At 39.5% G+C, this 284,754-nt stretch overlaps 18 protein-coding genes across 30 annotated transcripts; 11 read left to right on the top strand and 7 right to left on the bottom strand.

The window, feature by feature from the left end:
• Positions 1 to 7,403: 7,403 nt before the first annotated feature.
• mycla (MYCL proto-oncogene, bHLH transcription factor a) lies at positions 7,404 to 11,016 on the bottom strand. The gene is made up of 3 exons (XM_047346259.1): positions 10,669 to 11,016; positions 9,747 to 10,300; positions 7,404 to 8,684 (listed from the first exon to the last, which is right to left on the bottom strand). The coding sequence occupies exons 2-3, from the start codon at positions 10,252 to 10,254 to the stop codon at positions 8,128 to 8,130; spliced, it is 1,065 nt and encodes a 354-aa protein (XP_047202215.1). The 5' UTR covers positions 10,255 to 10,300; positions 10,669 to 11,016; the 3' UTR covers positions 7,404 to 8,127.
• An 11,326-nt stretch (positions 11,017 to 22,342) lies between these two features.
• mfsd2aa (major facilitator superfamily domain containing 2aa) lies at positions 22,343 to 35,104 on the top strand. Its single transcript, XM_047392972.1, has 14 exons — positions 22,343 to 22,747; positions 24,086 to 24,238; positions 24,634 to 24,758; positions 27,032 to 27,155; positions 27,241 to 27,319; positions 27,407 to 27,555; positions 28,784 to 28,874; positions 29,283 to 29,404; positions 29,541 to 29,624; positions 31,993 to 32,076; positions 32,161 to 32,273; positions 32,355 to 32,498; positions 33,400 to 33,576; positions 33,707 to 35,104. The coding sequence occupies exons 1-14, from the start codon at positions 22,667 to 22,669 to the stop codon at positions 33,747 to 33,749; spliced, it is 1,569 nt and encodes a 522-aa protein (XP_047248928.1). The 5' UTR covers positions 22,343 to 22,666; the 3' UTR covers positions 33,750 to 35,104.
• A 1,407-nt stretch (positions 35,105 to 36,511) lies between these two features.
• On the top strand, positions 36,512 to 41,743 carry si:ch211-67f13.7 (uncharacterized protein LOC565426 homolog). The gene is made up of 8 exons (XM_047345734.1): positions 36,512 to 37,031; positions 37,100 to 37,212; positions 37,288 to 37,394; positions 39,949 to 40,123; positions 40,199 to 40,313; positions 40,394 to 40,473; positions 40,552 to 40,640; positions 41,031 to 41,743. Exons 1-8 carry the CDS (start codon positions 36,573 to 36,575, stop codon positions 41,675 to 41,677), a joined length of 1,785 nt encoding a protein of 594 aa, XP_047201690.1. The 5' UTR covers positions 36,512 to 36,572; the 3' UTR covers positions 41,678 to 41,743.
• A 2,638-nt stretch (positions 41,744 to 44,381) lies between these two features.
• Positions 44,382 to 86,012, bottom strand: si:dkey-157l19.2 (uncharacterized protein KIAA1522 homolog). Of its 3 annotated transcripts, none has more exons than XM_047345837.1 (8): positions 85,730 to 86,012; positions 73,153 to 73,471; positions 50,600 to 50,743; positions 50,461 to 50,504; positions 50,245 to 50,380; positions 49,662 to 49,772; positions 45,606 to 49,574; positions 44,382 to 45,388 (listed from the first exon to the last, which is right to left on the bottom strand). In XM_047345837.1, the coding sequence occupies exons 2-8, from the start codon at positions 73,445 to 73,447 to the stop codon at positions 45,336 to 45,338; spliced, it is 4,752 nt and encodes a 1,583-aa protein (XP_047201793.1). In that variant the 5' UTR covers positions 73,448 to 73,471; positions 85,730 to 86,012; the 3' UTR covers positions 44,382 to 45,335. The 3 variants fall into 3 exon arrangements, with proteins under 3 accessions (XP_047201793.1, XP_047201794.1, XP_047201795.1); XM_047345838.1 differs by lacking the exon at positions 85,730 to 86,012 and adding an exon at positions 83,179 to 83,312; XM_047345839.1 differs by lacking the exon at positions 85,730 to 86,012 and adding an exon at positions 73,624 to 73,753.
• A 1,353-nt stretch (positions 86,013 to 87,365) lies between these two features.
• On the top strand, positions 87,366 to 91,416 carry LOC124855561 (keratin, type I cuticular Ha4-like). Its single transcript, XM_047345525.1, has 5 exons — positions 87,366 to 87,507; positions 87,580 to 88,062; positions 89,274 to 89,684; positions 89,759 to 89,883; positions 89,961 to 91,416. The coding sequence occupies exons 2-5, from the start codon at positions 87,586 to 87,588 to the stop codon at positions 90,022 to 90,024; spliced, it is 1,077 nt and encodes a 358-aa protein (XP_047201481.1). The 5' UTR covers positions 87,366 to 87,507; positions 87,580 to 87,585; the 3' UTR covers positions 90,025 to 91,416.
• On the bottom strand, positions 91,218 to 98,308 carry LOC124855560 (histone-binding protein RBBP4). The gene is made up of 11 exons (XM_047345524.1): positions 98,154 to 98,308; positions 97,552 to 97,699; positions 96,249 to 96,394; positions 95,988 to 96,161; positions 95,775 to 95,890; positions 95,477 to 95,637; positions 95,271 to 95,397; positions 95,096 to 95,173; positions 93,631 to 93,765; positions 93,439 to 93,549; positions 91,218 to 91,748 (listed from the first exon to the last, which is right to left on the bottom strand). The coding sequence occupies exons 1-11, from the start codon at positions 98,167 to 98,169 to the stop codon at positions 91,686 to 91,688; spliced, it is 1,275 nt and encodes a 424-aa protein (XP_047201480.1). The 5' UTR covers positions 98,170 to 98,308; the 3' UTR covers positions 91,218 to 91,685.
• A 373-nt stretch (positions 98,309 to 98,681) lies between these two features.
• Positions 98,682 to 108,510, top strand: zbtb8os (zinc finger and BTB domain containing 8 opposite strand). Of its 2 annotated transcripts, XM_047345526.1 has the most exons (7): positions 98,682 to 98,861; positions 99,114 to 99,138; positions 99,229 to 99,350; positions 107,318 to 107,400; positions 107,640 to 107,692; positions 107,966 to 108,002; positions 108,098 to 108,510. In XM_047345526.1, the coding sequence occupies exons 1-7, from the start codon at positions 98,780 to 98,782 to the stop codon at positions 108,182 to 108,184; spliced, it is 489 nt and encodes a 162-aa protein (XP_047201482.1). In that variant the 5' UTR covers positions 98,682 to 98,779; the 3' UTR covers positions 108,185 to 108,510. The 2 variants fall into 2 exon arrangements, with proteins under 2 accessions (XP_047201482.1, XP_047201483.1); XM_047345527.1 differs by lacking the exon at positions 99,114 to 99,138 and having other exon boundaries at positions 98,709 to 98,861.
• Positions 108,511 to 111,162: 2,652 nt separating this feature from the next.
• Positions 111,163 to 116,596, top strand: khdrbs1a (KH domain containing, RNA binding, signal transduction associated 1a). Of its 2 annotated transcripts, XR_007035138.1 has the most exons (11): positions 111,163 to 111,497; positions 111,893 to 112,020; positions 112,394 to 112,510; positions 112,601 to 112,747; positions 112,836 to 112,960; positions 113,060 to 113,318; positions 113,397 to 113,473; positions 113,544 to 113,605; positions 113,702 to 113,877; positions 115,590 to 115,647; positions 115,732 to 116,596. XR_007035138.1 is itself a non-coding variant. In XM_047345843.1 (9 exons), exons 1-9 carry the CDS (start codon positions 111,407 to 111,409, stop codon positions 113,809 to 113,811), a joined length of 1,116 nt encoding a protein of 371 aa, XP_047201799.1. In that variant the 5' UTR covers positions 111,164 to 111,406; the 3' UTR covers positions 113,812 to 114,603. The 2 variants fall into 2 exon arrangements, 1 of the variants encoding a protein (XP_047201799.1); XM_047345843.1 differs by lacking the exons at positions 115,590 to 115,647; positions 115,732 to 116,596 and having other exon boundaries at positions 111,164 to 111,497; positions 113,702 to 114,603.
• Positions 116,597 to 120,161: 3,565 nt separating this feature from the next.
• On the top strand, positions 120,162 to 130,030 carry tmem39b (transmembrane protein 39B). The gene is made up of 9 exons (XM_047393032.1): positions 120,162 to 120,340; positions 120,980 to 121,183; positions 122,545 to 122,764; positions 122,987 to 123,070; positions 123,237 to 123,391; positions 125,397 to 125,730; positions 125,822 to 126,009; positions 126,785 to 126,905; positions 129,655 to 130,030. Exons 2-9 carry the CDS (start codon positions 121,053 to 121,055, stop codon positions 129,886 to 129,888), a joined length of 1,467 nt encoding a protein of 488 aa, XP_047248988.1. The 5' UTR covers positions 120,162 to 120,340; positions 120,980 to 121,052; the 3' UTR covers positions 129,889 to 130,030.
• A 1,848-nt stretch (positions 130,031 to 131,878) lies between these two features.
• ccdc28b (coiled-coil domain containing 28B) lies at positions 131,879 to 141,511 on the top strand. Its single transcript, XM_047345225.1, has 6 exons — positions 131,879 to 132,083; positions 133,584 to 133,895; positions 133,974 to 134,143; positions 134,334 to 134,488; positions 139,420 to 139,442; positions 139,567 to 141,511. The coding sequence occupies exons 2-6, from the start codon at positions 133,660 to 133,662 to the stop codon at positions 139,619 to 139,621; spliced, it is 639 nt and encodes a 212-aa protein (XP_047201181.1). The 5' UTR covers positions 131,879 to 132,083; positions 133,584 to 133,659; the 3' UTR covers positions 139,622 to 141,511.
• A 186-nt stretch (positions 141,512 to 141,697) lies between these two features.
• On the bottom strand, positions 141,698 to 164,963 carry LOC124855396 (TOG array regulator of axonemal microtubules protein 1). Of its 6 annotated transcripts, none has more exons than XM_047345213.1 (23): positions 164,662 to 164,963; positions 161,383 to 162,563; positions 154,983 to 155,043; positions 152,401 to 152,529; positions 151,958 to 152,221; positions 151,611 to 151,867; positions 151,301 to 151,524; positions 149,535 to 149,635; positions 149,291 to 149,455; positions 149,112 to 149,180; positions 148,312 to 148,466; positions 148,034 to 148,205; positions 147,233 to 147,460; positions 146,805 to 146,928; positions 146,612 to 146,717; positions 145,485 to 145,720; positions 145,233 to 145,391; positions 144,974 to 145,100; positions 144,785 to 144,900; positions 143,685 to 143,868; positions 143,343 to 143,562; positions 143,176 to 143,262; positions 141,698 to 142,797 (listed from the first exon to the last, which is right to left on the bottom strand). In XM_047345213.1, exons 2-23 carry the CDS (start codon positions 162,472 to 162,474, stop codon positions 142,544 to 142,546), a joined length of 4,530 nt encoding a protein of 1,509 aa, XP_047201169.1. In that variant the 5' UTR covers positions 162,475 to 162,563; positions 164,662 to 164,963; the 3' UTR covers positions 141,698 to 142,543. The 6 variants fall into 6 exon arrangements, with proteins under 6 accessions (XP_047201169.1, XP_047201171.1, XP_047201174.1 ...); XM_047345215.1 differs by having other exon boundaries at positions 148,034 to 148,199; XM_047345218.1 differs by having other exon boundaries at positions 148,034 to 148,199; positions 148,312 to 148,430.
• On the top strand, positions 164,714 to 174,966 carry LOC124855397 (kelch-like protein 28). 4 transcript variants are annotated; one of them, XM_047345219.1, is made up of 6 exons: positions 164,714 to 164,832; positions 167,094 to 167,354; positions 167,433 to 168,070; positions 168,449 to 168,892; positions 172,616 to 172,824; positions 172,939 to 174,966. In XM_047345219.1, the coding sequence occupies exons 1-6, from the start codon at positions 164,827 to 164,829 to the stop codon at positions 173,100 to 173,102; spliced, it is 1,722 nt and encodes a 573-aa protein (XP_047201175.1). In that variant the 5' UTR covers positions 164,714 to 164,826; the 3' UTR covers positions 173,103 to 174,966. The 4 variants fall into 4 exon arrangements, with proteins under 4 accessions (XP_047201175.1, XP_047201178.1, XP_047201176.1 ...); XM_047345222.1 differs by having other exon boundaries at positions 164,741 to 164,832; positions 167,018 to 167,354; XM_047345220.1 differs by lacking the exon at positions 164,714 to 164,832 and adding an exon at positions 166,247 to 166,381 and having other exon boundaries at positions 167,018 to 167,354.
• A 2,899-nt stretch (positions 174,967 to 177,865) lies between these two features.
• c19h14orf28 (chromosome 19 C14orf28 homolog) lies at positions 177,866 to 182,850 on the bottom strand. Its single transcript, XM_047345224.1, has 5 exons — positions 182,553 to 182,850; positions 181,810 to 182,334; positions 181,625 to 181,714; positions 181,400 to 181,534; positions 177,866 to 180,048 (listed from the first exon to the last, which is right to left on the bottom strand). The coding sequence occupies exons 1-5, from the start codon at positions 182,636 to 182,638 to the stop codon at positions 179,865 to 179,867; spliced, it is 1,020 nt and encodes a 339-aa protein (XP_047201180.1). The 5' UTR covers positions 182,639 to 182,850; the 3' UTR covers positions 177,866 to 179,864.
• Positions 182,851 to 184,163: 1,313 nt separating this feature from the next.
• Positions 184,164 to 197,153, top strand: mthfd1b (methylenetetrahydrofolate dehydrogenase (NADP+ dependent) 1b). The gene is made up of 28 exons (XM_047345999.1): positions 184,164 to 184,349; positions 185,625 to 185,709; positions 185,857 to 185,916; positions 186,031 to 186,084; positions 188,288 to 188,424; positions 188,577 to 188,677; positions 188,757 to 188,893; positions 189,317 to 189,428; positions 189,508 to 189,635; positions 189,745 to 189,842; positions 190,645 to 190,818; positions 190,970 to 191,106; positions 192,055 to 192,101; positions 192,183 to 192,290; positions 192,380 to 192,454; positions 192,539 to 192,641; positions 192,749 to 192,825; positions 192,954 to 193,094; positions 193,190 to 193,258; positions 193,378 to 193,489; positions 193,731 to 193,870; positions 193,967 to 194,008; positions 194,141 to 194,241; positions 194,333 to 194,510; positions 194,589 to 194,696; positions 194,777 to 194,929; positions 196,292 to 196,410; positions 196,501 to 197,153. The coding sequence occupies exons 1-27, from the start codon at positions 184,312 to 184,314 to the stop codon at positions 196,379 to 196,381; spliced, it is 2,805 nt and encodes a 934-aa protein (XP_047201955.1). The 5' UTR covers positions 184,164 to 184,311; the 3' UTR covers positions 196,382 to 196,410; positions 196,501 to 197,153.
• A 282-nt stretch (positions 197,154 to 197,435) lies between these two features.
• Positions 197,436 to 198,536, bottom strand: LOC124855874 (sperm protamine P1-like). Its single transcript, XM_047346000.1, has 5 exons — positions 198,370 to 198,536; positions 198,244 to 198,272; positions 197,877 to 197,881; positions 197,731 to 197,799; positions 197,436 to 197,604 (listed from the first exon to the last, which is right to left on the bottom strand). The coding sequence occupies exons 1-5, from the start codon at positions 198,519 to 198,521 to the stop codon at positions 197,497 to 197,499; spliced, it is 363 nt and encodes a 120-aa protein (XP_047201956.1). The 5' UTR covers positions 198,522 to 198,536; the 3' UTR covers positions 197,436 to 197,496.
• A 12,779-nt stretch (positions 198,537 to 211,315) lies between these two features.
• LOC124855361 (coiled-coil domain-containing protein 9B) lies at positions 211,316 to 236,253 on the top strand. Its single transcript, XM_047345148.1, is given in 15 exon segments — positions 211,316 to 211,531; positions 215,087 to 215,194; positions 217,443 to 217,547; positions 217,632 to 217,787; positions 220,949 to 221,110; positions 224,994 to 225,056; positions 226,816 to 226,994; positions 228,308 to 228,357; positions 228,447 to 228,479; positions 229,370 to 229,466; positions 231,021 to 231,051; positions 231,147 to 231,729; positions 232,516 to 232,569; positions 232,572 to 232,597; positions 232,914 to 236,253. Coding segments are annotated over 15 exon segments (1,686 nt in total). The 5' UTR covers positions 211,316 to 211,519; the 3' UTR covers positions 232,941 to 236,253.
• Positions 236,254 to 245,395: 9,142 nt separating this feature from the next.
• Positions 245,396 to 247,640, bottom strand: LOC124855465. The gene has a single exon (XM_047345363.1). It carries the CDS (start codon positions 246,940 to 246,942, stop codon positions 246,358 to 246,360), a length of 585 nt encoding a protein of 194 aa, XP_047201319.1. The 5' UTR covers positions 246,943 to 247,640; the 3' UTR covers positions 245,396 to 246,357.
• Positions 247,641 to 250,721: 3,081 nt separating this feature from the next.
• Positions 250,722 to 277,113, top strand: plcb2 (phospholipase C, beta 2). The gene is made up of 32 exons (XM_047345364.1): positions 250,722 to 251,425; positions 251,624 to 251,701; positions 252,539 to 252,607; positions 253,491 to 253,631; positions 254,263 to 254,342; positions 254,481 to 254,534; positions 254,607 to 254,682; positions 254,796 to 254,896; positions 255,077 to 255,237; positions 255,320 to 255,466; positions 255,740 to 255,897; positions 256,808 to 256,890; positions 257,050 to 257,134; positions 257,947 to 258,157; positions 258,260 to 258,345; positions 258,423 to 258,519; positions 258,616 to 258,700; positions 258,822 to 258,946; positions 259,185 to 259,336; positions 260,485 to 260,649; positions 260,732 to 260,831; positions 260,933 to 261,037; positions 261,316 to 261,380; positions 261,492 to 261,582; positions 261,662 to 262,084; positions 262,223 to 262,406; positions 262,812 to 262,953; positions 270,234 to 270,298; positions 270,708 to 270,761; positions 270,944 to 271,001; positions 272,482 to 272,565; positions 276,190 to 277,113. Exons 1-32 carry the CDS (start codon positions 251,342 to 251,344, stop codon positions 276,358 to 276,360), a joined length of 3,780 nt encoding a protein of 1,259 aa, XP_047201320.1. The 5' UTR covers positions 250,722 to 251,341; the 3' UTR covers positions 276,361 to 277,113.
• The last annotated feature ends 7,641 nt before the right edge of the window (positions 277,114 to 284,754 follow it).

Here is a 284,754-nt window from a genome sequence, read left to right as displayed (position 1 = left end):
TTTTCAGTCTGTTCTTTTTTCTTTACATTGAGGGATAATATATTGCTTTTTTAAATTTTTTAGGTTACTTCATATCAGAGAGGTCCTTTTTAAGTGATTCCTAAATTCTACATGTCTAGCATCGATCAAGATGTGACTATTGAAATCCAAGAAAATATTGTTAACAAGGGGCAAAATCATATTTTTCACATAGTTGTTTAAATTCTTCCTTTAAAACACAGAGTCATTATTTGAAAGTTGTGGTTTGTTTTTACTCTCGTTGTCTTTGTCTGATATTAACATTTATTTAATTATCAGAAACACATAAGAGTAATTTATTATTTTATAGCTTCATTTAATTTCTAAATTTGATGTATCACATAAAAGATACTTTGACTTATACCAACAAGCATTCAGACAACACATTTTCAGGATAACCCTTTAAGGTCACAGAGTCATCTGTGGGATTAGAGGTTTTTGTGACAGGGCATTATTTAAAAGCCTTGGAGGAAAGCAGTTCATGTTTGTCAGTGGTGTCTAAACGTTTTGTCACATTGACCAACATCATCCGGTTGAAAATATTTGTAGAAACAAAATAAAATGTTTTTTAAGTAAAAACGTAAAAAAGGAAAAAGTTATTTACTCTTGAAAAATGCTTGCCATCAAGTTTAATTCATGTAAGGATGTGGTTATATTTACTATGGAATTAAAATAAAAGCAAAAACATGGGGTTAATAAAAGATTAATACTTTGTTTTGCACCTAACATTTTTCTATTTAAAGCAGTTTTTCAGCACCTTGTTTGAAAGGCCTCAATATAAATCTCAATCTAAAAAAAGTATAAGTTTGTACCAATCTGAGGAACAATCTTAATGAACCAACTGTGTCTTGAACTGCAGTTGTGGGCTACACTAAATCATTCCGAGGGCCACAGTTTTGGCCTGAGAACCACAGTTTGGATACCTCTGTTGTAAGTGTAAGGTCAAATCTGTGTTTGACGACCTATAAATCTGGTAGTCTTTTACTCCAAAGCTCATTCAGCGGTTAAACTTTTACCAGTTTCTTCTTGGTCTTAATCACATTGTCCTATTTACCATCAGCATGTGGGTCAGAGATAAGCAGCTAGTTGTGCCAGTAACTTACAATCATAAACCCGTGCAAAGTGTTAATGGTCTGTTACCTTCTTTGTTCTGCTGTCTTAGCACACATAATAACTAATACACACATGAGATACAGACAAGAACGCACCCACACAGAGATGGTGCAAATATTGCTCAATGTGTTTGTGTTATTCCTCATAAAATACTGCAGAGGTAGGAGAATCTTCACTGCAACGGCAGGAGGATGTTAACAGTTGTGAAATCCCACTTTCCAGGAATGCAGGTGCAATGTTGTTGTTTTTTTTTTTAATCTTTTTTTCATATTTGCTCATTTAAAAGCCCATAATGGGAGGTCACAGGGACAAACAGCCAGTTTCCACGGGTTTTATCTTGCAACTAGTTTATCTGAAATGCCAGAACAACAAGTACGACAAGTACTTTCTCCTGTCTTGGAAGCACGCCAAAAACATGATGTGCATAGTGTGATCCGTTTCTTTGGTTTTTCAGCCAAATTTGCAGGTTGGGTTTAAACAAAATAAATGCACCCATTCTTTGGTTCTTGCATGTGTTATAGCGAAGATGTGCGTCACCTCAAACATGTTGGACAATTAGCAATAATTAACTTAGATTACTCTCCACCCTCCCAAATCATCAATTTTCTACATTCCCCTCTTTGTTTGAGCTCATCCCAACCCTCCGTGTTACCACCAAGAATGATTTCTTAGCTGCAAGTAACTCCTCTGATATGAAAGGGTACTCTGAAAGGCCACAGGCGGACATGTGCACAAGCAATCACTCGTGCAGTTTAGCAGTTGTTCAGCATGGCTAGAAAATCTGGTCTGGCAAGTTAACTGTCGGAGCTGCGCAAACGGTGGGATAAAGAGATCTTTCATCCTCTTTCTCTGAAGAGAAAGACCATTTGACACAATTAAACAGCACCTGAAGAGTTTTTATTGTCAATATTTGCACATATGGGAGGAGATAAGGCCCCTCTTTGAATATTAAAATGCTTTTTTTTTTTTTTTTATAACTGATCTGAGGCCTTTTCACAAATATCTCCATTAAATCCAGAAACAGAGCATGTAAAAGGAACCTTTTGGATTTCACTTTCCTAAAAACAATGAACATACACAGTAAGATGCCATCTTTTGTTCATGTCTTTCAGGTTTTTGTATCTGCATCCAGCTCACTCTGAAACAACCACTTTGCATGTTGCATGTTAAAAAAGATCATAACATGCAAAGCATATCTTGTTAAGGGAGTAGTAAACATTTATATCACCAGTATTGATATTTTTCTAGTTTATTTTTTTGATTTTAAGTGGTGGTTGTATTGTAACAGGAAATGCATTAGACACATTTGCTACTATCTGGTCCAAAACCTGACATTTCGTGGTTATTTTCACTTCCTGATGAGATACAAAGAAGAAGCATCACTGCAGCAGTTTAGGACAATCTTAGGAAGGATCTAGGTGTTTGCTAAAACTGGTGTGCATCAGGTTAGTGTTATCTGATACACTGTTTGATTCATTTGTAGCTTAAAGTGCCGAGTTCCATATAGAAATACTAAACATAGTGCCAAAGTTGAGTTTTCTTATTAGTTGTGTCTTTGCAACACCTTCAGCAGAGCTTCCTGGGTTCAAATGCTGGTTAATGAAGGGGAATAAAGTGTTGTGAAACAAAACAGCAACCTGGGGGTAAAGTAATCACGAACAGGTAAAACAACAACCACTCCCGGCAGTAACAAAGATGAGTGAGCGGCAAGACGGTTGGTGTTCAGGGAGTGTCGGGCTCCTCTGTCTGGCTGGACTACCTGAACTACATGGCTGCTACAAGTTGATTAAACTAATGGTTGGAGCTCAGAGATGACTCATTCGGGCCTGCAGAGGCTCATCGTGTGTGAAGTCATCATGAGGGCAGCAGAAAATGAAATGTGTGAAGTCATCCTTTATTTTAGGCATTCAGGTAAAGCTTAAACTGAATTCTGCACTAAGAAAAACAGCAGATATTTACTGCTAAGGGTTGAACAGAGAAAATCTGACTAAAACCTGTCAGCAATGCAAGAGGATATATGAGATTAAGTTCTAACTTAAAGGGTCAAACTGCAAGTCTTCCAACATAGGTGTTTCACTTCAGTGAACAGATAAAACAATCACATTTTACTTGTAACATCTTTTGTCAAATTTTTGTCACATTTATTCACTTTACACGTACAAGCTTTAACTTATCTTATTGCGATTTTACGTAGTTCGTAGCCATATTTCAGAAAGCTAAATTTTGGTTTTGTCTGGCCAGAGAACCTTCTTCTACATCTTTGATCTGTCACCTATATGGCCTGGGGAAAACTGTAAATAGCTTTTGGGTTTCTTTCAACAAAGGCCTCTTCTTGCACAACTAATAGTTGTCCTGTAGACAGATTCTCCCACCTGAGCTGTGGATCTCTGCAGCTCCTACAGAGTTACCATGTCCATCTTGGCTTCTCTAAATTCTGCTCTCCTTCTCCACAATGTTACCTTCTGTGTTCCTTGGTCTTCTTGGTTTGTTCCAAAAAGTATAACAAACTTCTGAGGCCTTCACAGAACAGTTGCAATTATACTTTAAGTTAAAATTTCACATAGGATACTATTTGCTAATAAGGCAATGTCTGAAGGAGGTTGGTTGTACAGTGTATCTTATTTCCGTGTATCAGAGTAAAGGGGGCTTAATACAATCTTAATTTACTATGACAAGGCTTAATCCTTGTCATACTTTTCAGATTTTTATCATAAAGCAATCTTGAAAGCCATGCTCTATTTGCTGCGGTGACATTGGCTCAGGTGGTAGGCATTCGTCCTGTTTGTTCTTGAGGGTTGTCGGTTCGAACCCCCACTCCATCTGTCTTAGTTGTTGTGTCCTTGGGCAAGATACTCCACTTGCATTGCCTGCTGATGGTGGTCAGAGGGCCCGGTGGCGCCAATTATATGGCAGCCACACTTCTGTGGCTACAATGTAACCTACCACTGTCAGTGTGTGAATGGGTGGATGACTGATTGCAGCATAAAGTGCTTTGGTGTCCTCAAACTTGATAAAGCGCTATCCAAATGCAGGCCATTTACTATTTTCCTTTTCACAATTATACACTGTTTTGTATTGGTAGATTACATAAAATCCAAATAAAATACGTGGTGGTTGGGAGCTGTAACTATTAGTAGGCACTGCATTTTATTTTCACAGGCAACACAACAAAAGACATTTTGTCCATTCGGGCAATTTGGCTAAACAATGTATGTGTTAATGCTGACATATCCAATTATCATAAGTCTGCAATAAAATCAAATCTTTCACAACCTCTTGTTTCTGGAAACACAGTTGTAGTTCTTGTGTGAATTATGCCCTCGGCAAGCTATTCCTTCTGCCATCCCCTGACCAATTAAAATACAAACAATTATCTGAGATTCTGGGGTGGGATAAAATGCAGTGCAGTCCCAAACAAAGCAATGAGCTAATGTTATTCTCAGCAGCAATCAGAGGATACCTAGTCAACACATAGGTGCACCAGCTCCCCACTGACTGCAATAGATAAATACAAAGGAATAAAGTAAAAGCTGACAGATGAGTTGTATTTTTCTATCTGGTGTTCATGCTCCCCCTTTTCTTATGCTGCCCTGGTCAACTGCCCATGTGGTCCACATCAAAACCAGCGCTGCACAGATATATTTTTTCCACAAATTATATTTTTTCTACCTTTTGTTTAAAGTTTTCTTATAATCATTGCCATCAATGTTGTTGTAAATATTATCACAGTGGTACTTCAGACCGTTTAACATTTTTATCAAAACATGCTTACTGATGTCACAGATAACAGCCCATGTTTTATTACACTTTGTGCTTTCGAAATATATATTTTTTTATTTAGTTTTATGTGTGCTTGCTCTGTTTTTTTTTCCAGTGTATTTATCTATTAATCTGCTTCTGTCCTGTTTGCAACCATCTGGGTCATGGTCATTGTGAGTTAACAAGGGAGGAAATGGTTCTGCCTTCTCATCTATTCACAACATAACAAGAACGCTCCCTCCCTAATACACTGACTCCCCTTCCAGGCATCTGCAGGGTGTTTGGGAAATGACCCTGTTATGGGTCAGCTATATCCTGTCTTGGTCTGGTAAAGCAGCCTTGGCCAACTTCAACCAAATCAGACCACAATGGTGTGGATACTGAATTTTTATGTATCTCCATTCTCTACTGTGACAAGCAGGACTCACCATATAGATGTCCAGAAACTAATTTTAATGATCAATAACGAGTTGATGATACAATTTACAGTAAATTTATGTTCAAAAGTTTTTTTGACCAGTTTGTCTTCCTCTCAGAGCACATACCTGCACTGGATTCAAGTAGCACTTCACACAAGACACCGACTGTATTCATGTGAGTGTGACCTACTTCCTTAGCACATCAGGTGGCAGCAGCCACTGCAGAGGGGAGGATCCACAACACACACATGCAGTCTCTCCTCAAGGGCAAGTCTGATGGACTGTGTTTTAACATCCTAAGGACCAGCAGCTGGTGCACAAAACAAATACACCTTTAAAGGATAGACACACATAAGTCTTATGTGTGTACTCAATGTGAAACTGTGGTTAATCAATACATTTACTTTTTTGCTGAAAACAATAACACCGTCTTCAGTGCTTTATGCTTATAAGGAGAGTAATAGTGATGCTTCTAAAACAATGGAGAGAAATAAGACATAGGTCTTAACAGCGATGCATCAAAACATTTTTTCTTGGTATTGCTGAAGTTTTAGAGCTGCAATGACACAGGAGATTTTCTGGTACTGCACTGTATTGGCTTTTTGTGTTACTTGGCAATTATCTGAGGGAACAAAGATCACATGTGGAGTTCCTCGGGGTTCCATTCCTGGACCACTTTTATTCAATATGTTTATAATCTCTCTAAACCAGATTATGCTGTATTAGTTGATGTGTTGCTTTTCCTATGTTGATGACACACAACAATATATTTCTCTCACCACATGACCAAAGTCCAACAGTCAATGAGTCAAAGATGCAATCTTTATGATACAAACCTAATCTATTCAGTGCTTTCCAGTCAAGATTTTGACCAACTCCATTGGTGAGAGTTTTGAATGACATATACAGTACATCTTTATAGCAATGTATCTAAACTTTGGTCTTGGTATCATCTTACTGCTGCGTTCGACACAGTTGATCTTAACATATTAATTGATAGATTGGAGAAGTGGATAAGATTTTCTGGTATTGTGTTAGATTGATTCAGTCTTACATCATTTGATAATCAAAAAAAGATATACTCCAAGAAGGAAATTTTGTGATTCCAGCTGTATGTAAAAATGAGGGAACTAAATAAAAAGGCATGCATATTAATAGAAACAGAACAAAAATATAAAAAATCTGAGCAAGCAAAGATCTCATGTGGGATTCCACAAGGCTTCATCCACAGACCACGTTTATACAAGATCTACATGCTCTCCCTGACTCAGATTATGGAGTATCACAACATCTGTAACTATATCTATGCTGGTGACACACATATTTATATCTGTGTATCATCACATAACCTACAGTAAATGTCCATGCTTTTGGTCCCACAGTTGCCAAACTAGGCACAAGCACAGCAAGAAAGAGACGTAGTTGTTATTGACTCAGACTTATATTTTAACAATGAAAGAAATTCTATTACTAAAGTAGCCTAATGTTGTCTAAAAAGTATTGCCAGAATGCAAAATTTCCTGTCCAAAAACAGAACAGAAAAAATATGCTTTTTTTTTTCTCAATAGCTAAAGTTTTGGTTATTGCTCTACAAGGCACTTTATAGTCTTGAATCTGAAAACATTTTCTGGTCAGATATGACCCATTTAAAGCTCTCAGATCACCAGAGACTTGTTCAGCATTACAAGGACCAGACCTAAGCAAGGGGAGGCAGCATTTAGTTTGCATTTCAAAATTTCTTTAGTTTTATGTGATGCTTACATTTTTCCATTTCTTGTTTTTAATTTGTCTTTAAAGCACTTAGAATTACCTTGTGTGAATAATGCCATACCAATAAACTTGCCTCATCTCATTTGAAGCAGGGTAATACAAAATCAGCATGTGGTGGATGCTAATCGGGTGGGATGATAAATCTGTGTAATTTGCTACTTCTGCATTAAATATTCGAAATAAGCTTCCACACTGGTGCCAGCTCAGGCTGAGTGATGTTTCTGTGGTAACCGATAACGCCTAAATGTGTGCAAATTTAATCTGATGTCGAGGCCAAAATATGTCAGTTAGTGTTTGCTGGGAACAAAACAAAAACACAAAATGTTTGTATGCAAATATAGTATAAAAATTTAATGATGCTTTGTGGTTATCATACTTTTAAAAAAACAACAGCAATCAGAGAAGCATGGAAATCACAAAGTGACATGTGAATATAAAGTACAGCGGTGCTACTTTTTCCTTTTTTGTCATTTTTCCTACTTTCTTAACAAAAAATAGAAGTCTGGTGCCACAGAGGAGCAAAGTTGTAAGACAAACCCTGGCTTTTTCTCCTGCACTCGGAGAAATATGCTATTATTTACAAAATGATTTGTACATCAAGTCATTATTCATTTGCGCTTGCTGACAGAAAGGCATTCACACATATATTCAATGTTCAATGAAATGAAAACATGAAAACAAAGATTTTTTACTCATCCTGACTGCTTTAAATGTTTATAAAATATAAACAATTTCTCATCACAGAATACCTGGAAATATCTTTGCTTTAGCAATAAAAGACAATTATGACCCAATGTTCACAACTGTGCAAATAAAAAACAAATAGCATATTGTATCAAACTGCTTCTTTCAATAACAGGTTCACAGGACTTGGCAGTGGATTTGACAGGAAGCCCACAGCCATACAATTTAATTCAGAACATAATTCACAGCTATTTACATGAGACAAGTTGCGCTTATGAAAGAATAGCTTTTATTGAAAGTGACAAGTAATTGTTTTTTGAGGGTAAAAGTTATCTGCTCTTAATGAGGCAGTTATTATTGAGTCTCAGGAGCGTTTCAGTTCAGATAATTTGCGGAGAAGCTGCTGCTGCCTGGATCTGAGGCGCTTTTTCTCCTGAAGGTGCCTTCTCTCGCTGAGATGCAGCTCCTCCAGGTAGTCTGTCGCCTGGGTCAGGATGGCCACCTTGGGAGCCTTGGCTGACTCTAGGCAGGGGATCTGATCCCGCAGAGCAGTGAAGCGGGATCTGAGGTCGTTCCTCCTCTTCCTCTCCAGGAAGTTATGGTTTCGCCTGCGGTCAGTGTCCTCTGCATCTGAGTTTAGGGGCGTATCCGAAGGGGAGGGCGGCAGCTGATGGGATGCTGTGCAGGCACGCTTGCTCAGAGGCTCCTCTTCATAGTCATCATCATCTTCCTCATCCCCTTCTGGGTCGCTGTCCGGTGAGCGAGCTGCATAGTTGTGCTGCTGCCGGTGGACAGACACATGGAAGCGTTTAGGGCAGGGGTCTGCACGGACCCTGATGGTGACCGGTTTCCTCCCACTCATCAGCCGCACTCGGTTCTGCTTGCTCTCCACAGTGACCACATCGATTTCTTCCTCATCATCTGTCATCAAAAAGGGAAATAAGTCATGAATTCCCACTGAGAAGGTTCATATGAGGACACTGCAGTGCAATTGTATGACAACAGATTTCTACAAACTGCGTTAAAGTGTAACTAAAACAGCAACAAGGAAGTGATGCTTGCGATAATGAGTCTTCAATCAGTGGCTATTTAATCTAAATGAGGAGATACAAAGGCGGAGGGCAATAATTAAGATAGTCTAGATAATGCTTAAGTTCACTCTGTAATTGTATTAGGAAAGGAAACTGCAGGGGCGGCACCAAAGGGGGCTGAAGCATCCATCCCTATAAATTTGCCACGCCACCCCACCGCCCCTTTTCCAAGACTTATTTTTTTATACCATATGCCAGGCCTGTAGTTTTCGATGTAACCCCCCCCCCCCCCTTTTTAGTAAAACTGGTTCCTGTGGCAGAAAAATGGGCCTTTAAAGCACCTTTACTGGTGCTGCCCTCCAATGATATTAGGATTACATGTTTCGATTGAAAAAATTACGAGCATTACAGTATCATGAACACTAACTTTTGCATGGGCAAAAAAACATGCTACTATCAATTATCAATTTTGGTAAAAAGCTACTTGAACTTACAAATATGAAGCAGTCTAAAATAATCCCAAGGAGCAACAAGATTTTTTCTTTGAATAACAGATTCAAATTCAGGGTCCAACACAGCAGCCTAACTAAATAAAACTTAAACTATGCTGTGGCTTTTGATTATGGTGTGCCATTCAATTATTACTAGTAGTCCTTATTTGGCCCCTCTTAACACAACTTTCTAGAGGCGCCCTTGTGTGCAATGGCAATAAATCATGAAGACAAGGTAAATCCGCCCCTCTAACTGCAGCCAAAGATAAAGAAAAGATCTGTTTGCGTCAAAGTGATAGGGGCGCGGTTTTTAAAAAGCAGCATGAGTTGGTAAGGGCAAGCAGGAGGCGCTTTTGTCAAAGAAAGAGACAAAAACACGTTTTATTTGAGGTTGAATTGGATAACCCCTCGCCTTGCTATTTATCAAACCCAGACGCAGGGCAGGGTGGGGCCGTACTTACCAGAAGAATCGGAGCGAGACTCTGAGCCAGACGACGCCGGCTTCCTGCAGCTGTTGGAGGGGAAGGTGAGGACGGCGGCGGGGTCGACGCAGTCTGTAGCCGCGGAGAGGAGACCACCCGTAGAGGCGCACTGCGCCTTGGTGGCCCGGACTGAGATCTGCTGGGGCGCCGGGGTCTGCGCCGCAACTTCCGACACTTTCCCGAAACTACTCCACATGCAGTCCTGGATGATGTGGGCGCTGAGGTTATCGAAAAGCCCCGTGGGGTCGGACGTGAACGGACCCTCGCAGTCCTCGTCCTGCCCCAGCACCTTGGACACCCAGCTGAGCTTATCCCCCGGAGAGAGGTGCAGGGCCTCGTTGCTCAGAGTCCGGTGGGGGGACATGGGAGGGGTGGGCAACAGCTCGAACTTTTTCCAGATATCCTCACTGGGCGCAGTGGACTGGTAAAAATCCTCCTCGGTGTCGAAATCGTGGAAAAAATAAGACTGGAAATAATCAAATTCCATGTTCAGGCTGATAAAATCCGCGCTAATCCCAGAAATGAAGGAGATCCTGTAAAGTGAAGAAAAAAATATCATCTAATGAGACATTATTCCGGGAACAGCTGACATCCAACAAATGGGACCACATTAATAATTGATCCCATCTTGCGGATGCGCTCTTTGCAGTGATGGAGACATGCTTTCAAGGTTCCTGCATACATATATATCATCAGCTTATGTTTAAACATGAGTTACAGTCAATTTAGTGAATAACAAATGTGAGAAATTTAGTAACAGTGAAGCATTTCCTGAAATGTAGTTAGAGCTTTGTTCAGTAGCGCACTGGAGAAGAAAAGTGAGCAGAGACTGGGTTAAAACACGTTACAGGAGCTCTATTTCCTCACAAGAAACTCAACATGTAAGAATTAAAGTACTTACCGGATCTCTGCAGGCAGGATCCAAACGCGCAATTCAGCACATTAAAATCCGCCTTTTTCAGCGGATGAACTCACAAGAAGCTGACACCATCGATTGTAAAGCAGCAGGAAACGACGCTGTCTGCAAATCTGTGACAATTCACTGTTAAAGAGACACGAGTTTAAATCAGAAGGAGAGAAAACAACACCGGGGCTCTGACAACAAACACCAGACCCGCCCGCCTTACAATAGAGAGCCCCACAGTGCGTTTTTCGCGCCAGTGAGAGATTCTGTTATAAGGCGATAAATGCGCAGGGAGGAGCCGCAGCCGCAGCAATGTCTGCTGCGGTAGATCCGGGTAAAGCCCCTTTATTTGCATCAGAGGCGTGGGGGGAGGCGCGCAGAACCCCGCCCCGGTATGCAGCACCAGTCATGGCCACAATAACAGATTTACTACTATAACTGTTTTACTCGATAATGTCAAACTGAGGGAAAAGCAGCCAATTAAATGAGACAAAGTGTATTAGTAATATTTAGACTGAAAGGTTCATTTCAATACAGTGGAATATCATCCAAAAGCTTAATTTATTTAATCAGTTCAGTTAGAAAATTATAGCACATATATTACAGAGATTCATTATGGTGTGGTATAAGTCAAGCCTTATTTTTTATGCTTTATAATTATGGCTTACAGCTGATAAAAAGCTGCGCCTCAATTCATCAAATAAATCACATATTACATAAGACCAATATCAAAAGAATGTTTAATTAAAAACTGTAAAGCTATGGCCTACATAACTACAGGGAAGACCTCTGACGTGACATTTGTCTACCAGACAGTCCTCCACAGGGAGGATGAGCTACAAAAGGTCTTTGCCAAACAGGATGGCTTTATCCAGAGTGCTACTGCCAAGCATTTTAATGGAAGGTTATGTGGAAGGAAAAAGTGTGCACAAGCAACAAGGATAGCTGCAGCCTTAAGAGGATTGTGAAGTTAAGCCCATTAAAGAGTTTGTGAGAAATTCACAAGGTGTGAACAGCTGGTGTCGGTGTTAGGTTTTGGGAGAATTATTTTTTCACCATGGGCCAGGTTGTTTTGAAAAGCTTTATTCATCTATTGTGTTTTATCAAGGTTTCCCTACTGGACCTGTTACCCTTGCAACCTGACAACAGATGGGTGATTATCTGTTGCAATATTTATTGCAAAAATATTATTGAACTATTATATTATTGTTGTTGTTTATTTTGATTTTTGAGGAGGATCTCAGGATCCCTGAACTTGTTGATTCATGAACCCAACTTTGGAAACCACTTCATATAATGTTCCTGGGGTTCATGTTACCTTTTTTAAAACTGAGTGCACACTAGTGGCCAAATACACTCACTATTATTAGTTTCTGTCTGTTGTTGAACCTCCATCCACATCTTGCATAAGAGATGGGCTAACCAACCTTTCCTATTGCAATAATAAATATAGACATTCAATTTTAGGTTATTTATGGCCAAAGTTATGGACCTCAAATCTGCAGGATGGACACTCCTTATTTCAAGTTGTGTAGTTTAGCAACATATACAAATTAATAAAACATATCTAAAACAGTATCCCATTACATCTCTTGGCTTTAAACAAAATAAATCTCTTTATTTATCTATCTTTTAGCTCCCCACTACTGGTTCATCACTTGTGCAGTCAGTAAAGCTTTTAAGACTAGAGGTTTGCTACGTCCTGTTCTGGTTGCCCTCAGTGCTGCATGTCTTTGAACAGGGGAAGGAAACAAGAGCTAAGAAAAGCATCCAGTGGACAGAAAATGTAACTAAAAAGGTCACTTTACCAGGTCAGGTCTGGTATAATTAGTTTCATCTCTGTATGTTTTCTGAGAATGTTTAGAAAAGCTTAAATTATATTAAACAGTTTGAACCCGAATTAAGTATAACATTACAAATTTCACCAGAAACTATTTTCTATATAATTTGACGTACTTCTAGACGAATTTTCCTTTTAAACCTCTAGGTGTTTGACTCTCCAAAGCTGTGGCTACTTAAGAGCTTTTGAAACTTACATCCCAACCATAATTACCGCAAAAACCCCCACACAGAACCTGAAAATGAACGATTACTTTACGATTACACACAACACAATGCATGCAAGACGGCTGGGGTCAGTATGTGAGGCGGGGGTGGTCACATCCAGATTAGTTTGATGTCTTCATTGTTCAGACTGTGAGGTAATGACGACATGTGTCAGCTTCAACACCAAAGATTGCTTTAAAGATTAACCTACTTTCCCCTAATCTCGTTAAAATTAGCAAAGAATTAATCTGCAACGTGGGTTACGTAAGGGCTTCTTTTCATCAATGTTGATTGGATCAGACCAGTTTTAAACTGAAGTTATAAACAGGATTTCTTTTTAAGGTCCATCAGTGTGAAAAAATGTGACTGCAATATGTAATATGCGTTACAAAGGATCTAAATTAAATTAAATCAGTTTTTTACACCTTGAGGCATCTAGACTGAATAAAATGGGCTTTATATTCCAAACTGGGAAGTATTCTCACATTGTTGGGTGGAGTGCCCATCTTTAAATGGTTTGCATTTAAACACAAAGGAGCACAACTTGTCAGTACTTGGCAACTGATGACCTTTGCAAATGGCTATAAAGAAAATAATCTTCTTTAAAGAGCAACCTTCTACAGCTTCAAACAAGTTCATGTCCTGAACAAACATAACTTTATTTGTTCCTAACTTCTCTTTTTACAGGGCAAAGCAAAAGTAAAGGAGCAAAAAAATGGACCACGCCTCATAAAAACATATGCTCTTGTTAGGGAGCTGAAGCGTTTAATTAAGCGTGTTGAATCATGCAGCGATTAAACAGAGAGCTGATTTGTCCATTTATTGTCTGGTGTAATGAAACGCTTCTTGCTGACTGGCGAGCAGGAGGTTAAAGTTTACCAACGTCTGGTGTTCGAAGAGCAGCAGGTCAAGATCATCCACCACCCCGTGTCCTTTACCTCCTGCTAATATATTGATCCACTTAGCTGCTAGCGTGGGTTTTTTCTGATTTGATGAATCGTGCATACGCTCAAAACAAAACCTTCAACATCTCAGATTAAATTCAACCCAACATTGAGGCGCTTATTAGTGGTGGACATCTGTCATCTGTGAGCATGTTAATGTCCAGCACATGTCTCTCTTCAAGGCCTTGATGATTCAGCGGTTTTGTTAAAGGCTACAAGCCAAACTTCCTTTGAGTATATGTCGTTACCTACAGAACAACATGCTATTGTAAGATTATAGCCTGCCCTCCCAAAAACAAACATTTAAGCGGACATCTGGCAACATCACATAAGGTAGCTGATCAGAGTGCTTTGGGGCATCTCTATTTGTATTTATTTAGTTATTTTTCTTTTTTAAACATCTGTTTTTATTCTAGTTCCTCCATCAAATCTATGTACTTGTATCATTTCCATCGCTGATCTTGCGCCTCTTGTGATGTCATCAGCCTAAATGCATGTTTCGAAAGCTTTGCATTGCATGAAATCCTGCAGAGGAAATCCAAGCTTTGGCACTCAACTTTGTTTATACTGGCAGTGCACATTTGATAGTAAAGTAAAAATAATGTGTTGAAGATGAAAAAAATCCAAATGCGCAAGTATTTCAGTTTGTTCTTGATAATGCACGTTGTCAATTGGGTCTAATGGATTCCTAGACCACCAGAAAAGCAAATTGTTTTGCTTTAAGTTACTCATTTTGACCAGTTTTATAGACCCTGACCTCAAACCTTTGGTCTTAACATCTTCATCCTAAAGCAAAACTTCAGCATTTTGTTTGTCAGTTCATGTGATTACATCTGAGACCCACTGGTTTGAGACTAAAAGTCATGGTCTTCAGAAAAGTGAACAGTATCCACATAAAAAAAATTGATATCTAGTCTTGTATCATTTCAGTTTTCTCTGAATCCAAAGTAAAACTTGCTGAATCTTAAATAAATTTAATTTTGTTTCCAGTAATTAAAATGAAACTTGATTTTTTTTTTTTTTTTTTTTTATATTGCTGAATCCACAATAAAAGTTTTGATTTTAAAGTTGCATATTGTTTTGGACCCTCTGCACCCAGATACTACCATTTTGTTTTCTGCATTCATATGTTTATTATATTACAACTGCTGTTTTACACATTTGCTGTTTTTGTTCACCAGTTGCTTTCCCATAGTTGATGCAATAGCTTGACCTCGCAATAAATCCTGATTCTCATCTCAAATTATACTTTAGATCATTTCACTTTAGAGTTTATTTTGAGACTTTTATATGAATGGTTCTCAAATGTGCTTTTAGTAAGACACAAATCTAGACTATTTAAATCACTTGGATTAGTTGCAATACATTTTATATGATGTTTTAGTAAAATCTTCTAAGACTGTATAAATAGTTGCAGACTGGAAAAACCACATCATATTAGTCTGGAGTCCATAAAACTATGCTTTTTAGCATAAATATGCAGCTTTTACTACAGATTAATGATCCCAGCGTTTATAATCCTTGAAATTCTCATCCCATAATTACACTGTTAACAAACAATCTATGCTTGGAATATTTAATTTACCTCAAACAGAAGGATAAAAAACTACAATTTGTTCCCCTCAACTCCTCATTTTCTCCTCATTTTCTTTTCTGTCCCTTCAAAGTTTGTGATATTCTCCTCTGCAGGGAAACGCCTGCTTAACACCAACAAAAGCGTCCCCCCAAGTCGTTTCCCTGCTTAACTTCAAGTACCCTCTATTGTTCCTTCTTTTAAAGCAGCATATGTGTGGGGATGCTAAAAAAAAGGGTGAGGGGTTGGAGTCCACTTGGCTGGATAACAACATGATCTGTAACTCCCAAACGGCCTGGAGAACATCAAGTCCACTGCAGTCCAGGAATTTGGAGGGGTTTTTCAAAGATTCTTTGAGACATTGCCCACATGTGCAAGAGGGTGTACCCGCTTTCCCCACGACCTCCATGACATCCCTCGGTCATGACCTGTGACCCTCCCCTCCAAGCTGGGAAAATACGATTTGTAGTTGGTTCCAAAATGGGACCATCAAAAAAGAAAGCCACACAGGAAGGACAATAAAACTAGTGACACAAATGTTATTGCACTCTTGGGATGTAAAACAACACATTCTGGTACTCTTCCATCTGCAGGGTTGTGTGAAGGTGCTTCTATCTGGGTTCCAGTTTTACCTGTTCGCAGCTTTCACATACCAAACATCTGTCAACATTATGCATTACATCATGTTTTTACTGGCTGTCATTTCCTCAGTCAAGTATTGCAGCTGTAAAAAGTGGTAAGACTGCAGTCAAAGTCTGAGAACTGACCAAAGTAACAGATTATAAATATCTGCTGATAAAAGCTAAAATCCTGCCAATGATTAGAATGAAGTCAACTTGAAGTTTATTCTTACTGTGTGATCTGTCACAAATAAAGCATTTGAACATAATTACTGTGTAGGTTAAAAGAAGGATTGGGGAGGTATTTTGTCAAATAAAAAGTATGCCTTAATTGGGTTCAACTGCTGCTGAACTCCTGCACGTACTGACGGACTCAGGCTGCCACCTGGTGGCTGTAATGTGCAAAGATCCAGAAATTTGTGGGGTCCGCCCTATAGATATAGAGGACAAGAAGTAAAGGAGGTATGTTTTTTCAATTGAAAATATACTACCTAAATGTAGCTGTGTCAAATATAAATGTCTTATAATAAAAACAAAAAGCAGTTCTAACATATTATTGGCTAAATCTGTCCAAGTCTCAAACACTAAAGGACTCATAACAAATTATTATATTATAATTTCAATATAAACACATTCTCATTTCAGTGGTATTTAAATAACAGATGATGTTTGTACGTGTTAAGGGTACAGATAAAAGTGTTTAGATAAAAGTTTTCGTTCTTTAATTTTCTGATGATCAAGGTAGAGGGCCTTTCAGTATTTCCATCAGAAACAATATATTTCATTAGGGTTTTATGTGATAGGGCAACACAAAGTAGTGAATAACTGGTAGTAGAAGCCTGTTGTGCAAATAAAAATTAGATAAGACTGATATGCATATCTACTTGGCCGCTTTTACTCTAATAACCCGAGATGAAATCTATAGCAGGTGATTGCTATCAGAAGTCTCCTACAGTCCACTTGTGTTTAATTCAAGCTAAGTATAAACCCAGCCGTTCCGTAAAGGTTTCGGAGGTTTCTTAGAGAACCCTGAAGACCAAGGAAAACACCAGACAGATTAGGAATTAAAAGACTTTATAGCAGGGACAGGTTATAAAGCAATATCCCCTGAAAATCTCATGGAGCAAAAAAGTTTGTTACAACTGCAAACCCAACAAGTCATCTAAACCGACTTTGCAACGAGAGCAATAATCCAATGATGTTGAAGAAGGTGTTACATTCACGTGAGACCTAAATTAAAATTTTTGGTCATACTGCTTATACAAAGTATTTACTCAATATGAATGCTAATTTTTTTTTTTTTTTAGCTATTTTTGAAAAATCCCATTAAAATATATTAAAATGTGTGGTTTTAATATAAGAACATGTGAAAGATTTTAAGAGGTACGAATAGTTTTGCTAGGCAACAGCAGACAATCAAATAAATGATCATAAAATTAATAAATATAAACCAAAAATTAATTTAAAAATGTTTCTTGTATTTTAATCTTTATGACAAATTGGTGACTTTTCCACTTATGCCCAAAAGATGGCGCCAGCATTTTAGTTTTATCTGTGAAAATATTCACCCTGCTGTGAGGTGTACTGTATAACATGTAATTACATTTTGTTTTCACAGTTGAACTTCGTACATCTTTATATTAACTTATTTCTTCTGTTTTATAGCATTTATCTCTCTAATATTTACTTCTCACTCAGCAGATTGACAGTTTAAGAAACCTGCAACACTGAAACCTCAATAGCTAAATAAACATTAATGTTAGCTAAATATTTCTGTGCATCACTCAGTTGCTCAAGCTCCCCTGACCATCTTGAAAGGCTTTACTTATTTCATGTATGTGTGAGAAAACTGGAACTTTTTCTGTGAAGCAATAATTTATTTTAACAAGTAGGCTAGGGAATATATTCCCTCTACCGCATTTAAAACAATTTACCATTATTTAATACAATTAGACTAATAAAAAAATTATTAACCCCATCCTACCTGCATGTCAGATGTCGGCCATAAGGATTTTTTCCTAAAATTGCAAAGGATGGAGTAGTTACTCCAAGTCAGCCAGCTATTGACTTTTCTTGTGCACTTTTTGCAAGAGAAAATCGTGAAAAACCGGTTTTGAAACTGTGGTTTCATTTGTTTTGTTTCACTTGATAAAATAATATAATGCAGGCTGTTATGATAATAGATTTGGATTGCTATAACCAAACATTCAGCAACATAGAGAGTTAAAATAGCCTACAGATGTCACAGAATGAACCTGGGTTCTTGTTCAGAAACTCAGCTGGTTAATATATTAACATAAAGGGTAAACTTTGATTAAATGTGACATTTTTATGCCTAATGTTCCCTAAATCCTCACTCTCCAAAACAAATCCGAACTGGACAACTTTTTCTGTGCACCAAAAGTTTGCTTGAGCTCCTTCGACTTAAGCTGCCTGGAAGGTTGTTACCTTTCCTCTGATCTACAGATCTGAAAGCACAAGTAACAACATATTTTATAACTCATTTAGATGTGAGCTTAATGTTTAATGAGGGGGACTGTGTTACAAGTGACGATCATAAACATAGCATAAAAATATGCAATATTCTGTCAAAAAAGGTGGATTTAGGCCTCAATGTGAGAAACATTAAACAAGGGCAGATTAGTCATGAAGGCACAGATTAGATTTGATTAGAGTTTTAAATAAGAACATTATATTGTTTCAGAAATCACTTTTAGCTCCCATTGTCACACATTTCTGAATTCATACTTTTTAATTAATATAGTAGAATTATTAGATCGTCTTCTTCCAACCACGTCCTTAAAAATAATTCAAATAAAAATGGAGATCCAGTAGCTTGGCTAACATGTCTTTTTTCCTATTAATAAATAAAGTCATCCTCTATAAACTGTTTCTTTATATTTACTCAGGTTGTCTGATATTAACATGTGATGATTTAAAACATTAATGTGTACTCAGCAAAAAGCAAAAGCAGTGGAAACTTGTAAAATGGAAATACTTTGCATGAATTATATTTCCCAGTTTACAGTAATCCCAATGCAGATCTAAAATTGCTGTCAAACGTTTTGACTAAAAAGTTAAAATGATTAAGAATACATATGTTGGAGGTGGTTGAAAAATAAAATATTTATCCAGAAAACATAAAGTACACTAAATGTAATTTTTCATTGTACGATACTAAGTTAAATTAAATTAAAGTTCTGAAAGCCTCAGAAAAAAGCAAACGGAAAAGGCAAAAATCCCTGATTTAAACAAGGGAATGAATTATTGGTCCTTCGGCTTCTTTACAAGCAACTCTGCAGGATAAAAATGTTTGGGGTTATTGTGTGTTATGTGGCCAGCTTCTTACACCCAATTTACCATGTATGCTTGGTTTCATTTTAGATCAACATTCTGTGAAAGGAAACTAGAACATGATAAAAGAAAAACCACAGCAGTTTTACAAAGTCAACGCACAAAAGAGGCGAAAGGTCCGGAGGTGGATTTTCTGGAATCCCTTAACCTGAATTTCTTCCTGAATCATTTCAAATTAGTCAAATCAAATGTCTGTTTGATCTTGATGGCCACAACCATGACGCTGGTTCTTAGACTAAAAGAAAAGGTCATATTTTCAGAAAACAAATAGTGTTTATGTCTATTTCAACCTCAAAATGAAAAGAGCCAAGAATCCAGTGAGCAATGGAGGCTGTGTACAGCAAAAACTGCAGAGTAGACATTAACAAAGATGTGTGAAATAGTTAGTTCATCATATTCTAATGATGTGAAGAAACAAAACAGTAAAATGGCACAAGATCTTAGTCTAATTTCTTCTGCAAATGCAGAAAGTTGTTTTAGAAGCTCAGTAACTCATAGAAACATTCTGATAGGTAAAAAGGCTGAGCAGTTTCAACACTGACAATCTTCATATATTTTTATCTAACTGTAAAGTTAAAGGAGAAAATATTAGAAGGTATGTTAGCATGTAGTGTGAATTTACAAATGATTTTGGGATGTGATAAATACATAAATAAATATATATATAAATATATATATAAATAAATATATATTATATTTATATATATATATATATATATATTTTTTTTTTAGATGTATGCTCATAGTATTCATGAACGACTTTCATACAATTTCATTGGCTCTCAACTCCTGAATAAAAAAATTGGGCATATTGTGGCAAACTCGTTTATAATAAAATAGAGGGTCCAAGCTTGAAAATGCCAATTTCGCATTTTGACTATACATACAAATGAAATGTTTCAAATGTTGATAAAACGTTTAAAGGAGATTTTTATTGATATCTACAAGGCCCCCACAACTCAAGGTAGAAGCAAAAATGAAATAAAAACTGCAAAAATCTGACAAAAGGCAGAGATTAGATAATTACCGTCATATCAAGTGAATTAGAATATGTGCTCCGATAACACTCGTGTGTTAGATTAAACCTATTAAAGTAACTACGTTTTCACTATTCTAAACTTAAATTTCGTATTTTCATTAGCTGTATTAATGGGTCAGTAAATAAGGATGAAGGTGTATGGCAACGGGTGAAATAAAGTAAGTAAGAAAAAAAAGTAAGCTGGGTAAACAGATAGAGGCAATAAAATGGAATTTGTTAGACAGACAGACAGATAGATGGATGGATGGATGGATGGAAAGATAGATAGATAGATAGATAGATAGATAGATAGATAGATAGATAGATAGATAGATAGATAGATAGATAGATAGATAGATAGATAGATAGATAGATAGATAGATAGATAGATAGATAGATAGATAGATAGATAGATAGATAGATAGATAGATAGATAGATAGATAGATAGATAGATAGATAGATAGATAGATAGATAGATAGATAGATAGATAGATAGATAGATAGATAGATAGATAGATAGATAGATAGATAGATAGATAGATACAGGAGTTGGACAATGAAACTGAAACACCTGGTTTTAGACCACAATAATTTATTAGTATGGTGTAGGGCCTCCTTTTGCAGCCAATACAGCATCAATTCGTCTTGGGAATGACATATACAAGTCCTGCACAGTGGTCAGAGGGATTTTAAGCCATTCTTCTTGCAGGATAGTGGCCAGGTCACTATCTGATACTGGTGGAGGAAAACGTTTCCTGACTCGCTCCTCCAAAACACCCCAAAGTGGCTCAATAATATTTAGATCTGGTGACTGTGCAGGCCATGGGAGATGTTCAACTTCACTTTCATGTTCATCAAACCAATCTTTCACCAGTCTTGCTGTGTGTATTGATGCATTGTCATCCTGATACACGGCACCGCCTTCAGGATACAATGTTTGAACCATTGGATGCACATGGTCCTCAAGAATGGTTCGGTAGTCCTTGGCAGTGACACGCCCATCTAGCACAAGTATTGGGCCAAGGGAATGCCATGATATGATTGGGGCTTCTCCACACCGTAACTCTCTCGGATGTGGGGAAAACAGTAAAGGTGGACTCATCAGAGAACAATACATGTTTCACATTGTCCACAGCCCAAGATTTGTGCTCCTTGCACCATTGAAACCAACGTTTGGCATTGGCATGAGTGACCAAAGGTTTGGCTATAGCAGCCCGGCCGTGTATATTGACCCTGTGGAGCTCCCGACGGACAGTTCTGGTGGAAACAGGAGAGTTGAGGTGCACATTTAATTCTGCCGTGATTTGGGCTGCCGTGGTTTTATGTTTTTTGGATACAATCCGGGTTAGCACCCGAACATCCCTTTCAGACAGCTTCCTCTTGCGTCCACAGTTAATCCTGTTGGATGTGGTTCGTCCTTCTTGGTGGTATGCTGACATTACCATGGATACCGTGGGTCTTCATACATCACAAAGACTTGCTGTCTTGGTCACAGATGCGCCAGCAAGACGTGCACCAACAATTTGTCCTCTTTTGAACTCTGGTATGTCACCCATAATGTTGTGTGCATTTCAATATTTTGAGCAAAACTGTGCTCTTACCCTGCTAATTGAACCTTCACACTCTGCTCTTACTGGTGCAATGTGCAATCAATGAAGACTGGCTACCAGACTGGTCCAATTTAGCCATGAAACCTCCCACACTAAAATGACAGGTGTTTCAGTCTCATTGTCCAACCCCTGTATATGGTCATGATAGCAGTACTAAAGATACTTGTCATGAAGGGTTTGAATAATTTTAGGTGCAGCTGTCCAACCCCATAATGCAACCCTGATGCATTTAAGTGAAGTTTGTTAATATGTATATTAATGAACACACCCAGCACTTTATGCACTTATTCCATATAACTTCAGTGGCTTTATGTTTATTTGTTTTTTTTACTTGCAAGTTGTGGACAAAACATGCAAACATTATATAGACTTTCCTTCACATTTTTACTGTAAGACATGTGAAGCTCTCTCACAGTTACAAGAACATCTGGTTCAGAAACAATCTCTTAAGGCTGTGACTTGAATTTGGAGCTGAACAGAGTTGATGCTATAAAGGATTCTCTCTAACTGTAATTTCTCAAGCTTGGCAGCAATCAGGTCTTTAAAAACCAAGAAACATGCCTTTCATTTAGTTACACTGTTCTCAACCAAATTCCTCAAGTCGAAATGGAAGTATGGTGGACAGATTATGCGGTAAAACGTGTTGCCATACAATGAACATTCGATCGTGACGTGGCGTAGTAGAATGAATGAGCTGGCCAGCTAGAGCACGAGAGTTGAGTCAGACAGGAATAGAAAATGTTGCTGCTGTGAGGATGCGTTTCCTTTAAGCCCAATACTAAATATTCTCATCAGACTGGACCAAAGTTAATCATTTTATCGGACTGAGATGGCCCGAGGAGAAGGCTCAGAGCAGTACACCGCAACTTTACTGACGGCGACAGTCAAGCCTATGAAGACAGAAATCAAGGTGGGTTTTTCCGTCTAATTATGTTTTTATGTCTGAAATAAAGGCGGCTGGTTTTTCATAACTTTCACCCAGATGCGGAAAAGGGCGCCTTCTTTTAAAGTAGCGTTTGTAACGGCGTGGTCGTTAATTTCCTGTCGGCATCACGCAGCCCCACGTCTCGTGTCCTTCTCTGCCCTCGGGATCTGAATTTCACCCGGGTTTCCCCCCCCCCCCTCCACCTGTTCCCCCGGTGGGCTGATTTGAGCCATACGAGTTTTAAAGGAACAACACCTACTTCTGAAAATCTCCAAACAGTTCCGTAGTTATCGGTCCTGCAGCCACGACCTGTAAGCCATTTGATTTAAAGCGACCTCTAAAGTGCTAATAATAAATAGGAAGCGCCCTGCGTGTCCTGAGGGACTCAAGCAGATGTTATCTGCAGAACATGAATCCAGAATATTCAACATATTCAAAAAAGACTATGAGTGGTGTAATGGTGTGATTTTGAGCTGGTGACATCACAGGAGGCACAAAACTCATTGCAATTTTCTTTTTTACGTCAAGCGTTTAGCTGCAGCCTTAGGGAATATAAGTCAGCACCTCTGAAGGAGGAATTTGATTACAAATATGCAAATAAAGAGGACAGGGAGGCACAAGAAAACTACCAGGGAACTCATTTGCCTTTTGTGAGGTCAGCAAAGGCTTCTGCGTTGTGAATCTCATATTTGGAAGGGCTTTTAAGTTAAAACTGGTTCCTGAAATCTCTGTCAAGGGGACTTAAATGGCCTATTTTAGCATTATGTGACACACACCAGACAATGAGGGTCGAGAGTTTAGCGGGTGTTAATTTTAATTTATGTTTATTGCCTTGTAAGGCTGTCAATCCCATCCGGGTTTAAACAGAGCTCTCTCAGGCTGCCCATAGTTTTATTTATAACTTGACATGGTTTTTATGGGATTTATCAGAAGAGATGATATTAATTTTAGTCTGATCGTTTTAGAGCAGCTGTGGATTTCCCCTCTTTAACATATTTGGAGTCCGGAAGGTGATTGGAGTATGCAGCATGCAGGCTGCTTTGCAGAAAATCGTCACACCGCCTGCAACATCCTATCTCAGGAGCCAATGGCTAAGCTCGGCTGGTGCAGCGATGCAGCCTGAGCGCATATGAACTGAAGTAACCTGATTCAGGCAGGTTTTCAGATCTGGATCAGTTAGAGAGAGTGACGACTGAGGGTGTGTGAAACAGACACAGAGGACTATAAAGATCCCCCAGGGAGTTTTTATAGTCAGAGGCACAAACTAATCCAAAGTCTATTTGGCTCTGTTATTAATCTCTCTCCCTGACGTTTCTCTTCCAGCCAAATGAACAGAGGAGTTTTACGGAGAAACAGAGGAAAAATGGACTGTCTGTGTGGAGTAAACTGTGTTATGCCTTCGGAGGAGCTCCCTACCAGATAACAGGCAGCACCCTGGGCTTCTTCCTACAGATCTACCTGCTCGATGTGGCTCAGGTGATTAAAATATGCCTCCTTCTTTTTAGAAAAAAAAAGGGGGGTGGAGTTGTACAAAATCACAATAGAAAACAATTGCAAGATAATAATAAAATATTGTTTCCATATTTGCAGACAGCATGGTTTACAAGAAGTAATCTCAGCCAAATTCATTTTCTTTTCAGTAGCAACATGCTAATTAGCTGGAGGCCAAAGTTTGTGTTGGCTCAGTTTAACTGCCTCCCTCCTGCTGGATTCAGTCAGGCGCATGAACTCGGCCTCCTGCTGTCAGCTTTGTTGCTGAATTAATATTTTCCACTGTTCACAGTTGGAACTGAAGTAAAGGCCATGCAGCTCAAAGGATAACCTCATTACGACGTCACTAAATGTCTGCTTTTGCTCATTCTTCCTTGCAGCTGGATCCTTTCTATGCCTCCATCATTCTGTTTGTGGGTCGGGCCTGGGACGCCATCACAGACCCGACCGTGGGGTTCCTGGTGAGCCGGAGTAGATGGACTAGCATCGGCCGCATGATGCCCTGGTAGGTATCTGTCTGGCATATGTTAAACAAAATATGATATAGCGTGATAACAACTACAACAAGGGCTCTTATGGAGTCTTGAAAAGTCTGGAACTTGATTTAAAGGTTTTGGAGTCCCATAACTAAAACATCATTGTTAAATAAGGATAGGGAACTCCAGAAACTGGAGTCTGGAAAACTTTGGAATTTGGACATGAATGAATGTTAAGGAACCCTGTAGTGAGAAGATGAGGTGAGCTGCAAGGGTTTTGGAGACGATGGAGAAACTTGAAGCTGACAGAAAAGCCCCTGTCATCAGTAGCCATGGCAGCAAGATTGTACAGGCTGAAAGAAAGGAGAAAATAGTCTGACTATATGAATAAGGAGGAAAAAGAAAATTAAACTGTGTATGTTCTTTTTCACTAAAAATAGTTGCAAATCCCCATAAAAATAAAAATCTTCAGATAGCTGCTCTGTGAACATCCACCCCCCTCACAGGTCTTAATACCTTATTTCTAATCAGACTGTCTGTAAATCTTTTAAAGAAGTCTTGAGTAGTTTTTCAGGTTTTTCTCTGGACTTTAGCTGCGTTCTGACTCCTTTCAGTCCATACACTCTTATCTGCTTAAACAAACACCACAAAGAAATGAGGGATGACTAAAAACTTACTCATAGCTGGATATCACAGTACATTTCTGCTGCACGTGTGTTAGACTTGTGGGGACCGGATCCAGAACCGCGTCCTGCTAAAAGTATGCAGGTCTGCTTTATTACAACCTGCATATTAGCCTTAGTAGAAGAAACGGAAGTAACAGAAGTGCAAGCTGTAAAATTTCCACGCTTATCTTTATAACATCAAATGACCCAGCAGCCAAATTTACGCAGCTGAGCTTAATACGGAAGGAGGTTCATAAAAATAAATGACCTTCACATTTTGTTTCTAGAGTAAGTCACGTGACGCTCCCTTACAAGGGTTCGGAAATAATCTCCTGAGGCTGTGATCTGAACTTGCAGATGAACAGAGCTGATGCTATAAAGGATCTTTCTAGTTGTGATTTATCAGGCTTGGCAGCTTTCAGTTCTTTTAAAAAGCAAGAAATAAAAATAAGCTGCTGGCTGGGTAAGAGCCTCCTGTTGTGGGCTGCTGAGGAGGAGGGGAAGTTCCCGGCCTCTGCTACGAACCCTCAACACACCATCTGATCCAACCAATTAGAGAAGGGGAAACAATGAGCGCCAGGTGTAGGTTTGAATCCTGATCATGGAGGGAAGCTTACAGAAGCACAAACAATTGAAAAAAAAATAGAAGCTTATTGCGAAAAAAAAAACAACAAAAGTGCGAAAAATACACGAAATATTCAGGAGACTGATTCATCCTGTTTAGATTTATAACAGATAATCAGAGTTTTAGACGTTTTTGTGCAGTTTAATGTTATATCCTGTCAGTAACCTCTTGATGGGGTGTCAGTAGGTCTTGTTTTTCACCGAAACTGAAGAGCAGATCAAGAGATGCTTGACTTATATTTCACGAAAGGGTTGCAGTTTCATATGACAGTACAAGTCTGCAGGCTTTACATCCAATAAAGAAACATCCTGGTGCATTTAGGAAGACAGTACAGATTTTATTTCATGTGCTTGTAGGCAAATGCAGCCAGAGCTATGATGAAATAGTTCAGATTAAAGCGTATTCATGTGTTAGAATGGCCCAGTCAAAGTCCAGAGCTAACTAAGAGTGGGAACACTTGAAAACTGACATTTACGGACGCTCCCCTTTTAATCTGGGCTATTTCGCAAAGAAAACCTTTACGGGTTATACTTTCCCAAGGCGTTGTAGTCTTGGCTCAGCAGTTTTAAAACAAGCGGCTGAGGTAACAACTGGCTGACCGACTGAGGTGGGATCTGGGGTCAGCTGGAGGGCTCACAGCGCTGAGGGAAGCAGTGTTATAACTTGAAGTGGGATGGATCATCACCTCATGCTGCCCTTTCTCCACGCTCCAGCTCTAACGATGCAGGATTAAGAGGATTAATCACGAAGCAGAGAGGAGAAAAGCAGTGACTGTAAGGCAGACTCGAATATGAAACTAAGCGGATTTGTTACAGTAACATAAGAGATAATTAATTAAGCACATTCATTTACGAATGGATACCGTATTTTACTCCTGAGTTTTCTTGGTTTATTGATGCTTTAAAAGCACAAGCTGTGATATTGTTTGGACGGTACTGCAAGTAATTACAAGTTAAAACCTTTTTAATTGATGTTTTCTCAACACCAACCCTTCCCACTCATTTCTATGCAGGATCCTTTTCTCAACTCCATTTGCAGTACTGACTTACTTCCTGATCTGGTATGTGCCTTCATTTGAGGAAGGAAAAGTCATCTGGTACCTGGTGTTTTACTGCCTCTTCCAGTCAATGCAGACGGTTAGTTCGAACCTCACCAATGACTTCCCTTTTCCCGTCTCCATGACACCGATGACTGTATCTAACCCTTTGTTTCTGGTCGCAGTGCTTCCATGTGCCGTATTCAGCGCTCACCATGTTTATCAGCAGCGACCAGAAGGAGCGGGACTCCGCCACCGCCTATCGTACGTTGAACAATCTGCATGATTATTATATAGCGCTTGTGTTTTGCCTAAATGTGCTGAAACCCTGCAAACTTTGGGATCCGTCAGGTATGATGGTGGAGGTACTGGGCACATTGCTGGGCACGGCGATCCAGGGACAGATAGTAGGTGGGGTCTCCAGCTGTCCCACTGAGCCCAAAGACTCCAACAGCACAAACACCACGATGAACACTACCATAGTTTCACTGGAAGATACGGTAAGTGTCTCGAGTCTCTTGGACGAGATGAAAACGTGCTATTGAACTTATTTTACTGTTATTTTGATCAGAATTTAATGCCTTGCAAAGGCATTCTTACCCCTTGAACTTTTCACATTTTGTCTGACAACCCAAAAACAGTTTATTTTATTGGTAATTTGTGTGATTGACCAACAAAAAGTAACAGAATTGTGGAGTTAAAGGAAAACAAAAGGCTTGAATTGGTTCATTTTTCTTATTGTGCGTTTGTATTCAGCCGCCTTCACTCTGATATCCCTTTCCTTCACAAGTCACCTCATTATCAGTAAATAGAGTCCACCCTGTGTGTTATTTAGTCTCGATATATTCAGTCCAAGGAAGACATGGTCATCCACCCATACTAAGGAGAAGATGGAAGCAGTCCAGAGAATTGTGGTAATTCTGAAAGGGCTGCAGAGATCCACATCTCAGGCAGGAGGATCTGTTGGCAGGACAACTATTTTCCATCCACTCCAAAGATCTTGGCTTTTTCGAAGAGTGGTTTGCCTCAAGCTACGTAGGGTAGTGGCCTCCAACCCTGGGCCTCAGGGCCCACAGTCCTGCATGCTTTAGATGTGTCCCTGCTCCAGCACAACTGGTTTGAATGATTGCATTACCTCCTCAGCATCAACTTGATGGCCTTTTAATCACCAAATAATTTAAAACAGATGTTCTGGAGATGGAAAACACCTAAAATATCCTGGACAGTAGGCACTAAGGAAAATGACTCGGGTTCTCTAATGAGATGACATAAAAAAAATGTACTTTTCCCCTACATGTGAAACACTATGTGTAGGGAAAAAAAAAACCATGAGCTCACAACACACTATCAGCACTGTAACACATGGTGGTGGCAGCATGATGCCGTGGGAATCCTTTAGAGCTGAATCTGGTTGTGAATGTGAAGCGAAACGTGATGCTCAGAGATGTTGTCCATCTAATATGACTGAGCTATGGCTGTTTTACAAAGAATGAGTAAAGTTTCCGACTCCAGATCTGTAAAGCTGGTAGAGGTATACCACAAAAAGACATAAAAAAAGGGCTGTAGGTTTTATTTTAAACATTTTTTTTTCTCCCTCAGCAACAGTTAAATAAGGACTAAGGAATGGGCTGATTAAGTCATGACATCCATTTTATAAATTATATCCTAAACGGTGCATGAGTGATACACAAGCAAACTGAATGCTCTCTTTGTTTCCCTTTTCTTCAGAAACAAGCATACTTGCTCGCTTCAGGGGTCATCTGCATCATCTACATCTTTTGTGCCCTGGTCTTGTTTTTTGGTGTGAAGGAGCAAAAAGGTACAAAACCATTAGATCATTCTATGTTTTATCAGCTTGCTTGTTTTAAAGCTTTTTCAAGTAAATTTGACTTGAACCTCAATGATGAATTTCCAAGTTTAGTTTGCTGACACACAGTCTCTTGATTGGAGAGATCCATGTGTAACATTTAGTGCTGCAAGTGTAATACACAATGTAATTACTCTTGCAACCTCAGCAAACAGTAAACTTGTTTAAAACTGCAAGGTCAGGACTTCTGCTACAGTCAGGCTCACCTCTGGATTGAATTGAAAATGTTAAGTTGGAAACGAACCTGCGTGTCTTAAACTTCTTGTTTTCATGTTGTTCACAGATTCAAAGTTTTCATAAACATAGTCATAGGGACTTCTGTTTATTTTTCCCTGTTCTTCCATTCCTGTTGCTCTCTAGAAAGCGATCGGAAAACCTCAGCTCCGCCACTCACCTTCCGTCAAGGCCTGTGGGTGATTGCGAGTCATGGACCTTACGTTAAACTGGTCATCGGCTTCCTCTTCACATCTCTGGCCTTCATGGTATAAATACTCGTGCTTTCTTTATTTGAGCCTTTTGTAATATCTGTTCAGCTTAAACTCCTACAAAAGCAGCCTGGTGTTAGGTTTATGATCTACCTCTGTTACTCTGTTTTATAATGTAATTTGACTTTTACAGCTGCTGGAAGGAAACTTTGCCCTTTTCATCACCCACGCTCTGGGCCACAGGAACGACTTCCAGAATATCTTGCTGGTCATCATGGTGAGTGTTTCTAATTTTTCCACTCAAGGACCTGTCCTGTAACGTCCTTCATCAGGGTTAGGCATTTAGAGGACATCATTCCTGTCTGAAACCTTATTCTGGGACCATTCGGAGACATTTTTGCACAATTACACACCGTGGGGCCGGTCTCCCACATGTTTGCTGTGCGTTAGCAGGAGATAAAGGGAGAGATGGTGTACAGAGGAGCTTCTGTTACTAGGCAACCCTTCACAGTGCAACCATTGGCTGTGCGCTCCTCTCTATCTTCTACTCCTAGCTTTCTGCTGTGCCTACTATTCCTTGTGATTGGAGGGTGAAGCCCTCTTCATACGGTATATTTGGAAAAAAGGGAGGAAAGTGGAAGGTTTTCCTACAATTAGTTTGTTGACCTTAAATGTGTCTGAATCAGCTTTATTGGCCAGGATTGTGTGCAAAAACAAGGAATATGACTTTGGTTTCAAGTGCTCACAGCATACAGACATTAAGTATAGATATATAAACTTCAGAGGAAATAAAATGAAGGATAAAAGGAATAGTATGTACAGACATTTTTATTCTGCATACAGAAAAGGAAAGGCAGGATGTGGGTAGTCCAAATGTGCTTATTTAGTTTCTCGGCAGAGTAGCTGTCTACTCAGGCTGTAAGGTGTTCATTGTTTTCATCAGAGAGACAGTCTGGGGGAAGAAACTGTCTCTGTGGCGGCTGGTTTTTGCAAATAGCACTCTGTAGTCGGTAATCGCTCTTATTTTATCCACTTTGTGCAATGTGTCAGTACCACTGGCAGCAAAACCGTCCCACAGCAAGATGCTACCACCACCATGCTTGACAGTTGGTTTGTTCTTAAAAGCCTCTTGTTGTTTTTAAAAGCCTCACTTTGACTACTCTTGACATAATTGGTTACATTGTGGACAGAAAAAATCATTCAAACTTAAAGAAATTGATTTCGGATCAGTGGTATCTTCTAAGTTCACGATGATGCGAAACTCACTTAGCTGTTGGCAATGTCACTTTTATTCTTGCATTTTCTGTGTTAATGAGCCTTAGTGGTTCCTGAACATTCAGTTTGGTGGAAATGGGACATAAAAAATGCTTTTAAAACATATAAATCAGGATAACGTTAAGCTTTAGGAAAACCTTGGCTTCACGTGTTTAATAACTTTCGCTAGTTGGACTTTTTATTGTCCTGGATGCACACACTTTATGTTCTGGTGATAGCGGCGCTAATGTTTATGGGTAGCGGTGGGTAGATTGCAATGCAGTTTTTATCTTCTTTGTAACATTTTCCAAACGCCTTCAAATGTCTAAAACTTGAGGACAGGATCTCGATGTTCTGATGATCTCTTGTTCATATCACATTGAGAGATACAACGTAGTTATTCTTGACCAGATCTGAAGGTTGTCTCCCACATAGTTATGTAACGTCAGCATTTAGTCGGCGACAGGTGGCCATCTTAAGAGAAATTTGCACATGAAGTGATACAGATAGTATCACTTCATGTGCAAGTCACAGCTTATTCCAGTGATGTTTTTCAGAGGAGCAGATGCTTAAAAAGTGGGTTTTCACAAGTTGACTCCAAAAACAACCCATCCGATTTCCCTTCTATACTGTCCTGTGCAAAAATCTGGATTCATCCCTCATTTCTTCATCTTTTGCAGCCAAATCTTTTCAGTTTTCCAAGGCTTTCTAATGTCGACCACTTTTCCCTCTTATTCCAGTCCGCTAACCACAAGATTTTTAACAGTACTGTATATTTTTACCTCTCTGTAGTTGTTTGACTACTCCAGTCCACTGCTACAGCAACATTTGTCTTTTTCTTTGCACAGATCAAGAGCAAACTTAATGTTCCTGAAGACAGTAAAAAGAAACAAAAACAACTTAAATGAGAAATGTCCTGATCCGAACCCGAATGTTCATCAAGGCTGTTTTTGCTTGATCGAAATCAAACAGTTAAGAACCCACTTGGGAATTTTGCCATTTGGATTTCAAGGCGGTAGTGAGGAACCACGTTAAAATTCAAAACTATTTTAATTTGTCAGTAAATTTACACTCGACTCCACCCAGGTTTTTATTTCTACCTTCGTAACAAGAAACGAATAAATTCAGGAGCAACGTCAAACACAGGTGTTGGGAATGTGATGCATATGTCTGTGGTGCGAAAAACGATGCAAATTCCAAATTAAGGCCGACTCTTAATTCTATATAAATCCGATTTATAGAAAAGCTTTATAAATTTGTGATTTTCCATCTCAGTGATTGGATCCTTACAAATGTAGGTTTGCAGTTCTTGATTAAAAGCGCTTGCTTTCTTGATTGCACATTGATTCTTAACAGAAAGGAACATCAAATATTCATCATATTTCTTCCAGCTATCAGGAACTTTAACCATCCCGTGGTGGCAGTGGTTCCTGACTCGGTTTGGGAAGAAGACGGCGACATACTGCGGCATCTTGGTCTGTATGTTACTAATCTGGACTGTGGTGCAAAATCAAATCCTCTCCTGAAGACAATATTCTGACTTATTTCTGTTCCTACAGTGGGCAGTACCCTTCATGATCCTAATCGTCTCCATCCAGAGCCACCTGATCATTTCCTACTTGGTCTCAGTGGCAGCAGGCGTGAGTGTGGCAGCAGCGTTCCTCCTACCTTGGTGAGGAGTGACTTTTATCCACATCAAATTTTCCTGGTTTTGTTTGTTTTATCTTGAGCTAAATGTTGTTTGTCCTTTCAGGTCAATGCTGCCAGATGCTGTAGATGACTTCAAAGTTCAAAATCCAGACATCCACGGTCATGAGGCTCTCTTCTATTCTTTTTACGTGTTCTTCATCAAGTTTGCGTCTGGATTGTCTCTGGGCATTTCCACTCTCAGTTTAAAGTAAGTCTACTTATTATTATTTATCAACATCCGTCAGACTGGGTGGAGACTAGAGAGTCTGTGATTAGCAATTTTTTAACCTTGCAACATTTAACATAAACTTAACCCTGAGCTGTTCTAGCACATAAATATGATATGAACTTGTTATAAACTATTGGTTGTAGGTCTGGATGTACATTAAAGTTTGTCGTCCTGTTGGAAGGTGAAGCTCCAGCTCATTCTCAAGTCTTTTGCACCCTCAGTCAGGTTTTCTCCCAGGATTGCCCTCTATTTGACTCTATTCATCTTCCTATCAACTCTGACCAGCTTCCCTGTCCCTGTTGAACATGCACACATCATGATGCTGCCACCACCATGTTTCACAGTGGTGTTGATGTGTTCAGTGTTTCATGCACTGTTAGTTTCATCCCACCAAATAGCTGTTTTATATCCTAACCCTGCTTTAAACATCCTTACATCTTTCTCCCTGACCTGTCTGCTGTGTTCTTTGGACAGGATGCTTTTTGTTCACTAATGTTCCCTAACGAACCTCTGAGGCCTTCACAGATCAGCTGCTGAGATGAAATTACACACTAATGGACTCTCTTTAGGGTGTTGTTTACACTGGATTTTATTTAGGGGTATCAGATTAAAGGGAGGTGAATCCATGTCCTTTTTGAAAACCATGAATCAGTTTTCTTCCCCTTCCCAGTGATGCACTACTTTGTGTGGGCCTGACATATAAACCCTCAAAATACGCAAAGGTTTTCGGTTGTAACAAAAGCTAAAATGTGAAGAAATGCAAAGGGTATGAATACTTTTGCGAGGCACCGTGATCTCCAACCCTGCTTCAGTCTTCATGTGCTTACATAATCCTTCATGTAGCTCAACTTTTCCACCTTCTTGCTGCATGTTTTGTCAGGTTTGCTGGGTATGTGACTGGCGAGTGCTCCCAGCCTGAGGCTGTCAGTTCAACCCTGAAGGTCCTGGTCTCTCCTGTACCCATCATCCTCATTATTATTGGACTTTTGGTGATCAAGACCTACCCAATCGATGAGGAAAGGAGGCAAGGCAACCGCAAACTACTGCAGGATCTGTTGTAAGTGAGGAGTAATGTCAATCGATTTAGCAGCACAATCTTTATGCATATTGTTACATCTTTTCATGTCCTTTTAACTTGTCTGCACATATGCGCATGTCTGACTCGCTGTTTTTTGGCCTCCTGACAGGGACTCGGAATCAGAAACGTCAGAACTGGGAAGCAGCGTGTAGCAGCTGTTTTGGACACTTGTCAGGATTAATAGAAGAAGACCAACACTGCTGTCTTTGCACCAGCATTAACCTTCTTCATGCTGTAAATCACAGAAGTTCATGGTGCCCCCTAGTGGCCAAATTATTTTGTTTGTTGCCTTTTCCACCAGATGCGTGTGAGTTCAGCTATAACAAAACACTGGTATGATTTAAAAAACCTAATCAGCTTGATGTTTCATTACCATGGAGCCAACCAGGCAGCCAAGCCTTTTATTTATCTTTATTTACTGTTAAACAGGACACATAAATCTGTCCATATGTCAAACTAAGGTTTTTCCAAAGATTTATTGTTTACAGAGATGTTCCACAAGCTGATTCTGTTTGAAGCCAAAATCCTCCAGCTTTCCCAGTCTGTCCATTTCCTCCTTCGTCTGCTTTACCTCACCAATTCTTAGTTACAGATTTGATTTTGTGTTGTTGTATCTTATGACATGTTTATTTATTGGTTTGTAAGATGTGACTGACTCATGCAGACAGGAGGGTCATGTTACCTTTGTGGTTTATCCGATCTTGTTCGGGGTTTGTAAGCACTCTTTTATAAGAAGTTTGAATTTTTGTCTCTTTTTTTGGGTTTCTGAAGAACATACGTGTTTTATATACTTGAACTGAAGGTGAAAAGAAAGTTTTTTGTACCAAATGAAGTAAAATCTGTACTTTAGGCAGTTGCTGTGAGATTTTAGTTTGAAATGAGATTTTTTATTTATCTGGTCAGAGCTTTCTGATGATGCAAAGCCTTTCAATACAAGTCAATTTCGATTGACTCTTGGTGTGATTTGTCAACAAAGTCACCGTCTGTATAAGTGGTCTTGTTCTTGCACACTAAGAAGAGAAAAGGCTTTATTTAAATATGTATTTAAACAAGTTGTCTGGGGGATTATTATTTACTCATGAAAGCACATTTTTGTTATTAAGAACAGAGTGGATACTGATTATTGTGTAAGCAGGTGATCCTAAATTCCAGCTGAAAACTCAGAAATTACCTAAAGGTATAAAGCTATGAGTTAAACAAGCTGCTTTTACAGGAATGTGATTGGTCAAATAGGTCATCGGAAGGATTTAAAATTGTATTTCTCCTTTTAGGTTTTGGAAATGGCACTGAAATGTCCCAGTGATTTTCTCACTGTGCATGTACAAACTGAAGATTATATGATCTATCCTGTTGTACATATATATAAATTGTAAATATGACAACCAAGAGCAATAATTTGATTGTACAAAATAAAGTTTAAATGTAAAATTCTAAATCATTAAATAAAATTTGTTGAAACATAATAAAGAAAAACGTTTTGCTTCATGTGAAATGGCCCTAAAACACATCTACACTGCTGTGCCTTGTTTTCTTGCCTTTCGACCTTCATCATTTTACCACCACAAGCGTCTGTGTTTTATTTCTGCTATGTGGTAGACCAACACAAAGTGAAGAATAACTAGAAATTGGAAGGAACATTTTAAACTTTGTGTTTAGAAATAAAACGCTGAAAAGAATGACATGTAAATGTGATTCTCCCCGTACTCTTAACACCCCTGCATGAAATCAAAAACCAATTGTCCTGACATGTCACCTAATTAGTAAATACAGTCCACTTGTGTGTAATGTATCCTCAGTATTAATCCAGCTCTTCTGTGAAGGACTCAAAGATTTCTTGGAGAACAATAGTGAGCAAACAGCTTCATGAAAAACAAGGAACACAGCAGACAGGTTGGGGATGAAGATGTGGAGAAGTTTAAAGGGGGGTTTAGATAAATATATATATATATATATACAAAGCTATGAAGAGAGCACTGTGTAATCATCTTCTCCAAATGGAAAAACCTACCAAGACATGGTTGTCCACCTTAAATGACAGGCCGAACAAGCCTTAATCAGAGAAGCAGCTCTGGAGGAGCTGCAGAGATCCACAGCTCAGGTGGGAGAATCTGTTTGACATGACAGCTACTAGTCAGACCCTGTATCAGTCTGGCCTTTATGGAGTAATGGCTCAAACTGTAAGATTTTACCACAATCCATGTAGGTAAGACAGCCAACTTGTGGAAGTGCTCTGGTCGGAGGAGACCTAAACTCGATGTTTGGCCAACTTGCAAAACACACACGAGTGGAGGAAAACTGCACAATGCTCTAAACACGCTATCTCAAACTATAAATCTAGGAAGAAAATCCATGAATCTATGAACTTTGAAAAAAAAAAAACCTGCTAGAGGTTCCAAAAAATTTGGGACTGGGGTAAAAGTTCCCCTTTCAGCAGGACAACAGACAACTAGAGCTACAGTTCAAGGGCTTAAGAGCAAATTGATGGGTTGGAATTGCTTATTTCAGACCTAAATCAAATCCAACTGAGAATTTAACCGAGAAGACTTGAAAATCGCTGTTTACACCACCTCTATAAAATCTGAATGTGCAAAAATGTCAGTCTTATTATGTGCAAAGCTGGTAAAGACATACCTAAACAGTAAATGACCTCATAGTATATAGCCAGGGCGGCTTAATTTAATGCACAGCACACTTTTCAGATTTATAAATATATATATGTATACTTAAGGAGAGGAACAATGAATCTTCCTAAGGTGTAAATGTTGGAGAAAAAGTATAATAGTTTAACTTAAAAGCATGCTGATTGAAGCAAGGATAGTTAAGAAATTACGTTTTTTTTTTTAAAGGAATCAGCATCATTTTTCGTTTTTCAGCAACAGGAAGTTTAATCTGTCCCATAATTACCTGCAGCCGTGGCTGGAGCGTTTTAACGCGCGACTCGAAGGTGGAAGACGGAAACGAAGCGGTCTGTTGCGATGAAAACAAAGTGGCGTCTTTTTATTATTTCATTTATTTGTGTTTTATCACTTAGCTCTATCAGCTGTACAGCAGATCCATATAAATCTTTATTTACCAAACAGAGAAAAGTGTTTAAAGTCGTTAAACCTTTTAATGCTGAGGACAGAAGGTCCATCCAAAGGATCTCCAGAAGTACACCTCAACTCAGGTGGGGGAAGTCGGTTCATTCCTCCACGCTAGTGACTTCCTCTCTGATTCCAGTGCAGCCAGAGATCAGGGTCCAAGCGGCCCCGGATGTCTCTGTCACCTGCTCCACCTCGGACTTTGTGGTGCGGGTCAAACCAGCTTTCTATGGTCTGGGCGCAGATGCGCAGGAGCTGACGCTGGGCACCAACTGCAGAAGTAACGGGGTTCTCAGGCCGCAGGGGGACCTGCTTTTCACCTATCCTCTGACGGCGTGCGATGGAGTGCGGGAGGTAAGACTGTATTCATGTGTGGCATCTTTTATGTGTTAAAGAGCAATATCTAACCGCCTTACGCACAGCTACCGCACGGTTATCTGGTCTACAAATACGTGCTCCACTATGAGCCGTCTCCAAAAAGGTTCCCCAGCAGAGCGCACCAAGTCGACGTCAACGTTGAATGTCATTATCAAAGGTTAGACTCGCCTCCCTTCATTTTATAGCATGCAGTTTGTAAGTGCAAATGATTTCCATATTCCCTATCCTGCAGAGACCATTCTGTCTACCAGCTGGCGGTACAGCCCACATGGCAAACTGTTATTCTGCGCAAAAAACTGAAGGGACGTCCCAAGGAGTTCCAGATCAATTTAATGGATGGTAAAAGTTTTCACAACCGTTTTCCTATTAACCCTTTCATTCATTCACTGTGGGCAGCTCTTAACAGCCGAGTGCATCTCAGCAAATTAGAATACTGAAAAGTTGACATTCTTGAATTTTCTTATTTCCCTGTTGCCTTTACAGATTTTCCTCTCAATATTTTTCAACCATTAAATATTCTATTCGTGTGGTCAGACAAAACATTGCATGAACAGCCAGGTATTGTCCTTTGTGGCTCATCCTTATTGTGGATCTTGTCAGTGACTGATTTCTGGGCAAATGTTGATCAGTAGTCTTCACCATGATTAAGGCCATAACAAAACATTTCTGTATTTGACAGACAGATAGATGATGGATTTAACTACCCATTAGGCGTAATCATCAAAATAAACATAAATAAAAGCTTTAAATATATTATTCCATGTGTAATGATTCTGAATTTCACTTTTTAAATTGACTTACTGATATTGTAGTGGCGATTCCATTGTTTGTCAAATCTCAAACATCCATGACTGATGACTCAATGCCGCACTGTAGGCATAAACGTGATGAAACAATGTCAGCAATTAATGCAACAGGCTCCTCTCTAAATGGTATGAGAACCCCAACGTGGGACCTGTAAGATCAGGTCTCTGTAGAAGCTGGCTGTTCAATGATGCTCCTTTTTATAAGTTGTTCAACAGTCAGATACAACTTTCAATTTGCCTTTTATGGGATGAAGCACGCCTTGATGAGAAATGTACACCTTTCCATCACCTTTCTGGTATTCATCTGCAGGCACAATCTAAGCATATCCTTGTTCTAACATGGTTAGACATGCGGTGTATTCCTCCTTGTAGTGAGCATCCTTATCAAATCTCCTTCTGAGGCTCTGGAGGTGCTGCTCTGCAACACGTGGGTGATTTAGCAAGCTGGGACTTTCTCTTTAGATGATAAATCAATATGATAAAGTTTTGATGAGCTACTAACTATGTCCATGAAACATAGATGTTCCCTGGACATTTCAATCTGCTCCTCTAAAGCTCTTTCACTAGAGTCATGTTTGTACGGTTTGACATTTCTTTAAGATGCTCAACATAGATCCTATCTGTCTGTTACCACAGTGCAGTCGTTTTTATTTATGCTGTTGCCTCCAATGCGCAGGGGACAATTTATGACCCAGCCAACTTTGGTTTTCACAGCATAAGGTCCACCTACACTCTTTATCAACTCCAATGGCTCTAAAACATTTGAATCATCAGTTCGTCTCAGTAGTTTCACATCAGCATCGATGTTGTAAAGCTCAACAGGTTTAAGACAAGGCCACTTGATTGGTTGCTTCTTTTTGAGGTAATATTCACTGCAGAAACCTGCATGGTCTTTTAAGTCAAAACATCTGTCATCTCCATGAAGTCATTATTTCTAAATCAGACACTTCCAAGCCACACAGAACTTGATAATCTTATTTTGACTCGTTGTTCTCAACAGAATATTTGTCCTTTTACCATTTTTAGGTTTAGTTTCTGTACAGGATGTACCTAAACTTCCAGAAAATAGAAATGAATGTTTGCACACTTTTATTGCTATTTTGCCTCTTAACTTGATCTGCAACAATAGAAGGAAAAATCATCAGCATGATCGGCCCCAATATGCCCACATGTCTGAGTGGCTGCAGCTGAGATGCTAACATGAGATCCTGTCTGTTGGGTTTGTTCTGAGGATGCACCTGGTTCCTTTCACTCTATATGAAGGACCCTTGGGTACTTTTGGTGACCCACATTGTAACCCAAGCGAATCCCACAGTCTTTGATTATTACGAACTCTCAGACAACCAAAACATGCCCCCTTTCTTGGATCTGAAACTACTGGTTAACTTTTCGATGGTATTCTAATTTGTTGATGTACACCTGTATAGTAGCAATATTTTGGCAACAAAGTAGTTTGTGAAATAATTTTGAATGTCCAATAGTCAATTTAATAGATTTTTGTGGGTAAAGGAGAATCATTAAACCTCGTGTTACTTCAAACACCGCCACCTCCTGGAGAGCCAGTGCAAGTTCACCAAACTTTCACCCCAGGAATGTCTTTCTCGCCCTTCTATAGTTTAACTTCGTTTACAATATTTTTCAGTTAACCTCTAAGGACAATTATAACTGCTCAAATTCTGAAGTATTTCTATGTTGTAAAAAATAAGCAAATAATCACCAATTGATCAAAGTGTACATAATGCATTAATGGCTTTATTTTAAGGTTTCAACATTTTTGTGCCGATATTCTAAAAAATACTTGAACATCGGTAACTGTGTGGAAAGAATCCATATTTATTAGACTAAAATTGTGTAACCAAGATATATTAAAAAGTGCATTGTGTGTCCACTTTGCATTTGTATTATTTGTCAAATCAAAGACTGATTGCAGCAAAATGGTTTAAAATATACATTTATGAAAACAACCCTAAAAATGATTCGATATCATGTTGGCTTATAATTTATGCATTAAAGGGGTCAAGTTTTTTTTTTTTCTTCTATTAAACAGGAAATTCTGAATATTTCATTACTTTCTGAATGTCTCATAGATTCATGGAGAACACCAACCAAGTCTCAGGTGTATCTACTGGGACAAACTGTTAATATCCAAGTCTCTGCACCTCACCTACCTCCTGGATTAAAGTTATACATCAACAGCTGCTATGCAGCACCCTCTAGTGGCTCCAAATCCTCTCTCAAATACACCTTAGTAGACAACCTTGGGTATGTATTCAGGAAAATGGATAATTTAGGTGTTTGTCTATTTGAAGTAAATAATTTTTCCATTTGAATCCACAGGTGTATGCGGGACAGCAAGAATGAACCTGGAGCCTCACAGTTCATATCTCGGACAGACAAGACCCTGAGGTTCTCCTTGAGGACCTTCCAGTTTACAGCTGACCCTGACACTAAGGTGAAGATGGCAAATAATGGTGGTGCAGATTTATCTTTTTAAATATGCCAGTGATGAGTGTAATTTCGCTTCTTTTTTAGGTCAGCATCCATTGCAAGTTATCAGTCGCATCAGATGGTCCAGGACCCACTCAAAAATCCTGCACCTACAAAGACCACAGGTATGCTTAAAATGAGTGGGGGACTTCACATCTATTCATCCACTGTTTCCAGGTAAATTATAACATTTGCTTTCACAGATGGCGAGCACTTACTGGTCAGGATTCTGTATGCGAGTGCTGTGAATCAACATGTGTGATGGCTAAACAACGGAGAGCATTATTAGAAGGTCTGTCGGTCCTTAAGGGTCCATTTCTGTTCAGATTTATTGGACACTATAGCCACTATTTAATTAAACTCTTATTACTTGCATTCCCCCTGCATCACACTCTATAAATACTTTAAAATGTAATATCAGCATCAACCAAGATATGTAAAAGTCAAATTTGGCTTTTTACAGGATTGTAAATTTGAGCTCACTTCAAAAAAATCACAGCAAATCTCAGTCCGCTACATATGAGGTCTGGTGATCATTAAGTCAATCAGCTATTATTTAAAATCTAATAAATTACTAGTAAAAATGCAATACTATGTACACCTGTCATTAATTTGTTGCATGCTTTCCATCTTAAGTGAACTTAAAACAATACAATGACACTTGAGGTCTTTTGCTCCAAAGGTTTTGCCATCAGTAGGCCGTTACTGGTCTCGGATCCGCCATACCGGGCTGAGAATGGGCACCAACAAATAAGCCCATCTGCAGTCAGCAGAAGAGAAGATGAAGACGAACTATATGACCAAGACATGAATGATAATCAAAATCTTTGGGAGGATGAAGTCTTTAAAAATCATGAGGAAAACAATAACAGATGGCTTGAAGAAAGTGAAACCATCCATGGAGCAAGGATGGAACCAGAGGAGTTGACCCACAGTAGGAGAGTCGTGGAGGACAATTGGGGTGAATCTGAATTATCAGATTTAAATGAGTTTGAAGAGGGTGCCTCAGGATATGTGGAAGAAGAGTTTTCAGAGCATGCAGAAGCAGAGGAGACCTTAGAGGCAAGCGAGGATGAAATCACTGAAGAGCTAAGTCCTGTAAACGATAAAGATGATTTGCTTAATCCAAAGGCGGAGCTGGAAGAGGTGTTTACAGAGGTTGGGTTAGAGAGGGGACTGAAGCCCCCCGGCCCCAAGGAAGGAATAATTGATAAACAAGCATGTAGAGGGGAGGAGGACAGGAGGACGATGCCTCTAAAGATGCAAGGAAAGGATGAAGACAGTGTGGTAGATGAAAAGGAGGAAACATGGTATTTCACATGGATGTAGATGATGATCCATCTGCTTGATTGCTGTCATAAGACTGATGTGTGCATAATAAATGATCAAATCCAATGACTAAAGTGTCTTCTGATAACCTAAGCTCAACTCAACATCTTCTCAATTAATTTGGATTTAAGAGAAAAATATTCAGGATAGTTTAACAAATTTCTTTAAGGCTGATCAGCTACAAGCATTTTTGGTTGGACAACTTCTGTTTATAGGAACCCTTTGTGGAAGGTTTACATGCTCTCCCGTATGTATGTTCTTGTTTAAAGATTGTGTGCTTATTTTCCAGATGTGTATTGAAGTGATTATTTTTGTCATATTTGGAAAACAGCTTTGAGTTTTAAAGTAAATGCTATATAAAGACAACAGTAGTGGGGGAAAAAAAAGTATTTGCCCCCTTGCAGATTTGTTTTTGCTATTTTTGTCACACTGAAATAGTTCAGATTAAACTAATATTTATTTTTAAATTAGAAATTACTTAAATAGAAGCCTAAATAAAAAACACATTAAATTTAATAAATCCAGTGAGAACATATGAGATTTCTAAGTGGAAGCTGTTATTCTAAAATGCTGCAAACATGGAACAGTGGTTAACCTCTCCAGAATGGGTCGGCCTACCAGAACATCTGAAGTACTGCAGGCCTCTGTTGCTTCAGTTCAGATTAGTTGTGAGAGATCAGTGCAAAAATGTCATGCATAGATCTCCAAGAAAAAAATTCACTGCAGACCAAAAAGAACAAGGTTTGTTTGACATTTTCCAAATATCTTGATCCCCAAAACCTTTGATAAAATATTACAGACTGACGCGACAAAACGTTTTGGAAGCTATGAGTCTTGTTGGATTTGGTGACAAACAGCAAAATGTGGTGGTCTGGAGCTGCTTTGCTCCTTAGGATATGGATAACTTGTAATTGATGGAGCCATGCATTCTCCTCTCCCCCAAGAAATCCTGAAGAATGTCTGGCCATGAGTTTGTGAGATAAACTCAGTTTCATTTGAATTATGCAGCAGGACAATGATCCAGTCCACACCAGAAGGCCCGCTTCTGAATTACTCAAAAAGAACAAAGCAAAGTATACAGGTCCTTCTCAAAATATTAGCATATTGTGATAAAGTTCATTATTTTCCATAATGTCATGATGAAAATTTAACATTCATATATTTTAGATTCATTGCACACTAACTGAAATATTTCAGGTCTTTTATTGTCTTAATACAGATGATTTTGGCATACAGCTCATGAAAACCCAAAATTACTATCTCACAAAATTAGCATATTTCATCCGACCAATAAAAGAAAAGTGTTTTTAATACAAAAAACGTCAACCTTCAAATAATCATGTACAGTTATGCACTCAATACTTGGTCGGGAATCCTTTGGCAGAAATGACTGCTTCAATGCGGCGTGGCATGGAGGCAATCAGCCTGTGGCACTGCTGAGGTCTTATGGAGGCCCAGGATGCTTCGATAGCGGCCTTTAGCTCATCCAGAGTGTTGGGTCTTGAGTCTCTCAACGTTCTCTTCACAATATCCCACAGATTCTCTATGGGGTTCAGGTCAGGAGAGTTGGCAGGCCAATTGAGCACAGTGATACCATGGTCAGTAAACCATTTACCAGTGGTTTTGGCACTGTGAGCAGGTGCCAGGTTGTGCTGAAAAATGAAATCTTCATCTCCATAAAGCTTTTCAGCAGATGGAAGCATGAAGTGCTCCAAAATCTCCTGATAGCTAGCTGCATTGACCCTGCCCTTGATAAAACACAGTGGACCAACACCAGCAGCTGACACGGCACCCCAGACCATCACTGACTGTGGGTACTTGACACTGGACTTCTGGCATTTTGGCATTTCCTTCTCCCCAGTCTTCCTCCAGACTCTGGCACCTTGATTTCCGAATGACATGCAGAATTTGCTTTCATCCGAAAAAAGTACTTTGGACCACTGAGCAACAGTCCAGTGCTGCTTCTCTGTAGCCCAGGTCTGGGGAATGCGGCACCTGTAGCCCATTTCCTGCACACGCCTGTGCACGGTGGCTCTGGATGTTTCTACTCCAGACTCAGTCCACTGCTTCCGCAGGTCCCCCAAGGTCTGGAAACGGCCCTTCTCCACAATCTTCCTCAGGGTCCGGTCACCTCTTCTCGTTGTGCAGCGTTTTCTGCCACACTTTCTCCTTCCCACAGACTTCCCACTGAGGTGCCTTGATACAGCACTCTGGGAACAGCCTATTCGTTCAGAAATTTCTTTCTGTGTCTTACCCTCTTGCTTGAGGGTGTCAATAGTGGCCTTCTGGACAGCAGTCAGGTCGGCAGTCTTACCCATGATTGGGATTTTGAGTGATGAACCAGGCTGGGAGTTTTAAAGGCCCCAGGAATCTTTTGCAGGTGTTTAGAGTTAACTCGTTGATTCAGATGATTAGGTTCATAGCTCGTTTAGAGACCCTTTTAATGATATGCTAATTTTGTGAGATAGGAATTTTGGGTTTTCATGAGCTGTATGCCAAAATCATCCGTATTAAGACAATAAAAGACCTGAGATATTTCAGTTAGTGTGCAATGAATCTAAAATATATGAATGTTAAATTTTCATCATGACATTATGGAAAATAATGAACTTTATCACAATATGCTAATATTTTGAGAAGGACCTGTATAGTGGCCTAGTTAAAGTCTGGACTTGAATCTGATAGATGTGGTGGCATGACCAAATCTTTGTTAAATGTATTTAATAAATGTGACAAAAAACCAAAGTAATCTGTAAGGAACAAAGTACCTTTGCACATCGTTGAGAGTAAAGATATACATTAAAATTACATGTTGATTTGTATACAAGTGTTTTATTTTCTTTATAAATGATTATATCCTCCATTACAGCCTCTAAAACTAGTTTGAAATTTTATGATACAACAAAAACAAGTTGGACCTGTAAGAGAAAGGCATTGCCCTCATCAACAGTAACTAAAAGCAGCAGGAAATGATCTTTATAAAGACTTGCGTTGCTTTATGCGCATATTTGTACTTACCTTGTCATGCACATTTAAAAAATGTGGGATTTCTGATATGACAATTATAGATCCTCAACACAAACAGCAAGTTTAAACAATAATGATCTTTGCACTGAATAAAATCCTCTGAGGGGAAACCCGATGAAACAGAAATAACTTAATATATTTTTAAACAAAAATAATTGGTGTAGAAACTCCTTTGGAAAATATACAGAACTCTGTGGAACACATCCATAATTATTAGATATGTTAAATAAACAAAATGTTATATAAAACACACACAAATCGGTTCCCGAAGATCCCATTGATACAAGCAAAGACTAAAGCTTTGATTCAGCAGGACATATTATGTAAGTGGTGTAATCACTGGTAGACGCTAGAGGGCAGCATATCCCCCCCACATCTTAAGCAACATAAAGCACAAACAACCCTCTGGGAAAGAAAATAAACATTTACTTTCTCTAAAATGCAAAATGAATACTTATGAAAATTAAGGCCCCCACACCATTAACATAAAACTTAACTTCCTAATGCATAAATTCTGAAAATAAGAACCTCATCAATTGAAATCCAGTTGTTTCTCAAACACATGCATTAAAAAGAAGTCAGTGTTATTTAGTCCTTCCAAGGTCTCCTTCAGGCTTTGCTATCATGCTGATCATGTCCTGTCCTGAACAGTTCCTGCTGTCCCGTTTATTTCATCAGTGGCATCTGCAGATAGAAATGGCAGAATTAGATTGGTGCAAGAGCTTCGCCGATAGCACAGCTGTTAAAGCAGCATAGCTCTGGGCATGGCAATAATTGTGTATTTAAACAGGGTTAAACTAAAATGTTAATCTTTTTCAGTGCATTTGTTTCATAGTGCATTTGTTTCATCTGGCATGGAATATTAAAACACGTTTTATCTCTTTATTCAGATTTCTTTTACCTTTGAGACCATCTTGCTGTGCTTCCTGACCTGCAGTTTGCTCCACAGCATCACTGGTCTCAGCCTCTTTTCCCCTTGTTTTTGGTTTCTTTGCAACAGGTGGTGGCACTTTCTCTCCCATCTTTGATTCTCCTTCACTCGCCACCTTTGTCAAAGGGAAATCATCCACGTTTTTTTGTACATTTTCCATCTCCTCTTGCTTTTGCGTCGTCTCAATCACTTCCTTTTTGTTGCTTTTGGAGAAGATAAAGCTTGCAGTGCTGGTCGGCGATTTAAGGTAGTCTAAAGGGGCCAAAGGTGAAAGGCGAGAAGCAGGACCCTGTTTTGATCTGGTGGCTGTCCTGAGGCGGATGACCTCTTGCAGGTTCATAGAGCCAGAAGAGGTTGTAGCAGGGGGAGGCTTTTTCATTGGAGAGACTGTTGGTAAAGCTGTGGGTGGAACTACAACAGACTGAGACTGGGGCAGAGCTGGTTGTGAGCTGGTGGGGGCAGGTGAAGATGTCATGATCAGAGATTTTCTGACAGGCTTCTGAGGAGCTTCGCTGCTGGAAGACGAGATTGGTAGCTCTTTGTCAGGTAGCTGTTGGTTCACTGTGGCCTCTGGCTTTGGTTGCTCTTGAGCTTCAAGGGCTTTGGGGCTGTTAGCCTGAAATTTGACCTTCGGGGTAAAAGATGGTGTTACTTCCTCTTTTATACCTGTGGCAACTTCAGAGGGCTCTGGGCTGTTATTGGCCTGAAGCTTGACCGTCTGCAGAGACGATTGGGTGTCATTGGTCACCGATTCCTCGTTTGCCTCCTTAGTGGCTTCAGCTGGTTCAGGGCTGTTGTTGATGGACCGAAGCTTGACCTCCTGGAGAAAAGATGGTATTGCTTCCTCTTTTACACTTGTGGCAACCTCAGTGGGTTCAGGGCTGTTGTTCACAGAGCAAAGCTTGTCCATCTGCCGAAGTAATGCAGTTACAATGGCAGGGGGTTCCTCCTGGACACCTTTAAAAGAGGCCTGCTCTTGGGGTTCAAGGCTGTTGTCAATAGACCGAAGCTTGACCATTTTCAAGAGGGAGGGGGTGATAGCATTACTTTGTTTCCTACGTACATCAGATGCGCAGGCTGTTGCTTGGTGTTGCTTTTCTATGCTGAGAGGACCAGGTTTATGGTTACTGCTTGCAGGAACCTGTGTTGGCAAAGGTGGAGGCAAGGGGACACTAATAGGTTGAGTAGGAGTGAGTTCTTCTGACTCATTCAGTAAAGCAGCGTTTCTGAACTCAGATGGTGGTAAAATTGGTGCCTCGTCACTTCCTGAATAATCAGTTGAAGGTTTGAGAGTAGACTCTAAAGGAGGAGGGGAAGGAATACTCTGATGGAGGATTAAAATACTGTTTGGTAAATCTTTTGTTACAGGTTTCGGTTGGACGTTCTTTTTAGCAGGATCCATCTCCTGTTGGACCTGTGTTGGTAGGGGTGGTGGAGGTGGAATACTTAGCGGTGCAGCCTTTTCAGTGAACTGAGATGTTTCCTTGGTATGTAGAGCAGTACAGTCTTTAGGGGGCACGGTAGAAACCTCTGTGGCTGGCAATAGATGTGGGACTTCTTTAACTGTTGAAACAGACTTTTTTGGTGGGAAAGAGCCCTTTTCAGTCTCAGTAGTTGGTGGAGAGGGAGCAGTGTAAGGTGGGGGAGGAGGGATATCTGGTGATGGAGCCACCATCTCTTGCAGTTCAGCTCCTGCTGTCACCTTTAGAGGTTCTCCCTTTTCTTTCTGTCTAACAAACAGAGCTCCAGATGATAAATTGCCACCAGAGGAGGGCACATTTGGTGGCACCTGAACAGCTGAAATCAGCCTACCCTCAACAAAGAACGGGGGAGGTGGAAATGGAAAATCTAGACCATCAGTTCTGGTGATGTTAACGTCAGCCATTGTTGAAGGAGGGGGAGGCCAGGACGATTCAGGTGAAACAACTTGTACTGATGGGAAAGTTTTAGTGGTCTGTACGACGGTGGGTTGGAGAGGACCATCCACCAGTGGAGGAGATGATGATGAAGAAATCTTTACTAATGGAACGGTGGTTAACGTACCAGTGTTCGTCTTTTCCTCTGTAGCTTGTCTGGAAGTTTTCGGATCTTTTTCCTCTCTCATTACTCCCAACCTTTCCTCACGTTGTTCTACAGCCTTTACTAACAACCCATTTAACATATCACATACTCTCACCTTCTCTTCTTTACTGTTGCCTTTCAGATCTCCATTCTGAGACAATCTTTCAATCTTCTCTTTGTGAATTTCTGCATTTAAATTCCCACTTTCCTGAACTTTCTTTGCCACTAGTGATTCATTCACTGTCACTGCTGTGTTCTTCTGTTTTCTTTCTACTACAAAGCTCTTCACAGATCCTTCTCTCGACACGGAGGGAGACTGTCTCTGTTGCCTCCTGTCCTTGGGATTCTTCTTTATGATGGCGTAGACGTTGTCAGGAGCCGGAGGTCCCAGGAGTAACTCAAATGTACGTTTACTGTGAGCCCACACCTCGGGGGGAGGAGCCGGTGGAGCGTGGACCTTGGGTGGAGGAGGGATGTTGAAAAGTTCTCTCAGGGTCTGAACCGAGGGGCTGACGATGAGTGTATCATGTTTAGATTCGCAGGTGGAGTTGGTTTTTTCAGTAACCTCTGGCTGTGTCGGGAGGGATGGAGCCAAACTAGCAGCGGTAGACCCAGCGAATAACTGCTGAAGCTTTGTTAAAAACCCCTTCTTGTGGTTTAGAGAGGTGCTGGGAGGCTGTTGTGGAGATGTTGCTTCTTGGCTGGAGTAGCCACTGGATGGAGACAATAATCCACCGTGCTTGTTCTTTTGAAACTGTGCCTGTTTCTTTTCTGAATCTTCTTTGCAATCTGTTGCTGCATTCTTTATTGAATCCTCTATCTTTGGTGCAAGTGACGAGGATTTGTTAAAAGTGAACAATGTTGAGCCAGTGGAGTCATCCAGAGAGCTGGTATCTCCATGATAACCAGGGCTGTCTATGCTCATGGAGGGCACTGGGGATGATCCAGGTTTCTTGTTTTCCTTCTCCTTACTCAGGACTGTTGGTTCTACTGCAACCTGTGCCAGAGCCCCTGATCGTTGTTTCCTGTTGCTGTGAAGGGAATTTGACCGACTTGGTGGAGGTGGAGCTTTTTTGGGCTTCATGACAGAGAGGCTACGTGCAAACTGCCCATCTTTCTGCTCTCCCTTCATTAGGACCTTGGTGTTGAAGGGGCCATTAGAATTACTATTAACCTTATTATACTTAGCAGAATTATCTACATCGTGATAATTTTTTTGTCTAGGGGTACTGCTGCTGGAGATGGTTGAAGAGTCAGATACTAAGGTCTCTGAAGATTCAGAAGTGCTCCAATAGGAGGCGTCAGACAGAGTGGGGCCGTTGTAGCGGGAGGCAGAGGTGATGTTGGAGGACGTGGTTCTTGATGAAGAAGCTCTAGATGAAGCACGGGAGGGAGCAGGGCTGGACAGCAACAGGCTGCTCTTGCTGACCATGCGCACACTGCTGCGACTTCCTCCGCGGCTGATTTCCACCACGTCAATGGAGGGAGGCAGCACAGCGTTTGGAATAATTTTGGACATGTACGTAGCCTGGGGCGACATGGTCATGACAAGGCTGGGGGGCTTCTGTTGGAGGCTGGACGTAGTGGTCAACCATGGCACGGCCAAGGACCGAGGCCTCCCCTCATCTGCAGAGTGATGATTCAGACGGTGCAGCAGGGCCAGGTCGTCCCTTTGAGCAGCATGGGCAGCATTCAGCTGTGCCACTTTCTCTCTACTAAGTGGATGGATGATGTTTGCGGCTTGAGGGCTGGCACCAGTTTTCTTTGGTGATTTTGCTCCTTGCTCCAGCCCATAAGTCACAGGGCTGTTATCAACATCTCCATTGTAAAGCTGCTCTTCATCCAGCTGCTGGACTGTCCAGCCAACTCTATCTAAGCCTGATGGAAGTTTAAAATAAAAAAGCCAAAATTGTTATCAAGGAAAACGACAAAAAATTTAACTTATTTACAAGATTAGCTGCATACCGAGCTCTTTCTGAACATGTCGTGGAATCCCTGGAACAGTTCTCCGATGACGTCTTCGTGTCTTGTTTTTTTCTGACTTTTTACCAGAGTTCAGTGGTCTGAACGTTGATCCTGAAAGGCATGAGAAAAATAAGGAATTTAAACATAAGCAGATGCTTTTATGTTCTCGAAATCCTATGCTTAATTTTCGTACGTGTGCACTGAAAAATGGTATGGAGACAGAAGTGGACCTGATTGGTTACCATTAGGTTAGAAACACAAAAATCCAGTGTTTTCTAATCACTGAATGTACCATGCATAAGTACTACCAGGTCACATTGACAACAACAATCTATGTGGATGCTGTTATTGAGAGATTTTATGCATCAGCCAGGTGACTGAATAGCCAGAGGAAGCGTATAGATGTATGTAGATATTTAAAAGGAACTATTTTCAGTGACATGGCGAAACATGGCTAGCAAGCATTTAAGAAGATTACAAGAAGGCTGAATGGTGGAGAGTGGTTTCAGTACTGCTAGCCAGGCTAAACATGCTAATCATTAAAACAATGATGAGGACATAAATACCATTTATATCACATTACCTTGCCTGGTGAGTCCAGAGCGGGACGATCTTGCAGACACAGATGACTGTCTCGAGACAACAGAGGAGGTGTCAGCAATGGTGCTGTCTGTCATAAACCCCCCACTTTCCCCGTCGGTTTGCACAGTCACAGTCGACTAGAATGAAATATTAAAAAAGATTGAACAGGTAATAAAAACATCACATTTATTTGTACTTAAAACTGTGCTAAACTTACAACTGTGCTTTCATTATCTTGAAACTCCACTCCATTACTGTTTTCTGCGGGGAAACAATGGATATCCAGACTCACTGCAAATTCTTACAAGTAACACCATCTCTCACTATACAAACTGCATCACTGATACGCAACATACCTTCTTGCTGCATCATTTTCAGCCCTTCGAGGGCCTCGGTGTGTAGGTCCTCCACATACTTGGACCTGCTGCTCTCGATAAACACGTTCTCCTGGAACTGCGGGGGAGCTGGTGTCTTGTCGTCGTCGTCCAGTTTTGGGACAGCTTGGAGGTGGATAAAAAAATAAAAGTGGGATAAACCTACATGAATTTAGAGTTTCTTTTGTCAAAAAACTTAACAGAATTCAGGAACAAGAAAAGCTACAAATAAAAACATGCAAGAGCAAATTAAATAGGCAGGACTCTAACTGAGCTTACAACTACAAAAATAGGTATTGAACAGTTTTTTCAGTTAATATATTTCTAATAGCATACTGGACATAAAATCTACACAAGCTGCTAGTAACCCAGGTAATCTATACACACAAAGAAATAAAAACAAATAAGCCCATAAATGGTGTGTAATAAAGTGGACTGGCACAGGAAATATTAAAAACAAAGACCAGGTCCAAAAAGACATAAAAAATAGCTAGAATTTGTAAGCATTTAGAAAGCAATCCTGCCTCGCATGTGTAATAATAAAAGTGCAAAGAACATCATTTAATCATAAAAAGCCACAACCAGGTGCTCTTTAAAACATTTCTGGCAGAGCGGTCGAAAGAGCAAAGGAATATTTATTTGGGGGCTTCAGAAAGACCTGGATATGGCAGGTACTGGGATTGCAATAATCTTGGGACTATATATTCCACGTGTAGTGAGTTCATGTTGGATGAAGTTTCTCTGCAAAACACAGCCGTGATGAAGTGTGGATTTATTGCAACAGGTATTTTCATTGCAATATCTACCAAAAATATCATCCCATTAGTTCTAAAAGCCTTGCAGGCTAAGTCACAAAAGAAAAAACGTAACCACTATGATTCCTATGTTTACTTACAGTGCAAGACCCCAATGCTGATAAAAAAAACAAACATGTTTAAGCATCTAGAGAAGTCACTGAATTACTTGGAGAATATGGTCAGGTCAGATAAGACAAAAATTCCCCAAAGTGGATGCCACTGCACACACTAGACACGTGCAAAAACATCCCAACAACAGTGAAGTTTGGAGGTGGGAACATCATGGTGTGGGGCCATTTTTCATCACATGGTACTGGCAAACTGCATATAATTGAAGGGATCCTAACAAGAAGCTGCTATTGCCAACCAAGGCTATTCTACTCAGTAATTAACTAATTTAAGTAACAATGCTTAATATTTATTACCTGTACAATTACACTCTTACATATGATTTATGGATTCATTTATTTGATTCCTTTGCTTGTGTAAATCCCATAGGATTTTCATAGCTATAGACCCAATAGAAATATGTGATCAACAATTATGCTGTATGTAGGATTAAACTGTTGGAATTTCTAAAGAAGGGATTATATCAAAAATCTGCCATCAACAAACATATGTCATCATTGTTTTGATCATAAAATGAGAAGGACATTCATTACAGTACCACAAATTTCTAATTTTGTAAAACAAAATCTTGAAAATGTAAAAAAAAAAAAAAAAGTGCTCCCAGGAAAATCAGTTTGGTTTGTTAATTAAATACATTTAAGCAAACTATAATAAAAAAAAAAAATTGATGTAGTTTTGTTTTTATGTTGTACCCCCAACCTTCGAGGACACAATCAGATCAGCAACCTACAACTCTGCTACAAGACCTTTATGTAATCATCACAATTGCTCTGCATTTACCACGTTAGACTACTACCTTAGTGACTGACACCAATTTTCATTTTCTTTTTCTGTAACACCATTATAGCTGCTGCTCAGATGCAGAAAACAAAACGGATTAGTTATTTCCAGGTAAGCATAGTTTAAATTCCTCTTTCATTGCTTGATTCCCATATTAAACAGTACAAACGGACAGAGGTTTTTATCGATTAAAAGCCTTAAATGCAAACACATAACTGTACAGCATTCTATTTTGGGTTCGTTTGTGCAGATTTTCTTTGGGGTACATGCATAATAAATTACTTTAGATTTCATGGGAGCAGCAAAAAAATAAGCACAAACTACTTCAACAAGCAAATAAGGCTCTTTTCACTTACCCTGCTTCAAAACTGATGGAAAGCAGTTAAAATGTGAGCTAAAGTTATTAATTGAAAGTACCACCATGGCTCCTTCTCATTTCAGATAAAAGTGATCCAAAAGTTCAGAGTAAAATTCACAAAAATTGTGTTGAAAGGCAAAGATTTACTGTCAATGAACAAAGTTTAAACCACAGATGAAGGAACGTTCTAAAAACAATCAGGGTTGTTTTGAATACGTTGTTGTTGTCAGCAGATGTCCAATTGGAGAGTGGCTGAACAGCCAATAGAGTCCAGACCCTAATCCTCAACAGCCTAATTCCCCAACTGCACTTAGACAGACACCCTGAATCTCGTTGTTCCTCTTTCTCACCCCTGATTGGTCAGCCAGGAAGCAGACGCTGCTGATGTTGAGGACATAAACATTGCAAGAAAGAGAAAAGCAGGAATTGGCAAGGATTAAAGGTAAAAGAGCCCCGAGGGTGCTTGGTGTTGCTGCTAAAACTACAGGTATAGCTCAAAAAATGTTAAAAATGTTATCACAGAAAGGTTCATTTATTTCATTAGCACAATTCAAATATTAAAAATCATATGTCGATCCAACACACCTGGAATGATACATCTCAAGCTTTTATTTCTAGGAATTTTGTTGATTATGGTTGAACCAATATTCAAATATTAAAATATTCTGAACCAAAAAAAACTACTTTACATTACCTGTAATTAATATAATCACAAAAATGACCAGAAATAAATGCTTCAAATATTAGTTTGTGTGCATGTACTAATATAATGCCTTTAAAATTTAGAATTAAATTACTGAAATACATTTTTTAATGATATTCCAATTAAGACGCATATTGCATTGCTAAACATTTAACACCTTCTGACAAAACACCTAACAGAACTTTAAATTTCTTTGCTTCCTTCAGGTTCATTTAATTCAATTCAATTCAGTTTTATTTATGTAGCGCCAATTCACAACACATGTTGTCTCAAGGCACTTCACAACAGTCAGGTACATACATTCCAATTAATCCTAACTATTGAACAGTGCAGTCAGAGTTAGCTTTTTATTCAAATTGGATAAAACATTTTTCTGTCTAAGGAAACCCAGCAGATTGCATCCAGTCAGTGACTTGCAGCATTCACTCCTCCCGGATGAGCATGTAGAGACAGTGGACAGTCACTGGCATTATCTTTGCAGCAATCCCTCATACTGAGCATGCATGTAGCGACAGTGGAGAGGAAAAACTCCCTTTTAACAGGAAGAAACCTCAAGCAGAACCAGGCTCAGTGTGAGCGGCCATCTGCCACAACCGACTGGGGGTTTGAGAGAAAGAACAGAGACACAAAAAGAACTCAGAAGCAGTGATCCTGGAGTACTTTCTATGGGAAGGAAAAGTAAATGTTAATGGATGTAGCTCCTTTAGTGGTTTCACCTAGAAAGAAAGAACAGATAAACTCTGAGCCAGTTTTCAAGGTTAGGGTCTGAAAGAGAGCACATATAATTAGTTACAGTTACACAAGTAGAGCTTTGCAGTTTTGCCACAAGATGGAGTAAGCAAACTGAAAAAAATCTAAGTTTAAAGTAAGATTTAACACGTTTTCAAAAGAAGCCTGCCGCTCAAGAGAAAATGGTCATTCACCTGAAAAAAACAACAAGGTGCTTTTTTGAACGATGCAAGATTCCTAGAATCTATGTTCTTGTGTTGCGACAACCTCCTCCTAATTCTGTTTGTTCTCATTTCATCTGTGGATTTCAGACTCATCTGCAGTGAGCATGGAGCTTGTTCACTTCCTGGTTTACTTAGCAGGCATGACATGGAGGAATGTTTGACATCTGAGCAAATGGAAAACATTCCCATGCAAGAAATTAGTCAGATGAAAGCACTTCACAAAGAAATGGACGAGTGGTGCTGGTACTATAACATAACTCTAGTTTAACAGGACTGGCTGCTAAAGGTTTTCTGTCCACATGTGTAAACAGAGAGCTGTTCAGCATGTACAAAGCTAAGTGAGTCTAGGAAAATCCCCATCTAGTTACCATGACAGGACACAGTGACATGGAGACGCCTGTAGTGATGGGTGGGCCAGGACTGCACATCAACACGGGGCCTCACACTGTCACCCGTCCTTCACTCTGTAATTGTGTCCATATTAATGACACCATCTGTCACTGCTGGATTGTGTGAAAGCTGGTGGTGATTATTAATGAACCCTATAAACTTGTGTTTACATCTCGAATTTGGATATTCATCCTAATGGATTTGACTCTGTGACGATTCCAGTAAGGTTTAAGACTTTAGCTGCCAAACATGGAAAAACAAGGAGATTTATTTTGCATGTAAATAAATTAATTCAGATATGGACTCAGCAAAATAACCAAACATTTGCTTAAAACCTTTTTTCAAAATTATAGAAAACCTTTTCAAAATTAATGAAAATGACATTCAAATGAACATAATGGGAACTGGTGTGTATTTATTAAATTAGTTGGCAAATCATTTTCTTAACCTAGAACAAGTTTGGGCTTTTTTATCTGGGTCGTCTCCAGAAGCTTACAAAGGCTGTTGGCCAGATGGTGGCCACTTATAATCTTAGGGTGATACATCTAAATCAACAACCACAACAGAATTTCAGGAGTTTCATTGGGAAGTGGTCCAGTTTGGGCTGCATGGGGGGGCTAGACCACAACTGAGTGAGGGACATTAAACACGAACATGACTGGATCTAAACTACTCCATTGTAGCTCTAGATGTATGGTTAGGGTTGTTATCCTGCTGAAAGATGAACCTCTGCGCCAGCCTCAAGCCTCAAGGTTTTCTTCCTAGGATTGTCCTGTATTTAGCTCTCCCCATCTTCCAATTAACTCACAACTGAAGGAAAGGATCCCCACAGCATAATGCTGCCACCACCATGTTTCACAACAGGGATGGTCTGTTCAGGGTGATGTGCAGTGTTAGTTTAAAGTTTTGTGTAGTGCTCTTCCAGTCATATTTACCACTGAAAGCTCTTTACACTAGAGCCGCATTCACACAGTCACACTTACTAATGTGCACATATTCAAATAACCGCCTGACTGGTTCTCTAATAAATTTTCTCCCTGCTTGGCCAGTAATTTCAAGTGCAGGGGCATGTCTTTGTGGGTTTGCAATTGTGCTAATCTTTTGACTATTAAATGATGGATTGAACATAGCACTGCGAGATGTTCAGAGCTACCTTACCCCTGACCTGTCTGGTATGTTCTTTGGCCTTCGTGATGTTGTTTCACTGTCCTCTAAAATCGTTTGAGACCCTCACAGGACGGATGCATTTATACTGTGGATTAAGCCCCAAAAGCTCTCGTGACAATTTGTTATTACAGAAGAAACTCTTCATGTGTCTTAAAAGTTTGCTGATGGTATACTGCAGTTGTCTGCCAGGGGGAAGTGACTCAAGAACCTCTTGTGTGGGAGAAATGTCCCATCGCAAACTCCTGGAAAGAGAGCTAAATGCAGCCAATCATCTTCTCAACAGACCAAATCAAGTTTTCAGTTGGCTTTGCTGCAGACAAACTGGTATTGATGTGGGAATGAAGCAAAGTCTCACACATACACACACCTCCGGTCTCTGCCCTAACTTGCCCCTGTACCTTGTTTTGCAAAGTCAAAAAGACAATCATGAAGAGATCTTTGCAGCTCCGCAGATGACATCTGCCAGGTGTTTAAGCCTCAATAATAAGTGGAAAAGGACAGAAGGCTCAATGTTTTTGAACTCAGAGTTCGCTGGACATGCGTGTTAATGCATCCTAGTCAAACCTTGGCCTCCTCCATCGACTCCTTTCATGGTTTACACTAAAATAAATTTAGTCCCAGTGGAAGAAAACATCAAGACAGGTGTGAAAAGAACAAGGAACCAGGTAACAGATATACCTGCCTGTAGAGTCACGCTCCATGATCAGCGTCAGACAACACAATTGATTCACCAGGAAACCAGCATGTATCAGATTCCTCACAAAATAAAAGGGATCCTCAATGAACTAAAGGCACATGTCATGTTGGAAGAGGTTTCTTCCCATGCCAATTTATCTTAAACCTCACAGCAAGGAGGGCACAACTTTTCCCCCAACTTTAAAATTCCAAAGTCTGGCATAATCGGTTCTGAAAATAAATTAAATCACATTAGAAAATGTGAGCCGAACAGAAAATATTCAGACCTGCTGGTGCCTGTTTAATGTCAGATTATGTTTGCCAAAAGTTTCTACTATATGTGACGACAGACAATAAAACAGTGTAATAAGTAACACTCAAGTTACCACCTTGAGGGGTGTTTGCCTCTGCTAGCCAGTAAACCTGAAGTTTTACATCAAAGTCTGTCCGGGCTCATACAATACATGCACTGAAGAGTTGAAAACCTGCCAGAAAAAGCATTAAAAACTCTAGATGTTTCCGAAGGCGGTTTTGAAAGCACATATATGAAGCCGCTCTGAAAATAATATTTTATGGTTTTTAAATTTGGGTGTCTGTTCTTAAACAAAGGTACCTCACCTATATTTTTATTTACAAAAGGCAGCTAAAACTTCTATTTAGAGTATGAAACCGGCATTTTTGTATGAGCAATTACATCAAACAAAATTCCAAATATGGTCACAATCTGTCATTCAGTTTTTGAGTTTTGATAGAAACAGACCGCTGCAGCCCATCTGTATTTTGTTAAAATATTTGTGCAAACAGGGCTGCACGGTGGCACAGTTGGTAGCACTGTTGCCTTGCAGCAAGAAGGTCCTGAGTTCGATTCCTGGCCAGGGGTCTTTCTGCATGGAGTTTGCATGTTCTCCCCGTGCATGCGTGGGATCTCACCGGGTACTCCGGCTTCCTCCCACAGTCCAAAGACATGCCTGTTAGGTTAATTGATCAGTCTAAATCACTCTAAATTGTATGACTGCGCGTGTGTATGGTTGTTTGTGTTGCCCTGTGATGGACTGGCGCCCTGTCCAGGGTGTACCCTGCCTCTTGCCCGTAGACTGCTGGAGATAAGCACCAGCTTCCCCGCGACCCACTATGGAATAAGCGGTAGAGACTGACTGACTGACTATTTGTACAAATAAAGAAATCTCTGAAGTACAGTGGAGCATTTAAACTGGTTTGGGACTGTAACACTACATCTCAGGCTGGTTGGCCTGACATCAACCAAAACAAAGATATTTATCTGAATCCAGTTGAAAAGACTTATTGTTGGTGTCTTTAAATGACTACTTAAATACTTCCTAATGTAATCTGCAAATTTTTTAAGATTGTTTTTGCCAATTCTTAATATTTTTCAAAATAATGACTAAATCCACCTTATTTTTAACACAAAAGAAAAGGAAATTTAAAAAATGTCTAGATTTAATGCCATTTTAAGCAGTAATAGGGTTAGAAAGCATTCAAAACATTTAAAATTCCGTCTGTGGATTATCTGAACCGAAATCACTACTCCGTCTAATGTATTTGCTTAATACCAGTGAAAAGCTAATTTTATCTCAAGGCATTTAATAAGATAAAAGGTTCCATTTATATCAAGAAACAAATAATCGACTCAATTTAATTTACACCAATGCAATCTAATCTTAATTTACTTACTTACAGTCCAATTCTATGGACTTTATTATACGTAAATTAAAATTTATTTCATTACGAAATGCCATTCGGCTTGAGGCTGGTGTACTTTTCGCCAAAAGCTGAAATATCTCTGTCAAATGAAATTTCAAGAACTGCTGGTAGCTTTAACAACTAGCTACTGGTTAAAGTTAAGGATGAATCCCAATCAGCTTTAAAGCAGACTTTTTAATTGTCTGGCTTATTACCAAATATTAGTTTGGAAGACTACAAAAATATGGGACACAGTATCAAGCTTTACTCAACCTAACTTTGCCAAAACTGGCAAAGTTATCTTTAACAAGACTATCAGACCTCTGTTGCTCAAAAGTTGAACAACCTAACCACAGAACTCATGAATGGTGGCTTGCAAAATCCACAAAACGAGGCACATACTTATCAGTGTCCATGCAGAACTGTCGAAGAGTGTTGGCAAACATTTTTCTTTCCCTGACAATAACCTGTGTAGCTGGAGCAAAGCCAGAGTCACATATTTGCATATATTGATAATGAAACAATGTTATGATTTCATAAATGATCCCTGTTGCTTTTGGCTGTTACGTCCCATTCATTAACAATGAAAACAAGCCTTAAAACAACAAAGAAAAAAATGGAACATGATGCAAGGAAACCTTGCTGGCATATTTAGTGGAAGTTAAGCTGCCACTTTTAGAAACCTTTATTGTTTGAGTGACCTAAATATGATTGCATCTCCCATGTGGGTGTGGTGACTCTACAGCTATTGTTAGAAAATCTTGCTAAATGGCCTGAAAGCCCAGTTGTTGCTGTGAAGCATTTGCACAACTGTTTACTTAACAGATAATCAAAGCCACAACATCCAAGATGGCGCCGTGGATGGTTGCCTTGGTACCTTGTTCACTGTGAAGGACATCGCAGGCCCCCTGATGGGCACAATGCAGTCTGCTTACCAGGCAAACAGGTCAGCAGACAATCAGCTCGGGTCTACATCTCATTCTGCACCACCTCAACCACACCAGGACATACGCCAGGATCCTGTTTGTAGATTTCAACTCAGCCTTCAACAGCATCAACGCAGGCATCCTCCACCAGAAGCTCACCCAGCTCAAAGTCCCGGTCTCCACCTGTCAGTGAATCACCATGTTCCTGATTGACCGGCAGCAGCAGGTTAGGCTGGGAAGCATCTTCTCCCGCTCAGGAACCACCATTACCGGTGCCACTAAAGGGTGTCTTCTTTCCCCACTCCTCTTCTCCCTGTGCACAAATGACTGCACCACAGCAACCCATCTGTGAAACTCCTGAAGTTTGCATTTTTGTTGGTCTGATTCAGGACATTGATGCAGACAGGACGTGGATTGGCTGGTCTACTGGTGCACTCAGAACCAGCTGCAGCTAAACCCCCTAAAGACTGAGTTGGTCCTCACACATAGATACGGTTTGGAAGAGACTGTACCTCCTGCAGCAGCTAAAGAAGTACAACCTTCAAGAGGAGCAGCAGGTCATCTTCTACACTGCCATGATTCACTCTGTTTTGTACACATCCATCACTGTGTGTTTTGGCTAATCTACAGAACAGGACAAGTCCAAACTGCAACAAACAATTAGATCTGCAGAGAGGACCATCAGGGCTGACCTTCGCTCCATCCAGGACGTCCAGGATCCAGGACATCCAGGACTTTTCCTGGCAAGTCTAGGGTCAGGAAAAGGGCAGCTAACATTTCTGCTGACCCCAAATATCCTGGACACAAACTGTTAACTCTGGGTCCACGCTACAGAGTGCTAATAGCCAGCCGCCACAGAGACAGTTTCTTCCCCCCAGGCTGTCTCTCTGTTGAACACAGTGAACACCTCACAGCCAGAGTAGTCAGCTACTTTGCTGGAAACTAACAAGTATATTTGCATTACCACAACCTGCCTTCCATCTTATATTTAGATAAAACACACACACACACACACACACACACACTGTTCATTGACGTACTCGAACGCGTCTCGTACTTATTTGGTTTTAGACATTGGGGTGGTTGTTTGGATTGTGATGTGAGCGATGGAAACCGAAGTCAAGTTCCTCATTTGTGCACACAAACTTGGCCAATAAAGTTGATTCTGATAAATGTCCGCATCATCCAGTTGATGTTTATTCTTTTGCCTGTTGATTCTCAGATATTGTTAAATCCTATGGTGCTAATGAATGAAAAACAGTTCTTACTTATAAGGGTATAGCCTTTAGAATTGCATTTTTGTTCCATAAAGAACAAGTAATCAAAGAACTCTCTCACATAAATAACTATCCTTGGAGCGACGGTTGAATAAAGAGGTAGTTGATTACTTCCCACAATGAAACGGAGAGAACGAAACTATTACCAGTCAGTTTTCTTAAACCTGTTCTTCTGCTCTTCTTTGTTATTGTGCCATGTGGAGCAGCAAAGGTGCCTTTTGCTTTTGTCATTTTTTCTCTTCTTTGAAGCACTACAGTCTTTCAAGCTGAGGTTATCTTTACTTGCTCTTATTGCACAGAACAATTATTGTGCAGAAGGTTTTCATGTAAAATCAACACAAGACATCATGGAGTTGCAGCAGGAAATCCCAGTGATGGTACGATGGGTCAGAATCTAACAGTTTTAAAAGAAAATGCCGACCATTTCAATGAACTTTCATTAAATCATCACAAGACAATTTAACTGAGGATAAAATTGGTTTAGAATGGAGTTTGTTAATGAAAAACCTCTGTACATAAAATAAAAATGCTAAATTGGTGTCATTGTTACATAAAATTGGTCTCAGAAATTAAAGTTGGGATCTGGGAAGGACATCACACCCACGTTGAGCATGTTTTAGTCGCAAGTCACACAACCAGTGAGATTTGTTAATTGGTGAGAACTGATACATTATTTAATTTAACCAATGCCGCATATAGAATCCACATCTCTTTTGTGGCACTAGTTCCTTTTATTCTTTTTTTTCTTTAAAGTAGACAAACAGGAAGTGGGGTGGAGAGAGAGAAAAGACATGCAGCAGCGGTCTCCAGGTCAGGACTCAAACCAGAGACGGCTGTGTCGAGGACTGAGATCTCCGTATACGGGTCGCGCGCTCAACTGCTATGTCACTAGCCGCGACCCAAGAATCAATATCTCTTCTGCCAGGAAGTTCTAGTCTACAGGTCCTTCTCAAAATATTAGCATATTGTGATAAAGTTCATTATTTTCCATAATGTCATGATGAAAATTTAACATTCATATATTTTAGATTCATTGCACACTAACTGAAATATTTCAGGTCTTTTATTGTCTTAATACGGATGATTTTGGCATACAGCTCATGAAAACCCAAAATTTCTCACAAAATTAGCATATCATTAAAAGGGTCTCTAAACGAGCTATGAACCTAATCATCTGAATCAACGAGTTAACTCTAAACACCTGCAAAAGATTCCTGAGGCCTTTAAAACTCCCAGCCTGGTTCATCACTCAAAACCCCAATCATGGGTAAGACTGCCGACCTGACTGCTGTCCAGAAGGCCACTATTGACACCCTCAAGCAAGAGGGTAAGACACAGAAAGAAATTTCTGAACGAATAGGCTGTTCCCAGAGTGCTGTATCAAGGCACCTCAGTGGGAAGTCTGTGGGAAGGAAAAAGTGTGGCAGAAAACGCTGCACAACGAGAAGAGGTGACCGGACCCTGAGGAAGATTGTGGAGAAGGGCCGATTCCAGACCTTGGGGGACCCGCGGAAGCAGTGGACTGAGTCTGGAGTAGAAACATCCAGAGCCACCGTGCACAGGCGTGTGCAGGAAATGGGCTACAGGTGCCGCATTCCCCAGGTCAAGCCACTTTTGAACCAGAAACAGCGGCAGAAGCGCCTGACCTGGGCTACAGAGAAGCAGCACTGGTCTGTTGCTCAGTGGTCCAAAGTACTTTTTTCGGATGAAAGCAAATTCTGCATGTCATTCGGAAATCAAGGTGCCAGAGTCTGGAGGAAGACTGGGGAGAAGGAAATGCCAAAATGCCAGAAGTCCAGTGTCAAGTACCCACAGTCAGTGATGGTCTGGGGTGCCGTGTCAGCTGCTGGTGTTGGTCCACTGTGTTTTATCAAGGGCAGGGTCAATGCAGCTAGCTATCAGGAGATTTTGGAGCACTTCATGCTTCCATCTGCTGAAAAGCTTTATGGAGATGAAGATTTCATTTTTCAGCACGACCTGGCACCTGCTCACAGTGCCAAAACCACTGGTAAATGGTTTACTGACCATGGTATCACTGGGCTCAATTGGCCTGCCAACTCTCCTGACCTGAACCCCATAGAGAATCTGTGGGATATTGTGAAGAGAACGTTGAGAGATCAAGACCCAACACTCTGGATGAGCTAAAGGCCGCTATCAAAGCATCCTGAGCCTCCATAAGACCTCAGCAGTGCCACAGTCTGATTGCCTCCATGCCACGCCGCATTGAAGCAGTCATTTCTGCAAAAGGATTCCCGACCAAGTATTGAGTGCATAACTGTACATGATTATTTGAAGGTTGACGTTTTTTGTATTAAAAACACTTTTCTTTTATTGGTGGGATGAAATATGCTAATTTTGTGAGATAGGAATTTTGGGTTTTCATGAGCTGTATGCCAAAATCATCCGTATTAAGACAATAAAAGACCTGAAATATTTCAGTTAGTGTGCAATGAATCTAAAATATATGAATGTTAAATTTTCATCATGACATTATGGAAAATAATGAACTTTATCACAATATGCTAATATTTTGAGAAGGACCTGTAGAAAAGCGGCAAAAATTTCATACAGAAATACATCAGCTGAAAACAGGAAGGTAACGGATAAATACTAAAGACAAAAACATTTTTTTAAAACTAAGGTAAAACTATTACACTGTTCTACTACAACAGTCTTGAACAGTTCTTTAAAATTACTGAAGGTAATGAATCCAAGTTTAAAATTTTCTGGAGGTCATTTCCTACAGAAGGAGCAAATGTTTGGAAAGAAGTTTTTCCAATTTCTGTTTGTGATCTAGGAACTATCATTTTAAGACATGTTGTGGGACCGAGTGTTTTACACACTGGAACGCTGGGTTTTCACAAGATTATTAATACTGGTTTTAATATTCAAATTGTAATCAAGTGAAATGCCGAGTTTTAGCTTGGCTAAAGGACTTGGCTAGGCTAAAGTCTACTGCTACTTGTAAAGATGATGCAACTGTGTATGTGCCTTTTAGCGTTTTGTGATGTTTGCAGTACAGAACAATACCATTGTATTCTTCTACAGAACTATGTGTCCCTCTGGTTTAATCAGATAAGATTCATTAGAAGTGCTAATAGGAATTTCGTCAGCCACTTGGAAACTGAAGTCGGGGCATCTCGGCACCCAATGGCTTTTCCAGTCAGACATCAAACTTTAGTTGGTGTTCTTGTTGTATTTCCAACCGTGAAGCCAAAAAATCTTTCTGAGTACAAGGAAACCACACCATTTAAAGCAGGGGAGTCCAGTCCTCGAAAACTACTATCCCGCAACTTTTAGATGAACCTTACAACATCTGAATCAAATGAATGGCTCATTACCAGGCCTCTGCAGAGCTGAACAACGTGCTGATGAGGGAATAAAGCCATTGGATTCAGGTGTGTTGGAGCAGGGATGCATCTAAAAGTTACAGGATGGTAACTTTTCAGGACTGGACTTAGGCAGCTCTGATTTACAGAGAATGCATCTTTTATCCTGCAAATGGGCAGATTACAGCAACACATTGAGCAAAACAGCTAAATTAAGACATGCATAGTCAGGTAAAGCAAATAAAATCAAACTGTTACAGCTTTCAAAGAGTTTTCACTAATTGGAAGTTAATCTACAAAATGCAGTGGGAGATATGTGCGTACTTCAAGGAACCCAAAATAAGTACAAAAAATAAAACATGGTAGTATGGCAGATAATAGATGGCTTTTTATGGAGCAGAATCTAAATGGCCAACTGCTGAGGAGGCGGGCCGACTGTGAGGAAGCACAGAATATGGTGTGCTGAGAGATGGAGGCTGGGCAGCAAAAAATTAGTCAAGCACGAATCCGTCGGACTGCAGGTAACAAGTACACCACAGTTTGTCCATTTTATAACAGACTTCTTTTTTTTTTACAGCTGCAAGTACATTCAAAGCATGTAAACAGTTGTTTTTGTATTTTAACTAGTTCCTTTCAAACATCTCTGAATACATCTGTACATAGTAGCAGGCTGATGGGTAACATGCTTCCATCCAGATTGCAACTCGATGGGCTGATGCTGCTTTGCACATCTGAGTAGGACACTGCCACCACCCATTGATCACTGCCACTTGGTTACCATAGAGACTGAAAGCAGGCTGGTGGACATTCATTAGTGACTAAAGCAAGATATCACTGATATTCTCTGGACAAGAGAAATGCAATTTAATTTATTGTATATTTTTAAAATATATGATATATATATCTATATAAGTGAAAAATAAATTACTTGATACTAGTTTCTCTTTACTTCCCTAAATGTGTCTGTATGAAAATACTTTGGCTTTCAAAAACAGGAAGTACATTGGCTGTGGGATGTAGTTCTTAACTTGAGATGATCCAACACAACTCATTTGTTTGATCATTTAAATTTAAACAACAAACAGTTTGTATGAAAGCAAAACCAGATCCAAATGCCACCCATGACCATAAAAAGACATCACTTTAGCCTGACTGATAACAAGTCAACCAGGGTATTCATTTTCTGTTCAAGTCCTCCCAACATAAGTGAAAACACAGGGAATAAATTATGTATTCCTAATATTTTGCAGCAACATGTTTCAACGATAATGATGAAAATCTGTAATTTGTGTCTGCCAGTCACAGTGAACTACAGTAGTCTCTTTTTTTTAATCTTAGACAAAAATCTACTGTGCCAATTTAGTTCCTTTCCCCATGTTTTATCTTCTCTATTATCGCAGATTTACAATACTCAAGCTATAATTTACTCCAAAACTGTTTGTGTGAAATTTTGCCTTAAATGCGGCCAAACAGAACTTGATCTAGAAATGCACCAAGAGAGGAATTCATTACTGAGTAGTCTGGAGTGGATTTTCTGAAAACTGGCAAGTCTGAAAATCAAAAATCGAATCTTTTTCTGATCAGCGAATGTTCTATACTCAAATGCTGTAACAAAGCTCTTCAGTATGGGTACCGTTACTTAGAGCAGACTCAAAGTTAGAAATGATCAGTATCAGTGAGGTATTTAGAAATCAAGACAGATGATGTACAGAGATGTAAGAACAAATGACGCTCAGGCTGAGAGAGAGAGTGAAAGAGAATAAGAATTTCAGCAGATAACAGGAAGGCTGAACAAAGCACAGCAACATTGCTAGTACAGAAAGCGCTGTTGAGCTTTCTGCTTCTTTTAAGGAACAAGTTGAATTTGGAAATGTTGTCATAATTTTGGAAATCTCCAAGTGAAGTAAGGATCTACAGTCTTTAGAAACAACCCACGCACACTGGAAGGTAAATCATTTTGTCTCGTTTTAAAAATGGTAAAACAGAAACTCTCTTACTAAAAGTGTAATGTCACCCTGCCCCTAGAATGAATACTTAATGATAATCCATGATGGGAAGTCTAGGTAAAAATACTTTTTAATTAAATGCTGTTCTTATACCCCACATCATAGCTCTTAAAGAGATTTTAGAATCAATTCAAAACGATATTTCAGGTCAAAGTTTCACAAAACGTAAGATTAGAAATCGGCCCAAAAAATCTGATCTGTGAGTCTCCTTTTTGATCTGAATTAGAAAGAAATGCTTCCTATACTTGGTTAAAAGCCTCAGTTCAATGCTCCAAAAATATCTTTAACAAGATCTAGCCAGAGTCAACTGATTTTAACTGAGTTCAACTTCTGGGAAGCAGAGTCTCCTACTAAATACTCAACGAAAGAAAATCAAATTAGCTTGTTTCAAAAGGCTTGATCCTGGCATGCAAAGTGTACACAAACTTGCTCCAATACAAAGGGCTCAGCTTTTCTGGCTTCCTCAAAGAAATATCTAAAAGATCAGGAATGTGAGGAATCTTTTAGGGAGTGTTCGAGCAAACAGGTGACCTTGGGAACATATGATGTTAGGGCTGTTCGACCTAATCATTTGTTAACCAGGGTGTTTTTTATTAAACTGAGGTGAATTCTTCTAGAATCCAGTGATAAAGGAAAGACAAAGTGAAAGATAGAAGCTAGTTATCTAGTTTAACAATGACAGCATGACATGGAAATTAATCTGTGGCAGAGAGCTAATGAAACGCAAATGAACAGTAATTAAATAAAATTTTAAAGAACCTGTACAGACAATTAATCTTGGCCGTCTGTTTCAAGACACAAAATTCAAAAGTACCAGATAAGACAATGGAGAACAAATGATTTAGCAACAGTAAAAGGTTTAGTAGGTCAGGGTTTATCCGTCTGAAGCCAGGTTCTGTTCAGTTTCTCTGACTGGATAAATTCCATGGGTCGTGTTTACAGAAATGCTCCACCATAGGAGCAAAGGGTAAGATAAGCCTACAAAGGCTTTGGATGTTACAGCTAACAAGGAATCCACGTCAACCTGCATGATCATGTCCAACAAAAAATGAAAACAAATTAAAGTCTGATCTGCTGACATCAGTTTGCGCGGTCTGTCACTAGAAGTTTACCGATCTGGATATTTATTCAGCTTAAGCTGATATTTAAAATCAGAAGTGAATGGTGGATATTTCAGGCTAATTATTTTTTATTTTATCGGGCCTAGTTTCACTGTCTGGGGCATGATGAACATGCTGATAAAACAATGTTTAATGAAGCAGAAGCTTCTTCCCCAGCTAACCGCTACAGATCTGCAGGTGGAGACATTCTGTTTGACTCATATACATCATGTTTACATATCTGTCTCACACACACCCTCTAAAGAAGAGCCATTCCCCTGAACAGATGAAAACATCAGAGCTACTTGCTCTGAAACCTCCTGCTGGGTGGATCTCATCGCTTACTGAGCTACAACTGACTTGAAGGCTTGCTGCTTGACAGTTTAGTTGATATTTTCTTATAAAAATAAAGCTACTGATGTGCCGCGCCCTCCACAAATATAAGCACCCTTGAAAAAGATTTGAAAAACAATAAATTCCTTAATTGCAGTACCATTGAATACATTACATTAATGGTTGGATTTTTCTCAGTTTTACAGAGCAAGATTAGGCTGCTGTACTAGAATCAAATTTATTTGAAGACTTTTAACACATTTATACCAGGGTTACTAAAAATTCTGGAGGGCAGAGTACACTCAATTACTAATCTACTCAATTAGATCTACAAATGTGTGCCTGGTTTTATGGTCAACCGACACAAAACTTCGCATAAATGTTTCCTAAACTTTAAAATCCATCTAGAGGAAATCTAGAGGAAAATGAAGAACGAGAAATTTCTTTAAAATGTGAAAATGAATTTGCTCAAAGTCATAAATACTACAACATATTTCATTGCCACAAAGTTGAAGCTGCAAATCCCATCGTTACATCCTAGTTTCCCGAATGTGAACATATCTTTTAGGAGCCTTAAGGTACCACTGTTACAGCTTCATGAAAAACAGTCTCAGTTGACAGGTAAGAAAACCCAGAACCTCTGGTGCCTCCCCCTTCACAACAATCCTGGTATGGCTTTTAATTAACTGGCACTTTGCCTGTCATACCAGGCTGATCAGGAGGTCTCAGCTGGAGGGACTCACTTTTTCTGGGTAAAACTTCCACTAAAGCATAGCTTGCTTCTGTAATAAACCTCCTGGTCTGTATTTTAGGAGTTTCTTTCCTCATCAACAGCATCTGTTGTGCTATGCTCGTTGCCAGCGTATTTCAGTGATCATTGCTAAGGGCTCAATAACAGACTACGCTGCACGTAAATCATGCACATTAAAAAGCATGTCCATAGGTGCCATTCTACATATACATAAATGTTATTTTCTACTTTTTTGTTTTTGAAAATATGATCCAAATGAGTGCATGAGTTTTAAAGCTTGTGACTTCTGTAGTGAGAGGGAATTGGCCTCTAAACTGACCTTGGCTGAGACCTTATCTTTTCTCAGTTTGCTATGTCAAACAAAACTTTACTTTTCAGAAAGAAAAACCTGTGCAAAAGCTCTATAACTGAGCTAACAAATGAATGTTTTAGCCAGCTTTGACGTCAATGTATTCCATATCAAAAGAGATGACTAAAATACAAAAACAAAAGTGTCAACATATTTTTCCTGTGCTGTAGGTTTCGTTTGGTGATATGAGACTGAATGAGTCTTGGATCGCGTGGAAATCCCCAACACCCTCCCTACTTATGATCTGGGCTTCCACTATGAGAACATGCAGCAAAATAAACGAGCGGAGGCTCCTCTGTCTGTAAAGCGGTGAGACAGGATCATAAGTGCTGCCAGGCAAACACAAGTAAACAGTCCTGAGAAACTAACTAAACACTGCATCTAATTTTGTTGTTTTATCTAAGCACACTCAATAACAAGGAAAAAAATGGTTTCTGCTTGAATGTGAGCTGTTTGTGTTTCACGTCTTCTGCATTGAAAATGCAATTAATCTGCTAATAAAAATAGTTAGCACTGACAGTTCACATTGCACTGCACTGAAAAAAATGTGCTCTCACAAAGACACGGTGCTGGCACAGGCAAACCTGCTGATATATGTGTGCAGCTCTACAAGCTCCAACATGATCCTCAAAGATCAGCTCTGGGAAAAGCCAAAGTGTTGCTGCAAGTTTCTGGGTAATTTATGAACACTTCTCTATAAAACATGCTTCTTTTGAAGATGCTGGTTAGTTGTTCACATATCTGACTATTATTTAAAGACATCTTACTCTTGCTGCTTGTCGTGTTTAGAGGGTGAAGAGCACTGGACCTCTTTTTTGATTTCAGAGTTAACAATACATGCACTTATGGTAAAGTATACAAGACACTGCTAAGATTTAACACCTTGTCTTCGGCTTTTAAGGAACACTAAATTCAGGTAAGTAATTAAGGAAAGGAGAGTTTTGCACGGCAGATGAGGAGATCTTTTAGGACAAAAGAAGGAGCAATGTCAGAGTTCAAACATCCTTCCAGTAAACAAACAAATCTCTCTGGGAGCCAGCAAACACTAAATTTAATCTTGTTTCCATTTATTCCCCATCATCTACTCTCCCAATCACATTTGACTTATTTGTATAGATACACGGGTCAATCAACCAGAGATTGAAATCTGATTATTTTTCCTCGATTGATTCTGAACAATGATGGTCAGATACTAAAATATGTGAAGTTTCCCTCTTTCCGGTTTATTGAATTTTCTCTCTACAAATGCATCAACCTACAATTTTCACTTTGACACACATTTTTTTAATTTAATAAAACTCAGATAAAGGTTATAGAACAAATGCTTTAATGCATAAATGGGGACAATCTCATAATCCCTTCCTTTAGATTTTAATCAAAACTAGTTCTTTTCTTTCAAGTTTCATATCTGTAACCGATGTATTTCTTTATCAGAAGCTAAAATAATATGCAAAGTAGTGTGGGAAGCAGCCAGGGGCTAAACTTCAAATGCACCTGATTTGGTAAGAAACTAAGAGCAGCTCTTTTAGCAATTTGCTTCTCTTAAACATTCAGTTGTCAATGCCATGTTGGAAAAACATCAGCAATAACCTTATAGAGGATATTAGTCCTGCTCATCAAAATCTGTAAGGGTACAACTATTTGGTCAATTCCAAATAGTTTAGAGTCAGTGATTGTACAATACAAATATTCAGTAATTTAGGTGTGGACCTTATAGAAAGATCATCCAAATATCTGACCATGAAATGCTGAGAGGAATTACCAAAAAAAAAATAAAATTAAAAGACTGTACCATATTGATCTACATTTAGTCAGAAACTGTTTCTTTGGAAGTGGTTCGCACAGAAATCCTCTTTCAAAAACAGAATCTGAAAGCACCAAACAGTCTTTTCTTGGGCTGATAAGAGATGTTTATTAAATATTTCAAACTTGTTTCATTAAATAACTTGATTAGAGATTCACAGATCAAGCTTTTGCCAACTGATAAGATTTCCAGTTTTCTTTGCAGTCTGGACTGTTGATTACAATTTTGGCCAAATCCGATAGTTTCATGAGGAGCAAAGTACACACAAGCTAATCTGTGTGTAAACTTTGTTTTAGCTGGATAAATAAATGAAACAACTTTGTATCATATAACAAAAACCCATGGCAGGATCCATAATGCAAGTAATAATTTGGAATCCAACTGAAAATGAAGCGACTTCAAGATCATACCCATTTTTGCATCATAGCACATTGTTGCACTTTGTTAAAGTTTAGACATGTGCACTGTTTGTTGATGCATTTAATAAAACTAGAAAAAAAAAAAAGATATTTCAACTGGCTGACCAATCAATTCCTTTCTAATCATGTAAGTTAGAATAAAAATAAAAAAATAACTTTTTAGTTGAGTTTTAAACATGCACCAATCAGAGATTTTGCAACAAATTTCAGCAACAATTTTTTAAATATCCGACCTGCAGATACAGGTCCTTCTCAAAATATTAGCATATTGTGATAAAGTTCATTATTTTCCATAATGTCATGATGAAAATTTAACATTCATATATTTTAGATTCATTGCACACTAACTGAAATATTTCAGGTCTTTTATTGTCTTAATATGGATGATTTTGGCATACAGCTCATGAAAACCCAAAATTCCTATCTCACAAAATTAGCATATCATTAAAAGGGTCTCTAAACGAGCTATGAACCTAATCATCTGAATCAACAAGTTAACTCTAAACACCTGCAAAAGATTCCTGAGGCCTTTAAAACTCCCAGCCTGGTTCATCACTCAAAACCCCAATCATGGGTAAGACTGCCGACCTGACTGCTGTCCGGAAGGCCACTATTGACACCCTCAAGCAAGAGGGTAAGACACAGAAAGAAATTTCTGAACGAATAGGCTGTTCCCAGAGTGCTGTATCAAGGCACCTCAGTGGGAAGTCTGTGGGAAGGAAAAGGTGTGGCAGAAAACGCTGCACAACGAGAAGAGGTGACCAGACCCTGAGGAAGATTGTGGAGAAGGGCCGATTCCAGACCTTGGGGGACCTGCAGAAGCAGTGGACTGAGTCTGGAGTAGAAACATCCGAAGCCACAGTGCACAGGCGTGTGCAGGAAATGGGCTACAGGTGCCGCATTCCCCAGACCTGGGCTACAGAGAAGCAGCACTGGACTGTTGCTCAGTGGTCCAAAGTACTTTTTTCAGATGAAAGCAAATTCTGCATGTCATTCAGAAATCAAGGTGCCAGAATCTGGAGGAAGACTGGGGAGAAGGAAATGCCAAAATGCCAGAAGTCCAGTGTCAAGTACCCACAGTCAGTGATGGTCTGGGGTGCCGTGTCAGCTGCTGGTGTTGGTCCACTGTGTTTTATCAAGGGCAGGGTCAATGCAGCTAGCTATCAGGAGATTTTGGAGCACTTCATGCTTCCATCTGCTGAAAAGCTTTATGGAAATGAAGATTTCATTTTTCAGCACGACCCGGCACCTGCTCACAGTGCCAAAACCACTGGTAAATGGTTTACTGACCATGGTATCACTGTGCTCAATTGGCCTGCCAACTCTCCTGACCTGAACCCCATAGAGAATCTGTGGGATATTGTGAAGAGAACGTTGAGAGACTCAAGACCCAACACTCTGGATGAGCTAAAGGCCGCTATCGAAGCATCTTGGGCCTCCATAAGACCTCAGTGCCACAGGCTGATTGCCTCCATGCCACGCCGCATTGAAGCAGTCATTTCTGCCAAAGGATTCCCGACCAAGTATTGAGTGCATAACTGTACATGATTATTTGAAGGTTGACGTTTTTTGTATTAAAAACAGTTTTCTTTTATTGGTCGGATGAAATATGCTAATTTTGTGAGATAGGAATTTTGGGTTTTCATGAGCTGTATGCCAAAATCATCCGTATTAAGACAATAAAAGACCTGAAATATTTCAGTTAGTGTGCAATGAATCTAAAATACATGAATGTTAAATTTTCATAATTATATTATGGAAAATAATGAACTTTATCACAATATGCTAATATTTTGAGAAGGACCTGTATTTATTTTTGGCTGATTCCAGTTTCTATTTAAAAGCTATAAAAATAATCAAATACCTTTTGTCTTCTTTCTGCATAAAATTGAGGATTCAACAGGCATAAAAAATATTTCTAGTAAAACAAGAATTACAGGGCTGTTTGTCTCTCCAACACTGAAAATCTGCAAATACAATAAAACCTTAAAGTTATGGACAAAGTTGTCAACAATAAAACCCTAACTAAAAACTTTTTGCATGAAAATGTAACATGCACCATATCACACTACATTAAACTTTTTCTTCAAGTGCACCTAAACAAACATCAGTGGTGCACCATTTTAAAAGTGAGAGGAAAACTCTCTACATCATCTGTTATATGTAAGACTTTCAACTTATTCCGTTATTTATTGTTAGTGTAACAAAGCTCATAAAAACTTTCGTACAGCTTTTGTTCTCTACAGCACTGAAAATAGCTAACTTGGAATCTTCTTTTTACAGTAACTTCTACAGCGAAGAGTGTGGGAACTGTGGTTTGTGACTGGCTGATTACCAACCAGGGCTCATCAAGCATGAAATCTGTCTGTCCTTATTTATCTGTCCATCACTGCTTGATTATATAAAGAAATATATAAAGAGTTTAAAATTCTAATTACATTGCATCTTGAAACACTGAGAAGTTAATTGAACAATTCTGTCAATGATAAAAAATATAAACATTTCACCAACAGATTTTTGGACCTTGGTAATCTGTGGTTGGATTTAAAATGGATAAACTCCAAGAACAAACCAAAAAACCGTCTCACCATGACTGTTTCCATGTTGATGAGTCTGCCTCCCTGACTTCTGTCCTCCCTTGTGTCCACCGTGATTCCCTGCACGGTGTCCATCCAGGGCCAGGTCCAGCGCAGGGCCCATACCGTGGTTCTGCCCATTACTGCCAGAGCTCTTCCTCTTTTTTCTCTTCAACCAGCCGAAAGCTCGACGGAGGGAGCGAGTGCGCTTCTTTCGGCCCCTTTTGCTGTGCTTCTCCTGGGCAAAGACATGGATAACGTCCTGGGGAAGCAGGTCCCCAACCCCCAGGGAATCACGGTTTGACATGCTGCCTCACGATGGAGCTACGTCCTGAAGAAATGAAAAATGGGGAAATATGACAGAAATTAAGAAACATAACAGAAGTTCTGATTGATTTCTAACCTTGCAACATAATTTTTACAATTAAGATCTGCTTCAAATTAAGATAAAGTTCCTCAAAAGCTTTTAATTATTTATTAAACCTTTGGGTGCAGTTTTTCAGTTTAGAAGTGCCCATCTTAATCCGTAAAAGACAAAAACGTAATAATTGAGACGTTTGTCTTAGATCGCGCCTGTCTCTGCGGGCAGTCCTATTACAGCCAGCACAGACCCCCGCTTTTTCCTCTGAACCAAACTCCACCGTTCTGCAAAGAAAGAACTGGCACCGCTCCCTTCATTCCAAAACACGGAGTCATAATGCACAAAGCCGCACCCGTAAAGCTCATTGCACTTTTACACACAGACACACACGGCACGCCGGGAAGAGCTTAAAGAATCAACAGCAAACACCCGTTTGTAGCTATCCGTTCCTACCGAACAGTGTGCATTCATATTTCAGTTCATTTCTGTTTATTGTTTCACTGAAATATCTTCCTGTGGTTTTCATTGCAAGTTCAGTGATCTCATCCAACTCCCTTTGCTTCTCTCCTTCACCCACCCCTCACCTTTCTATGTACTCTCAGATGGATTTACTAGCATTGCTCTTGGGGATCTTACACTTGACTTCTCCCAGCTGTGCACTTTGTTTGACACTTGTCATCCAAATCACAGGCTAAATGTAGGCAGAAAACTGCACTTGTAGAACAATTCAATTCAGTTTATTTGTATAGCGCCAATTCACAGCACATGTCGTCTCAAGGCACTTCACAAAAGTCAGGTACATACATTCCAATTAATCCTAACCATTGAACAGTGCAGTCAGATTCAGTTATTTATTCAAATTGTATAAAAAAGTTTTCTGTCTAATTAAACCCAGCAGATTGCATCCAGTCAGTGACTTGCAGCATTCACTCCTCCCGGATGAGCATGTAGAGACAGTGGACAGTCACTGGCGTTGACTTTGCAGCAATCCCTCATACTGAGCATGCATGTAGCGACAGTGGAGAGGAAAACCTCCCTTTTAACAGGAAGAAACCTCCAGCAGAACCAGGCTCAGTGTGAGCGGCAACTAGGGGTTTGAGAGAACAGAGCAGCGACACAAAGAGAACAAAGAAGCACTGATCCAGGAGTCCTTTCTATGGGAAGGAAAAGTAAATGTTAATGGATGTAGCTCCTTTAGTCGTTTCATGTAGAAAGAAAGAACAAATAAACTCTGAGCCAGTTTTCAAGGATAGAGTCTGAAAAAGAGCACATAGAGTTTGTTACAGTTAAGCTCAATCGCCATGTCTAGGAGAGAGAAAGGGTTAAACACTGAAAGACAGGGCCATGTGGATCATCGGTAGAGGGTGAGCATTAAGTTGTCAGCAGAAGCTTGGACGATGCCCCTCTCCAGAAAGGTGTAACAGGTAGACACAGAGCCAAGCCAGGTGTAGCTTCTAGGAAAAGAAAAGAGAGAGAACATAAAGTTAAAAGCTGAAATAACAGCAAATAATGCAAAATTGGAGAGTAGTGCGAAAATGTAGCGAAGAGGGTGAAAGTGGTCATTATGTCCTCCAGCAGCCTAAGCCTATAGCAGCATATGGTCAGTAGCTGAGTCAGGTTTCTGGCTGCTGTCGTGCTCGAGAAACACTTGTGTGAAATATAACCAAGCAAATTCCAGTCTGGGAAATCATTCTGTCGCCACATGACGTGACAGGAAATGAAACCAGATACCTGTGTCCTCTTTTTTGGATCAGTTTAACATAGATACAGAGCTGTCATATCTCACATTAAAGCATATTACTGAATATGGGTTTATTTGTACTCCGTCCGATCTTGTGTGTAAGCTCCCTCACCCCTGGTCAAGAGTAAAAAACCTCAAAATAAATTCATCTCATATTGTAGTAACATTATTTCTCACTGAAAAATGTTATTCTACATAAGTCAGGTAATGAATACGAGGAAAAGAAAATGAAATTTTCTAAATTTGCCCATATCTATAGTCAGAGCAGTCATGAAAACACTTGAAACTGTTATAAACGAGACTGGACAAGGAGTAACGTTTATCTTGCCATCACACACACAATGAGTGATAATGGCGATAAATAAAAAACATCTCAAAATATTACTGTTACAGCAAAGAGTCACCAACTCGTTACGCCAGCCGGTTGTTTGGGAAGCATGCCAGGAAAAAAAAAGCTTTTCTATCCTACCAACCGAAACGTAAACATGTAGAGTTTGCCTTCGTCCACTGGAACTATAACTGGGACTTTTTGCTTTAATAAAATTTGATTTTTTGTTTGTTTGTTTGGCACCAAACACTATGTGGGTCTGCCATAAAACAACAGATGAATATGTGGAAAAGCATCTCATGCCCACTGTTAAGTACAGCAAAGGAGGCGTGATGCTGTGGGCCTGTTTCTTTTCCAAATGACCTGAGAAGGTGCTTAGAGGGCATGGCCTCATGATCTCACCGATGTACTAAGAGATTTTAAATGAAAATCCGGTGGACTCTGCCACAAAATGAAAATCAAAAACATCTGGTCAATTCAACAGGGAAATTATTCCCAAAACCGGCCATCTCAGTATTCAGACCCTAATTCATAAAAGAAAATCTGCAGGATGACCTGAAGAGAACAAGAGAGAGGAGCCAGGATTCTATGATGATCAAGAGGATTCATGTCCAAATGTGTTTGGGCCAAACTGTCAAGATAAAATTACCCATGGGCCACAAAATTATATATATTTTTTTAATTTATGAAAAAAGTTAATTATTGTTCAGTTGTATTCACCTTGTCAACAATATACTTAATTATATTATAATGAAACGGACAAAAGCAGTCTGATTTCTGCAGAAAAGGAATCTATACATCATTGTAGATCCGAAAATAAAAGGGATCTTGCATGTTTAAATATGACAAAAATAGGATGAAGACCATTGACTTCTCATTCAAAAACTCTAGCTTATTGGAGATGAATAGTTTATGCTCTATCTCACATTTTACATTTAATGATTTTAATTTGTTTGCATGTATTTTGAAAGGTCCTGCATAATTGAAAATTTTACCCAGCATATTTTTAAACATGAACCCTTCTGAGCTGATGAACCAAATTTGTGCCACTCCTGAAATTTGGTCCAAAATCCTTCCATAGGGTCGCAAATGGTCCCAGGGCCGCACTTTTGGACACACCTGATTGTCCAATGAGGAATGAACAAATATCCTTCTCTTTGTTTGCTCCAAGGTTGTGAAATGTTTTAGACTAAGACTAAATGCAATTCTGTTGGCAAATGGGGGTTGTACAAAGTATCCAAAACAGTGGCGTCGACACTAGTATTTTTTTTGGGAAGAAAAAAAAAAAATACTATTGTGGGATTTTTTTCCCCCACAGAATAAATAGATTTTTGTATCTTTCAACATTTTTCTGTGTGAGGTTTTTCTAATGCTTTAAAAGTGAACTTAGACAATAGGTTGTCCTGCTACTATTAAACAAGATTATATTTAAATATAAAAAACGAGAGGTCTGTATTGATATAAGTAGATCATGAGAATTTTTAAGCGCTTTTCTAAACCTAAAACAAATGCTGTTTTTCTCAACTCCTTTTTTTTTTCTAACATCATTGAGTTGTATTTGTTATCCACTCCTGCAGCACATCTGAGAATATTTAGCATGTGAGAAACAGATGCAATCCAAGGAGTAGCTCCACCATCAGCAAGGAACGTCCATCTCCTCTGGGGAAGAGTACCATGCCTTTTTTCCCCGCTCCAAATTACAGTGATTTAAGCATGACTAACATCCATGCATCAGTATTTGCTACACTGGCCAATAATCAGACAGCTTTCTCAGAAGAAGACAGTCTGGTTTATTCCCTTACGGCCCACAGGCGGCTGAAAGTCCAACAATCCTTGCGTTACTAACAGAAGCATGAGATGAATGTGAAGAACTCTGGGTTGTGGCAGAGACCACCCAGAGGACCGGTACCTGTATAGTCTGGTCTTCAAGAAGCTGAGTCATGCCACCAATGACGTGGTTACAAAAAACTACCTGTAATTTAGAGGATTTTCAAACAAATCTACGAGGGTGCGGCATGAAGTTAACATTTCTAAAAATCTCGTTTTTTTATTTTTATTTATTTCAACACTTTGACTTAATACCTAGGTTGCCTTTATGTCATGGTCATGGTTTTCATAAGGGAAAATCAGAAACCACTGAACCTACATCCTAATTACAGAGCTACCCGATGGTCTCAGTTTACAAATGTTTACAGACAAACTACAAAACACAAATGTATGATTTTTAAATCCAACATATTTTGTCCCCTCACTATTTCTGCATCACAGCGTAATTTCTGTGGGTTTCAAAGGACTAGTCCCAGTTCTGCAGAAAGCATACATGTGTCCCAACCTATTGTTTATTTAGCCCTTACAAAAGACGTCAAACCTCATGTTGGACAGAAGATACCTCTCTAACCGCACAAACCTCAACTCGCTGTGTCAATACCTGCAGCATTGACTGACGGCAGTGTGCACACAAAGTTAACTGCAACAGGGAAATAGTTTTCGCGCTCACCTGAGACTCACCATATCCATGTATTGACCGAGCATGTCTCACAGCTAAATGCTTTGCAACTTGAGGACACAAATTCCTGAGCAAATTTGCATCTTCTCTTCTCTTTAGCAGAGATGTCAAGTAAAGCTGAAGAGATGTACAGTGGTGCCTGAAGCAAAGCTCTGGTGTACTAACAAATGTGTTAATTCAGGATTGTATCCCACAGAGAACCATTCAATGCTGACAAAGGATTGTGGGAAGAATGAGAGAAAATTTGGGGTGTTTGATGTCTAAAATAACCAAGACACTGAGTGGTGAATCTGAATCAATTAGAATATTTTTTTCCCAGTATTCAAATTCAATAAGTGAACTTCTCATATATATTTATTACACATTGAGTTGTTTGTATTTCATTAAATAAAAACACAATATTCATTTTCTCAGAAAACTGGAAAAATACATGAGGACCAGTAACTTCTGTGGTTTGATTTCATGTTTCGTCATGTTGGCTCTGGTGCCTTTCATCTTCCTCCTCCCCCATAGGTTCTCTATACCGGGTGAGAGCTGAGTGTCAATCTTCCCCCAAATTCTTGAATGGGTTTTGTTTTACAACCATCTCAATGCTGTGCACATCCATGTTGCTTGTGTGATTTGTTTCCCCACAGTTTTTCCTTCCACTCAACTTTCCTTTAATATGTATAGATACAGCACTCTGAACAGCCGGCCTTTTTAAGGATTACGCTTTTCCGTTTCCCCCGTTTGTGCATGATGTCTGCTAAACAACTGTCAAGTTAGCAACAGTCTGCACTGTGATTGTTCAGGCCCTAGCATAACATTTTTGTAGTTAAAATATGGTTTTATGTCTTATATTTTCTATTTTCCTGAGAAACTGAATTTTGAATTTGCATTTGCTGCATGCCATGATCATGGAAATAAACTGAAAGAAAGCTCTGGAAATACATCACTCTGTATTAAACCTACAGTGCTGTTAAACGGTGTACGCCTTCTGTTTTTTGCTTTTTGGTCATATTTAACCATTTCAGATTACCATAAAGATTTTAATTTCAAACATAACCAAAGTAAATGTAAAATACAGTTTTTAAAATACTTCAATTATTAAGGGAAAAGGCTATCCAAACCAATCTTGTTATTATGTGAAAAGGTAGCGGCTCCCGGTTTTTCCACCCTGTCGTCAAGTTTCTGAGGTAAATGTTAGTGAGTTTTTGGATCTAGGTCAGATTTAAGTCCAGACTTTGACTAGGCCACTCCAAATGTTCATTGTGATTTTTTAAGCCGTTCAGGGGTTTCTTTCTGGATTTTCTAGCAGAGAGCAGATGTCATGATTCCAACTATTATGACAAAAATGCAGGTCCTGACACATCAAACAGCTCCAGACCATCATACTACCAATCACCATGTTTGACTGAGAGTATGACGTTATTGTTATGAAATGCACTGTTTCTCATCTGTTCCTGAATTATGCGTTGCCTTTTGAGATCTTGTAGGGGACTTTGTGTAGTCAGACAGGTTCTGACAACAAAAAGAGAAATAAAACTCTGGCTTCTAACCAGATTTAAAAATGGAGGCATTTTGGTTTTGAAAGCTTTTTAAAACTCCATCATTTGAAAACTGCATTCCTATTTACTGCTTCCCAGCTTATCTTTGTCTGATATTTAAATTTGTTTGATCTTTTGCAATATTTGTAGTGCTATGGATAACTTTATAAAGCTGACTTTGTTTCTGCACAAATGTAAACATGCATTTGATCCAATCGGGACCCCCTCAAAAGTCCCTGTAAGGTCACAGGTTGCTCTGTTTAAACTGGATTCCCTTCAGCTCTTACAAACAGAAGCAATGGAAATCTCACAGGTTGCAAGTGGCCTGGGGGACAAAGGAGGGGGCTCCAGGAAATGTAAATGTAATCGCAGTGAGTCATACAGGGAAGCCGCCTGACTAGCACACTGTGCTACTTCATGGGGATAAGGCAAGAGGGCGTGGCGGTGATACAGACAGCCACCTTTGTTTGAATAGGACTGGCTCAGTTTATCCATGGGGCCCATTCACATCTACACCTGAGCTGCTGGTTTCCCATGGCACGGCTCCTCAATGACAGATCAGATGCTCAATATTTCCCTTACAGGAAGCAAGAAAGGTGTTTTGGATAAACTCCCGTTTCAGCAAGTAGTTAAAAATCTTTTTTTATTAATCAACACCCGAAGTGGAAAATAACAGTTTTCAACCTCTATGACTGTTGCTAAATAGCAAGTGTTGAGCAAAGCTGGTGTTACAGTGAGGCATCTGCAGGCATCAGTCAGGGCGTTGGCCGTCTTCTCTGGGCTTTATCAAACAAAGGAGAGCATTGCTGCTCATGAACAAACTTAAGTAACCTTGTCTGAACTTATCTGTAGGTGCTCAGTGTACAGGACGGGCGTGAATGATGAATGACTGGGGTTGCTGTAAGAGGAAAAAACTGGAAATGCTTAAATGTGAGAAGAAGGAGCTCATGAGTTTGTTATTTTTTTAAGTGGCATGTCTTTCTGAGTCAAACGTCAGGGTGGTCAAAAAGTTTCCAGTCATTTGTTTTCCTGCCAGTGCATCAGCATAAACATGCAGTGGCAAAAAGCTGAAAGATAATCTCATTGTTACATAATGTGGTCTCTTTGTTTGCTGGAGAGAGGATACCATTTCAGAAAACAACCATGTAGGTAACCAGAACAACAAAAACCAAGAAAACAAGCACTGCGGGGCAGTAACGACACAAATAAACACCAAAAATAGTCTGGGAAGTTTTCTGATTGTCCGCCCTCTGTGTGTGCATGTCGGAGAACCATGATCTCTGACGGGGGGTAACGCGAGCTGGTGGAGCTTGTGAAGCTGTTGTAGCCATGCAGCAGCTTGCCTCGTAAGAGTGGCAGCTGCATTCCTGAGAGATTGATAATTACTGTCTGAAGAACTCTTTTCTCCAAATCTGCTTTCTCCCTCCCCAACACACACATACACAGTCTTGCTATCCTCACAGGGAACTTGCATTGACTTTAATTACTAACACTGACCCTTACCCCAAGCCTAACCTAAACTGAATTCATACCTTAGTCGTCAACCTAACCAATAACCCATTTCCCCTGGTGTGGACCAGGCGTTGGTGTCCTGTCAGGGACTGATCCACACAATGTTTTATATATACATGCGCACGCACACACACACACACACACACACACACACACACACACAAGTCCTCCGCCCCTCATCCTCTCCCTGCCCCACATCCCTCCTACGGCCCCCCCTGCAACACTTGGCCACATGGAAGAAAATGGATAATAGCTGGCACATGGGAGTCATTTAGAGATAATATAATATGCATTTGTGCGTTTCCAGAGAGTGGAACAGTGCTCAAAGAAGACAATGCTCTTCAACGTTTTCTTATAAACTATAAGATTAAACAGCTTGACTGATTATCGTCTAATCTGGTGATTAGGTTACTGGTATTCAGGTGTACCAAGGTTTTAAAACTCACTAACATTTCTGGTCTAACTCTTCTTAAGGTTCAAAAGTCCTTTTAATAACATGCTGGAGAAAGCGCTAGAGTTGGGAGCAAAGTTGACCAGTTCACCACTGCTGGTCAGCTGGCTGAAAGAATGCTACTACACTTTTTGTCAGTTATAAGAAAGACAAGTTTGACTTTCTGGAAATATTTCTGGTAGCAAAAAACATGGATATTCATAGTGGAAACTAAAGAATCCATTTTCTTTTGAGGCTTGAAGCAAACCGATGTATTTTGTTTGTTTCATTTTCAGTTCTAACAAGCCGCATGTAATTCAAAGTAAAGCAATAGTTTTTTTTTTTTTAGGGTGATTTCTTAAATCTACAGTCAGAAAGGACTCCTAAATGACTCTTATCCTAAGGGCCCACAGTTCTTCGTGTTTTAGATGCATCTTTTCTCCAGCAATGATTGCATTATCTCCTAAGTAACCAATACAATCATGCAGAAGCCTCTTGTTCACCCCTTAATTTAAGCTAGGTGTGTGGCAGAAGGGAAACACCTAAAGCATGCAGGACAGTGGGTACCGAGTCCAAGGTTAAGAACCACTGCTCCAGAAAAGTCAGAAGCAAAAAGATGCATAGTATTCTACAGTATAAGAATTAAAATACAGCTAAATTAAATACAGCAATAATGTTACAAGTCTTTATTGTGCTTAATGTTATGTAAGATGTTTGCTGGTACACTTTTTATAAAGCATATAGGGCTTACTTCAGTTAGTGGATTAGTCAGGCTATCTGCTCACGTAGCCAGCCTGCAGTCGGCTGCTTTACAGACACTCTGCTCAAAGCTTACTAGCTTTATTACAAAAAAAAGATGGCACAATAACAGTAACAGTTCAGTAATTTCCTCACCAAGACTGGCTTTCCAACCGCTAAAAATATTTCCATACTGCCAAATGGGTGACAGAAAAGGTTAGTAGGCTTTCTTAAGCTAGCTGACCACCAATATGCAGCAACAGGTGGAGGAGGGGTTGCCCTGCCTTTCTCTAGGTTCCATACAGTAATATAAAGTGTGGCTACTCCCAGACTTCCCCTAGCATCTTATTAAAAGCACTTTAAATCACACAAAGGGTATGATAGAAGAATTTTATTATTTTAATACGTGGACATACCTTAATACCAGACACCAACCCATGCATACTGAATTGTGATGTAGTAGTGTGCACAGACGTAATCACAATCAATGTTAATTTTGCTTTAAACCTTGTTTTGCAACATTAGAAGAAGAAAACCCAGCAGGATTACTGGCAATAAAGTGTCTCGTTTGCTTTACTTCCAGGGGTTGGCAGGAGAACACTTAGGACTGCAGCCTTATAGACCCCTGGACTGCCAGGTCACTCTTGGAAAAAAAACTGCTGTGGAGCAGCACTGATCAGGTTACCAAGAGGGCAAACACAGCTGGACAGCAAAGGGGTTTAAAAATACAGCCTCTGAAACCACTGAGTTTCTACTGGGCCTCTGGCTTAAATTTTAAGCTCTTTCAGTTGGAGAAGCAAAGAAGTGGCCAGAAGTCAAAGAAAGATGATTATAGTGAAGAAAATAAAGCTTCTTGACACAAAGACAAACGTGGAAACAAACTTATTTGCACAGACCTTCTGATGCTCTCCTCCTTTCAACATGGACTCATTTGATTTTTGATAAGGAATTCCTGATGATTTACTCATATCTCTGATTAACAGCACACCGTTTTTCAATCATGAGCCAGCCGCTTCCAAACTGACACACACAGATCTCTCAGTCAATCAGTCATGTGGCTGTAACTGTACTGATTGTTCCTCTTTGTGTCTTGTCTGGACCAGCTGCTTTGACCTTTCCTCCACTGAGCAACTCAACCTAAACCTGACTGCACTGTTTCTTAAGAAAACAATGCATCATTTAGAGTTTTTTTTTTTTTTAAGCGATGCACCAATCACCAAGCAGAGATCGGAATCAGACAATTTTCCCCTGATTTTTTTCCCATATTAACTAATTGCATCAAAACTAAGAACTTACACTATTTTCGGCCTATAAAATGCATCAACTTTGAATTTACTAAAAATCCAATAAAAGTTAGGGACATACATTGTGGATAATAAGTATTAAACTTTTCAATGTGTTTCCTTATCTAAAGGTCGTGTTGACATGGAAATCAGACCAGATGTTGGACACAACCTAAATAATCCATGCATTGAAAAAAAGAACACAATTCAGTTAATAAATTATGTGAAATAATGAAGAATTACACAGGATATAAGAATTAAAGATGCTTACTGAAATGTAATAAATATATATCAGAAAATCAGAGCTGGTAGTGAAAACTTCAAGGCGTCTCATCTAGGAGAAACTAGTGGTGTGCATGCTTGGATGCATACAGGTTTAATTTTGTCCCATTCTTTGACGTAAACTGTTACCAGAACAAGATGGTTCTGGTTCTCTAGCTCTATATACAGATTTTCAATTGGATTTATGTCAATGAATTGGACATTGTAGCAACTTAGTTTTCTTTCTCTAAAACCAATTGAGTGTCTCATTGTGTGTGAGGAATCACCATTTTGCTTTAAGGTCAGCCCTCATCTTATCTTCAGAGTCTTATCAAGAACCTCTCTGTAAATGTCTCCATTCATCCTTCCTTCATTTGCATAAAATCTACCAGCACCACATATTCTCACCTCCAAACATGGAGTTTTGGTGTGATGTACAAAGCTATTTCTTCTCCAAAGATTATGTCAGCAATGAGATGCAAAGAGTTCAGATTTGGTCTAAACTGACCAGACTATACTCCCAATTTTTCACAGACCTATCAAAATCTTCTGCACCAACCTCAAAACAAGCTTCAACATGTTTTTCCATCAGCAGTGGAGTCTTGTGCAGTGAATGTGCATAGACGCCTTTGTGATTGAGTGCATTATGCATTGTTTAGTAGGAAACTACTGTACCTGCAAATTCCAGGTCTTTCTGAAGTTTTCTGCAAGTGAGTCCTTTCCATTCAGAACATTCAGAAGTTTAGAAATATGTCTGTAGTCTTGTATGATACTTAGGTAATGAGAAACCTTTTTACTGGCCATCAACCAGCTGCTATTATCAATGGTAAGAGTAGGATCACATCTAAAACAAAGAGATTTCAGATGGTTTCTTGCCTTTCTATGCTTTTTGTAGCTTCTTTTGCTTATGTGTTCAATATTTTGTTGTGTCATTGCACTTTATTGCACATATTTTATGGATTGATGTGTTTACATTTTTTGCGCATGTGTGAATTACTTGGGTTGTTACCAACATCTGGGGTACATTTCATGTCAGTCGCACCATTAGAACTATATTTACCACGAAAAAAATAATAATACCTAATTTTCGGGCTGTCTGCTTGATGCATAGCTAAAGTTATAGCCCCTGAAATATAAAATTGGAATCAGCATGTCAGACCACAAAGAATCGGGCACTGGTATCAGCTAGGAATTGGTGCATCCGTTATTTCATCTAAGTCCACTTGGATATTCAGCTGAATCTTTGCTCTCTCGCACTGCTTCCACACACAACTGTAATTTCCTTGGGTGCAAGCCTTGGCATGGCAGTCATGGTAAAGAAGGAGCACCAGTATGTGACACACCCTTTCTAAACAAAAATGGCTCACCAACTCAGTATAAAGCCATGAAATTGGAAATTAAAAAACAAACAGTACCCCTCACTAATCTGAAGAGTTTTAAGAAAAGGTCCAATCCGGAGCCACAGCAGACCAGAGAGAGGAAGAGTCCTCGCCTGGAGAGATCCCCCAAGATGGGAGCTTTACTACCAACAAGCAGCAAACACGCATGGGCAACAATTAAAACCAGAGAATCATGTAAGGAAAGTATTTCCAGCTGGGTTAGAGGAAGGAGACAATAGACTGTATTGTCAGGTCTTAAATTACCTCTGTTGGCTCCTACAAGGCCCTAGTCTTTATTTGATTACCAAGTAGAACATTGACCTCAACAAGAAAGCTTCTCATTAATTTAAAAAGAAATAATAGCTGCTGATGTAAAGACACAAATATTTTATAAAAGCAAATCATGAAAGATATTTATTTTAATTTTGAATGATAGAGCTAAATTTTTACGCGCAACTCTTTGAAATCGCTAGAAATAAACACATTTTAGCGTCAAAACGTGGAGAAACAAACGCGAATCTTACCTTTACGAAACTTTTTAAAGATCCGGTTTGGCTGCTTCACTCACTCTCCATTTGAAGCGTCTCTCTGGGACGTCATTTCTCTCCAGCTTCAAACTTTTTTTCTTTTTACTGTCCGAAAGAAAACTGCAGGTGAATCATTTCCGTGAAAGCTGCAGTGCGCTTCATGAAACTGCCAGATTTACTCGACTCCACTCTGTCAAAGGAAAACAGAAATGTTTTCCCTGCTGTCATGAGCTGCTTGACTGTCTGCCTCTCCGTCCACTGAACCAAACCGAGAGGAGGGGAGTGAAGAAAAAAAACACCGGGCTGGAAATCCCACCTGGAGGAGGCAGGGCTCAGGTAGGAGACACCGCGGTCGGTGCTCTGAGGACATCTAGCGGCGAAGATGCAAAACGGCAATCAGAATCAACCTACAAAACTAAATTAGCACTGCATTATAGTGTTATTTTAATTGATTTATTTTAATTTCTTATTATCAATCTTATATTTTGAAAAATGAACTTATTTCTGTTATCCTCCCATCATCCTTATGACCCAACACATTAGCATTGGTAAATCTAAAAATGTTTTAAAATAATTTGATTTTTAAAAATATTCAATTACTACCATTTTAACAGAAATATTTTTAACTCAACCGTACTGTGATTCAGGTTAGCAAAATCCACTCAAAATTAAATAAAAATAAATAAGAAATTTTACAGATACTGCTAAAAATATGGAATTAAAGTTAATTTCTTTTTTTTAAAACTGCTTCAATTTTACCTTATTTATTCAAGAAATCTTTCAAATTGTTTTGCATTTTGCTAATGCAGCACCTTAAAAAGTATTCTTACACCTTGCACTTTTCCACATTTTGTTATGTTGCAACCGCAAACTCTAATGTTATTTAAGTGATAGTTCAGCACAAAGTAGTGGGTAACTGTAAAGTGGAAAATCATAGCTACACGGTTTTTAAATTATAAGACAAATGCATCCCCACACCATGATGCTTCTGCCACTATGTTTCATGGTGTATTCAGGGTGACGTTCAGTTCTGCATCTTGGCAAAAAAAAATTCAGCTTTGGTCTAGTCTAACCAGAGAACCTTCTTCAATGTATGCCGAGTCCCCTACGTGGTTTGTGGTAAAGTGCGAAGAGATTTCTTTCAGAGAAATCCAAAATTTTACAAAAGGTAAAAAACTTCAAGATTGTGAATAGTTTTGCAAGGCACAGTAAGAACCACAGTGTTTTTAAGACTACAATATCATATCTTTATTAAATTTTTTTGTGTCCTAGTTACAGCTTATTTCCATTTGTCTGTGGGAAGCTTGATAGACAGTATGCAAAACCGATGAAACAAATGTGTTCATCAATCATGCAAACGTTACATACAGAGCAACACTGGTTGCTCTGCTACTGTTGCAATGATTGTCTGCATGATTTATGCTTATAAGGTGACAAAAATAGTCTTTTGCACTCTGATAATCTCTGGCAAACTAAACGTACATAAAAACACAAGCTGTTGATGTGTATAAATATTGACTTCTATGCCACACGGGCTGGTCAGAACATGGTGCATCTGGGGCATGTAGGGCAGTCTGCTCCCAGTGCTGACACGGTTTGTGATCCCATGAGAGAGTCTTAGATAGAGTTTCCCCTTCATGCCTTCTGTGTTATTAATAAACACAGTGTAATCCAGTGTTTTCCTGGAGACATATAGAGAGCAAAGAACTACTTAGAGCTACAAACCAAGCTCTGCTGAAAAAGTTTGAAGCACTGGGGCTGTCATCTCTAAAACAGTGAGTACACTTAATTTGATTTAATGTTGTTTATTTCTTGATTAATGACTGTAAAGTTGTTTTCTGCTTCAGTTTGTCATGGACAGAAAACACCAAGTGGAGGATGGTAACACCATAAAATCCACTGAGGTATTGCGCAATGAGGATATTTCACAACATCATGTACAGACTGACACTGAAACAGAGGCTGTTTTTGCCCTGTATGAACCTACATCGCTCAGTACACTAAAGATGGACCCGGTAGGCATGAAAGCTCTGGGGGAACTTTTTGAGTACTGGATCCAGCAAGTGTCGGGTCTGGAAAGGGCGAGGGACAAGCTGATCCAGGAGCTTCTTGCTCTGCAGGAACCTATGCTGCAGGATGTGGAACGCCTTAGAGGGAAGCTGAAGGAGGCAAAGAGGCTCCTCACTCTGGCTCAACTGGATTATGTTGCTGTTCACGAGGAAGTGCAGCAGGTGAAGAGGAAACTGTTCACCACCGCCAGAGACTGCATCCAGAGTCAGGTGACGCTGGCTGCACAGGTGTACGAGGTGGCTCAGTCTGGTCTTACACAGGTGTGTACACATCTTCTTCACTGTCACTAATTCACAACTTTTAATCATTATTGTTTTGTGCACAATCATTTCTATCTTTGGGAGATAAAGCTAACAAAGGCAGCATAATAGAGTACCGTTTGTAAAACCTTCACCCAGAAATAAATAATTATTGTCATTTTATTTATTTTCTTACAAAGCTAAATCCTTGTGCTCAAACAACAAATAACTGAGTATTTCAAACATGATCCTAAGGTTATGCTGGTAACATAAAATGAATCAGCTTCTGCCTTTAAACCATAATATTACAGCCTAAGGTGTTAAATTACAACAGTCTATTTTATCAGTTGTTTTATTTTCAGACAAAATATCAGAAGTATCAAGTTGCTATAGTAAACCATTTTCTACAATTTTAATTTTATTTAATCTGTTGTCCTGTCAGGGACCAGCAGCACAAAATACAAGAGGGAATTTAAAATATTAAACATGCACTTGCAATCTTAAAGCAGGTGGCACTCACCTGCTAGATTTGTTAGATTTAGCTGTTTCGGTCATAATAAATTTGTAATCCCTAGTTCACATCCAGTTACATTATGAGCACAAACCTTACGATATTTTATTCATATTTTATATGACAGACCAGAAAGTAGTGATTAGTTTTGAAAAATTATTTGAAAATGATCAAAAACCATGGCCCCCCCAAACAGCATTAGTTTCTGGGCGGGGACCCCCTTTTGCAAACCCACAGACGATGCTAAAAATTATGTAAAGAAACTTCAACTTTTTAAAATGTCTTTTATTAACTATTCAATAATCAAAACATTTATTTATGTAAGTTCTTATTAAAATATGTTAACACAATTATAATCACACTGAATAACATTCAACAAACTGTTGAGAATAAGAACAGTGTTTTTTCTATCATGTCCACAACCTTTCTGAGGCCCCCTAGTGCCCCGTGACGGCCCACCCAGGGGGCCACAACCCCCACTTTGAAAATCACTGCCACGACTTGCAGCTTAAAAAAAAGTGCACCACACTTTTCAGATTTGTTTTTGTAAAAACACATTTCAGTTTCCTCAAACGTCACAATTAAGTTTGTGGTGATAATGCGACAAAATGTGAAACAAATTCAAGGGATGTGAATACTTCTGCAAGCCATTGTGTGTTTGCAAAACCTTACGGTATATTTTCTCCTCAATGTTTAAGATTCATGCACTATTTATTGACAGGAGCAACTCAAGGCCAGCCTCCATGTTCTGACCCACGAGTTGTCCCAGCTTCTGGATAACCACCAAAACCAGCTTAACTCCCTCAGAGATCAGGCCTCCAAACCACGCAGGTCAAGAACCATGAGCGATGTCAGCCAGTGTCGGCAGGCTTCCATCAGGCTGCAGCGAATGCTCAGCGGCAGCATGATGGCACTGGAGGGCTGGTATGAGCCACGGATGGTCGCCCTGCTGAGGAGAAGTCAGGCTGGGGAGGAAGCACTGAGAAACTGCAAGGGCCAGGTGATGGACCTGAAAGCCAGCTTGGCTCCTCTGAGAGATGACATAAGGAGACTGGAGGTGGAGAGATCCTGTCTGGAGAAACAAATCACTCTTATGGAGATAGAGAGGGAGGAGAGGATGGCAGATCACAAGGTAGGACTTCTCTTTAGAGGGACATTGATGTTGAGGATGTTGCAAGCCCCAGACCGACAATATTGTTTGTACAGGAGACTGTGGAAAAACTACAAGAGACACTAAGAGAGTTAAAATTGGAGTTTGAGGTTCAAAAGAACTTCAGGACTAATTTGGAGCAGCTCACAGAGGGCCTGAAAACAGAGCTCACATTTTTAAGGTACATTTACTTGAATCATTTTGGCTTTAACTGAGAATCCAGATGACAAATGACCAGAAAAACATTTTACTTTGCAGAGGCAGGGATGAACCCCGAAACATCTCTGAAGAGGAAGAACAGTTATTCATCTCCAGAGGGTGAAAGCAGACCAAACCCCAACATTTACAGTGCAGGTTAAAAGTTTTCATCATGATCTTGAATATCATGTTATTTTGGGTCCTTTAAGGATGCTTTGAACCTTCCTGCTTTTAGGATGACTTCATCTACAACTACACTGACTTTTAAAAACAAAAATTGGCTGCACAACTTTGAATTTCAGCAGATTTTCTCTCATTCACACACATTTAAACTTTTACATATTTTTCCACTCTTGGGTTATTTAAAAAACCAGTTACATGTGTGTTTAGGATCATTGTTCTGCTGTGTCCAACTGGCAGTTGAGGTTAACTTGAATAATTTGAAAAGAGTCCATTATTTTTCCACCCACCTTGTGCAATGCTACATTACACTTGGTAGCGAAGCAGACCATTAGCATGATTCTGCCACCACCGTGCTAAACTGTTTGTATGTTCTTAGGCTTGTAAACCTCACTGTGACTTTCCCAAAAATGTTTGTGCCCAAATTATATTTATCTTGTCTGAACTGAGGATGTTCCTCCAGAAGACATTTTAGTTTTACTTGAGCTGGAAGGTGTCTATTTGCGAGCAGGGGCTTCTTTCTTAGTTGGCACCCGGTGAGGCCATGTTGATGTTTCAGCTGTGGTTTCTAGGTTGTTCCTGACCATCCTAAGTAACTTCCTTTCGTCTGAGGGTGACACTGTAAGCGAAAGAGTTGAAACATGGACACGACTGGTTGCTCCCACAGGACAATGATTTAAATCTCACATGAAAGCTGGTTTTGGAGTAGGTACAGCGAACATTATGCTTCTGAACGACTCTTTGACATCAACCACATTGAAAATCTCAAATTTAAACGAACACTAGTTCTAAGAAACTAAAATATCCAGCCATTTTCTTATCGATGGCTACAGGAAATATGTGGTTCTCTGCATATTCCAATGACAATATTTATCCAACAATTTTTTAAATTTTAACATGTAAATTGGATAAAATCTAGAGTAAAAAAAAAAAATTTAAAATCAACTTATTCACCAATTTTTTGCTCATAAATTAATTTAAATTGTTTGCTGTTATAGTTCAACCCTGAAAAAAATAAATCTGAAATAGCCCAGTTAGAAACTGCTGCATAATGCAAACAATGTAATCCATATTGAGCAGCCCATTAGGCCCTGCAGACACCTCACTTTCAAAAAAACAGTGGAAACAAGCAAAATATACAACTTTTCTGTAAATATTTTTATTATGAATATACTTAGATACACAAAACTTCAGATGCAGCAGGGGGAAACAAAATGCAGAAGAAAAAACACAGACAAGTGACAACACGAGCTGGAAAATTCACCTACAAATATCAAGCAAATGAAAAGGAAAACCTACAGTATGTACAATTGTATTAAAAATGGATCATTGTGAACATGTTTCCTGCACAGCTAATGAGACGAGTCTGTGATGCTTTCATTACGAACCACAGATGATTTTAGAAAAACTAAACGGTATCTAAAACTTCAGACTGAAACCGGCGTCATTCGAAATATGTCACGACACATTAATGGTGCAGAAACTCTTTAAAACACTTTTCTCCAAAACGTATTTCAAAAGGTTTTACTGTTTATGTGAGCAGATCTGAGAAAAGTGATCCATTTGTTAACAAGCAGGTCAAAAGAAGCGACGTCACAACTGGACTCATGCCTGGACCTCTGAATCTGCAGTACCCTCTGGGTCCTCATCGTTGTAGATGTTTTCAGCCTGTGCAAGACACAATTGACATGAATTTACATTCACTGTGTTCAGAGTAAATGTAATGAGCAACATTTTCCAGTTGGTACAGCAGAGTATTCCATTTAAAATTTTACTACATGGAAACACAAACTGTGGGGAGAACAAGTATCTGATACACTGCTGATTTTGCAAGTTTTCCACTAGTAAAACATGTAAAAGTCTTAGATTTTTATCATAGGTACTCTTCGACTGTGAGTGACGGAATATAAAACATAAATCGAGAAAAATCACATTGTGTGATTTTTAAGTAATTAATTTATATTTTAAAAATATTCGATACATCAGAAAAACAAAATTTTATATTTTGTACAGAAACCTTTGTTTGCAATTCCAGATATCAGATGTTTCCAGTAGTTCTTGACATGGTTTGCACACAATGCAGCAGGGATTTTGAACCACTCCTCCATTCAGATCTTCTCCAGATCCTTCAGGTTTCGGGGCTGTTGCTGAGCAATATGGACTTTCACTTCCCTCCCAAGATTTTCGATTAGGTTCAGGTCTGGAGACTGGCTAGGCCACTTCAGGACCTTGAGATGCTTCTTACGGAGCCACTCCTTAGTTGCCCTGGGTCGTTGTCATGCTGGAAGACCCAGCCATGACCCATCTTCAATGACCTTACTGAGGGAAAGAGGTTGTTGGCTAAGATCTCCCCATCCATCCACCCCTCAATACGGTGCAGTCGTCTTGTCCCCTTTGCAGAAAAGCATCCCAAAAGAATGATGTTTCCACCTCCATGCTTCACAGTAGGGATGGTGTTCTTGGGGTTGTACTCATCCTTCTTCTTCCTCCAAACATAGCGCGTGGAGTTTAGACCAAAAAGCTCTATTTTTGTCACAGACCACATGACCATCTCCCATTCCTCCTCTGAATCATCCAGATGGTCAGCGGCAAACTTTAGACACAAAGTGAGATCTTGCACGGAGCACCAGACCGGGGGAGATTGACGGTCATCTTAAACTTCTTCCATTTTCTTACAATTGCGCCAACAGTTGTTGCCTTCTCACCAAACGGCTTGGCTATTTTCCTGTAGCCCATCCCAGCCTTGTGCAGATCTACTCTTTTATCCCTGATGTCCTCACACGGCTCTCTGGTCTTGGCCATTGCGGAGAGGTTGGAGTTTGTTTCATTGAATGTGTGGACAGGTGTCTTTTATACAGATAACAAGTCCAAACGGGTGCATTTAATACAGGTAATCAGTGGAGAACTGGAGGGCTTCTTAAAGAAGAACTAACAGGCCTGTAAGAGCTGGGATTCTTACTGGTTGTAACAGTTCCTACACATTTTCCAGACATCAATTTCCAGAGTTCTCAATTCTGTTTTGGCTTATAAAAAGGACTGGTGTGGATGGATCCACAGATAGATACAAGAATGGACATACAGTTGGGGGTAGATTTACAAATGGATGGATGCAAAAATGGAAAGATGGAAGAAAGAAGAATATACAAATGGACTGATGATGGATAGATGGGTGGGTGGATAAAACATTTAGACAATTCAATGTTATAATAAAGTTAGGAAATACAAATTATTTTCATGCCGTCCTTCTTTTATACTTTTCCAGAGCTGGAAAGTACATAAATCGAATTCCATCCTTTCCCAGATTGTATAGGAACCTTGAATAACTCAGGATGTGACATGTTTATCGGTAAGCTCTTACCATCTGCCACACTTGCATGATGTTGTCCTCTGACACTGAACAGATGACCCACGGCTCGTTGGGGTTCCAGGAAAAGTCTGAAATCTTAGCTGTGTGTCCACCGTGGATGAACTAAGAAACAGCGCAGGAAGAATTAGCACACCAGCTACTCTTCAGCTAAAATCTGAACAGAATTTCAAGAGGACCACTGACCAGCAGCTCAGGAGGACCATCCTCAGCATCCTCTGGCGACTGCTCCTCTCCGATCTTACTCAAGTCCCAGACGTTGAGCCGCCTGTCAGTGCCGCTGGAGGCAAGGATTGTTTCGTTATGAGGAGACCACTGAACCTGTGAGGAGAAGAAGAGAGAAGATGTGGAACAGTTATGCAACGAAAGACTCTTAAAGTAATAATATATTTTGACAGTTTGACATTTGACAGCCTCGGTAAACTGTGTGCACGCTCTACCCACTGAGCCACACTTTGTACAGGCAGCTAATATTACTACAAAATCTGGAAGAAAGCTTTAATCTATTTATAAATATTTGTGCACGCTGCCTCTTTCCATCAATCGCTGCTGCAGGGAGGCACCAGTTTCCAGTGACCCAGAAGGTTAAAGCAGTTACAGAAAACGTATGGGTATTGGTAGATATATCTGAAATGTTATTTAAATCAAAGCAATTCATTTTTATGCATCATTTGCAACCACGGTTCAGTTCTTTCTTGTCTTTCCTTTATCGTTATCAATGTGCATTTATTTAAATGTTTTTTTTAATTGAATTAGCTCCGGGAAGATTGGTCGGCACCTACTAATTCAATTCAAAAACACTTTATTAATCCCGAAGGGAAATTAAATGTTGTTGTAGCTCATATTATGAAGGTTTCTTCAAAGAGCCGTTGTAGATGCTGATGGCTGTGGGCAGGAAGGATCTCCTGTAGCGCTCCGTCTTACAGCAGATCTGAAGAAGCCTCTGACTGAAGACACTCTGTTGTTGTAGGACAGTCTCGTGAAGAGGATGCTCAGGGTTCTCCATAATGTTTTTCATTTTATGAAGAATCCTTCTTTCCACATTGATCTCCAGATGTTCCAGAGGAGTCCCCAGAACAGAACCAGCCTTTTTTATCAGCTTGTTGAGCTTTTTTAAGTCTCTGGCTCTGATGCTGCTTCCCCAGCAGATGATGATGGAAGAGATCACACTCTCCACAACAGACTTATAGAAGATATGCAGCATCTTGCTGCAAACACCAAAGGACCTAAGCTTCCTTAAGAAGTACAGTCTGCTCTGTCCCTTCTTGTAGATAGCTTCACAGTTGCATCTCCACTCTAGTCTGTTGTCCAGGTGAACACCGAGGTATTTATACTCCTCCACCACCTCCACTTCTTCTCCCATGATGGAAATAGTTTTTGACTAATTCCTGTTTCTCTTAAAATCTACAATCATCTCCTTTGTTTTAGTCACATTCAAGACGAGATGATTGTTTCCACACCATGCCACAAAGTGGTCCACCACCTTCCTGTACTCAGCTTCTTGTCCATCTCTGATCCACCCCATGTGCTTCTCATACGCCTCCAACCACTGATGAGGGTCAGACATCAGGCACTACTACAGTTTGTGCTAGTTTCTGTTCTGGATTTTTTTCATTAAAAAAACCCAAAAAACTTAAAGTTTCGGTCTTACCTGGAAGATCTCGTCCTTGTGAGATTCAAATGAGTGAAGTTTCAGCTTCAGATTCCTCAGGTCCCAAAGAGCCACAGTCTGCACATAATGAAAGGAGCCAAAGCAAAGTGATTAAACTGAAACAAAACTACGAAAGCAAGATGCTATGTAGCAGTTTGCCAGGATCTCGTCCCACCTTGTCAGCAGAGCCAGTGGCCAGAATGAATTCGCTGTAGGGATTGAAAGACAGGCAGTTGACTTCAGCCGTGTGGGCGTCCACTGCATGGCTTGGTTTGGATGTGTTGTTTGATCGCGTGTCCCAGCTTTTCCAAAAAACAAAAACATGCCGCCGTTTATACAAAAGCTCAGAACCACTGATTTCATTCTCTAAAAGTTACTTACATCATGAGTTTCTGGTCATCTGCCACAGATCCGAAGAGGGATTCATGGAGCAGGTGCCAGGAGACGTCCTCCACCACAGCAGTGTGGCCTGTGAAGATTGTTTTGGCGTCTACGATCTTCCCCTCCTTCGGCACTGTGCTGATATCCCAGAGGCATATAGTCTAAAGATGACAAAAATATGAAACAACGTTTAACCGCAAAGAAAGTCACAGAGGAGAAAATAAGTCTATTGTAGAACAGAAGTAAAAACTTTAAACAAATTCTTTAAAGAAGCAAACGATTTAGACAGGTCTCTTACGTGATCATCAGAAGCACTGAGGAGGCATCCGCTGAGGTTTGGGTTCCAGGAGAGGCCGTAGCCCTCCTTCTGGTGTCCCCTGAGACGCAGATCAGGGGTGCATTCTCCAGAAGGATCTTAGATAGAAAATTTAACCAATTTAAAGGAATCTGCAAAGTTTCAGGGGAATATTATGGTACATAATGTTGTAAAGTATGTCAGAAATGTCCTTACCAGGTTTGGAGGGGTGTTTTGTGTAATCAAAGACCAGCACGTCACTGGTGGGGGTTTTGGTGGCAATAATACAGGGATTCTGGGGCATGTAACGGGCTCTGTTCACTTCTCCTTCATGGTTGATTTTGATCTCAATCTCTATTTTTCCACTGACAGAACCAAAGCCTCCAAACTCTGAAACAAACAAATTAACCCATATTTAAAATACCTTTACTTGGTTTAATAAAATTTTTAGGTATATTTTAACAGAGTATTCCTCACCTCCTTTTTCACTGTCATAGTGTGAGGCGTCAAACTGGGCGTCATCATTTGGAAGCTGAACACTGGCGATTACAAGGTGATTCTGCTCGTCAGAAGTGTGTGTCCCCAAAACCAGCCTATGGACACTGTAGTCCTTTCCCTCGGGTCTGTGAAGAACGACATGACAGTAACATAAACATTCCTGTTCAGAATCAGCCTAAAGCAGTCCTCTATGGCTGGTGTCCTCCACTTTTTGGATGCGTCCCAACACACCAGAATTAAATGGCTAAATAACCTCAAGCACATGTCCTACAGAGTCCTGTTAACGACATAATTATGTGATTTTGGCATATTGATTGAGAGACACACCTAAAAGTTGCAGGAGTTCGACACCTTTGGCCTAAGGCAATCCAGTCCTCAAAGGCTGGCGTTTTTTGGTCAACACGTCCAAATCACATAACTAGGTCATCAGCAGGTCTCTGGAGAACTTCGGAGCATGAGGATGTAATTCAGGTGTGTTGGACTTGGGACATATCAAAAAGCCCCGAGGACTGGAGTTTGACACCCCAGGCCTACGCCATGAGCAAATGAAGCTGCTGCCACACAACTAGAGGGAAACCCTCAAGAGCGACAGAATTGTGACTAAAGCCAGGTTTTTTACTATAACAGTAACACATCACCATCCCTCAAAACAGGAGCAATGTCGATGTTTAAATGTACCAATCAATCAGCTAGCGACATATCTGCAAAATTTTCCTTGATCAATGATCGGCAGGTCTAAAGCCAGGGAACTTATAATCATTTTGTACTATTAAAGAAAAAACATTTTAGCTTTAGTTTAATTAGATAAACGGTTAAGGACATGCAGTCATTCCTTGTCACAGCTACAACCTTTTCTAAAATGCAGCTTTTTCCCGATCTGTTTGGTTCATCTTAAAACCTTTTTTTAATCACTTGAAGACCGTTTTTAAAACAGAGTTAATTTTTCTGATTTTAGTATTTTAAAAGATTTATTTTTAGTCACAATTAAGGCATCTGTAGTCATTTTGGTTTTGGTCAACTACATCATTTCACTTTATGTGCGACAGAATTGGCAGAAAATTATGCTAAGAACAACTTGAAGAAATTAGGCAATGATAGGCAAGGATTTTTATGCCTGTTTTAAGTCTCAAATGAAAATGATTATTTGCTGCATCAAATTTCATTAAGCCAACCATATGCATTATACATATTGATGTATAACGCATCAATATCCTGCAGCTTCAGGCCCCATACAACTTTGGACCAGCGGTATCTGTGAAGGTGTTGCACATCCCATACCAACCTGGTGACATCTGGCAGCCACTGAGCGGTCAGGCTGGGCCACTCCAGAGCATGTGTCATGACCAGATCATAGAGGAAAGGGGTGTTCTTCTTCCAGATCTTGTACTCCTCATTGATCACCCTTTCCTCCACAGCATCATCAAAAGCAGCTGCAAGATATCCAAACCCACAGTGCGGTTAGAATAAAACCTAGAAACCCTCACAGTAGCGCAGTATATTGTAAGAGAGCTGATAATAACCATGTGGCATTTAGATTATGTCAATTACCGAGTTGTTATTATATTACCACCACAAATCATCAACTCATCTATTTCCCGGGCTGAAAAGGACTATAACACGACCATTACCGGCAGGATAAATACAGAAACACGTATGTAATATGTAACTTCACATATACCAGCATATGACATATTATTGCATTACAAGTCCCCTTGTCACCAACACGTTAGCAGCTAACAGCTAGCATGCTGCTCTGTAACAATGAAAGGAGATGCTGTCTGACGCGCCAACAGCCACCGGTCCGACAGCTCTCGGGCTTTAAATCACTATAGACTGTGAAATTTCAAAAATAAACTTCTGGCCCTGAACAAAGGGCATTCTTACCGTCTTTATCGGCCATTTTTTTGTAACTACACAGAGAATTCAGGCAAAAATAAGTATTTTTCGGGAGAGCGCAGAGAAGACAGCACGTAGCTCTGCAATGGCGCCAACTCCACAGAACACCACCGGCCAATCAGCATGCAGCAAAGCCACCAGGAAGTTCTTATGACATTAGATCCGGAAGATCCAAAAACGCAACATGGTAACTCGGAAATTACAGAATCAGGCTTTGAAAAATCAACACAGAGTCTGGCTTTTAAACTTTACCTCAAATAAGTCGTCCAAAACTTCAGTGTAAGGTGTTACGTTACAACACCAAGAAGTTATAAACAAAGTAAATCCAACTGTTTTCCTAATCACGTAAAACACGATCAAAGATTTCTGGTAATGGTAAAGATTTCAGATAATGTGTTTATTCGATTTACTAAAACGTACATTGATTGTGAGTTTTGGATTTACAGCAATAGGGTAAATATGATAACTTTAGTGTTTATTTTTAGTTTTTGCGCTACATAACGTTCTGAAACCTGGAGTTCAGACATTGAATGCAGCATTAGCCTTTAGCTCAGCGACATGGTGTTAAATAGAAACACTCATCATTTTCAGGTTTAAATCAATTTCCTACTTCGATGGACGACCGTCAGCTAGACCTAACCAAGGAACAACAAGCTACTAAATCAAAATACCCTCCAATCAACAAGAAATATGAATGTAAGTCTTGAATAATTATGAAAAATGCTTCTTAGCCTGTTTCATGGAGTAATAAATCAAGAGGTAAAACTTTTCCTTAACTTTTGCTGCCTGTAATTAACCTTGTAAATAGATACAATGTTGTGTTGTTGACTCCGTTTAGATGAAGCAGGAAGTGTAAGCTGGGTGTCATAGATCATATAAATTGTTCGTCATTACAACCAGCTATTTACCTGATGAACAATAGTTCATTAAACTCATGTTTTATTTCAGACCTGGATCATACAGCAGACGTGCAGTGAGTTTTCCGTCTCCTGCCTTAATAAGTTTATGTCTGCCTCATGTTCAGCAATCACCTCGATCGTTTCTTGTATTTGTATTTTGCCAGAATTCACTCCTGGGGAGACTCTTTGGAGGAAGCTTTTGAGCAGTGTGCGATGGGGATGTTTGGCTACATGACTGACACAGAGACGGTGGAACCCCTCGATACTGTTGAAGTGCAATCAGAGGGTGAGATATTAGCAGAAAGCATACTGCGCCTTGGGTTTTATGTGAAAAGGCCAATACAAGGTAGTGAACAACTATTTGAAATTGTAAGAATAGATATTTTGCAAAATAAAATCGCATCTCCACAGCATGCTGCTGCCACAGCTATGTTTCACTATGGGGATGGGGTTTTATTGGGAGGGAAATTGATATGTGGCTTTCACTGTTATTTTACTAACAGAAATATGAAGACCGCTGCCTTTATCTCAATGCCTCTAAATAAAATCCAGTGAGATCAGCTGCTTTTAGAACTCACCAGTATCATAATGAGTATAAGTATGAATAAAATCCACTAAAAACATATAAAACATGAGAAATCTATATGATGAAACAGATGGGTGCCACCAAACAGGAGTGAGCAGTGGCTACCCAGATACATTTGGTGCCCCCATAACAAAAATCTGAAAAGTGGAGAGCATGATATTATGTCTCCATCGTCTGAACCAGTTTCCTTTTACCTGAGAGGGACAGTCTGTGTTAGATGGTTGAAACATAAACACAGTTGGTTGTTTGAACAGAATAATTGTCCAAAGCACACATCAAACTGGTCTAACTTAGTTGTTGTCAAGCTTTTGGAAAGCCCCGACGTCAAACTGAATAAAAATTTATGAACTGTGCTTAAAATTTGCGTGCCATCTCTGACCTGTTTTTATTCAAAGCTAAACTTAAGACCTATTTATTTAAAAAGGCTTTTGACTTGTAGTGTTTTAAATTTTCTTTTAACGTGTTTGTATTTCAAGTTTTTACTTGACAGTTTTTTGTTTTATTGTGTTGTGTATTTATTTGTTTTATTTTGTACCTTGGCTAATGTGAGGCATTGTTGGAAGGTGCTATATACAGGTCCTTCTCAAAATATTAGCATATTGTGATAAAGTTCATTATTTTCCATAATGTAATGATGAAAATTTAACATTCATATATTTTAGATTCATTGCACACTAACTGAAATATTTCAGGTCTTTTATTGTCTTAATACGGATGATTTTGGCATACAGCTCATGAAAACCCAAAATTCCTATCTCACAAAATTAGCATATCATTAAAAGGGTCTCTAAACGAGCTATGAACCTAATCATCTGAATCAACGAGTTAACTCTAAACACCTGCAAAAGATTCCTGAGGCCTTTAAAACTCCCAGCCTGGTTCATCACTCAAAACCCCAATCATGGGTAAGACTGCCGACCTGACTGCTGTCCAGAAGGCCACTATTGACACCCTCAAGCAAGAGGGTAAGACACAGAAAGAAATTTCTGAACGAATAGGCTGTTCCCAGAGTGCTGTATCAAGGCACCTCAGTGGGAAGTCTGTGGGAAGGAAAAAGTGTGGCAGAAAACGCTGCACAACGAGAAGAGGTGACCGGACCCTGAGGAAGATTGTGGAGAAGGGCCGATTCCAGACCTTGGGGGACCTGCGGAAGCAGTGGACTGAGTCTGGAGTAGAAACATCCAGAGCCACCGTTCACAGGCGTGTGCAGGAAATGGGCTACAGGTGCCGCATTCCCCAGGTCAAGCCACTTTTGAACCAGAAACAGCGGCAGGAGCGCCTGACCTGGGCTACAGAGAAGCAGCACTGGACTGTTGCTCAGTGGTCCAAAGTACTTTTTTCGGATGAAAGCAAATTCTGCATGTCATTCGGAAATCAAGGTGCCAGAGTCTGGAGGAAGACTGGGGAGAAGGAAATGCCAAAATGCCAGAAGTCCAGTGTCAAGTACCCACAGTCAGTGATGGTCTGGGGTGCCGTGTCAGCTGCTGGTGTTGGTCCACTGTGTTTTATCAAGGGCAGGGTCAATGCAGCTAGCTATCAGGAGATTTTGGAGCACTTCATGCTTCCATCTGCTGAAAAGCTTTATGGAGATGAAGATTTCATTTTTCAGCACGACCTGGCACCTGCTCACAGTGCCAAAACCACTGGTAAATGGTTTACTGACCATGGTATCACTGTGCTCAATTGGCCTGCCAACTCTCCTGACCTGAACCCCATAGAGAATCTGTGGGATATTGTGAAGAGAACGTTGAGAGACTCAAGACCCAACACTCTGGATGAGCTAAAGGCCGCTATCGAAGCATCCTGGGCCTCCATAAGACCTCAGCAGTGCCACAGGCTGATTGCCTCCATGCCACGCCGCATTGAAGCAGTCATTTCTGCCAAAGGATTCCCGACCAAGTATTGAGTGCATAACTGTACATGATTATTTGAAGGTTGACGTTTTTTGTATTAAAAACACTTTTCTTTTGTTGGTCGGATGAAATATGCTAATTTTGTGAGATAGGAATTTTGGGTTTTCATGAGCTGTATGCCACAATCATCCGTATTAAGACAATAAAAGACCTGAAACATTTCAGTTAGTGTGCAATGAATCTAAAATATATGAATGTTAAATTTGCATCATGACATTATGGAAAATAATGAACTTTATCACAATATGCAAATTTTTTGAGAAGGACCTGTAAATATAGTTTGGCTGGTTGATTGATTGAATGATTTATTCAAAGTTGGGTCACTTCCTGGAAACCAACCAAATACCAATTCTGCCAAGAAGACAGTCCAAATATCTAGCAAGAATTATTCCAAAAAGCATTATATCAAGATGCAACTTCCAAAGGGACATTTCACTAAATAATAGTGGGTTGTATGTAATTATTTGAGAAAATATACATAATGGAAAAACAATAAATTAAATCTTTTGCAGCCAATTCCTCTCTTTAAAAGTCATTAGAGTTGTTTATTGTATGATTAAACCACCCTGACAAAAGAAAAACAAAAGGATTGATCACATTACTTCAAACAAATCCCAAAATGAATATATTTACACCCATGATGAGTGTATGTAAACCTTTGACTAACCTTTTAAAAAGGCAACAAAAAGGCTTTTGTATGTAAACATAGGAAACAGCTTATCTTTGGGTACTTGATTGATTGATTGATTGATTGATTGATTAAAATAAATCACAGTAAAAACAACAAAAGGGGAGAGTATAAAAAAGAAACTACATACAATACACTTATATTTGTTTACAAAGTTTATTTTTAAACTCAGAAATGATGTCCTTTAGCATTTTATTCCACTGTGCTGCTCTGCCGTGGCAGAAACTGTTCTTACCTATAAGGGTTTAATGTTTGTAATGCGAAAAGTCTGTTACACTTCTCCAAGTGGATTAATGGTGAATATGACTAATGAATGAAAAAATCATTATCAAATACTTTGGAGCTTGGACAGTGACTATTTTAAAGGTGAGCAGCATTTTGAGATATATATAAGACCAATGTAATTTATTGCAATGATCAGGATGGAGGTGTGTAAGTGGACGTCACTCAAGAATTACCCTAATTAGTTAGACTCTCTGTAATTTTCTTTAAAATCTGTGAAAGGCCAATGTACCGAGAATGGCAGCATAGTCAAGGTAGCTGGACCAGTTCTCCAGCCAGAATGTGCTGTAATGATTCTTTAGAAAGTTGCCTTCCTAACTGGAAATGTAATTCTGGTGTTTTTTGTGCTGGTGCATAGGAGCCATGTCTTCAGACACATAAATATACAACTGATGTTTGTTAATAAAAGCCTGTGGCAAAGGCACATACTCTTTTAATAATTTCCTCAATTGCATCTATTACAATGGCAAACATAAAAGACGGAAAGTACATTAAATATTTTACCTCAAGCTATGTAATTCCCAAACATTGTGGTTTTATAGCGGATGTGCAATAATAATAATAAAAAAAGGTTTCTGATTTTAAAACCAAATTATAAAAACATCCATCTGGGAAACTGTCATTGGGATATAAAAACGATGGAAAAAATGTCAGACCATGAAAATTTATTTCAGAACTTTTTCCACCTTTAATGGGAACTGTAGCATGTACAACACAATGGGGAAACAAACAGAAATCTTTAGGAGTACAAATAAAAAAAAATCAAAAAACATGCTGTGGTTGCATCGGTGTGAACACCCTCTTGTAATTAAGGTAAGTTTATGATTGTACAGCGCTTTGAGTGTCTCGTTACTGAAAAGCGCTATATAAATAAAGAAAATAAACACAGATACAGACACAAAAAAAAAAAAATCAAATGATACTACAATCCTTCTCAGAAATCTAAAAATCTCTGGCCAACATTACAATGATACAGATAACATTAATAATCCTTTGGGTTTTACTGGTAAGAGTTGGTTCTAAACCAATCTTTCTAAAGAGGTAATTATATCATTAAGTCCTCTATGTAGGGGAAAGCATCTTGTGCTAAGAGAGAATTATCCTCGGGTTTGCTGGTATAATGCAGTTGTAGTCCAATAATAACAGTCATTTGCATTCATTGAAATTTAACTAAGCAATCCCTGAGTTCTAACTTACGAAGCTGAGTCACTGATGTAAAAACAGCTTTTGTTCAAATTTTTAAAGAAACTAGTATTATTTTCCTTTCACTGGTAAATCTAAAAATCTATGAAAAGGAGAAGAAATGAAATTCACATTTAGGTAAAAATAAGGAGCATGGGAAAGCAACACACATAAGCAAAGATTTTGCAGGGCCATGGTGGACTCATGGAGGTGGACTCGTAGCGATGTGGCTGTGTTCAGAATATCTCCATCGACTCAAACACTGGTTAAATAGGAGTAAGTAAACACATGCCATCATATACAGTGCCTTGCGAAAGTATTCGGCCCCCTTGAACTGGTCAACCTCTTGCCACATTTCAGGCTTCAAACATAAAGATATAAAATTCAAATTTTTTGTGAAGAATCAACAACAAGTGGGACACAATCGTGAAGTGGAATGAAATTTATTGGACGTGTCAAATTTTTTAACAAATAAAAAACTGAAAAGTGGGGCATGCAATATTATTCGGCCCCCTTGCGTTAATACTTTGTAGCGCCACCCTTTGCTGCAATTACAGCTGCAAGTCGCTTGGGGTTTGTCTCTATCAGTTTTGCACATCGAGAGACTGAAATTCTTGTCCGTTCTTCCTTGCAAAACAGCTCAAGCTCAGTGAGGTTGGATGGAGAGCGTTCATGAACAGCAGTCTTCAGCTCTTTCCACAGATTCTCGATTGGATTCAGGTCTGGACTTTGACTTGGCCATTCCAACACCTGGATACGTTTATTTGTGAACCATTCCATTGTAGATTTGGTTTTATGTTTTGGATCATTGTCTTGTTGGAAGATAAATCTCCGTCCCAGTCTCAGGTCTCTTGCAGACTCCAACAGGTTTTCTTCCAGAATGGTCCTGTATATGGCCCCATCCATCTTCCCATCTATTTTGACTATCTTCCCTGTCCCTGCTGACGAAAAGCAGGCCCAAACCATGATGCTGCCACCACCATGTTTGACAGTGGGGATGGTGTGTTCAGGGTGATGAGCTGTGTTGCTTTTACGCCAAACATATCGTTTTGCATTGTGGCCAAACAGTTCGATTTTGGTTTCATCTGACCAGAGCACCTTCTTCCACATGTTTGGTGTGTCTCCCAGGTGGCTTGTGACAAACTTTAAATGAGACTTTTTATGGATATCTTTGAGAAATGACTTTCTTCTTGCCACTCTTCCATAAAGGCCAGATTTGTGCAGTGTACGACTGATTGTTGTCCTATGGACAGACTCTCCCACCTCAGCTGTAGATCTCTGCAGGTCATCCAGAGTGATCATGGGCCTCTTGGCTGCATCTCTGATCAGTCTTCTCCTTGTTTGAGATGAAAGTTTAGAGGGACGGCCGGGTCTTGGTAGATTTGCAGTAGTCTGACACTCCTTCCATTTCAATATGATTGTTTGCACAGTGCTCCTTGGGATGTTTAAAGCTTGGGAAATCTTTTTGTATCCAAATCCGGCTTTAAACTTCTCCACAACAGTTTCTCGGACCTGCCTGGTGTGTTCCTTGGTCTTCATGATGCTCTCTGCGCTTTGAACAGAACCCTGAGACTATCACAGAGCAGATGCATTTATACGGAGACTTGATTACACACAGGTGGATTCTATTTATCATCATCAGTCATTTGGGACAACATTTAATCATTCAGAGATCCTCACTGGACTTCTGGAGTGAGTTTGCTGCACTGAAAGTAAAGGGGCCAAATAATATTGCACGCCCTACTTTTCAGTTTTTTATTTGTTAAAAAACTTTGACACATTCAATAAATTTCATTCCACTTCACGATTGTGTCCCACTTGTTGTTGATTCTTCACAAAAACGTAGAACATTATATCTTTATGTTTGAAGCCTGAAATGTGGCAAAGGTTGAAAAGTTCAAGGAGGCCGAATACTTTCGCAAGGCACTGTAGTTGCCTCTTTTTAATCCCAAATAACGTTTAGCAAACTTAACCTGACTTTTTTTGGATGCATCTCACATCAAAAGCCATGGTATGGGGAGAGCTTTCAAAGCATCTCAGGGATCTTTTTTTGCCCAAAAGGTATGAGTCAGGAGAAGGTACAAACAGCTACAAGGTATTAGATAATACCATGGAACAAAGCAAGAGATTCTTCCTAAAGTGTAGAAAATTTGGTGCAACAATGCCAAAAACAAGACGCCTCCCAAAACCAATAAAAAGATGAGAGGAGAACTAGTCAGGGAGTTCTCAAGATGCCTTCAGGAAAGTTAGAGGATGGCACTGGGGTAGGGTGGCAAGATGGAAACCTTTTCAAAGAAAATCATCCTGGACAGATGTTCCAAAAACACTCAAGAAAGCATGTGGGAAATTGTGATAACCTGGTCATAATTCCAAAAGTTTTGTTTGGTGTATAAAAAACAACAAAACAAAAAATCCCGTAACTCCGGTGAAGTATGGTGGTGGCAGCAGAGGGTTGTGCACATTCGATGCCATCACTAACTCTAAGAGTCTTTGAGAAGAGCACTGGACAAATATGGCTAAGTCAAGATGCACCATCCTGATGGACTTCATTTAAATTCAGAGGGTTATGGTCAAATTAAAAGTTTTGAAGTAATTTATTATATAGTTTATATAGTATATTATATAGTATATTTATTATATAGTTTATAATTTATAGTTTATTTTTTGGCATCACAAAATACAGGCATTTCAACAGGCATGTGTGGACTTCATATACCCAGTGTAGCTTAAGGGATTAAATAAATCTGGGGTGTTACAGAAACATCTGTATACATGTTAATGTCCTGCTTAATTGCTCAGCTGGACAGTCCACTCTGTGACAGTGCTTTGGGTTTATTTATATTTCAAGTGGGTAACTGCTGATCCGATCACTCAGGATGGATATTGTGTGAGTGTCGTTGTGTTGGCCCTCTTAAATCTGATCACCCATGCATGTTAATACAGGGTCTTAAAAGTATCGAAGTGTCAAACATGAACAACAAAAGAAGAAACAGAAACTCTTCTTTCAGTCATGGTTGGTGGCTGGGTGAAGTCATTTATCATAAGACAAATGTGTTTGTGCTTTTTAAATCATAATGGCAACAGAAAGTACCCATATCACACTGATCCGTTTACATAACTCAGCACTTAATGTCTTACTGACTGAGTTTAAATGCCATCAAGTTCTACCAGGTTTCCTTTGCAGTCCACACATCCCCATTAACACCAGTGATCAACCTCCGTGCTTCACAGTAACAGTGGTGTTCACTTCATCATAGGCCTCTTTGACTCCTCTCCAAAGCTTCACCAGCAGTCCTCATGATTGTGGCTGCAAGGTTCAGTTTTGGTCTCTTCATTGCAAATAACTTTGTCCCAAATATTTTGAGGCTTTTGTCTGTGATGCATTGGTCTGGTTCGATGTGGTGACTCGACCACATACCCCATTTTAATTCAAGTGTCTCCTTATTGTGCACTTGAGACAGCACAGGTCGCTGTCTCATGGGGGGGGGGGGGGGGGTTACCACATCACCCGGCTGTGGTTTTAATACAGCCAGTGAGCTTACATCGTGTTGTTTTGAGATCGGTAAAACTAAACACTGCACGTACTTGTTCTTTCTCAAAAGGTGAAGACATGGAGTCTCTTCTCTTCCACTTCTTAGACGACTGGTTATACAAGTTTTGTGCAGATCTCTTCTTTGTCCCTAGGGTAGGTAAGCCGGCTACTTGTGGGTATTTGATCACTGCTGGAAAGCTCTTGGTTTCTTTTATTCTTATTTTTGTCAGCACTTTACTTTTCTTTCCTTCAGATCACTCTTGGTCTTCATCAGGGCATTCGTTAGATATTAGAATTTTCTGTTCCAGAAAATTGGAAAAATTCAATCATTATTGGCAATATTTATTTCCTTGTGTTATTTTGTGGTTAAATCTGTTATATCTGTTCATCAGGAGATCAAAGTCGTGTCCATTGACAGAATGCACTTCAAGATTCGCTCCATTGGGTATGTCCAGACAAAATTTGATGAAATTATAAATCTGTCTGGTAATTTTATGTTGACATCACCTACTGTTTTATGGCATGTTTTAATAAGTTAGCTGTTTCTCTTTGTAATTTTTAATTTTATCTATCAACTCTATGCAGTTCATTTAATTAAAATGCCTAAAGGTTTAATTCCTGCAATAATTTCAACATAAGTGTTAAACGTTTTAGTTTTGGATGAATATCACTGGATACTGTGTGTTTTGACTCTTATTATGTCTATCACTAATAAAAGGTGGGGTGAAGAATTTTCTCTGGCAAAGCATCCACAGGTAGGACAAAAAATGAGTAGATTTATTTATATACAAACAGTAAAAATAAGAATAAAACTAATTCATCCTTTTATGATCTGTATTGGTTTTTAAAGGGAACCGAAGTGAAAGCTATCACATACTCTGCAATGCAGATCCACGATAAAGAAAAACCAGAAATATTTGCCATCATTGATATCTGAGGATACCTCTGAGGGAAGATCACACTCCTGGTTCACTGGAACTGCTCAGTCTATACGGCCAATTTAACTGGTCTTTTCATTTTATTTGACACACTGATTATTAACTAGCAAAATCACGTGTTCTGCTTTTGGTGAACTGTTTACTAATTAGCTCCCTTAAGGACTGATATAATTAAAGGACCTCGGCTGATGAAGTGAAATGTTGAACTTAAAAAAAAAGAACTTTAAATAAACAAATGTCTGCAATATAGAGGATGTAAATGTCATAAAAGTAATGAAGATGTTTACTTAAAGTCATTGTTAATAAAACTTATGATAAACACTGATGTGATGGTATTTGTAATTGTAATTTATGATAAATTGGAAATACTTCTAACTCAACTAAGTATGAATTAATATTTTGTGGGCTTGAGTAAATGGTTATGGCTACCTAAAGATAAAATCTTACTTTTCTATTTAATCTAAGCGTGGAAGTTTCTTGGTCAAAGATGAATGTGTACATTTGCTTAATGATGACGGTGCAAAGCATTGTTCTAAGGATACTACAACTCATATTGTCAGAATATTGTTGTGGAATTTTCTTATCAAAGTGGGTAGAAGTTGACTCGTAACAAGAGAAAATCCGGACTTTGTCTTTATAAGTTTTATTCAAAGGCATTCAGCGTTTGAATGACTCTGTCACCGAGCAAGTCAGTTAAGCAGAGCCCCGATCAACATTTACACACAGTATTTATACCAGAACATGACAGTGTTATCTCAACTTCAAAGAGTCTGTGTTTTACGACCCCAGATCCTTCTCGGGTTCAGAGGTGACAAAGTTATCTGGGAACCCATCTGTCCTTCCCAACACATCATCCTAACTGTGGGTTTTAACCATTAAACTTCTGATAATGGCTTTTACAGCTTCCTCCTCTAACACAGATGTTCTGAGGAGTGAGGTAACCTAAAGGTCATACACTTTGGAATGCTTAATAAAAGAATTTCCATTACAATATCAGATGCAGAAACAAACAGGTTGAAACAGAAATGTTGTTTCATAAAGCTCTGCATGTGAAAAGGTTGCTTTATTATTCTGTTATTTTTAATATTCTGGCCAAATTAATATAAACAGAATCTTTATTAAAGACAAATGGCTGAAGAGATATCTAAAAATATTAATTTCCCTCCTAAATAGGAACAATTTCAACAAATGAAACTGCTAATTAAAAAAATACACTAAAATGCTCTGCAATAAATCAACATAGCAAATCAATTTATACGTTGAAAACCCGCATATGCAGGAATAAAAGACATAAAGATAACAGAAAAACAAATTAATGGCATCATTAGGGAAATATTTAACTCTCTACTTTCAAAACCCATAAAATACTTGGATAACATATTCACAGTTTGGTTTTGAACTATTTAATGTCTTTTGTCAAGTTACAAACATGAACTTAAATGTATTTATTGTAATTTTATTCGAATGGCCAAAAAAAATATTGTGAAGTGAAAGGAAAATAATAAAGTGTTTTCAAAATATAAAACTGAAAAGTGTGGCTTGCATATGTTGGCCACCTCTCTAATTAATGCTCTCTTTGCCCAGCCTTTCTGTTCAGCTGGACTCCTTTTCTTTGGCAGGTTTAAAGTTGCTGTAGATTATTTCTATTTTTGGATGATGGACTAAACAGAGCTTGGTGAGATTTTTAAAGGATGGGATACTGTTTCTATAATCTAACCATTTCTCTACAGTTCTCCACAACTTTATCTCTGACCAGTCTGGTGTGTCCCTTCCCGTTGCTGTTGGTTCACCAATGGTCTCTAGCAGAACAGCTGGATTTATACTGATATTAATTTACAAATAGGTAGACTTTATTTACAATTAATTTGCAGGGGGCACATAGGTGGTAAGTGGTTTAATTTTTTTTTATATAGATATGGATATCAGAGTAAAAATGGCTGAATACTAATGTTTACCTCATTGTTCATATTTTCATTTGTAAAAAAGCTTTAAAATAATGAATCATTTTCCTTCTACTTCACAATAATGCAGTACTTTGTCTTAATCCATTACAGGAAATCTCAATAAAATACATTAAAGTAATTTATGTAAAAATTTTAAAAGAATTTTGGAAGTTGGGTTGTAATAATAATGTGAAACTGATTAATTAATTTATATAAAAACGTACAAATGTGCAAACAAGGCAAATTTATTAATACACTTGACCGGTACAAAATATTACTTGTCCTGGTCATTTATAGTTAGTTTGGTAGAACAAAATCCAACTGCTATTATTATAAAGCACAGAATACTAATGTAACAGTAAATATTTGCTTCACATCCCTTTTTAATTGTACTAAAATGACAGTTTCTTAACATGTAACACATATCCCTCTTTTTACAATTACAAAAACATGTAAAGATAACAGCAAGGTACAGTTTTGGGGGACTTAAGAGTTCAACCAACATCTTTTAAATTTAGTTTTGTCTGTTAGAAATATCAACATATGATTAGATTCTTCTTTAGGAAATAGATTTCTTGAGTTTTAGAAAAATTAAAAATGGAATTTAGGAAAAGGGCCCAACTTCTTTATGTTTAAGGCAGCCATATTGGATTTTGAGGATAGGGTTGGTGTGGCACATCTTAGACCATTCTGACTGGGGATCATTCTCGATTATTTTTCCAGCTTGAATTTTTTTTATTTACTGGAAATACCCACCCATAAACTCATGTCTTCTACACTGAAAAAAATACCCCAGCACTTGAAGAAGCTGCATGGGTTTAAAATGCTTCCTCAGGTTAAAGTTCCCATTAAGCACACACTTAGAATGAAATTACTATTAAATCAACTTTCCACAAAATTATTAATATAAAAAGACGTAAACACACTATAACTCAAGACATTATTAGTTTTAAAAATAACCCGTCAAGTAGAAGAAAGAGAATAAGAAGCGGGAACCAAGCGGATGTCCCGGCTGACCGTGACGTCTCTTCCTCCCTTTCCTCTCAAATGCTGCTGCGCCATCCCTCCTTTGTCTGCTGAGGAGAGAGACACCGGCCGGTATCGCAGCTCCTCTGCCCGTTGATATTTTCCGAACTAAAAATATCTTCTAAGACAACCCAAACCAAATCAACACGGTTTAATTTGGTTAGCGAGTGAGCTTTGAGTCCATCGACAGCAAGAAAACCAAGCAACCGTGAGTCCGCCATAGTCGAGCATTAGCAAAGAAAGAAAATCAAAATGGAAGACAAAAAATACCTCCCGGAGCTGCTGGCCGAGAAGGACAGCTTGGATTCATCGTTTACACACGCCATGAAACTCATCACCGCAGGTAATGTGAATATTTGCAGCATTATTAATCTGGGAAAGTCAAATAATTTGTATATTTTTTTATTTTTATGCCATGTTCTTTTTTTGCGGCCAGGCCTGAACAATGGCGCATTAAAACACGTGGTTAAAACAGACGTGGGCCAGACCTCTTCTCTCCATTAACATTCATCAGTAGATATTGCGATCCATATGGGATTTGATATAAAATGACTATAAATTATATTTATGTGACATTTGAAAGAGTCGATTGTCACCTTTTTTCCCATTGCGTCAGCATAAGCGCCAAAATCCTTCATCTTCAAGAAAAACTGCTGTTTTCAGGCTGCACAAATGAGGCCTGGGTTATTTTGTGTTTGCATTGTAATTTATGCTGAAATTTATACATTCTTGATGCAGAGATCGAGAGGATCCAGAAAGGTGAAGCCAAGAAGACCCCAGAGAAGGAGACATACCTGGACCTGTTTGCCACGAAAACTATGAAACTGAAGGAGCGAGTACTCATTCCAACCAAGCAGTATCCCAGGGTATTTATATATATATATATATATATATATATATATATTATTTTTTTAAAGGTCGTTATATCAATAAACTTAATTTTAGGGCTTTTTAATACTTCTAATTGTTTTGGTGTTCAAGATCAATGACTTTAATTTAGTTACATCTTAAGATTGTACATTTATTTGATTAGTTTTTCCATGTGCTTATGTATGATATTGTATGTTGAGGTAATTGCAATGAAACCCACTACTTGCTAACTATCATGAAGTCTACTAATTCATCTAGTGTCCTTGTTTGTGCAGTTATTTTTTAACAATGCAGCATTATTGGGGAGAACAGGAAGGTGTTGATGTGGCTGTTGCATTGATATTAAATGATGTGGTCATTATTTTGCAGGTCAACTTTGTGGGAAAGCTTTTAGGACCACAGGGCAGCACAATCAAGAGACTCCAGGAGGAGACAGGGGCAAAGATCTCGGTTTTGGGGAAAGGCTCCATGAGAGACAAGAATAAGGTTTGTGTTAAAGTGTTTTTTGTGCCACATTTCAGAGGAAAACTTCATTTTTATGAAATGATCATCTTAAACATGTGCAATATTCTCCAGGAGGAAGAACTTAGGAAGGGCGGTGAGTCAAAATATGCTCACCTGGCCATGGAGCTGCATGTGTTCATTGAGGTTACAGCACCCATACCAGAGGCTTATCTGCGTATGGCTCATGCCATGGATGAAGTCAAGAAGTTCCTCATCCCAGTCAGTGAAATCTTTCGTCCCATTACCTTAATCTGCTCTTTATATGATAAATGTGTAACCTCGTAAATGTTTCTGATTTTATTTACAGGAGCCTGGCGAGCATGACCCTTACATGGATCCTCAGTTCTTGAATGGATCCCAGGATGGTTCTGGAAGAGGGCGGGGTGGTCTTGGAAGGGGTAGAGGTGGACCACCTGGTGCAGGAGGACCAAGGTGAGTGCACTTGGAAAAAAAAAAAAAAATCCTGTTGAAGGATGTTGACCCAGTTTGTTTTATGTAAAGGTTTAAAATATACTTTATCTTGCCCCTCAGGGGACGAGGGATGCCACGTGGAACCCTCAGAGGAGCAATGCGTGGAGGAGCACCACGAGGTGGACCAGCAGGAGGCAACGCACCCAGAGGCGCCCCTGCTGGTAGGGGTGGGCCACCCTCTGCTCCTGCTAGAGGAGGGTCTGCTGCCCGCTCCAGGCCACCTTCAGCCGGTGCTCCAAGGATGCTCCCTGCTGCAGCACTGTCTCATCAAGCAGGTCCTTCAGGATCACAGCCCAAAGCTGACGCTTATGATGAATATGTAAGTACGTCAAAGTAACTCTAGGCATATCATTATAGCAGTATTTGTTGGTTACACTTTTTTTGTTGTTACATTTAGGGTTCATATGAGGAGCCTTATGCAGAGCCTGCCTATGAGGGATATGATGGCTATTACAGTCAGCAGCATGCTCCTGCGTAGGTCACATTTTATTTTTATTATATTTTTCTTGGATGTGTCTTCTCATTTCTTCATTTTTGCTTACAGGGATACTGAATACTATGATTATGGACACGGTGAAGCCCAGGATCCATCATATGAGGGCTATGGTACGTTTCACTTAACTACTACAGCGCGCCATAGTAAATGTTGTCTTGTGAATTAAACTGTGAAGGTTAACTGTGTTTTGGTTTGCCTGTGCCTAGGTCAAGGTGACTGGGACAATTCGTGGTCCAACTCTGGCGCTGGAGGCAAAGCTCCCTTAACGCGGCAGACGAAGGGATCATACAGGGAGCATCCATACGGCAGATACTGAACAACTACCGGTAGAGAGTTGCTATGGCAACTGTCTCCGATTGTAACAGGCTTAACTTTTCAAAAAGTAATTTCCCCTCTTGTTTGTTCCCCCCTTTTTTTACGGTTTATTTTATTTTTTGTTTTTTAACTTAGAGGCGTTTTGTTCGATGTATCAGGGTGCCAGATGAGAAACACAAGAATTTTTTTTTTTTATTGTTTATCTGTTTCCATTTAATGTTTTAGTTGCGTAGAAAGGAATTAGTCACTTAAACTTAACAGATGGAAAAAGTGATATTTGATGGCTATTTCAGTTAATTGTGATTGTGGCGATTAAACTCTTACCATATAGGCTGCATTTCTCAAAAGTCCTTCATGACTGGACAATAATTGCTCCTAATGCTTCAGTGTAAGTTTATATTTATATACCTAATACAAATTTAAACACAACCTTAAGATATTTTGATCAGCATCAAAAGTCTCATTTGTATTCAACATTGCAAATCTCGTTTTCTCCTAAAATATTGTAGAAATACATATTTCTGCCACCTTTACAATTGGTATTTTAAGACGTTCTGTAACGTGCAAAATTATACTGATCTAATTTTCTGTTAAGTTTGAAGGATATAAGAAAGGCTGCAGCCACCTCAATATTTTGTACATAACCTTAGGATAACTGTGTATGCTTTAAGTCGTGCCGTCTCCAAAATGCTTAATGCTTGTGTACCTTTTTGACTAAATAGGATACTAAACATCCCAAAATGTTTTTCTGCAGTGCGTGTTTCAATAAAGTTTCTAGTTTCATTTTAATCAATCTAAACTTGGTATTTTTGCCTTTATTGTACCAAAGGATTTCCTTCACTTTGTGAAAATGGTCCTCAACGGCTCCCCAATGCTCTTTAAGCTTGTATGTGTACACATCAACCTGAACTGAATCTGGAAAAATCCAAGGAAAAAAAAAAAAAAAAAGACAAGCAGTGTTTTGCCCAAAGAGCTCACCACTTCGTCTGTTTTTCAAAACTAGATGACACTTGTAATGCCACCTTCAAAAACACAAAATAAAGCTCATCATTCCTTGAGGTTATGTGCTGCCAAATTCATGTTTGATTTGACAATGATGCAGTGCTTTAACATGTATTGTCATTAATCTTTAGTTAGTGTATCTCTCAGAGCTCTCAAGAGCGCAATGTATCTTCAGCCACTTGAAAATGACTGAATTTCAACAGTATTCCCCAAATCAAGCTTGCAGGGATCTTACTTGACTTTGATGCAAAGTCATGCTGGCTGCTTTTTATAAAAGAAAAATATCGCAGAGGAGAGGATTCTAAAAGCCTAAAGGTCGCCACAAGAAGGTAAAACTAACCCCAACACTCATTTATTAGATTTATTTGTTCTGTTTTTTATTTTTATTTTCTGTGCAAAACATGTTTAAGTAATGCAAGTCATCCAAAACATCAAAACCATTAAAGTACAAAATTATTCTGTGATATTCAGTAGTTTATTCCGAGCAAAATTAAGACGCACAAAACAATCATGTGGTTGTGATGCAACTCTTGCTCAAACAAAACCAATAATTGTTTCATCTCACTCAATACTTATACCCATCTTGATTATTTCTGTAGAGTAGCTGCACTTAAAGCCTTAAAACATTCCATTAATGGGCAAAAACTTACAGCTCGAGTTGCATGATACTTTTTATTTTTATTTAGTATAAAATTAGCTCTGCATGTTTTGTTGCTCACTTGGTTATGCATTTGGACATTTGTGTTTTCTGGAGCTCATTTCTTTTTCTCCTCTTAGGTTGTCAGCACTCTTGGTGCAGTTGATAGATTCAGGTCCAGCGGCTCGGGCCTGTAAGGTCAGTTATTAAAGAGCATATTCAGGTTTTAATATTGTTTTTCCTCTTAATAAAGTTTGATGATTGGTTTTCTGTTTTCAACAGGTCCATTGAACCTGCAAGGTTTCCTTGATGGGATATTTGGACCAAATGGTGTCCAAGGGAATTAGTCTGGTTTGATAATTCCCGTATTTTACGGTTTCTATGAAGGAAGTATCGAATGGCTTTTTTAAATTAACTGGATGTATGTTTTATTTTTTATAAATGTCTAGTTTTTTTAATGTTTTGCAATGCATTTAACCACATTTTGTATTTAAAAAAAAAAAAAACTCAAAATAAAAAGCTCTTTTTTTTTTTACCAGTTGTATTTATTTAGGTTTTTTTTTTTGTTTTTTTTAAGGATGACCAGATGTACAATTTTGTATTATCGTTACATAAAGTAAACGTTTTAGAGTGGTATAGTCAAAGTCCAGTCTACTCTGATTTGGATTACTGTGGTATTTTCATGTATTAAAACCTTCCAGTGTGGCTGAAATTAATCCACAGCAATGTAAGACAAACTGTCTTACATAAACCTCTGATGGCAATTGTTGCTGCCAAGGGTGGGACAACCAGGTGCTGGCCTGACTTCTTCAATGAAGCTATGATTTGGATCATGCTGCTTGTATTTGATCAGGTTATTTTAATTATGCCATGCAAAAAGAAAATTTGTGTCAGGTGAATACTAATTCCCTCAGCACTGTACATATTAACTTTCATGGGATTTTAATGTGTTTTCAGTGAGGCAGCATGTATTTCTGGGGTTCATAAAATATTTTTTAGGTTCTGATAATCATGTAATAACAGCATGGGAATCTGGAAATATTTTTGAGTTTCCAAATTAAATCACTTGTTCACAGAAAACCACAGGTTTGGCCCATAAGTGTATAATCTGTATTTTTATAATCAAAACAATAAAAAGTTAATTCCTGTGGTTGTATTATGTAGATGGTCAGATGGGTGGGTAAATTACCAGGGTCACTACTGTAACTGACTCATTAAAGATCCTCAAGGGGCCTCTAGACATACATTGTCCTGAGTTGGCTCTGGTGTAGATGTTATTGACATTTCTGTTTTGAAGTTTTACCAAACTAAACAGAGCTTATAAACTCCTTTCAAAGGATGTGTATAGACTACAAACCAGTTTGTGGAATACATCTAATTTGGTTCTGATGGTTCCTGCTGCAATGTTTCTGGCATGGAGGTGCAACATACCGCAGCATAAAAAAGAAACTTAAATAGGAGAAAACTGCTAATTGTTTATAGATTCATGTTACACAGGGTGATATATTCCAAGTGTTTATTAATGTTCATTATTATTGCTAACGAGCTAACTCCAAAGTTCTGTTTCTCTGAATTTAAAATATTGCTTGAAACCAGCAAAGAATTTTAATACCATAATGTTACGGCCATCGTAATCAAGCATATTAATAGAACGTTAACTGGAGGGAAACAATACACAACATTTCAAAAGTTTGTCATTGTTTCCAGAGGCACCACATACAGATGAGTTAAGGAGAAAAGGTACTGAACTGTTGCTCGGTTGTCCAAAGTCGGCTCTTTATTTGGAAAGGTCCCAGAGTTTGATGGAAGAGTGGATAGGGACAGAATCCAGGTTGCTTGAGGTTCATCCAAATTTTTCTCCAGTCTGATAATCTGTTAACCCAAGTCGTCTGCTGCTGTCAGTTCTTTGTGTTTTTCCAAGTCCAAAGTCAGCGCAGTGTTCTAACAAGAAATTTTGGAGCCCTTCACGGTTCCCTCTGATGACAAAACTTAATGGAGATGCTGATTTCATAATCAGGCAGGACTTGCACCCTGACCACACTGGCAAATGTGTCAGTACCTGCTTTAATTTAACAGCAAACTCCTGAGCTGAATCCCATAGATATTCTCTGGATTACAGGTCCTTCTCAAAATATTAACATATTGTGATAAAGTTCATTATTTTCAATAATGTTATGATGAAAATTTAACATTCATATATTTTAGATTCATTGCACACTAACCGGAATATTTCAGGTCTTTTATTGTCTTAATATGGATGATTTTGGCATACAGCTCATGAAAACCCAAAATTCCTATCTCACAAAATTAGCATATCATTAAAAGGGTCTCTAAACGAGATATGAACCTAATCATCTGAATCAACGAGTTAACTCTAAACACCTGCAAAAGATTCCTGAGGCCTTTAAAACTCCCAGCCTGGTTCATCACTCAAAACCCCAATCATGGGTAAGACTGCCGACCTGACTGCTGTCCAGAAGGCCACTATTGACACCCTCAAGCAAGAGGGTAAGACACAGAAAGAAATTTCTGAACGAATAGGCTGTTCCCAGAGTGCTGTATCAAGGCACCTCAGTGGGAAGTCTGTGGGAAGGAAAAAGTGTGGCAGAAAACGCTGCACAATGAGAAGAGGTGATGGACCCTGAGGAAGATTGTGGAGAAGGGCCGATTTCAGACCTTGGGGGACCTGCGGAAGCAGTGGACTGAGTCTGGAGTAGAAACATCCAGAGCCACCGTGCACAGGCGTGTGCAGGAAATGGGCTACAGGTGCCGCATTCCCCAGGTCAAGCCACTTTTGAACCAGAAACAGCGGCAGAAGCGCCTGACCTGGGCTACAGAGAAGCAGCACTGGACTGTTGCTCAGTGGTCCAAAGTACTTTTTTCGGATGAAAGCAAATTCTGCATGTCATTCGGAAATCAAGGTGCCAGAGTCTGGAGGAAGACTGGGGAGAAGGAAATGCCAAAATGCCAGAAGTCCAGTGTCAAGTACCCACAGTCAGTGATGGTCTGGGGTGCCGTGTCAGCTGCTGGTGTTGGTCCACTGTGTTTTATCAAGGGCAGGGTCAATGCAGCTAGCTATCAGGAGATTTTGGAGCACTTCATGCTTCCATCTGCTGAAAAGCATTATGGAGATGAAGATTTCATTTTTCAGCACGACCTGGCACCTGCTCACAGTGCCAAAACCACTGGTAAATGGTTTACTGACCATGGTATCACTGTGCTCAATTGGCCTGCCAACTCTCCTGACCTGAACCCCATAGAGAATCTGTGGGATATTGTGAAGAGAACGTTGAGAGACTCAAGACCCAAGACTCTGGATGAGCTAAAGGCTGCTATCGAAGCATCCTGGGCCTCCATAAGACCTCAGCAGTGCCACAGGCTGATTGCCTCCATGCCACGCCGCATTGAAGCAGTCATTTCTGCAAAAGGATTCCCGACCAAGTATTGAGTGCATAACTGTACATGATTATTTGAAGGTTGACGTTTTTTGTATTAAAAACACTTTTCTTTTATTGGTCGGATGAAATATGCTAATTTTGTGAGATAGGAATTTTGGGTTTTCACGAGCTGTATGCCAAAATCATCCATATTAAGACAATAAAAGACCTGAAATATTTCAGTTAGTGTGCAATGAATCTAAAATATATGAATGTTAAATTTTCATCATAACATTATGGAAAATAATGAACTTTATCACAATATGCTAATTTTTTGAGAAGGTCCTGTATTGTAAAGAGGAAGATAAGACATCAGACCAGATAATGTTGACAAGCTAAGGGCCACTATTAATGCAACCTGGGCTTCCTGGACACTTCAGCAGAGCCACAGGCTGATAGGCTCCATGCCATGCTGCATTGATGCAGCAAATCAAGTTTTTTATAACAAGTAACACCTCTATAAGTACTAAGGTTGCTGATATACTGAAACAGCAGGCTTATCCATTGGTACTATTTGATTGGTTGAAACAGTGTAATTATGTGTTGCAATTTGACCTAGCTTGAAGTTTTAAAACTTACGGCAGACACTAGACATGTTAATGGGAAGGTTGGAGGTTTCTCACCAATGCTAACCTCAAAATCCAATATAACTGCTTTGTGATAGTAAAATAATAGTTTTTTTTACACTTTTCTATTTGTACCTTACTAAATCTTTCTCACAAAGCACTATCCTGTAGAGAATATGTTGCTACGGTGTTTAAAATCTGAGAATGCTAATAGTAGTTAGCATGGTCAATGAACATGTCAATTTATTAGATTCAACTAGTTTTCCAAATTCAAACTGGAACACATTTAAGTTGGGTTATACATCATTCATACATATCTTATTATTACAAAGTTTGTATTTACCTGCAAATAATTAAAACCAATTAGTACCGCTAAAGGCAGCTCAGGTGCCACCAGCGGTACTTCTACCAGAGCTTGAGAACCATGGCAGTAATTCATGCAGAAGCAACACTGAGCCAGTATTAGGTGCATATATTGTTCAGTACATTGACATATTTTTCAGTGGCATTAAAATCTATTCAACTAGTCTTATATTTACATTTTAGCCATTCTCATCATTCATGTGTAATGAATCTATACATATATATATTTTTAATTGATTAAATTACTGTAACACACGACCTGTTCTGTGGTATTCTAATTTATGGAGATGCACCTGTTTTCTGGGATTGTATTTGCCACAGAGACAGAGAACCACTGTGTCCCTTTAAATAACTCTCCTCCCACAGCTAAGATCCACGCTCCCACCCACCAGCGACTTGTTTCACATCAACAATGAGTGTCTTCGCTGGCTTCAGTGCAAAAACGGCCAGTGTTTTTAAAAATCTTCTGAAAATTGAATCCATTATCAGTTAAACAGACCAACCTCTTACTGACCACCCGCAGCGGTAAGCGCATATTTTCCTCTGTGGTCTGTTTAGCTCAATAGTAGTTAGCTAGCAAGCTAGCTTTCTGTTAGCTTAGGCCTCAATCTTGATATTGAATCAAGCGTGGTGTTGGCGGAAAGACAGGGGGTCTCATTGTTGTGGACCACGTTGTTCCCCCCCTTGTGCTCCGTATCTCAAAAGGAAACGGCCCCTAGAACATTTTCGAAGCAGAAAGACAGCAGGAGATGTAGCTGTTTAGCTAACTTGTAATGACAGCTTCCGCAAAAGGTGTAGCCAAATTTGGGGTGTTATGGAGCTTGTAGAAACTTGTTTTGCAGCACAAACCTGTGCCCCAATGCATATTCATTATGCATGAAAGGCTTCTGGACATTTAGTTTTTGTGGCTATTCTCAGATTTTTATGAAGGTAGTGAACTATTTTAGGTTGTAAGGTTGTTTGTTTTGACTCTGCATAATTTTGTATTTTCCACTCCCATTTGATGCAACTGTGAGGAATGTTTTACTAGAAAGCTGTACACTTAAAATAAGAGAAAGTACACACACATATTAAAAAATACATGATTCATTTAAGAAGGCAATATAAAATGAAAATATTCAGCCTACTTTCAGTGTGTCTGACTGACTGCCCTAATGTAAACAGGTGCAAGAAAAGAGAGGTTGAATTCACCCAGCTTGGACAGGAAGCAAATAGGTGAACAGTGGGTGTCTTTGCCATGGCCGGTGGAAGGAGAGGGACGAATCGGACTACCTACTGCAGACCTCCGTTAAGCAGTGATCCAGGCTCTGTCAGCAATGGAAACCACACGACCAGTTCTCCAGTCACAGGGGTGCGATCTCGTGCAAGGCAAGTGTCCTATTTACCTTCTCACCTCATCTGTGCTGTGCAATCTGGAAAACTATACACTGCCTTGCTTAAATACCTATACATTACAGCAGCAAAGTACAATGGATGTCGACCAACACAGAGTAGCACAAAAACTTGAAGTAGAAGAAAATTATGCAAATAAAAATCCGAGAAGTGTGCCGTGTTGATGTATTCTGCCCTCTTTACACCCCTAAATTACTTCCAGTGCGAGCAGTTGTCACCTATTAATTAATGTAGTCCACCTTTTGTGTATTTATTTTTACTATAAATGCATTAGTAAACAAACAACATTATGAAGACCAAGGAACACTGCAGAAAGGTCAGAGATAAAGTTGTGGAGAAGTTTAAAGTAGAGATTAGGTTATGAAACAAGGTCCCAAGCTTTCAATATCTCTGCTAAAACCTTCACTTGGACATGACATGGCTGCCCAGGTTTGAGTAAGGAGAATATTAATTAGAGCAAAGAGGTCAAATGTAACTGCAGAGATCCACGGCTCAGGTTGGACAATCTGTTGATAAGTTGACGAATAGCTGTGAACGCCACAAATCTGGCTTTTATGGGAAAGTGGCAAAAAGAAAGTTGTTGGGGGGGCTAACTGGTATGTAGGTATTACATTTTACTTATTTCAAGAGATAATGCACATTGATCCGTCCATTATGTGACATGTTTCCATCTGCAGTCACTGGCTGGTAGGTACCATAAAACAAGACAAAAACATTAATTCTCAAATTACAAAATACTACAAACAGTTACACAAAAGATAATAGAAACATAGTCGGCGTGCAATGTAGTGGAGAAGGTGTTTACTTACTTGCAAACCTTTGTGTGGTGGAAACTACATGGCACATCACTGTGAAAATCTGCATGGTTCAACATGAGGGTGGAAACATGACTTTGTTGGGATCCTCTATGTTAGCAGCGACTGGGAAGTTGGTTAGAGTCTATGGGAAAATGATTACAGCTAAATCCATAGTAATCCTGAAAGAAAACCATTTGGAGGCTGCAAAAGACTAGAGACTAGGGACGGGGTTCACCTTCCAGTTAGATAATGACCCTAAACATACAGCCAGCACTACATTCGGATGGCTTGGCATAATCATGTGTTAAAATGTCCCAGTCAAATCCAGACCCTAGTCTTATTGAGAATCTGACGTACCAGGTAGATACATACCCCTGAATACTTAAAGCTGTACCTGCAGCAGCAAAGTCAAGTCAAGTTTATTTATATAGCGCTTTTCAGCAACAAGGCACTCAAAGCGCTGTACATAAGGCACCAAAGGTGATTCTACAAGGAATTAAGGGGTATGATTACTTTCTAACACTTTGGTTCTGCCTGTAGAAACGGCTCCGGAACCTGCATGTCCAGCCCCCCGCTTGCTGCTCAGACTGTGGTTCCTCTGAAGCACTGCAAGATCCCAGAGCTGTCCTTGGATCAGAACGTGTTGTTTGAGCTTCACCTCTTCTTCTGCCACCTGATCGCCCTCTTTGTCCACTATGTCAACATCTATAAGACTGTGTGGTGGTACCCCCCGTCACACCCTCCCTCACACACATCACTGGTCAGTACTCATAAGTCATATACCAAAGATCATGTCGGTACATTTCAAGCACAGGTCCATTTAAACCTGTGCTTGAAATGTATAATCTTAATCCTTTGATCTGTTTATTAAAACGTTTTTATTAAAGGCAGGATGATAATCTGGGGACAGAATCATAGATATGCTGCTTCTTTAAACGCGATGAGTTAAACTATAATACTGAATCAGTTCTGTCATTTCCAGAACTTTCATCTTATTGATTATAACATGCTGGTGTTCACAATCATCATTCTGGCAAGGAGGCTGATAGCAGCAATTGTAAAAGAGGTGAGTTTTTTTGGGGGGAAGTGGGGGTTGATAATAAAGAAGCTCATGTGATAAATAGTTGCTGTTGTACAAACATTAATTTCATGTGAACATCACTCTGTTTCCTGTCTTTGGCATTGTTTTATTTATGTAAAGTTCTTACTTGCCCACCCTCCTTTTCCTCCAGGCATCACAGAGTGGGAAACTCTCCTTCCCCCACTCAATATTTTTAGTGATGGCTCGGTTTGCAGTTCTAACGCTGACAGGCTGGAGCCTTTGTCGCTCCCTCATTTACCTGTTCAGAACCTACTCTGTCCTCAGCCTGCTCTTCCTTTGCTACCCGTAAGTATTCACCAAAAAAAAAGTAGTTTCCCTGTGTCCTTGATCCTGTGTTCCTCTGAAGCAATAAGCTGAGCTTTACATCTTCACCATTGATGTTTCTGCTGCTGTTTTCCTGTCATCAACTGGTTTAAATCGATGTGAATATTAACTAACACTGGTTTACCTAAAATGTTTCCAAGCGATTTGAGGGGTGACTGTTTGCTTTCAAGCTTTGTTTCCCTTCAGCGTTGGCTATTATCAAAGCATAAGTATCCTATTGAAAAGCTGCACATAAATTATTACGCAGGATAAGTAAAATAATAGCTTGATGAAATTTAAAATAGATGCTGAATGATTTAACAGCCACCTCCTAGCTTTTTTGATAGATGTTAATTGCATTCGATTAATATTTCTGAGGTTTTTAGCTTTTAGAAAAATAACACTGAGAGTTACTAAAGCAGCAACCCATACATACCATCACTGGTTTAATAATACTGACATCGCTAAAAAGCCAATTAAACAGGGGCAGAATGACAGCACTCAATGTAAATGTTTATCTTTTATTTATGATGACTGGAGATTATCTTAAGTGCTCCTGTTTGATGTGTGGGTCCGTTTGATTTGTTGGGCAGTGGTGTTCATGGACCACGGGTTACTAATGTTTTATAACAGTGTATTCATGTAGCTGTGGCCTCATAATGAAGACCACCTGGATTTATCTCAAGTGGATCTCTGTAATAAATTACTTTAAGTAATTTCAGAACACAATAAACTTAATTTAGCTCTGATAAGCTCATTACAAACGATACCTGTGGCCCTTCAAAATAAAAGAAATGTCCTGTTGCGTTCATTCAGGAAAGGCACTTTCTGTTTTGATTCATTCAGATATTAAATATGAACAGATGTTAACACATTTCTACACTTTTCCTTTCAACATAAATGCATGCATAGATTTCTAATGGGGTGAATATTACCCCTAATTATTTTCAGTTTTTTGCATATTGAATGAAATATTGCTATAAAGTTCTAATAAAGATAAATGTTTATTTAATAAATTAAGTCTGTGCAGGATTGAAATTTTAACCTACAGTAGTGCTGTGCTGTAGGTATGCTAGATGTCAAGTACAATATCTGATGAGAAAATGTTTTTTCAGTTATTAGAAACTTGAAGCTTGACTTAGACTCAGGAAAAATACTTTTCAAACATCTCTGGCGTTTATTGTTTGTATAAGCATAGGTAAAAGAAAATGGAAAAAACAGTTTTCTTGCTTTATTCTCTATATCTAGTTTCCTAAGATATAAAAATAAAAATTTCCTAAAATAGGCAAACAATCAGATTTGCCTTTATTTAGAATATGTAAGAAAACGAGTTTCTAAAAGATGATTGCAGGGCTGGTTAAACCTGAGTTGAGTTGGTGCTGGTGCTTCTGCCGTCGAAACAAAAAAACAAAACAAGAGCTTTTTCTTTGTGGTAGCATCATGAAGGACACTAACTACCAACGTAACATTTGGAAGTGCCATGTTTAAAAAATAAACGAAAATAATTAAAACATTCACAGGTCCAAAAATAAAAAGTCAGATTTATGAATCTGTCATAAAACGTTTCCTAAAACCTTTAGGAAAACTGGTGAAAGAAAGTTGGTTTGTAACAACTAAAAAAGGAATGGAAATCAGAAAACGTGGGAGTCTGTAAAGGCGTTTTGCTATGAAAAACCTTTAGGAACTCTGGTTGTTGCAACCCTGAATAACCATTTTATTGCTTGACTCTAAATATTCAACATTTGTGCACCAGTAACTTCACCGTTACAAACAAATGTTCAGTCTTGGGCTTTGTCAAAATGTTATTACTCAATTGTCCAAAATTAAAATGCAACTATATTTACATGTTTTTATATATTTCCTTCCTTCTTCTTGCCTTCTAATACTCTTTACCCTCTAAAGCCCTTTTTTGACAATATTGCTGCTGTAATCTTTGTGAAAGGATTTAAAATCAGCTAGATGTAACTTCAGGTGTTGATTCCCACAGGTTTGGGATGTATATTCCGTTCTTCCGGCTAAGCTGTGATTTCCGGCGAGCGGGCTCTCTCTCGCCGATCGCGAGCATCGGCTCCAAAGAGGTGGGCAGCGTGAGCCGCGGCAGGGACTACTTTACTGTGCTGAAGGAGACATGGAAGCAGCACACAAGCCAGCTGTACGGAGTTCAGGCCATGCCCACACACGCCTGCTGCCTCTCACCTGACCTCATTCGAAAAGAGGTGGAGTATCTAAAGATGGACTTCAACTGGAGGATGAAGGAAGTGCTGGTCAGCTCGATGCTTAGTGCGTACTATGTGGCGTTTGTACCAGTATGGTTCGTAAAGGTAAGATGCTGTTGAATTTTAGTACATTTTTAAATTCAGCTTCTGCGGTATGAGAATGTTAATGTTTTTCTTGATGTCTACTGTTGTCTAGAGCACTCAGTATGTAGATAAGCGATGGTCGTGTGAGCTCTTCATACTGGTATCCGTCAGCACATCAGTCATCCTCATGAGGCACTTGTTACCGCCTCGATACTGCGACTTGCTTCACAAAGCTGCAGCCCACCTTGGCTGTTGGCAGAAAGTTGACCCTTCGCTCTGCTCCAACGTCCTTCAGCACATGTGCGTAATCCTCTGTGTTTATTACTCTGTTTTAGCTCAGTTCAGATGCTGATGTGTAGATACTCAGTCATCTAGATAAAGGTTGTCGGAAAAACTAAATCAAAAGCAACTGCACCTTGGTAGTAGTTCTCGAAGACGTTGCTGCCTCTTTCAGAGATGATCTTCATTTCTGAGATCTTAGTGGGGAGTAGCCAGGTTTTTACGCTTCTAGGTTCAATTCACATACAAATCTGTGCTGCACATTACCTCATCATGTTGTTTGTATTCTTTGGTCATATGAATGAAGGTGTGAATTGCCCTGAAACTTCTTTGGAAGGAGTTCCAGTGCTGGGTTTTATGTGGGGGAAAGGTGAAAGTTCACTCCTCATCCTCTGTGAAGGGATGGTTTCTCATATCTGACCTAACTGACCTAATTGGAGGTTATGGTTTTGGACCGTGGGGTGTACATCAAGGAGGTTTCCTGGAAACCGACACACATAGACCACAATCTACTGTTTGCCTCACCATCCCATCCTGAAGAAAGCCCTCCAAGCTTGTGGATACCCACACTGGACTTTCATCAAATCAGCAAACCAACCCAGAAGACAAGAAAGTCACATGTTACTCCGATACTGATACTACTACTACTACTACTAGTACTGATAATCTTCAAACCTCAGACAAAGACTGGTATAAACAATTACAAGAAGTCCAGTTGCTTTTGATTCTGTTTTTCAACAGTTCAGTGCAGAGTAATTTCTAAACTAATGTGAGTCTGTTGTGTGTTTTTGTACAGATGGACTGAAGAGTACATGTGGCCACAGGGAGTTCTGGTAAAACATAATAAGAACGTCTATAAAGCCATGGGCCATTATAATGTCGCAGTTCCCTCAGATGTGTCTCACTATCGCTTTTATGTAAGTCCGACGGGATAAACACATCTTTCTTTTTGCTTTGATTTTATTTTAAAAAGGATCCACGTTGCCTTGTAAAAGTAATCACGCCTTCTGAATTAATTCCTTGTAAAACTGTGTTTCACTTCATTTACAGCTTCAAGTCATTTTAAGTATGACTCTGTCAGCATGTCTGGAAACTCACATTATTGCCTTTTCTTCTTTACAAAATCACTGAAGCTCAATCAAATTGCATAGCGAGTGGCTGATAACGGCAACATTCAAGTCTTACCACAGATTGTCAATTAGAATTAGGTCTCCACTTTGACTAGGCTGTTCTAACATGAATATGCTTTTATCTAAACCATTTCATTGTGGCTCTGGCTGTACAGGTCCTTCTCAAAATATTAGCATATTGTGATAAAGTTCATTATTTTCCATAATGTCATGATGAAAATTTAACATTCATATATTTTAGATTTATTGCACACTAACTGAAATATTTCAGGTCTTTTATTGTCTTAATACGGATGATTTTGGCATACAGCTCATGAAAACCCAAAATTCCTATCTCACAAAATTAGCATATCATTAAAAGGGTCTCTAAACGAGCTATGAACCTAATCATCTGAATCAACGAGTTAACTCTAAACACCTGCAAAAGATTCCTGAGGCCTTTAAAACTCCCAGCCTGGTTCATCACTCAAAACCCCAATCATGGGTAAGACTGCCGACCTGACTGCTGTCCAGAAGGCCACTATTGACACCCTCAAGCAAGAGGGTAAGACACAGAAAGAAATTTCTGAACGAAAAGGCTGTTCCCAGAGTGCTGTATCAAGGCACCTCAGTGGGAAGTCTGTGGGAAGGAAAAAGTGTGGCAGAAAACGCTGCACAACGAGAAGAGGTGACCGGACCCTGAGGAAGATTGTGGAGAAGGTCTGATTCCAGACCTTGGGGGACCTGCGGAAGCAGTGGACTGAGTCTGGAGTAGAAACATCCAGAGCCACCGTGCACAGGCGTGTGCAGGAAATGGGCTACAGGTGCTGCATTCCCCAGGTCAAGCCACTTTTGAACCAGAAACAGCGGCAGAAGCGCCAGACCTGGGCTACAGAGAAGCAGCACTGGACTGTTGCTCAGTGGTCCAAAGTACTTTTTTCGGATGAAAGCAAATTCTGCATGTCATCCGGAAATCAAGGTGCCAGAGTCTGGAGGAAGACTGGGGAGAAGGAAATGCCAAAATGCCAGAAGTCCAGTGTCAAGTACCCACAGTCAGTGATGGTCTGGGGTGCCGTGTCAGCTGCTGGTGTTGGTCCACTATGTTTTATCAAGGGCAGGGTCAATGCAGCTAGCTATCAGGAGATTTTGGAGCACTACATGCTTCCATCTGCTGAAAAGCTTTATGGAGATGAAGATTTCGTTTTTCAGCACGACCTGGCACCTGCTCACAGTGCCAAAACCACTGGTAAATGGTTTACTGACCATGGTATCACTGTGCTCAATTGGCCTGCCAACTCTCCTGACCTGAACCCCATAGAGAATCTGTGGGATATTGTGAAGAGAACGTTGAGAGACTCAAGACCCAACACTCTGGATGAGCTAAAGGCCGCTATCGAAGCATCCTGGGCCTCCATAAGACCTCAGCAGTGCCACAGGCTGATTGCCTCCATGCCACGCCGCATTGAAGCAGTCATTTCTGCCAAAGGATTCCCGACCAAGTATTGAGTGCATAACTGTACATGATTATTTGAAGGTTGACGTTTTTTGTATTAAAAACACTTTTCTTTTATTGGTCGGATGAAATATGCTAATTTTGTGAGATAGGAATTTTGGGTTTTCATGAGCTGTATGCCAAAATCATCCGTATTAAGACAATAAAAGACCTGAAATATTTCAGTTAATGTGCAATGAATCTAAAATATATGAATATTAAATTTTCATCATTACATTATAGAAAATAATGAACTTTATCACAATATGCTAATTTTTTGAGAAGGACCTGTATGTTGAGGATTGTTGTGTTTCTGGGAGTTGAACCTCTTTTGCTTTTTCAACTCTTCTGCAGCCTCCAACATGCTTTTCCCTCTGGACTACCCCGTATTTGTCTTCTATGATCTTTATATGAACTCCGACCAGCTTCCCTTTCCCTGCTATGAAAAGCCTCCCTGCTAGTTGTTCTGATTCTACCACCTTAGTTGTGGATCTCTGCAACGCCTCCAGAGTTACCAAGGGCTTCTTGGCTGCTCCTTAATGCTCTGTTTACCCAGCCTGTCTGTTTAGGTGGACGACCATGTCTTGCCAAACTCTTTCAGTTATTGGATAATGGATTGAACAGCTCCATGAGATGTTCAAAGCTTCAGATATCAGTTAATAACCTAATCCTGATTCCAACTTTCTCCCTGGCCTGTCTGCTGTTTCGCTTGAACTTCAAGATGCTGTTTGTTCTCTAGGAAACCTGAGGTCTTTGAACAGCTGTATTTAAACTGACATTAAATTACTCCATTTGCTGATTTGGTCACTTCTAAAGGGGATTGGTTCTATTGGATTTCATGTACATGTACGGGTATCAGAATAAATGAGGAATAAGTATTTTTAATGTCGCACTCTTCAGATTTTATTTGTTCAAAGGTTTTCCTTTTACTTCACAATTATGTGCAACTTCCTGTTAGTGCATCATGTAAAGTACCTTGAAAATACATTGAAGTTTGAGGTTAAATGTGACAAAATGTAAATTTACACATCTCAATACTACCCTGTCCCATTTTTTCCCCTCTAGTTTTTCTTCAACAAGCCGTTACGAATATTGAACATACTCATCATCCTCGAAGGTGCCATGATTTTCTACCAGCTCTACTCGCTGATCTGCTCAGAAAAGTGGCATCAGACGATATCGCTGGCCCTGATTCTCTTCAGCAACTACTACGCCTTCTTCAAACTCCTCAGAGACAGAATAGTCCTGGGAAAGGCTTACTCGTTCTCAAACAGCTCATCAGACCAGAAAGTCAGCTAAAACTCCACTTCTGGTCAGTCATGCTTAACTTGGAACAGGATAAACATGATTAAGAGCTCTGTATTTTTTCTACAAGCCAGATTTGTGTCACATTTTTGTTCTGAATTGCCATAAGAAAAATAAATATTTTTGTATTACTTTACAAAGTGTTTAAGATTTATTCATGCCTGACAACGGTTGTGCATATTTCAAACATGAACTTTGCGAAATCAGAAAGAGTTTGGTGCATTGACATCTCACAAAAGGCTGAGGCAGACTTGAGAAGCTCCTTGACATTAAAAAAAAACACTGGTGCTATGCAACTCTAAATGGACAACCAGCAGCATTGACTTTACAGACTGTTGATATGCTGCACATTAATAATTCACACTGGAAAGATGTTGTCTTTTTCTTGGGAAGATTGTGTAACATAAAATTGTTAAACAATGGATTGAGCAACCAGATGGGCAACGGGTTAAGCTCATCTTAACGGAGCCAATGAGAGGAATTATTTAAACAGCCTGAAAAGTTGAAAAAGTTAAATTTTTCCTATAGTTTTCCTTACATATAAAAGTCTAAAAATTGTCCGTTACATCTACAAGTCTATTGAGATATGTCTCAATAGACCTTGTACATCTGGAGAGAAAGGTTTTTTGGCTGGCTGTTTTTGCAAACTAATCCAAGCTTAGTTATTTTTAAGTCTTGCCACAGATTCTAAACTGGATTCAGATTTAGTGCTATTCTAACACATGAATAGGCTTCGATCTAAACCATCCTATTGTAGATCTGACTGTTTAGGACCTTCTTATTGGAAGGTGAATATTTCCGTCTCAAGTCTTTTGCAGGCTCCACAGGTCTTGCCCTGTGTTTAGCTCCATCCATCTTTTAATCAACTCTGTGTAGCTCAGTTATCCCTGCTGAAGAAAAACATCCCCACACCATGATACCACCACCACCATGTTTCATTGCAAGATGAGTTTTCCTTAACATATAGATTTGTACGTGTAGGCCGTGGCGCAGGGGTAAGACGCGCGACCCATATTCAGAGGCTTCAGTTCTTGGCACAGACGTCGCAGGTTTGCCTCCCAGCCAAGGTGACCTTTGCTGCATGTCTTCCCCCTTTCTCCAAGACTTTCCTGTCAGCTTACTTAAAAAAAATAAAACATAAAAAAAAGATTTGTACCTGAAGGATAAAAAATACAGTTTTGTTTATTGTTACAAGAGTGCCTGGTGTAAATAAAAACCCTGAGGCCTTCAGATAACATCTGTATTTATACTGAAATTAAACCAGACACAGGTGGACTATTTACTAAATAACTTAACTCTAAAGCTGATTGGTTACCACCAATTTTATTTATGGCTATCTGAGTAAAGGGGATGAATATACTGTATTTTTTTGTCTTATTTGTACAAAATGCGCCTTCCCTTTTACGTTATTTGCTACCGTTTCTTTTTGGTCAATCACATAAACCCCCAAGAAAATATTTTAGTTTGTGGTTAAAACGTGACAAAATGTGATAAAGTTAGAATGTATGAATACTTTTGCAAGGTACTGAATGTACAGTCATATTCAATAAATTAGAATTTGCGTTTCAATGAGGCTCGTTTGTCAGATTAAAAGTACCTTTAGAAAATAACAACCTTTAAGCAGATAATAAACATATTTAAACTCACATTTTTGTATCAAACATTTGTTGATTTTATTGGTCTGATGTAATATTCTAATCCTAAGCGTTTTCATTAGCTGTAAGAGGAATTTCATTCATTAACAGAAAGAAAGGCTTGAAAACATCAATCTGAGTGTAATTAATCTATATAATGTGTTTTACTTAATGAATTAAGTTACTGGAAAAGGGAACTTACAATAATATTGTAATGTACGGAATATGACTGTATTTGGTGCGTTTGGAGCAGGCGTTAGAGACAGAACAGCGCCCTCTGGAGTCACAACATCAGATGGCCGCAGACGTCTGTGCCACTCCGGGGCGTGCTGGCCCTTTAAGAGCGACAAACACTTCCGGCTTCGCGTCGATGCCGCGCGCTGCCTCTCATCAGTAATTTCACGCTCCGCAGCGGCTGCTCAGATCATTTACCCCCATCGTGATTTCAAGAGGTTAATTAGTACAAAGTGCGCTTTGACGGTGTCAGCCACAGAGGAGAAGAAGAAATGCGACACCGAGCCCAGCCGGTTGGCTCTGTGGGGCGTAATTGATTCGGTAAGTGTTATTTGTGTCATCTGTGGACCATGAACCTGTTTACACGTCTTCTGCCACACTGGACCTACCCGCATAGGTCCCACTTAGCTGTTCACACATAGTTCCTCGTTCATAATTCTTATAGTCCAGATGAACCTCGCAGAAAATGAGAATTTCAGCGCGCAAAGTTGTCTTTGTGTATTACTAGTGGCCATCTTTGGATTGGACTTAGACGCGGCCCTGGCGCAGTGTTTAAATGACGAATCCTGTCCAGACAGCTTTATCCTCCGCTGTGATTAGATAAACGGCGCCTACTAGGATCATATTGGCAGTAATGTAGTCTTTTACGATAAAAAACAACAACAACACACACACAATTGAGCTTTAATTTAATCAGAATATTACCTCAGACTTAAATGAATAAATATCATAAGTTAAAGCTGCCACACTATAATGATATTGCAACTGTAATACAGATATTAAAATATGTTATTTCTTCTAACAGAGAATAAAACATAAACAACAAAATAAGCTGCAGGTTCCTTGATAGAGATTGTAGTTTTGAATCGGATTGTTATCCTCGTTTGAACGTCAAAGCATAAATCCCTAAACTTTTTATTATTTTTACAAAGCACAAAAAACAGCATCAAAGAACATGATGTGGGTTATTGTTGGGAATGGCCTTTTTTAAATCATCTTTTTCTAATAGTTTTTGCTTAATGTAAATAAATCGGCCCCCCGTCGATTAGAGTCAGTTATTATTTTTGCTTTTCTTTAATTGTCTTGGGTGCATTTCAGCTTTTTATCATTTTTAAACTCCGAATCAACCAACACAGATTTGTTTGAACAGGCGGTTATTGTGCTTCCTAATGTTGTAAACATAATTGTAATTGTAAACTGTAACATTTGTAATGTTAGATGGATACATATCATTAAATATTTAGTGGATGGTACAGGAGCTGTGGTGAGCAAAGGTAGTTGGAACCACCTCCAAATCAGGGTCCGTTCTGGGCACCATAAGAGCTTAGGCCGTCTCTTTTCCACTGGAGTCTGACTTGTTTACTTGATGATGCTTTGGGTTTATGCCGTATCTCTGTAGATCATGTTACAGGCTTTCTAAAGGCCTGCAATCACCTGGCTGCATGTGTGGCATTCAAAAATTACTACTGCTGCAGTTTAGCTTTGACTGGTTTGATTTAGTTTCTTTACTTAGTTAATTTTGAAATAAAAATTTCTTAAAGGCTACTGTTAAGTTGATTTTGTTCCTGGCAATCAAGAACAAATAAATTGCATCATTAAAGCCTTTCACCTAAATGCAAACCCATGTGAGTAAGTGTATGTTGTAGTGGATGTGATTTGAGATTTTCTGGGACACTTTACTCTTTGATTCCTGTCACATAATTAAATCATTTCCATATGTGCAGAGGCAGAATCTTGTTCTGAAGTTCTAATTTTGGCACAGTCCTTCCTCGAAGGAGGGAGGTACTGCTGCTCTTCAGCTTCCTACCTTTGTCGTTTCAGGACATCCTGCACACCAGCTGGGCTGTGTTGCCTCCCCCTCAACTCAACTGAAAGTAACCAACATAAATGAGCTGTAATGGAAGACAAGCGTAAGAAACGCAGCCCAAAGGTGTCCCTTCCTCAGCCGCCTCCCCCACCTATCAACCCCCGCAAGCTCTCTGTCCTGCCTGCCAGCAAAAGTGCCACCTTCTCCCTCGGCCTGCCGCAGCCCCCCTCCCCCAAGAACAGGAGCAAGTATAAGAGATCCATAGGAGCACCAGGACAGCCAAAAGAGGCGTTCACACCTGTCGTGGCCCCGCCAAAGACGACAAGGTTTGCATCTTATTGTGACTTGACTAGTTGCACCCTACTTTGGAATCTGAGAACATGTCATGTTTTTTTATCCGTTAGACCACACAGGGAGAAGCCCAGGGCCCCACAGCCAGCGGGACCCAGCAAAGTAGTGCAGTCTTCCCCCCTGCAGCACTCCTTCCTTACAGACGTCTCGGATGTGAGAGAGATGGAGGGAGGCCTCCTCAACCTCCTCAATGACTTCCACTCAGGCAAATTACAGGCGTTCGGTAAGATAACCTCCACATGGGAGCCCATTAAGGGAATATTCTGTTACAGGCTTAAAAATAACAGCTTTGTTGCCTGAATCAGGCTGAAATCGAGAAGCTTTGTAGGTAATTAAAAAATCTGCCGTCAAGGAAATTCATTTGACCTTGCCACAAATAAGAGGTCAGACTAAGTTTATGCCTAAATTTCTAGGAAAGGTCTGCTCCTTTGAGCAGCTGGAACATGTGCGCGAGATGCAGGAGAAGCTGGCGCGACTGCACTTCAGCCTCGACAGCCACGTGGAGGAGCTTTCTGAGGATCAGAGGAAGGGCGCTTCTGATCACAACCTGGAACACCTTCTGTGCAACGTAAGCATGAATCAGAGCAGCAGAGAGTGCAGCTTTAACCTGAGATCTGTTTTAGAAAGCAGACTGAGCAAAGCTCCAGCTGTAAACGCGGGCAGATCAGAGTAAATTCAACGAATCAAATACAATTCACAACTATTACAGCTTCCATTTGAACCCATTCTGCAAGAGCCCACATCCAACTGAATCTTATCTTTCACTCCGTGTAATCCACTAAGGAATAAACCAGATTATAGGTGTTCTGTTCAAATTAGACCCAAATTGAACATTTTGGCCTACATGCAAAACACGTTGCAGAACACTAATGCTGCCCATCACCATGAATACACGATCGTTAAAGGGAAGCATGGTGGTGGCAGTATCATGTTGTGGGGATGCTGTTCTTCAGCAGAGCCACAGAAGCTGGTCAGAGTTCTTAAATGCTATTCTGGAAGAAAGTCTTTCACAGGCTGTTAAGCCTAAACATCTAGAGGGAAAACAGGTTGCAGAAGAGCTGAAACAGCAGCAGAGTCTCAACATACAACCACACTGAATGCTTCAGATCAAAGCATATTCATGTGTTAGGAAGGCTTTGACCAGCTGAGAATCTGTGGCAGGAGTTGAGATTCTCTCCATCCAATCTGAGCCCATTCAATGCAAATTAGAATGTGCAAAACGCGATAAATATGCACACCCTACAATTGTTGGAGTTTTATTTGTAAAAGAAGACATGAAACCCGACTCATACGTTTTGAGTTAACAATTAGGTACACTCTGTTGATCTGTCGTATAAAATCGGCACAGACAACAGAAGTTTGTGGTCTTAACGTGACAAAATATGGAGATGTTTAGGGAGTTTAGATACTTTTGTAAGATCATGTATGAGCTGTTCCTCCTTACGGAGAGGTCATCAAAGTCTTTACAACTATAAATTGTCAGCTGATTGAATATGTGCCTCATTTTGCAAAAATGCATAAATTAACTGGTGAAATAGCTGCTTTGTGCTCACGTACAGGAAAAAGGGATGTGAAGTAATTGGCATATTTTAATGGAGGTCATGAGAAGGTTTTTAATGGAAGACCCTTTCAGGAGCTTCAGACTCAAAGAAAAGCACATTCTTGTAATTTGGACTCTGGGAGGAGGAGGGAACCTGATCACAAAGATATGTCTGGAAGAGAGAACCTGTCAGTGGGACTGACTTTATTGTTTTCCTGTTGGTGAAACTCGTGGAATAAAATCAGAGATTTAAAACAGTTTTTCTTTCTAATTAAACAAATGTTTTACAACCAGTCTCTAAGCAGTCATGTACAGAGTTTCTATTGTTAGCTTGTTATTAGGCTCTTAGTCAACCCCCACCTGGGCTTGGTGTGTTTACTGCAGGGACGTTTGAGTGCTATGTGTGAGGGAAGTGAGAAAACAATCTTCAGCTCATTATAGACTCAGCTGTCAGGATGTTTGGTGGGCTGAAGCGGCACAGTATGACAAGCTGTTCCAACATATAACAACACCACACTCATGTTGAGTTGCTTTCCGAAATCAATATTGGTTTTTCTCCTTGTAAAAACGTCACTTTTTACTCTATAGAATTAAAATTGTATTTAAAAAGGATTTCAGCTGGTCAGAGTTGTATTAAAATGAACAAATTTTCATATATATATATATGTATATATATATATATATATATATAGATGGGGTCATCTCACTGTTGCCCTTTAGTGCATCTGTTGTTAAGTTCATTAACACCAAAAGAGCTAACACTGATAAACACCCCCCTCTACTACTTAACTGACCTGATCAATAGTCCTCAAGTTTAACTGACTTGATATTATAATCGGATTAAAAAGTCTTCCTTTAATTTGTTCTGAGCAGTGCAGTTTACAGCAGAAAGAAAATGTCAAATTTCCGATATTAGCAAGATAGTACATTTTAGATATACAACGGACTGCTGACCTAAATCGGCTGATATTCTGCTGCTTTTTCAATGCTTTTCATACCTCTTCGTATACAGGTCCTTCTCAAAAAATTAGCATATTGTGATAAAGTTAATTATTTTCCATAATGTAATGATGAAAATTTAACATTCATATATTTTAGATTCATTGCACACTAACTGAAATATTTCAGGTCTTTTATTGTCTTAATACGGATGATTTTGGCATACAGCTCATGAAAACCCAAAATTCCTATCTCACAAAATTAGCATATTTAATCCGACCAATAAAAGAAAAGTGTTTTTAATACAAAAAACATCAACCTTCAAATAATCATGTACAGTTATGCACTCAATACTTGGTCGGGAATCCTTTTGCAGAAATGACTGCTTCAATGCAGCGTGGCATGGAGGCAATCAGCCTGTGGCACTGCTGAGGTCTTATGGAGGCCCAGGATGCTTCGATAGCGGCCTTTAGCTCATCCAGAGTGTTGGGTCTTGAGTCTCTCAACGTTCTCTTCACAATATCCCACAGATTCTCTATGGGGTTCAGGTCAGGAGAGTTGGCAGGCCAATTGAGCACAGTGATACCATGGTCAGTAAACCATTTACCAGTGGTTTTGGCACTGTGAGCAGGTGCCAGGTCGTGCTGAAAAATGAAATCTTCATCTCCATAAAGCTTTTCAGCAGATGGAAGCATGAAGTGCTCCAAAATCTCCTGATAGCTAGCTGCATTGACCCTGCCCTTGATAAAACACAGTGGACCAACACCAGCAGCTGACACGGCACCCCAGACCATCACTGACTGTGGGTACTTGACACTGGACTTCTGGCATTTTGGCATTTCCTCTTCCCAGTCTTCCTCCAGACTCTGGCACCTTGATTTCCGAATGACATGCAGAATTTGCTTTCATCTGAAAAAAGTACTTTGGACCACTGAGCAACAGTCCAGTGCTGCTTCTCTGTAGCCCAGGTCAGGCGCTTCTGCCGCTGTTTCTGGTTCAAAAGTGGCTTGACCTGGGGAATGCGGCACCTGTAGCCCATTTCCTGCACACGCCTGTGCACGGTGGCTCTGGATGTTTCTACTCCAGACTCAGTCCACTGCTTCCGCAGGTCCCCCAAGGTCTGGAATCGGCCCTTCTCCACAATCTTCCTCAGGGTCCGGTCACCTCTTCTCGTTGTGCAGCGTTTTCTGCCACACTTTTTCCTTCCCACAGACTTCCCACTGAGGTGCCTTGATACAGCACTCTGGGAACAGCCTATTCGTTCAGAAATTTCTTTCTGTGTCTTACCCTCTTGCTTGAGGGTGTCAATAGTGGCCTTCTGGACAGCAGTCAGGTCGGCAGTCTTACCCATGATTGGGGTTTTGAGTGATGAACCAGGCTGGGAGTTTTAAAGGCCTCAGGAATCTTTTGCAGGTGTTTAGAGTTAACTCGTTGATTCAGATGATTAGGTTCATAGCTCGTTTAGAGACCCTTTTAATGATATGCTAATTTTGTGAGACAGGAATTTTGGGTTTTCATGAGCTGTATGCCAAAATCATCCATATTAAGACAATAAAAGACCTGAAATATTTCAGTTAGTGTGCAATGAATCTAAAATATATGAATGTTAAATTTTCATCATTACATTATGGAAAATAATGAACTTTATCACAATATGCTAATATTTTGAGAAGGACCTGTATACGAAGAGGTATGAAAAGCATTGAAAAAGCAGCAGAATATCAGCCGATTTAGGTCAGCAGTCCATTGTATATCTAAAATGTACTATCTTGCAAATATCGGAAATTTGACATTTTCTTTCTGCTGTAAACTGCACTGCTCAGAACAAATTAAAGGAAGACTTTTTAATCCGATTATAATATCAAGTCAGTTAAACTTGAGGACTATTGATCAGGTCAGTTAAGTAGTAGAGGGGGGTGTTTATCAGTGTTAGCTCTTTTGGTGTTAATGAACTTAACAACAGATGCACTAAAGGGCAACAGTGAGATGACCCCAAAAACAGGAATGGTTTTGAAGGTGGCCACAGACATTTTTCCTCATTTTCTATTTTTTTACCGGTTTTCAGTATTTTTGCATTTGACCAGGGTCAGTGTCATTACTGGTAGCATGAAGCGATACCTGGACCCTACAGAAGTTGCACAGGCAGTATAACTCCACCAGGATGACCCATCAATACGTGCCATTGCCCAAAGGTTTGTTGTGTCTCCTAGCATAGTTTCAAGAGAAGTTGCGGTGAACACTGCCTGTAACATTGTTCTGCATGATCGGTTTAGTGGGGGGTCAGGTCTGTAAATCATAGACGATGGTACCCTGACTGCCATTAGGCATTGGGATAAAATCCTTAGACTTATTGTTAGACCCTTGGCTGGTGCACTGGGTCCTGGGTTCCTCAAGGTGCAAGATAATGCCGGCCTCATCTGGCAAGAGTATGGAGGCGGTTGCTGGAGGATGAAGGAATTGAAATCATGGGGTCCACACTCTCCTGACCTAAATCCAACCGAACATCTCTGGGACATCATGTTTAGGTCCATTTAACAGCACCTGGCTGCACCTCAGACTGTCTAGGAGCTCAGTGATGCTCTAGTCAAGATCTGGGAGGTGATACACCAGGACATTTCAGATGGGAAGAAGGTTGTAGACATCTGGAGCAGAAAGCTTTACATATAGATGAGACATCTTTATTGAGGGTAGGACAAATTGCTTTTAGAGTTTTAAAAAATGTTAATTATATTAAGTTGGAAGAAACCTACTAATATGAAGCTTATTATATGATAAATTGGCTTGCCACATTTGGATATTCTTTGCAGCAGATGGACTGTAGAGGGAAAGGAAGCTGATCATTTGTTTTTTTGTGAACACTGATCAGGTAACTGGAGTTCAATGGAAAAACTGACTTACAAAACACAGCCTGTTGTGTAATTGATCCAATTTAGAGAGGACTGCTCTGAACGACCACATGATGTTCTATTTTTGGCTGTTTGATTTTCAATTCACATCTATTTACTGTTTTGTTTCCACAGCTGGAGGAGCTCAGCACCTCAATGTATCCTTTTTCCTGACTGAATACTTGTTTATTAATGGCATCACCAGCACTGGAAAATGTATTTGAATTTTCCGTTTCCACTTCAAAGTGACTCTGTGTGAATCCTTAATGCGTCCGCGCTCAGACAAAAGCTCCACTTGGCCGAGAATCAGGATCTGCCCAAGACATCTGGTCCCTGACAGAGCGAGGTGCTCAGAACGCCGACAACGCACTCTTCTTCTCCAGACGTCACAAAAAATAAAAATAACAAAAACACCAGGTTACCATGGCATTAAACCAGCTGCCTTAGAAACAGGAGCGGGAAGGTCCAAAGGAGTAGGGGTTAGGGGGGGGGGGATTTTTCCGTTCAGTCGATGGAGATGAGAGGACATTCCAATGACTGGATGCAGTCGAGCATTAAATTGGAGCGCAACCACACACAAAATAGTCATAAACGCCTCATTCATAGCACAAAACAAAAAAGACTGGAAACTACTTTGAACCAGAATGTTTTCTCGAAGCACATTCCATGATAGCTGTGAATTTAGACCGACACTTGCATACCATTCAGTGCATGCTGCTTCTTATCGGATGGCATCTGTACCAGTGTTTAACTGGAAAGCATGTTTAACCCTTTAAATAGCAGCAGAGGTTTAAGGGAGTTTTGCTATCGGTATTAATTCCTCCTTCAGTTTCATATCTTTTTCTAAAGGTTAATTGCCAGAAAATGGATGTGATTTAATTAATGCAGCACAAAATGTTCGGTTCTATGTATATATTGGTATGGTAATCTTCTAAATGTGTTTTGTTGTATGTTTTCGTTATTTATTCTTTCCTTTGTGTGAGTCCGACTTAATTACTACAAAAACTGTAACTATAATCTTTGCTTTGTTTCATAAGAAAACATTTGTCATCAAGCCGTTGTGGAAAGTATGTGCTGCAGCAGGTAGAGATCTCTGTACAATGCTATTTTAAAGTGGCAGCTATTTTCTTAGTCTGAAATGTAATGAACACTACAGCTGTGTGTCAGTGAGTTAGAGTATCATCAAAAAGTTCGTTTAGAACAGCTGTTGAACGGGAAAAGTGAGATTTATTACACAGGATGATATGGTTCAAGCATTTACTTTCATTATTTTAGGTGATTATGGCTGACGGCTATGAAAATGCAAAAATCAGTTTTCTGAAAATTGTTACATGAGACCAATAAAGATTATTTTTAATCCACAAATGTGGGTCTAAGTCTGTCCATGTACTGTACAGTCCATACACTCAATGATTTATCATGGCTCTTTTAGTATGAATTAATGCTGCATAGAGGCGATCAGCCTGTGGCTCTGCTAAGGCATTAAGTAAGCCAAGCTTTCTTTAATGGCATATTTCAGCTCATCTTCCTCTTGACTACAGCAATACCACGGTTATTAAACCAAGTATTGGTATTTTAGGCAGTGTGGGTAGGTGCCAAGTGCTGCTGGAAAATGAAATAAGGTCCATAAAGCTTTTAGGGATATCCCTGGTGCTTGTGTACATTTTTCTACCACACTTTTTCCTTTCACTTAACTTTCCGTTGGTATGCTTTCATACAGCATTCTGCCAAGTCAGCAGTCTTCTTCATGATTGTACAGAGCATAACTTAACCTTTTGGTAATATTCAAAGTTGATTTGTGTTTTCATTACCCATAAGCCATAATCATCAAAATAATAAAGACCATTTTTTTTTTCTTTTCTGTATTGAATCTATACATTGAGTTTTAGCTTTTCAGTTGACTTACTGATATTTTTAATATTTATTACCAAGGACCTTTTATATTTTGAAATTTTCTTTAATTGAAAACTTGGACATGTGTTTTAAGTTGTATTCCCTCTCTTACAATCTAATTACAGGGCAATGGGACTCCAAAGCAGTCAAGTGTTCAGTTTTCTTTCTGAGTGTACCTCTTTAAAGCCTTTGGATATGAGACTCTTATCAGCGCAGTTACCCAGATCCTTCAATGTGTGTTACTCTGCATTTAAAAAGGAGTCATAATTAGTACATCACAAAACTCAGTAGAAAAAAGCAACTTCACTCACAATAAAGGTGATTTAACTTTAAATGTTGTAGTTTTTCTTGGATAAATTTAAACTCATCCAACCTGACGAACTGGAACTGAAACAGCTTTTACTACCTTGCTGAGCTGAAACCAGAATGTTGTTTTTTTTTAACTCTTTTAAGAGCCGCTTTGGAGACGGAAACGTTTTCTAAATGTTACACAATCCCTTAAAAAACAGTAAAGTTAGTATTAGGGAAATAAAACCATTTATTCATATATCTCTTTCCTTTAGTTCACAAATCAGTTAAATATAAATTAACATTCGAGTTAAAAGGCTACTTGAAGACTGGCACGATACGGAAACGGAGCTGACTTCTTAGCGTTTCTCAGGCAATCACAACCTTGTTTTGGGTTTCTGTGTTTACACACCCTCTCCTACAGATTAAACAGGTTCAAATTTGTTTAGATGTTTTGGTCATGCAAACAAAGAAAATAGAGTACAAACTCAACACATTATTAATATGACTTTCAGACTGTTATACATTAGATAAATTATAACCATCACTTTACACCATACTTAAACATTAAGCTAACACTGTGCAAATACACAACTGAGCTGTACAAAACTATTTCGTTCCTCTTTTTTAGTTAATTTTGTGTCACAAATCTTTAAATCATCTGCATGGCATTTCAAAACATATCACATCACCTTTGATAAAACATTGAAAATATACACCTTTGGGGTCCCTGTCTTCCTAACCTTGTTTTTGCGCATTTCGGTTTTACATTCTGTGATAGTGTCTCTGATTGGTTAACAGTACGTAATGGAGGAAAGCTTCAATGATCAGCTACTTTTCAAAGTGCAGAGAGAGCAGGTTGAGTACGAGCAGGACCTGATGTCAGCGTGTTAACATTTCTGTACCAGAGTAAATGTCACTGACAAAATAACTGGAACAACCTAAGATGTTAAGGACTTTTTTATATTGATATAAAAGTGCAGGCACTAAAAGAAATGCAGAACATTTCTTTTTTCAAGTAAGATCAGTCTTGATGTTCTCTGTCAACGTTTGGACCTGTTCGGATCTTGCTTTTCCTTTATTTTAAGGTCTTAAGGAGCTCGTTTAAACCTTTCTGGACATTAGCAGGCTGGGTGGCAGCATACTCGATCAGGCTTGACCCCATCTGGGTGTGAAGGGCTCGGCACAGCTGGGCCGTAGCACTCCTAACGCTGCCGCCCCTGCCGTGAATGCTGCCGCTGTGGGTGGAGGTACCCAGAAGGTGCCACAGTAGGGGCAACACTTTCTGCTCTACCATCTGGGGCTTGCGAGGGTAAAGCTCTGTAACGAGGCCTGGGATCAGAAAATGTTTTGACAGTGAGATGTTGCATCCATAGCCAGTTCATAATACTGGTGAAACTCAATAAATCAGAAAAGTTAATTTATTTCAGTAATTCAATTCAAACGGTGGAACCCATATAATGCTCTGAAAAAGTATTTTCCTCTTAAAGATTTCTCTGCATTTTGTCACACTTAAATGCTTCAGATAAGATAAGTGGTAGAATAACCACAACCTTGAGAGGAAAGTGAAGCAAAGCCCATTTAAGAGTTGGGGGTAGATAAGCCTTATTAATCAAAACTGATAGAAATAAACACTTGAAATATATCACTCTGTCTGATTCTAGTTTACTGAGGCACATGTAGCATGCACAACCATTAAGTCAGACATACCTGCAACCTTTTCGATAAGGTCCACCTTAGCTTTGCCACTTAAAAACTGGGCCTTGGTGCAGAGAGGCTGAAGAAGAAGAACATTATCTGTGCAAGGAAAATAAAACCACTGTAACAGATCATCCACTGATCAGACACAACTGGTTTCAAATGTTCAAAATAACTACCAAGATTCAAGACAAGTGCATTCGTTGCGCCAATAGCAGCATAATAGATGGCATTGTTCTTGGAGTTGAGGTGATTGTCCACAATTGCTGGCACCAGGATGTTAACCACTTGAGACAAGCTGTCCTTCAGCAATTGGATGATTTTCGGTAGAGACTCCAAGGCGTAAAGATTAACCTTGCTGTTGGACTCCTGCAGTCTGGCTTTAAATGCATCAAACACCTAAAACACAACAAAGCAAAGGGCAATACTGAAACAGACTGGCAAAAAGTGACCAGACAACCACCACAATGGCTGTAATGACAATAATCATTCTGATTGTGTGAAGGAATTAGTGCACTAACCGGAAACATGCTATTGACGACCATTTTGGGGTTGTGTTCACAGTCAGCTACTAGCTGATCAATGCCTTTGATCCGCTCTCTGAAGTCCTTTGAACCCAGCAGACCTGAGATCTGCTTTATGTATTCAGTTTTGTCTGCAATACTCTGTGTCTGATATTTACAGCTGTAGTTGCTATTAGACTCCCTGCAGATAAGAAAAGTACATAGCTTAAATACTGTACTTCTGATATTTTAATGTTTGCACCAGCAACAGATGGTAAATTTAGTTCAGATCCATCTTCCAAGCTTGATATCTACAGTGCCTCGCAAAAGTAGTCATACCACTTGGATTACTCACATTGCAACACAAATAGGGTCAAGCCATAAGAAGCAATAAGTCATATTTAGTACAGTTTGCCACAAGCCATGTAGAGGACACAGCAAACCAGTTGAAGAAGGTGCTCCGGTCAAAACTAAACCTTTTGGTCTACTTCAAAAGTCTTAAAATTAACACTATCATGCTGGATACACAATCAATACACTGTCAATCATGGTGGTGGCAGCATCATGTTTTGGAGATGCTTTTCTTTAGCAGGGATGGGGAAGCTGGACAGAGCTGACGGGAAGATGGATGAACTGAATACCCGGCCATCCTGAAAAAAAAACTGGCAGAGGCTGCAAAAGACTTGAGACTGTGGTGGAAGTTCACCTTCCAGCTGGATAACGATCCTAAACATTCAGAGTTACAATTCAGAAGTATAAATCAAGGCATTCTCATGTGTTGGAATGGCTCAGTCAAAGTCCACAACTAAATAAAATTTAGAATCTGTAATAAAACTTCAAATATTATGTTCATGGACTCTTCATGCAATCTGACTGAACTGGAGCTAGTTAGCAAAAAAAGATTGATAACGATTGCAGCTAAACGTTGTACTGACTAACGGGGGGCTGAATGCAAATTAAACCCTTAGCTGATTTTTATTTGTTTAAAAAAACGTCCTTTTCTTTCCACCTTACAATTATGAACCACTTTGTACGGTTAAAGTATTTGGTTGTAACGTGACACACTACTGAAAAGGTTTGAGGAGTGTGAATGCTTTTGCTAGGCCTTGCATACCCACCTGTTGGTCTGGTTGTGCTGCTCTCCAGTGAGAGACGAAACCCTGACTGTGCCGCTGCCTGGGAGAGAGCGTCTTCCTCTGGCTGACTGAGAATCCTGGGGCATCTCACCAATACCCTAAAACCCCAGTAATCCTCGGGTTAGGTGAAGTCCACCATAACTAGTATGTCAGTAAACATAAAATGTATACCTTTGTCCTGAGAGTCAAGATAGTGTCTCTGACAGCTTGCAGGTCTTTGGTGGAAATATATTTTTCCAGGTTCTTGTCAAAGTCAGGGTGGGATGACAGAGATAGCAGCATTCGACGACCAAAGTACCTGTGGGAGAAAACAAAATAATATCACTTAAGATCTTGTGTGTAAAAAACACCAAAGTTACATTTACACACATTAATTCAAAATGTGACATGATTAAACATAAACATTTGGAATAACAATCTTTCTACGTACCTGGCCTCCTGGGAGGAGTCTTGTGCAAGCTTGGTGATGGCAGGTAAAATTCTTTCAGTGAGATCTTTACCTCCAGACAGGAGACGGGCAGCACCAACCTTCTCTAACAGATTAGCCAGATGCTGAGCGCTGCATTTCCTCACCACTGGGTTAAGGTGACTGTCAGCAAAAGAGAAAAACAAATTCAGCAATCAAAAATGAGACGTGTAGATTTTGGGTGGATTCATTTATTTCCCCTGTCTTTGTGCTCACCTGATTCCTCCAGTGAGTAAAGCACCTATGCTGCGAGTCGGGGTGCAGTGCTGCACCATGCAGTCCAGCGCTGCATCAACATCCTGCCTGATGAAAGTGTTACTCTCCCCAGCCTTCTGCAGCAACGCTTTAACTGTTCCCTCAAGCTCTTGGTCCATTAGTCTCTGCAGGTGTGTGTACAGGTCGCCCAGTGTACACACTGCCACCCTGGACACGCCTGAGCGCAGGTTCTTCACCTAATTGGTGGAGAACCAAGGTGGAAGAGTAAAGAGACAGAAAATTGGAAATAGTTTACTATCGTCTCTGTCACAACAAGTTTAGGTTTTATTGTATCTTTTTAATCCCTGTAATTTATTAATAAAAGATGTGGTTAATAATTCCTCTTGATCAGATTGTTTTTTATCACCGACACTTGGCAAAAAAGCAGCAGCTAACAGTGATCTCTCACATACTGCTACAAAAATGATGAGTTTGTGGCCCGCAGTACTTTCAAATCAATAAAACAACTACAGAGAAATACGGTCACAACACCATCAAATTGTGGGCAGGAAACTCTACTTAAATACTCAGATACTGACACTAGGCAAGCAATGTAATCTAGTCATTCACTTTCAAATTATTTACACCTTTTCACCTCTTATCTTATAATCGTCATTTTGATACTAAATTGCTCAGTGAGTTCATGTTTCTTGTCAGTCAATTAATTTACAAATAAGGCTGGAAGTTTTAAATGTTTTTATTTTATGATTCTAGTTTTTTTTTTTTTTTTTGTTGCAACAATGAGCAGAGGACAAGAAACAGGAAACTTGAATTTATTTTACCATTTCTGTTAGCATTTAATGTTTCCATTTTAACAGGAAGACAACACAAAATGTTTGTTTTGTCAATATCAAATTACCTTGTTAATGCAGCACACCCAAATCCCCATAAAATGCACAAAAGTTTGTAGTTGTAATGCAAAAGGTTCAAAGCCCTGCAGCAATCTGCAGAGTATCTGGTGTCAACTAGTTCAGGTCAAACCCGTCTTAGTGCTTCTCATATCCAGATCTCAGCTTTCAAATAACTGTTTGCTCCGGTTCGCCTCTACACAGTAAATCCTGGCCATTAGACCCAATGAAAGCATTTACCTCTTGGATGAGACACAGACAAACTTCATGAAGCCTGCCTTGAAGCGTGTCTGTATGGTTGTAAGCAAGAGAGCGCAGGAACATCAGACCCTCAATTTTCTTCTCCCTAAAAATAAAAATAATTGCCTTTTCTTTAGATTATTCGTGATCAAAGAAATAAAAATATCTCAGAGTAATGTAAGCTGCTTCTCACCAGTCCTCTGAATTCAGGAGGTTGAAACTCTGTGTCAGCACCAGGTCGGGCTTTGAAAAGGGACAGAGCTCCGAAGGTGCAGACAAATTTTTCTTGTGTCTCAAAGTGGCATGGCAAAGCTCATCTAAAAAGGCACAAAGAAACAAAACAGACAGACAGACCAATCTGAACTCATTTTACAACACCATAAACATCAGGTTGGAGCATTTACCGTAGTTTTTTGACACTAATCACCAGGAATGTGGAACATCTAATGTACATTTTTCGTTGTTAAAGCACTGCTTGGTTTATAAGCAATGTTTCTGGATGTAGCTAAATAGAAACTGGTATCATGACAGATGAAGATAATGCAAAAAGCAACATAACAACGATCCCCAACGCCCAACGGTGATGTCCATGACAGCTTTGGGATTTTTTGATCCACTGACCTGAACTGTGGGACACCGAAGGTCGGGTTCTGCTGAGGCTAGGTGCTCTTCTAAGGCGGGACACATTTTTTGGGTTTGGAGGCAACGTTGGGGGGCTTGGATGATGGGGTGTGGTCAAGCACTTTACTGGACTTTGGGGTTCTGGTGGACTGGTGGCAGTGATGGTGGATTCATCAGAGGGAAGATCTGACCTGGTGGATGTCAGCGTGCTGCCGTTCAAACGTAAATCTACAAAACATTGATGAAAATAATCAGCATCACAGAATGCTATAAAAACACTTTAAATACCCGTACAAAGTCATTTATACCCACTGAAAGGTTTTACATGTTTTCACCTAACAACAAACCTTAATACGTTTCATTGGAATTTTATGCAGATTAAAACATATTTAAGAGTTAAAATGGTCCAGTCAAAATCCAGAACTAAATCAAACTGAGAATCTTTGGCAAGACTTGAAAAGTTTCCCTACAAAGGTCCAAAGATAACTGATACATACTGTATCTAATCAGACTTAGCTGAGGAAAGTTACTGTAACAGCGCTGAAAGGTGGCTTTACAAAGTATTTACTGAGGGGGGCTGAATATAAATCCACGCCATACTTTTCAGATGCTAATTTGTGAATAACTTTGAAAATCATGCATAGTTTTCCATTAACTTTAAATGACGGTACCTTGTGTAGGTCAATATATAAAATCCCTACGAAATACAGAGAACGTTGGGGTTTTGAAGTAGTTATATCCAAAAATGTTAAATGGGTATGAAAACCCATGTCACTGTATTTGGTTGTAAAGAATTCTTACCTTTGATAACTGATTCTTTATTTCCTTCTATAGGTGAATCGGACAACATCTGTCTGACACGATGGCGAATCTTGTCTCTTGTTTCGTCCCCTCTATCCGACAGGTCCTCAAATTGATCCAGATTGTTCAGTCTCGTTTTATTCCGACCCCTCCTGACATTTCTAACCTTTTCCTCCACATTTTGTGGGTAGAAAAAAGACACTCAATTAACCTTTGGTAACTAGCGCTTGGCAATAATTGATGCATTATGAATCAACAGTGAAAAAAGTGTGACTAACTTTGGCCTCATCAGCATGTGAGCTGTCATCATCATCTAGTTGACTGCTGTAGATGCCTGCTGAGGGATCAGTGGGAGGTTTGGCAGTCAGATCACCCTGCTCAAGTGACAAAGCAACTCCTGGATGGTTGGAGGACACTGTAATCCCACACATGTCTTAAAAGCATTAGGGAAAAACATTAACATCGCTTCATAAAACACTGACATAACAGATTTACAGCTGGAAGGGTGGACATAAGATCCAGATCTTCTAAATAAATAAAAATATATACTTTTGGCTGTCTTAAAGGGGGGGTTATGTCTTTACATTAACTGAATTACAGATGTTTTCTTGCATTCAAATACTTTTTCTCAAAGAATAGGACAACAGAAGAGATGACTAAAACTGAAGCTAAAACTGTAATTTTACTAAAATATTTAAAGATATGAAAAACCTGATTTAATCAGTAGGATAATGTATTGTGACCTGCTTAAAGCTTGAATGGGGTTTCTGGCTGCAGGTGTCTGGATGTTTTTAAGTTACAAAGAGTCAAGGATTTAGCTGAACTCTTAAGATTTTCCGGTCATTTCAATAGGGGAAACATTTTAGAAGAAGCTCAACATCTTTATAAGAATTGAAGATATAATTAGCAGAGGCCATACCCAAAAACTCTTACGATCTCAATATTTTGGTAGTTTAACGGCTGAAATGGCACAAATTATACATAAGTAGTAATATGACAGAATAATAGAGAAACAGGATCACACGATGAAGCCAATAAAAAGTCACTGGATTGCTACCCTAAATTAACAGAAACTGACCTCTTCCTATCCCTCCTTCAGGTATGTCTGGACCAGGTGAATACCTACAACTGCCGATGCCCTGGGACCCTAAAAATCACAAGAAAAAGGTGTCACATTAAAAGAATACAATAAAATAAAATAGGTAAAATCAAGATATATCTAGAAAAAACAATTTCTGTTTATCACTGCTGGCTGACCTTTGGCAAGCTTCAAAGCTCTGATCGGTTCGCGGACAGCTGGTTTGACCAGCGGAGGAGATGGTGCCATTTTCTCTTCCTCAGTTTTCATTGTTCCGTTGCAATAATTAACCCTTTGCCCAACAACACCCACCTCAGATGACAGGTCGTTTCTCCGGGACATTACTTGAAAAGACAGAAACTAAAGTCAGAAAAATTAACAGGCGAAAAAGGCAAAATATAAAACATCTCACGTGTTTTGTACCTTGAAGGCTACTGAAATCCATTGACACAGAGGACTGCAGTTTTGCAGAAGGCACTCTTGCAATGCAAGGTTTCATTACAGAAGAGGCAGAGCTTCTAGGACTGTTAAGAAACACAACTAGTTAATGTAGGGAAACTGCATTGCATTGCCTAAACTGTAATGCTTTTAAACCAGTTTGAGACATTTGTTTTTGAATAAATAAATGGATAAATAGGAAAAACCTTCTCAACGTTCAACCATCTGCAGTGCTGTGTAAAAGTATTTCCCCCTGTACAAATTTCCACTGTTTTTGCATTTTTGTCACACCTGCAATGTAATATCAAACAAATTTTTTTGCAACAAGTCTTTTACATCACAGTGATGTAAAGGGGGTTGTTGGTCATTTTAATTCAGCCACATTGGAGGTTTTTCAAACATGAACAACCTGTGTATGGTCATGCCACAGGATCTCAATTGGATTTCAGTCCAGACTTTGTCTAGGCCACTCCAAACCCTTCCTTATTTTTTTAGCCAAAATCATGAACTAATAGCTGAGTAATCTTCTTCAGGATTTTCCTGTAGATAGCAGAATTGCTGGGTCCATCAGTTATGGCAAGTCATCCAGGTCCTTATGAAGAAAAGCAGCCTCAGACCATAACACTGCCACCACTATGTTTCACTGGTGTATGATGTTCTTTCTCTGAAATGCTGTTAGCTTGATGCTTGATGTAATGGGGCGCCTACATTCCAAAAAGATCCACGTTTGTCCACAGAATATTTTCCCCAAAGACGTGTAGATCATCAGGATGATTTTTTTGGTAAATGTCAGATTAGCCTTTCCCATGGATACACTTTTGCCCAGTTTGCATGTTCTCCCCGTGCATGCGTGGGTTCTCACCGGGTACTCCGGCTTCCTCCCACAGTCCAAAGACATGCCTGTTAGGTTAATTGGTCACTCTAAATCTCTAAATTGCCCTTAGGTGTATGAATGAGTGTGTGCATGGTTGTTTGTGTGTTGCCCTGTGATGGACTGGCGACCTGTCCAGGGTGTATCCCGCCTCTCGCCCATAGACTGCTGGAGATAGGCACCAGCTCCCTCGCGACCCACTATGGAATAAGCGGTAGAAAATGACTGACTGACACTTTTGCCCAGTCTCTTTCCTATTGTTTACTGAGGCAACTAAGGCCTGCAGTGCGTTAGATATTGTTCTGTTTTTTTTTGTGACCTCCTGGATGAGTTGTTGACATCTTCGTGGAGACATTTGGTGGTCTGCCCACTCCTGGGAAGGTTTATCAGTGTTCCATGTCTTCTCCATTTGTGGACAATGGCTCTCAGTGTTATTTACAGGAGCACCAAAGCTTTAGGAATGGCTTTGGAACCTTTCCAGACTGAGATGTCCTACGCTTGTTTTCTCAACTGTTCTTGCATTTCTTTGGATTCGTGGATGATGCTTTGTTTTCTCAGGATCTTTTAGCCTACTTTATGTTGTCAGGCAGGTTCTATTTAAGGGTTGCCTTTATGGTAGCGGTCTGGGTGGCTAGTCAATTGAACTCAGTGTTCCAAAAACATGGTTAATCACAGTAAAAACAAGATTTCACAAGGGTACAGTTGGTTTTAACATAGGGCCAGGTTTGTTAGTATGAAAGAAAATTCAAACAGAAGAAATTTTCATAGGAAAATATCCTTTTTACAGCACCATACTTAGCTTTATTCATATTACAAATAGTCAAAACAGACTAAGTCATTAAATATTAAATCAAAGCAGGATAAAATGGGTCTCCCTGACCTTGTTTTGATGCCATTGAAGCTGGAGTTGGCAGCTGAGCTCAGACTTGAGAGTCCACTCTCACTGGCTGAGCTGGTAAGCACTGGAGACGTTTGTAATGGTGAGTCCAGACCCAGGTCTACCCGCACAGCTGAGTCAGGGCTGTCAGGATCTGGACTGCTGAGGCTCACTTTGGCCCTCTTCTTGGCAGCACTATTTCGCACTGAGCGCAGGGAGTTCATCATCTATTGGCAGCATACAAAATAAGACATAAGTGCAGGGAACTAAGTAAACTACACATCAAGGTCTACACAAAGACAGTTTTTTTGACCTCCAGCATGTCCAGAGGTTCATCTTCCTGAGGTTCTTGCCAGGCAGTAATGCTGTCAGGGTCCAAATTAGGGTTATTGTCTGGGTGCTGGCTGGCTGGAGTGTTTAATCTCTGGTCATCATGAGAATGGGCTTGCACTGGTGAGATGGAGAAGGTTGCCCTGGTGCTGCTCAGAGCTCGCCTGAATGATGAGGTGGAAGAGGAGCTCACGAGGGAAGCACGAAGAGGCCTTGGAGACTGCACACTGAAGAGGTCTCCTACGACAACAGAGGCAAAAAACAAGTTAGAATATAAGAAACAAAAACAACAGTTTCCATTTCATACATAAAAACTATTTGATTAACTACCCTTCACTGTGTCTTCTTTCTCTCTCCGCGTGCTTGTTCCTTGCTGCTGGGGGCTGTTCTCTTGTTTGTTGGGCCAGGTGTTGGACATGGAGAGGGAAGAGACTGCGTGACGGCGGGCCAGTGTTGGAGTAAGCATGCCCCCGGTGCATGTAGCCAGGGGGTAGGAAGGCAGAAGAAATGAGCTGGGCGTGGAAGCATTCGAGGGGAGAGAGAAGGTTCGCTCAACACTGGGATTCCTCAACAGCATACGTCCTTTGGGTGCCACTATGAGATATTAGTTTCACAAATCAAACAAATTAAGAGTTTGATGTAAACCGATCAACTATCAGTGTGGTGTGGATTGTTGTTAGCACAATTCACTGATGCACATTTACATCTAAAGTGTTTATTTAATTAAATTGGGCTGCCATTGCTGGGAGACAGCCTAGAAAATGACTCCTTACCAACATCTGGGTCAGAGAAGTTGGTGTTTTTAAAGATATCAGTGTCCAGGTTCAGGCTACCACTTCTTCTGAGACCTGCAGGGGTTTCTCTCCTTCTGGGAGACAGGACTTTCTGTGGCTCAGCACAACCTATCAAAAGCATATTTAACTTATTTTAGAAAAAGCAAACACAGATGCAAAAAAGGGCTTCACCTTAAGAACAAGATTTGTAATATTATGAGTATTTATGTAATGCAAATGAGTTTAAAAACTAGGTGAGGGGTAAAGGGTACTTATTTAAGGATTCCAGTGATATGGCTGACCACAAAAATAGGCATGCCTTGTACAAATTACGGAGACCAGGTTCGCACCTGGTGGTCGAGCTTTGGCTGCTGAAGCTTGGCACGAGTCAGCTAAGAAACTACGGGAAGCCCCCTCTATGTGGGCCCACCACCTGAGGAGGAACGTTGGGATCTGCTGCCATGCAAGTTGGGTGGCAGGCGAGGGCAGGGGCCTTGACGTGCTAATTCTCGGTTGCATAATCTGGCTTAAGGGACGTGGACTGTCACCTCACTGGAGGGTAAGGAGCCAGAGCTGCTGTGTGACGTTGAGTGGTACCACCTAGAAATAGTTGGAATCACCTCTATGAACAGCTTGGGCTCAGGGACCCACCTCCCGACGCCTCGCTCCAGGGAGAGAGGCGTCGGGCAGGGGTGGGGAATCTCACAAGCCCCCGGCTGACTGCCTCAATTTTGGAGCTTTCTCTGGTCGGTGAAAGGGTAGCCTCTTTGCAACTTCAGGTTGTAAGAGTTAAGGTTCTGACTGTTGTCTGTGCTTATGAACTGAACAGCAGTTCAAATTACTCAGCCTTCTTGGAGTCTCTAGATGGTGTCCTGAAATGGGTGCCATCTGGAGATTCAGTGGTGCTCCTTAGGGACTTCAATGCCCTGTGGCTAATGAAGGTGTTACCTGGAGGGGAGCGATCAGGAAGAATGCCCTCCCCAATCTGAACCTGAGCGGTGTTTGTCGGAGTTCTGTGCAAGTCACGGAATGTCCATAATGAACACCGTGTTCGAGCACAAGGTGGTCCATAAAAACGAGATCCTGCATGCAAGCAGCTGAAACAAGCCAGGGACACATTCAAAGGTTGCAGGACACTGGCCGTCGAGGACCAGAGTTTGACACATCTGCTCTAGAGGTTGGCTTAGAGATGGGTGAGGAACTCCATCATCCACGGGGAGCTCAAAGTAAAGCCGCTGCTTCTCCGCATCGAAAGGAATCAGTTGAGATGGTTTGGGCATTTGATCAGGATGCTCCTTGGGCGCCTTCCTTCGGAGGTTTCCTTACACGTACCCAGACCCAGAACTCAAACTGAAAGGACTATATATCTCGTGTGGCCTGGGAACACCTTGGGATTCCCCAGAAAGAGCTGGAGGATGTCACTGGGGCGAGGGATGTTCCATCCTGGACTTGTTGCCCCTGCGACCGAATTTCGAGAGAGCGCAAGACAACTGATAGATGGAAATGAGATCAAACCTTATTTACTAAAAATCGCCATTGATGCTGTTTAGTGGTTTACACAACAAGAAAAAAAAAAAAGTTAAAACAACACAGCATTAGAGGAAAATCAATCTATGAACAAAGATGACTTTAGAAGACTAAACTACTACTGAACTAAATGGTGCTGGTCCTTTGACCCATTTTCCATTTCATACTACTTCTGAAGTTTTGGTTGTATTATAACTTTTTGAGGTAAGAAGAGGGGCCATCTTCCGTGGGATGTTTCATACAGACCATGCATCAGTAAGCACAAACATGCCTGGGGGATTTTTCATACCTTCTTTGATATCTGATAATTTAAGTATTTAAAATTATAACCCTAACCCTAATAAAAAGCTATACAGCATGGAACATGTATAAATTAGCCAAAAATAAGTATACCACTCCTCAAACATACATGACGCATACTGATGATTAGTGTGACTGCAAGTATACTTAAGTCAAAATTTAATACACTTACTTAATACACTTAGACTCACTTTTACAGAAAAATGGGCACAAAAAGTACCCTTTTTTATTTAATTTAAGGCTTTTTATGACATTTTTGGACCATGCAAAGATCCTGTTTAATTCACAGCTGCTATCCCTTCATTTCTATGAAAAGGTATGGGGTTCAGAGCTAAGAATGAAGAGCAAAGGGTGAATAAAATAATATACTATTACTTGAAATTAATTATGAAGATGTGAGCATTTACATAATTTTTTTGTTTAATAATAAATGGAAGTAGGAAGGAACCAAATGGAAAGGTGCAAGTATGAAAGGCAGGTATGAAACAGTAAATGACAAATTGGCCCAGAGCCTATGGTGGTTCAGTCTCTTCTGGCATGACCGGAGACTAGTGTGACTCTCATCTACCAAGCAGCTTGGCACCATACTTATCCCAAAGCTTTTGATGACATATGGAACGGTGACTCCTTTCGAGTCAGTATGCTAATCCCAGTAAAAGCCTCTCTAAATTGACCGGAGCTGAAGTTGACCGTGATGACTGGTCTTGGTGCACTCAAGGGCAGAGAAACAGAGAAAAGAAAGTGTTGGCACTTACTGAAACTTGGTATGTAGGTCTCTGCCTTCTTGGAAAGAGAGCTGGAGCCCTCCTTTGCGACCTATGAATGTGCAGAAATCTCATTATTTTTAACAGCAGCTACAACCCCAGATAGAGTTCTAGTAATTAACTTTAAAATGCCTCAAACATAACAAGGGCCTTAGTGTAATTCCATCCTCTAGACTGAACTAAGGAATCTACCAGGTACAGTATGTAGCTCAGGTAAGAGACAATACAATCTGTACAATCCATTTTCCTGTCACTGAAAAGCACTGTTCTTTAAATGGAGTTGGAAAAATAACCCACAAATATCAGATATTCTAAGATTTTTAAGAATATGTGAACGAATCTCCACTGTGGTTTTAGTTATCCCCGCTGAATACAATCTCAAAAAATACTCATAGCAGAGCAACTATGCAATCAACTGCAGAGCTTTAAAAGAGGCATATTTTACAAGCGATATTACCAATTATGCTTCCTGGCCCTGTCGATAAGTGTGCCAGGTGTTACAGGTGTTGCTTGGAAACCGATACCAGTATAAACAAAAGCTTTGACTAAACGAGTCTGAGCTGGAACATTGGTGTCAAAGCTAAATACGACATACCACAGCAAACTCACATCTTTAGACTAAAGTCACAGTGGCAAATTCAGTCTTGTTGTTAGTTCCTACAATATAATTACCTAGTTTAATCAAAAAAATGAGGCGGGTTGATTGAGATTGTCACATGGTTGCTCTAAAATAACAGTATCTGCTCACCTTCAGAGAAACAGTGTCAAGGTGCAACAAAATGAGTCATCAAATCTGAGCAGGTGTAGTGATTCTGCGATGCTCTGAGTGTTTATATCTACTTATTCCAAATTCGTCTCAAACAAATAGTTTTATGCACATAGAGGCAACATTGTGACTCATACCCAAAGAGGATCAACAAAATAGGATTCAGCCCTCCCTCACTGCTGCTGCGCTCCATCCATACTCCACCATGGCAAATAGGTGCTATATTTAGGATTTTTCTCCCCTCAAACTGTCTCTGAGGAAAGTGCAACCACTAAGACTTCTATTGTTGCTTGTTTGGATTCCTGTATTCTGGTGTGAAGCTCAGAAAAATCTGAAAACGATGTTTTCAAAAAGCTAGACTGCTTTATGGCAAATTTATCATTATATGTTTTCCAGAACAAAAACAAAATACACAAGAGGAAAAACCTCTGTTTAAATAAACTATTCACAGAGGCTATAAATGCTTAAGAGCGTGGTATTAAAGACATTGTAGACTAAAATATATGCACACCTTAAGATTTTGTGACCTCACTGAAATCACCAGTTGTGTTTCATTCATTTTGATTTAGTGAAACTTGTATATACTATACAGATTATTTACAAATAAAGAGATATATTGAAACAATTGATCGTGTACACAAGACCAAAACAGAGTTCTTTAATACAGAAAAGATGTGTTATTACCATGTAATGACCTACACTGTGATGGGAAAGACTGCTAACAGCAGTTCTTAGTTGACACCCTCCATAAGGAGGTAAGAAACAAGGAAGGATGCTGAAGCCCTGACTTGAGTCAGTGCTTCAGGAGCCACTGCACACAGAGGTATTCAGTACATGGGCTACAACTGTCACATTCCTTGTGTTAAACCACTCCTGAACCAGTGATGACATAAAAAAAAAACAACCTCATATGGGTTATGAAGAAAAAATGGACCGTTGCTCAATGGTCCAAAGTTCTCGTTCCAGAAGAAAGTACATTTTCTATTTCATTTGGAAATGAAGGCCCACGAGTCTGGAGAGGCACAGAGTTGAAGTTGCTCTATGATTTTGTGGAACCATATCATCTGCTGGTGTTGGTTCACTATGTTTTATCAAGTCCAAAGTCAGCACTGTCATCAACCAGGAAATTTTAAAACATCACATGCTTCCCTCTGTTGAAAAACTTTACGGAGGTGCTGATGTCAATTCTCAACAGGATTTGACCCCTCTCCATGCAGCCCTGAGTACCAATATCCGGTTTGATGCCCATGGTATAACTGTGCTTTACTGGTGAGCAAACTGGTCTGACCAAAACCCCATAGAGAATCTGTGGGTTATTGAAAGATGAAGGACACCAGAGCCAAAAATGCAGACGAGCTGGAGGCCAGCTTTCAAGCAACCTGGGCTTCCTTAGCACCTCAGCAGAACCACAGCCTGATTGCCTCCATGCCACGACATGTTGATGTATTAATTCATGTAAAAGGAGCCAGACCAGGTATTGACTGCAAATACTGTACAGTACATAGACATACAGGTCCTTCTCAAAATATTAGCATATTGTGATAAAGTTCATTATTTTCTATAATGTCATGATGAAAATTTAACATTCATATATTTTAGATTCATTGCACACTAACTGAAATATTTCAGGTTTTTTATTGTCTTAATACGGATGATTTTGGCATACAGCTCATGAAAACCCAAAATTCCTATCTCACAAAATTAGCATATTTCATCCGACCAATAAAAGAAAAGTGTTTTTAATACAAAAAACGTCAACCTTCAAATAATCATGTACAGCTATGCACTCAATACTTGGTCGGGAATCCTTTTGCAGAAATTACTGCTTCAATGCGGCGTGGCATGGAGGCAACCAGCCTGTGGCACTGCTGAGGTCTTATGGAGGCCCAGGATGCTTCGATAGCGGCCTTTAGCTCATCCAGAGTGTTGGGTCTTGAGTCTCTCAACGTTCTCTTCACAATATCCCACAGATTCTCTATGGGGTTCAGGTCAGGAGAGTTGGCAGGCCAATTGAGCACAGTGATACCATGGTCAGTAAACCATTTACCAGTGGTTTTGGCACTGTGAGCAGGTGCCAGGTTGTGCTGAAAAATGAAATCTTCATCTCCATAAAGCTTTTCAGCAGATGGAAGCATGAAGTGCTCCAAAATCTCCTGATAGCTAGCTGCATTGACCCTGCCCTTGATAAAACACAGTGGACCAACACCAGCAGCTGACACGGCACCCCGGACCATCACTGACTGTGGGTACTTGACACTGGACTTCTGGCATTTTGGCATTTCCTTCTCCCCAGTCTTCCTCCAGACTCTGGCACCTTGATTTCCGAATGACATGCAGAATTTGCTTTCATCCGAAAAAAGTACTTTGGACCACTGAGCAACAGTCCAGTGCTGCTTCTCTGTAGCCCAGGTCTGGGGAATGCAGCACCTGTAGCCCATTTCCTGCACACGCCTGTGCATGGTGGCTCTGGATGTTTCTACTCCAGACTCAGTCCACTGCTTCCGCAGGTCCTCCAAGGTCTGGAATCGGCCCTTCTCCACAATCTTCCTCAGGGTCCGGTCACCTCTTCTTGTTGTGCAGCGTTTTCTGCCACACTTTTTCCTTCCCACAGACTTCCCACTGAGGTGGCTTGATACAGCACTCTGGGAACAGCCTATTCGTACAGAAATTTCTTTCTGTGTCTTACCCTCTTGCTTGAGGGTGTCAATAGTGGCCTCCTGGACAGCAGTCAGGTCGGCAGTCTTACCCATGATTGGGGTTTTGAGTGATGAACCAGGCTGGGAGTTTTAAAGGCCTCAGGAATCTTTTGCAGGTGTTTAGAGTTAACTCGTTGATTCAGATGATTAGGTTCATAGCTCGTTTAGAGACCCTTTTAATGATATGCTAATTTTGTGAGATAGGAATTTTGGGTTTTCATGAGCTGTATGCCAAAATCATCCGTATTAAGACAATAAAAGACCTGAAATATTTCAGTTAGTGTGCAATGTATCTAAAATATATGAATGTTAAATTTTCATCATTACATTATGGAAAATAATGAACTTTATCACAATATGCTAATATTTTGAGAAGGACCTGTACAGGGGTTGGACCATGAAACTGAAACACCTGGTTTTAGACCACAATAATTTATTAGAATGGTGTAGGGCCTCCTTTTGCAGCCAATACAGCATCAATTCGTCTTGGGAATGACATATACAAGTCCTGCACAGTGGTCAGAGGGATTTTAAGCCATTCTTCTTGCAGGATAGTGGCCAGGTCACTACGTGATACTGGTGGAGGAAAACGTTTCCTGACTCGCTCCTCCAAAACACCCCAAAGTGGATCAATAATATTTAGATCTGGTGACTGTGCAGGCCATGGGAGATGTTCAACTTCACTTTCATGTTCATCAAACCAATCTTTCACCAGTCTTGCTGTGTGTATTGGTGCATTGTCATCCTGATACACGGCACCGCCTTCAGGATACAATGTTTGAACCATTGGATGCACATGGTCCTCAAGAATGGTTTGGTAGTCCTTGGCGATGACGCGCCCATCTAGCACAAGTATTGGGTCAAGGGAATGCCATGATATGGCAGCCCAAACCATCACTGATCCACCCCCATGCTTCACTCTGGGCATGCAACAGTCTGGGTGGTACGCTTCTTTGGGGCTTCTCCACACCGTAATTCTCCCAGATGTGGGGAAAACAGTAAAGCTGGACTCATCAGAGAACAATACATGTTTCACATTGTCCACAGCCCAAGATTTGCGCTCCTTGCACCATTGAAACCGCCGTTTGGCATTGGCATGAGTGACCAAAGGTTTGGCTATAGCAGCCCGGCCGTGTATATTGACCGTGTGGAGCTCCCGACGGACAGTTCTGGTGGAAACAGGAGAGTTGAGGTGCACATTTAATTCTGCTGTGATTTGGGCAGCCGTGGTTTTATGTTTTTTGGATACAATCTGGGTTAGCACCCGAACATCCCTTTCCGACAGCATCCTCTTGCGTCCACAGTTAATCCTGTTGGATGTGGTTCGTCCTTCTTGGTGGTATGCTGACATTACCCTGGATACCGTGGCTCTTGATACATCACAAAGTCTTGCTGTCTTGGTCACAGATGCGCCAGCAAGACGTGCACCAACAAGTTGTCCTCTTTTGAACTCTGGTATGTCACCCATAATGTTGTGTGCATTTCAATATTTTGATCAAAACTGTGCTCTTACCCTGCTAATTGAACCTTCACACTCTGCTCTTACTGGTGCAATGTGCAATCAATGAAGACTGGCTACCAGGCTGGTCCAATTTAGCCATGAAACCTCCCACAATAAAATGACAGGTGTTTCAGTTTCACTGTCCAACCCCTGTAGTTCTTAGCAGGCCGCCGTTTCTGTGTTAAAAGTCTTTTTTTTCCTTTAATTAGGCTTAAATAATATTCTAATGTTATAAGAAACAAAATTTTTTGTTTTCATTAGCTGTAACCCATAATCATTCAAACAGATCCTATTACTCAGTGTGTAATATATATGTGCCAGCATATACTGAATTTGAAATAAAATATGATATGAAAAGGGCAAGGGGGAGCAGTGTAATGAAATTTGCCTATGTGCAAATGACTTGACTGGCCAGCTATGTCTGATCTAAGCCAGATATGGGTTAACATCTGTTTAATTTTTCCAATGGAGAAAGTCACTGTGATCGTTATTATTACTTTTTTGTTCTACTTCTGACTTGCAACCAGCTTTAAGCTTTTAGTTCATGCAGTGTTCATGCATCAAGATTTGATCTGATTTTATTTACTGACATGCAAACTAGGAATGAACGGGTATTAAGGTTTTAAACAGTAACTTTCAAAATAATAACTATTTGAACACAGTATAAAGTGATTTTTAATTAAATACAATACGAAAGTGCCAAACTGCCAAGAGTTTTTTCCAGCTAAAAGAAGTTTACCCCATTTGTTCCTGTGCACTGCTGATTAGCTGTCTGAAAGACAGCTCTTACACTTACTTAGACCTCACTTAAATGAAAGACAAGTTCAGCTGTCTGGAAGTAATTCTAGTAGTGAAAACTTGGAAACTAAAGGATTAGCAACCATCGCTCCTATTAAGGGAATGTTGTTTTGTGAAACTACTGTCGGCATGCAACAGGCACCATGTATGTTCAGCACCGGACTGCAGACTAGCTACCAGAGCAGAAAGCATAACTAATAAAAGGCCTAATACTTACTATCCTTGAGTATAGTAAGTGTACTATGCTGTATGGAGTACAACAAAAAAGGATGATATGTACAATAAGCACGAGTAATTGAAAATAATACTAAATACTATATTTAGTATTATTATTTGTAACTCTTTTGCTTTTTAAGTATCAGAATTACAAATAAATGTTATAGATATTAATATACTCGTAATTATCATTGTGTTTTATTGTTTAGCCAAAAACAGAATAAAAAAGCCCTTCTATTCAAAAGCAAAGCAGTTAGATCATGATACATATTTTTGTCTTAAATTGTTACCACACAGAGAAAATCTCATACCAGCCCATTCATGATGGAAACCAGTCTATATTAGTGTCCCTAGGTAAGCTGAGTTGGCACAGCTGAAAATATAAAACAGGGGTTAAAGGACGACAGAGCTCACCTGTTCAGAGCACTTTCCGTTAGGCGTAGTGCATTGCTGCTGCTGCTCATTATCAGTCGACGAGAAGCTGGACGACTCCCAGGGTAGCTTGTTCTTCCCTTTGCCCGCGCTGACAATCCTCCTCTGAAACGGTGGGTCATCGGTGAGGGAGCCTAAGCTGCCGTAGCCACACAATCGATCACTGTCCTGCTCTGTCCTGTAGCTTCTGGCACTGCTCGTCCGTCCTCCGTTTATGACCCAGTCCAGATCGGCCCCAGAAACATACTGTCCCGTGGACCACTGTCCGGGTTTGGGCACCACCAGACCATACTCTACAATCCCTTCTGAGGTTAGCTTTGGAAGGATGCGTCTCGCTCGTCTCGCCTGCACCGCTGCCATTAGACCTTCTGCGTCCTCATTAAGCTCCACCATGTCCAGAGCTTTCATCAGCGGCTGCTTCTTTCCTGTTTCAAGGCAATGGTCAAAAACAGCAAACAACTCCAGGGCAGCGTGGCGGACCTTCTTCTTGCTGTCTGCCAAATATGGTGCAACTTCAAAGCACAGCTTGGGAATGTTGAAATCTTTCCTAGGATGAGTGAGCATAGCTGCCATGATGATGTTCAGGACATCTTCCCGAACCCTGGAGTTCTTGTGCTTCAAGTTGCCAATTACAAGATCTAATATTTGCTGTGGTGCAATGGTTTTCATCAGCTGCTGAAACACATTAAGGTATTCATTCCTGGTGACGGCACGAGTGTCACCAAGCGCCTTTAGGGCAACGAAAACAATATGCTTCAAAAATTTGTCAACGCCCGTCTCTAGGTTCTGTATTAGCAGGTTTAAAACCTGTAAGGTGCCATATTGGACCTTAAAATTACTGTCATCTAGAAGCCGAGGAAGAAAATTGATAAACTCCTCAACATTCCCAGGTGGGACCGATTTAATGTCCACTTCTGAGAGGTTATGTTTAAGCTTTTCCACCCCATTTGTGCGATTCTGGTAATTCTTGGAGTCCAGAAGCTGGTCATGTATCTCCTGGGACATTAATCCAGGTATCATTATTGGCGTATTTATGGATGTGTCAAATTTGAGAATCCAAAAAGTAAAACTCATTCCAGCGAGGACAATAATGTTCCTCCCTTTTACTCTGTGCTTTCATCTTGAGCACTTGATGGTGGAGAAGTGAGGTCCTGTTGGTCAATCTATAAATGTAACACAGAGGATTAAAAAAATCATCGGATGAAATACAAAGGTTGACAAGAACCCCCAAGCAAATCAACACTATGCAAAACACCGCAAAATAACCCCAAACTAGTGATGCACACTAATATCAGTCAACATTTAGCTTGATAGGGTGCTTGGATGCAATCATTGGTTGAATATTATATTTTAAGTACCATGCCAATAGTATGTTTGGCTAGTTGGACTTTAACTAGCCTTGTTGTTCACATCACATAGAATATTATTACTGACATAGAAACTAAAGCTCACAGGAAATGCTGAGGACATTGTAGTGAAGGTAAAGAAGGAAAAAAGTCAGGAAAATGCCTGCTAATTGTCATCCCAATATTCAGGAAATATTACTGTTTTCCTGATATCATGCAGCCTTATTAAGAAGTATTTATTTTTTTGTGTGTAAATTGACATTGAGGAAATCAAATCTGTAATGGTTTCCGACATGAAGGTTTGACAAGCTAAAGGGAACTGATGAAATAGTAACTTTTATATGTTAAATGTCATTGATGCGATGGGTTATGGTAAATGACTTTTCCTCCTCCGTATGTCCTGTTGCGGCATTTCAGGCATGCCACATAGAGAAGATGGCTAATAATAAATAGATGAATGGGTTTTTAATCATGTGCATGAACAAATTTGTGTTTGTTAAAAGTTAGTGGGATGAAGGACTAAAATTCTTTAAACATTTTCATCTAATTTGTGTCACTTTTTTTTATTACTTGCCATCAATGGGAAAATAAATGACAAATCTAATCAATATTAGCAAGCCAAAACAAGTTATTTTATTATATTTATTATTCAATTTTAATATAAATAATTTATTTAAATACTATTTGTAACATGTCATGTTTTATCTTACACTATTTAATTTAATTGTTCCTCTAATATTACTTTAATATTTTAAAAGAAAACCAAAATAAAAAAAATTACATTTTGACATTCTCATCTGTAGCTGTTTGAGCAGTTTTACTATAAAAAATATATTTACAGTTAATAAAACCGATTGAGACCGTAATGCCTACCAAGGTGAAGGCTTAGCAGACTACAAAAAAATATCAGAAAATATATTTCTTTATACTGAATATCAATAGCTTTGAGCGTTGGGCAAAAAAACTTTGATCATTCAAATTTTTTGTGATAAAGGACTAAAACTCTCCAACTACTCTGTTTGCTTCTGCTTTTATGTAATTGCCATTAAAGGGGAAATAAATGACAGGGAATAAACCAAGTTTCCTAACCCTAATAAACAATTTATAATAACATTTAACATTACAATGTATATTTTAAATATATTTTAATTATTATTGACTATAGCAATAATGAATTCATAGTAGTATAAATCTTTTTATTATTTTTCTACACTTTATTTATCCTTTAATAAGATTTTTAGTATGTAACCAAAAAAAGAAAAAAACGACATTTTAATTTTAAAAAAGTGCTTTCGTTACTATTGTGTTTAGAGTTATTTTTAAAGACATACGATTTCTTATTAAATCAAGGAGTTTGGAAAAACTTTGTTTCGTTTGGTCAGTTTAGATGATCAGTTGCATAAACAGTCTGGTGCTTTCCATGTTATGGCCTCATTGTTTCTCAAAATCTGTTGAATAATTTTGAGGGTTTCTGAAATATGGTCATATTTTAAGAGAAATTCCTTGTTTGTTGTTGCTTTTAGCACCAGGGGAACATCCAGTAATATTAGCTTTAACAAATGGAAACAAGGCTTTAACCAAAAACCCAGAATATTACCCCATCAAGGCATGCAGGATCCCAGTAAACAACCACTTGTGGCTCTTTCTCTCGGTAGCAACCGAGCAGAGTGGATGAAACAGTCTTTATTTCCAATTGTACATAATTACACCTAGCTAGTTTAACATTTTGTACTAACAAATGCCTGTAGTGGAGCTCTAACCCGCTTTATACTAAGTAATACAGGTATTATTACATGCTACCGTTAACCAGGGTGATCAGTTAGCACCGAAGCAGAGGAGCTAACATGCTGTCCGCTAATTTTGACCGTTTTAGGTGCGGAGCGTCTGGACGAGCAAAGTTAGAAAGAAAACAGACCTTACATTTCTGCTGGCCCTCCGCCTCAACGTTAACCCAACGCAAAACTATCTATCTATGGCTCCGACGTCCAGCCTCTTCATGTCATGCTGCAGCAGCCACAGTACTGTCAGTGAATGCGGACATTTCCTTCTATAGCTGAAGCTGAAGAGTTGTTTGGAAGCTATGAAGGTATTCAACCTTAAGGGAGCCCACACACACACACACACACACACACACACACACAATTACACATACACACCAACAAGGCAGCAAAATGGCGAATGCATGTCGCAAACTGAGTGCTTCCATGGTGACGCGAGTTGGAGTTCAAGCTCCTCCAGGCGGAAGCATCATCATCATCACCCGGCAGAGCTGCAGAAGGATGAAGATCGAAAGGAGCGCGCTTCAGAAATGGAAATGAAACTTGACAGATAAAAAAAACGACATATTGGAAAAATAAAATGATAAATAGCCTCCGATTAAAGTTAAGCCTAAAATGCCTACGTTTTACAGTCAGTTAATTAACTGATCCAACTGCTAATTGACTAACACGCTTTCTGTCACACTGGTTGACGGTTTCAGTTCATTTTAATTGTTTAGTTTTCATATTCAGGCATTGCAAAGGGTCAAATAAGATACTGCTAAACCACATTCTGGCAGATTAAAAGGTCATCTGGGTGATAAAACACTTTCATGTTATGCAACGACAAAACAAAACATTTTTTGATCAATTGTTATTTAAAATGTAAGTTTATTAATTCAAATAGTTTAAATTTTTTAGGTTATTTTAGGCCTGACATATTTTTACTGAAGCAGTGAGATTTTTGGAACCCTGTTCATTCAGTATAAATTGACTCTTTGTTTGGATGTGCATGTTTGTGATCTTATTACATTCACATTTAAAAATGAGTAAATATTTAAATGTTGGAGGAGAGTAATAAACAGATAAGAACATAAGTTTGTCGTAGTTAAATATGTTGTAAAATGCATTTATATCCATAAAAGATAAACGTGTTGTACTAAACATACTAATCATACAGAAAATAATCAGAAATATTGAAATTTAAAAAATATTTAATATATGCCAAGAATATTTAGAAGTGCCAGAATAAAAATTTTAAATATATTTCTAAGAAGTAATTGAAAAATATGCCTAAAAAAAGATGGACATGTGAGAATTGGATGTTTTGTTTCCATTTAATTTTAAGATATGAGAACTTATATTTGTTTTTAATATATCTATTTCAATAAGTCTTCCGTTTGGGTTGAGATACAGTAATATCAAGACAGAAGTTTACTCATATAAAACTATCAACAATACAGTCTCTGTCCTGAGATGGGGCTGTAATTTACAGTGTTAAAATAAACATGTTTTTCACATTATATTGAAATAAAATCGAAAAGTAACCTATCTTATATTACACATTGTATTTTATGTCAAATTCGTGTCTGTTTACTTGTAGATGCAGTTTACACTCATTAAATATTACTGTAAGTATTTCAGAATAAAATCGAATCATTTTGATTTTGAAGTTCAGTCAGAATAAATTTCGTGTGATTTTATTGTGAAAGGCAGCGGAAGTGGTTGTTCTCGTCCTGGTATCTCGTCATTGTAATAGCTCGTCTTTAGCTTTGAGGCTAGGTTGGTTGCCAGTCGGTTGTTTTCTTGTTAGCCTGCCTGTGGTCTGCTGTCGCCGCCGCTTATTCGGTCGCTATCTGCGCGCACCATAGAATACAGGTTTGTTCTCCTTTTTTATTATATGTATGTATATATATATATATATATATATATATATATATATATATATATATATATCTAAAGCCAGTTATTGCGTGACGTTTTGTATTTGTCAGCCATGTTATTGTATATATATCAATCAATGATGCAGCCAGCACATAAATCCGTGTTTATTTTTAGAGGCTAACCTGCAATGCAATGACGCTGAAGTGCGTTCATATTCAATTTGTGCTTGGATCAAAACCTACCGATTAGAGTGTTTTCAGTGTGGATCGAGAAATGATTTAAAATAAGGCGATCTGCTGATCTGATTTTACTGTCTTGGCTGTTTGCTTTTTTTTTTTTTTACTGCTAATGTGTTGCTAGCGAGGTTTCATTAAGTGGGATCTCCTGTTAAAAACGCAAAGACAGGCCCCAATTATCTACATGACTTTTGCATTCTGAAATCTGTCATGCAGTTTAAATTCTCACGTTTGACAGCTGGTGTTCTGGATTTACCTGTGTCCAATTGTTCGCACTTTCTAGGTAATGCGTTTTGGCTGTCTTAGAACAGTGTTAGCATTGGATGTAGTAGAGGATAACTACTGTGCTACTTCAAAACAAATGCAAATACAGGATTTTTCTTACTCTCCCAAGCTTGAAGTGACTCACAAAGTCCCTAACCGTTCCCACATCCCAAACACTGCGGTGATTTCTGGGTTCGTGTTTCCAGATGGACCAGCAGGACCAGTCCTATATGTTTGCAAGTCTCACACGGCCTCACTCGGAGCAGCTGCTGCAAGGCCTCCAGCTCTTGCGGCAGGATCATGAACTGTGTGACATTGTTCTGCGAGTGGGTGACGCCAAGATCCATGCCCACAAAGTTGTGCTGGCCAGCATCAGCCCTTACTTCAAGGCCATGTTTACAGGTAACCTCTCGGAAAAGGAGACCTCCGAGGTGGAGTTCCAGTGCATTGATGAGGCTGCCTTGCAGGTACGCTTAGATCCGGCAGACAGAAACTGAACAAATGGCTCTCATACTGTTTCACTGACAAATTTTCTTTTCTTCTAGGCCATTGTGGAATATGCATACACGGGAACTGTGTTTATCTCCCAGGAAACAGTGGAGTCCCTGCTGCCGGCTGCCAATTTACTCCAGGTTAAGCTTGTACTTAAGGAGTGCTGCTCCTTCTTAGAGACCCAGCTGGATGCTGGAAACTGTATAGGGATCTCCCGCTTCGCAGAGACATATGGCTGTCATGACCTGTGCCTGGCTGCTACTAAGTTCATCTGTGAAAACTTTGAAGAGGTCTGTCAGACCGAGGAGTTTTTTGAACTGACAAGAGCGGAGTTGGATGAAATCGTTTCTAACGACTGTCTCAAGGTAGACACGGAGGAGACGGTGTTTTACGCCTTGGAATCATGGATCAAATACGACGTAACAGAGAGACAGCAGCATCTCGCTCAGTTGTTACACTGTGTTCGCCTTCCACTTCTCAGCGTTAAATTCCTCACTCGCCTATATGAAGCCAACCACCTTATACGAGATGACCATGCATGCAAACACCTGCTCAATGAGGCCCTTAAATATCACTTTATGCCTGAGCACAGACTTTCTTATCAGACTGTGTTGTCAGCAAGGCCCAGGTGTGCCCCCAAGGTGCTGCTTGCAGTAGGAGGCAAGGCTGGACTGTTCGCCACACTAGAAAGGTAATCAGTACTTAATTGAAAAGATTTTTAACATTAGAGATGCTCTGATCAGGCTGATTTAGATTTTGACAGATTTAGAAAATGAGGTGATTATGAGATTATTCCCATTTAATCATTGGTCACATCTCCCTACCCTTTCTGATTGTTTTTAAACTAGAAAAAGTTTTAAAGTACATGCTCTTTCTTAATGCATTTATGAACATGAATATGATCAAAAATAGGGAGAGTTCATATTTTTGATGTGATTTTTCAGAAATGTGACCTACTAATTTAGTAGGAAAATGAGTTTATTTTGCACTCTCGGTGATTGATTGGTGCATCTTTGTTTAAAATGGCCTTGTAAAGTTTTTAAGTCATTTTCATCCTTTCTTCTTTCAGCATGGAAATGTATTTCCCACAGACAGACTCGTGGATTGGACTGGCCCCTCTTAGCGTGCCCCGGTATGAGTTCGGAGTGGCCGTGCTGGACCACAAAGTGTACGTGGTGGGAGGTATCGCCACGCACATGAGGCAGGGCATTAGCTACCGGAGGCATGAGAGCACGGTGGAGGCCTGGGACCCAGAAAGCAACACGTGGTCCTCGGTGGAGCGAATGGCCGAGTGTCGCAGCACACTTGGGGTCGTGGTCCAGGCTGGAGAGCTGTACGCTCTGGGAGGCTATGACGGCCAGTATTACCTGCAGTCTGTGGAGAAATATGTCCCAAAGCTGAAGGAGTGGCAGCCCGTGGCACCCATGACGAAGTCCCGCAGCTGCTTTGCCACAGCTGTGCTGGATGGCATGATTTATGCTATTGGAGGGTATGGTCCAGCCCATATGAATAGGTAATGCCACTTAATGGTTCTGCTTGTTATAGTTAGAGGTGCAATTCACCCCCAAAAGGAGCTTTGAAACGCTTTTACATGGAGCACATAATTTTTGCACAACTTCCTTTTTTCGTGTAACATTTTGTCACTTTTTTTTTTTTTAAATAATCTTAACTTTTAGCATTTCTGACTTTTTAACTGTTCATTTATTAACATTCTATTTCTATTTTTATTTTTTTAATATCTGAACTATTTAACTATCTATTAAACCTTGAATTTTATTAATACACTTGCTATTTAACTTTACTCTTAATTTTTAGCCCTTTTTTATTTTAAACTTATTTAACTTATTTTTTATTTTAACTTTAACTTATTACTTAGTTTTTTAGTTTTTAATATTTAACTTATTTTATTCATTCTTTTCTGAATACATTTAGAAAAAACAGTTACCTCTAACTTGCAGCTTTTGGACAGTTTTCCTGATTATTTGCACTAGTTAAAAATCTTAATGCAGTTCATCGTTTTACCCTGCAGGATACCAGGCTGTGCGGGGGTGATCCCTTTTAGAATTCCCCAGAAATTAGGATTAAATGCCTGTTTGTGTGTTTTCTACAGCTGAATTGTGACTGAAGTTACTGCATTGCTGGTGGCCTGATCTTTGCTCTCATCTCAGTCTTGCTGGATTATAAATAGAGCTAGCAATTATGCGAAGGATACCAAGTGTTGCTGAGAAAACACTCGCTTGCTTGTTAATAAGTGCAGAGAAGATTTTTTACAGAAGTGTTGGAGATGTGTCATTTAGAGGGTGCCTGCATGTGTGTTGTTGATCACCCTAGAGCTGAATCCCAGTTGCTTGTTTCCTTGACACTGAAAACCCTGCAGGAGAATGTGTTTTGGACAGAGAACCTTTGGGGACATTTTCCTCCGTCCCTCATGGTTTGTATGTCCTCTTAACTGTGCTGCAAAACAGTCCCAGATTGCCATCGTTCTGTTTGTCGGGACGTTCTAACTTTTGTCAGACTTTCAGTTACCTCACCATTTCTTAACTTTACTCTTTTCAGGTAGATATTTAACAATATAAAATGGCTTGCATGAGAAAGCTGCTGAATTAGATCCATAAACATTCAGTAGTCTTCATTTTTCTTTATTTTTTACATTAGCGGAAAATTACATTGACACAGAAGCTGGACAATATGTCGCAAATTTATCGTCATCTCTATCAGTGTGAGCAAAATTCATGTCGCAAAGGACTGTTTGGACTGCAATAATAGTTTACGAATATATTCCAAGTGTTTTGATTTCGCATTTTACATGTTAATGTAATATTTAGCCAGTTGGAGTCTCACGGCAGCAGATGCTCACACTTGACAGAAATAACGTTGCCCAAAATGCTAAAGGTCAAAGAGTTATGGAGGCTGAGATGAGAAAGAGAGAAAGAAGAAAATAGGCTTATATATACAATGTTTTCTAATATTGTGCAGCCCTAATTGACACAAACATTATATTCCCTTAAGGAAAAGTTATGTCTGGCACAATTTATACACAAGCTTTGTTTGTTTATTTTGGCTCCACATTAGCTTTAGCAGAGTACTGCTTCAGCTACTCTTCCAGGGGTCCTTTTACATCACACATATATTGAAAAAATACAATATATCCAAACAAAATACAACCATACCTCTCACAGGTAGAAGAGGAAAGTACAAAGAGCATTAAAGAAATCAGGCATTTATGAAATTTCAGTTATATAATACAGCTTAAGTTTCTTCTTCAAGTTGTAAACAGTTTTCTGTTGTTTTATGTTCATTGCTAAATTATTTCATACATGCATGGTTCTAACATAACTGTACATTGGCTTGTACTGGTACTACATTTTAGCAAACACTTCACCAGTGTCTGGTGAAGTAGTTATGTGCATTTCTACTAAAAGGCAACTTTTTTTAGAACATAGATGGTGTTTGTATTGTAGTTTTACTATTTAAAAAAAATTGCAATTGTTCTTCACCCAGAACCAGGAAAGAAGGTCGTGCATTTGAGGTATTTAGTTCTGAGCACATTTTCGAGCCACTTGTGCAGCTTTGTTTTGCACCAGCTGTAACTTTTCTACGTTCTTAGGTGAAGTGTTCAACCAAACAATTGAACTGTAATCCAAATACGACAGAACTAGACACTGAATTAAATATGGGATTATATGGTTTGGTAAATATTTTGACCATCCTTTGATAACTGCAAGGCTGCAATCCATTTTTAGAGACAACATTGTTTGTTTAATCGTCCCAAGTCAGTTTATTGTCAATAAGAACCCCTTACGGCTTCACCTCCCTTTCCTGTTTATAAAAACATTTTTCTATTATTGAGATTAAGCTGAGGTTTGTGTCTTAGAGAATGGTTAGTACCCATCAACTACAAGGTAAATTAAAGCACTTTACAGAAAAGTAAGGAATTTAAGGGGGCAGTTTTCCTCCATCATTTCATACTTTTGCAGCTTTGGTCGTTTTGTTCACAACTTCTTTTGGGTACAGAAAGGAGCATTATGGGCATTATGTTCTTTAATGACTAGTGGTTTTAAACTCATTTCTGACTTGTTTGCTGCCGAATGTTAGAAGGTGGGGTTTTGTGACTCAAGTAGTTTATATCTGCAGCAGGCGGTTGTTCATAGTTACGTTGGTCATAATTTCCCAGTTTTATAAATGAGCTGGCTCAAATTGGGATCAGAACCACAATCAAAGACAATGGGGTTGATGGAAATTGTCAGAAAGTGGAATTACGATGAAATTAACTGCCGTTTTTTTTTTTTGTCAGTTCAGGCATAAATGTGTTTTAACTTTTATCATATGTGTTATGTAGTTGAATTTCTCGAAGAGGATCAGGTTCAAAGGATTAAAACCTTTACTTTGTTTATCACATCTAAAAACAAAGTTATCACAGATCACAAGCTGTGCTTTAAAGAATATGTGTTTAGTGTTGGATAAACCAGTCTAGATTTGATAAGTAGTGGATAAATGGTGTACAGGTACGGAATAGAGTAAGGTTGGATTAAATGGCAGTGCTTTCATACAAAATCAGGTCACAGATTGGTGAAGGGGTGAGAGTCAAACTTAGGCACTGCATACAAACTACAAAAACAAAATCTAAAATACATGAACATGTGCATGAACTCTGGATGTAAAGTTGTAATCCTCATATCTGTGGTAAGAAATGTTGTAGTACTCTAGTATTCTGAGCTAGAGGTAGCATGTAGGCACTGAATAAAAGGGGGCAAGACTAGAGCCTTGAGGAACTCCTACATGTGATCTTTGTTTCCTTAGATATACAATTGCCAGTAATCCAGATTGTTTTGTGACTAAACTATTAATGCAGAGCAATTAAGAAACTAAACGGTTTGTGACATAAATATTTGTGTATTTGCCTGACAATAAAGCTGAGAAAATAGAGATTATAGAGAAAATTAGATTAAAAATAGACTTTACAGATGTGAAGTTTACCTTTTATAATTTATTCAGCACTGGCTGAAGATACGTTGCAGCACAGAAAAAATAGGTTTTAGCAAAGCTAAATAAGGGAAATGTTCTCTTTCTTAATAGTTTTTTTGTTTATTGTGGTGGCTGCCATAGATGTTATCATTTTGAAATAAATAGCATGTAAAAGTAAAATGTAGAAATGGCAAGCATTTTGAAGGGATTTGGATAAATTGAAACAGACCATGTTTTGGTCCTTACTTATTGCGTTTCATCTGTTTCACAGCGTGGAGAGGTACGACCCCAGCAAGGATGCCTGGGAAATGGTAGCCCCCATGGCAGATAAGAGGATCAACTTTGGTGTGGGTGTCATGCTCGGCTTTGTCTTTGTGGTGGGTGGCCACAACGGAGTGTCCCACCTTTCCAGTATCGAGAGGTACGACCCACATCAGAACCAGTGGACAGCCTGTCGGCCAATGAACGAACCCCGTACTGGTACGTTTCCAACAAAAGGTTCTAATGATAGAACTTAAATTTGCTTTGATGGTTATTTTCAGAGAATGGTGACTTATGCTCGTGTAATAGCTGTATGCACTATTTTTCCTGCAGGTGTAGGTTCTGCCATTGTGGACAACTACCTGTATGTAGTAGGAGGGCACTCCGGCTCGTCTTACCTGAACACTGTCCAGCGCTACGACCCCATCTCAGACAGCTGGTTGGACTCGAGCGGCATGATGTACTGCCGTTGCAATTTTGGTCTGACTGCCCTTTGACCAATGGCCCAGCCAGCTAGGACTCAGCAAAACAATTTCTGACAGAAAACGTTTGCTTTTTGTTATCTGCTCTCCTCTTTTCTCCACATTCATTCTCCAGAAGCAAATGCACTCCTATAAGAACATCCAAGCCCTTGCTTGGGTGGATGGATGTGCACAAATAGCTGACTGGTTGGATGGAGGGGATCCCAGTCTCGCTGCAGAACACAAAGATTGTGCAGCAATGGGAGGAAGATGTCTGGATGGATGATGGCACAGGCACAAGGATGTGAGTGCTGCCAGACCACTATGAGAACTCCGAGCCATGGCCCAGAGGATTGTAGTAAAAACATGATTGTTTCACATTTTTGTTACATTAGCAGACCTTTATGTTCTCTATTTTACAAGTCAATAAGTTTAATGCTTAAAACTTTCAGCCGCATTCAGAACGATGTGTTACATTTTTGTAGAACACTGCAGTTTTCTCGTGTCTTTGTGCAAACGTGTGGTTGTTGACGTGTATGCACGAGCGGGTATGTGCATGTCAGATCGGTCCGTTTTTGGGGTTTTTTGTTACATGTTCGCGTGTAGAACTGATGCTTGAGCTCGGTGACGCAACGAGCTCTGCATCCAAATCAGTGCTTCACAGCAAGAAAACAGAGCAAACTTAGAAACTTTATATTTTCCTCAAAGGGCTGCCTTTCTCTTGTGTAAATAGTATAAATGAAATATATAGATAAATATATCCTCTAGTGCATTGCCTGTAAATGTTTATCTGCACTGGGTCACTAATGTGCGCGCGAATGTGTGTGGTTTGATTCACACAAGAGGGAGGTTTCCCCCTTAGTTTGTCAGCTACTCGTTTCTGCTTCATCTTCTGTCATTTCATAAAACGTCAACAAATTTCAAAGGTCAGATCATGCACTTACTTGTCTCTTCTACGGTTCAAACTGATCTCAGCCAATTTTGTCCACAATATTAACTGGTGCTATATTTAGGATTCAGGATCCAGCTGTTTGTCAAGGTTGCTGCACATGTTCTAGTCAGCATATGTTTAATCTCCAGCTCATTGTTACATCTGATGCCAGCAATCTGTTTTATGGGCATTTAAATGCATGACATCCTAAATAGCCCACGCAATAAAATAAGTTTAGGTAAAAGGGAACGAAAATAATCTATTTTTCTTATACAGGTCCATCTCTAAAAACTGGAATATCAAAAAATAATCTTTCTGTAATTCATTTTCAAAAATAAGTAAAACCTCGTGGATTTATTACACACAGTGATATATTTCAAGTGTTTATTTTTAATAATTTTCATCATTTGGTCTTAGAGCTTATTATAACCCCAAAATCACTTTGATCGTACTTGGCATGCATCCATTTAGTGAACAGCATATGCCCTCAGTACTTGTGTGGAGGTAAGACTTGCTGGAAAATAAATCTAAATCTCCATAAAACCAGGAGCGTAGAGAAGCATGCGCTAAAAGTTTTTGGCTGTGTTCTTTGTGAGTTCTTTTTTACCACACTTTTTTCCCTCCACTCAACTTTCCATTAACACGCTAGCATATATCAGTCTAGGACCTGAAAAGCAATCACCTTTTGTGACTTACTCTTCTTGTGGAGGGTGTCAGTGAGTGTCTGCTGGGCAGCTGTCAAGTCAGCGGTCATTCCCATGATTTTGTAGGCCATAGCATGTCTGCTCTATTAAAAATGCTCTATTATTGTTTTCATGTAATATTCACATTATTAGAAAAACTCCATTTACAGTTTTAATTTGCTGTAAGCCATGATATTTAAACACTTGAACACAACACTTTGTTTGTAATAAATCTATATAACTTTGAATCATTGAAATAAAACACTTTTCAGTGAATTTCAATTTAGCCTAAAGATTTGCCTAATTTTCTATTATAATCATGCTTTCTAACAGCATATAATCCTCATGTAACCAGGTTTTGATAGTTAGCTCAGGTTTGAGTTAATACTTCACAGCCTGATGTCAGGTGCCATTATCTTCTTTTCATTTTCAGCCTCATCTGTAGATTCAGCTTCCCTCTCGTCCCACAATGGAAACGTCCTTTCTGCTGATGCATTAGTGTTGCATTCTTCCATGTTATGTGGCTTTCGAAAATGAAGCACCAAAGGCTGCGCAAGCCAACTCAGGCCAAGTTGCCCCCCATCCTCTTGTCACAAGAGAAATCTGCATCTCTGGGTGTAGGTGCAGCCTCTGCGACACTGGGGCTATCTTTTAATAGGGAGGGTAGGTGTTTGCCGTCTTGCTGAGCCGCTGTTCATCTTCAAGTCTAGTCATTTTGTGTGCACTAGTGTTTGCACAACTTGTAACCAGGCTCTCTGCATTGCACTTACCAAAATATTTGACACATCTTGTCATTTGGTTATACCTTTTTTGTTTTTTTGTTTTTTATTTAAGCTAATGATGATGCAATAAGACTCGTTTTCTCCTTTGGACTAAAAATGTTTTGTGTTTGTCTCTTTAAAAAGCCAAGGCATCTCATATTGCTGTAACAGAACATCTGAGGGGACCTTTGACCTTTTGTTCATGTACATGGGATGTGTTTATTTAGATTACAGTTTATTATGGTCCAAATTAAAAAGGTAAAAGGCAAAGGGTTAGCTTTTGCCACACGGAGGTACACTACACACTTATTTTGCTCTGGTCTTTGAATATTTGTATTGGATGAGAAGTTAAAATGTTTGCTTTGCAGATTGGTCAGATTGTTGCTAGTGACACTTTTAAAAGTTTCCTATTGATTGTTTGCATCTACATAAGTACTTTCCTTTGAATTAAAACGTGTGAACAACCTAGTTTGTAATTCTGCGGTAATGTTTATATTTATTCGTACTTTTCTTGGGCATTGGCCGGTATGCTGAACTTGAGTAAAAACACCACAGTTTCATGGTATTTAAACAGAAAAAATTACAACCAAGACGTATATCCTGCTACTGCTCAAATTCTACCAAATAATTTTTATTAAAATTATAATAATAGTATAAAATGTAAAATGAATGCCCACTAAATTTAAAAGTTGTAATCAAGGGCTTATTGGGCTGAATAATATGACTCGTTGTTGCTCTATTTCTTTGAGTAACACAAGTATAAGATGATATTTTCAGCATAATTTGGCTTCTCCAGGAACAGCTTTTGAGATTGGAGATTATGGCTCTTGGCCCAGGGTGCCACTGTGCAAAAAGATGGCTGAGCACTTACGTGAGCGTGGGAGGGCTAGGTTACGGTAGTTGTACCTTGAACCCTAGTCAGAAATGGATTGGATTATTATTTAGTGAACATGGCTTCTTTAAAACAGTTTGAAATTCATAAAATCTAATTGTACTCGAGGAAGCAAAAAAGAGCATGTTCAATGCTTTTTTGTTTGTTTGTTTTAGAATGAATTGGAAGTGGAAACTGATTCTTTCAGTCACAGTTTGTAAAAAATTGAGGTTCTTGATTTTCTCTGAAAAAATGTTTTAAAAAGCAGAAAACAACTCTTCAGGCTGTGCAGAAGGCTGGCTTGTCCAGAACATCATTCTTGCATGAACTGCCACTGCTCATAGCTAGCCAACGGTACATTTTAAACGGCATTATCTGAACATAAGTGATAGATTGGCGCTCCTGTGACTATCTGAGATTTTCACAGTGGGAAATGTTCCCAAAACAGCTGAGTTTGTCTTCTATGTATGTAAAGCTCTATTTCAGCCAGTTAACCAGCAGTGTGCAGCTCTCTCTGGCATTTCATTAGGATTTTAAAACTTAGGAATTGAATGAACATAAATTTTAACCTTGTTGAAATCATAACTCTTTAAAAGGTTGGTACACCTGCAACCAGCCCATGCCTCTTTGTTCTGTCACCCAGTTTCTTCGTTGTCTAATGATAATTGTGGTTTTTTTTTTTTGTTAACGTTTCCTTTTGCGGTCTTTCGGGCATACCATATGGAGCAGATGGTTGCCTACATGTGCCAGGGCAGTTTTGCTCTACAAAAAGGATATCTGAAGACCGTATCCTAATTGCGTGAATAACTTTATTAAATCCAGATTCAATCCGGCATCAACATAGGCAGCCCACACTGATGTTACAGTAACCTGTGTTTGTATAACCTTCGTGTTATTGTTTTTTTTTTTTCTTTGGTACAGTTGAAATCCACTTGCCATGATTCAGTGAACATCAATTTACACACACTGATGTTTGTTTCTTCCTGTGGTTAATGCTGACTGCTATTATAATGCATTGTGGAAGAAAAACCGATGAAAATCTCCAAATGTGAATCTGCAAAAAGAGGGAAGCATGCATGTGTTGTTGTGAAGGCCTAACCAGCGTCGTGTTTTTTGCCATCACTCTCACCAAAGTGCTTGTACAAAGAAAGCAGATGGAAGACTTTTTAACAAACTAAAGTCTGCATTCAGCTGCCAGTCTGTACGTTTGTGTCTGAGAGGAAAGAAACTCCTGTGAAACTGATGTCAATGTTAGCCAAAACGACCACTCTGCTTCTTCTTTTTTTTTTTACATTTCCCACCGTGTGTCTGGAGTCTCAACTTTAAAAAAAAATCTCCTGTGGATCAATGCTGGAAGTCAAAGATAATGTTACGTATAACGAAAGCTGTAGCTTTTCACGGTTTATCATGCTTTGTTTGAAGACATTTTACATCAATTTTAGTCAGTTTGTGTGGTGCAGTTGTCCCCAGTTTAAAATAAATGCCTGCCTTAAAAAAAAAAGTCATGTCTGTTTTTATTTCCAATGCATGGAAAAAACAAAATCAGCAACAGATAATTTCAAAAAATATTTTATTTTTTATTAAGACAATATCTGCAGGAAAGAACTGAATACCTTCCACAAGTGCATCCAAGCTTTTTATACAGAGGCACTATGTGACAACAGTAATTACTGGAGAACCAGAAAATCCAAAATATCTAACATGGATACAGCAAAACTCTCTGAGCTGTGAGCCTTTTGGCACGATGTTGCTGTGTGCTTCATGCCATGAAGGCTCATAATGAATCAAATGAACCTGCTAGAATGAGAAATAATTCATACCACCTAAAACTGAGAGACATTGTTTCAATATTCACACTTAAAATTTAAAAAAAAATCAACCTCACCAACTTAAAAAAAAAGAAGCTAATCAGAAGTTAGTTGGATGTTTCTTTTCATTGTGCCACAGTGTAATTAAAGCACCAGTTTAGTTGTTACATAAAGGCTAGAAATCTTAAACAATACTACACTTCTGCTGGAGAAACTCCCAACACCGACATCGGGGTCTAATATACAAAAATCTGTAGCCTGCAAACCACTTTTCTTTTTTTTAAAAGGTATATGCTGAGATCGAGATTTTACTGGCAGGTTTATAAAATTTATAAACAACAAGCAAACATTACCAGTTTTATGCACCCCTGTTTAAATGTCAGGTTTTAGTTGCATAAAAGTGGGACTATGAAATGTAGTTTAAAAACATTTTGCACCTTCAATGATACGCGTTACCTGCAGGCTTCAATAAAAAAGCAAACATCTGTTGGACAGGAAAAAAAACAAACAAGTGTGAACCTTAAACTGACATTTTCTGGAACCACAATTTGATTGATTTCAGCATTCAACCTTCTTATGTTTTACACCTTTCATCAGTTTTACACCTTTCATCAGTAATGGTGAATCAGATAAAACCAAAATAAAGAAACCGACCTAGATGGATTTTCTTGTCATTGCCAACTGGACGTTTCTCCAAAAGTAAGAAAAATAAGGTGAGAAAGAGGCCGACAGCCACACTGAAGAAGTTGTAGAGGTTTCTAGTTAGTACTGGCTGTGTTATACATGTGACAATCTCTGGTATTCTCCATGTGTCTGAATTTAGGAATAGGGTTGCAGGACAGAAGTCTTTCCTTCCGAAGAAAACGTCCCGGTGTGGCTAAACTTTTTGCCTGAAAATATCAAATGCCAAATGTTCGGCACAAAAACAACAATGCTCATCACCAATGGAACACCGTGCCGAGATAACTGTATGGTTACTTTGCTTTAGATGGAAATAGGGGGTTTGTCAAGCTGAATGATGTAAAAACTGTTAAAAAATACCGGTCAGCTTTGACTGAAAACATGCAGATGTCTGCTAAAAAGCTAATGATGAGGAAGGATTTTATCACTCAGCATCACAATGGTTTCCTTAAGTATCTGTGGATAAGAGATGTCCTCACAACCTGAAAGACTGGGACAATGTTTGTGGGCAAATATTCCTAAGCCAGAATGAGGGATGATGGTAGATTCCGAACAAGTGAGGTTAAATGCTGAAAATTAAACTAAAGCTCCATTTTACTGATTTTTGCAACATTTTATCTTCTCTTCTAACAGATTTGTTTGTTTTTTCAGTTGAACTGTACAGGACGGTAAAACATTACATTTATTTATGACAGATTCATTAGAATATGAAAAAACGGGCATTTTAAAAGGGGTGTGCACACTTTTAAGATCCACTGACTGACTCAGATCCACCCAGAACTATTATAGTCCATTGTACTCTTGGATTCCAAGCATGCCTACATAAAATACATAATTGTGCACAGCATATGTTTGGCATAAGCAATCAGCTGAAACAGAACAATAATTCAGTCTTCTACCAAAGGAAGCATATTCAGGCCATGAATTAATTACAAACAAAAGAAAAAAAGTCCATAACAGATATGCAATTCCAAAAATAGAAATAATGCAAGAAAAAAAAACCCAAAAAAACCACAGGATGCTGTTTGGGTTCTCCACTGTGTCCAACTGCTACTACAAGACGTCACTTATCTGATGCACGGATGTAGACCAAGGAGGACAGCAGCAGGAGCTCCGGGGGCTTATGCAGCAGGATCAGATTATCGCTCCTCAGACCGTCATAGTGCATCCAGCAGCCGTCTATCTGGAAAGCTGCAGAGTAATGATGCTCCTTCTTGTTGAAAAGTGTGGCGCCCTCTAGTAGGTATCTAAGGGCAAAATTACATGTCAGATCCTCCTGTCCTAACACTTTCTGAAAGGCCTGTGGATTAACTAGTACCATGCATTTTTATGAAATGTTTTATGTATGCATTTGTGTGCAACTGTCTCTAAGCTTCGAGAGATGTATTGTAGCAACTGAATTTGCACTGCCCTATTAATATTTTCATTGATTTGCATATATGTTTTACCATGATAATGTTCAACAAAATTCAAACAATGAACAGTAAGGGTACATGGTCTAAAAAGTATAGCATGCAAATGTATTCACCCCCTTTTATGTGATACCCCTAAATAAAATCAAACAAGACCATTTGCCCTAAGAAGTCACGTAATAAGCAAATAGAGTCCAGCTGTGTGTAATATTATCTCAGCATAAATACAGCTGTTCTGTGAATATCAAGGAAAACAGTGAGGATAAAGCTGTGGAGATCATCTGAAAATGGTACAGTTATGGCCCAAATTCAAACCAAACAACACATGCGCATCCACTAAAACTCAAAAGCCAGGCAAGGGGAGCTTTACTCAAAGAAGCAGCGAAGATGCCCTTAGTGACTTTTGGAGGAGCTGCAGAGATCCACAGCTCAGGTGGGACAATCTGAGGACAGGACAACTAGTAGTTGTGCACTCCACTACTCTGGTCTTAATGAACAAGTAGAAAGAACAAGAAAGCCTCTTCATAAAGACAGCAAGATTAAGTCTAATTTACAGTTTGCTGAAAGCCATGTAGAGGCCACAGCAAGCAAAGAAGGTGCTCCAGTTAGGCATACGCAAGCATGAACCTTTTGGACCTATTGCCCTGAAAACACCATCTCCACTGTGAAACATGATTGCGGCAGCATCATGCTGTGGGGTTGTTTTGCCTCAGTAGGGCAGGGAAGCAGATGGATGAAGCTAAATAAAGGGCAATGGTCACAGAAAACCTATAAAGGATGCAACAACATCAAACATACAGCCGGAATTACAAAGGAATGGTTCAAACCAAATGTGGTGGAATGACCTAGTCAAAGGCCAAACCGAAATCCTACCGAGAACATATGCTTGAAAATCAATATTCACAGAAACACTCCATCCAATCTGACTGAGATTGAGTCAAAATACCAGTGTCTAGATGTGGAAATCTGGCAGAGACATGCCCAAAAACACACGCAACTGAAATTGCAGCCAACAGTTGTTTTTACAATTTATTGACTCAGGGGGGCTAAATAAGGATGTATGCCACGCACTTTTCTGATTGTCATTTGTGAAACATGCATTATTTATATTCCAGTTCACAACTCTACACAAATTATGTTGGTCTATCACATATTCATAAATGCACAATTGTTCGCTGCTTCATACCTGTGCCGGCAAATAGCCAGGTGGTAAGGGACATAGGACAGATCCTCTGACCTCCACTGCTGCATGTTGAGAATAACAAAAGGTGGAGGGCCGTGGCAGAAAACCCTCTGACAAAAGTCCCTTAAGCCATCACATCTGTTAAGAAGATGTTCAACTTGTTAGTAGGATTAAATATTACAGAACCGAATCTTAAAACAGAAAAGATTTCTTACCATAGTATCTTACCCTCGCTCTAAGCAGAGTAGGAGTTTGGGGCAGAAGAATTCATCCACTGCGGACCGGATCGGGTCTTTGTGAGGAAGCTCATGAGGAGGGCTGGAGGAAATGTGAAAAGATGAGATGGGAATAATAATAAAGCAATGATGTTTTCCAATCTTTTATTGGACCAAGGCCTCCTGTAAGCATGTCACCTGATGTTGAATGTGGTTTTCTTGACTTTTTGAAAGCGACCTGGGCAGTCACGGTTGGTGCACAGGCTCTCCTGAGTGGTAGACATAAGGTCCTCCAGGTTCTCTGTGAAGTTCTCGTGTTCGTTCCCGAACAGGTCGATCTCCAGGGCAGCCTGATGGATCTCTGAGCGGTACTGTCTCTTAGACATCCTGTTCCAGATCCACAGCATCTTAACTGTGGTGTAGTCACAGGAGTCCATCAAGTGGAGGAAATGATCCACGAACTGCTTCCCCAGGAAGACGGCCAGCTCCCTGTGGAAGCCCTGGTTGTCTCGCAGGATCACATACAGGATCATGAGGAAGCCATCGATGGTGCATGTGTTCTTCAGTTGGACCTCCACGTACAGAGGGATGCAGGATATGGCTTTGCGCCCTGCCTTTATGGTGAAGACGCCTCCCCAAGGCAGCACGGGCCGCCAAAAGGAGCGGTCCTCCTCGTCATTGTTGTTAATGGAGGCACGAATTTCCTCAAAAAGCGTCTTAGACCTGAATAAACATAATTCATACGAGTTTAGATTCAGTTTCACATGGAGATTTGCTCTGCGGTTAATTGGTTTTGGACTCCATAACCTCGGCTAGTTTAGTACTGACGTAAACAGAGTAGTACGTGCAGTCTTAGAAGTCCACAACATCTAGCCTCCAGGGAAGAGTAAGGCAGTTAGAAACCTGCAGATTTAAGTGTTGCGCCTCCTTATTTAACTCACCTTTCGGTGTGGAAGTTGTTCTCGGTGTTTGAAAATCGCGAGAGCTCTTCGATGTCTTTCAAAACACCACTGAATCTACTCTCCATAGCTCTCCGTCTTTCGTCATGTCTCCCGTCACACTTGAAGCTCGATAAAATAAAAGGAGTCTAATATTTTCTCGCAGTTTCTGGTGATTTTTGAGAGGTGTCGTCTCTTAATGAACCCCCAAAGCAAAGCGCCGTGCACGTCATTTGACCTACATAAACACTGCGAGGCTTTTCTGACGATATTTATGATAGTGTGTAAACACACTGCTACCCTCTGGCGAGCCTCTGCGGAGTTACATCTAAAACTAGTCCAGCCTTCTTTTAAAAAGTAGAGGACTCCTATTGGTCGAGAGATATGTCTAGTTTTTTTTTTTCTATTGAGGTAGTTGATTGGCTTGTATGAATTACGTCAGTCACGCCTTCAACAGCTTGGAGATGCAGAGCACGCAGAGTAGACGTACGCCATCATCACCGCCATATTGTGTGTCCCGTTTTTGTTGAATATATTCTTTTAAAAGAAAAAAACAGCCAGGTAACTGATGAAATATATACTGTTCTCGTTGTTCTTAATATATAAATAAATGTCAAAATGTTTTATAATAATGATCAATGTTATTATGATTCGTAGTATCAATGGAATTTATTTATATTATTAAAATAAATATATAACACTATTAATTCTGTTTTTAAGGAATTCACCATGCTTGTTAGGAACAGAGGTTAACTGATAGCATTGAAAGTTGTATCTAATAATCGATGGTCTCATTTCAGGAGTTAATATTGTGTTAATTTGTTCTTATATCATTCGTAGAAAAGAAACGAGGAATTATTTTTTTCTTTACTTTCTTTTCACCCTTTTTGCAGATGAAGGACGAAAAGACGAGAAAAAAGTTGAAATCATGGGAAAAATCTAAATCACGAGAAAAGAGTTAAAATTATGAGGAATAAAGATGAAATCACTGAAGCAACGAGGTGCGAGAGCTAAGCCTCTTGTATGAGCTGGAAACTTTGCACTTTATTGCACACAACAAGCGATGTATGTCAAACTTGTTTGAGAAGAACACAGCAGTTTCAGCATTTCTTCAAGATATTACTTTCACTTTTTTCTTAACATTTCGAGGTTTTATGTATAGACTTTTAGAAGCAGTATTTATTTTTCTGTCAACATGTACAACATCACTAATACTATTTATAGAATGGTTATTTTGTCGTTGTTTTTATAATATACAATGCTTATTGCTGTTTATTTAATTATTAGACCAGTAACTACAGCAGATATATTGGTCATTTTTAAACCGTGTTTTCAAACGATTCACTTGACACTCCCAATATGGCTGACACGGTGATGAACTGTTTCTATGGCGCAACGAAGCTAGTGCGGCATCTATCCATGTCGCTAAAAAAAAACCAAAAAAAAAACCAAAGCATCCTCGAATGCTATTGGTCAGAAGACACAGCTAATTTATGTAGCTGCTTTATTGGCCCGTATTCCCCTAAAGTAACGCCCCTCTTCATGTCGTCAGTGAACTACGCTTTGTGATGGTCCCTATTCCAGAAAGTTCTACGCTGAATTTTCAGCGGTAGCGCTGTGTTTGCGAACAAATGCGGCGTAATGACGAACAGGCTCCTGGTGAAGCAGAGTAAATTGGATAACTTGTCTCACCACGCTGTTCTTCTGGTTAGAGAGCGAGCCTGCACAAGTCACCATCACTTCGGACACAGACTGACAGAAAATGCCAGCTCAACTCATAAGCGGGAAAGAAGTTTCAGCGTAAGTGTTGTATTTAAAGTAGCATGTTTAGAAACTTTGCGTAAACTAAACGTCTTTGGCTAACTAAGCTGCTAACTTGTTGAGTTACACTAACTGTTTGTACCATATGCGGTACATTGTCCGCGGTTTTGTCTTCTGCTTTTCCCATATTGTATGAGACTTGTCCTGCTTCAGACTATAGTACATTGGTTTTTCTTTATTTGTTGAATTGAATGTTTTTTTTGAAATGATACAGGCACTAAGGATGGGGGAGTTTTTACATTGGATTGAGCTCATGAGCTTAAGTTTTCCTTTAATCTGATTAATTTAGGCCTTGAATGGGCGCAGATTTTGCAGCATTATGTAAGATGTGTGGTGTGATTTTGATCTTTGTCACTGGTCCACTGACCACAAATAGACCGATTGACAAAATATCATGCACAAGTCACATTTGGACATTTTTACAGTATGTGCAAACAGAGATGTTGTCCAAGGGTTAAACTTTACAAATTACTTACACATGGAAAGGCGCACATCTTTTCTCCGGCAGCAGCATGGAAGACATTTAGCTGCATGTGCCTGTCACAAGACATGAAACCCTGCAGCCTGTTAACTGCCCCTCACATCACTTATTAATCACTTAATTTTGTAACATAACAGCTAGTCTGTTTTTGTTGCTCGAGTGGAGTTGATAGAAGCTGTTGGACAGTCTGGCCTCATATTGCATGCAGAATCTTTGCAGTATGTTGTGACTGTTTTCAGTTACTTTCGGCTGTCAATATAATTGCAAATATTACGATATATAAAAAAAAGAATGACATATGCAAGCTGATTTAATCAAAGTCATTCAAAAAAGCTACAGATGACTGCTTTAATCTCTTTGTTTCTGCGTATTTAAATTAAACAATCAATATTTTTGGCTCTTTGAATTGATTGTAATGACCTTAAGCTAAAGTCCTGTTAGCCCAGTGTTCTCAGATTTTTATTTGTTTTTTATTGACTTTTCAAACCTTCCCGTTGTAATTTACCCGCTCATTCAACACCACAAAGGGCTGGCATGTGTCCCAGTATTTAGACTATGAAACAAATAAAGATAAAGAGAAAATAACTAAAGATAAAACCGTCCTTCTGAAGTGTCCCCGTGTTGTGCAACTAGGATTGACAACGACAGAGTAGAAATTTATTACTACTTCACAAACAAGAAAATGTATCTGTCTGGTTGGAAAAATTGTAACAGTTCTGAGGAATAAAATGGGTTTAGAGATGAAACGCCCTTTTTTTGTCTTGCTTTCTTAGGCAAGTGAGGGAGCGACTGAAGAAAGATGTGGAGCAAATGAAACTCAAGGACCCCAACTTTAGGCCAGGCCTGGTAGTTTTACAGGTAAATTAAAATTATTTTTGGAAGACAGACGTTTTGGCTTTTTATGGCCTTGTTATTAACATACAGATTTGTGTTGATGGACACATTGGTAAGAACACAGTGCCCATATGCTAGAGAGTATGAGGTGATGCTTTTATGTTCTGGCAGGTTGGAGATCGTGAAGATTCAAATCTGTACATCAGCATGAAGCTGAAGGCAGCAGCAGAGGTAATTTCACATTTTTTATTGTTTTTGATCTAAGGGGTTTGCATTGTGTATCTGTTACAAACCTACAAAATGTGAAATGTCTAAAATACTTTAATATGTGTTATGTATTTGCAGATTGGAATAAATGCAACGCATATGAGACTTCCAGGGACTGCCACTGAAGAAGAGGTAAGATTTGATTAGTTTTTTTTAAGTTTGCAGCCTGAAATAAAACAAATTCAGCACATTTTAAAAGTTTTCACACTAGAGCTGCTACTAATACCTTTTTTAAATAATTATTCTAAATGTTTACTATTTTTTCAGAAAAAAATATTTTTTTGCATCCCACAAAATACTTTTAAATAAGTATATTTTATGCATAGAGTGCCACCTCCAACATGAGAAAAACAAATAAATTTGTAATTTGTGTATTTATTTTATTCTTTAATCTATAAAAATGGCTATATACATATTTGTCAAAAATGATATTTAACTGTAAATAAACAAAAATAGGCAACAGCTATGTCAGAGCGCTTTATTTTGAAAGGACAAAATCTGTTTCCATTACAGTTTTTTAGTTGAAGTGTAATAATAGGGATTGTAACTTTAAAACGTTTAGAGAAAAAGTAAAAGTACTTGGGGCTTACGCACTTAAACAAACTGATCTGTCAAATATGCAGGAGAACGCAGCACATATTTGTTTTTTTCCTGCATCCAGAGCTGCTCATGCATGATGCTTGTGCTGCTGCAGTTCATAATGAAACATGCAGAGCATCCAAACCTCCACATTGTAGTCTGTTTTGAAGCACTCCCAAACTTGAGGCCACTTCGGTCGCTGAAAACTATGAAACAAATGTATTAACCCTGATCATTAGGAAGTAATCGCCTTATCCGCCATGTTTGTATTTTAAATCATACTGGAGACAGAACTAGTCAGTGACTGGAGCCGAACTCCACTGACATGATAGCAAACACTCGCTGCTGGAGCCTGCAGGGAGGGGACTGTCTGCACACAAAGCAATTTGGAGGAACATTATTATTATTATTTTTTTTTTTTTGTTTAGACTTTTTAGAAAATGAGGAAACAGAAATCGTAAAAAGTTTTTTACTAAAATGTTCATGTTGAAGGATTATCATAGTGAGCAAAATCAGTTACATCAACGAATCGCATCATCTTTAATTCTGTCCCATTTTTTGATATTTTCAACAAAATACAACTACAAACTTAAGTGTATTTATGTAATAGATCAACAAAAAGTGGTCAATGAATTAAAAACATTTTAATACAATTGTTTTTTAAAATTTTTAAAATTTGAATTTAAAAAGAATAAACTGTTTGTAAAATACCTTTTTAGTGTTATCTCTTCATAAAAACTGGTTGCCTTCAGAAGTTGTCTGATTAGTAAATATAGTCCCCCTATGTGTAATATTCTCTAACTAACCCCTAGTTTGTTAGAGAATATTGGAAAACAAATGACATCATGAAGACCCAAGAAACACCAGACAGGCTATGGATAAAGTTGTGGAGAAGTTAGATTATAAATAAGTTAGGAGACAATATCCCAAGCTTTGAACATCTCAAAGGACAGTGTGCGCATCATCATCTGAAAATGGAACGAGTTTAGCACAAATGCAGGTTCACATAAACTAACAGACTGAATAAGAACATATTGGATGTGTGGTGGAAAACTAACAGTAACCTGAACACACCATCCCCATGGTAAAACTGTGGGAATGCTTGTCTTTAGTAAGGACAGGGGAAACTGCTGAGTTGATGGGAAGATGAATGGAGCTCAATACACGGTAATCCTGAAACCAATCCCGTTAGACCCTGCAAAAGACTTAAGAATGAGTTAGAGATTCACCTCCTAGCAGGACAAAGACCCCAAACACACAGCGAAAGCTAAAATGTAATGTTTTATATCAAAACATATTTATGTTATAAATGCACAGTCATAATCCAGACCTAAACCTAATTGAGAATGTGTGGAAAGATTTAAAAATTGTTATTCACAAATATCTTTTATCCAGTCAGAGTTATTTTGCAAGGTGTACCAGGAAAAAAATTCAGTCTGCAGATGGTTGAAATTGGTAGAGACATACCCCTAAAGATTTGCACAATGCAGGTATCTCCACAATGCATTGAATCAGAGATACAGGTTGCAAATACATTACATACTTTTCAGATTTGTATTTTTAAACAAAATGAGAAAGAATTGATAATTTTTTTACTTCTTTACAATTATCTGCAAATTGGTATCGTCTGTCACGTAATATGAATCTGTAGAGTCTATAGATTAATTTTTAAGTTATGCAGTATGAGGTTCATAAGAGCAACAAGGACGATATGCTTCTTGATACTGAAAGGATTCACATGACTTTCTGCCGGCAGGTTCTTCACAGCATCATAGAAGTGAATGAGAACTCATCAGTCCATGGTCTCATAGTCCAGCTGCCTTTAGATTCGATTCACAAGATCAACACAGAGAAGGTCACAAATGCCGTGGCGCCAGAGAAAGACGTAGATGGGTAAAAACTTACATAAGCTTTATTACACAAGCGTTAAATGGAGCTATTTTCATGCTCCACTGGATTGAAGTAAATCATAAGTATCATTACATTTTGTTTTTGATTAAGGGAGATAAATGTAGTGTGATCTGTACTTTCTGGTTCATTCCCAGACTGACCAGCATAAACGCAGGGAAGCTGTCTCGTGGAGATCTGGGTGACTGCTTCATCCCTTGCACGCCAAATGGCTGCATGGAGCTGATCAGACAGACAGGTTAATGCTGTAAAATCATGGAGACCGCATCCAAACAGGTGGATGTGGTCTAAGTGTTTCGATGAATTCTTCTCTGTAGGTATTTCTGTGGCCGGGAAAAGAGCTGTGGTGATTGGTCGCAGTAAGATTGTCGGTGCACCCATGCATGATCTGCTGCTGTGGAATCATGCTACCGTCACCACCTGCCACTCTAAGACTGCAGATCTTGCCGCAGAGGTACATTTCAAAATTAGCATCTTTTATTGTTATTATCTTTCTCAATTTCACGTCCCACATCAAGCATGAGTATCTCATTAACTTTCCAAGTCTTCGTTGTTTAATTTGAACCTTAAGGTTATAGTCATTCTTTCATTTTTACATTATATCTCCATGCCTAAAAAGATCTAAATGCTTTTCTTCTACATGTTTATTGCACATGCACACATCCATACTTTCTATGTTTGCAGACTCATTTGAAAGTCAGTTTTAATTTACAAAAATCTGAACTTAATTTTGTTGCTTCTTGCAACTTCGCAGGAACAACTGTTTCATGCGACAGTTCCTGCCCTCTTCTTCTGAAACAGCTCTCTGCTGGCCTCATGTGGCTGTTTTATTTTTAATTTTTTTACTTGTTACACATCCGTTTCTATTCCTGTCCAGGTGGGGAAAGCAGACATCCTGGTTGTGGGTATTGGCAAAGCTGAGATGGTAAAAGGAGAGTGGATCAGGAAGGGAGCTGTGGTCATCGACTGTGGTATCAATCACATTCCAGGTAATTTTTTTTTAAGGTTCAGAATCGTCTGAATTTAGGTGACGACTCCAGTTGAGGACAACAGTTGTTTGTTTTTCAGACGAGACAAAACCTAGTGGAAAGCGGGTGGTGGGTGATGTACACTTTGCCTCGGCCAAGGAGCAGGCAGGCTTTATCACCCCTGTGCCAGGAGGAGTGGGACCAATGACCGTGGCCATGCTGATGGGGGTAAAATCTTGCCCTTTATTCAGTTCAAGTGAATATCCCCACAGGCTGTTTAATGCATATTTCTTAAGATTAAAAAGGTGAATGTGTCTCTGTCTGTTGATGTGGTTAGAATACAGTGTTGAGTGCAAAGCGCTTCCTTGAGGGCCATCAGCCTGGGAAGTGGGACATTTCTTACACCAAACTCAACCTTCAGAAGCCTGTTCCAAGGTTTGTGTTTCATTTACTGCAACTTTTTCCATGAGCTTTTCTGCAAAAGTATTCACACATCTTGAATATTTAATATATGTTTAACTGGAATTGTATGTTTTTAGACCAACTCCTAGTTGTAAAGTGGAAGGGAAATCTATTTAATCTTTTTAAATAAATGAAGTGTTGTGAGTTTTTGTATTTAGCCCCCTTCACTATGATAACCCAGAATGAAATTCAGAGCAAAAAGTATGTATACAGATGTTGGAGAACATTAATTAACGAACAGCTTCATGCATCAACAACAAACATGTGGGAGAGGGGCTCTGCTCCGATGAGATCAAAACGTAACTTTTTAGCCTACGTGCAAAGGTAGAGAAACTAGCCACTTACATTACCCTGAACACATCATCCAGACTGTGAAACATGGCATTGGTAGCGTCATGCTGTGGGTGTGGTTTTCTTTAGCGGGGACATGGAAGACAAAAGGAGCTAAATATAGGGAAAGCTTGGAAGAGACGTCAGAAGAAGATATGACTGATTAGTTTAGATCAAATCTTACTATTGTGTTAAAATGGCACAAAATCTGAAACAAACATTACTTCAGAATCTGCTGACTTGAAAGTTATCTTGAGCTATTTTGCAAAGAAGAATGGGCAAAACCTTCACTGTCTTGGGAGCAATATAAAGATTTGCAACTTCACATGGATTTAATATTTGATTTAATCAGAGTTAAAGGTGGGTCTAGAAAGTATTGACCCTGAACTATTGCTTTCTCCTCTTATCAGGTGAAAAGATTTGTATGTTTTTGTACCTTCAACAGTGACATAGTGATTTCTCGCTCCTGCGTCCCTAAACCAATTGATCGTCTGGCCAGAGAGGTGGGCCTGCTTTCTGATGAAGTGGAGTTTTATGGAAAAACTAAGGCCAAAGTCCAGCTGAGTATTATCAAACGACTCCAGTCCCAGACGGATGGCAAATATGTGGTGGTCACAGGGTATGTGTTTGCTATGAACTGAAAAAGCAAACAAATTCACCAAACCTTTAAACTTTTTCTCTAAAGTAAAGTAGCACTTGTCTATCAAAACAGTTTTCTTTCACTTTAATATGCAACATTTATCTGACATGTTGTGCATTTATTACTACAGTATTACTCCCACTCCATTGGGTGAAGGTAAGAGCACCACAACAATCGGCCTGGTCCAGGCCATGGGAGCGCACATGAAGCTCAACGTGTTTGCCTGCGTCCGCCAGCCTTCTCAGGGACCCACCTTTGGCATTAAAGGTGAGCATTGGAAAAACATAAGGCACCCCAATACTTAATAGTGTTGCAGTTGAGGAAGTGTAAAATAAACTGTTGGTTTTTTTTTTTGCCACCGTTGTTGGCATCACTAACAGTTCCCTGAAAATAAAAATAGCTTCAGTATTCTTTTTAAATCTTGACTTATTTATATCTATACATTTTTTTTTATACATTGATCAAACATTCTGATTAATAATCAATTACTTGTTTTCTCCCCGGAATATAATTATCATTTGGCCCAGAAGCCCTTTTCTATGAGCCACTCTTCAAAATTGGAAACACAAGAGAACATAAGAGTGACATGTTTAAGTCTATAAGTTTCTAAACCATCATTGGACGCCGTCTACATGTGAACTTGGTGTCTTGGACACTGCCATCACAAATGTGAATATGTGGAGTTCCTTAAACGCCTGTATGACTTTAGTTAGAACTGCCTTCTTCGCTCAGATGAGACACAGATCAGGCTTTTCAGCTACAGAAAGTCTCAAGTCATGAAACGGAAGATGAAAATGCGGCAAAACACATCTTGTCTGCTGTTAAGTAGGTTGGAGAATCTGTGATGCTGTGGGCTTCTTGCTATTCTTGGCAGCATGAGAACTCTGAGCTAACAGGACATTTTAAATTGGAATTTGGTCGCTTGACCCTAAAAGAGAATTGATAACCTCTGGATCAATGCAGTTGGATAAAGATCTTAAACATTTGGCCAAACCAAGACAGAAATTATAAACCTTTTTATTTGGCCATCTCAGCCAGGCAACCTGTGAGGCGAGCAGAAAGAAGAGGGCATAGCAGAAGAAGTGTAGCTTCACCAGGGGGTGTTGCAGTTTCAGTAAAGGGTTGCACCTCTCAACAAGCTCCTGTCTTGGCATTACCATTGTGGACAGAGCATGTAGGACAGCAAGTATCTGTAATAGTTTTTCTTGTCAACAGGTGGCGCTGCAGGAGGTGGATATTCTCAAGTCATTCCAATGGAAGAGGTACTTGGTACCTTTTTAAAATGTTACTGATTTGGGAGGGAAAATCGGTGTTTCATTAATGATGTTTTAATTTATCGGCAGTTTAACCTCCATCTTACTGGAGACATCCATGCCATTACGGCTGCCAACAACTTGGTGGCTGCTGCTGTCGACGCCCGCATATTTCACGAGGCAACACAGTCTGATAAGGTGGGCTCTCACTTCTGTAAACGAGACGTCAAATTACAACAAGTCATTAATTACAAGATTTTCCCTTCTCCCCCTTTATGCACACTCAGGCTCTGTACAATCGCTTGGTCCCACTTGGCGGAGGACAGAGGAAGTTCTCCCCAATCCAGATTAACAGGTTGAAAGTAAGAGATTGTATTACAAACTCCTTAGATTTCACTGAAGTCTATCTTTTACATTCTGATACTTAAGTTGTCCTTTTTGCATAGAAATTGGGTATAGAGAAGATTGATCCTTTAACTCTCACTGATGAAGAGATCACTCGTTTTGCACGCTTGGATATTGACCCAAGCTCTGTAACCTGGCAAAGAGGTTTGAAAAGTCTCCATCACTCTTATGTTAGACTCTACAAGAACTCAGTGAGCTTACTGTATCAAGCTTCATGTTTAAATGTCCACTGGATATTTATTTCATTACAGTGTTGGACACGAATGATCGATTCCTGAGGAAGATCACCGTCGGTCAGTCGCCAACTGAAAAGGGATACACAAGAGAGGTGTTTTTTTTTTTTTTTTTTTTAGTAAAGACATGTTTTGATAACAGCATTCAATGCAAAACTGGAAAAGGCCCTGTTCTATCCAAAGAAGGATCAACTCCTGTTCTCAATCCCAATTTGTGGTGCAGGCTCAGTTTGACATCACAGTTGCGAGTGAGATCATGGCCGTGCTCGCCCTCACCAGCAGCCTGGAGGACATGCGACAGCGCTTGGCCAAGATGGTGGTGGCCACCAGCCGCAGCGGAGATCCCATCACGACGGAGGATCTGGTCAGTGCTTCTTCACTATTGTGTGGCCCCTCTACATAGGAACTGTGGAAAGAGAGCTTTTTTTTTTTTAAATAAAGAGCTGTTTTGTTCTGCAGGGCGTCAGTGGAGCATTGACTGTGCTAATGAAAGATGCCATCAAGCCAAACTTGATGCAGACTTTGGAGGTGAGCAGAAATATTTTTCTCATCGGTTTTATCCGTTTTAATGTTAATGTTTGATTGCAGCTTAATCCTAATGATGCTTATCTGAATTTTACCTACAAATATGTTCTCCGAATCTACAGGGAACGCCTGTTTTTGTCCATGCTGGCCCCTTTGCCAACATTGCCCATGGAAACTCATCCGTCCTGGCTGATAAAATCGCTCTAAAGCTGGTTGGACCTGAGGGCTTTGTGGGTAAGATTAACTCATCTTGGGTGACATGGTGATGCAGTTGGTAGCGTTGTTGCCTCACAGCAAGGAAAGTCTTGGGTTAGAATTTCAGCCTGAGGTCTTTCTCTATGGAGTTTGCATGTTCTCCCCCTTGCATGTGTCATTTTCTTGCGCTGGAGATGGGCATCAAATCCCCCTGGCATCCATATGTCCATTCTTCTGACTTTTCATCCTAATTGTTTGTCTCACAACCTCCATCAAACAGTGACAGAGGCCGGCTTTGGTGCTGATATCGGCATGGAGAAGTTCTTTAATATCAAGTGTCGCTACTCGGGCCTGAGGCCCCACGTGGTAGTCCTGGTGGCCACGATCCGAGCCCTGAAGATGCACGGAGGAGGACCAACAGTAAGTTTCTTCTTTTGTACTTTAGAGTTATGTCCTTCATTGTATACAGATTCTGTACAATATTTCACCTAACAAATATACAAAAATTTAATTCAGGTTACCGCTGGGATGCCACTGCCAAAGGAGTACGTGGAGGAGGTAAGGCAGAGAAGCAGCAAAAAGGAAAACATTGAAGACTTGGTCCACTGTGATCCGTTTGCAATGTGTGCTCAGTAATATGTGGCTCTTGTTTAAGCTTTTTCATTGACATGTTGTCTTGTATCTGTGCAGAACCTGGAGCTTCTGAAGAATGGCTGCAGCAACATGAGGAAACAGATAGAAAACGCTAAACACTTTGGAGTGCCAGTTGTGGTTGGTGTTAATGGTTTCAAGTGAGTGTCCAGAAATGCAGTTTTATTAAGAATGCAAGCAAACATTTTACATGTTTGGATTTAATTCCATGTGCATCTATTTTTCTTGCAGGACGGACACTGAGGCTGAGCTCGATCTGGTCTGCAGCATGGCCAAAGCTGCTGGAGCCTTCGATGCCGTGCACTGCTCCCACTGGGCTGAAGGTGGCGCTGGTGCTGTGGCTCTCGGTCAGGCTGTCCAGAGGGCCAGTGAAGCCCCCAGCAACTTTAAGCTTCTCTATGATTTGAATGTATGACTCTGACCCACATTTATACTGTAGTATTATTCTTGTTCTTTCCTTTTTGTTTTTAATGTTTGTTTTTTTTAGCTCCCTATTAGTGAAAAGATTCGAATAATTGCTCAGAAGATCTATGGAGCTGATGATATTGAGCTTCTCCCTGAGGCCCAACACAAGGTGGAGCGCTACACCAAGCAGGTCAGCATTCCTCAGGATGGAGGTTTTCTTGTTCCATTATGTTCCATTATGAGAAGATCGTGTTTTGTCTTTTGCTTCAGGGTTTTGGAAACCTTCCCATCTGCATGGCTAAAACGCATTTGTCCCTCTCTCACGAAGCCGAGAAGAAGGGCGTGCCGACAGGTTTCATCCTGCCGATTAGAGACATTCGAGCCAGCGTGGGCGCTGGCTTTCTCTTCCCCTTGGTCGGCACGGTGAGCTCACAGTGACGTTTCTTTCCTTTTTGTTTTTGGATAAAACGCTGTACATTGCACCAAACCAAAACAGATGTCTGAGGATTGACGATTTTCTTCACAGCTTCTGCTTGTAACAAAATTTTGATACTACTGATTTTTTTTACTTAAAATTATGAGGTAAACATATATTTCAGGAGAAAACATTGTCATTATTTAAAAACAGTTCTTATGGTTCAAAAATGATTAGTTAGTGTTAAACCAAGCCTCAGTGCAGCAGTGATGCGTTGGTGTATGATACCTGGTGTTAGCTTGTCCCAGCTGGCTATATCCTTGTCATGATGTGTGGGTGTGAATAATTAGATTAATAGGAATTTGTCCTTTTCACATATGGACACAGTGAGATAAACACGTATCACAACAATGCACACTTGAGGTTTCATTGTCCTAATATTGGGAGATTATGAAGCTCTCATCACAAGAAAGGGATCAAGACATATTTGCTCTTGACATGATGAGGTAATAGAGGTAATATCTGAAATGTCTTTATCTAGAGATGATGAAGCTAATTCTTACAAACAAGCTCAGGTCCATGTTTCTTGAGATAATGACATGATGAAGTCGGTGGCACGTCAGAACAGGCTTCAGATCTCATCCCGACATTATGGGAAAAAATCTTTAACTTTAATCACAGGAAAAAAAGCTTGAGATTTAGTTCCCCCCCCCCCAATATAACGAGAAGATGGAGCTGATATCATAGAGACAAATAATTAAGATTTCATTGACTTGAAATAATTTGTGTTCGCAACAATCAGCTCTAATGGTATCTCAAAAAAATGATATAATAAATTAACTATTAACTAAGGAGAAGCTTAAAGGTCACATCTCTGCTTAATGAAGTACTAAAACTGATCACAGGAGATCCTGTTACCTCAAGACCATGACACATGAGCTGATGTTATTTTGAGATGATGCATTAATGAAGCCATTATTATGTAAAAATAAGAGATTTTATCACAACTTGCGTCCCAAACTAAAGCTTTCATTACAAGAAAACGATTCTCACCGACAGTAAAATTAGGAATTAAAAAACAAGCTTGAGATGTTATTTCCTCAAGATAATGAGACTACAAACCTGTAACTGCAGCAAACATGTTTATGGTATTATGACAAAAAATATTGAAATTGTTATCACTTTAAAACAATAATAGGATGAACAAATCATACATACATACATTTATAAAAATTTTGGTCCCGTAGATGGCTGCAGTCATAGCTTATGTTGTTTTGACAGTTTAAATAACATTGGAAGCTATTTCAAAGTGATCATTATTTTTTCTTTATGGATATGGATGTATTTTCTCTTTTACTCCCTGCCTTCAGATGCCTACAATCCCCGGTCTGCCCACCCGGCCTTGTTTCTACGATATTGACCTAGACCCTGAGACCGAACAGGTCAACGGGCTTTTTTGAAGAAAACACCCCCTCTGTGAACGACCAAGGTAAAGGGAGAGCATGCATTCCCCTCAAGGAGGAAAAATGAGATCCTGCTGGTTAAATGTCCCTCTTTCTGTGTCCTTCTGCACACTCAGAGTGTAGAAACACCCGTCACCCCCACTGAGCCATAACAAACACTGGACGAGTTATAACTGGAGACACCTCGAGCTGCTTTGGCAGAGTTATGCACGAATACGTGGCTTTACCCAGAAAGTTGCTTCCATGAATGGATGATTCAAGGAATATAATTACAGAGCAGTTGTATGTGCTGTTCTTGGTCTGTGATGGACCTTTTTGCTAGAACAAAGTTTCCTATTGACAGCATTTTCTGCAAGTTCTGACTGATCAAACACATTTCATATCTCAGAACTTCTAAATCAACAAGCACAACCGTTCAAGCCTTAATTAGCTATCCGTTTATATTTGTGAACACTACACTGAAGGCCTGTTCTCCAGTTTATTTCCTTTAAATAAACTAATTACCTTTTTAATGTACTTACCTCCAGGTATTAAGTCCTAAATGTAAATGTAATACCGCCCTAAAAAATCTTTCTTTTCTTTTTTTTTTTTTTGTAGATTTGTGTTAATCTGAACAAATTGCTTTTCTAATTTCTTGTTTTGGCTCCCTGTATATTAATTAGGTTTTTCTAATCTCAGTTACTGTGAAATTCAAGTATTATTATGTTTTACATCAGTTTCTTTCCAAATCTGCTAAAAAAAGGATAAAATAAAGTGGCTTTAACTGGAATATGCATCTGCGTTTTTTCTTTAACCAGAACTTATTTTGTCCTGAGCTGAGAGCGTTTAGTTGGTTGTAAACCTTTTGTTCAAACTGATGAAGTTTTAATTTGTCAATGTGATTTTTAGACATGCATTCAGGAAGCCACTTTTCTTTCATATTGTTGATTTTAAAAAAATTACTATGACACCCTTTGGATCTTCGTAGCCTGACTATTTCTGTATTAAGCTGTGGCTGCATGGTTGTACCAGAACTTTTGTTAACAGTAACAAACAGAACTTCACACATGAATCAAAATCACAGAACAGATTTATTGATATTTTCATTTATTTAAGACTCTCCAGCTTTTCTTTCAGCTCTTTCCTCCTTTTTTGTGTCCTTTTCCTTTTTCAGAACTTCCCTTGTCTTTTCCTTTATTCTTGTCCTTTCCTTTCCCCTTGTCCTTCTTCTTCCCTTTGCCCTTTAATCAGCGGGGACAAACAAATGGATGTACAGCATAAGTTGGCAAAAGACCTTTTACAACACAATCCATCACTAAACCCAATCAACATATTGTACAGTGAAGGAAAATAAAAAGACAACTTACTCCACCAGATCCGTCAGACTCGGATCCTGAATTGTCGGACCCTGATTCATGCTTCTTCTTCTTCTTGTCCTGAGAAAAGAAAACAACGTCATAACTGCAGTCTGTCATTCAACTTGATGATGATGTAAAAAGTAAATGAGACTCACCTCAGCTAGATCAGAAAAAAGGAAAAAAAATATTTTAAATAAGACAAACAAGTGATAATAAAATAAATTGATCAGTAAAACAGATTATGCTGTAATTAAACTGTTTAAAAGAGTTTTCTGATGTTTATGAGGCTCAGATAGTCATAATATACTGTATATACTGTGCAGCAGGATATGTGGTTACACAAATGTCTCTGAACAGCTCCTTTTGCAAACATTTTCAACATTTATGGTCCTAAAATGTCTCAATAAAACAGCAATATTTAAAGCAACAGTCATATTCACACTAAAACAGTGATATGTTGTTTTCTATTAGTTTTTTTTTTAAAACAGAAAACCAAACAAATTCCACTGAAATCACACTTACAGTCACTCATGTTGTCTTCTTGATGAAAGCTGTAAGGAATGGTTTTCCAAACAAAACGGAAAAATGAACAAACTCAGAAATTTAAGCTTTCCTTATGACCATTTCTGATGATCGACCGAAACATACCTGACTCCGAAGTGAGAGAACTTGTGCTTAAAGTCAGTGTCACCTCTATGTTTATAAAGCAGTGTTTGAGAAGAAGAATGTGGGAATGTTTCTGTCGCTCGGCCCACTTGGCAAATTTGACAGTTACAAAACTTGAAAGCCTTGCATGACATGGAGCAGTTCAAAACTTAAAATTTATTATCTTTAGAGATGCTAAAGGGTTTGGCAGGTAACCAAGAAATAAAAAAATATGAAGCTGTACTCTACTTGCAACATCTTTAACATTGTTTTTAACCGATTATGAGAAAGAAAAGACGTTCCGGGTTCTCAACACTGAATTCACATTACATTAAGTCACAGAATCAAACATCTGACTGTGAAGATGTAGTAGTTCTCACGAAGCTGCTAATTTGATGATTCAAGTATTTAGTATTTAATTTTTTTTGTGTTAACTGTTTCCTAAAAAAAGTACCCCTTTGTGTTTCTGCAACCATAAACTGCCACCCAATACAAAAAAGAGAACGATACGTTTCTTTTTGAGATTTTATTAGCCTACTTCACGTTGTCAGACAGGTTCTTTTTATGGATTTCTTGATTCTACATGTTAGATGGTAATCTTGCTTGAGTATGAATAGTGAAACAAAAAATTATGATTATTCTTAGATAACATCAACTTGGTCTTCTGCAAGCTTAAACCGTTGCCCAATAAAAATACGAATAAGTTGATAATTCAAGGAACGACAGCAAACAGGCTGAAAATATTTAACTAGCAACAAAACGTAAAACCAGATTTTAGAGAGTATTATTAAAACATAACGCAAAACAACAATTCATGTCTCTTACTAAACTAACAGAAAAATGTTTTTACAAACATTACCACTCACCACCCGCTTAAACTGCAACAGTAACACAGCTCGAGTTACAGTTTACATTAAGTACAGAACACCCACCATACACCTGTTCCTGTCTTCAGGTATTTATATAAACGGAGATCTGAAAGATAACAAGCAGGTGATCCAGCTAGACAGAAAAACATAAGGGGGATTTATTCCTGATACACTCAAACTACTACAACTAGCCTTTATTTGCAGAGCTGCACAGGAGTTTGAAATAATGCTTGAATTATTTCAAACATTTTGTAACTGTGTCACAGTTACACAGACATTGTGATTTTGCAAACTCAAATTTACTGATGAGCGTTCCTTACCCATGCGTGTCTGTTTCTCTGGCTCTGGCTGTAAGTTTAGGCTCGTTGCCCTGCTGGAAGGTCAACCTCCATTTTGGCCTCAAGTCTTTTGCTGCTTGTCTTTGTCTTAATGAGGAATGGAATCCCCACAGCATGATGCTACCACTACCATGTTTGAAATCTGGAATGATGTGTTTACAGTGCAGTATTTGTTTTACACCCATCCTTATCTGATCAGAGCACCTTATTTTGTGTGTTCAGTATGTTCCCTATGGCTTATGGCAAACTGCAAACATGACATCTTACAGATTTCTCTAAAAAAATGCTTTATTTCCTTGCCATCCCTCCAAATAGGCCAGGTTTTGAAGTGCACATAAACTGCTTCTCTGATTAACACTCTTTTTGCTTTGCACTAATATTTGGTCTGTTATATACAGTCATGATAAATAGAATGAAGTTTGTAGTTGCAACAGGACAGCATCTAAAAAGGTGTATGAATATTTTTCAAGGCACCTGAAACCAAGAACAAAAACCTTTATAGTTCCCTGCCTTGAAACTGTGTGCAAGCTGAAAACTTCCCACATATTTCCCACATATGTTGGATCATGATTTGTTTTCATTGTTTCAAAACAGTGTCAGTATCAGCATATCTGCAGCCTGTTGTTGCTAGTTCCTCTCCCTTGGTTAATAAACTTTGGTCACACCTACTTCACAGAATTACCTTTTCTTGTTTTTTTCCATTGATATAACAGAATAAAAAAATGACTACTTTTAGTTAGAAAAGGTTTTTATCATGTAATCTTTGGTTTACTGTCTTTTTCTAAGTCATCTGAGCACTGATTATGAAAGTAATGAGACAAGCTTCTTGATTTGTGGATTTTTTAATGAGAGATGCAGTATAATCATACATTAATCACTAAGACAAAATATTGACTTTTATTTATCATTTTATTTAGGATTGCCTCAGTGGTCTCTTTCAGTTCTTGCCATGCTTATGTCCATGACCACCTCCTCTTCCTCCTTGTCCATGACCACCTCCTCTTCCTCCTTGTCCATGACCACCTCCTCTTCCGCCTTGTCCATGTCCTTCTTCGCCGTGACCTTTGCCTTTTTCTTTGCCCTTACCTTTGTCTTTGTTCTTTAAATGCCACAATGCATACATTTTACAAAGAGAACACAAATCAAAATTTGTGTATCTTAAATCCCAAAAAGTTGATGATTTACCTTTACATCTGTTGAAAAGAAATAAAACTACTGCATGAAAATACAGCAAAGATCAGAAAAATATAAAGATGACTTACACCCTCAGGTGCGGGTCCCACACTATCCTCTCCATGCACCTGTGACAAAAATTAAAATAAATAAATACAAATATTTCAACTTTGTGGGCAATGAGCGACGAAAGAAAAACAAACTAACTCACCTCTTCTGGATTATTTGCTATAGTAAAAAAAATAAAAATGAGACAAATGATAAATTTGCTTCTGGTATGATAGCTATGTAAACATATAAAAACAATGCACATTATCCTAAAACACACAAAACAGTTCTATAATGTATTTAGATTAGTAGAAGACAACATAGCATATTGGTACAAATATTTGATCTCTTGTGTCATGTGCATAAAAACAAACTAAAACAATGAAGAAACAGCCTGAGCATGAAGTAATTTCCCTTCAATGTAGCAGATTTTATATATATATATATATATATATAGATTTTCTATTATTTCAAAACATATTTCATAATCAAAGAGACTTACGATCGCTCATTTTGTCTTACTGACGAAAGAAGAACAAATGTAATTCCTATGTCAAAAAAAGACAAAAATGATAAGAACCTTAGCAAAAAAGAAAAGACAATTGCCAAAATGTAAACCTGTTGCAATCATGTCTAATAATCTGCTACATACCTGAGCTCGAGATGAAATGATAAGTGTCTTAAGCCAATGCTCAATCTGTATTTATGAGGTGGTTTTTGAGAAGATGAATGTGGGGTGTGTCTGTGCAGGTCTGCCCTCTTGTTTTCAAATATGGCTGAGAGATAGTTGCAGAGCTGGTACGATTTAAGTGCGACTGGAAAAAAACAGATGCTCAGTCTATTGCCAGGGTTAATGACAGCTTTCCTAAAACGCCCAAAGTCAGGGCAGGTCTTTGCATATCCTTTGTTTTCACTGTTGTTCAACCTAAATAACTGCAATTATTGTAAAAAGAGCCACGCCTGCAAAAGGATGACAGTTTGTGTCATAAAGCACTCCATTATCATATGATACATATACTTTCATTATTAATTCCACTTGTAAGTTCATTTACCCTAGAATTCATCATGTTCTTCAAACTCGGCTTTGGATTGTTTAAACAGTCCAAAGATTTGGTGTGATGGGTCAAAAAATGGGGTTACAGGTAAATTGCCAGGAGTGGCAGATATTGCATGCTCTTTTCAGCGCTCTTGGAGCTGAAAAAGTGCGTGTTAGCAAGACGGACTACAAACCTGACTTAGTTACACCAGTCTGGGTTGGATGAATGGGCCAAAGTTCAAGCAAATGGTTGTGAGAAGAGTGTGGGAGGACACTAAAAAGGATTGACCCAAGTCATTTAGTTCAAAAGGCAATTTTACTACATACTAGGGAAATATATGAAAACTTCGGAATTTTAAAAAGTACCAAAAAACAAACCCTTTTCTTATTTTGGCACCTAAAACAGGAAAGGTTTAGTCAGATTTAGTGTTACAGAGCACTGATGAACCGCAAGTACAAGTTCGGCTGGCTGCCTCTCACTACCATCTCATGCTCTCATTTTTGGCTGTTTACAATAATTGCAGATCTCAGCACAGGATACATCTTCCCCTTTCTCCTGGTACTCATTCAAAACCAGGTCTGACAGATGTCACTCAGGTAAACATAGTGATGTGCCTGGAGACAAACAGTTCTGTCGACTGTTGGGTGGAGGTGTTTTCTTTCTCTTGGACACGCCCTCTGTGGCCTTAAATAATCTTGTCTTTCTAAGCAATAAAAGATCTCAAAACCTCCTGATTCATTGAGTCTCTTATTAATTTAGCTCAAAGGTTGCAAAACTCTTTTAGGGTTATGATGTCAAAGTACGACCCCTGGCAAAAATGATGGAATCACCAGTCTCACAGGATGTACTTTGAGTTGTTATTTTGTCGAAACAAAGCAGATCACTGACATGACACAGAACTACAGTCATTCTATGTGGCAACCTGCTGGTTTTAAGAAACACTAAAAGAAATCAAGAAAAAACATTCGGGTTGTCAGTAAATAGTCATTTTTTTGCTCAAGCAGAGGCAAAAAATTATGCAATCATGAAAAAAAGAAAAAACAAAAGAACACTTCAACGCACCACTAGTACTTTGTTGTACTACCTCTGGGTTTTATAACAGCAAGATGCATTATCATCTTAAAAAACGATTTCATCATCCCCAAACATCCTTTCAATTGATGAGATAAGAAAAGGGTTCAAAATGTTAATATAAACTTGTGCATTTGTTGAAGATGTAATGAAAGCCATCTCCCCAGTGCCTCTACCTGACATGCAGCCCCATATCACCGGTCTCAACAGTTCGGTCACAAACAATGACTCCAGTTTCCTCCCATTTGTTCCTCATTTGTTTCCTTGTGCATTTTCTGTTTTCAAGACATATTGCTTTAAGTTTTGTCTTGATGTTTTGATGTCTTCCTTGGTCTACCAATATACTTGCCTTTAACAGCCTTCCAATGTTGTTTGTACTTGGTCCAGATTTTGGACACAGCTGACTGGGAACAACCAACATCTTTTGCAACATTGTGTGATTTTTATCTTAATTAAGAAGTTTGATAATCCTCTCCTTTGTTCAACTGACATTTCAGGTTTTGGTGCCATGATTCATGCCAGTCCAACAGCTCTGCAAGGTGTGATCACTCCTTTTAAACTGCAGACTAAAGACATGAATGGAAATTTCCAGGTTGATATCATAATTTTTCCTCAGATTTGAGTGATTCCACAATTATTTTCCTCTGTTTGAGCTAAAAAAAAGGGACTGTTACTGACAACCCGAATGTTTTTTTCTTGATTTCTTTTAGTGTTAAAGCCAGAAAGTTGCCACTCAGAATGACTGTAGTTTTGTGTCATGTCTGTGATCTGCTTTTTTTCACCAAAATTAAACTACTGAAAGTACATCCTTTGAGGCTGGTGATTCCATAATGTTTGCCAGGGGTTGTAGTTAAAGAGAAATAAAAAACAACACAATTTACAAGTCCTTCTCAAAATATTAGCATATTGTGATAAAGTTCATTATTTTCCATAATGTCATGATGAAAATTTAACATTCATATATTTTAGATTCATTGCACGCTAACTGAAATATTTCAAGTCTTTTATTGTCTTAATACAGATGATTTTGGCATACAGTTCATGAAAACCCAAAATTCCTATCTCACAAAATTAGCATATTTCATCCGACCAATAAAAGAAAAGTGTTTTTAATACAAAAAACGTCAACCTTCAAATAATCATGTACAGTTATGCACTCAATACTTGGTCGGGAATCCTTTTGCAGAAATGACTGCTTCAATGCGGCGTGGCATGGAGGCAATCAGCCTGTGGCACTGCTGAGGTCTTATGGAGGCCCAGGATGCTTCGATAGCGGCCTTTAGCTCATCCAGAGTGTTGGGTCTTGAGTCTCTCAACGTTCTCTTCACAATATCCCACAGATTCTCTATGGGGTTCAGGTCAGGAGAGTTGGCAGGCCAACTGAGCACAGTGATACCATGGTCAGTAAACCATTTACCAGTGGTTTTGGCACTGTGAGCAGGTGCCAGGTCGTGCTGAAAAATGAAATCTTCATCTCCATAAAGCTTTTCAGCAGATGGAAGCATGAAGTGCTCCAAAATCTCCTGATAGCTAGCTGCATTGACCCTGCCCTTGATAAAACACAGTGGACCAACACCAGCAGCTGACACGGCACCCCGGACCATCACTGACTGTGGGTACTTGACACTGGACTTCTGGCATTTTGGCATTTCCTTCTCCCCAGTCTTCCTCCAGACTCTGGCACCTTGATTTCTGAATGACATGCAGAATTTGATTTCATCCGAAAAAAGTACTTTGGACCACTGAGCAACAGTCCAGTGCTGCTTCTCTGTAGCCCAGGTCAGGCGCTTCTGCCGCTGTTTCTGGTTCAAAAGTAGCTTGACCTGGGGAATGCGGCACCTGTAGCCCATTTCCTGCACACGCCTGTGCACGGTGGCTCTGGATGTTTCTACTCCAGACTCAGTCCACTGCTTCCGCAGGTCCCCCAAGGTCTGGAATCGGCCCTTCTCCACAATCTTCCTCAGGGTCCGGTCACCTCTTCTCGTTGTGCAGCGTTTTCTGCCACACTTTTTCCTTCCCACAGACTTCCCACTGAGGTGCCTTGATACAGCACTCTGGGAACAGACTATTCGTTCTGAAATTTCTTTCTGTGTCTTACCCTCTTGCTTGAGGGTGTCAATAGTGGCCTTCTGGACAGCAGTCAGGTCGGCAGTCTTACCCATGATTGGGGTTTTGAGTGATGAACCAGGCTGGGAGTTTTAAAGGTCTCAGGAATCTTTTGCAGGTGTTTAGAGTTAACTTGTTGATTCAGATGATTAGGTTCATAGCTCGTTTAGAGACCCTTTTAATGATATGCTAATTTTGTGAGATAGGAATTTTGGGTTTTCATGAGCTGTATGCCAAAATCATCCGTATTAAGACAATAAAAGACCTGAAATATTTCAGTTAGTGTGCAATGAATCTAAAATATATGAATGTTAAATTTTCATCATTACATTATGGAAAATAATGAACTTTATCACAATATGCTAATATTTTGAGAAGGACCTGTATTATGCTGAAATATTAATCTAAGGATTTGTTGCTTCTAAGATGATTTCCTTTATCATGTCATTGTCAAGCAGCAACAGTCAAAGCCTGGGGAGTTTTCACAATGCAGCACATTGAGGAGCAAAGATTGTGTTTCCCATTATAGTTTCTATAGAACCAGCTCTGATTTGGGAGCTAGACAAACCTCCCTTCATGAACAGTCCTTGTAAGGCTTGTGGTACCTGAAGGACCATGTGACTGAATCATCTGTAAGGTGTTCGGCTGTTGGCCCAAGCTGCAAGAGGAACACAATACCCTCTCTTCTCTTTCCTCTGTCAGCATTTTGTTTAGCATTATTGCATCTCATCAACATTTTACTTCTCTAAAAAATAGAAACTGATTTTTGTTTGTCCTAAGCTACAGATGCTTTATCTTATTGTTCAGTATCTTGCAAAAGTTTACACATCCCTCGAACCTTTCGCACATTTTGTCATGTTATAACCACAAACTTCAATGCAATTATTTTGGAATAGACCACAACTGGAACACGCTGGATCATTTAACTTATTTTTTTAACAAAAAGGAAAAAATCAGAGAAGTATGTTGTGAAGTTGCTATTCACACGCCCTCTGATGCTACCATGTAGAACCACATTTTGCTGCAGCTCACAGCAGTGATGTTCACTAATGTCGTCGTCATCTTCCGCTTATCCGGCACCGGGTCGCGGGGGCAGCGGATTCAGCAGAGACACCCAGACGTCCCTCTCCCCGGACACCTCTTCCAGCTCCTCCGGGGGTAGCCCAAGGCGTTCCCAGGCCAGCCGAGAGACATAGTCCCTCCAGCGTGTCCTGGGCCGTCCCCTGGGCCTCCTCCCGGTGGGACGTGCCTGGAACACCTCCCGAGGAAGGTGTCCAGGAGGCATCCGGTATAGATGCCCGAGCCACCTCAACTGGCTCCTCTCGATGTGGAGGAGCAGCGGCTCTACTCTGAGCCCCTCCCGGATGGCTGAGCTCCTCAACCTATCTCTAAGGGAGTGCCCAGCCACGGAGGAAGCTCATTTCAGCTGCTTGTATCTGGGATCTCGTTCTTTCGGTCATGACCCAAAGTTCATGGCCATAGGTGAGGGTAGGAATGTAGACCAACTGGTAAATCGAGAGCTTCGCTTTTCGGCTCAGCTCTCTCTTCACCACAACGGACTGGCACAGTGCCCCCATTACTGTGGCAGCTGCACTGATCCGTCTGTCGATCTCCCGCTCCATTCTTCCCTCACTCGTGAACAAGACCCCGAGATACTTAAACTCCTCCACTTGAGGCAGGAACTCCCCTCCAACCCGAAGAGGACAAGCCACCCTTTTCCAGTCGAGTACCATGGCCTCGAACTTGGAGGAGCTGATCTGCATCCCAGCCGCTTCACACTCGGCTGCGAACCGCCACAGCGCATGCTGTAGGTCTTGGCTAGAGGGGGCCAGGAGGACCACGTCATCTGCAAAAAGAAGAGACAAAACCTTCTGGTCCCCAAACCAGACCCCCTCCGGCCCTTGGCTGCGTCTAGAAATCCTGTCCATAAAAGTTATGAACAGGACCGGTGACAAAGGGCAGCCCTGCCGGAGTTCAACATGCACCGGGAACAGGTCCAACTTAGTGCCGGCAATGCGGACCAAACTCCTGCTCTGCTTGTACAGGGACCGGATGGCCCCTAATAAAGGGCCCCCGATTCCATACTCCTGGAGCACCCCCCACAGGACATCATGAGGGACATAGTCGAATGCCTTCTCCAGGTCCGCAAAACACATGTGAACCGGTTGGGCAAACTCCCATGAACCCTCGAGTACCCTGTAGAGGGTATAGAGCTGGTCCAGTGTTCCACGGCTGGGACGAAAACCACACTGCTCCTCCTGAAGCCGAAGTTCGACTATCGCCTGCACTCTCCTCTCCAATACCCTGGCGTAGGCCTTACCAGGGAGGCTGAGGAGTGTGATCCCCTGTAGTTGGAACACACCCTCCGATCCCCCTTCTTATGAAGTGGGACCACCACCCCAGTCTGCCAGTCCAGAGGCACTGTCCCCGACCGCCACGCAATGTTGAAGAGGCATGTCAACCATGACAGCCCTACAACATCCAGAGATTTGAGGTACTCAGGGCGGATCTCATCCACCCCCGAAACCTTGCCATTGCGGAGCTTTTTAACCACCTCGGTGACTTCAGCCTGGGTGATGAAAGAGTGAACCGGATTATTTTTAGTGGTGTCAGATTGAGGGGGGCTGAATACAAATTCACCCAATTGAAAACGATGTATTATTTTTTTTATTTATCTTCACCATTGTGCACCATTGTGTACCACATGAAATATCAGTAAAATTCATTAAAATATTTAGGTTTTTAATGTGAAAAATATCCCATTTGTGGCTTGCCTGTTGTTCTAAAAATAAGAAAACTGGAAGAAATGTCTGTTTCCTCTTTAAGAACAGTTTTGTTGGTGTTTGGTGAATAGGGATTGCTTCTAAAAGCCTTTTCATAGTTCACTTCAGAACAGCAAATTCTTAATAATAATTTTTAATACGTTTTAAGCAGGTCTCTCTACATTGCCCATAGGTGTGTGAATGAGTGTGTGAATGGTTGTTTGTCCTGTGTGTGTTTGTGTTGCCCTGCGATGATCTGGAAACCTGTCCAGGGTGTACCCCGCCTCCCGCCCATAGACTGCTGGTACCAGGTTCCCACTATGAAAGAAGCGGTCGAAGATGACTGACTGACGTTTTAAGCATAGTTTTCCCTGGTTGTTTGGTAAAAAGTAATTTGGCGCCATCTTGTGGTCATTATGCAGCATTGTAGGTAGTCATTAGGTTATGATGTTGGCGTCATGGCGGTGAAAACAGATTTGAGGAGGGCAGATATTTTACGTCTCATCTATGTACTCCAATACTTTGAACAAAATACAAAAAATTCCAACAGCAAAGCCATGCAAATGTGTGCACTTTAACCAACCTTTGAAAACAAAACAAAGAGCTATGAAAAGATACAAAATGATTGGAAGTTAAGCAATATTTTATGTCAATGATTGTTATGGAAGAAACCAAAAGGAAGGCTGGTGCCTATCTCAGCGCTCAATGGGTGAGAGGCAGGGTACACCCTGGACTCACTGCCTGTCCATCACAAGGTAACAAAGAAACACACACAAACACAGATTTTCCTAAAGGAAATGTAGGTACCAAGGACTGTCTTGCTGCAAGGCAGCAGCACTAATGCTAGGCTCCTCTGTACAGAAACTCTCAAATCATGTTTGGCCTTCATGTGATTCTGGGCCACTTTTATAGTTTCCTTGGTGGTATGTTTTAGACCACTGGCCTACTGAAAGACTCATCCATCTTCAGTGTCTGGCTGAGGAAGGAAGGTTCTTGTCCAGGATTTTATGGGAAATGGACCCATCCGTTTGTGCTTTTGCTGCAGTCCTTTATGCTTCAAGAAAAAGGACCAGAGAAAGATATAGACCGAAAAAGAAAAGCCAAATAACCACAGAGTAACAGGTCTGACAAATCAAATTTAATGAACCACATGAAAAGAAATGACAACAAGAGTCACAATATGTGAAATGAGACATGAAAATGAAATGACATAAATACACATTGTGGCAACTGCAGTGGAAAATGTTTTCAATGTGACAAAAAACTGTCAGTGTGGCACAAAAATAACCTTAAAAAGAAGAAAAATTACTTCAAATCAATGTGAACTGTTGCAAAAATGTCTGCACCCAACCCTGACGGAGACAATAAAGATAAATTCGGGCCTCTGCTTTGGGAGTGATGTGTCCCGGGGTCTCGGGTCTCTGGGTCCATGGCTGGATCTGCTCGGGCGTAGACGGCTGCTGGCGGGGCTCGTCGCTGAAGCTCCCTGGGGCTCCTGCACTGTGGCTGCTGGGTGGTTCCCTTGGACTCTCCCCTGCTCTTCTCTGGGGGGGCTGCGGTAATCCCGGCGGTGGTTCTCCTGGGGTTCCTGTGCTCTGGGGGGCCTTTGGATGTCTGTGGCTCGGATCTCCTCCGTATCTGTCCCAGGTCCAGGAGGGCAAGTCTGTGGCTCCTCACACTCCCTATTGCATATTTTTATGGAGAAACCTTGTATGCACAAATGCGCTCACACTCAGACCCACAGGTGTTTAGATTCAGGTGTTAACAGATACACAAATGTTCTATATTGAGCTGCATTTACCACTTAGTACATCTTACATTCATAAGTACTGTGCACATTTTGGTAAAAAAGCTGTTAATATGAACATTTCTGCAGGTGTAGAAGCAAGCAGGGTGTTATCTTGTATTCTCTTCATCCTTTCTTTCTTTCCTCCATTCTGTTGTCCTTCTCTCCCTTTTTCCTTTTTGCCTCCCTTTCTCTCTTTCGTGCTTCTTTTTTTTTTCTTTTCATTTCTGTCTTTGTGTCCATAACAATTGAAATAATCCCAAAGCAGTTTCTAATAAAGTTTATTTTATAAATATCAAGCAGAGCTTTAAAGCGTTAGCTGTAATGCTCCACTTGTGAAAGTAAATCTGTTGGGCTTTTTCTTGGCACTCAGACAACAATTCTGGGCGCTACTCTACCGTACAAGACACGGTTTTAAAAATAAATAAATAAAGGTAAATTCAGCAGGACGGACTTGCAGTGCAGTGTTTAAAGTTTTTATGAGGTGTTTCAGGCACCTATTTGGGTTTGAATATAGACAAAGACAAAATTTGTGTGCTTTCACCACACAAATTTAGCAGATATTTGTCTTTAAGAACTGTAACATAACAAAATATGGAAACAGCATTCAAACTAGTTTTTCTACCCTTCCAGCGATGAGTGGCCATTGTGTGACATTGCCTCGTACAGTGTCTGAGAGAGGAATTATTTTAAAGCAGCGTTTACCTTTTCTTTTAAAACCATGGCAAACTGAAAGTAGGCATATTGCATCTTTTATTAGTGATCAAGGTGATTAGCATAGCTACTATTCTGACAACATCAGTCCTTCTGTATTCCCTGGAGATGGTGGATCCTTACCTTTATTCCAAAGGAAAAGGTCCATTTCCCTTGAGCTGCTCTGATGCTGGCAGAAAAATATGAATTTTATTTCCCTTGTTTATTAAATGAATCAAAACTAAGAACTCCCACAATCTTTAATAAATAAACACATCAACCAGCAATGTGCACTTTATTCTCTGTTCTCTGAAAATCTTGAGTTTTAACATGTCTTGACATGTACAACATGTAGAAAGTGTGATTTCCTTCCTTTCTTATGTAGTTTCTTACATCTCTGTGTGTGCTTTAATTTTTACTTTTAAACACCTTGCTGATACTGAAAAAATGTACTCTGAGCCTTCTTAAATTAGTAACAGCATCTACACTGAAAAGTGTTGTTGTCAGTGTGGCCTGCTGTTGTTTAGGTATGGCTGATTGGAGAAAGGTCAGCTTTTATAATCTGAGCTAATTTTCTCTCGACTGGCTCTGATTGGCAGGTCAGATACTGAAAAATAAGACTTTTTCCACTTCATTAAAAACAATAAAATTACAACTCCCACCATTTCTCGCTGATCAGTCAGCATCTTGTACTTTGATGCACTTTTTGAATTTAATAAAAATCAAATCTAGTTTATTGGACATGCACTTTAATGCATCAATGGGAATAATGACTGTTCAAACATAATTCTGCCATCAGTGAACCTACAGCTGATTTTTCTCTAATCCACTCCTGAGAAAATAAAATCTGAATTGACAGGACAGACAAAAAAATCACAAAATTGGCCAAAAAAAGCCTGATTGGTGCATCTCTAAAAACATCTAGTGTCTGAAGTGCATTTGTGTGGGCAGAGCAGCAGGATGTAAGCAGCATGCTTTGAGATAAGTGAGAAGGGGAAAGAGCAAGTGTTTTTAAAGGGGGAGAGTGGGAGCGATAGAGCACAGAAGCGGGAGGGTGGGAGGTTTGGAGAGTCAAAGAGAGAGAGAGGGAGGACAAGCGGGTGGGTGCTGTAAAATCCGTTAACGGGGGAGCTCTGTGCATTTGTTAGACATCTTGGCTGCCTGCCCAACTTGGCTCATTGTAATCAAGGCATGATTGTGGACAAGAGGCAGCCCTCTCTGCTGCCTCGGCTGCCCAGCTCCTGGACCCAGCCCGGCTCTCACCGCTGACATGGAAAGACCTGTGAGTATCTTCTCTCAGCTTCCCTTCTCCCCTCTCTCTGGTGTTGGGTTCTCCCCCTCATTCCTGCTCAGCTCTGTCGCAGTTTTAGCTCTGGCTACATGCAGCTTTTCAATCCTCTTTCCGCCTCCTTCTTTCTCCCCTGCTCCTGTAGGAAGCAGGAACGCTGGGTAGGAGGAAAGCCTTGGCAGCTTTCTCCCTGCAGGGCCCTTCTTCCCCTCTCCTGCCCTCTTGCCCAAGCATGGGTGCCATCCGTCGGTCCACGCCATCTCTGTGTATTCTTTGTGTGTGAATGTTAGCTGTGCTGGTGCACTGTTTCAGAAACGGCCTCCAGAACCCAGATGTTTAACATCCCCGCACAGATTCTCCTTGCTTTGGTTTCACTGAAGCTGGTGTTTGTCTTTGGGATCGCTGAGATTTCACAATCATCTCTCTGTTGAGTCTATTCTTGGTGGTATGTCCTCATGGTCTGTTGTGTTTGGATACCCTGACAACTGGAGACAGTGAGGTAACCAGTTTCCAGGCCTGCTGCCTCTTTCAGGAGAGTCCAAACTTTTCCCATGGGAGATCTGATCTTCTCACACATCTCAGGGGAAGCCTTTTCTTTGCAGGTTTAGCAGCAACAGGAATGCAAATGATGGTGATGGTCTTTCTGCACATGTTGGCTGTGAGTCATCCCTCCTTTCTGGTTATATCACATGGAAACAACCTTGACTTTTGTGTTGTCATCGGTGCAGCAATAAAGGATGACTGGCTCACTTTAGCACATCACCTCCTCAAAACTCTCAGAACAACTAAAACTGAGCATGAAGAAAATAATGCTTCAACATCTCAGTTTCCCAAAACTCAATAAATGTGGGGATGTCCTAATTATTATTAAACAAAGGTTTATTAGACATTTCAACTTTTGCATTTAAAGGAAGGAGCAACAAAAAGATGAGGGAAGCCTCAACTTCAGAACTTTAATTTCGACGTCAAACCTTTTAACAGAGTTAACTGGACAGTTGTTAGCATTGTTGCCTTGCTGCAAGAAGAACCTGGGTTTGAATCCCTGCCGAGGGACCTTTTGCGTGTTCTTCCCATGCATGTATGAATTTTCTCTGGGTACTCCAGCTTCTTTCCACTTACCAAAAGTGGCCGTTTAATTGGTCACTCTACATTAGGGGTGTTAAACTCCAGTTTCTCTTGGGCCGATTCAGGTACGTTGTCCCTCCCTGGTCCAACGTACCTGAATCAAGTGGCTGTATTATACTCTCAGCATGCGGTCAAGTTCTACAGGGTCCAGCTAATGATAAATATATACTGCTACAGATGTGTTAAAGCAGAAACATATTTCAAAGGTGCAGGATATCAGCTCTCGAGGACTACAGTTTGTGAGCCCTGCTCTATGTCTTCCATAGATCTGAGTGTGTGTGCATGGTTATTTATCCTGTGGGTCTGTGTTGCCCTTTGATGGAATGGCAGCCTGTCCAGACTGTAATCTCCCCTCTCTCTGTCTCTAGTTTGGTCATTGGTCATAACTTTTAATTAGGCTCTTTACCAGTTTTATAGATTTTATATTTTGTAAATGGAAGTTTGGGTGGGATTTGCTTTAGCTCTAAGGCTGGGAAAATATCAAGCAATGAGAAAAAACTCTGATGCATCATATATTAAATAGAATAGAATAGAATAGAAAGAGTTTATTGTCTTTGTGAAAAGTACTTTGAAATTGCAGATATGTCTGTTAAGGTGCACGGTTATAAACACACTCCTTGAACCTTTTTCACATTTGGTTAAATTACAACCACAAACTTAAGTGCATTTTATGGGGCCATTATGCTATAGACACAAAATACAGGTACAAAGTGGTTCATTTATCTAAAGTGGAAGGAAAAAGATGGTTGATTTTTGTTTTTGTTTTACATTTAAAATATCTAACAAGTGTGACATACATATGTATTCAGCCCTCTTTACTCTGATAGTCAGAAATAACACCAAGTGCAACCAGTTGCCGTCAGACGTCACCTAATAATTGAATATCTGTGTATTTTAATGTTAGTATCAATACAGATGTTCTCAGAAGGCCTCAGAGGTTTGTTAGAGAACATCAGCGAACAAATGGCATCATGAAGACCATGGAGCGCAGCAGACAGATCAAAGAAAACGTTGAGAAGTTTAGAGCAGGATTAGGTTATTAAATAATATCTCGAGCTTTTAGCATTTAGTCCAACATAGTTCAATCTATTATCAGATATGAAAAGAATATGGCAAAACTGGAAACCTGACAGGCAGGACAAGAAGGGTTTTATTCAGAGAACCAGCCAAAAGGACCATGGTAACTCTAGGGGAGCTGCAGAGATCCACCGCTCAGGTTGGAGAATCTGTCTACAACAGTCAGTAAAACACCCAACAAATTTGGTCTTGAATATTAAAGCCATAAGAAGTCCTGTTTGTGGTTTCTTTAAAGCAGTCGCTTGCACTAGATTTTATTTGTGAGGATTAGTGTAAAGAGAGCTGAATACAAAAGATTGAAAACCATGTGTTATTTTCTTTCCATTTCACAGTTACATACTACTTCGTAGTCATATAACATCTGAAACAAAATAGAGTGAAGATTGAGGTACGGACTAAAAAATAAATGACAACTATTCAGAACCTGAGATAAGAGCAATTGACACACAACCATATTGGTCTAAACATAATACTGAAAAAATACAATTTGTAAAATCTTTTTTACTGATTGAACATCCATTGACTGTATGTTTCAATGACATTTAAATACTCTCCCACTGCTTCTGCTGCAGTTCTTTGTTCCCTTTAAAGATGTGCTTTTCGTGTTTGTTTTACTGCCAGTTGGCTGAGCCTCATTTTCCTTAATCTGCACAAACCAGAATGAAGAGGGAATATTCAATTACAACAGACCAAAGGAAGTGAGATCATTGAGTCACAGCTATTTGATGCTCTGTAACAATTGGGCTGCCTCAACTCAAAAACAACTGTCCAGTTGATGTTGGAAGCATTGCTGCAGAGGCAAAGCTGCTGCTCTATGAGTTCACATGAGAGTTTTTAGCCCCGGGCCTCATGTGCTGTGGTAAAGGCGTGCCCTGCTGACTGCACCGGGATGTTTAGGATGCTCTGCATACATGTAACTGAACTTCCTAATGAATGCTCCATCTGTGGTGGCTGTGGGGATGTGTTAGTGCTGAGTGTTGTTGCTCAGACACATGGGTATCAATGATAAGAATTGTAGTTTCTTTTCTCTTAATGAACAGGCCATATTAAGGACTGCTTGCTGCCTGAGGCTTTTAGTTTAGCATGTTTTGCTTGTAGTCACCATCTATCTTTGTTCTTTCTTTTCTGGAAAAAGGCCTAAAATTATATTTTTTAAACTTTCAATGATTATTTTATGCATTTTTGCTAAATTGTGGCAACTATTTACTTTTGTACATTTCATTCGTTTTTTTATGTATAACTATGAGAAGTTTCTTATGTATATTAGCCTTCTTCATATGACTATCGGAGCTAAAAAGTCAAAATCTAAAGCCTTCAACTGACTAATGGCTGAATGTGTCTAACCAGACCACCAGTAACATGATGCCTAAAAGGGATAATGAAAGAGATCTGGAGCTGGACAAGAAGATCGAAGCTCTCCGCAGGAAGAACGAGGCACTCATGAAGAGGTACAAGGTGAGGACAAGCTGCTTGCTGGCTGAGATGCTTTATGTTTTAGAATCAAAGCATGTAACTGGATTTATGATGTGTTTCTTTGAATTAAATGCAGTTTATCTTTAGTTGAACAGCTTTTTCTTTTGAAATGTGTTTAGGCTTGTAGATCACAATAGTTGTTTTATATACATGAGTGAAATTGAGAAAATTTCAAATTTGTGTTCATAAGGTGAAGCTTTATGGACCAATTTATCTGGCTAAAAAAGGAGGTCAGACGAATTGTTGTCTCAGAGCTTGAAAACCAGCACCTAATGGAAGCATTTAAAAGCTCTCTGTTGCTCACCCAGTCTATCTGCAATTCATCCCTGTACTTATGATAAAAAGCATCTATTAAGAAAATGAGTTCAAGGAACATTTAGGGATACATTTGTAATTTCTGCTCCTGTTCTGACCGGCATTGTTACTCTAAAGAGCACAGGTATGTGTCAGCATGTTCTTAGCAAAAAATGTCACCAGAATTACTTTATAAAAGCAAAACATGCAGTCTCACTTTCCGCCATAAATCTCTGCAGTTAGTTTACCCTAAAAAAAGAAGTATCTTCAAGCTAATGCTACACTTGTGATGGATGGAAAGGAAGTTGAAATATTGATTTACAGTCAGACAAGGCAGTCAAGCCCCCTCTTGTTTTCTTTGTTCAGATGCAGAGAAAGAAACATTTGCAGTTATTAGTTATACCACATGCAGAACAGTCATGTGTAGAGAGTAGTAATTATTTTAATGGGATCTGCCGATGCCAGTATACATTTTGTAGTGACAGAAGATACAAACTTGTAAAACCATGCATGTTCTTTTATGATGAACTTGCTTACAAACAGCACCTGTGGTCGACTCGGTGATCTGTCTGTTGACTCCCTACTCAAGCTATCTAGTGTAGCCACAACTATGGCTATGTTTTGTCCTTTTCCCTCAGCTTTGCTCCTTTCCTTGAATGCAAAAGTTAAATTGTTTAATTAATCCTTAGGAATTATTTTTTTCTGGTGAAGAATAAATTGGGACATCACCACATTTATTCCCACTTAAAATGGTTAAAATCGTGCACAAGTGAACCACATCAGGTGCACATTAGAGCATCGTTACTCTGTAGTTTGAAGGAGATTTGCGATAAAAAATTGTGGAGAAAGATTGTAGCATCTTAGGGGTCTGGTATAAGATTTAGAGAGGTCTCATTAAGTAATTGAAATCAGCTATTCCACTGTACAGCAAATAGTCTGCAATTAGAGGACTATCGAAACTGCCAATATCCTCAGGACTGGCCGTCCAAACAAGTTGACCTTGAAAACACACCACAACATGTTAAGATAAGTCTTAAAAACCCTACAAATGTAACTAAGAAACCTACAGCAGTCTCTTGCTACTTTTGATGTGAAAGTGAATGTCTGTACAGTAAGAAAGAGACTGCACAAGTTTAACTTTCATGCTGGGTGTCCAAGGAGGAAACCTTTGCTCTTTAAGAAACACATGAAGGCCAGGCTGAAATCTGCCTGAATGAATGATCCAGACTTCTGGAATAATGTGCTTTGGATAGACATGTCTAAAACTGAATTACTTGGACACCAGAGTAGAAAAAATGTTTGGCTTAAATACAGCATTCAAGGAAAAGAACATCATACCAGTGACGCATGGAGGGGGAGGTGTAATGGTTTGGGTAAGCTTTGCTGCGGCAGGACCTGACCATCTCACCATCATAGAATCCATCAAGAAGGTTCTTGAGTCATAGCCCTGATCATGATCTCATTGAGATGCTGTGGGGTGACCTGAAACAGGCAGTACATTCAAGAAACCCGTCAAACATCTCACAGCTGAAAATGAGAGGGGCAAACTTCCCTCAGATTTATGTCGGACATTCCCACTGAAGCCATTTCATCCAAAGGAGGTAATTAGGGGGTAGGGTGTCCTAATCTTTTCCAGTTAGGAAATGCATTTTGTGGATAGCTTTAGTTTAATGAGTGAAACAAGGTTCATTTTTGTTGTTTAGGTGGAATCGAGTCACTTTCTTACGCAGAGAAAAATAAAAATTAGGTTTCAATGAGCAAGAAAAATTTTAATTAAGAACTAAAAGATGTTTTTGTAATCAAAAAGTGTTTTCAAAATGGCAAATTTTCTTTCCAAAAAATGAGAATGTGGATTATGATTTCCTTATGTTTCATGTTTTCACTATTAATAGGTTTTATGACTGTAAAATATGATTGTATTTTTTTTCTCTTTAAGGAGGTGGAAGAGGACAGGAAAATGGCAGAAGAGGAAGGGATGGCACTGCAGAGCCGAAAAGGCAAAGCTGATGACCTTACCATCACGATCAGCAAGTCCACAGACGTATGTATCCTGTACAGCTCTTACTTTCCAGACTGTTTTTATTTTAAACTACTTTGGGATCGGTACTTTTTTGATTGGATGCAGGAGAGTCGCGTGGTGGTAACAAAGCCGTTCGGCAGTGGGTCTCCAACTGGGACCGGACAGCAGGACGGTGGGGCCGACAGGGTGGGAGAAGGCTCCTCTCAGGGGGCTGGGAGAGGCACCAGGAAGCAGCTGACGGTCACAATGGCTGGCAAAAAGGTAAACTCACTTTGATTCATATATATATGTATAGGGAAGCTCTAAAGTTTTGCCATAGTTTGTGAAAGGGTTATTTATAGACTACCTTAGTGCTGGAAACCCTTTATTCCATTTTGTAAGAACTTTCAATGTTAATTTAATTTCTTTATTTGTACCTGTTTTTTTTTTTCAGCAAAATAAGTTGTTCTCGTTTTAGTTCTAATGACTGGAAATGTTTCATTTTTAAATTTCAGTGTTAGTTTTCCTTTTGAAAATCCTAGCCTCTGCAACCAAAACGTCTGGAATAATATTAGCTACGACTAAGTCTACATTTACCATTATAGATCTGTTTTAGTGAGTTATAACCTTGCTTTAAGATAATAAAATAAAGTAAAAGGCATATTAATTCTGAAAAAAAGAATTAATGTGGACAATTTCTATTCTTCTCAATAATCAATGAAAAAATCTTTATTGGCATTGTATCAGTCAAAGCCTTCTCATAGCGTTATTCGAGAATCTGTTGATGGAGCTTGATCCATGATTACAGGTCCTTCTCAAAATATTAGCATATTGTGATAAAGTTCATTATTTTCGATAATGTCATGATGAAAATTTTACATTCATATATTTTAGATTCATTGCACACTAACTGAAATATTTCAGGTCTTTCATTGTCTTAATATGGATGATTTTGGCATACAGCTCATGAAAACCCAAAATTCCTATCTCACAAAATTAGCATATCATTAAAAGGGTCTCTAAACGAGCTATGAACCTAATCATCTGAATCAAGGAGTTAACTCTAAACACCTGCAAAAGATTCCTGGGGCCTTTAAAACTCCCAGCCTGGTTCATCACTCAAAACCCCAATCATGGGTAAGACTGCCGACCTGACTGCTGTCCAGAAGGCCACTATTGACACCCTCAAGCAAGAGGGTAAGACACAGAAAGAAATTTCTGAACGAATAGGCTGTTCCCAGAGTGCTGTATCAAGGCACCTCAGTGGGAAGTCTGCGGGAAGGAAAAAGTGTGGCAGAAAACGCTGCACAACGAGAAGAGGTGACCGGACCCTGAGGAAGATTGTGGAGAAGGGCCGATTCCAGACCTTGGGGGACCTGCGGAAGCAGTGGACTGAGTCTGGAGTAGAAACATCCAGAGCCACCGTGCACAGGCGTGTGCAGGAAATGGGCTACAGGTGCTGCATTCCCCAGGTCAAGCCACTTTTGAACCAGAAACAGCGGCAGAAGCGCCTGACCTGGGCTACAGAGAAGCAGCACTGGACTGTTGCTCAGTGGTCCAAAGTACTTTTTTCGGATGAAAGCAAATTCTGCATGTCATTCGGAAAAGAGGTGCCAGAGTCTGGAGGAAGACTGGGGAGAAGGAAATGCCTAAATGCCAGAAGTCCAGTGTCAAGTACCCACAGTCAGTGATGGTCTGGGGTGCCGTGTCAGCTGCTGGTGTTGGTCCACTGTGTTTTATCAAGGGCAGGGTCAATGCAGCTAGCTATCAGGAGATTTTGGAGCACTTCATGCTTCCATCTGCTGAAAAGCTTTATGGAGATGAAGATTTCATTTTTCAGCACGACCTGGCACCTGCTTGCAGTGCCAAAACCACTGGTAAATGGTTTACTGACCATGGTATCACTGTGCTCAATTGGCCGGCCAACTCTCCTGACCTGAACCCCATAGAGAATCTGTGGGATATTGTGAAGAGAACGTTGAGAGACTCAAGACCCAACACTCTGGATGAGCTAAAGGCTGCTATCGAAGCATCCTGGGCCTCCATAAGACCTCAGCAGTGCCACAGGCTGATTGCCTCCATGCCACGCCGCATGGAAGCAATCATTTCTGCCAAAGGATTCCCGACCAAGTATTGAGTGCATAACTGTACATGATTATTTGAAGGTTGACGTTTTTTGTATTAAAAACACTTTTCTTTTATTGGTCGGATGAAATATGCTAATTTTGTGAGATAGGAATTTTGGGTTTTCATGAGCTGTATGCCACAATCATCCGTATTAAGACAATAAAAGACCTGAAATATTTCAGTTAGTGTGCAATGAATCTAAAATATATGAATGTTAAATTTTCATTATGACATTATGGAAAATAATGAACTTTATCACAATATGCTAATATTTTGAGAAGGACCTGTAGGGTGATGGAGAGGAGAGCTTCCAACCTGAAAGACATGGATGTCATCATCAAAGATAAATTGTCCAAACTACCAGTGGAAAGATGCGAACATAAATCCAAATAAGTAGGTTTTTTTTATTAATATTCCCTTACATTGATTATTTTTGAGATATGCCTGTCCCATGTTTTTATTTCAGAAATAAACCTCCAGGTTCAATTGAAATAATTTTAAATGTCAATCTTTTTATTTTTAGGTTTAAAACAAAAAAATAATGATATTTTACAGCAAGGATAAAGAAAACACACTTTTCTGAGTACATCCAGGCCAGTTGAGTTATTAGAAAAAATCTTCACCATCAAACAAATAAAAACATTTTCAAAAACTGAACAAAACAAATCCAATGTTCTCTTGCTGTATCAATTGCTCCATTCTTGTAATTGTGTTTAAAAGTGCTTTGTAGATTTTGCTTAAAAAACAGATAAAGGCACCACAGAAGGTAACATTTCTCACTGCCTTTATATTTGAAAGATTACTTATTTTTAGAACATTTTGATTCAAATTATAACGACCCACATGGGGCTTAACCAGGGGTCTGTACCCTACAGAAGACCGGTTAAGAAAGTTATCCTCTGAACTAAAAATTAGGGTTGTGTAACATTAGGAAACCATAAAATGTTTTTGTTTTATATTGTTGTGATGATATGAACTGCTATTAGTAAATTTTCCCTGAGTCTTATCCATCATCATACTCTTCCAACCCTGTCCTTGAGGTTACCTTATTTGTCACCAAGATCTGTATCTGATATATCATTGACAAGCAGAGATTCCTGCACAAATCCTGAAATATAACCTGCCAAATATTGCATCCAAGTACTGTTGCACATTTAAATCACAATAATGATTCTGTTTCGATATACTGTGAAGCTCTACTAAAAATACAACTTTTACCGTCACAATTTATGTTTGTCTTTTTGTTTTGCAAGTCAGACACCGTGTTACTGCAAAGCACACACTCTACAGCACAAACAATACAAGTGTCTCTCCAGGGTAAAAGGCTGGTGAGTGAGAGGCCAGAGAAGCGCCCGGGCCCCACAGATGTCAAGAGCCCCTCGGATGAAGGACAGGCGAGGCGAGTGGAGTCAGCTGGGAGAGGACAGCAGCCATCTAAGACGACTAAGCGAGAATCATCACCAGCAGTAGCAGCAAAGGTCTGATTCAGATGCACTAAACTCCTCAGTTTCTTCCTCTTTGTTTATTCTCTCCTGCCTCACCCATGTGTTTTACATAGATGTCAGACATGTCTGCTCGCCCGTCCCCGTCTAGTGACTGAGCACAATGAGGAGCCGACAGGAGGTGGACTGAAGCTATGACTTACTGCTGTGGGATTTGGAACGGGGCGGGGGGATCTGCTAATGGAGCTGTTGCTCTGTAAAAACCCAGCTGTCTAATTAAAACTTAGGTCTAAATATATTGTTAACCATGGTACACCTGTCTTTGAAGTTATGACAGCTGGAATTTTGGATTATGAAAAATTATTTTTGTTTCCAGCTATGTTTTCTTTGTTATTGGTTGTCATATAATATTTATTTATATTTTCGGACTTTAATTTATACTATTATACATAAGGGCCGCATGGTGGCGCAGTTGGTAGCACTGTTGCCTTGCCGCAAGTAGATCCTGGTTTGAACCCCGGCCTGAGGTCTTTCTGCATGTTCTCCCCCGTGCATGCTTGGGTTCTCTCCGGGTACTCCGGCTTCCTCCCACAGTTCAAAAATATCACTGTTAGGTTAATTGGTGTCTCTAAATAGCCCTTAGGTGTGAATGGGTGTGTGCATGGTTGTTTGTCCTGTGTGTCTCTGTGTTCCCCTGCGATGAACTGGCAACCTATCCAGTGTGTACCCCGCCTCTCGCCTGTAGACCTCTGGAGATAGACACCAGCTCCCCGTGACCCTGTATGGAAGAAGCATGTAGAGAAAATGGATGGATGGACGTTTTAAATGAAGGTTTATTGGAGCCATAATTGTTTATTTTAGACTTTTCAAGCCAGATATTTACATACACTGTATAAAACACCCCTTTCTTTATGTCTGGCAATAAATCAGATTCAACTTTTCCAGTTTTAGGTCAGGTAGGATTACTTAAATCTTTTCTATTTGCTAAATGCCACAAAGATGAGAGTATTGAAAGATTTTGTTTTTCCTTTCTTTAATGCCAAAAGTTTGCTACCATTTCTCTAGTATTTTGCATCATTACCTTTGAACTATATAACTTGGGTCAAACGTTTAGTATATCCTTCATCAAGCCTCTCACAATAGTTTTCTGGAACTTTAGTCCATTTCTCCTGACAGAATTTGTTCTCTCTGAGGCAGTTTTTATAGGCCATCTTGCTTACGCACAACTTTTCAACTCTGCCCACAAGTTCTCTGTGGGACTGAGATCAGGCCTGTTCTTAAGTGACCTATAACTAAGTTGGTGGTATGCTTGGGGTCACTGTCCCTGAGACCCATTTGCACCCAACTTTAACTTCCCTGCTGATGCTTTGAGATATTGTATTCCAGCTATTTCCAGTATTTCCCCATACTGTTCTTTCCTCGTGATGCCATCTGTTTCATGAAGTGCACCAGTCCTCCTGCAGCAAAGCTCCCACACAACATGATGCTGCCTCTTCCGTACTTCACAGGTGGGATGGTGTTCTCAGGCCTGCAAGTTTCCCTCTTTTTCTTTCAAATGGTCATTACAGATAAACATCTCAGTTTACGTTTTATCAGACCACAGGAGGTCTTTGTTCCAGAACACATTTGCAAACTGTAATCTGGCTTTTTTATATTTCATCTGTAATGTCTTCTTCCATACTGAGTGGGTGTTCAGTCCATGTCAGTGGAGGATTGACAGTCAACATCTTCACAAGGTCTTTTGCTTTGGTTATGGGGATGATTTTGCACCAAAACATGTCCTTCTCTCTTTCCTAATTACAACAATGGCTGGACAATCTCACGATTATAGTAGCATTTAACTAAACAGATCAACATGGCACCTTAACGCTACTGAAAACAGTAGCCAAGGAGGGACCAGATTTGTGGCAGTGCAGAGTTCTCTTCCTGGTATCTTGAACAATTTCGTACGATTTTTCATGATGTGACACTAGCAAGCAGTAGGTTTAAAATGTGTCTTAAAATGGTTCCTATTAAATAAAATGGCGTTTATTAACCTATCAGAATATTTCAAAGCCATATCATCCTCATAGCTTTTCAAAGTGTTTAAAAGGATAATAATCTTAGTGTATGTAAACTTCACTAAGATAATTTGTTCATTATTCTGGTTTAATTTCAGACTCTGAGGAAAAAAAGTTAGTGCCTTTTAAACAGTGTATGCAAATATCTGGTTTAAATTGTATATGTAGCTCTAGTCCATGCTGCAGTGTGCTTGAGATCCCATGCTTGACTCAGATACTACCCTGTGCACATGAGGTACCCCCGGCTGGACTTTGAAATGCCACCCTTCTGCTGAACTCAGTACCCCTAGGTCTGCAGAAACTCTGGAACAGCTGCTGTATCTCAGTATGAAGCACACACACACACTTAGAGGCTCTTAAACAAGCTGCTCAAGTCAATAAGCTGCAGCGCATGCAGATGATCCTTTTATGACTATAAACACAGACTCTCTCAGGTTTTGGAGGGGGGGGGGGGGGGGGGGGGGAGGCTCTGGATAAAAAGGAAAGCCAATAAGGGTTTGTAAATATGTATATGATTCTCTGGTTAGCCGATGCAGAGTGCTGCTGCTCTCTGAACTTTCCGTGTTAATATGATCTAAAAGCTACAGGCTAATCTCACTGCTCTGTGGCCTTCATTCCAGGCCCACTAGGTCTGTCCCCCTTATTTATCATGTGGGCTGAATCAGCACTTGAACAGTAGCCAAAACTCCAGTTATCTGGCAGATCCACAGACCCTGCTCCCACATGGACACTATTTACAATCCGGTGCAAAAGCATCTATACCTTATTAGGATTTTCACGTTTTGTTGCACCACAAACATCAGTTTATCTCAAATGAGACACTACAACACTAAGTAGTAATTGTAAAGTGGAATGAAAATGCAAAATTGTTTTGAAACTTTTTTTTAAAGTCAAAACACTTAGAAATGTTTTAGTGTTTTGGTATTCCGAAAATGCAGAATACCAGTGATGTGGTAGGAGAACATGATGGATCTACAGAACTGTGTGAAATTGTTATTTTTGTAAAGGCCGGAAAATATTTAGAAAAAATATACATCAAATTGATATATCTTTGTCCAACCTTCAAAATATTTGGTATGGGAGTATCTCATGGGTGTGTGGGGTGGGACCCATTGAGATTATATGCATGACAGCCTCTATATACAGAGGCAGACAGGAGTGAGGCCATGTGAAGAGGGGGAAAGGAACAAAGGGGGGCAAGGAGGGCAGGGGGGACTCTCACCAACTGTCTGTCTGCTTCCAGTCTCCGTTTTTCTCCACGGAAACTTTAAGTGGTCTGCACTTCTCTGACACATTTGCCCATTCCCAGCACTCTGAAAGGGCCAATTTGATCTAATTAACATTCAACTGCCTTCTCACTCTAAAAAGGCTCATTATGCTGCCAAAGAGACGGGCCCCTGGCAGGTTTCCAGGAAATAGCAAGCGAGAAACAGGAGAATGTGGGGTAGGAGGGAAGAAGAAAGGAAAACAGGTAGTCAAAGGTGTTTTTGCATGTCATTAAATGTAACTATAAATTGATAACTTTACCAAATATTTTATTAGAAAAATAAAAATTCTTGTTCTTTAATGAGACGGATTTGATTTTTACAAATGACCAGGCAGTTTTAAATATCATCTCCCTGCAAATTGCAGTTCTCTATAAAAACCCTTTTGCAGAGCAAGTTTTTTCATGTTGTTATTACACTTTGAAACCAATGGAGGGCAGTGTAGGACTGTTAATCTGCATGAGTCACTGACCTACCTTGGTAGGCAGCAGAAATGTGGCTCTTTGCAACAATGTTACACCACCTGACAACAAATTGCTGTGTCATCCTGTTGTTCTGCTCACATTTTACCTCCCTGCCTCTCCTCACTGCCAGGAGGAGATTAAACAGGGGCCGATGAACGCTGAGGAACGCCACAAGGCTACAGAGCAATGGCAGGTAAAATAATGACAAGACAGACTCATAAATATAGGCCTTTTTGAAAGCAGCACTCTCTCAGATTTGAGAAAAGCCATGTGACAGTGCAAGCACACAGAAATGCAAATGCACATTTGCACACTTCCCTCATCACAGCTACAACACTTTGTCGAACAAGCCACTTTGTTTTTGTTGCTCTTCGTTCCCAAAGTCATCATCATGCATCGCACTGGCAAATCAGGAGTGTGATAAACAAGCTGAGTGGGGTGGCACACCGAATACCCTCTGAGTTTTCATATCCCTTAAATATTTTCACATTTAGGATTTTAGGTGGTCGAATAACACAAAGTAGCTAATGTGAAATGAAAGGAAAAGGTCCATTGGTTATCACATTTTCAGCCCCCTTTACTCTGATACCCCAAATACAATGGAAAAGGTATGGGCCAACTGAAACCTGCCAAGGAGAGCAATGGTCAGAGAAACTGCCAAAAGACCCACTGTAACTCTGGAGGAGCTGCAGAGGGTTATAGTTCAGCTAAGGGAATCTGTTGCCATGACAGCGATTCATTGTATTCTCTACAAATCTGGCTTCCATGAAAGCTATTGTGGAAAGTAAACCATGTGAATTCCCAGTTGTCGCTTTCCACATGTAGAGGACAACAAACGTTTTAACAAACAAAAGGTGCTCTGGTCAGATCAGACCGAAGTTGAACTGTTTGGCCTTGCAAACTGCTTTGTGTGATGGAAAACTAACACTGCACATCACTCTGAACACACCATCCCCACTGTGAAACCTAGTGGTGGCCTCGTCCCACTGTGTGGATGCTTTTCTTCAGAAAACTGATCAGAGTTGATGAGAAGATTGAAGGAGGTACCGGTAAATGCAGAAAACCGCTTCCTGCAGGACAGCAGTGCTAAACATACGGCCAGATCAACAGTGGAATGGATCAAAGTATATTCACGTGTTAGAGTATTTCAGTTATCAGGCCTAAATCTAATTTCATAATTTAAATTAACTTGTTATTACAGTCGAAGATAATAAAATGATCTTAGCAGAACTATCAGTCCCTGATAAATCTACTTAAGAGGCCACACAGAACAGAGAAAATTAGATTTAATTAGCGGCTGTGGTGGCAGTCGGAGTCGACCTGTTGGAACATGAGAGAATAACCTCCTATGTGGCCCTCAGAAGCCCTCTGAGGGCCATAGATAAGTGAGGTGGAGAGACAATGGTAAACAGAAGGATGAGCACAGACAACATGTTTACTCTGCCGCGATTGGTCCAAACTGGAGCGGAAAATGTCCCCAATGCTTACCGAAGCTTGTGTCTCTTTTGTTCACAGTTTTCATTATTGCAGTTCAAGAAATAAGAATGGCAACATGCAAATTTCTTTGCAATCCAGGTCTTTTCCTTCCTTTCTTTCTCTGCACAGCACCGTTTATTATCCTGGTTTGCTCCAAGGCTTTATAACTTCTCCATACAGCCTGTGTCCCTTTTGATGTATTAAAGAGCCTGCATCTGATCTACATTAAACATGCAGTCGCCCCTGGAGGAAGGTGTCCTGATTCTATTAAGTCTATACTACCATTTTCATGATTTACTGACCCTCTGTGTTAAGAATAAGGCCATGGGGTACTTCTGAAATAAAGTAAAATGCATAAACCTAAAGAAGAAATAAGATTTTTTGCTGTTTCAGCTTCACATTTTCTTGTTGCTGTTTAATAAAATGCTCTTTTTTGTGCATTAAAACACACACAAACGTGTTTTGTGTCCAAGTAGGAGCCTGAGAACCCACAGGCTAGCACAGACCTCAACATCCCAACATCAAGAGAGGAGCAGGAGGAGTATCTGCGGTGGAAGAAGGAGCGCGAGGTGATCGACAGGGAGCGGGTGGCTCGCCATAAAAATGCCAAGGGCCAGTGGAGACGGGCGTGGGACATGGACAAAACTGAAAACATGTAAGATCTTTTAGCCTTCTAAAGAGATTTTATCTGCAAAATGTGTTCAAGTTCCTGAGTTTATTTATACTTTCTTCGGGGTGTTTCAAACTTTTAAAATATAGTATTTTTTTGCCCGATAAGCCCTTTTAGCACTTTAACTAGTATCGTTCTTCCAACATCTTGCTTCATCAGTGCCCTCTGCTGATAAAGGCAACAACAGGGGCTCTTTTTAAAAAAACATTAGACCAGCTGGAAATTCACCTTCCTCACTTCCCACCAAGTTTTAATTCAAACATAATGACCAAGTTTTATTCCTGCACCAAATGCAGCTTTGAAAGGATTACGCAGCACCTGTGACCCTCATCCTGCTTGCTTGATATTTTGAGGGCCAAATTTCTTTCAGAAATGTTTTCCTGTAACCAATCTTCAGACACTTTATATTTTGCTATAACAACATCCTCCACATTTATTTACACCCCTGATGAAGATCTGTAAAACCCCTTTATAATTGTAAAAAAGGAAAATAAAAAATTAAAATAATACATTTATTTTTTATTTAGTACCACAGTCTTACTCTGAAAAATCCAGCCTTAATTGGACTACATGTATTCAGCAGGGAAATAAATCATACTAACAAAGATATTTTTACATCAAATCATGTAATTATTTTGGGCAAAACTGATTTTAATACATTTTACCTTAAAAATGTTCAATAAGACAGTAAAGCTATTCGAAGTGCATCTTTCACAACATGAATACTCATGTAGGCACTGGAGACTTCATCATTCATGACTGTTTAAACATTTTGTTGGATAGAAATTATTTTGCTACAGCATTCTCGTATCACTTTGCAAGATCACAAAACAGCGAGGTGTCTAAATGACTGGAAGCAGAAATACAGCCCTTCATTTTGAAATGTTTTGTTGGATTTCAAACAAAGCTGAGGTGTAGTGCAAGGAGCAAATTACTGGTGCTGTTTAAGGAAGTATCAAAATGTAAAGAGACAAGGGAGGACTTGCTATTTTTAGCTGGGGATGAGCATTGGAATAGTTTGCCTTATTTGGGAAAGCTTAAACAAGGCCCCTGGGTCAGAACACAGGCGGAAATGTGCTTTTTATTCAACAGTTTAGGTAATTTCAGTGGATGCAAACTGTTTGGGTGTGACTCTTGGAGGAAAATTTCTAATTGGTTCTCTAAAATATTACAATTTAGCCCTGTAATTCTGTGATTGATTAAAATATCAGAGAAGCAAGATGAGCTGGACATGATTATTTATTTGTAGCTATGCTTCAAGACTGGTTTTCCTATCTGAATGATTCCTTTGCCTCTAGGTTTTCAGACAAATCTCTTTCTGATAGAGACTGGGGGACTTCGACAAGAGGTAAGATGATGATTTTTATGAGCACAAGTGGAGAAAAAACTTTTATATCCTAATTAAATTATTTTTATTTGTCTTTTAAATGGTTCCAGGAGGACGAATTGCAAGAAGAGGTCAACAGAAAGGTATTCTACACACTGTTCATCCAACACTTCATTGCTTCAGAATGTGGAGTGTCTTCCAAAAGTATTTACACCCCTTGAACGCTTGATCAAGGGGCGTTAAAGCTTGTGGATATTTCGTCCACAAACTTTAATGTATTTTATTAGGATTTTTTGCAACAGATTGTGATAGGAAAATGGCACATGGTTTTCAAACTGATCTCTAGTAAGACTACCTGAACATGGCCTTCAACTCTAAACTAGTAGGTCATGCTAGGGGGAGCATTATTGTGAGAAGCAGTCAAGACGCCCATGGTAACTTTAGGGGAGCTGCAGAGATCCTCAGGTGGAAGAATAGTGGTTGAGGGGGCAGGTTTTGCCTCCTTGTTTAGCCTGTAGAGACCACGAAAGGATTTGAGCTGGGGCAACGATTCATTGACCCTAAACATGCAGCCAGGGCTACAATGTAGCAGTTTAGATTGCAGCTTATTTATATGTCTAAATGGCCTACACTTACATTTAAATGAGATCTTTTGGTAAAACTTCAAAATTGATGTTTACAGCTCAGTCTATTTGACTGAGCTTGAGCTAATTTGCAAATAAAAACGTGTGAAATTCAGGCTCTAGAGGTGCCAAGCTGGTAGAGACATACCTCAAAAGACTTGCAGCTGCAGCAAAAGGTCACTGTACAAAGTATTCACTCTGGACGCCAAACATTTCAGATTTATTATTTATGAATAAAATAAGAAAACTGAGAGCACTATATCATGTTTTGTTCTACTTCACAGTTAGTTATGGTTGTAATGTGACAAACTATGAAAACATTTTAAGGGTATGATTACTTTTGCAAGGCCCTGTACCTTTGCCCAGAAGTGTTGAAGAAAATGTAACTTTTCTGTACTCCTCTATTGTAGGTCATGACAAGCGAGGCAAAGACAAGGCAGCTAAAAATGTGCTTGTGATGAGCAGCAAAGCAAAAGGCAAAGACCGACTAACTGGGAGGGCCAGGAGGTCAGTGACAGGCAAACATAATCTACATCACATTTAAGCTTTTTCAGACATCGGGATGTCACTAACTGCGCCATCGGTAAATTGTCATGAGAGAAATAACTATGACTAATAAAATGCGTAAAAAGGATGTGGGAAGGCCGTTTTGTTTCCCTGAACTGTGCCCTTGTGTACAAATTTCACATAATGTCATGAGACTTGATTTAGACGTTGCAGCAGCTGATTAAATAACCGAAAGGCCTTGTTTGCATCTGTTGCAGTCAGCTTGTCTCCTCTAGCTTTTAAAATAAATGCTGTGTACAAGCAGCAGGGAAAAAACTTGTTTTACTTTAAATTTAAACCCAAAAGGAACCAGGGATGAAGAGAAGCAATACCCAACTCATAGTTTGAATTAAAAAAATGTAATGCCCCTTAGATTTTTTTTAATCTTTAGCTATATTGAGCAAAAGTAGTGTAGGTGCAGATTAGCACACGGTGCTGCTGACACTATTTACACATTTGAGTGTGTTGACAAGGGTTTCGACACATCCGATCATAGCTCTTCTTTCCAAGTCGGAAATGGAAGTTTACAATTCTCCCTGCGGTCCCATCATCATCCCTAATGGATAATGGAGCACATGACCAAGAATAAAATTACAAAGCACTTTGAATAAATGCACTCTGGACATTTTAATATAAGCTTAGGTTTTCTGTTAGGAAAAGGAATCAATTACTTGACAAAGGTTATACAGTTAAATAATCACGATCCAGTCAGTTCAAGGTTTAAAGATTCAGACAGAATTCACACTCGTAGCTTCATCGAAGTTTTAAACGGTTTCAGTTTTAAAACCGCGAAGATTGTCCTTCATGTCGTAAATATGGTTTAAAATCCTTTTGTTGAGACACAAGGGAAAGTGTGACTGAGATTTCCTACCCCTTTATGGAGGATAAAATAATACAGTGCTCCCTCGACTGTTGCTTTGCACTACTGGTCAGCTGGCTGAAAGAAGGCTCTCATACTTTTCCCTTATTCACAAGAAAGACAAATTTGGTTGGTTTCCTTAAAATCCCATATAAATAGAGCTGTTGCTAGTCACTTTTCTGAAAAAAAAGTTGTTGGAAAGGTCTGAAAAATCCTTAAATATAGCAATAAACCCTCAAATCTCCTTTAGGTTTAGCATATTGGTTGTTAGAAACTATTTCATGTATGAGCATAAAATAAATAGAAGCGGCCATCCAATTGGCCAAATATACCATCGACAAGCCGAATTTAACTGTGTTGTACTTAAAATATAATGGCTTACCAGCAGTTGTTGCGATTATGAATATATTAAAACTGGGATGATGGGTGTGATTCGATATTGTGCTTCAATTTGGAATCTTAGCCGATATTTAGATCAGATTGAGACATCACTGAATTTTATGGTTTTTGAACGATTTTTTTTATATTAAGAAAAAAATGTCTGCACACTCTCCTCTGCACAAAATCCATTCTGTATGTCTACTTTTAAAATTTTCGGATGATGAAGCAGCCTCTACATTTTTTTCAAGGTTTTTAAATATGTTTGTGTTTTTTAGATGGCAGGATAACGATGGAGAGAATCCACAGGTGAGACATGACATTTGACCGAGAGCAAACATAAACTGCATAGATTGCAGAGAACACAGCCAATAAATACCTTGTTCTTTGATATTGTCTGTCAGACTACTGACACAACACTGGAGGAATTCCTTGAAGAACTTGATGCCCTAACAGATGCTAACGGAGGGAATCTGAAAGATCTAAACTCTAAAGCAAAGCCAGATCCCTCGAGTGTACCTGAATCACAAAACATGTGTGATTCTGATAGCCTGAATGAGGATACCGTCACTCAGATGAAAGCAGAAACCTCATCCCCTCAAGGACTAGAGAAGAAAGTACGTTTCTCAGAGGAACTCATCCAGAGGGCTCCAGCTAAGCAAACTACAACCGCCTTACAGTCTGCAACTCCAGAATCCAAAGGCTCTTTGAAAGCCTCCTCAACAAAATACAATAAGGTGCAGAGGTCACAGCTGCCTTGTGTAAGTGCAGAGCAGGATGATAGTAGTTCCCAGAATAAAGGAGGGGGTCCTCCTGCTCCTCCTGTTACCCAGCAGCAGGCATCTAACACTGAACATTTTAAAAAAGATACCAGCATCCCTGCAGTTTCCAGCTCGACTCCTGCTGAAAAAAACAGCATGTCTCCACACGAGAGCCCTGTCCACCTTGTAGAGGTGTCCAAGTGCAACAGCAGCGGTACAAACACAGGTATTGATGACAGAACAAATCAACATCACAATGTCTTAGCAAAGTACTCATAGCCCTTAAACCTTTTGAGATTTTGCAATGAGCCTCATTGTATTTTATCATTTTATATGACTGATCTATTCAGTGTAGCACATAAGTGTAAGGTGGAAGAAAACAGTAGATGGTTTTCTAGATTTTATTTTACAAATCAAACTTCTGGCCTGTATTCAGCCCCTTTTACACTGATACCCCTAAATAACCTGTAACCAATTTCTGAGGGAAGTCACCTAATTGGTAAATAAATTTTACATGTTTGTAATATAAGACATGTAATATAAGGCAAAATTAGTAAACCACAAGCATTGTGAAGATGAAAAAGCCCACCTGAAAAAAAAAAGAATACACCAAACCTACCAATGTATATTCAACAGGATAACACCACTAAACATGTGGCTGGAGAAACAATGGAATGGTTTCTATCAAAGTATATTCACCTATTAGAATGGCCCAGTCAAAGTCCAGTCCATGGCAAGATTTTAAAATTGCTGTTGGAAAATACTCTCCGTCCAATCTGATGAAATGTGAGCTTTGTTTAAAAAATGAAAATTGTTGACAGACATATATTCTTTTCCACCCTCTTGACAATATTCTGCTACTTTGAGTTGGTCTATCAATTTGAAACCAAAGAAAATACATTGAAGTCTGTAGGTTTAATGTGAGATACTGCAAAAACGTTCAAAGGGTATGAGGACCTTTTCAAAGCAATGCTTATAGAGTAAATAATCTCCCGTTTTTTTTCTTTCACAGAAGAACTGATAGACTCCACTCTGTCTGTCCTGAGAAGAGAACCAGGAGAGTCACACCAGCACACCCCACCAGCAATGACAAGGTCAGGGACAGGAAGAAGGATAGGGGGATTTAATAGATGTGTAAATGGACTGATGGGAGGATGGAGGTTTAAATGGATGAGGAGTTACATGCATGAAGAGAGATGTGCAATATATCCACACTGCAGCTTTGATCCCAGTATAGTCACCACTCCTGAGGCCCTGGTGGAGTGTAGATAATACCTCTTCAACTCATCATCCACTCGGACATGTACAAAAACCACCCACTCTTATCATTCACATAGAGAAGTGGTGCATTTGAGTTACATAAATTGTGATTTATTCGTTAATTTTTCTGCATGTTTTCTCTTTTTGCAGGCAAGAGAGCACGGGAAGGTTGTTTGACATTTTCGGAACGTAAATCCTGAAACCAAAATGCTGCGTTTGGATGCTTTTTGCTGTGACGGCCTCCAGGCTTATAATACCAACATTTCATTTTGCAGCGGCGCGAACCACCTGTTGAATCTAATTTCTGACATCCGACTGGGAAGTGTTATTGAGCATTTCAAATATTTTTACATCGAAGCACTTTATAAGTATACAGGACTGTTTACTGAGACATTCTTCAGTTTGTTTGTTAGCTGCTCGAGTGCAATATCACTGAATGTTTACATTTGTATGAAGTGTTAAAGGTACATATCTGGAGGCTAGCCAATCAGTTTAATGTAAACAAAGTCCCAGTCAAATACTAGTGCCTAATTTTGCCTCAGAGGTATTTTGAGTAAAATGAAGATCATTTATTCACACACAAAGCAGAGTCTTAAGTTCCACATTAAATAACTGTCTGATTGGATGTTATTTGTCAGCTCCTTTCAGAAAAAAAATCAGCAACTCTGTAAACTGCATCTACAAAGTGACATGGTTTTACAGTTTTCAGAAAATTTCTACTGACAAGATAATTTGCTTCAGTAAGGAAAATTAAAATGGGATTTGCTTGTTAGCATAGTTCAAATGTTGAAAACACAATGTTTAATTTTGGTTTCATTTGAGGTAATTTGGGATTTCTAGCCTAGGGCAATTCACTCACTTTACCAACATGGCAGCTTAAAGGAATAACTAAGATTTTAAAATGAGGTCCCAGTAAAAGGTTATAAACAGTTATTGTTAGTTCATCTGCAGCAGGTAACTTACCTGTCCTCTTCATTTAGTATAAATCAAGATTAGTTGGTCCTGGAGACTGAAGGTAACACATAGTTCGAGAGGTAGCCAGTGGTGGCTTTTAATATGCGTTTTAATGGGCAGATGCCCAGGGCGGGTTTTGCAAAACTACAACTAATATGTTGAATGCATTCATGCATGTGCTGTCAAATGACATTGGCTCCCCTTGTTTGCTGTTGAGAAAAGGAAGACTAATCCCACCCAGAATAAAGAAGATTTTCTGCATTTTGATTGGTCCAGGGGCTGCAGAAGGGGATGTCCACCAGGGCGTCATTCATGTGGCAAATGCCACAGAGAGGGGCAACGACCAAAGCCTGTTTCAAGTGTCCTAAAATACATCCAGAATCACAAATGTCATAGTGGTTAATGTCAGCACAATTTTATGAACCTTGAAAATTTCAACACGATGGGTATGGCACGTGGCGTAGCGGTAGAGCGCACGACCCATTTACGGAGGCTTCAGTCCTCAACGCAGCTGTCCCTGGTTCGAGTCCCGACCTTGGCAACCTGTGCTGCATGTCTTCTCCTCTCTTTACTCCATTTCCTGTATGCCCACTTTCGGGATAACTAAAAATAAAGGCCAATAGTGCCGGGAAAAAAAAAAGATCTCAACACATTTGTTGAGCTGTTTTTTTACACAAAAGCTGAGTGATTATTTATATGTAAAATGAGGGTAGGAGGTGGTGCAACACCAATGACCTCCCTCTGTGAAACACAAAGAATTCCATCTTTCTTGTAAGAATAACTGTCTGATATAAAAGTAATGCAGTGTAAAAATCAATAAAACAGCATAGCAAGGTCCCAAAAAATTTATATTGCAAACTAAAGATGCCATCAACATGGGATGAGAGTTCCTTTTGGCTCGCTGTAGGAGTCCGATAAAGACAATTTCAGTGAAATAAGAAGTTAGCAGTAAATAGTTTGTCAAAGTTTTGATTTCAGGTGTTCATATGTACTATAAATACCCCCAAGGCAAACATACGAGAGTTTGAAGGTTCAGAAAATTGTGTTTGCATAAACTGCTTAGATGCTTTTGAGACTGGAGTTGTTTGAAGATGTTTGGCATTTTCTCTGGACTAGATGTTAGCTTCAGCCTCCAAGTCCAACCTGGATTTATGCTAAATCAAAATCCTATGAGAAATATCAACCACCAGTAAGATGTTTACTGCTTATAACCTTTTAGGAGAACCACACTTCAATGGTTGATTGCAATCGTATTGTTTCTAACTTTACACCAAATAATTTAATATATTATTATTTCCCCATATCGACTGGAGGATTTGCAATTCTGACACTGTTTTATGCGCTTCATTAGAGCTGTAGCTGTATGTTGAAACAATGTAAAGTAATATGTGTGTTAAACAATTTTACAACTCAATCCTATATTCAGGTTTTTATTCAACAAAGCATATGCGTGACACAAATGAAACTTATTTCGGAGTCCTGATACGATCAAAACGAATGACCTTTGACCTTTTTTCTTGACTGAGGCTTTGTGGCAAAAATTGTCTTCAGTCAAAACTGTTGGAGTCTGCAGGGACTCCCTCTCAATATTGTTTTCCAATTTGTTCTGTATTATAACTTTATTGTAAAGCTCATATTTTAAAAAAACCTATCTTAATGAAGAAACAACCCAGTTCTTGTGCCTTGCTTATTGACCTCTTCCGAGATCAAAGGTATATTTGAAATCTATGGTTTGTATTATAACTCTCACATGCAGCAGCATTTATTTTATTTATTTGCCTTTTGTGCAGACATCAGAATGTTCCGTGTAAATCAAAAAAGCGCTGTGACCCTGTGTTTTTTGTTTTTATTTTTTGCCAGTCAGCTGTGTTATTTTTGGTATGACATGATAAGAAGCCTTACAAGAACACTGTCTTCAGAAATGTTTGTGGCTTTTGTCAGAGCTACAGCAGAGTAACCAGTTATATAAACCCTGAATGGAGAACGCAGTGGACATGCTTAGTGCAGCTGGGAGACCGTCAGCTTTGGATAAGGTTACATAAAAAACAAATCGTCAGGAATCTGTTGGAATAACAAGATGCGATAGTCGCAATGTCTGGAGCCAGTCCATCCATGTGGACACAACATAAGAAGGGGCCTTAATTTCTGTACTGACCAGATGGTACATCTCCTGTAAAGGAGCATTTGTTTGAAAAACAGGTGACCTTTGATGCCTTTAAAACTCCCTGTGGGATTCAGTGTAAAAAGACAGAAGCAATCATAGAGTAGTTGGGAGTTACATGTCCTTGTTAGATACTTTCAGGTGATTATCTCATGAAGTGACTAAAGTAGGAGGTTATTATTCACATTGCGTGTGCATCTTTGCCCTCTAACTTTTCACATGCACAATAAATGACTGTATGTGTCTATTTGTGAGCATGTGAGTTTTGACTGCAGCTTTTTGCAGTGTAAGTCCATGTGCAGCAAAAACATCTACAGTTGGGCAAACCTGAGAAGTCATAACATCAATAAAGTTTTTTCTGTATGTCAAAACCTCTTAATGTCTTGTATTGTTTTGTTACACTTCACATCTGCAATAGTCTAGATTTATTTTTTCATATTTGCTTCGAACAAGCCAAACGTCAGCATTCTGCTTTAGAATCCCTTCATACTCTTAATTAAAATCCAATACAATCCACTGCCTTTAATAGGCACCCATTTTGTAGATTTCACCTGTTCTTCGAAGGTTGCAGAGGACTGATAGAGAGAGAAAATTAGTGAATAAACAACATCATGAAGACCAAAGATTAACAGACAGGTCAGGGATAAGGTTATGGAGAAATTTAATGCAGTCTTAACTTATAAAATAATCCAGCTATCAGTGCAGCCTTTAAGGATGATTGGCAAGAAAAAAAAAAGCCACAAGGCTCTTTTGCAATTTGCTGCAAACCATGCTTTGAATGCTGCACATAACCCTTAAATCACCATCCCTATGGTGACACATGATAGTGGCAGCACCATTCTGTGGGAATGCTTTTCTTCAGCAAGGACAGGGAAGATGGATGGATCTAAATATTGGGAATTTCTGTTTAATAAGCACTTAAAAACTACTACTACATTTAATGGGTCCTTATTCTGTATTTTTGCTTACATCTGTGCATCAAAATCAAAATAATAAATAATCTATACTTAGTGGAAATAATTGCAGTCTTTTTGTTATGGTAAAAGAAATCAGATTGTGTTATACCTTTTTGTGTGTGTAAATGTCATGTTATTCCTACTCGTTATCCCACTGTGAAAACCTGTCAGTCTTTTTGTTGTGGTGTGTTGAGGAGAAAATTGCCAGATAGGATAGAAAATGTATGGCCTCAGTTTGCACAGTGTTCCCTTCATGTTGGACGAGATTAATTTACTGCAAGCTCTCAGTAGGGCTGTTGCTTTTGAAACCGGTGGGACCTCCCATAGGGGCCAGTATTTTAATTATCTCCTCCCAAGGTGGTCTCCAAAGCAGCCTCCTGGCCTTGGGACCTACAGCACAAAACAGCAACCTTGCCTCTTTCAAAAGCACACACCTTTTCTCTTTTACACAATCCTGATTGTTTCTAATTTCAAACCAAAAAGCAACAGTACTCTATTGTGTGTATGATACTTTTTATGTTAAACTAAAAAACAATTTAAGATTTTCACACAATACCACACTGCTGTGGGGGTGTTGCTGTTATATGGAAATGATTCCTGTAGGCAGTTTAAGAGGACCGAAGTGCAGTGTAGGATTATGTCAGCTGTACTCATCAGTGGAGAGAAGCTTTATAATCTTGATTTCCTGCAGGACAATAAAAAGAGCTTTTCGTTTGGCCGCTCTGCAGCTACGTTAAAGCAATGTTGGTACAGAGGCCTGCCTTCGCAGATCACACAGGATCCTGTTTCTGTCGCAACAACAGCTTTTTGTGGACTCAAGTAGAGTAAAGTTCGAATAATATTAACTGAGTTGATGAAGAAAGGGTTCATATTGATATAAAAGAAGAAAAAAAACTATATCCAGGGAAACACATAGGGCTTTTAGTTACCTAATCCTTAATAACAGTCTTTTTCAAAATGACCTCTTTAAATATGTTAGTTTTCAGCATTTTATGGGACTTTTACTGGGCAAATATATTTTAGAGCCATACAACCTGAAAATATTAAGAATTAAATATTAATAAATCATTATTTTTTAGAGTTAATTAATGTTTTTAGACGGATGTTTTTTCTTTACAACAAAAAGCCTTTGTAGCTACACAGCCTTTTCATATCCTTGAATCATGTTACAACAATAAAGGCTCACGCCAAGCAATCCTCCTGCATGTTTAACCGTGATAATTCAAGATGATTAACTTCAGTTGTGATTCCTTTGTCTGGGCCAATTAAGGAGGGAGTGTTTATAACTGCAGTCTGATAATGTATCAGTATTTTTATTTCCTGTACACTCAGACAATATCCAGCATTAGCTTGAAATGACTTTGTAGGGCCACACAGAACATTGTCATGCGAAACTAACTGCAGACTGGCTGAAAGACTTTGAATGGCATGGCAGACTGTGTTCTTGGAATAATAATTTTGACGGCTTCATCACTCTAGATCAGTTAAACTCTTCAGTAAAAAACATACTGATCATGCATGGCTAGCTAATGTCAAGCAGATTATTCTGGTGACAGTTTTTGGGAGGAACATGTAGACATATGTCTGTACACATTGGAGTAATATTTCTGGGCAGAACAGCAGAGATTATGACATAAATGACATGTTTTATAGCTTCACTGGATAAATCATCAGGTAAATCTTCATTGTATAAATCCAAATTTAAACTGGATGATTTGCTATTGCTTTTTTGTGTTAGGTGGCCATTGTGTAATGCATTGATGTCTAACTTTAGCTTTCCAAAGGTAGCATCATTACTCTTCTGCAACTTTTGTCCTTGTGCTCTCCTTTCTCCTTTCATGCTCCTTTAAATTTTTCTTAAATGGATATTACTATTGTGAACTACAAGCCTGAGCACAACTGAAAAGGAAAAGCTGTAAAGCTGATGATACGAACCCCATAAATGGCACTGTAAAATGGTAATATTTAAATTTTGAGGATTTATTTGATGTGCTGTTTCTTGGGCACACTCAACCCCTATATATTAAAAAATCATTTAATTGAGCATATTCATGTTAAATATTTTTACCTTCTGTGCAGATGTGATGTCTTTTTATTTGTCAGTCTTTACAGACAGCACAGAGACAATGCTTTTGGGTGAAATACAAAGGGTGGATTTGGCTTCTTGTCTGGGTTTTTGATGTATTTTAATACTCACATTTTCAGCACAGTGAGGTAACCGTCGAGTTCTGTCATTAGAGTTGATAAATGGAGGTTAAGTGGAAACGAGTTGTGGGCCGGGTTGGCACCGCGACGTTGACAGAACCTGAAAGGTCGTCCATCCCCACTGAGTGCATGAGACATCCCTCCTCACCATTTTGGGATTCAAGATGTAACAACCACAGCTCTACAGATGCTCTGCTCAGGATGACCGTGCCTTCTTTGCTTCCTCTTCCTACTTTTCTTTCCCTCTATTATTAACAGGAAGGCTGACAAAATGTCCTTGCACTGCCAGCCTGATCTGAGATCAGCTAGCTCAGCATCATTAATCAAAATTTTTTCAGTATACGTTTTGTAAAACCCTGTAGTGAAAATCCAACCTTCATTAAATTTGTCAGGAAATGGAGTTTAAACAAAAATTCAACATGGAAAACTCACCATCACCTCCAGCTTTGTCTAATTACTCCTCCATGCGGCTCTACTCCACCAATCAGTGTCAAGTCTGCATTTCTCTCGGCCAATCATCCTTCAAGGCTCCGCTTTAAAAGATCTTCATCCATGGAACCCTCCGTTCTGCAGCTGAACTTTGACCTTCCTCCACCCCATCTCCACCATTTGGCTTCCAAACTCTTTCCAAATCTCCTCAGGCCTCCACTCCACCACCAGGATCGGATCCCAGGGGGGAAGACATCTTTAAATATAACCCAAAGATGTTCATTCAAGTGCATGTCATTTTCAGCATTCACGTCTTCCACCAGGGTCCGAGCACCAAAGATATAAACATTCACTAATAAACTTTTCGAATTGCATCCCTGTCTTGTCTTTGTGAGTCTATCCAGGTTAAAATACCAGTGGATAATATTTCAGCAAAAATGCTATAATTAAATAAACAAAAAACATTTCTCTAAAAATGGCCTGATCTTGAAGTCTGAAAATAGATAAACAAGCAGCCAGAAAATCCTTAGATCAGATGTCAAGAAATCAAAATCCATGTAGGTAAAATATAAAGAAATATATGTCATCTAAGACTTGCAAAACACCAGACAGTGCTTTGTATTCCCACCCCTTTAACTTTTGAACATATTATTATGTTTCAACAACCAACTTCAATGTATTTCTGTTGAGATTTTCTGCAAAAGGTCAACACAAAGCAATGCATTATATTAAAGTGGAACCTGTCAGATGCATAGTTTTCACATTTTATGCTTATAATAATCTGAAAAGTGGGGCTAGCATTTTTGTCAGCCATATTTATTCTGACACCCAAAAATAAAATCCAGGACATTCTATTACCTTCCGACGTCAGTCATTTTCTACCACTTCTTCCATAGTGGGTCGCAGGGAAGCTGGTGCCTTTCTCCAGTGGTCTACGGGCGAGAGACACGGTACACCCTGGACAGGTCACCAGTCCATCACAGGGCAACACAGACACACACAGGACAGACAACCATGCACACACATAGTCACACCTAAGGGCAATGTAGAGAGACCAATTAACCTAACAGTCATGTTTTTGGACTGTGAGAGGAAACCGGAGTACCTGGAGAAAACCCATATGCACAGGGGAGAACATGCAAACTCCATACAGAAAGACCCAGGAGTCAAACCCAGGACCTTCTTGCTGCAAGGCAACAGTGCTACCAACTGCGCCAACGTGCAGCCTGCCTTCACATCTCCTAATTAAATAATAAAGTTAACTCAAGGGTGATTTGAACTCTAAATAAATACAGATGAACAAACAGTATCATGAACATCTAACAGAGCACTGTTCCCATCATGTGCAAATATTAAATGTAAACCTGCAACCCTTGAAAATCATGGATACCCACTAAAACTTTCAGAGAGAGAAAGTAGAACTTTAATCACAGATGCCACCAAGACGTCTTTCGTAATTTTAGCAGAGCTGCAGAGATCCACAGCTCAGGTGGGAGAATCAGTACACAGGAGAACTATTAGTCATGCATTTTACAAATCTGACCCTTATGGAAGATTGAAGGTCATAAGAAGTCAAGTTTGCTGTTTAAAGCAGACCTTGTCTAAATCTCAGATGAGTCCAAACTATAACTGTTTTGTCTACATGCTAAACAAACACTGTGTATAAGCCTTTAAACAACATCCCCACAATGAAATATGGTGGTTGCAGCATTATGCTGTTGGAATTCTTTTCTTTAGCAAGGAGAGCGATGGAGCTTAATACAGGGTAATATTTGAGGAAAGCCTGTTAGCACCAGAGATTAAATAGCTTACATCAAAACATTTTCAAGTGTTACAATGGCCCAGTCAAAGTCCAGACCTAATTCCAATTGAGAATCTGTGGGAAGACCTGCAAAGACTTGAAAATTGAAAACTCTCCGTCCAATCCGACAGAGCTTAAGTTGTTTTGCAAAGAATAATTTCTAAAGCAGCTGTTACTGTGGTGAAAGGTATTAACTCAGAGTCTGAATATAAATGAAAGCCACATTTTAGATTTAAATTTTTAAACTTAAAAATTATAATTATAATTTTTATTTCACTTTACAATTATGTGCTACTGTAAATTGACCTATCTAACAAAATCCCAAAGGGATACATTGCAGTTTGTTGTTTTATTGTGACATAAAGTGAATACTTTTGCAAGGTACTGTATAAACATGAATAAAGACCTCTTTTAAGGGTTAATTGCATGAAAAGTTGTGATCCATAAACAAATCTCATATTATTCTCTTTTGGAACATTTGACTGGGTTGAAATGAAATAATTGTATCATCTGCCTCAGTAAATAGGTTTGAGAGGCATGAGGTCATACGTTGTGCGCTCTGAGTCAGATGCAGCTTCCAGCAATAACCGTGAGCACAGATGAACTCCTCCATCAAAAGAAGCCATAAGATCCATTGGCTATGCATATTTTACGTCCAAACACGTACACAGAGACCAGTCAGTCGCTGTTGTAATTATTTCCTACTGCTTCCTCTGATGAATGGACCTCCTGTTTAGAACACAACCTTGGCTTTGATTCTGCAAATCTGTCACACTGACACAACAAGGCCTGTCTTCACTGTTTACATCAAAGTGAGGTGGTGGCTGCTCAGCGGGAATCAGATGATTTAATTTGGATAGTGGCTGTGAAAAATGGCTGTCACTGGCACCACAGAAGTCGAACCTGTCATCCAAGCGACTCCCTTTTTGAGACATAGCAGAGGCAAAATAGCACCAAGCAGCATTGTATAATGTGCCTCTGTTCGAGCAGCAACCAGAGAACTTAAATCGATACACCTCCCTCACACTCTGCTAAGAGAGAAGAGCAGGGTGGTTGGTGTTATTTCCACTTTATAGCTTGCCAGGTGTTTTTTTATGAAGTGTGGCACAGTCTGGGAGATGTAGATGTGTGAACCCATCATACAGCTGCTATAACAGTGTAAAAGCGTCCCCTCAAATCTGATTAAACTCTTATTATCACAAGACTGGCTGTAAACTGAGGCCTCTTTGTGCTGGCGCTGCACTTATTTCTGTTGTACCTACGCATTCACAAGAATCAGCGCTCATTGTTACACTCTGAACTGAGTCACTGCTCATTTAAATCCATCTAACATTCATGTTTGAAAGAACACAGAAGATATTAGATGAAATTATCTCTCAATTAGTGCTTCTCAAAATTTTATGCAAAAGTACCACCGTACACTTAAGATATTTCTAAAAATTCTTCAAACATCAGTCCCAAAACAAACACATTGTTAGCTATTTGCACAGCATGTTTGGAAAAAAATTGGTAGGTTTCTCACTAACCCTGACTTTTAAATCCGATATGGCTGCCTTGCATTTAAAATGCTGTGATAGTTGCAGAATAAACTTTATTTGAACTTCTCTGAGTTTGTATCCCCACACATTAATACGTGTGGCTGCACAGTGTCACAGTTGGTAGTACTGTTGGTATTGCATCCCAGCCTGGAGTCTTTATGCTTGTAATGTGGCATTTTCACTCTGTGCATGAGTGGGTTCTCTCCAAGTACTCCAACTTCATCCCTCTGCTCAGAAATGTGCATATTAGTTTACTTTGTCTATATGATTTGTCCTTAGGAGTGAGTGCTTGTGTGCATTGCTGTTTGTATTTTGTGTCTTTGTGTTGCCCTGTGATTGACAGCCGACCTGTTCAGGGTGTGCCCCGCCTCTCAGCCCCACATGACCCAGTAAGGATGAGTGGGTATAGGTGAAGGATGGATAAATAAATGTACCATTGCTCATTGTGAAAATGTATCATTAAGTGCATGTAATGCAGACAGGCAAATTGTTGTTCATCAGTATTGCTAATGGCAGGGGGGGGGGGACCAGGCCACAACCTAACACTCTTCATATTTTTTTCAATGTAACTGAAGAAAATAAAGAATAGCACAATTATCTTTTTATTTCTATATCTCCAACACCTGTGCTACAACTTAACATCGAAAGCTTGTTTCAGATACCTACTGTGTTTTTATTTTTCATAAAATTGCCATGAAATTTTAGTTGTAAGTATTACTAAATTACTGTAAGCAAATGGAAGTCATCCAATGAAAATCCATCCATCCCTCATTTATAATCGCTTATTCTCACATAGGGGCTGGTGCCTGTCTCCAGAGGTCATGGGATGAGAAGCAGGGTGAACCCTGGACATGTTGCCAGTCTGTTACAGGGCACGATACAGAACAAACAACCATGCATTAACACACTCATAGCTAAGGGTAATTTAGAGTGAACAATTAACCTAACAGTCATGTTTTTGGACTGTGGGGGGAAGCTGGAGAACCCGGAGAGAAACCACACATGCACAAGGAGAACATGCAAACTCCATGCAGAAAGACCCCAGGCTGGGTTCAAACCCAGTACCTTCTTGCTGCAAGGCAACAGTGCCACCAACAGTGCACCACCGTGCAACCCAAAAACAATCCATCTACAAAATATAGACAACTCTATAGCTGAATCCTATTTCAGTCCTTTACCCCTCACTCTGTTGAAGAGGCAAAGGCTGAAATCCCCCTCAGTTGTGTTTGTGGAGTAGGGGGAGGGGTAAGGGAAACGGTCTTGTCGCTTTTAAAAAGGAAGACTTTTCAAAGTCTCAATTAATTTAGGGTACAAGCTGCACTTGCAAATCTCGAGACAAATATAAATGTCATCTCACATAGCATATTTTAATGGTACAATAACACTGTGATCTGTAATTGTAATTGTAATGGTAACGTTTCATAAAGTTTTCTGACACATGTTTAATTTGATTTATTATTATGAATTCCTATAAAATGATGACATATTTTTTTAACAAAACATATTTTTGCACCCATCACAAGTATGAGTTTGTAGTTCAATGCATACCAACGTTCTTCTTGTCAACAAGCAGAAAGAAAGAAAAACTAATGTTTAAAATGGATTGTTGCCACAACAAAAATAGAAAATACAGTGTAATTTAAAGTTAAATGTATTCTGATGTATTACCCAAATGAACGATTATCGTACTGTAAGGTTGTGATGTACTTGAGCATATTTGAAGATTAGTATACCTACTAAAGTTTCCTGTTTTTGGAACATCTTGGTATTACATGATCAAAAAAAATCTAAATACATAAAATGTTGTAAGCATAGTACATTTGTGCTTTTTGTTCTTCTGTAATGTCTGCTGTTTGGTTAAAAACTGCCTTCACAACCCATCTGGGCATTTTAGATCACATTTGTTTATGTCATAGAAATAAGTGAAAAACTGCTTCTTAAAGGAATGTCCTATTTCTCCGTGGAATATTTGAAACACTTATTGGACTGAGTGCCAAGAGATAAGGGAAGAGGGAAGGGTTAGGGATCACTCTGGGAAATAGGGTTCAGTCTATTTGACACCTTATATTAAACCATTTTTAACTAATTGACATGCATAGGCAATATACAGATTAGTGGCAACTACACATATTAATCCATTGCATTTCACTATATATATATATATATATATATATATATATATATATATATATACTCTCCTACCCTCCATTTCCTCCATTTGATATTTATGTGTATACATGTATTCAAAAGGGATAATGTGCATCAATAAACATATAAATTAAGTGTAAATGTACTAAAAGGCTAGTCTCTATCGTATTCCCGGTGGGTGATCTAAATAGGTGTCCAGATCAATCTGCTTGAACATCTCGTCTTCTTAGCAATGTGGGCTCATTAGCTCTACATTACAGCTCATTTACATTATATTTACCTTGTAAATAGTTGATACCATATGTTCCTCTAAGTACCACTAAAGGGACAAGTACCACCAGTAGTACCCATGCCACAGTGCAAGAAACAGGCTCTAAATTAACAAATATATCATGAGCATACAGTATAATAACAGATAAATGATAGAAAACCATTGAAAATAATTTCCTATGGATGTTTATTTGCATGGTTTGGGATATAGTTATGCCTTTTATACATACTGCAACTTTTAATAAAAATCTGCTATATTTCCACTAAAAATTCAAGGCCAAAATATGTATGCCTGTCTTACCAAATACACATAACATTTACATGGTTATATGCACATACTGTACCTGAGCATAACTTAATAATGCAGGCTCTTCTAATGGGAATCCAGGGTTTGATCCATCCAAGAAAATACAGTTTATAGACTACATGTAAAAAAATTAAGTAATGTACTCATCCAAGATGTGTATGAGGGCCCCATATGGATTTTGTTTAGGCTGGCTGGGTACTAAGTGGCCTATGAACATAAAGACACCTTCATTAGTTTCAGTGGTTGAATCCTATTTTCAGTTGTCATCTGACTTTATGTTATCATACTGGAATCTCACACTGGCCTATGCCTATGATGTAACCTGCAAACAACCCCAATTTGGGGCCAATTTGTCAGCCCATTTCTGATCTATGTGGGCCCCACATGTAATTGCTGGCTCGCCAGCATTCTATTGATTTAAATTGATAAATGGTAGCTCAGTATACCAGAACGTCCTGCAAAACCCACAGTTTTGGTCCTTGTTCTTTATGATTTAGGAAAATATTTTTAAAAATCTTTTCCACGTGTTCGGGCGGGTAAGTGGCTTGAGAAGTTGATTTAAGGCATAAAGATGTCCTGAAACAAAAGGAAAGCATAGTAAAGGGGAAACTGATCTTTGAAGAAAATAGCGCGTCTCTGTTCTCAGGCATAAAATCAAGGTTATGAGTTAATTATGTGCAGTTCAGCATCCATTCAGGGGCTCTGCAAATTGAGCTCTCCAGCCAGAAAACCTTTGTGTTAATCCGACCTGCGGTTTTGAGAATGTAAAACTTTCCGTTTTTAAATAAGAGAGGTTGCAGTGATGGGTTATAATGGGCGGCCCGATCAGTCTCCTCTCAGGTCCGGCTTTAAGTCGGGGGGGGCAGTGGTTCCGTCCGCGGCCGCCTGCTCGGGGCTGCTGTTGTCGGTCACCGCATCGCCCTCGTCCTCCGGGGTGAGAGCAGCGCTCGTATGCTTGTCACCGCGGGAAGATGCGTACAGTCTTTCCTCCTGCGCACTTTCTGTCCCCGGTGCGCCGTACTTGAAGACGGACCCCCTTTCCGCATAATTGCGCGGGGTCGTGGCCAGTCTGGTTTGGTTCACAGCCGTGTCTGTCACCAGCATTGTCTGTGTAGAGTTCCACTCTGAGACGCTGCTGTTTGGAGAAACTGCTGAGAGGTTCGCGGTGGGGGAGACCCCTTCAGGCACTGGCTTCCCAGAAGAGGAGGATGCGGAGGTCGGTTTCCAGATCAGGCTGTAGTAAATTGCCAGTATAATGGCTGCTAAGGACACTGACAACACATATGCAAAAACAGTGGCTAGTCTCACCCACTTCTTATTAGTTTTAGCAGCCATTTTAGCCTTTTTGTCCCCCGTGTAAGTGGCAGGCTTGCCTCTCTCCATGTTGGGCATGAAGTCCCGCTCTCTCATATTGCCCCTGTTTTTCCCTCGATGCTCCACTACCCCCTCCGTCTTGAAGGCTTTTTCCTGATCCTTCAGTCCAAGGAAAAGAGGAAGCAGAGGGCCGAGGAGCAGGATTCTGTGCTGCAGGAAGAGTCGGATTTTAAATGAATAGATTTAATTCATTTGATCTCGCTTCATATTAGGTACCCGGTGGAGCGTTGCGTTTCATAACGCACATCAAGCATCCACGGGGTGACTGCGCGTTTCAGCATCCGAGAGGAACAAATCTCTGCCTCAAAGTAGATATAGATACTCCAGGGGAACATCTGGCTGCATGGGCCCACTGCGAATCCACAGGATGCGAATTGATGTCATGCATTAAAAACGATCAAGCGCGATTATCCAGTCCACACACAGAGATATGTTTGTCTTATCCAGCAAATGAAGAAGCTGGCTCAGCTAAAAATACAGGAGAGGGGGCGGGCGGTGGCTCTTAAAGAAGTAGCAGCTGTACGGAACCCCTAAGAGGAAGAGGGGGAAAAAAACAGCGTCATTCATCACCTTCACATCAGGAAGGGTGCATGGGGAGCAGGATGTTGCAGAGGAGCTCAGCGCTCGTCCAAGAGTTTTAGATGCGCACACCCAAGTGGGTAGGATGATGCCGTGTCAACAAAGACAATTTAATTAATTTCCGTGGAGACCTGTTATGTAATGCAGCTCTAGGTGTTACACCAACTGTCAGAGGGCCCTGGTGTCACAGATTTCGATACATTTTAACCTCACACAGGTATGTCCCTGTCAACTGAAACAGATATTATTTATAACCTTTGAACTTTCTCCTAATGTTGTCAGGTTGCAACCACAAACTTGTGACAGATGTGACAGACAACCTTATCCTAAGGTTGCCTGTTAAGCAGAATTTGATTTGGGGCCCCTCTTCCTATTAGGGACATCCCCCTCACTAACAGCATCTCAATACAGATTTGGTGGAATCTGGGAGAAGGGGGCATTTTTAATTGGCTGAGCTTAGCAGAAATGTTGCATTTAGTCTTAACAGTTGCTGCGTAGTTATCTTTATATTCTGTTTGGGTCATATTTTTCAATCCGTTCAGTTTTCTTTATTCCCCATTATGATTTTTTTGAACTATTAGGTCACTGTATTTGCTGTGGGACCGCAAAACAAGGTCATGGACTTCCAGCCACCAATTTCACGAATCCACCATTTCTATTTCTCACTGTGATTTTGTAGTCCAAGCTCAAGTATGCCGAAGCTGCAAGTGGATAAGTCTAAATGTTCCATTATTCGGTGTATTAACCCACACAATTCATTACACAACTCCCAGCATCAGAACCTCTTCAAAATGTAAACTACGCTCCTTAATGTAGTTACCTGGTATAGATGGAGAGGGTGTACATATAGTAATAATGCACCTTTGCGATGCATTCATTTGAAGGTGTGGTTTTGCAGGTTCGTCTTCATTCTCCTCTCTCTCTAGGTCAGACCCTGGCTCGAAGATGTAAGGCTGGGTGGACAAGACTTTTGTTGCTGACATCTTTTAATCAATTTGGGAATAAGAAGTTTCTGCGCTGCTAGATAATTGTATCTCTGGTATCAAACCACAAAATGGCCGAACAGGGTGAAGTGGAACGCTGTGCGACCTAGAGGGGTCAGAGTGTGAAGTGCCTCAGTAGCATTTAAAGACACCACACAAAAACAAGTTGCTCTCAGACACACCTCAGAGCAGGGGTAAAAGAGGGGCCTGTGGAGCTACAATAACAAGCAATTCAGACCAAAGCATTGCAGTTCCACTTTATCTAGACCACAACTGAATGATTTAAATATGAAAAGGAAACATTTAAAAGCATGATATGTCCCCTTTAAAAGGAAGTTAACGTTTATAGAGGTTTGGCTTCCATCAGAGGGGATTTATTTCATGGGAGCCCCAAAAGAAAAAGGCGTAAACCAAGAATCTGTTACCACAGCCATTATGACCTGCGCATTATTACAGAATTGTTTGTATATCTCTTATATACAGTGGTGAACTTCTCTCCTTTGTGCACCAGGTAAAAAAAAAAAAAAAATCAAGTTCCTCAGTGGATCCTTTCAAAGATAGAAAATGCAAAGCAGGTTCTCTGAATTTCAGCTGTGCAGCTCCTCCTATTTTTATACTAAGGTGCCAACATGCCGGTGATGATGAGAACACATTGAAGGGTTAATTGTTTTTTATTGCCATGTTTAATTAGAGGTGTCTGGAGGTGCAGGGGCACACGTGCATTTGGTCTCGTTAGGTGTGTCTTAGACAAACTGACCCCGCAGTGGTTCCTTTAATGTCCCATCTGTGGTCCCTGCTCTGATCCGCTGTTTGCACTGGCTATTGCACAATCTGAAGCTTCATTTGAATGGTATCCAAATAACCGGGGATTCTTTGTGGAAACAGAGCCAGCCTCCAGTGCCCAGCCTTGAGCAATAAATGAGGTTGTTGTGGGATAATTCAACATAAAAATCTGATAAATGTTATTACAATAAAGTTTGATGCAAAACACCAATCAAAGTGGGTGAAGAAATAAAAAGAAAGAAGCCAAATATGCACATTTCCAAAGACATGGACTTAATAAAGAAACAACATTAGTTGTATTGTGATTAGGCTACAAAATATTTTATTAACGTTCCTGGAAAAATAAGTGTTATTATTTTTTTTTAAAGAAACAGTGAGAGGGATAATTTATTTTCCTTTTAACTGAGTGATTCTTATTACGTCTAAGAGCAGCAGAAGGAGATTTATAAATATTTCACAGTGTTAAAGTTTTGCTTAGAATCAAGCAATCAAATCAAATCAAATCAACTAAAGGTTATGTGAGAACTAAGCGCAAACTAGTATTGAAAATGATCCTAATTAAATTCAATAGTAATCACTTTGGCATCCATTCATTAATAATTACTTGAGCTGCTTAAACACAAACAAACGTTCAAAGGCTAATACTAGTCTTCAAACTACTACCAGAAGGGAAAATGTTTTTTACAAAAATGTATCAACAGCTTGTCAGTCCTTTAGAAGCTGGAAGAATTGACTTTTACAGCTTTATTCTGAGTTCTAATATTTAACTCTAACCAAAGAGCATAAATAGCAAAGGGAGATAAGCCAACTTTGGAACCCACTTTGACCAATGAGCTTTCAGAACCCGAACTCCTACTGAACAAAGAATTGAGCACATTAATGAGGTCCAAAACCAGGCTGCTGACTTACTCACTGAACTGATTGGACTTCAGCTCAGGCCTGGAAGATTACTCAGACTGGTTGACTGTCGGTTCTGGCCCATGCTGTTTTGATGTGAAAGGAAACGCTCTTAAATGAAGAGCGGTGGGTGAAGAAGCAAGGGGTTGAAGCAAAAATGGACAAACGTAACATAGCATAAGGTGCAACAAAAAACATTTATTTAAACTTAATCCGAAGGGGGGGGATTAGTCCTCTCTGGATCTGTCTGGCCAACCTAATTGGTGAGTTCTTGTTTCGGCCTGTCTTTTCTGAGTCTATATGCAACCCAGTGGCATGAACTTCCAGATTAACCAACCAGAAGAGGACTTGGGTTATTGCAAGAGTCACGTCACATTAGACAGGCAATGTGTTCTATTATATTTTCTAAACCACAATCTTTAAGATGAGAAAAACCAAAAATGTCACCAAGCTATCACTTTTGACTCACCACTACCTCATGATTGGGGTTGCTTTCATATTTAAAACAGTCCCAGAAATCATTCCACTTAATAGTTACACATTACCCAGTCTTAAACACTAAACTTCTGGCAACATAAACCAAGAGTGCAAAAGCAACAAGGAAGGTAGTGCGTTCTTCATAGTTTTGAGGAATTGGGACAACACCTACAGGAATAAGAAACTGTTCTGACTAGACCTTTGGTTCAGCAAGAACATTTTGTGCGCACTGCAGAGTATTTCTTGGCTGTTTAAAATATTAGATCATCATAAAAATGTTGGATTTCAAGATAGAGATTGTTTTAGAGTTTTTTCAGGTACCACTCTAGACTCAATCTGTTACAAGTCAATGTTTGTGTTGCAGCATTGACATATCATAATCAGAGAAAACAAATGTTCTGATAAGGGACAAATGTGGTGTTTTGATTGATAATTAAATTAACAACACCTTTTCATGTTGGAATATAGATCACTAAATCACAGGCTGTTTGGCTTCACCTTTCTTCTTGTTGTATGTGTCTTCATTTGCAATGCATATTGGTTTAGGGTGTGTCCTGAATATAGTCAGATGAGATGAACTCCAGCTTAGCGCATCTTTTGGATTCAGATGCAGTGCTAACCTGATAAGTGATAAGTATAGTCATGGTGGATATTCAGACAGAGGGTTTATTTAAGCTTTAGTGGTGTTGGATCAAAGCACAGGTTAGAGGGACAAAATGAATAAGAAAAGATACTTTCTTGACCCTCCAGAGGTCAAAGACTATCTGGTCAAAGGAGAACGGTTCACCAAGTGGTCAGAGGTGAGTGACTATTTTGATACAGAAATAACAGAAAAGAAAGGAAATATACTTTTATCCCTTTTTTATTATCTGAAAATAATTTCATTACTTAACCAAACTCAAAGACTAGTCAGGTTAATGTGTACTGCAACTAGCAGATTTATTGAAATCAATACTAATACAATTTGTGTGAAAGCCAATTCCCTTGTCTCTATCAAGGACACAACAAAGACTGTTCCCGTCACCATGAAGATGGATCCGAAAGGTTTTTATGTTTACTGGACAAACCAAAGCAAGGTAATCAATTTTAAGAGAGGTCAAAAGGAACCAAGATTGTTTCGCTGTAGAGCAGCATTCATTTGCATTCAGTCAGTGAAAGAAGTATTAAAGAAAAACCTATTGGTGCAATTCAATAGACAGCATCTTAAAAACCTTTCAGTTCAATAATACAGTATTTATTTATTTTTTTAGTGTACATTAATTCAAGGTTGAAAGGATTAGAACCATCAATTGTAATATTGGCAAGATGTTATTGCAACCAGTTCACAGCTGGATCAGAGTGTCCAGAAAGCTGAGAATTATTTTAAAATTCAAGCTATGTGTAGGTGGATTTGTGTTGTAGATCTGATGTATTGGATTGTATTAGATACAGTATCTGAACGCTTTTGAAACGCAGGTGAACGTGTCCCAGATTTAGACTGAGTAAAATTCATGTGATTCTGATCTGTGAATGCTGTGGGATAACTCACAGCTCCTTAGACCACCTTCACGCCTAGGCAGCCATCGATTAGTGCTGATGTGCGCTGGACTGGTGCACTGTGCAGCTGGACTGTAATCTTTTTTGTTTTGTAGATTGTCTGTCTTCCAGTGCTCTGTCCTCCTCGTTAAGGTCCCTTCTGGTTTTCACCAAATCAGAAAACCAGTGAGGCTTTAATTAAATGTGTGGCTCAAGTGTCTGGGCTGCAGCAGAAAAACAGCATGTTCTTGCATGTCACTTTAAGAAAATGTAGAGAACTAATATTCACATAGGCAAAGTAACCCAAATGTTTTTTGTTGTAGTATCTAAATCTATATTTGGCCCAGCGCCGAAAAGCAGAGTTTACTGCTGGATATGACTCTGACTCTTGTTTCTAGGAGACAACGTTCCTGGATGTTGCTACAATCAGAGATACAAGAACTGGAAAATATGCAAAACTTCCCAAAGTGAGTATTGCAAAATTACACTATTACATTTTATAATAATCTGCCATTTCTTTGCAATTTAGTCAAATGGATGTTGCTTCTTGTGTAAGAATCTCTGCATGCATGCAAATATGGTAATGTGCCCTTAGTTCACCCATTAATTTGAGAAACATATTTGCATTGCAAAAACCTGCAGTCAGCAAATGCACGAGGCATTCTGCCCAACTACAGATTATATATAAACGTGCACTGGTACACAAAGAGGCATAATCCCACACGGTGCCACTGACTGACTCATGATTCGGTTCCTCTGAGATTGGGCATGTTTTTTTTTTTCTCCTTTTTTGAACTGACAGCTGCCATTTGTAGTTTCAGTGAATTTCTAGCCCTCGAAGACCCCTGCTTAGATTCACAACATGCAACCATCCGTCGTCGGGTCTCATGGAAAAGGAAATTTGTTTCTCTTGAGGGCTGCGAGTACAACAAAATTGTAGATGTCAGCACATCTTTTTATTTGGCCCCCGAGAACCTTTAGGGAAAGCTTCTTCAAGGCCGTGGTCATATCTGCATCGCTGAGAACGGAACAGAAGTGTTTGATTGTAAAGAGGCACACACAGGAAGGTCCCACCTAATTCATAGAATTGCTTTCTCCTTTGTGTCATGTAATGTATGAGCCCCTGTGTGTAACCGTGTGTGTGTGTGTGTGTGCAAGAATCGAATCTCAGAGTGTTTGTACATGCGTTTGCATATTCTGGTTACCACATTTGCCTGCAAAGGTGAATCTTTTAGACTTTCATTTATTTATTTATTTGTATTTATTTACTAATTTATACTTTATGCTAAAAAACATACAAAAAAGAGTTAAGATCAATCAAATTTCAGAGATACTTTTGTCTTTTAACAGCATCCAAAAGTCCGCAATGTCTTCAACCTGGATTTCCCTGACAGCAACCACCTTGCCAAAACACTGACCATCGTCTCAGGCCCAGATATGGTGAATCTGACCTATCATAACTTCTTTGCCTCAAAAGAGAAAGTGAATCAGGTAATAATCAATGCCTGCTTGAGTATGTCATTTGTTCCCTGAAATGGCTGAAACACAGACAGAAGCTGTTTGCCATAATTCAATAATCCTCTGCTCCCCCTCTAATAAGGCACTCACAGTTTCCTTTTTAGTTTTATTAGACTTTATGGCGCCATTATTTAGATTTAATAAGCCAAAATAAAATTACAAATTTCATTTCCTCAAATGCAACATTAACTATCATGTTCTGAGCTACTACCATGTTCACACCATCTAGTGGTGAAAGTGTGACGTTTTTATCATTTTGCAAACTAATTACAGTGCCTTGCAAACGTATTGCAAGGTCCTTAAACTTTTTCACATTTTTTAATTTTAAAAAACATGAACTTCAATGGATTTTATTTGGATTTTATATGATATACTAACACAAAGTACTAGCATCACTGGAAAGTAGAAGGCAAATAATAAAGAGCTTTTAATTTTTTTTTATTATAATCCCAAAATGTTGCATGCATATTCTCTGTGACATATATATAGGTTTTTCTTCCTAACATGACAAAATGTGCACAAATATTTTTGATAAGCACAACAAATTTCCTCCCTTAAATACTTTAAAAGTCGTAGAATACTCTGTGTATTTTTCTGTTCAAAGAACTGGGCCGAGGACATTCTTGCAGTCACATACAATGCTGCAAGAACTAATGCATGCAGACAGGTTTTCCTGGAGAAAATGTAAGTGAACATTAGAGAACATGACACTGCTGTAGATATAGACAACAATACAGTAGTTTAGCACATGCTGCATAAGACTGAGCTGTATAAACACATGCACTGGGAATTCTAATGGAAATCTTGTGAAATCAATCTCAGATACATCCGCATTTCTCTTCAGACCAACAAGGATGGCAAAATCCCAGTGAAGAAGTAGGTTACCGTATAACCATGCAACATTTTGTGTGTGTGTATTGTCTAATTTATTAATTGTGTTTCTTTAAGCATTTACAAAATGTTCCCTGCTGATAAGAAGAGGGTTGAAAGTGCTTTAGCTGCAGCTCACCTCCCCAAAGGAAAGGTCAGAAACCAAAATATATTTTATAAAACAAATCTCAAAATTTCAGTTTATTTTCAATTTCATCCATTTTTTTTTTTTTTGAAGATCTGATATAAAAATTTATTGTGTTTCAGTATGACACCATTAAGCCTGATGTATTTACTGAAGCTGCCTTCAGGACCTTCCTGACAAATCTCTGTCCTAGACCAGAGATTTATGAGATCTTCACTTCATAGTAGGACATCTCATTGTTTTTATTTCTAAAAAAAAGTGACAAAATTATTCTGGTCTGACACTTGGCCTTCCGAAAATCCATCCAGCCTAACAATGGGCTCAGGTGGAGGTTAGTGGACTGTGATGGGATTGGGCACCATAAGGTACATTGCTGATGTGATTCTCATGCCTCATTTTGCAGCTCCACCAAACCTACCATGACAAAAGACAATTTCACTAAGTTTCTAAACGAAAAGCAGCGGGACTCCAGGCTCAACGAGGAGTTGTTTCCACGTCTACGGCAAGACCAGATCAAGGCCCTGATTGACAAGTATGAACCGTGCTCCAGTAACTCCAACAGAGGTAAAAACTCACAGAAGATCAACTTCTTGTTTCTCTTATACTTTCAAGCTTTTGCTGTAATTATTTTTCAATGAATCCGCAGGTCTTATCTCTCCAGAAGGTCTTTTATTCTTCCTGATGGGTCCGGAGACATCAGCAGTCATACAGGACAAGCTGGCCAAGTGTCAGGACATGACCCAACCTATACCGCATTACTTCATTAAGTCCTCCCACAACACATACCTAACAGGTCACACATCAATCTGACTTCATCATCGAAATCATTGTACCAAGGCCTTTTATCTTAGATAGCAGTCAAATTAAGGAAAACCATTATTACCTGTTAAATGTGTAGAAATTTGATTTCTTATCTCATATCATTTACTTTATCATGGCACATAATCGTATTACTAGGTTCCCCTATTGTAGCCATTGTAGCCACTTAAGGTTATCTTTTCCTTGAACCTATGAGATACAAATGCATTTGGAAGCTTTCACATATTTTTCTCCTCTCCTTGTTCAGCTGGTCAGTTCTCTGGCGTATCATCTCCAGAGATGTATCGTCAGTGCCTGCTGTCTGGATGTAGGTGTCTTGAGCTGGACTGCTGGAAAGGAAAACCTCCAGATGAAGAGCCAGTCATTACCCATGGCTTCACTATGTGCACTGAGATCCTTTTCAAGGTAGTTTTAGATGTTGTTGGCAACTTGTTTGAAATGTGTTTTGGTTCACACAGTGTAAATTCTCAAAAAAACAAAATAGTGCAACAAATACAATACCCTTTTAAAAACACATTTAAGAAGTGGCTATCATTTATTCATGCTTACTTGCTTGTTTGATACAATAAGCCAAACTATTGAGAGCCAATAAAGTCCACAGTAAAACTCAAACACATGGAGGAAGGCAGGCAGGCAGGCATTATCCTGTCACACTCAACACTTCCTTTTAAGGATACCTGCAGCTTTACAGTCTCAGGGGCCCAAGCGCACCTTGGTCCAGTTTATTTTGGTCTGAGAGTAGTGCTCAGCATTGAAACAACTTCAATTTTCTTTGTGTTTCTGTAGATTTTAAGACAGCTGTTAGACAGACTCAGGTGGCTGAGCTTCATACCATTTAGTTGTGTTTTGTTTTACATAAGTCTTGTAACACTGTCTTTATGTCTTTTACAACACAACCCATTTTTCCCAAACTTACAGGTTAATTTCCTGCATAATTTAAAATATGTATTCTAAACTGAAAGGTTACTTTCCATGATTTTAAGTGTACTTGCTGGAACTAGGCTAGATTAGGAGGTTTGTTACCCGAAACTTTACAGAATATACTGCTTACCTTCCAGAACTTAAAGGGTACTTTTAAAGACTGGGCTTTATAATCAGGTGAATTCCAGCAAGTCACACATTATGACACAACTGGGTCCTTTAAATCATTTGGGAACATTAATATATATTAATTAATTGATTCAATTCCAGGAAAACAGCTTGCACAATAAAAAAAAGTTGTAAATCATGGAAAGTTCCGGAAAGAACTTCTACTCACAAATCAATGAAATTGCTCTTTAAAAAGACATAAAAACATGTTTGTGCCATTTAACAGGATGTGATAGAGGCCATCGCTGAGAGTGCTTTCAAGACCTCAAAATATCCTGTCGTTCTCTCATTTGAGAACCATGTTGACTCGTAAGCCTTTTTCAACACTTTTTTTATTCTTAAGATAATCTAATAACATCATAATGCCATTTTCCAAAAATGAATTTATATAGAACATAATGATTTTGCAGTTGGACATTTGGAGCACATGTGGGTATCATAACAGGTGTTATTCTGTTTTGTTTTAAGGGTGAAACAGCAGGAAAAGATGGCTAACTATTGCAAAACCATGTTTGGTGACGCTCTGCTGACAGAACCTCTGGAAAAATACCCTGTAAGTTTAGTCCTGGAATGAAACTTTATTTCACATAATAGGTCAGGTTAAGACTATTTTCTAAGTAATTGTTAAACAATCCCTGTCTGATACAGTAGATGCAGGAATGTATTATTACATGGAGACTCAGTCAAGATTTGCAATCTGATGCAATTGTTAGATTATTGAAAGTGCAGAATTTAAGTTTTGTAAACGTATGCTTTCTTATCTCTGTCGGACAGACCCTCACAGTATCACACACTGACTACACTGATTATTGACCTCATAATGTGAAAGTGTATGCATATCAGAGTCAGATTTGTTTTATTGCCAGATGATTTTGGGGGAATAGCAAGGCTACCTGAATATATTGAATCACACCAGATTGGTCCAATTTTGCCCCGTCTGTGGGATCAAAAGTACCAACATGGTTTAAGAAAATCATTTTAACCACATTTTTGGTTGAATTGGGTCTTTTAAGCTTTCCGATTATAGAGTGAAATAACGTTCGTCATCATCTTACTTTTGTGATTTTTATTTATCTAAGAGGAAGGTCCAGATAGCAAAGAATAGCAAATTGAAAATAAATCTGAAAGATGTTCTAAATTCTAGTTTTTAAAACAACATACTAACATACATTTATGTTCTTGTCAATGTTTTTAAATAAACTTGATGATAATGAGATAATCAATTTCCTCTTATCAAGTGAGTTTTGCGTAACTATCTAGAAAAAGTAAAGAACTAATTAGACTTTTCATAATGGAATATGTTGAACTTAAAGTCACTTAAAATGTTTGACTGAATTTACTTGAAGTCATTTTCTTCCCATCAAGCTGAAGCCAGGCCAGCAGATCCCGAGCCCATCTGAACTTATGGGCAAGATCCTCATCAAGAACAAGAAGGGCAGCCATGAAAAGCCAGCCCAGACTAAGAAAATCAGTGCAGCCGTCACCGAGCAGACGGTTGCAGCCGAACCCGCCCAAGATCCAAATGCCTCTTCCCAGGATGGAAGCGACCCAGCCGCTCCCACCCAGGAAAACCAAGGTGCACTTTAAATATCCAGTGTAACAAATCAGGGAACATACTAAAATACACTCCAGGTTCATATGTTTACAACGTAATGCCGACCTAATTATGTGTTGGAAGCTGAGGGAGAGGCAGCCGCAGAAGACAACGAGGAACAAGAAGATACTGAAGAACAGGATGAGGAGAAAATGAAAACATCAGATGAGGTAAAAAATGAAAGTTTCATCTGTTTCCACTCAGAAAAGTCCAAACATCAGTTAACTTCCTGTCAACTTCCCAACAGGGCACGGCTGGACAGGAAGTGACTGCGTATGAGGCAATGTCCTCCATAGTCAACTACATCCAGCCCAGCAAATTCATCTCTTTTGAAAATGCCAAAAGTACATCAGCTCATATCACAAATGCTTTTTTACAAGTCTGTTAAAGATGTTATAGTAAGAGGTTTTCTCTCCTGTTTCCCCCACTTTTTTTTACAGAGAAAAACAAGAGCTATGTCATCTCATCCTTTGTGGAGACCAGAGGGGAGGCAATGATTGCTAAGACTGCTGTTGAATTTGTCGAGTATCCTTCAATAAAGCTCCAGATGTTACCCTGCACATAGAAAATCATTAAAAATAATTTGGTTAATCCAGAAAGAAAGATAAAAAACCTTCAAGAATATTTCCTAAACCTACCTTTATAGATATAATAAGAGACAGATGAGCAGGATTTACCCCAAAGGAACAAGAATGGATTCTTCCAACTACAGCCCTCAACCTTTTTGGAACGTTGGCTGCCAAATGGTGGCCCTCAACTACCAGACAATGGGTACATTTCAAAATTTCACTCACTAGCATCACATTTATAGATATACCCATGACAGTCGTTTAATTACACTTTGTTTAATTAGACTTTTTTCATTCTGAAAGCAGAACTTCATTTGTTCACCACTGGAGGTCCCTGGTGCGCCTCTTTGGGCTGCACTGACCTCTGCCGTCATCTGTATCCCCAGTGCTGGAACTGAAGAGAGGTAGCATAAATGAGTCCTGTTTCTGTGTTCTTTCAGATTTCCCCATGCAGCTGAATATGGCCTTGTTTGAATTTAACGGCAGAACGGGTTACCTCCTCAAACATGATGTGATGCGCCGCAGCGATAAAAAGTTTGATCCCTTCTGTGACAGAATTGACACCGTAGTGGCAAGCACATTGACCATAAAGGCAGGTTGAAGACTTCTTATAATCTTTCTCACTATACATCATTATATCTCTCTCTCTATCTATCACATTTTTGGCCCACATGCAAAACATCATGGCATCATCATGCTGGGGAGATACTATTTCCTCAGCAGGGACAGGGAAGATGGATGGAGCTAAATACAGGACAATCCTGGAAATTAACCTGTTTAGATGATGCAGAATACTGGGGAATGAGGTGGAGCTTCACCTTCCAGCAAGACCAACTGCATAAAAAGCAGCCAGAGCTGCAATGGAAAGGTTTAGCTGCTATTCTGCAACTTTTAGATGCATTCCTTATCCAACACACCTGAATCAAATGAATGGCTCTTTACCAGACCTCTACAGAAGTGAATAACTGAATGCTAATGAGGGAAATTCGATTTAGGTGTGTTGGAGAAGAGATGCATCTAAAAGTTGCAGGCTAGTTGCTTTCAGGGGCTGGACTTGGGCACCCCTGGTTTAAATCAATGCGTATTTCTTTGTTAGAATGACCAGATAAAACCTCAAAATTAAGAGCATCTATATCTAATCTGGTTGAGTTTAAGCTATTTTCCAAAGAAGAATAGGTAAAACTTTAAATATCTACATTTGCAAAGCTGACAGACTTTAGTATTGACTCAAGGGTGCTTTAAACAAACTCATACTGCAATGTTTTTGCAAAAATGTTTGAAAACCATCATCATTTTACTTCCACTTCTAAGTTGTTCACTACTGTATGTTGGACCCTTACACATACAAATCTCAAAAAAGTGTATTGAAGTTTATAGTTTCAATCTGACAAAATGTAAAGGGTTAAGGGGTGTGAACATTTTGCTAGGCACTGTATAAAGGTCAAATAATTGCCATATAATAGCCCTGCATTATTTATGTTATTGCATTGAAACATGTTTTGCATGCTTAGCCTCTGTAGTTCTGGGAAGTGTGTTCATGTTTTGTTCTGTTTAGCTTCCTGCTGTGATTGAAACACGTTTCTTGGTATTTTTATCAGACCCTGCATTAGAGAAAACTTCAGCTCTATTTATATCCACTCTCCCATTAGCATGCATGGACACAGCATCACTCATTAATGTCATAATTCAGTTCATTCATGCGTGTGTGTGTTATCGAATTTTATGCACCTGTCCCACTAGATTTATTCAGGACAGTTTCTTTCCGAAAAGAGTGTGAAAACTGGGGTTGAGGTGGAGGTGATCGGGCTGCCGGGGGACCCCAAGAAGAAGTACCGCACCAAGTGGTCCACCACACCCAATGCCATAAACCCGGTGTGGAATGAGGACCCATTTGTTTTTGAGAAGGTGGCCATTGCAGCACTACATAGGTTCAAAAGAGCAAAGCATGCATCTTTGCTCTCAGACTGATTATATGTGTTATTTATAGATCCTGCTTCCAGAAATGGCTGCTTTAAGAATCGTTGTCCATGAAGAGAACGGGAAATTTGTGGGACACAGAATAATCCCTGTTGACGCCATCCAGTCAGGTCAGTGAACCTGCAAAACACTTCAGAGCCGTTCAGCCTGCTCTTGGTTCAAAAGGAGTTGCTGTTCTAATAAAATCACTGTTTTAATTTGCCCCCTGCAGGCTTCCATCACATCTGCCTGCGCAGTGAGAGCAACATGCCTCTCACTCTGCCCGCTCTCTTCGTGTACATCGAGGTCAAGGACTACATACCTGCTGCATTTGCAGGTGGTTGGCGTTTTGTTTTGTTTCCACATTAAAATGTTAAAGCTTGCCATCAACGTAACTGCTAACAGCAAGGGAATAATATTGTAATGAAAAAACATGAAATGAATAAAAAAGCTGGAAGAAATAGTGAAATATATCACTTGAGTGAAATGAATTTATATAATACAGTAGTTTCACTTTTTTGATGAAATTACTTTTGGATGATATTCTTATTTACTGGGTTGCGGCTGTATGCTCGTAAGGGTTTTGCTGACTAATGTGTTTCACTCCTTCCTCAGATTTCACAGATGCCTTATTTAACCCAACAAAGGGCTCAGAGAAGACTTCAAAGACCCCTAAAGAGGTAAAAATGATTTCTCTGTATTTACTATAAAAACCTAACAGTAGAGATTCTGTTCCTAGAAGATGACAGTCTTTGCTGGATTGTTCCTGTCCTGTTTTCTAACCCCTGCAGTCATCATCTGACTACATCTCTCCCTATGAGTTGCCTCTTGTGGATCAACCTCCTGCAGGCAAAGCCAAGGAAAATGAGGCCCCTGCTGAAGGTAATAAATTGATTCTGATCATTATATGAGTCTTTTGTCAGGTTTTACTGTCTGAGTTATGATGCCATTATTTTTTCAGAAAAGGCTGTATCCGAACCTGAGCCAAACACTGATGCAAGTGAAAATCCATCACAGTCTCCTTCAGAAACCAGTGCAGAAGAAGCTAAAGAACAGCCTGAGCAGTCTCAAACCCTTGATGCCACCCCTGCTGAGGATGCTGAGCCAGATGCAGGAAATCCTGAAACTCAATCTGCTCCTAAAGCCGCTCCATCCACTGATGAGGTGGAAGATCAAAATCGAGTGGCCCTAAAGCCAGAGGTTGCTCCTGAATCCAAAGAGGAACAAGGCACTGATCCTGATACAAACCTTAAGTCTGACAATAAAGAAGTGTCTGAGACATCTGCAGCTGCTTCTGAAGAACAAGCTTCATCCAGCCTGGTGAATACATTGTCAGAACCAGCAGGATCAAGTGTCCTATCTCAGTCGCCAGCTAGTAGTGAAGGTAATAGTAAAGTGCTTCATGTCCTCTCACTACAGTGTCAGCAAAGGTTGCAGACATTATATACATACATACATGCATTTTATTAAACTCTGAAAACATGTAAGATTTCTGCAGCATTTCTCTCTCATTTTTCTGCAGAGCCTTGCACTGTGACTGTTGAGCAACTCACACAGCACAAGAACTATCAGAAGGTCACCAAGCGTCAGGAGAAAGACATGAAAGAAGCTGAGAAGAAATATCAGAAAAAAGCAGAAGATCTGATTCAGAAATACTCCGACTCCTTCAAGGCTATCAAGAAGAAGGGTTCACTGAAAAAGAAAGAGTAGGTGTATAATTTTCCTCTGTTTTTAAGGGAAAATGGCAGACTGTTTGACAAAAACAGGTTTTAATCATGTGGATCATCGGAGGTCCCTTGGTTCACTTTTGTGTGTCATACAGGCACCAAAGGGTGTTCTCCTTCCTGCAGAACAGCGCTAAATATTGAAGCATATTAATACCAACCCAACAAGGAAGTTGTTGCTGTTGTTTTGGTCAAGGTTATTAGCAAGATAATTTTTTAGATGCATGCATAATGCTCTGCACCTAGCAACTTTTCATAGCTCAATATTAAGCAATGCATAAAATCCCTGATTTAGTTTTGACTGCAGTACTTTTTACGCCCAAAGAAGCAGCCATGGCAAGTTGTGAGTTAATCAACCCTTTGTTTGTTGTGCTATGTGTCAACCAGGGGAGGGGACAACTCTTCCGACAACAATGGGAAGAAAGAGCGAGTCCAGGAGCAGAAAGACAAAATGCAAACTGAGCTACAGACTCTGTGGACAGAACAGTGCGATCAGATGAAAAGGAAGAAAGAGCAGTGTGCCACGGAGGTATGTCAAATACAGCAAATACAATCCTCTGTAACAGTATTCATTCTCTTTTACACATTACAACCATAAACTTCCATGTACGGTATCGTTGTTTTATGTCCTGGAAAAGCACAAAACAGCGTATAATTGTGAGGTGGAAATGGATGCATAGTTTTCTAAGACGTTTACGAATAAAAACCTGGAAAGTGTGTTAAGGAAAAGTGCAGTGTTAATTTCCCACAAGTGTTTTGTGCGCAGGCCAAAACATTGAATGTTGCTGAAAATAAATAAATAAATAAATAATAATAATAATAAATAAATACTAAAAATGCAAACACTTTTCAGATTTCTATTAGCAAAAACAAAAATGCTGAAAAACATTATTTTTCTTCATTTTCACAATTATGTACAACACAATCTATCCAATTGTTTTTCACAACACAAAGCTGGCCTGCCACATACAATCATAATAAAATACAATGAGATTTCTTGTTGTAATGTGAAAATATCTGACACAGTTCAAGGGGTATGAATAATTCTGCAAGGCATTGTAGTTTGAGGATCACATTTGAAATTTGGCAAACAGTGTCAATTAACAGTCTGCAGCACATGCAAGCTTTAAAATTCGATTTTTATTTTTAGATAGCGTTTTATCTGTTTACTGGCCACCAATTCTGCTTCTACTAAAAGGCTTATACAGGCAGCAGGGGGAGATTTCTGTAAACCTCATGCAGGATAGACAACAAAATTGTGTTTATATGGCATCAGAATGGCAGTGTAGGTGCTTTTAAGGTAACTTACCCAGGACCAAATAGAGCACTCTGAGACAGTGGTTTAAAGAAAATGCACATTTTAGCAAGAGACGAACATGAGGTGAAAACAGAGCAAAAAGAGAAAGACAGAAATGCTAAAACAGATATTACCATTACAGGCACAGCAGTTAGTATATAAAAATAGCTACTGCCATGTAAACACATCAAAACTTCCCACTTTTGTCATGAATAAATAAATAAATAATAAAAACATAGTTGATTTCATTAATGCAACCTAAAGATAACAATGAAGCATTTGCTGATGCAGTCGTTTCATAAGGTTGTGGGTTAGTGATTAGTTTCAGGGTTAGTGGGTTAGTGTTTTAGTGCCACTAACATTTTTAGCCCTTGCCTGGAAACAAATATCATCTATTTTGTATGGAAGTCTGCCTGTGTCTTTCACTCTTCAAAGGTGGAGATTCCTCTATTCTAAATAACTGTAGGTCCATAACCAAGCTAAGCCTCCTGGCCAAATGTTTCAAGTCCCTTGTCAGTGATCGACTAAAGGAGTTTTTATAAATAATATTGCCCAAAATGTGTTAAACATTTCTCTTTTATGCTGATGACACTGTGATGTATTACAGTTTCCTTCACAACTCAGGCCCTCACCCAATTACATTAGGCTACTAACAGTTTAGCAAAGCTTTTACAATTAAATACAGACTAAACCAAAGTCATAATTATTTTCAAATCATATAAAGGTTGGTTGATGTAATCTTTCTGTCAGTCTTGGACTATGGTGGCGTTTTGTATACGTATGCCTCATCTCTGTGTCTGCATGCTCTTAATACACTGTACCATGTGGTTTTGAGGTTTACTACTATTTTTACATCACCCACCCATTATTGTTCATTACATCAGTGGATGGTCGTTCTTATCAATGTGCAGAATAAAACACTGACATATCCCTGTATGCAAGGCTGTTCTTGGTCTACTCTCGTCCTTCCTCTTGAACTTCCTCCATCTGAAGAATTCAGGGCCTTAAAGCCTTCGTTCAGAGAGCAATTTTTTATTTTCAGTTCCAAGGGTATGAAATGAGATGGGGAAAAAAGCTTTCATGTATTCTCCTCCCTTTGACTGGAACGAACTGGAACTTGAACTTTATACCATGGCCTCATTGGAAGTTTTTAAGAAAATTCTGGATGACTTGGAGTCACACACATTTGCGGATGTTTTGCCTGATTTTCAGAGCTGAATTTCATATATCTGTCAGTTTGAATGTATGTGCACATATGTTCCGCTGTATTGGCCAGATGATGATGTCAAAGCTTTTGTAAGTTTCTGATTTATTCAAGTTTAGTCTGGTTAAATGGAGGCACACCTATGGATCGATTTTATGGCAACTCCTCAAACACCTCTAGATGTGACATCATGGAAAAATCTTAATAGATCAGACAAGATACCTGGAAGAGAATTGTGAACATCCTTAAGACTGGTTCATCCTTGGGTACCATTTACAGATATCTTAAAGTGCAGCATTCATCTTTTCCAACAATTATACATAAGTATTAAATACCATTGGAATGTTCAATCATCACAACCTTCAGGAAGGAAACGGGTTTTGTGTCACATAGAACGTGTTTTTGTGTGAAATGTTTGAATCAACCCCAGAAGAAAAGCAAAAGATCTTGTAAAGATGCTTGGTGAAGGTGCTAAGAGAGTCATTTTCCACCGTGAAATGAGTCCTATATGGACATCGTTTGAAATATCACTCTGTGAGGAAGAAGCCATTACTTTACCACCAATATAAAAAGCCAAATCTATTGCAATAAGAGATAAAGATCTTAATTTTGAGAGATATTATGTGGTCCCATGAAACTAAAATAAAAAAAAATGTATAATGATTTATTATATATAGTTACATTTTGTGGATAAGGAGGTAGCTTAAAAACAGCATTTTCACTGTGAAGTACAGAGGTGGCAATATTACGTGGCATGGTGGTTTTGCTACAGAAGGGACTGTTGCTCTTCGTCAAATATGGTATCATAGGGAAAGAACATTATGTGGAAATTAAGCTACATCTTATAACATCAGCCAGGAAGTAAAAATGGGTCTTCCAAACGGACAATCATTTAAAGCATTACCACCATATTAATTACTTAAGGGCAATATAATATTTGTGGGCAGAGCTGAAAAAGTGTTTGTGATTAAGGTGACCCACAAACCTGACAAAGTTACACCAGTTCTGTCAGGAGGAATGGCCCAAAGTTCCAGCAAACTATTGTGAGAAGCTTGTGGAAGGAAACACAAAATGTTTCATCCCAAATTATACAGTTTTAAAAGCAATTCTACTAAATACTAAAGAAATGTGTGCAAAGTTCTGAATGAACAAAATCTCTAAAAGTAAATTACTTCTATTATTATTCTGGCATTAAAAAAACTTCTTATTTTATTAATCCTAAATAATCTAAAAAAGGAAAGATTAATTTGATTTAATGTCAGAAATATCAGTGCAATGTGTAAAAAGACCAATCTGTATATACTTTGAACAGTAGAAGCAACATAAACTTGAAGAACCACAGCACAAACCTAAACATCATTTTAATAAACTTTTACTTAATTTAATAATTAAGTTGTCAACTGTATCTAATTACGCCATGATTTATCATATAATGAATGTGTTTTTTTGCAACTTTACCCTTTATGATTTATGTGTAAATATATATGTAGTAAAGCCATATTTAGCATTTATATAAATTGTGTTTTAAAGTAAGAACATATGATCCACAAATCCTAAGCTTTGTTTAATCAATATTTATTGCTGATGAAACTGAAAAATGCAAACCTGAATTATCCTCTTTTAAAAAAAAATATTAACTACATGTTTATCCTGAAATGAAATCTTTAACAGCAGACATTTTTAAGGGGATTTTTTAAACTTTTGCCAGCATTTTCTTGATTGTAATCAAACTGAACTGAGCCTAATATAGCCATGTAAATTATTATTGTGTTCTTTAGCTCTGAGCTTCTTTATCTGTCCTTTAAAGAATGAAATAGTACATTAGCCATTTCACAGCATGATCATAATTGAGTTATTTCTGCTCAGTTGGAATATGACATTGGACCTATTATTCTGTTATACTATTATCATAGGGAGGATTTTAAAATTAGGATCTGAAAGAGAATATTTGAATGCATTTCTAATAAAGAAACTCTCATTTACAGTGACCATTCACCCATCTCTCAGCGGTCTTTATTTAACGCTGTTTAAATTCACTTTTCTCCTGCAGCAGCTAATTTTACCTCTCTTTAGTGTGTTTCTTGGATCACAAGAAAAGGCGCTAAGAGACTCCTTTTATTATGCATCAGACTGAGGTTCTTTTCGCAAATGTTCAGTGTCTATTTCAGGATACTGTCATAGTTTTTGAGGCCGACTTGGAAGTCCTCAATCAGCGAGGAGTCCAGGATGAAAGACCCGGGAATCCAGGTGTGATCCTCTGGACCGTAGCCCGCCCGGTCGACCAGGTACTGCCAGCCCCGACCGGCGGACCGTGTAGACGGGATGACCCTGGAAGTCCCAGGCAGGCGGAGGGGGCCTGGCCGGAGGGCAGAGTGTGCTGGCATGGACAGGTTTGATCTGAGAAACATGAAAAACTAGGTGGGTGCGAAAGCTAGCGGGCAAACTGTGACGGACACACATCGGACTAACCAGAGACTCGATGGGGTAGGGACCAATGAACCTGGGAGAGAGTTTCCTAGACAGGGACTTGAGGGGAATGTCCCGGGCGTACAACCAAACTCTCGGACCCGGGCGGTACTCCGGGGCCTGAACCCATCGTTTGTCAGCGTAGCGCTTGTGTTGCGCCGAGGTCCGGTGAAGGGCTCTGACAGTGGCGTCCCAGATTCGGCGACTCCTTCGGATGTGTTGCTGCACCGAGGTAGACGCAGCCTCCCCTTCGTCAGACGGGAACAGGGGCGGCTGGTATCCGAGAGTCACTTCAAAAGGCGAAAAGCCCTTAGCTGTGGACACATGAGAGTTATGTGAGTATTCAGTCCAGGCCAGGTAAGAGCTCCTATCAGCGGGTTCCGATGGCGTGACACACCTCAGCGCTGCCTCCAGCTCCTAGTTCATCCGCTCGACTTGGCCGTTGGTCTGCGGATGGTGCCCCGAGGTCAGCGAGACCTTAGCTCCCAACGCAGCACAGAACTCCCGCCACACCCGGAAGGTGAACTGGGGCCCCCGGTCGGAGAGTACATCAGACGGGATCCCATGGAGGCGGAATACATGCTTGACTAGGAGCCTGGCAGTCTGGAGCACGGATGGCAGTCTTCTGTTCAATAAATCTCTCAAAACGTCATTAACGAGGTTCTGGAACACTGCTGGAGCGTTGCATAAGCCAAACGACATAACCAGATATTCAAAATGTCCCAGTGGTGTCTTGAAAGCCGTCTTGCACTCATCTCCCTGGCGGATCCGAACTAGATGGTACGCATTACGGAGGTCTAACTGTAGGGGCTCAGTCCTGTGAGTAATCTGGCGGAGAGACTGGCCATCCAAAGCCAAAACTTGACGTGGGGTGGCCAGTGGCTCCGTCTTTATTTCTTTCTGTTCCACCAGGGCTTGGTCGATTAAACTGAGTTCACACCCTGAGTCAATGAAGGCAATCAAACAAAAAGTGCGCTGGTTAGCAAGAATGGTGGCAGACAAGGCAAGTCGTGGGGCTTTAGAGGCGGGGCTTGGGTCCCTCAGTCACAACCGACGGATCTCCCTTTTTGGCCGGACAGGACAGACTGAAACAAAGCGATCTGGCTCGCCGCAATAAAAACATCTATTAGTCTCCCTGCGGCGTTGCCTCTCATCAGGTGAAAGCCGTACCCCACCCAACTGCATGGGCTCTGGCTCGACCGGACCGGAAACTGGAACAGGTGATGCTGGTAACTGAGGTGTGGAGGTGAACAGCACCCTGGGTGTCACTCGCTCAACCCGGTTCCGCCTTCTCTCTCTCATCCGTGTGTCCAGCTGGACAGCCAGATTGATATACTCATCTAAGCTTTCTGGCTCGTCTAACATCACCAGCTCGTCTTTAACGACTTCGTCCAAACACTGAAAAAAGGCGGATTTTAGGGCGCTTGAGTTCCAGCCAGAAGCCACCGCTAGGGTACGAAACTCTATGGTAAAGTCAGTTAATGGCTTTAGCGCCCGAAGGCGGCGAGCAACCCTGGACAGATCCATATCTAGGTCAAAAGTAAGCCTGAATTCTTTAATAAACTCATTGAAAAAACATCCAAACTGGTTACAGTCGGAAAATTTAGCTTCAGCCCAACTAAGTGCCCTGCCGGGCAGTAATCCTAAAATGTAGGAAACCCTCCCATCATCATGGGGGAAGCTCTGTGCTGATCGATTAAAAACTAAGGTACACTGTAAAAGGAAGCCCTGACAACTTCCGACCTCCCCCGAAAACCTTTCGGGGCTGGGGAAGTGACATCTCGGCTAAACGGAAGCAGCTGCGTGATGGCTGGCTCAGCAGCGACCCCCGAGGGCTGGGCGGCCTCAGTACCGAGTGCCTGCTGAAACAGTGCTGCCATCTGCTCCAGCTGCTGGTTAGTCTGCTGCTGTTGCTTTAGGAGGGTTTGGAGGGTTGCGCCGTGGGAGTGGATCTGGTGACTATATTCGGACACAGTTCTCTGGAGGGCTTCTGCTAGGTCCGGCAGGCCTGAGTGTTCTGTCATAGTTTTTGAGGCCGACTTGACCCACATGCAGTAAACACCCAGAGAACTGAGACCGTTTAGGAATGGGACCATCAACCAGGAGCTGGTGCACTGCAAGAAAACAACAGATCAGGTGAGTAATCTGCCGCTTGACAGCTGATTGAATTAAAACAAGGCTTACAGTAGGAGCGAGGTTCGATCCGCCAGGGAGATGGCTACAGAGTCCGGGCCGAGGGGAGGCTTCACCGGGGACAGCTTGGAGCCTCGATGATCGGAGCGTGTTTGACCGTCCGAGGGTGGACAGAGTTCGGCTAAGGTGACCTGGAGGTTTGCTCGGATGGACTGCCAGCTGAAGGCTTGATCCTAGGGTTAACTTGGTTCGGGTTTGGCAATGAGGTCTGTCCACAAGGAGCGTGGCTGGGTCAGGCACCTGGATCAAAACAAGAGAGTTAGTTTCTGCAAAGTTGCAAGGTTTGTAGCAAGACGAGACAAGATTGGGCCAGATGGTTGTACCGCAGTTGGCAAAACACTCAGGCAAAGAAGTGCTGGCTATCCGTCCTCTTTTTACTGCTCCAGCTGATCACCGAAACAAGCCGCACCTGTCACACACAGGAATAACAGACTCTGGCGGCACCTAGTGGTGGAAGATGGTTAGTAGCAGCCAAGCTCGATCCAGACCCTGACAGATACAGTGGCTCAGTCAGGTGATATTATAGCTCTGGCCAAGCTAATTTATTGCAAATCAACAACTGAAACAATAGATTTTAGATATTTAGAGTTACTCATTTAGGTCTATACCTTGACTGTGATCTTACCATTTTTTTGTTCTGTTGCGACAGAGACTTGCTAAGCTGTTGGAGATGGCCATGGAGAGACACACCATTGAGCTGAAGACCCTGGAGAGGTGCGAACACACATGCAAAACAATTGTGACATGAGGCACACATCAATTTAGCTTTGCTGCGTCCCTCTAATCTGCGTCCTGGTGCTTCAGTGTGACTTTGACTGTGTGTCATCTGAGTTGAAAAACTTGACATTTGACAAAGGGAATACATCTAATACTGAATGAATCACCTCAGCAGGCGGGTCGTCCAGTGTCCTTGGCTGGCTCATGGTGTTAGGTGTGTGTTGTCCAAAGTCCCCAGTTGGCAGACGGTTAGTTCAGGACAGTTATTATCCAACAGGTGCTCAAACAAACAGGTCTGATAAGGTCACACCAGAAACACCCAACCCTGCAACTTTTGGTAAAAGACGAAAGATTTTTCAGATTGTTACTATTTTACATTCTTTACTCTTTTTCCTTTTCACTGTAGTGAAACCAAAGAAAAGAAGAAAGCACTAAAATGTTCCTCCACAGAGAAGTCAAAGTAAGGTCATGGTCTTAATTACTTTATCTTTTTCTTCTCAGATTCTTAGTTTTGTTATGTGAAAATGAAATGAAATGAGAATTTAGGCAATTAAAAACAACTCACTCTTAAAAACTAGTCTATAAAGTGCAGTTTCTTTTCCATTATATGCATGCTATCTAATTTAAATGATCTTTATTTAGGTTGAAAAGAGCGATGAGCACCGAGATGCTGGATGACACAAGTCAGCCTGATGCTGCTGTAAGTAAATACCAGTAGTTTTAACAGTTTTGCGGTACATTTACTGTACATATACTGTACATATACACTCATCTACCACTTTATTTGGTACATCTTGCTAGTCCTGGATTGGACCCCCGTTTAGACTTTAGCCCCTTAACATCTGCCCCAACATTTTCTAATATTCGGGTTAGAATTGACATAATGTTTTGTGGGATATATTCAACAAATTGTTAGAAAGATTCCTCAGAGTTTTTGGTCCATGTTCACATAATAGCATCAGGAAGTTGCTGCAAGTTTCTTGACTGTACATGTATGATGCAAATCTCCCATTCCCCACATCTCAAAGATGCTGTGTTGGATTTGTGATCTGGTGACTGTGGAGGCCATTGGAGTTTGAGATGATTTAAACTTTCTGATGTGATCCATTATCCTTCTAGAAGTGACCATAGTAAGAAAGACCTGTCAGGTGGGCTGTGACATTTTAAGGATGCTCAATCTGTACTAAAATGGGCAAAGAAAGTAACCTCCACACCATTACACCAACATGGCTGTCCATTTTCTAATCTGCCTACACTGGGGGTAATGCTTTGATTTGTACACCAGTCCAAGCCCCGATATGAAGTCTGAACTATTAAACATCTAAAATAAACTGGTTTCTACCACTTGTGTTGAACAGATTTTTATTTTCCACATTATGACCATGAAGTGGCTGCATATTTGAATAAAACATGTTACCCTAGGCATGTTAAAGCAAACATGTTCACATCTCGTACACCCACATGTTGCTCTCAGGAACACACAAACACAACATTGAACGGCAAGTACTCCCACACATGAAAGAATCTGTGTATCTTGCCAACCCACAGTAAGTTCTGATTCTCTTCTCACCTTTTAAATAAAGTGCAGCAGACTCTAAGCAAAGGCCAGGCTTGCCCATCACTCAGAAGCTGATCACAGGGTTAATGCATGTGTGGTTGATGACTCACTCAGCTCTGCTCTTGTTCCTCTGTCAGCTCATCAGGATTCAGATCTGATGTATCTGGGTTAATGACTAGGTCCTTTAATTGCGCACCGCAACAATTACTCAATCTGGAGCTCAAAAGAAAAACCTCCCTTACCTTTCCGCACATTCGGGTCACATTGCAGATTAAGCTGATCTACTTAATCAGCATTTATCCATTAATTACCGCATTATTTACATAACAATCGCTTGTTTAATCAGCATTGGCACAGTATTGAGTGCTAGAGTGCAAGGGCTGAGCAATCTTACGGAGCAGGATCAACCGGGGACCTAACTGTATTGATCCGTTCTCAGGTTGCATCTCAGGGGGATACGTACAGACACTCACAGGAAGAAACATGAGCAGATAAACTACTTTCAGACAAAGCAACTATCTGTATATCTCTCCCACTACATTCACAAACACACACAAACTTGTTCATAGAGACTGAAAACCTCAAATCAATGGATGATGTTTTGTACTCTGCTGTGTTGCAGTCTGCAGAGTACAGTCCACAACAAGAGGCTCTGATGAAGAAACAAGCTGCTACCGTTGATGAAATCAAGGGAATGACTAATCAGGTACACACACTGACATCAACAGGCACTTGTATTTGGTTCCTAACAGGATTTCATACAGAAACATGAAACTGAACTAGGGGTGATGAATTCCTTTTTGAAAGGTATTCATGCCTCATTAATTGTTTTTTACATTTTCTCATACTACAAGCACAAATTGGGCCTAAAAATCCTTATTTGCTGTGGCAGGTCCAAAGCTTTGGAATAGTCTGCCTTTTAATGTTAAATCTGCGCAAACTCTGGAGCATTTTAAATTAACTTATTAAATTAATACTTTTGTTTCATTCTCTTTTATATTAATTGCTTCCTCTTCATGCCTTTTTATCTTTCTGGCTGCTTTTGTTTGTTTTAACAGCTGTTATAATCCGTTTTTATTGTCTTATGTTTTGTGTTGATTCTTTTTACAACATATGTCTGACAGTCACGACTTAATACACTTTGCGCAGCATGAGTTGCCGAAAACGTGCTATATAAATAAATTTGACCTTGACCATGACGATGTATAATATGAATTGTAAGGAAGAGACTGAAAGAAACTGAAGCACACACTGACATTTCTGCCCATTCTTACTTGCAAAACACTCCAAACTCAGTCGGATTGGATGGATGGTGTCAGTGGACATAGATTCCTTGTTGGGTTTAGGTCTTGAATGACAGGATGCTAGACATATCCTTTTATTTATTCCATGTTGCTCTGATTGTATGCTTTAGATTGTTCACCAGGAACAACCCATTGCTCACCTGGAAGAAGAACCTTTGCACGAGTCTCGAGGCTGATTGCCTCTGAAAGGTTTTCTCTTATGATTGCCCTATATTTACCTCCATTCATTTTCCCATCAACTTTGAGCAGCTTCCCTGTTACTGCTGATGAGAAGCATCCTCACAGCATGATGCTGCCACCACTATGTTTCAGGGTGGGGATGGTGTGTTTGGGGTGATGTGCAGCATTAGTTTTCTTCCAAGCAGAGAGTTTTGTATATAGGCCAAAAGGTTCTGGTTTTGGTTTTACCTGAGGCGTGTCAGTTTATGTGGATGGCCTTGTCCTGGTAAGCCTATAGTTGTTGTACTCCTTTTGTTTTGAAATGATGGGTTAAGCAGTGCTCTGTGAGATGTTAAAAGCTTGAAAATTGTCAAATGATCTTACCCTGTTTTTTTTTGCCTCTCCATAACTTTCTCCCTGATCTGTCTGCAATGTTCCTTGGTTGTTCACTAATGTTCTCTAACCTCTGATGCCTTCACAATTTAACTTACACAACCTTACTGGAGTTTATGAAGGGGTGTCCAAGTAAAGGGGGCTGTGTGACACATGCATGCCACGTTTTTCAGATTTGTGTTTGTATCATTTTGCTTCATTCATTTTGATAAAACAAATCCCAATAAAATGCACTGATGTTTGTTGTTGCTACTTTTGCAATACAATTGACTTGCAATAGGTGACTTCTGAAGGCAATTGTCTGCAATTAATTTTATTAAGGGGTATCAGTGTATAAAGAGGTTAATACATATGCAACCCTAATCTTCAGATTTTTATTTGTTAAAAAAGAAAAAGGACATCCATGTGTAATTTTCCTTCCACATAAAAATAATTAAATACATTGTGGTTGTAATGGGACAAGTTTAAGAAAAATAAATAATTTTAGCTGCTCACTGTATTTTATTAATACCTTGAAGGTCTATCCCCAATTTAAACACTTACCATAAATTGCATGCATGTCCATACAGATACCGATTATAACTAATCTGATGCCTAAATGTTGCTATTACCAAAACAGAAACAGCAGAACAAGCTCCCACAGCTGTAAATGATGTCAAACCTCGTTTTGTTGCAATGGTTCCCTTTGAATCGAAGAAATCTTGGCAGGTAATGTTGAGAAAGGAGGTGTGAGATCATTTAGACATTGACGTGTAAAGGCCAGATGGATGGTGGGTCTCTACAGTAGTTTTAGCCTCCAAATGTACTTTCTGATGTTGTGAGAAGAAGTGGGTGGATGTGCAGGTGCGAATAAACAAAGGGAGAATACAGACCGATTATTTTTTTTAAAGCTATTCCTGTCCTGAGTTTTTGATATTAATGTCAATACTAATGACTAAAAGTATGAATAAAAAACAAAAATTTAGAAAAAAGCTTAGTGTAAAATGAAATAACCACATCACACCCACATTTATTAGCACTCAGAATACATGGGCATATCAAATTAGGTGCAGATGATTAGAACATCATTACTCAGCATTTTGAAGGAGATTTAGGTCAATTTAATCCTAGTTTGGTGTACTTTTTACTTTTAACATCTGAAAGAAGATTGTAGCAACTCATGAGTCTGATAAAGGATTTAAAGAGGTCTCAGAAGAATTTCAAATCAGACATTCAAATGTTAGGAAAATAGCCAACATGCCCAGGTTTCACTGTCCTAGCAAGTTTATCCTGAGAGCAGATAGCAAGATGCTAAAAGAAGTCTCTAAGAACCGATAATAGCAGGCTTTTGCTTCTGTTGATATGAAAGTGCATCCCTGTAAAATAAGAAATCAATTAAATCAAACTTAATGGGTGATGTACAAAGAGCAAACATTTGACCTTTCAGATAAACAAGCAGGGGAAAATAAAGTTTGCCAGAGAGAATATAAATAAAGGGCAGGACTTTTGCAAAAATATTTGGATAGATAAGTCTAAAATGTAATTATCTGGACTCCGCAACACAGAAACAGAACATCATACCAACTGTGAAGCAGTTGCAAGTGTCTTGGTTTAGGGATGCTTTGCTGCAGCAGGATCTGTCGAGCTCACTAACATAGAATCCACCATGAATTCTACTATGTATCAGAAACTGCTTGTGGACAGTATGAGAACATCTGTATAAAAATGAAAGCTTTTTCGTTTTTGCGCTGTAAGGTAAAGAGATGCCAAATACAACCAAATAGGACAAATGTTCAACGTGTGTAATCTGTCATCCACAAGGGAGTGCTGCAGCACCTTCCACAACCCTTCTTCCCATGGCCTTACCTTCAGTGGAAAACTCTCTTGGCATCTACATTTAGTATAAATTTGGGTTAGTTGGTTTAGGACGTTAAAATGCACAGAAGGTCCAAAAGGGGCAACGACCAAAGCAGACTTCTACATCATAGCGGATTATCAACGCATTTTATGAACCTTTAAATCATTGTCACTTTTGCATTGAGTATTTATATAGAAGTTGACGATTATTTATATAGGAAATATATGTAGGAGGCGATGCGTTGCCAAAGATCCTCCTGTGTGAAACGGGTACTTAGAACAATATGTAAAACTTCTCTGTTACACAGCGTTACATAAAATGTAATGGTGTGTAAAAATCAAGAAAATAACGTTCACTTAAAACAAGTTTAATATAAACAGTATATATATATATATATATATATATATATATATATATATAATTTTGCAAAGCCTTACCGATATATATATGTTACTCTGACTCTTTGTAAAAAATCGTTGGCTTCTGTATCCTAAACTATGCTTTTAATCCAGCTCATCATCATAAGGCTTGAAAAGATCTTTATTTTGTGCCACAATAATCCGGTCTACTGCTGAGAACAAAACTACCTAAAAATCTGAATCTTTTTTCATAACCAACTTTTTGTCTCTATTTGCAGCTAATCCAGGAGGCACTAAAAGAGCATGGTCAGAAAATGAGGGCTCTGCCTGCAGAGGTGAGGAATACTGTTAACGTCTGCGTGGGGGCGCACTTCCCAGAGTACGTTGATGACAGCGGGGACAAAACTCATGCATGCGAGAGTTTCTATGGAAATGTCTTCCTGGGTTAGCTGTACTGTGTTATCATTCATCTTTCTGCTTTATGCCTTTTATATTAATGCTTTCAGTCTGTTATATAACCTAAAATTGAAACATTCCTTTAAAGTAGATGAGGACTATTAGCAGAGCTTGGAGTGAATTTCAAATATTAGATGTGCTATTCATAGCAGGAGTATCATTTAAGAGGTTGCAAGCCAGTAATGATGTCCCCTTGAATGTATTTTATGCCAAGGTTAGATGGTTTTAAAATTTCTTCTTGGGAATTACGGTGAAAGATCAGCTTCACTAAAAGCAAAAGGTCTGTAGTTTCAATCTCCTTCTGCTCTGCTCGGAGTTTTCATCCTTGTTGAATAAACACATTTTAATCTTCATGTTTCCTTGTCACTTTAGCTTTTTTCACTCTATGGTTTGTTTGGGGTTTTAAGTACTTGAAGAACTTGTAAACAAGATGAAATATTTGGTATGTGTTTAAAATAACCTCATTAACTGGCTTAACATGGACCATCTTCTTATAGATATGAGATGTTGTAAATCCCTTTATTTCCATGGAACAAGGGCAGCAAGTGGTACAGTTCGTGAAAAAGTTAAACATAAATCCAATAATTACTTGAAAAGTAACGTGTGCATCAAGTGGCACAAATAAGATGGTTTTCTGTTTTGTGACTGTTTCTGGATTTACTTTGTAATGATTCTGGGTGATAATTTATCTATAACAAATGTCACTTTTTCTTTCTGTGATTTAATAAACAGACATTTAAACTCTTGATGGATTTTTTTTTATTTGCACAGATAAATCTAAAAAATATTTATATTTTGCATTGATTATTAAAACTAGTAGGTTTGAATCTGGTTTAGATATAATCAGAATAAAATTTTAGATGGCAACCACAGAATAAAGTAATGAGCTGCTTCCAGACAAATCCAGAATACTGATCACTGATAGTGCTGCATACTACACTGTTCAAATAAAACTAGCTCATTCTGGGTCAATACTTATTACTGACCAGGAGAAAAATGTAAATATTATGTTTATAGCTCTGGATAAAATTATACAACCAATACAAAATCTTTAGCTTTTACTTTTTATAAGTATGTGTTTGAATAAAATCGACATTTTGCTTTATTCTGTAAAGTACTGACAACTTATTTCCTAAATCGTCCCCCCCAAAAATTGCCATAAAATTGCCATAAAATGCCATAAAATTGCCATAAAATGATGATTTAAATAATCAAAAAAATGTGTGTTTTAATAGCTTAAGTGATGTGAAGAAATTAAGTTTAAATTCCTTTCAACACCACAGAACAAATGTTTTACTTCAGGATGACATCAAAAATCCATTTTTAAGTTAAATAACCCTGATTTTTAGTCACAGCTTTCATCCTTCTTGGGATGCTCTTCATGGTTCGGGTGATCATCTAATCCATGAATCTACAACCTTCAGCTCCGGAGCCACATGTGGCATTCAGAAACAGCATTGTTTCTGAATATTTTCTGCAAACTTGAGGTGCACTTCAGGGTCAGCTTTGTGACTCTGTGTCTGTGTTTAAGGCCGATTTCAAACCCTACTGCAACACCTACAGCCACTTTCCTCATCAACCAACAAACAAAACATAAAACACAACTAGATGACATGTTCAGGCAAAACCAAAAATCTTTTTTCACAGTAAGGATTTGTTTATCTAAATTAAAAGGCCTGCTGCAGCCCCCCCATGTCTGACGCAGATTGTGATGTCTTCGGAGGGAGACCAGTTCCTTAATATGTAAATATGAGTCATATTTATGCAAATCTGCATTTTATTCAGACCGCATGGGAGGAAAACATCTACTGGCAACAATGACTGTCTAGTTTGAGTGATTCCCTCTCTTTTGGCATTTTTAAAGAAGAGTAAAATTCATTAGTTGTTATTGATCCATACTCAGTCAGAAGAAGAAATATGTGAGGATTTTGGTCCATAAAGTAAATGGATTTAGACTGTCAAGGTTTTTTCTGTCTCTTTAAACCTCTAAGTTTGTAGGTGCATTTGGAACTTTATGTCTTGACTGACTCACAATAACACATAATTACAATGTATTTTCTCTCCAACACATGCAAGATCAGTGATGGATCAAGTGTGGTAATAAAGCGTCGTGAGGATTAGAGCGAATGCAGGTAAAAACCTCTCAAACACAGAAACATGTTCCAGCTTAATGTCAGCTCTGCTAACAGTGCGTCTGTCTCTCAATGAGAGGCACTTGTTTCCACTCACATGCATGCATTCATTACTTAGCCAAGCTCTTATTTCATTGACTCGCTATCTACAACAGTCTGTCCATTTCATTTCTATCTATTTTTCCTCCTCTGTCACTCTCTTCTTCTAAATTAAATGACATTAACATTTTTGAAAAAGGACAACCGGAACAAATCACCAGGGAAAACATCTTGTGCCCGTGAGTCCTGCCACCTCATGCGCAGCACAGATGAACTGTTTGGGGTGTGAATCCAGTCAGCCCTGAATCATTTTACATAAGGCAAAGACACGTTGGCGACACTGTCTCCCTCCAGCTGGACAGGAACGGCCCGTGATCTTTAACCACCGGGTGAAACTTGGCTTCTTGATAAAAAGGAAGTGCCAAAAAGGAGGAAAATACCTCAACACACACAGTATTACTGGGTGGACTACACTGCATAGATTCTTGCCGATGTCAAGAATCCCAGTGTTGCATTACAACTACAAACTTACAAACAACCTATATCCACCTAAACGGCCAGAAGGCCATGGATGTATGGAGGAGTGGCCGAGATTTGCAGCTCAGGTGAGAGAATTTGTCAAAGGGAAAACAATAAGTTATGCACTTCACAAGAAGAAAGCCGTTATTGAAAGAAAGCCATGATAAGTTCTGTTTTTACTCTTCCACAAGAGATTTAGGAGACACAACAAACATGTGAAAGAAGGTGCTCTGGTCAGTTGAGAACAGACTAAATGTATTTGTTCAACATGCCAAACACTTTGTGTTGCACTCTAAACATAGGCCATCATGAAACATGGTGGTGGCAACATCATGATGTGGGATGCATTTGTTCAGCAAAGCTGGTTAGATGAACAAAAGGATTAAACTAACTACAGCTCAGCTTTTGATCCGATCTAACCGAGCTTAAGCTATGTTGCAAAGAAAATTTGGCAAACATTTTAGTCATTTAATGGGCAAAACTGGTTAAAACTGCAGCAAAAGGTAGCACCACAGTTTGGACTTTAAAAACTTTTTTCTTTTGTTCTTATAGTAGTCAGTGTTCAGTTATTCCCCATACAGCAAATATACAACTAAACCATGTGAATAAAAGACTCTGCAAACCTTAAACAATACTGCAAAAATAATGAGAATAATAAACTTTGAGTAGTAAAATACTGTGATGTATGAACTGTGAGGTGAAGAGTAAACTATATGTCTTGGCTTGCTGTTTCCTGTTGACGCGACCCACAGTCATAATCCAGAATCCGCCTTGGCTTGAAGTGGATGCCATCCTGAATGAATACTAAGCACCCACACCACCCACATAAACACCACCTGCCGAGGCTTCGCTGTCACAGGCTGCTTCAGTCTGTTGATAATTCTTTGTCCCTTTGAAGACAACAAGGGATGTCATTAGGACTTTTAGACATGACCTGCATTTGCAGAAACGTTTAGTTCGGGGCCATCCTATAATCCCGTTATAATCGTAAGCATGCTCATCAGGCTGCTGTTGTCACATGAGACGCTGTGAGAGCTGCCTTAACCTTCTCATGGATGCAAATATTCACATCCATAGTGGTTACACTTAAAAACACAGACATGGCCCCCACACACTTCACAGATGATAGAAAGGCTCTCTAATGGCAACCGAATCAATTTTCTATGGCCTCCTTTTAAAGAGTGTGTATATATGTGTTCGTGTGTGTCTATATGTGTGTATTTGTGCGTGTATGTGTGTGTGTGTGTGTGGAGGGGTTGTTGCTGTTTTTTAGACTATTTTGATACCGTGTTGCATAAAAATCTCTCCATGGTTCTAACCTATCTTCAGGTGGAAGCATCTGCGTAGCCATGAGTTTAAAAGACAGAGACACGGGAGAGCTATCAAGAGACTGGCAGCTGCCTTCACTGTTATACAATCATAAAGATGCTTGACTTGAGATGCTATTGTGGAGCACACAGCCAATTTCTGCAGTGTTGTTCATAAGTTGTGGTTGAATCGCCTGAAAAGCTCCAAATAAACAGAATCTTTATTAGAATCACTGGAATTATTTTTACTGGTTGAAAGTAACTTTTTGGAGTCAGAAGTAAGGGATTAAACAATGGGGGGCATATAGGGGAGAAAACACATTTTCTTGTTTTTTGGTATGTAAATTCCTTCTGTATCAACCTAAAGCTCCTAAGAACTATGATTTTTGTCTAATTGTAACAAATTTAAAGGTATTTTAAAATAAAGAAAATGCTAATTGATAAAACAAAAACACAAGTTTTTGTAAAAGAAATTGAAGATTTTTTTCTGTCTCATCCTCCCTTTTTAATAAAAGAAATATATATATTTTCATTTGGTGCAGCCAACTCAAACAAACCCAGACATTTAAGATTAATTTTAGAAACAAGGGTCTTAATTTTTAACCTGAAACACTGTTATGGATGTAAGTAAATTTTAATCACAAAATAATTTTTATTTGGTAAAATTTCCTGGGCTTCCTTGTATTCCATATAATTTCTTCTGTCAACTAAATTTTTTTAAGGCCTTATGAATCTGTCACCATGCAATCAAGTATGATTCTGCTCAACTGGGCCGCCTCATTTACTCCATAGCCTGCACCTGTTCCATCTTTTATGTAAGCTCCGTTCAGCCAGTGAGTCTCTGTTAGATTTTTAGAAGCCTTGTGCAAGTAAATACACTTAGTGTTCCTTTCATGCCTGATCACAATCTCCTGTTGATGACCTCGTTTTGGTCCCTTGGATTTTTGCCTCTTGTCTTGCCCCTTTTGGATGCCATGCTTCATCTTACTTTCTGGTATTTGGTCCTGGACCTGACTAATGACTCTCATCTTCTGCCTGCTGGTCTCTGGATTACAGGTCCTTCTCAAAATATTAGCATATTGTGATAAAGTTCATTATTTTCCATAATGTAATGATGAAAATTTAACATTCATATATTTTAGATTCATTGCACACTAACTGAAATATTTCAGGTCTTTTATTGTCTTAATACGGATGATTTTGGCATACAGCTCATGAAAACCCAAAATTCCTATCTCACAAAATTAGCATATCATTAAAAGGGTCTCTAAACGAGCTATGAACCTAATCATCTGAATCAACGAGTTAACTCTAAACACCTGCAAAAGATTCCTGAGGCCTTTAAAACTCCCAGCCTGGTTCATCACTCAAAACCCCAATCATGGGTAAGACTGCCGACCTGACTGCTGTCCAGAAGGCCACTATTGACACCCTCAAGCAAGAAGGTAAGACACAGAAAGAAATTTCTGAACAAATAGGCTGTTCCCAGAGTGCTGTATCAAGGCACCTCAGTGGGAAGTCTGTGGGAAGGAAAAAGTGTGGCAGAAAACGCTGCACAACGAGAAGAGGTGACCGGACCCTGAGGAAGATTGTGGAGAAGGGCCGATTCCAGACCTTGGGGGACCTGCGGAAGCAGTGGACTGAGTCTGGAGTAGAAACATCCAGAGCCACCGTGCACAGGCGTGTGCAGGAAATGGGCTACAGGTGCCGCATTCCCCAGGTCAAGCCACTTTTGAACCAGAAACAGCGGCAGAAGCGCCTGACCTGGGCTACAGAGAAGCAGCACTGGACTGTTGCTCAGTGGTCCAAAGTACTTTTTTCGGATGAAAGCAAATTCTGCATGTCATTCGGAAATCAAGGTGCCAGAGTCTGGAGGAAGACTGGGGAGAAGGAAATGCCAAAATGCCAGAAGTCCAGTGTCAAGTACCCACAGTCAGTGATGGTCTGGGGTGCCGTGTCAGCTGTTGGTGTTGGTCCACTGTGTTTTATCAAGGGCAGGGTCAATGCAGCTAGCTATCAGGAGATTTTGGAGCACTTCATGCTTCCATCTGCTGAAAAGCTTTATGGAGATGAAGATTTCATTTTTCAGCACGACCTGGCACCTGCTCACAGTGCCAAAACCACTGGTAAATGGTTTACTGACCATGGTATCACTGTACTCAATTGGCCTGCCAACTCTCCTGACCTGAACCCCATAGAGAATCTGTGGGATATTGTGAAGAGAACGTTGAGAGACTCAAGACCCAACACTCTGGATGAGCTAAAGGCCGCTATCGAAGCATCCTGGGCCTCCATAAGACCTCAGCAGTGCCACAGGCTGATTGCCTCCATGCCACGCCGCATTGAAGCAGTCATTTCTGCAAAAGGATTCCCGACCAAGTATTGAGTGCTTAACTGTACATGATTATTTGAAGGTTGACGTTTTTTGTATTAAAAACACTTTTCTTTTATTGGTCGGATGAAATATGCTAATTTTGTGAGATAGGAATTTTGGGTTTTCATGAGCTGTATGCCAAAATCATCTGTATTAAGACAATAAAAGACCTGAAATATTTCAGTTAGTGTGCAATGAATCTAAAATATATGAATGTTAAATTTTCATCATTACATTATGGAAAATAATGAACTTTATCACAATATGCTAATATTTTGAGAAGGACCTGTATTCTGTTGCCTGCCTCTGTGATACCAACCTTTGCCTGCTCCCTGACCAAGTTCTGTTTACCTGGACTGGGTTGTCAGCTTAGTGGATTTACTGTGTATCAAACCCAGACCGGCCAGAATTGTCCTGTCGAGGGATTCTCCTCCTCGCTGTGATGTCACCTGCCAGAAAAGCTCTTCCCAGGGTTTCCACATTGGCTAAAGCCTCCAACACAGTCAGGAACGGAGCTCCCTTGATGTTATTTAGGAAGTTAATGAATCTTTCCTCACCTGATTTTCTTCAAAGTCATCACCTTGTGATTATATCACTAATCCTCCACTTTTCGTTTCAGTCATTCCTACATTTACCCACCAGTGTTCCAGAGTCCCACCACTGTTTGGTTTTCAACGAAAACCGCACCCTCTGCTTAGCTGTCTTTTCAGGCCCTTTAAGTCTGGCCATTATGGACCCGACACCAGCAGTGCGGTGTGGTGTTAAATTTAGGCTAGAGAAATAACCTGACTGAGATAAGCAATTTGTTCCACAGTGCACACCTTTTTTGAAACCGTGTGAGATACACTTTGAACTCCAACCTGAGTCCTTCCCTACCAAATAAATCCTCTCCACTTATTTCTGTACCAGCACAGGGCCAGGGTCGCAAAGTTTCTGTGTTTGTTGGCTCTGGAGCTGACACAGAATTGGCTTGTCCGAATACAAACAAGGTTTTTGTGCTTTGTGCATTTTCTTCATTTTTTTCAGTACTTATTTATTCCCTGTGTCATTCCACTTTATAACACATAACTTCATTTATGGACTAATTGGTTAAAATTTTTATGTGTGGATTAGTTGGGTTGTTAGAAACATCTGGTGGGAATTTGTTGTGCATTAAATATTTACTGAGAAAAAAATAGATGTATTTGATACCCTTTTTCCATGCTGCAAGCAGCACAGATGACTCACTAAGGTCTACTTAAATCCTCCAAATTATAAAAGAGTACAAGGACTGTCCTCTTAAGAGCTGAGTAGAACATTAAAAAGCTTGGTTTAACTAAAGACCGATGACAAAAAAGCACTCTGATCATATAAAAACTGAAATTACTTTGGCAAAAATAGACAGATTATTTTAAAAGACCAGCTGTCTACTTGCTTTAGTTTTATACTGACATGTCAGTGGTGTCAATCTACTCATGTGCCTTATGGCAAGGACATGAAAAGGGATATTTTGTAAATATATTCCTGACAAAAGTGTGAAAAAATAAAGTACGTTTAAATATTTCAACGTGGGTTTGGAAAAATTTAATTTATAACAAAACAATAAAAAGTAAAAATAAATAATTTCCCTAGAAAATAACAAAATGAAAAACCTCTTTGCACGTACTGGTAAAAAGCTGTGCACTGACAATAGATTTATATTTATCTTTAAGTATACATTATATTTTTTTAGGTTTCACAGTACAGCAGCTGGAGATTTACACCCACCATGTCAAGACAACTTGCATTTTATGTAAAACACTTAAGGCAGCTGAGTCACCAAGTGGCTCCTTTCAAAGAAATAACAGTCACATTGAGCGCTCATTTGAAAAAAAGACACTACTGTTTCTCTACTCAATGAGCAACGTGAGCGGCTGAGCGTGTGGGAAAGAGAACAGATATGGCCTCGGGGCCATTAGGTCAGCTAAGAAGAAGTGAAGTTCCTCCAGGGAACTGCAGAGTGGGCTGCCATTTACAAAACATTTGTCTGGAGCTGAA

This window comes from Girardinichthys multiradiatus, chromosome 19, assembly GCF_021462225.1.
Source record: "Girardinichthys multiradiatus isolate DD_20200921_A chromosome 19, DD_fGirMul_XY1, whole genome shotgun sequence".
NCBI lineage: Eukaryota > Metazoa > Chordata > Actinopteri > Cyprinodontiformes > Goodeidae > Girardinichthys > Girardinichthys multiradiatus.
This window is presented reverse-complemented; position numbering and strand designations above follow the sequence as displayed.

Excerpts from the sequence above, each read along its gene's own strand:
- mycla (XM_047346259.1), bottom strand. The coding sequence starts at position 10,254 with ATGGAATTTGATTATTTCCAGTCTTATTTTTTCCACGATTTCGACACC. Across the intron at positions 8,685-9,746 it reads GTCTCGCTCCGATTCTTCTG|ATGATGAGGAAGAAATCGAT; the intron begins GTAAGTACGGCC and ends TTTTGATGACAG.
- mfsd2aa (XM_047392972.1), top strand. The coding sequence starts at position 22,667 with ATGGCCCGAGGAGAAGGCTCAGAGCAGTACACCGCAACTTTACTGACG. Across the intron at positions 27,556-28,783 it reads TAGTTTCACTGGAAGATACG|AAACAAGCATACTTGCTCGC; the intron begins GTAAGTGTCTCG and ends CCTTTTCTTCAG. Across the intron at positions 33,577-33,706 it reads AAACTACTGCAGGATCTGTT|GGACTCGGAATCAGAAACGT; the intron begins GTAAGTGAGGAG and ends GCCTCCTGACAG.
- si:ch211-67f13.7 (XM_047345734.1), top strand. The coding sequence starts at position 36,573 with ATGAAAACAAAGTGGCGTCTTTTTATTATTTCATTTATTTGTGTTTTA. Across the intron at positions 40,474-40,551 it reads TGCACCTACAAAGACCACAG|ATGGCGAGCACTTACTGGTC; the intron begins GTATGCTTAAAA and ends TTGCTTTCACAG. Across the intron at positions 40,641-41,030 it reads ACGGAGAGCATTATTAGAAG|GTTTTGCCATCAGTAGGCCG; the intron begins GTCTGTCGGTCC and ends TTTGCTCCAAAG.
- si:dkey-157l19.2 (XM_047345837.1), bottom strand. The coding sequence starts at position 73,447 with ATGTCAAACCGTGATTCCCTGGGGGTTGGGGACCTGCTTCCCCAGGAC. Across the intron at positions 50,381-50,460 it reads AAGATAATGAAAGCACAGTT|TCGACTGTGACTGTGCAAAC; the intron begins GTAAGTTTAGCA and ends ATTTCATTCTAG. Across the intron at positions 49,575-49,661 it reads ACATGTTCAGAAAGAGCTCG|GCTTAGATAGAGTTGGCTGG; the intron begins GTATGCAGCTAA and ends AACTTCCATCAG.
- LOC124855561 (XM_047345525.1), top strand. The coding sequence starts at position 87,586 with ATGGACAGAAAACACCAAGTGGAGGATGGTAACACCATAAAATCCACT. Across the intron at positions 88,063-89,273 it reads CTCAGTCTGGTCTTACACAG|GAGCAACTCAAGGCCAGCCT; the intron begins GTGTGTACACAT and ends ATTTATTGACAG. Across the intron at positions 89,685-89,758 it reads AGAGGATGGCAGATCACAAG|GAGACTGTGGAAAAACTACA; the intron begins GTAGGACTTCTC and ends TTGTTTGTACAG.
- LOC124855560 (XM_047345524.1), bottom strand. Across the intron at positions 96,395-97,551 it reads TGGCTGCCAGATGTCACCAG|ACCCGAGGGAAAGGACTACA; the intron begins GTTGGTATGGGA and ends CGTTCTTCACAG. Across the intron at positions 96,162-96,248 it reads CTATGACAGTGAAAAAGGAG|AGTTTGGAGGCTTTGGTTCT; the intron begins GTGAGGAATACT and ends TGTTTGTTTCAG.
- zbtb8os (XM_047345526.1), top strand. The coding sequence starts at position 98,780 with ATGGACGACCGTCAGCTAGACCTAACCAAGGAACAACAAGCTACTAAA. Across the intron at positions 98,862-99,113 it reads AATCAACAAGAAATATGAAT|ACCTGGATCATACAGCAGAC; the intron begins GTAAGTCTTGAA and ends GTTTTATTTCAG. Across the intron at positions 99,351-107,317 it reads TGTTGAAGTGCAATCAGAGG|GTGAAGACATGGAGTCTCTT; the intron begins GTGAGATATTAG and ends CTTTCTCAAAAG.
- khdrbs1a (XM_047345843.1), top strand. The coding sequence starts at position 111,407 with ATGGAAGACAAAAAATACCTCCCGGAGCTGCTGGCCGAGAAGGACAGC. Across the intron at positions 111,498-111,892 it reads CATGAAACTCATCACCGCAG|AGATCGAGAGGATCCAGAAA; the intron begins GTAATGTGAATA and ends TTCTTGATGCAG. Across the intron at positions 112,021-112,393 it reads CAACCAAGCAGTATCCCAGG|GTCAACTTTGTGGGAAAGCT; the intron begins GTATTTATATAT and ends ATTATTTTGCAG.
- tmem39b (XM_047393032.1), top strand. The coding sequence starts at position 121,053 with ATGGCCGGTGGAAGGAGAGGGACGAATCGGACTACCTACTGCAGACCT. Across the intron at positions 121,184-122,544 it reads GGGGTGCGATCTCGTGCAAG|AAACGGCTCCGGAACCTGCA; the intron begins GCAAGTGTCCTA and ends TTCTGCCTGTAG. Across the intron at positions 123,071-123,236 it reads TAGCAGCAATTGTAAAAGAG|GCATCACAGAGTGGGAAACT; the intron begins GTGAGTTTTTTT and ends CTTTTCCTCCAG.
- ccdc28b (XM_047345225.1), top strand. The coding sequence starts at position 133,660 with ATGGAAGACAAGCGTAAGAAACGCAGCCCAAAGGTGTCCCTTCCTCAG. Across the intron at positions 133,896-133,973 it reads GCCCCGCCAAAGACGACAAG|ACCACACAGGGAGAAGCCCA; the intron begins GTTTGCATCTTA and ends TTTATCCGTTAG. Across the intron at positions 134,144-134,333 it reads AGGCAAATTACAGGCGTTCG|GAAAGGTCTGCTCCTTTGAG; the intron begins GTAAGATAACCT and ends CTAAATTTCTAG.
- LOC124855396 (XM_047345213.1), bottom strand. The coding sequence starts at position 162,474 with ATGAGTTTTACTTTTTGGATTCTCAAATTTGACACATCCATAAATACG. Across the intron at positions 146,929-147,232 it reads TTCGGTGTCCCACAGTTCAG|ATGAGCTTTGCCATGCCACT; the intron begins GTCAGTGGATCA and ends GTGCCTTTTTAG. Across the intron at positions 145,101-145,232 it reads GACTCCTCCCAGGAGGCCAG|GTACTTTGGTCGTCGAATGC; the intron begins GTACGTAGAAAG and ends TTTCTCCCACAG.
- LOC124855397 (XM_047345219.1), top strand. Across the intron at positions 168,071-168,448 it reads CTGTTCGCCACACTAGAAAG|CATGGAAATGTATTTCCCAC; the intron begins GTAATCAGTACT and ends TTCTTCTTTCAG. Across the intron at positions 168,893-172,615 it reads GGTCCAGCCCATATGAATAG|CGTGGAGAGGTACGACCCCA; the intron begins GTAATGCCACTT and ends TCTGTTTCACAG.
- c19h14orf28 (XM_047345224.1), bottom strand. The coding sequence starts at position 182,638 with ATGGAGAGTAGATTCAGTGGTGTTTTGAAAGACATCGAAGAGCTCTCG. Across the intron at positions 181,535-181,624 it reads CTACTCTGCTTAGAGCGAGG|ATGTGATGGCTTAAGGGACT; the intron begins GTAAGATACTAT and ends TCTTCTTAACAG. Across the intron at positions 180,049-181,399 it reads CTGGCTATTTGCCGGCACAG|ATACCTACTAGAGGGCGCCA; the intron begins GTATGAAGCAGC and ends TTTTGCCCTTAG.
- mthfd1b (XM_047345999.1), top strand. The coding sequence starts at position 184,312 with ATGCCAGCTCAACTCATAAGCGGGAAAGAAGTTTCAGC. Across the intron at positions 186,085-188,287 it reads GGACTGCCACTGAAGAAGAG|GTTCTTCACAGCATCATAGA; the intron begins GTAAGATTTGAT and ends TTCTGCCGGCAG. Across the intron at positions 193,871-193,966 it reads TGCACGGAGGAGGACCAACA|GTTACCGCTGGGATGCCACT; the intron begins GTAAGTTTCTTC and ends AATTTAATTCAG.
- LOC124855874 (XM_047346000.1), bottom strand. The coding sequence starts at position 198,521 with ATGTCATGCAAGGCTTTCAAGTTTTGTAACTGTCAAATTTGCCAAGTG. Across the intron at positions 198,273-198,369 it reads TTCTCTCACTTCGGAGTCAG|CTTTCATCAAGAAGACAACA; the intron begins GTATGTTTCGGT and ends CATTCCTTACAG. Across the intron at positions 197,605-197,730 it reads AGTCTGACGGATCTGGTGGA|GGCAAAGGGAAGAAGAAGGA; the intron begins GTAAGTTGTCTT and ends CGCTGATTAAAG.
- LOC124855465 (XM_047345363.1), bottom strand. The coding sequence starts at position 246,942 with ATGAGAGAGCGGGACTTCATGCCCAACATGGAGAGAGGCAAGCCTGCC.
- plcb2 (XM_047345364.1), top strand. The coding sequence starts at position 251,342 with ATGAATAAGAAAAGATACTTTCTTGACCCTCCAGAGGTCAAAGACTAT. Across the intron at positions 271,002-272,481 it reads CAAGTCAGCCTGATGCTGCT|TCTGCAGAGTACAGTCCACA; the intron begins GTAAGTAAATAC and ends GCTGTGTTGCAG. Across the intron at positions 272,566-276,189 it reads TCAAGGGAATGACTAATCAG|CTAATCCAGGAGGCACTAAA; the intron begins GTACACACACTG and ends CTCTATTTGCAG.